This window comes from Amphibalanus amphitrite, unplaced genomic scaffold (genome assembly GCF_019059575.1).
Source record: "Amphibalanus amphitrite isolate SeventyFive unplaced genomic scaffold, NRLGWU_Aamphi_draft 001053F_arrow, whole genome shotgun sequence".
Lineage (NCBI taxonomy): Eukaryota > Metazoa > Arthropoda > Thecostraca > Balanomorpha > Balanidae > Amphibalanus > Amphibalanus amphitrite.
Genome location: NW_024882547.1, coordinates 1 through 255,721, shown reverse-complemented (window position 1 = coordinate 255,721; position 255,721 = coordinate 1). Strand labels below are relative to the sequence as shown.

General features: G+C 51.2%; 6 protein-coding genes and 1 long non-coding RNA gene across 11 annotated transcripts; 6 read left to right on the top strand and 1 right to left on the bottom strand.

Annotated features, from left to right (window-relative positions):
* Window positions 1-73,158: 73,158 nt before the first annotated feature.
* LOC122369596 (FHF complex subunit HOOK interacting protein 1B-like) lies at window positions 73,159-83,855 on the top strand. Its single transcript, XM_043344449.1, has 11 exons — window positions 73,159-73,242; window positions 73,622-73,874; window positions 74,120-74,710; window positions 75,018-75,143; window positions 75,555-75,641; window positions 77,641-77,808; window positions 78,185-79,799; window positions 80,115-80,293; window positions 80,620-80,881; window positions 81,177-81,300; window positions 82,056-83,855. The coding sequence occupies exons 2-11, from the start codon at window positions 73,719-73,721 to the stop codon at window positions 82,204-82,206; spliced, it is 3,459 nt and encodes a 1,152-aa protein (XP_043200384.1). The 5' UTR covers window positions 73,159-73,242; window positions 73,622-73,718; the 3' UTR covers window positions 82,207-83,855.
* A 7,393-nt stretch (window positions 83,856-91,248) lies between these two features.
* LOC122369593 (sphingomyelin phosphodiesterase-like) lies at window positions 91,249-103,458 on the top strand. Its single transcript, XM_043344447.1, has 12 exons — window positions 91,249-91,823; window positions 92,985-93,154; window positions 94,585-94,752; window positions 95,108-95,225; window positions 97,125-97,234; window positions 98,262-98,437; window positions 99,075-99,172; window positions 99,577-99,673; window positions 100,129-100,302; window positions 100,621-100,810; window positions 101,379-101,569; window positions 101,831-103,458. Exons 1-12 carry the CDS (start codon window positions 91,712-91,714, stop codon window positions 101,985-101,987), a joined length of 1,761 nt encoding a protein of 586 aa, XP_043200382.1. The 5' UTR covers window positions 91,249-91,711; the 3' UTR covers window positions 101,988-103,458.
* On the bottom strand, window positions 97,236-175,824 carry LOC122369595. The gene is made up of 2 exons (XR_006254429.1): window positions 175,718-175,824; window positions 97,236-97,490 (listed from the first exon to the last, which is right to left on the bottom strand). It is a non-coding gene; the product is annotated as an uncharacterized LOC122369595 (long non-coding RNA).
* On the top strand, window positions 103,991-107,001 carry LOC122369594 (snaclec 3-like). Its single transcript, XM_043344448.1, has 3 exons — window positions 103,991-104,297; window positions 105,822-106,111; window positions 106,437-107,001. Exons 1-3 carry the CDS (start codon window positions 104,282-104,284, stop codon window positions 106,749-106,751), a joined length of 621 nt encoding a protein of 206 aa, XP_043200383.1. The 5' UTR covers window positions 103,991-104,281; the 3' UTR covers window positions 106,752-107,001.
* On the top strand, window positions 108,348-169,061 carry LOC122369592 (filamin-A-like). Of its 5 annotated transcripts, XM_043344442.1 has the most exons (41): window positions 108,348-108,505; window positions 109,791-110,215; window positions 120,541-120,691; window positions 121,159-121,268; window positions 122,268-122,365; window positions 124,676-124,803; window positions 129,347-129,485; window positions 129,669-129,909; window positions 130,301-130,504; window positions 130,829-130,966; window positions 131,680-131,837; window positions 132,206-132,496; window positions 133,174-133,275; window positions 133,919-134,026; window positions 135,247-135,409; window positions 135,804-136,031; window positions 136,517-137,263; window positions 138,009-138,182; window positions 138,440-138,604; window positions 138,762-138,934; window positions 139,280-139,436; window positions 139,856-139,985; window positions 140,331-140,487; window positions 140,797-140,964; window positions 141,384-141,523; window positions 142,034-142,169; window positions 153,115-153,262; window positions 157,789-157,929; window positions 158,970-159,116; window positions 160,517-160,690; window positions 161,004-161,168; window positions 161,446-161,649; window positions 161,925-162,097; window positions 162,424-162,732; window positions 162,988-163,192; window positions 163,727-163,857; window positions 164,098-164,262; window positions 164,621-164,824; window positions 165,016-165,151; window positions 167,791-168,000; window positions 168,298-169,061. In XM_043344442.1, exons 2-41 carry the CDS (start codon window positions 109,843-109,845, stop codon window positions 168,480-168,482), a joined length of 7,476 nt encoding a protein of 2,491 aa, XP_043200377.1. In that variant the 5' UTR covers window positions 108,348-108,505; window positions 109,791-109,842; the 3' UTR covers window positions 168,483-169,061. The 5 variants fall into 5 exon arrangements, with proteins under 5 accessions (XP_043200377.1, XP_043200376.1, XP_043200381.1 ...); XM_043344441.1 differs by lacking the exon at window positions 108,348-108,505 and having other exon boundaries at window positions 109,828-110,215; window positions 158,970-159,098; XM_043344446.1 differs by lacking the exons at window positions 108,348-108,505; window positions 136,517-137,263 and having other exon boundaries at window positions 109,828-110,215; window positions 158,970-159,098.
* Window positions 175,825-180,827: 5,003 nt separating the features above from the next.
* On the top strand, window positions 180,828-184,094 carry LOC122369591 (golgin subfamily A member 6-like protein 7). The gene is made up of 3 exons (XM_043344440.1): window positions 180,828-181,004; window positions 181,482-182,108; window positions 182,685-184,094. The coding sequence occupies exons 1-3, from the start codon at window positions 180,965-180,967 to the stop codon at window positions 182,912-182,914; spliced, it is 897 nt and encodes a 298-aa protein (XP_043200375.1). The 5' UTR covers window positions 180,828-180,964; the 3' UTR covers window positions 182,915-184,094.
* On the top strand, window positions 183,929-253,657 carry LOC122369590 (muscle calcium channel subunit alpha-1-like; the record flags this gene model as incomplete). Its single annotated transcript, XM_043344439.1, has 17 exons — window positions 183,929-183,935; window positions 184,371-184,571; window positions 228,700-228,949; window positions 231,784-231,889; window positions 234,044-234,183; window positions 234,454-234,560; window positions 236,162-236,314; window positions 237,612-237,802; window positions 238,538-238,641; window positions 239,919-240,082; window positions 240,902-241,001; window positions 246,297-246,442; window positions 247,430-247,503; window positions 247,772-247,923; window positions 251,393-251,603; window positions 253,267-253,387; window positions 253,566-253,657. Coding segments are annotated over exons 1-17 (2,319 nt in total), but the record flags the coding sequence as incomplete, so codon positions are not given.
* Window positions 253,658-255,721: the final 2,064 nt, after the last annotated feature.

Here is a 255,721-nt window from a genome sequence, read left to right as displayed (position 1 = left end):
TGTTCGTCAGCGGGGCCGCGGCAGTCATGGGGTTGATTGATGAATGTTTCGCACTTGGTAACTGTGTAACAACAGCTATAGATCAATGCTTGCTTGGAAACGGCAATTATTGTGACGTTCGTCCGTGGCTCTAATTTCATAATTTGTATCAAACGTTTTATATTTTCCCGTGTCTTGGAGACGAACTATGTCGAACTGACCTGCCTGAAGTTATATCGGTTAGCACCTTTTCCATTGCCAACAGAGAGCGTCATTTGGCGTTTCGTTGTTGCTCTCACACATGAGTAAAACTGGCCAGTTTCTCTGTCTCACCGTCCACCCGGCGACAGAGGTAGTCGGCCCTCAGTTCTCGGATTGTCATCAGCTCAGTCGAACCTCGACGGTTGTAGAGTACCCACTTCACACACAGTATCCACCCACCTATCGCTGCCACATCAGCCTGCTATCGCCGCTTCAAGTGGAGAGTCACGCTGCCACGGGCTCGTGATCGGGCTCGTGACGCCGTGGTCGGTCCGCCTGGTGACTCCCGGAAGGGAAACGACGCCATCGCCAGTCGGTTGGGTACTGAGGAAAGTTACCGTGTGGCAGCAGCCGCGTGAGGGTTTCATATCGGATCGGCGGGCTACCTTACCGTTCGGGTCCGCAGGCTGACGATGTTAGAGCTGACAGGGCTGCTTTCAAGGGAAAATTGAGGTCTTTCTGACGATTCTTTCCTTAATCCTTACATGTGCTTGTGGTAGACGTTGTGTATAATAGTGATGCTATTTCTAGCAGAGCCAGAAGTGGGAGGCTTAAGTCTTTTCAGTTAAGATTTTTCCATTGAAGTCTCAATTTTGACGACATATTCTTATGAAGTCGGTATGACACCACTTTTGACGGGTGGCGACATCAAACGTCTCCTGAGATGCAACAGTTATCTGGTATCAGAATTCGTGGATCAACTATTCACGAAAGCTGCTCCATTCCATGAATTGCAGACCGCTGCAGTCTCACCAACCCCAGAGCTGTCGTCACCCAGGAGCGATAGCGATCTGCTCGATGGTGATATGCGGTGGCGACCGTCTCAGTGTGGTGAGTCGTCTCTGCACGGACCGGACGTGGCTGACCGCGGGTTGGACCGGCCTCCGAGGACCGCGGACCACGGACCACGGACCGGTCCCCGCTGTGCAGCGGCGCGGTCCTCGCCTCTGACGTCAGCGGCGGACCGGCTGTTGCATCAGCCGTGCCGGCGCGGGCGTGTGTCCTCGACTCGGGCCGTCGTAGGACCGCCGGCAGCGCGCAGCCCCGGCTCGGGCCGAGGACAATGGGCTGCCACCCCCCGTGCAGGGTACGGTGTCGGGTTGGAGCCGCCGCGCCGGCTGCCGAGGTTCGTCTCCGGTGGAGTCAGTGGATGAGATGAATTATGGACCTCAGCTCCGCTGCAGCTGACATCCCGGCTGGGTGGAATTACATCTCGGCACCTAGCTTCCTGCTGACGCTGGCTGAGTAGAGGGTCTGTCCTGTGTATCCGTGACCGCATACGGTGGAGGATTCGGCCCACATAGACTGTCGTCCTCACTGCCAGTGGCGTACCGAGCTTGAAAGGCTCCGGAGAGAATGCTTAACGATTAACGTCAAATTCATTTTTTATCCCCGTGTACCGTGAAAGGCCTATTAAAATAACGGTCCTTGGGTTGGCTTCTTTGTTCTCTCACTCCGTCTCATCTAGCTCCCCTACAGGCACGGGCGTAGGAACGTCATGAAAAGTGGGTGGGCCACACTGTTGAGGGGCCTCCTTTTCCAGGGGGCCTCCTATTTTCAGGGGCCTCCAACTTTTTCATCGTACTGCTTTCAAGTATGACCTCCAAATCTAGCTTCTGAGATCGGGCAGATGTACCCAGGGGCCTGGGGCGTAACCGCTTAAGCGAACAGCGCGGAAAGTCCGCACTATTTTTAAAAGTTATTCCCGTCTCTGATTTTTTTCTTCTTAGAATCTATTTGTCGTAAACGGCGCATGACCCCTGAAAACCCTTATACAAATTTCTTCCTCGTTTCCCAGGCGCCCCTAGCTCCATAGGCGCCCCTCTTTGGCATATAAGCACCCTATAGTAATCATCAGAGACATCCCTATATGACCAACAGGCGCCCCTTGTTGCATAAAATGTGCCCTTGTCTTAGGCGCCACTCTTTATTGACACTGGAGGCGCCTCTCTTTGCCATGCCGGCGCCCCTGTTTCGTATGAATGCACCCCTATGGCATTGATAGGCGCCCCCTCTATTGCATGTGGACGCCTATATACGTAGGCCTCGGAGGCGCCCCTCTATTGCATGTAGGTGCCCTTACCGCCTCAGAGCCGCTCCTCTTTGGCATGCAGACGCCCGTCTTTCGTACGGAGGAGCCGCTATGGCATTGATAGTCGCCCTCAATTGCATGTCGACACCCCAGTAGGCATCATATGTAGGTACCGTCTTTTGCAATCAGACACCCCTATGAGCATCACAGGCGGCCGTATGGGCATCGCAGGCGCCATGGGCGTCGAAAACGGAGGGACAGGGAGACGCATCCCCCCGGTTGAGGAATCCGAGGGGCAAATCCCCCAAAATAAACACCCGAGGATGCTTAAAAATGACTATTTGCATAATAGTCAACTCCGACCGTCTCCGGATTCTACCCCGCAGTTCTTACACTAAATTTCCAACTTAAAGGAAACAAGCTGCACGTTTGATGCAGGACCACAAAACTTAGAGGCTGCTTGACTCGGTGACCCGACTTTAGGTGTTCTGACCTCTTACATGCTACAAGGCTTGCAAAGTCTGTATTTTGGGGCTGTATTTTGACAAATGTTTTTGCCATTTTTCGCGACGCTTCGCGCCGCCGATTCCTACAGCAGTCAAAAAGAGAGATTGTGGCTGTAATATCTCCCCTCCTCCTACACGGGCATGAATGCATTATGTATCAGATTCAGATTGGTGGCATGCGTCAACAATTGGTACACCCTAAAAGAAGAGCAGCGGCTTTGCCCCTAATTGCGTCAAATTGAATCGGACTTCAGATGTGTACTGCAAAAAACCGGCTTGTACGACCTTTAACACAGATAGTGTATTGGGCTAAGAGTGCGGCGACAATACCTACTTTTGGGTCTTAAGTCTGCCGAGTGCCGATATGTCCCCCCCCCCCGTCAAAAATCCATGGCGACGACCCTGGCAGGCGCCCTTCTCTTGCACACAGGCGGGCGCCCCTTTTCCTATGAATTCATATCAATTATCAACTCTCTTTCGCATGTAGGCGCCCTTATCACCTAAGCGCCGGCGTTGCACTCTTGACTCTTATATGCAGAGGGCGGCATGAGACTTATCAGAGCTAAAGCGATAGAGCTTGCCAGGCGCCTTCAGAAGCCCTGCGTGGTTCTTAGACACCGCATGATGCTCTGAGACGCAGGTGGGGCCCTCGGAGTCGACAGTGTCAGTGTGGGACCTTCAGAGTCGCCAACGGGTGCCCGACAGATGTGGACCCTCAGGGACGCCGGTATGGGACATAAGAGCTCAGTGAGAGCTTGTGTGGTGCCTTCAGTGGCCTTTGGAGCCGTTAAACATCAACATAGCGCTCTCAGGCGCCGGTGAGTCCTCAGAGTCACCGGTGTGGGGCCTTCAGAGCTCAGAGATACTGGTGTGGGGCCCTCAGAGGTGTCGGTGTGGGTCCTTCTGATGCACCTATAGAGCCTTGAGATGCATAGGTGTGTGGCCCATTGAGGCGCCGGTGTGGGGCCCCCAGAGCCACCGATGTAGGGCCTTAAGAGACACTGGTATGACCCTCAAAGGCGCCGGTGTGTGGCGCTCATAAACACTGGTGTGGAGCTATCACGGGCGGGTGGAGCCGTTAGAGGCCGGAAAGGGCCCTTAGATGCCTACAAGGAGCCTTCAGAAGCCGGCGTGGCACCCTGATGGAGATAAGCGTGTCTACTTAGGAGCCCTTGAGGTGCTCTCGCCTCTCATGAGCTCTGTGGGGCCCTAACAAGCCGAAATATGGCCCGAGTTTTTTCAACGGCCAGTTGCCGCCACATGGCTCTTCGGGCTATTATTCTCAGGCGCCTCCTCTGCCTAGTTTGAATAGAAGGGCCTCTCAGACCATCAGTCTCGGAGGCCTATTCTGGCCACCATCAGTCTCAGGGGCCTCCTTTGGCAAGTATTGATAGAAGGGCCTCTCAGATCACCAATCCCAGGGGCTTGCTCTGGCTAGTATAAACAGAAGAGCCTCTCAGATCATTAATTTCAGGGTCGTCTCTTGGCTACTTATGAATAGGAGTGGCTCTCAGACCCTAAATTTCAGGGACCTCCTCTGCCGATTATGAATAGTAGGGCCTGTCAAACCACCAGTCTCATGTGCCTCCTCTGGTCAGTATGAAAAGAAATGCCTCTCAGACCATCAGTCTCATGGGCCTCCTCTGGCTAGTATCAATAGAAGGGCCAGTTAGACCATCAATCCCAGGGGCCTCCACTGGTTAGCATAAATAGAAGAGCCTCTCAGACCATTAATCTCAGGGGGCTTTTGTGGCCAGTATAAATAAAAGGGCCTCTCAGACCATCAGTCTCGGGGGCCTCCTTAGAACAGTGTGGATAGATGGCCCTCCCAGACCACCTGTTTCAGGGGCCTCCTGTGGCCAGTATGAATATAAGAGCCTCTCTGACCATCAGTCTCAGGGGCCTCTTCTGACTAGTGTGGATAGAGGGCCCTCCCAGACCACCGGTTTCAGGGGCCTCCTGTGGCCAGTATGAACAGAAGGGCCTCACAGCCCATCAGTCTCAGGGGCCTCTTCTGCCTGGTGTAAATATGAGGGCCTCTCAGACCATCAGTCTCAGGGGCCTCCTCTGCCTAGTGTGAATATAAGGGCTTCACAGGCCATCAGTCTCAGTTCTGACTAGTGTGGATAGAGGGACCTCCCAGACCACAAGCCTCAGGGGCCTCCTGTGGTCAGTATGAATAGAAGGGCCTCTCAGTTTATCAGTCTCATGGGCTTCCTCTGCCTGGTGTGATTATAAGGGCCTCTCAGACCATCAGTCTCAGATGCCTCCTCTGACTACAGTGTAGATGGAGGGGCCTTCCGGACCATCAGTCTCAGGGGCCTCTTCTGACTATTGAGGATGGAGGGGCCTCCTCTGACTAGTGAGGGTAGGGACTAGGGGGTCTCCCAGACCGCCAGTGTCAGGGGCCTATTCTGACTATGTAGTATGGATAGAGGGGCCTCCCAGACCGCCAGTGTCAGGAGCCTCCCCAGACCAGTGTGGATATTGGGGCCTCCTCAGATCCACTAGGGCCCCTCAGGCCATAAGTCTCAGAGGCCTCCGCTGACAAGTATGGATAGAGGGCCTCCTTGGACCCACTAGGGTCCCTTGGAGTCCGTGCGTGGGGATTCGTGGAACTTATTTTTACCGAGTTTGTTTATTCTGGAAGGTGACGACGTCCTCTCAACTCGAGATGGGAGGGCCTCGAGTAAAAAGTGGGGGGGGGGCAAAACACATGGTTGCCCCCCCCCCACCTCAAAAAGTGGGTGGGCACATGCCCACCTGGCCCCCCGGGTTCCTACGCCTATGCCTACAGGGGATGAGCCGATCCACCGCGGCCCGTCCTCCCAGGAGGATCAGTCGGCCTCCCGGAGCCGCCTGACCATGAGGCGGCCCTGCGCGATTGTATCGGCCCCGGTCCAAGGCGGACGGGCGCCCGGCCGCCTTTCACCGGCGCGCCGGGCCCGCACGCCACTAATGCACCCGCTCACAGACACAACTCTGTAGCATGTTCTCAGAATTATCCCCCATTTTCGAGATTACTTAATCGCAGCATGCATGACATGCATGTGTGCTGGTACTGAATAATGAGGTCTCTGCTATCTGTGTTATTTTATGCAACCGAGATGCATTAATTAGCCTTTATTTTCGGTGATATTCGGACTGACAAGCGGATTCAAGGGAATTGGACACAGTTTCGCGCGCGTTTGAACTATTTTCTGCACTAGCTATGTGTAAAAGTTGAGACCCACAGGTGTTTGACTTAAGCACAATGGATAAAATCACAGGAAAATCACAGCAGACAAAAAAAAATTGAACAAACTCATAAGCATATAATTAGATATTCATGTATGGGCTTAATGGCAAGGATTATAGGTACGGAAATATAAGCCTGAAAACATACCACAACCAAAGGCTGTTTACCGCTTATATGTGAGACAGACGCTCGCTTACCTCACTATAGTTAGCAACAAAGACAATGGCGATATAACGCCACATTTCCTTCCTTGCGCCCATCATTTTTCTTCACATCGCCCTTCCCCGTTGTGCGTTACAAATTACATTTGCCCTTGCGACAGAGCTCATACAGTCCAGATCACGTCTCGTCCGTACAGTCGTCTCTGGCAAAATGTTTCGCCACGCATGTGTTCTCCCCGGCGACGTGGTGAAACACTGCATTCGAACGCAGCTCGCCGGTTACCGCACGCGCAACCCTCGAGCCAGGCGCGGCGCGCGCGTCCGAGCCGCTCTCCCTTACGACACCGTGGCCACGGGCCGAGCGGCTGGGCGCGCTGCGGCAGTGGAGCAATACAGGAAGAAAGGGCTGCGAAAGCGTGCGACGTGCGTCCCATCATGAAATCACTCTACGCGTGTATCTGGGAGATATGAAAGCAGTTTTCAGACAGATTCTGGCAGATAGCAAAACGCAAACGTGATTCGTCTCGAACGGGATTTCGCACGATTGCTCAAACTTCCTGTAGTAATAATTGCATTTATTTATTTTTTGTTGTGTACTCTGTAGGATAACTGCCCTCATTATTCAAATAAAAAGTAGCCACAAATAATGACCACGAGCCTTATGGCTATCGTGTTCTGTACTAAGGGGATATTTTAGCACAGGAAATCATCTAAAGGAAACATTTAATTGGGACTGGCGTGGGCACCAACCGGCAAATTTCCACGTATCATGCAGCCGCTGTCGAGGTCAGGTCCTTTCCAGGCCAGGGAGTGGTGTGTTGACAACGCCGAGCCGCTGTGAACGGTGACTCATGCCACGAAAAACGTGTGAGCTAGTTGTCTCAAGGCTACGCAAACCGGGGCCTCGTTATTATCCGCCGATCGGCTCCACAGTGTGCAGGGCGCGACGTACATCGTCAGTCTAAGCAGGGGGCGGCCTAATTGGACTGTCGGAGCGGCTAACCTCGACTGGCGATTTTTACCCGTCTCGACGCCCGGTGAATCGCGACGAAGGCCTTGGACGAGCCGTGCAGAAACTGTAACGGGAAAGACGCCTTAATACTTGTTTCAGAGCCTGAGCCGGTTGCACTGACGGATGTTAGCTTCAGCCGTCTTTAGGTAAGAGCATGCAAATCTTCCCGACTTGCCTCAATGCGGATTCGGTGTTTTATCTCGAGCATCGGTGGGCCAAGCACCACGGAGTTTCCTAAGTGATTACCTGCGTGTTCACCTGCGTGTTCTTATCTACAGCGCGTGTTAGTCTTGTGGCTGATAGAACACCTGCCCTGCTCTCTATCCATGTTGGTTCAGTAGCCGGGAATAGCTCGCTCGGTGTGGTATCAGCGGCCCACGCGGTGCGTGCCAGCCGCCCGGTATATTACACACCATCCCGGGAATGGAGCCGGCTGCGTGGGCGGCACGCAGGCGGGTACGTGGGCGGCGATCTAGCGGGCCGGGCAGCGGCCGCTCCCGGCGACACCGGAGCCATGTCAGTGTGGGCGGCCGGAGCAGATGCGCTGAGGCGGTGAGGGGGTCAGCCACAGCCGGCCATCCATGACGCTGGGTTTGAAGCCACAGCCAGCCATTCACAGCCCAGCCACGACCAGCCAATAGTCATCCATCCATAAAAGCTGGTCTCAGTCAGGGCGGCGTCATCGACACCAGACCAGAGTCGTCATGGGGCATTGGCAGGACGTCATCCGACCGGTGCGTGCCGACTACAGACGCGTCATCCACGGCTGTGGGTCTGACGCGGCGGCTGGCACCGTCTCCTGTGCGAGCCGGCTGGCTCGCGGCCGGGACTATTTTGGCGTGGCCGCGCTCCGGGGCCGAATTCCTGCGAGCCCCTGGGGGCCTCCCGGTCACGTCACCGTCCCGCTGATGCCAACTGAAGTCCCCCGCCTGCTCCTCTTACCAGGCCACTGCCAAAAAACGCCGACCGCCCCACAAATATGAGGCCGTCAGGAAGCGCGACCGGTCACATTCTTGGACGGGCTTTCCGGCCGTGTGTATTTATCGATGCGTGTAAGCGGAGACGAGCCCATGGCAGACCACCGTCATTAGAGACGCAGGGATCAAATTGACGCACCATGAATGGAAACCCAGATACCTTTCGCTGTGTCTGGATGGAAAAACGATGAATTGCTGGGAACTTTCAAGTTCAGCTAAGCTGTAAGTTTAGGCGCATTAACAGAACATTTTTCACGAAGATACGATAAAGGTGTACCGAAGCCTGACGTTTTTATGTATAGTTAACATTTTGATTTGTTTGAACCTTTTGAAACATGCTTTTAACATCATTAAAGGTACTGTTTGAAATGAAAAGTAAAACAGAAAAGGTATTTTCAACCCCAGCACCGTGGCGGTTTGATCTCGAATCCGATTGTGGTAGCTGCGTATGCAATTTCTCGGGTAGTTGTATCTGCGCACCTTTCTGTTTTTAGTGCGTCGTAATTGAAAAGCCACTCTACACGTTTCGCAATGTTTTGATTTTGTCGTGGTCTGATGCAACTTGAGATTTTATCTGGACCGCGTCAACTACAACGACGCATGATAACTGCGCAACAATTGCGCGTTGCCGGAATACCTGCGCGGCAGCGCTAGACCATCGAAGTAGATTAGCAGATTACCTCATTTGGGCATATTTATGCCGGCTCAGTGAAACTTTTTCAGCTGCGAATGCAATACCCGGACGATGTATCGCAAAAGGAACTAGCCAGAACGTCTACACCTTATACATACGCAATTTCAGAAGCCGATTTACTTACAACAAATTTAACCACCGTCCCCCAACCTTTGTCTCTCCACCTGTATTTAGGGCCTTGTCTCCACCCATCTCTAATCGTGTCCGGTATCCCGAGCTGTGTCCTACATGGTGTCCCCAGGGAGTGTCGGGCGGCGTGCGTCCAGGTCCACCGTTTCCTTTGTTCACCTGTTGTTTACCGGCCGCAGTGGCCGCTGGCCGTTGGCGGAGTGTTGTCATTAGTGGATGGCCGCTTCGTCTCCCCCGCCTCCGGTAGGTGGTCTGTGGCTTGACTTGGGGCAGGAAAGGCCTTAGGCAGTCTGACATGGAATGATGAAAGTCTGAGAGGACAAAGCTTCAATCTGGAAGGGAGTATGGAAGGGTCGGTCGTCTTGTCGGTAATTTGATATAGGGGCTGCATTAGTCTAGGATTGTTGACTCTGCATCTTGGCGTTGTGTCATGTCGATGTTTAGGTGCGACCCTCCGGCCTCTGGCATCGGCGCTTGGGTAACCACCGTAGCTGACATCACCGCCATCTGAAATAAACTTGGCCAGGGGTCGTCAAAACATAAAACTGATCAAACTCCTTGTGCCCATTGCTCATAATAGAGGTAAACCCCGACGTATACCACCGCTGGAGTAGCATGTATATTTTCATTGTCCTGACCATGGTATGCACACTGTGCAGTCTCGCCTCTACAATGTATCACTAGCGCGGCCGTTGTGTCCCAACGCCGGCTCATCCTTTGTGTGCCACCGTTCAGATTGACTACATGGTATGAGGCGTTGTGCTTGATACCCGGTAAATTGCCCTCTGCTCTCCGTGTACTACCTATGGCCGGCGTGATGTGGACTGGATGTGGACGCGGTGGTGGAATAGTGTGGACTGCGGACTGTCTTCTGCCGATGCGCCGTGCCGTGTGGAACTGAGGTGCGCCGGGAGCGTCCGCCACCGGGCGGCCCGGCGCCAGAGAGGCGCCGGTGAAACCGGCCGCGCCCCGGGCCGGCCGCCGCCGCCGCTCGGCTGGGAAAGCGGCGGCGCTGTTTCACCGGCAGCTGCCGGCCACGCCGAGGGGAGCGGAGCCGCGCGGTGCCTCCAACAAAGGCCGCCGCAGCTGGCTCCCGGCGGCGAGGGACGCCTGACGGCAGGGGAGCGACGCTCCCCGCCCGGCCGACCCGTCCGCGGCAGACGCCACTGGCGGCCCGTCAAACTATAGGGGAGGATGATTCAGACCGGTCGACGCCCCAGTCGCAATCAAGCACAAAATCCTCTCGCAAAGTCCGCTACAATGACAGCTGAGTGGAACCCTCGCGATTACATTCAATATCAGGCTCATTTGATCTGAAAATATAAATGTCTGGTTGAGATCCTTTGTCTACGCACCCACAGACCATATTTGCGGCAGACCACATGACTCGCTGGCTAGTAACAGTTGAGTCCTTTGTTCTGACATTTCTCGACACATGTATTGCAGCACCGCCACTCGTTTGATGATGCCACCGATGACTGGCGGCGCTATTGGCACATGAATGCCCTCTCCCCCGGCAGGGACATCAGGTTATGAAGGTTCTGGAGAGGCATGGCGCTGCCTTGCGACTCTGCTGCGGCTCATATCTGTCACCGAACCATTTCAACGACATGATGATTGGCAGACGCTGTTTGCACTACGTAGATGTAGCAAATAGCAACGAACTGCGCAGACAAACGACCTCTGAAAGTGTCTACCCAACGAACCTGAGTCGAGCGAACCCAATGAACTCCTAACTCCTACGTACCCAGTCAATATCTGATTTACCTGACGCGTCACGGACACATCGAAAGTGTCTTTGTCAGACGCCTTTCCACTGTACTAGTGGGGGCCGCGGGAAAACTTTTTGATTTGACGATAGCCGAATGCCGTGTGCGGTAAACAGGCCCTAGTATGCAATGCAGGCCACTATCCGACTTTAGCAACTGTTGTCCTTGTTATACCAAAAACCGCTTCTTCACACCATCAATCGTTGTGAGCCGGTTTCGCCTCTATATCGATCTGGGCTGGTGCAGAGCTGGTGCCGCCTGTCACCGTGAGCTGGTGCCGCCCGTGTGTGAGATCATGTCTGGTGCCGCCTCTGTCGATGTGAACTGAATTCTGGAGTTAAGTGCCACCTCTGTCTGTATTAGTGGGAGGCTGGTGTTGCCTCTGTCGATGTCATCTGTATTTTGGTGCCTGGTGCCGCCTCTGTCATGTGAGCCCCGTTCTGGAGCCTGGTTCCGCCCCTGTCGGACCACCGCGCCGTCCCCAGAGAGCGGCGCGGCCGTCACCGCCGGCGGAGAGCCGCCATCCGTGTGGGGTCCGCGCCGCGCCAGGAGCTGGCCCCGATCCGTCGCTGGGCCGCCGGCGCCGCGCCAGCCCTGATGGTCCGTCTCCGCCACCCACTGCGGCGGGACGGCGCACCACCAGATCCCCCAGCGTACCGCCCGTCGGTCCAACAGATTCCCCTCCCGCCGGCCGAGCAGATCCCCGCTGTACGCAGACGCGCCTTAGGGGCGAACATGGTCCGAAATCCGGACACATTTAGGCCATAGCGATTTGATACATGACTCCAAACTTCGTCGGTCGCCTATAGAAAGTGGGAAATACAGGTTCTGGCGCAGACAAAAGCAGGACAGAAACTTAGTATTCCGGATTTTATAAAACTTAGTGCGCGTATGCCCTCGGGCTTTGATAATTCGTGTAATGAAGCAATCTTATTTTTCTGTGCTGGATTCAATCACGTACTCATACAAGTCGATGTGCAATTACAACAATCGTGATCGGGTAGCTTAACCCGCGCCCCACTGGGGTCTGTGTATAACACGCCCTACTGGGGGGGGGGCTATTCATAGCCCCCCTCCTAACTCCGAAACTACTGGGCCGATCGTCAAAATTCAAACGGCGTCTGATAGCCCCGGAAAAACTGTCGAGCGAAACCTAATTTCATTGACCTCGAGGTCACCGATGACGTCACAGGTCAGGTCAAAGTAAAAATTATTAGCACTTTGGCTTGTTCACATTTTGGGCTCTGGCCGCCGTCTTACAAGTCAGATCAGGCTCATTTTTGGTTTCCACACTCGTGAACAGATGCTCTAGATACCTTGAGGGTACCAAACTTGTACTTTGATTTTCAGGTCAGGGTCAGGTCATCACAGGTCACGAAAATATTATATCATGCGTCGGTCACGTGACACATGTTTTATGGTCCATTTAGGCCATAGATTTCGAATTTGATGTCGTCTATGTCATTCGAGGTCATTTTGAGTCGAATTTAGCTTAGGTCAGGTCACTTTCAGGTCAAAAAAGGTCAAATTTTGAAGTTGAAATTTTTCAACAAAAAGGTGTCTATTGGATGCAGTTTGAGCTCAGGAACACGATGGTACCATTTATATTGGTGTATGATGCCAAATACGTACTGAAAAATTGATTTGAAAAATTAATAATTGTGAATTTTTTGCAATAATGCGTATAACTTGGCCATTTTTGAAGATATTTAGCTAAAACTTGCTAGAGTTAGTCATAATCATGCGTTCTGTCACATATAGGGGAGAGTGGGGTGGGTTGTATCAGTTTTTACTCCGAGACCCATAAACTCGTAACTATCCGTGATAAACTCATTATTTCCATACTATCCCCTTCCTTGATTCTTCTGCTTTTTTGTGCAAAGTAACTTTTCCGCTACCTCTACCAGTTTTTCTTCTACGGTCTGCCGAATAGAACAATGTTTTTGATACAACTTGCCCCATGGCTTGGGTGAGTTGTATCACATGGTGGGGTAATTTGTATCACTATTTCACGTTTCAGGGAGTGTGCTTGCTACTGGTTTTGAACATAACAGCAACATTAAATGGGGTTAATACAATGTATACCTAGGTATGCTCAAAGGCTTCACTTTATTAGACCAAACTTAGGTCAATGCAATCCGAACGAAACATCAACAGACTAGACGCAAAAGTGGCCCGTTAAGAGCAAAGAAGCCAACACATTGTGCCGAAATGGAACGAGCATTGACTAGCTACCTACAAACGCGAGCCAGGGCATAGCTTTCGCGATCAAAAGCAACATACCCATGCATACATACATACATACATACATACATGTTACAACATACCCCACCCGGCTCTGATACAACATGTACCTAGCCGCCATCTTGGAAAAACATCCTCGTGCTAAAAAAACAGCGGACAGCTGGAGAAATACGTTTTCACTCACGCAGCCTTAGAACCTACCCTCACCACCGCTACGGAGATCTTTCAAATTCGTGCACATCTAAATGCCCAAAACACACATTTTCTTGCAACTTATTTTTTTTAGAATGACATTAAAAAAACATAAAATCGGCTCTCACCTCGAGACGCGTCCACTCAGCCACATGACAGAACAGGGAAAGATGGCGCCCGGAAAACCTCGTCGGCTAGTCGTGTCGCGAGCGCCATCCATTGGATAAGTTTGGCACAATTCGCCCTGATACAACTTGGAAATGATACAACTCTCCCCGCTCTCCCCTATTCCGGTTTTTTCGAAAAGTCAAAAACTTTTTGAAAAAAATATAAAAATATAAATTTTGAATATTATTATATAAAATTTTCGAAATTTTCAACATTTTGAAAATCCGAGATAGTAGTTTGATAGCGCGGTCAATTCTGAGTTCTTTCATGCAAAGAAATTGGATCTAGCTTAAAAACTGAGCTCTTGGGAGCGATTGCCGTGGTTCAATGTTTTGCGTCGAAATCGGACGAACATGACGTCACTCTGACGTCATTTCCGGCCGACCTATAGTAGCTACGAAGTTCAAATTTTGACACAAGGTGTCAAATTGATGCAGCCGAAGGTACTGAAAGTTTGGCGTCGATCCGTCAAGCGGTTTGGAAGTTATTGCAGAAAAACGGGAGGGGGGGCTATAAATAGCCCCCCCCCCCCAGTGGGGCGCGGGTTAAAGTCGTGTCCGGGAGTTGACGGCGTGCTCGGGAGCTCACGGCTCGCTCGGCGGTCCCGCTGCTGGCGTGACCGTGTCCCACATGCGCCGCCTGCAGCGACCCGGCCTGCCACTGTCAGCTGTGCAATCAGATTGATGGCGGCTATTTGTTAATCGCGTTGATCTATTGTATTATCGTATACAGCTATCTGGAGCGCGGGCACCAGCCGCTCAGTATGCATGAAGGTGCTCGAACTCCTCTGCGTGAAACACCTTCGACCGAATCGAGAGCAGTTTTCTCGCTAACGAAGGGTGTCACGGCGATAGACCTAGAAAAAGTCACGTGACCGGCCTGAAGATGTGGTCGTAATTCACGCTTTGTAGGCCATGCCGAGCATTGACACCGTTTGGAAGCGGTGATTATCCATTTGATTTTGCATTTCTACTGAGCAGTATCGCGGCCAGTCCCGCTAGCAATCCTTGCAATGGTGCTTCAGGCTGGCCCGAGCTGTAATTTTATGAGGCGGGCTTGCACTTTTGCAACGGGCAGCTGTGTGTCTTCACTGAGAACTGAGAACGGACAGTGTCCCTAGTCCCTACAGCCGGACCCTAGGCAATTTCGAACAAAGAAACTCAGCTTTTGCGTGTGTGCGCCAGCCTGCCCGCGGCGGCGGGTTTTGCACCTCACCGGCTGAAATGGAGGGTCGAGTTTGCAGCTCTGCACCGGCCGTGGGGTGCCGGTGACGGGCTCGTCCGTCTCACCATGACACATTTACGGCGCGTGGAAGGCCGCCCAGTGCAGCGGCGGCGGTATGGCGGCTGTAACTGGCCTTCTGCAGTGGCGTCAGACCCTGCACGGGCCCTCGGGGGCGCTCACAGAGATCAGGCCGCAGGCGGCGCCCGCAGGACGGGTCAGTATGCTGTGCCAAACTGCCAACTATGTATACCCGTCACGCAGAGGGCCCAGCGGCGCACCCCGCCCTGCTGTAGCCCGGCCCGTTGCTATGGCACCCCTCACCCCATGCAGCGTCCGATCGTGAAACGAAACACTGAACAAAGGAATACACCCCTGCCGGCGACAAGTATGGATTTTAGTCGGCCGCGTCAGCTGGCCCAGCCCACCCCTTATCAAAGCCTGCGCTGTCGCTAAGTTCGACCAGAAGTCGTTAGCCGAGCGGTAAAATGTCGTAAATAGCGACTGGAGTGCTGCTTCGGGCTGATCGACGTCATATGGGGGCTGTGTTATAGACCGGGGACGGCCGGCCGGCTGACTGCGACTCTCCCCTAGCCGGTGTTGGGTGACGCCGCTTGGATTACGGGGCGATGCCTTGCCTTACCACTGTATGGGGCCTCAAGACGCTGCTCAACGGCATACGATAGGGCGTTGCGATCCTTTCATATTGGTACGCTACTCAATGGTGATTGGTGGTTCGACCCACCCGTTTTGGTGTCACCCCACCGCCGTATCATGGCTACATTTTTTTTTTAATTTTGCTCCCGACAGGCCGAGGCCCTGGTCGGGGTAGGGGGAAGTTACTAGCTGGCAATTAGCCAGATCTTCCGTTTTACTTTGCCATGATGCGGCCATGAAACAGCCATGATACATGATACAGCCAGGCGACTGAACCATGACGGTGAACTGTGGCAGCTGAACCCGAACCGTGGTGAGGACCGTGCGGAGTGCCGTCCCTGCTGAGCGGACGGCCGCCCCGCACTCCGCCCCAGCTGAGCGGACGCTCGCCCCGCACTCGGCACTCCGCAGTCAGCTGAGCGGACGGCCGCACCGCACTCCGCAGTCAGCTGATCGCCGCCCGCCCGCCCTGAAACGGTGCCGGTCGCTCTTTGTCTGCGGCCCCGCAGTCGGCGGCGGCCGGGCAGGGAGCGGCACAGGAACGAATTTATTTTTTGTGCATTATTACAGCCAGCAACATAGATAATTTTGAGTTGGAGCATAACAACAACTTATGTGATATTTGTTTATCCAAAATGTTCATCAGCAGCCTGGATCTAGCCCCTAAATGCGCCGATACCGACCATATTGTGGAGCATACACCTTTTTCCCTCCATTTTTCTTTGCTTTTTCTTCATGAAAACATAGATATTTAGAATACAGTAGTAAACCCTGTTGCGATGCTTGTATACTGGGACTGAAATTATATGCAGAGTGTAATTTATTCCTCTGACCCTGTGCCGACCCCTGCCAGCGACGTGTCTCCTCGGTCGGCATACATTATACACTTATACAGGCATATGACGGTGCGCCAGCAGGCGAGCGGGGCTGTCATGATAATATACGTGCATGCATATATGTACGATAGACATTCGATAGCACATACAGCTTCGAGCTGCAGCCATTTTACCGCAGCTGTCCTTCGGCATGACGAGGAAAATCGCTGAACTGGATCGAAAGCGCCTTTCAGTGGTGGCTCTGTAACGCTTCGGTCCATGTAGACATTCGGCTTTCACGGCGTCCTGTTCAGTGTTTAGCGTCCTGCCAGGTGGGCGCTCGTGTGCTTACACAGAGGGGACGGCGACCGTCCGCTTCTTTGTGGGATGACGGGACGCTCTCTCCCCACCTGCCCCGCTCGAGCCGCTTTTGGGGACCGCTCGTGCTGCGGGGACCGGACCAAATGGTGGTCGTTCAGGGCCGGACGGGGCGCTAAAAACGCAGAACGGACCACTATACCACCCGATGAATGCCTTCGCAGTGCGCATTGGTCTCCATATCGCTGTCCATCGCCGCAGCCGCCTCCTACATATATGCAGATGAGGCCAGCCTATTCCGAGAATAAATTGTTAGCTCTGTGGCGACAAACACTGCCATCCCGGCCGGCCGGTCGGCGCCCTCCTCCCTCCGGGCGGCGCTGCGCAGTAAAAACTCGGCCCGGCGCGGCCGCGCCGCTGCGTAGCTCGCAGGAAAACATTGCGGGAGAGACGCCGGTCGAGCCTCGCCTCTGGGATCGATGACGACGCGGCGTGAGCCACGGCCGCCGAATGGTCGGGAGGGGACGCTGGGGAGGCCCGGCCCGGCCCGGCTGGCGGGCACGCCAAGGTCACGCCGCCGGCGGTGGAGGGCTCGGTGGGGACGCTACGGGTCGCAACGGCCGGCCGAGGCTGGCATAGCACCCTGGCTGCAGAGATTGGGCTCAGGTTAGTCCTGAACAATCGCAAAAAGTCAAGGAGTGCGACGCGGGGCCACAGGGTACCTGACCTCTACCAGTCTGAGGGTTACGGAGTACTTCTTAATTTTCCATCCATACTGGGTCCACGATCCTAATCATTTCTCAATATTGCGTAATTAATCGAAACCATAAATCCAGATCAGGGCCGTGGACGAGCGAAATACCCTCATAACTCGCACACCAGTCATGCCATTGTGGCACCGGTTCTGGCTGACGGGCTGTGGATTGGTGGTGGTTCAAACCATCTGTGCCCGCGGTGGCTGTGCTGTGCGACATGTGGCCGCCTTACCAGCACACATGTGAGCTGGGCTGCGCTCACACGGAACTCGCACACCTGAGCAAACGGGCCCGGAGCGAGCCACCGCGGCTCAGCCGTGTCTGCTGAGCACTCTGCTGAGCCACCCGGCCGTCGGCTCAGCGTTTAGCTCAGCCAGCTCAGCACTGCCGGCAGACTGCTCTCGAACAGTCAGCAGCCGTACCAGGATACATCAGAGCTTGCGTCGGTGGCTAAACGCGCAAAAGGTGACTCTCAAAAGGAGTCACCAGCCGTCGCCGCCATCGCTTGCATATGGGGAAATGGTCAGTTTCCTGACGAGTTCGTATCTCGGTTACTCGAATAGAGACAGCAACGAAATATTGGCGCATTTCTGGCCGTGGTACTGAATTCAGTCTCGCCCCGGGCTGCCGCCTAGGCGGCGAACTCTGTAGGAGGTAGGTACTGGTATAGAGTCATGATCGGTGCCTGTCCCCACCTCCCTCCCGTCCTGGCAGAGGGCCCGTCGCTTCCCATCACCACGACGTGCAGCCCCCGAGCGGGGATAAATCCGGCCCATGCCAGATGGCTGCCACTTGGCGGCGAGCACCGTCAAATAATCAGCCAGAGGCCCTAGCCGCGCTGCCACCAAGATAAACTCAAGGCTATAGGATAAACCATGGAGCGACGGCGTCACTGGCACGCTGTGAGCCCGTGACAGGCGACTGCTGATGGAATTCAGCCCCCCCCCCCCCCAGCTCCGCACAAAGTTTGTGCTTCCGTCTATTTTCTGACATGTTACTTTTGATTTCGTGCCTTTGTGCTGTATTTTTGGTAGGAAAATTATCAACATCTTCCATGTTGATGTTTTTATAATCACATACAATTTAGGCAGGCCCGCCCAGTAAGGCCGCAGCAGCTTCGTTGACAATTTTGCTAGCATAAGTTGTCGGACGTACCGAATTTGGTGTCGTGGTTTTCGAAAAATGCAAGTAGATATGCAATAGCGGCATAACACTTGGTGTAACATGCACACAGGTTCCGATGTCACAAGGCTGATGGCAGTCTATAAGAATGTGGCGGACAGCCGGTTCGCCAGGGTCCCTTCCGGGTTCTGACCAGTGTTCGCCACGGGCCGGGCCAGCCCAACGGGCCATGGGCCGGGCTGGGCTACGGGCTGGGCCGGGCCCCCAAATATCATTAGTTAACGGGCTATGGACGGGCCGGGCCAAGAGCTTTGTGCACTATGGGTTTTGCGACTAATGTCAATTTAAGAAAATTTGGAAACTGATGCAAACAAAACCCACTGGGAAAATACAAAAACTAAACCAAATTTAAGCAATGTGAAAGAAAACCTACTTGATACTGAATTTTGGGAATCTTGAGAATTATCCAATATCACATCATGTCACACATAGGAGGGTTTTCATAAAAATTCCGCAACCAAAAAGATCAGAGAATCTCTAGCATCATTAGTTTGTAATAAAAGTTAAAATGTAGTCATCAGAATAACTTACTTAGCACTACAACTCCAAAAACTAAGAAGCCACTCAACAATGATGGGCTACAGGGCTACATTAAGTTTAACACTTACATATGGCGATAGTGAGACAATTCCAACACAGTCTTTTTTCCTTCACCGACGGCTTTTTAACGAACAGAACCTTAAAAGGATACTCACAAAACACACTGTAAGTAACGAGGAACTCTACAGAGTATTTCGCGATGAAAGCTTCTTTAAATGTCCATAAATTTGTCAAAATAAATCACAACAAACCAGCCCCTTCTCAACAAAACTTGCAAGCATGGCGGCGGCGCTATGTTTATGTGGCGGCATCTAGGTAGTATACACAACAGTATATCAAATAAATACGTTTTTTAAGTAAGTATCCAGGTGAAAAACAAAATTACACAAATAAAAAATAAAACCTAAATCACGAAGTCTGAAAACTCGAACGAAAAACAAAACAAAAACTTGATCATATATGTTTTATTATACAATTGGTCAAAATCGTTACCTGCCGCAGCTGCGACAATCAAGAAGTGTTCGCTTATTTTCGATTGATGATGATGATGCGTAAAAGTCGCAAAGATACCCAATGATATTTCAAGCTTACCATGTTTTCTGCTTACGCTGCTAGCGATATCCATATCTTGAAAAGAGCCTAACATAAAATAGCAAGGAAAGTAGCAGATAGTTGTCCACAGAGATTCGGTTGACACGTGGGCATGAATTGAAAATAGATAAGATCAGTTTTGCTGATAAATGGATGGATTTTGTCTTTTTTTGGAAGACAGTGCTAAAGTTAGTGTCACCTATTTTGTATGCTTTCTCAGGCTTTTGATATTGCAGCATCTATGAAGTGAATTTAACAGCAAGGTCAATCCCAGACAGATTCATCAATTCCCATAAGTCAAGCTTTTTTCTGCTGGTAAGTGCTGGGAAGTATAGAGTATGTGGCAAATACTTCCTTCAAGTATGCATTAGAGTCACCAATTATGAATGATAATGTTCACACACATCAGCTTGCAAGATAACTTTACTCATAAAATGTAGTTAATATAATCATGTTAACTTTTTATAGGTGTGTAATCATGACCTAATTGACTGAGGTGCTTGCTGTTACTGTTAAAATTTGTGCCATAGGTGCTTGAAATGATTATATTCATTGAAAAGAAGGGAGTCATGATTGCCATGTTAATATTCATGCAATTTGAATTGTTCTCAAAATAGTGTAATCAATCATGCTTATTATAGCAATAGACTAAGACAATAACTAGATTGTTATTTTTGACGGGCCGGGCTGGGCTTGGAATATTTGCCAAGAGCGGGCTACGGGCTGGGCCGGGCTCTGAACCCATGGGCCCGGGCCGGGCTGGGCTGGGGATTTTGGGGCCCGTGGCGAACACTGGTTCTGACAGCGCGCATGGCTCAACCCGGGCCCGGCTAACGAGTTATTCAAGCACGACCCGGCCACGTATCCCCGGGCGCCGGGCTGAATGATATTTTCTAACTATGCGGCGCTGTTCATCCACCGGTTGCGCCGCAGTAAATGTCACCGTCGATCCTGCAGGGTCGTCCGAGGTCGGCGCGCGCGGCGCGCTGCCCGGATCCGGGGCCGCTGAATGGCCGGGCAGTGTCAATGGCGCGGCCGGCCGGGCTCGGCGCCGTATTTAGACGAGCCGCGGCAGCTCGGGCGCCGGAAGCGGCGGACTGACTGCCGCCGCGCCGGCCGGGCTGGCGCTGTTTATAGCGGAGAGCTGCTGCAGCTCGGCTGGCAGCTCCGGCAGAGGTGCCGCCGGAGTGCAGAGGCGGCACTCAGTCCTATTGACCGGCCGCCGCCCACGTGGTGCAGGGATGCCGCTGACGACACCCACGGACCGGCGCACGCACCCACGGATAGACGAATGGATAGACGAACGAATAGAGACGAACACAGATGGACGAACTAATAGAGATGGACACGGACGAACGGATGGACAGTCATACGGGTGGTCACTGGTCACGGACAGGGCTGGACAGTGAGACGAATGGTCAATGGACACTGGACAGTCAGACAGTTGGACATTAGCCACTTCACACTAGACAGTCGGACGGATGGAAGCGGCTGGACAGTCAACCTGAGCAAGACTGAACAGTCTGACGGACTGAAGGAACGAACGGATTGACTGACTGAATGATATTGAACAACAGACATGGCGGGAGCGGACGAGCGGATACTGGTGAAAGGACGGACACGCGCGGGGACGGACACGGCTAGACGAATGGACGACAGGCGAACAGACATACGCGGACCGACAACGGATACAATTGGCAGATGGACGTATCATATATGGCACAGTAGCACATTGCAAAATCTATAGATGGATGAAGTTCACTTCTGCGGTGACCCGGCAAGACCTCTGTGCTGCCCAACTTTCTCCCCCAGCTGACTGACGATCCATTTACCGTTTTGTTTAACTTTAATAATGCAGTATACACGCGGTACGCGAGTCTGCATTCCCGTCCTCATACCAGTGCCCGACGTGCTAACTATTCCAGTCAAATTGTCAGTTTGCTTGAACGGTTGGTGTGGCTTCAACTTTTGTCGGTTTCGGCGCCATATTCGCCAATATATTCGTGCTCTGTCGTATTATCGGTCGAGTGCTGGCTATCAGCACCCGCTCGGTGGCACGCACAGTGCACGCGCCCTGCGTCATAATCAATACGGGCACCCACGGGGCTGTGTTGCGTCAGCTGTTTGATCGGTTGCCAACCGAACCCTCGCGGCAGTACACGTGCCGGTTTTACCGACTGGGACTGTTTACTTGGACAGCCACTGGAGTGGGGCGCGCAGCGGTATAAATTCCGAGAAATTTGGCACGGCTGCTGTAGCATAAACATCGCCGGCCATCGCGCGGCGCTCTGGTTCCTTCCACGCGGCCTGGTAGGCCTTCAGTGAGGAATGTTTGACAGCACTCGGGGCCTGTCTCCCCACCATATGGTGGCTGCGGTGGCGGGGCGCCAGTGGGGCAGCGGGGACAGACGCGACTGGAGCAGGTGGCCTCGGAGGGTCGCGCTGTCCCTGTCCCCCCCCCCTCCCCCCCGCCCCCGCTCCCCCACGACGCCGGCATGTGCCGGAGTTCACACGGTCGCGCCGTCTGCAGGATGCTCCCTCCCCCGGGCGGCGGCGGCGGCGGCGGCCGTGCGGAGTGCGGACGCTCTTCCTGTCGGAGTTCGAGGAAGGGCGGCCGACCGTGCCCCCCCCCCTCCCCGGCCCGGGACCGGAAGCCAGCTGCGGCAGCGGTGATACGGACGGCGAACGACGGACGTGCGCAGTGGCGACGGGCTGCGACACAGCTACCCCATCCCCATCGGACGACTGGGGCCTCCCAAGTCCCCCGATTATACGGCTGGGGCCTCCTAGTGCGGACTCCGGAGCAATGCTGAGCTTCAATGCAACGCTGCATCGAACAGAGAATGGGAGCAATCATTTCCAGAAATAAACAACAGTCCTTTGATGCATTTTCTTATCCTGGAGAGAACCAATCCAATCAATTTCATTCCAGCATTTCATTGGTAACAGTGATCGTTCCCCAGCTTGAGCCCTGACACCAGGGGGAGCATGGCACTCAGCGGTGCAGGGCAGTGTCGGACCCCAGAGGTCACACTCGGCGTTACAGGGCAGTGTCAGCCCCTGTCGCCGTCGGTCCTGGCGCCGACAGGGCGTCGCCCACCGACAGGTGCCTATCGCTGGGTGTGACGAGGTCGCTCGCCCGGCACTGGGTGTGGCAGACTGGTCGGTTCGGCTGCAAAATAACGGTGACGTCAACCTGGTCTCCCCTCTACACCACACCCCGGCCCCTGGCAGGGAAGGGTCTGAACTACGCGACAAAATGTGCAGAGTGCCGTTAGAAATGTGGGCATGTTTATAACAAAGGAAGCTTATAACCGTTACAATCCAATATACGTATGTATGTATAGGCATGTCTTTGCGTTTGCGCTCTATATATAGGTAAAGGGTAAAGATCTAAGAAGTCAGTGCTACCACTGACCTGACCGCATCCCTGGCGGTCAGTAATACGGCCAGTGGCGGGCCGTATTCGTTGGGGCCTGCATCTATAGCCGATTGAAACAATTTCGCTGGCTGAAAGTATGAATAGACATCTGGAAACAACTCTAGGGAAACGAGACGTACCCAAAGGGTGTCTGGCGCACGACTTCTCGTTTTAGATTATATGAGAGAGATCTGTTTTTTATGATCACTTCCTCCAAAGTTGCTTTAGTCATACGTCAATACTGTAGTCTGGACAAGTGCCCTTCGCTGATCGCTCGCCCTCGACGCAAACAGTTTCAGTAACTGTGTGTTATCCATGACAGATATATATAAAAAACGACAATATATATATATTAATTGTGTATTTGAATATATTGTCGTTTTTTAAGTTTCAGTAACGTCAAGGAGAAACGGTCACGAACGAGCCGTGTTTTATCGCCCTGCCGCCGAGCGACGCGGTGTAAAATTGGCCCTGTATAGCTTCCGCTCGCTGTTTGGGCTCGTTTTAAAAGGCGCTCGGTGCGAGCCGTGACCAGGAAGTGGCTGGTGCAATGTTTGGGCCGTGTGGCTCGCACGGCCGACGAATGATGATGTGGGCACAGGCCCCCGGTACTGCGACTCAGTATATACAGGGACGTGAGGTCCATGCAGTGTTTCGCTGTTCATGCTGGGGCCTGGGGCGATCGATGAGGCTACCGGTTCGGTATTTATTTTAAGTCTTTTAGAGAATGTGATGTGGGAATGTCTATCAGAGCAATAGTAATGTGGGATAGTGAGTAAGCGCTCTCTGAGCCCTTGCAAGATACACCTTAGCTCTCATAGGCCATCACTAATACCTACTGTTGAGATGGCTACAAAACGTTCCTTTCGATGATTTCATTGCGTCGGATAATGGATATACCTACCTACCATTATTCATTTTTCTTGCAAGAAAGAAATCATGGCTTTCGATGCTCTGGAGTCCTGAACAAGGGTCGCTTAGTCATTCGTTCTAGGGCAAGACAAACCAAAAAGGGGTGTGCTATGACAACGGAGTCCCGCTGAACTTAAAACACCAGGCGGCGGGTGTCATACATATCAGAATGCGCTGATTCAACTCAATATTTTCATTCACATTTATGGCATGCTTACATGGGCGGCGCGACGGTCTGAAGAATCAACAAGGATTTTCCTCCGTGACCGCTAGCCCAAACCAGGCCACAAAAGTGCCGCGGTCGGCTGGGTATTGTTTTCCAGCTGTGTTGTTTTCTGTCGTGCTGCTACGGCGAGCCTTGTGCCGAACCCTTTCTCTGTCCTTCCGTCGGCGGCGGCTTTGCCAGCAGTCCTGCTCCGTATTTGAACACGAGTCATTGGTCGGCGCGGCTACACGCGATAGGAGCGGGCTTAGTGTGCTGGGCAGCCAGCCGCCGCTCGTGTTCAAGTGTTTACGGGCGATACAAGGACGGTGACGACGGCGCGTCCAAGGCCAGCGGTCGGACCGCCGCCGCTCGGCCTCCAGCGTCGGCGGGCACCCTCTGTTAGGGCCGCCTGGCCAACAGGAAAGTCGCCGCGGCCCGGTCCTGGTGGGGCGGCGAACGGATACAGGCCGTATCCTGCAGGTGTTCACCGTCCATGGCGGACTCATGGCGACCTTTGTCGTCGCTCTAGTCGCTCCGGCTGGTCGTACTTGGGAAGCTGATTGCAAGGCTCAGTAAAGACCCTGAGAATCCATCAATGATTCTCCGCTTCAGTGCCCAACCATATCAGCATTTTGTCAGAAGCCATCGTCAGTAGTGACGAATGGCAGTGTCAGCCCTGTGGTCGTAAAGTGTGGAACTGAGAAATCGTCATCGACCGTTGCCGTTGCCCTACGGCAGCTCCCTATCTCTCATCACCTCTGCTCAGTAATGGCCCTCGGTGCTGTCCGCCCGAGCGGCCCCCGGAGCCGGAGTCAGATCGTCCTCCATCACCGTCACCTCCACAGTCATCCAGGTACCATAATCGGCATTCGACGGTCGCCCACGCCGCTCCCCGGCTCCGGCTCTCTGGTGATGTATCCAGCCGTCCGCACCGCCACACAGCCGGCCTCGCCGGGGCTCATCGTTCTGCCCACACGTAACGCACCGCCGCCTCCTCGCCATTAACGCAGTCACTCACGGCGGCGAGAGAGAGACTGAGAGAGAGATAGAGAGAGAGAGAGAGAGAGAGAGAAAGAGAGAGAGAGAGAGAGACGCTGTCCTCTCCTGTCCACGAGAACAGTGCCAAATAAGGCAGCCAGGCGCACCGGACTGTATGAACGTCAATCCCGACAATGACGCTGCATTAGGATTAGGTTTGGAATTCACGGCAGACTGGGCTGATGATGGCGGGGATGGACGTGTCCTTGTCCGGGTATGGTCTGACGAGGATCTGTGACGTCAAGGATCAGAGCATGACATCAGCGTCCGTCACGACTCAGCCTCGTGCTCATTGTTCTGAGCTGTAGGACGAGCGGAGTGGCTCAGAGACCGGCGGAAGTCGCACAGCGCGACGCTGCGGTCCAGTGCCCTCTCCTCTGTGCGGGAGTCGGATGGCCTGACTCGGCAGCTCAGCTCTGCCCGCCTGGCCTTGGCCGGCCGAGCCGAAATGTAGTGCAGCGGCGCTCTGAGTGTCTGCAGACATAGGGGCTGCAGTCGGCTGACCCTGACCCGCTGGGCCCGCTCCCAGCACCCCTCCCTCCCCTCCCCCTCGGTCCGGTCGCACGTGCGTGCGTGCATGCGTGCAGAGTGGTCCGTTCGTTCCGAGTCGCCGGCTATTTTCAGCACTAAATCTGCTCCGTACATCCGACCGACCGTCCGTGTTCGTTAGGTCGGTCGTACAGGCGGCCGGACGGGTCGGCAGGTCGGCCGCTCCTCCGGGCAGACCAGTTAGTGTGGCGTCTCTGCACGCGCCGCTCACTAATGAAGCGCCACGAGGCTGTGTTGTCCACTCTGACCCGTCAGACTCGTGCGCAGTAACCCGTTTGACCCGGGTGAGGTGCAACCTGTCCGACCTGTGCGCCGTGACCCATCTGACTTGTGCGCTGTGACCTGTTTGATCCGTACGCTGTGTGGTCTAATCCAACTGACTCGTGTGCTGTGACCTGTTTTATCCGTTTGTTGTGAGTCTGTGACCCGCTCGCACCGACTGCTGTGATCCATCTGACCCGTGTGTTGCGATCCGTCTAATCCTGTCACCATCTGTGACCCGCCTGAACCATCTATTCCGACTATGTCACAGTTGTGAGTTACGGCGCATGTGGCGGCGATGTGGAGCGTGCGAGGCGCCGGCTGTGGCCCGCCCGGCGGCTGTGACCTCGTTACGGCCGGGTCAGCCGTCTCGGTTGGCCCGTGACGGCACCGTTACTGTCGTTACACCGGCCGGTAGAGATGTTATTGTGTGGGCTGGGGTCGTCACCTGCCCGGTCCCTACCTACCGTTGGCCTGTGGCCACCCCCCGCGGTGGAGCTCGCCTGGCACCTGTACCGAGAGAGCCCCAGCAGCCCCCGGGAGACGGACGGTGGCCGGGATTCCGCCTCGCACCTGCCGCTGTCGCCGGAGCTGACCAATGACCACTCGGCCCGGCCCCGCTGCTGGCCCCGCGACCTCACCGTGCACCTGCCGCAGACGTGACCAGCGTGCGGTGGTTCGGTCAGGTCCGAGCTCTGTTCGGGGAATGGCCAGGGAGCAGCTGTTCCGAAATTTGATGGTGAATGGATTATTGTCAGGACGCCGATGGGAGCAGCCTGCTTGGAACCAAAGCTATAAGCAGAAGCTGATGCTTTTAGGTGGCCGCGGCATCAACACGCAGTGAATGGTGTGACCGTTATGTTTCGTGCTCCCTGTGACAAATAGTATTTGGTGCCAGGCACAAACCGGACTGAGATTCGTCATTTTCCCTGAGATTGTGACGTTTTGCGACACTCGTGCTGTTGATGTCAGTCACATTGCCTGATTGCCTGCCGACTTAGTTATTTACATTATTCAGACCCATGCCATATCAGCTCCTTCGCGACAAATTTACTGGCTTTCCATGCGTCAGCTTGAACAATGCAAAGATTTTCCTGTATTTTTAACTCCTTAGCCGTTATGACTTTATGCATCTGAATCACTTATGATATCATCCCTTCCGTAGTAGCTGTGCCGTACAGCGGTTTTCACATTATTGTCCCTAACATGTAACATATTTGCATAAAAAACATGTTTAAACGGAGACATTTGTCGAACGAAAGTAAACCAGCGAGTCAGTTTTCCATATTGTCCTACAAAGGACAATATGGAAAACTTTTGGAAATGGAAATTGTCCTAAATTTCTAGCTAAACATTCGGTCGACCTATTCGTGCGTTATCTCTCCGTCTCTTGGCCTCGAAGTTCACGCATCTTCCAAGATAGCATGATTTCAGGCGAGCACATTCCGAGAATTCATCGCCAAACGTATCTGTCAGAAAAACCACGGCTCCTTCGAAGAATCCATCCCAGAGAGGGGCCAAACCACAGTTTACCGGCCCTCTGAGCGGAGAGGTATCTACATCTGTAAGCTCCCGTTGGTATCGTTTACCGACCGTTCCTCGATTCGGCAGGGTTTCTTGCACTCTGTCCGCGATTTGGCCGCCGTACCCGGCCGCGTCAGCTCAAGGGCTCCGTCAGGGGCAGCCGCCGCGGCCGCCGTCGGACGGGGCCCCACGGACCGCGGGGGGTGGGCAGGGGTGAGGAGGAGGTGTCCTTGAACGACCGGCCGTACTACAGCGAGTTCTCGCGAATCCGGCTCAGTGGTGCCGATTTGGCAGCGTTGCCGGCCGCAGCTGGCAGGCGCTGGCTGCTTTTTCAGCCCTGGTGGTGGCTGATCGGTGTGGCCCCCTGCGGTGGTCCGCCCGTCCCCTCTCCTCACCGCGGTGACCGCAGCTCGGGTCACCGGAGTGTGACGGGTGATCGAGGCCAGCCACAGCCGTGATCACGGCTCGGCCACGGCCGGGTATCGAGGACAGGCGGTAGAGGTGCTGCGCTGCTGTATGTACGGATAGGAGCGGCGGTATGCCCTGCGGCTATGACCGACCGTGCCTACTGTATGTACGGGGCCAAGTGGATGTGCCAATACGGCAGGGTCGCACAGTACGGAGAAAGGTGGCCATACCGTAAATACACTCAGTATAGCTGTGAGTGGCTGTATACCGTGCAGTTATGAGCGGTCGCATTGAGCGGCGTTGAGACTTTAGCGGCTATAATACTGTTTGGCATCTCACGGCCATGCAGTCTGATATATGGGTTCAGCGAAAGTTCTTAAAAGTTTTGTGAACGTAAGCACTTATTTTAATGCATAGCATGTCATCCATATTTTTATATTAAATTCCCTACCTTATTTTAATGTATAGCGTGTCATCCATATTTTTAACTTCCTCACCACGACTAAATAAGGTTATCCGGTTACTGCGAATCCTGTAATGCACCGTTCCGCAGCACTTACCGATATGGCGCGTATAAGTCACGGCACGGCCGACAGCGGCGCAGCTCTGCGTGCAGTGCATGCAGAGTTTGACCCTGACCACGTTAGCGCTGCATGGCCAAACCCGCTGGCTTCCACCTCTCAACCCTGAATGCGCATTACGTAGTTATAACTTAGACCAAAAGATCCGGGACTCGTATTCGATTGCGTCGTTGTCTGCTAAAGTTGGCGAGGTTGAAACGCTTTGAAGCTGATCCGGTACAGTCTCTCTCATGGGAATGTAAAGGCATTGTGCATACTTACCACGCTAAACCAGTTGTTGAAGTCAAAACAAATGCAGGATGTGTGACCTCTGCCCGAACCCTGCACATACCGTGTTCCCGAGCATACGCTTGCGAAACTTTCCATCATTTATATAATCAGCTACAATCTACGGCCGCCTCCGCTTCCCGGTAGCTTAAATAAACATTCATCGTTTAATGAATGTGTTTTGACACTGTGCATATCTGGCCTGGAATGTGTTGATTTGACCGAACCTCGTTAGCTTTAGAAGGCCTGTCGCCGCGCTCCGTCGAACTGCAGTAAACATGGTGCTGGTTCAGCGGAGGCGCACCCTGCACGTATCATCTGCCACTGCTATCGCATGAACGACCCGTCCGCGTCTGAGCGACACGGACGGCCTGGCAGCAGCGGCGCCCGGCTATCAGCTGCAGGCTGATTTACTCGGCTGTTGACTAGGCCGGGTCATGGGGGCGTAACACGCCGCCTGCTCGGGGCCGATAACCCCCTGGCTGAGGGCCAGGGCGATAGCCTGACCCGGCGCGGGGTCAGATGGTGGGGACGAGATGGGGCGGCTGGTGGGAGAAGGGGAGGGGTCAGACGCGGGGGCACGGAGCGAGGTCATCGTCGGGGAACGGAGGTCATGCGGTGGGCGGGGGCGGGGCACGGAGTGAGGTCGCTTATCGGGTCACGGTGAGTTCATGCGTCGGGGCATGAGGTGGGGACAGACACGACACGAGGTCTGTCAAAAGTGGGACAGTGCGTGGCCACGAAGGGACACGGAGCGGTGTCACATGACGTGACGAGGGGCGTCGACCGTTGGGCACAGCTCACCAGCAGCCCCAGGGCCGATGCTGCTGAGCGCTGCACCGACACAGCACTCTGTGCTGTGCCAGCTAGCCGCCGGTGTTACGTTTCCTGTCGACAGGTCAACCCGCAGTCAGCGCTGACGGCCGGTCATTGACAGTGCTGAGCTGCCTGTGAAACACTCAGTCACCTAACCCAGAGCTGAGACGGTGCTGAGTCTCAGCCGTCTCTGTTGACGGCCTGCTGGCTGCTGAGCCGCCTCTGTTGCTGCTGAGTCTCTGAGTTGCCGTGGCTCGGCTGCAGTTGTCGCGCCGAGGGAACGGGGCCAACCGTCGACGATGACGCTCCCTGACCTGAAAAGAGGTCACCGTCAACACAGCTCAGTCCGGGCGAGGCGGTACGAGCGACTTCGGTAACCTGCCGACCGACCCGACCCGACCTCCAGACGACCCCAACCCACCCGTATGCTCTCGCTTCTCAATATTGAGCCGGAGATCGTTCCGCTCATGTGCTCAATGGAGGCGGCGGTCGGTAGCACCCAAATAGCCATCCCGGGAGCATCGAGTGTGCTCGATTCCATCGCGACGACTTTGATTGTTGAGTCCAAACCAGCGAAGCGAAATACCGGTCAGAGTGGCGACGCACTCCGGTCGTTTGGTGTGAGCCTGGAGGTGACCTATCGCGACCTTTTCGTCCGGACTAACCTGACCGTGCGACCGAAATTGCCGTTCACACGGTGCAAATGCCGCGGTGCGCTGAACTGCGACCATTCCTGCGCAGTTTGCGGCTCTCTCCAGGTGCGCACTTGTGGCTGTATCGGACGATCGGGACGCGCACAGTGTTGTGGTGGGGTCGGCCGGACGGGCTGGGTCACATCCGGCGGAATTCTCTGCACCTACGGGGGACACACGACCGTCCGGGGACGTGGCTGTAGTCTCCTGCGCAGTGCGCACCGAAAAATGAAAATGTGAAATAAAATCGGACGCCAATCAGAATAACATCAAAGCTCAGTGTGGCATTTCAATTTCAATCTCAGAATACCAATGCGTGGAAGATTTCGGGTGGTATTTTGGAGCCTGTTTCAATAAAACCAGCGGAGACTGCTCTCCATCTTCACTCACTGGCGGATCCAGGCTTGCGTTTTGGGGGGGGGGCCAACTCATGCAGGAGCCAAACCTAGGGTACCCCCAAATCCTGTTTTCTCATCGGATTTAGGCCACTTATTTTTCATCACAGCCCTGACACTATGATTTTTTTTTTAACTAAAAAGAAAAATATATAAATGGTAGCCCACCCGACCCATGCCTTTATATTACTTTGTAAACACTTACCATTGTTTTTATCGACCAGTTAAAGGGACCCTCCCACCTTAACATTAGATTTGAGCTGAGATAGCCAAAATGGGGTCCCTGGCTCACAATTACCGGTTTCGGCACGCACTCACAACATCGAGAAATGCCTTAAATCGGAAATATTGAATTTCAAAATTGCAGCATTTTGATTCAGAGGGGCTAATGCTTTTGGATACCCCTCTGAATGTGTGACGTCAGCGGAGATCTAATGATTTTTTTAATATTTTACTAAAACGTTTGGTAGCATGCGGTGGTATAGGCTGCTTTGCGCGCAACAAATGCCGCACTTTCAAATAAAGTCGCTAGGAACAGCAGCGGATATCCCAAAAAGTAAACAAAAATAAAAGTATAATCTCTTGAAAACCGGTGAATATTTTTCGATAAAATTTGGTAGATATTCGTTTTCGCCCTTTCTGAACCTAGCGACATCACTTTCATGCCAATTCATTAACTTTTTTGAAGGTGGGAGGGTCTCTTTAACCCGCTTCGAGTCAGTGCTTGGGTCCCTTTGCGGGCCGGGAGGTGGTAAAACAGCCCTGTCTAACTCGGCTCCTGGGCCACGCCCTGATTGAACTATGTTTCATTATCGTTTGGGGGAGGGGGAAAACGGGCCACTTTAGGCCTCTGGGAAGGGGGCATGGCCCTAAATGCCCCCTCCCTGGATCCGCCAGTGTAAGAAGAGACCATTGGAGCTGCAGTTGGGTACCTCAGACATCAGGGTACGCCCTCATATGTATGTATAGGACTCGCATGGAGACCTCTTATGCTATAGTGTACTGAAAGGACCCAAAGGAGCCTGTCTATATGGGCTCCCGGAGATAGACGTGGGCCCTCAGGAGCCCGCCAGAGCCCCAATGAGGGATAAGTGAGGGATACCAAGTGCCTGCAATTGCATATTGCATAAGCCATAACGCCTTTACAAATCAATATATTATGCATCAGTGGCAGATCCAAGGGGGGCCACATGGGTCATGACCCCCTTGGTGCCCAGGGGCACCACAGGCCTGTCAGGGGCACCACCGGCCTAGTAGGGGCACCACCAGCCCGTCAGGGGCACCACAGGCCTAGCAAGGGCACCACGGGCCTGTGAGGGGCCCCACAGGCTTGTCAGGGGCACCCCAGGTCTGTCAGGGACACCAGAGACCTGCCAGGGGCGCCGCCGGCCTCGCAGGGGCACCATGGGCCTGTCAGGGACACCAGAGGCCTAGCAGGGGTACCACAGGCCTTACAGGGGCACCACCGGCCTTGCAGGGGCACCTTGGGCCTGTCAGGGGCACCACAGTCCTGTCAGGGCCCAGGGGCACCAGCGGCCTAGCAGGGGCACCACAGGCCTGCCAGGGGCACCACCGGTCTAGCAGGGGCACCATGGGCCTGTCAGGGGCCCCACCGGCCTCGCAGGGGGCACCACCGGCCTCGCAGGCATCACGGCATCACGCAGGGGCACCTTGGGCCTGTCGGGGGCATCACGGGCCTGTTGGGGGCACTTTAGGCTTGTCAGGGGCACCACAGTCCTGTCAGGTCCCAGGGGCATCAGCAGCCTAGCAGGCGCACCCTAGGCCCGCCAGAGGTACAGCCCACCGCTAAAGTAATGTAGGGTTTTACCAAACTCAACGGTTGGCTTTGACTGGCGATTGTTTAATGCGAAGTGATTGAAAAGAAGATGTCAATAGCTAAAGTTGCAGCTGCAAGGGTGACGATACATATAAGCTACATTCAAAGTTTCATTGTAGTCTGGCTAATCGTTCCTAAGCTTCAGAAGCAGAACATACCCATGACTGAAACCCCACATTACTTCTGCTGTGGACTGTACCACAGGCCTGCCAGGGTCCAGGGGCACCACAGGCCTAGCAAGGGCACCACGGGCCTGTCAGGGGCACCTCAGGCTCCCGTGCCCCCCCCCCCCCCCTCCCTCCCCCCCCCCCCAGATCCGCCAGTGATGCCACACCACGCGAAACACCGCCAACTACCAGCTGCCGCGCCATAAACACGTGCCAACAACAGTCTTTTTTTTTTAAGGTCGACTCCGCTCGCGCAACTTTTGACTGACCCTCACTGCTTCCATATTATGCTGTGGAAAGCTTTACTTCACCAAGTGGCTAAAAACCTCCATCAAGGTATATTTTCCTAGCAATTTTTTCTGGCGTTTTGGGGGGGGGGGCAAACAGGCCACTTTAGGCCTTTGGGGGGGGGGCATGGCCCCCGTGGCCCCCCCCCCTGGATCCGCCAGTGTCTTCACTCAAAACTACAGACAGCTTCCGGACCGGTGAGACTGACAAGAACACTAGCGGTGACGTGAGGCGTTCTCTCCGGTCGCGTGATCTGGACAGAAGCCAGACGGGCACACAGACGTTCTGTCGGCGTCTCTCCCCCTTACCACCTCCGCCCCCCCCCCCACCCTCCGGCCATGGGGGGGGGGGCTCGACCGGTCATCTCGTCTCCCCAAGACCCACTGCTTGGGCAGAGTGCAGAAAACGGCGGAGGCGATCTGTGTCCTTCACATAAGGTCGAGGCTAAAAAGTCCGAGGTTTCTGTTGACCCATTTGTTGGAAACCCACCAGAGGCTGTGCTGGCACTAGTGCGACTGCGACGAAAATCGAGACAATTTTCCTATGGTAATCCACTTCCATATGCGTGCCATGGTTTTTAATACAATGTGATTTAATTTATATAATTTACTATTTAGACAGACTTCTTAGAAGGGAGCCTTGGGAGTGTTGATGCGGCATGGCTCTGCCTCTGTCACCACCCTGGCCTGTTTCATAGATGGAGCGGATTGCGAGAAGGCGCGGTATTCTCACCCCTTTGTCACGGCTCTTATCTGATGATTGTCTCTTAGTGACACCCTCGGCAGATGCACATACGTTTTATGAGGATGGTCTGGTCTTACATCAGCTGCGGCTCCAGGCGACACCGCGATACCTTTACCGGACTGGCGTTTTTCTTCCTCTCGCCCGTCCCGATTTTCCGTCTGACATGCTATTCAGATACTGTCGTGTGTCCATCTCTCTCTCTCAGAGACTGGGCATGAGGTTGAGACTACTTTTCGGAACGTTTTATTTTGCTTGCCGTGACACCAGTGCACGTTATGTCAGATTATTTTGTTGCTCGTGTGACGGAAGAGCTCATGTCGTGTATAAGTATAATGCCAAGGCTGGCGAGGTCAACTTGTCTTGAAGTGCCGTCACTGCACAAGCATATTGCCATTGTTTGTTTAGTCCGCTCCTCCATGTTTGATTACTGAAGCTTGGCATGACTGGCAGGGCACGCCCCTTGCCGGCGACTGAGGCTGCAGCACGACCGGCAGGGTTTGGCCGGCCGGAGTGTGGAATGCCTGCCCCCCCGGCGGGGCCTCTGGCAGTTCCAGGAACTCACTGCGGCCTCCCCGCGGCGCCCCTGGGCATGCAGCTGGCCGCTGGCGTCATCACGACCATCCGATGGACGTGTGCGGGCTGCAGCCGAGTGTTTGACCTGGTGCAGCAGCGGGAGGGGCGGATGCTGTCCCCTGACCGGCCCCCGGCTGCAGCGGGACGGTGCACTGCATGCAGTGCACGGGACCGGCAGTCTGCTCAGCCCGTAGCGCCATGGACAGCGCCTGTTGCGGCTGAGGGACCTCACGGACATGTCCGGGAAAGCCGAGCCGGTCTGCGTTCTGGGAACTCTAATCGGACGGCCCGCGGCTCAGCGCACAACACGGACGTTTTTAGGGCTGAGGAGCATTAAAACTGAAACAAAATCCCATCCGGTCGTGAGCATCCAGAGGGGCAGGGCGAGTTTTTCATGGCGCCTCGGCAGATCGACACGACGGGCAACTCCAGCAGGGCTGAACAACGAGCATCATCGTCGAGGTTCATGTATTCCGTCGGCGTTCGCCAAAGAACACCTGAGTACCTACTTTTGTACATCTGGGTACACTATGAGCTTCATCATACAGGCTCAGACAGGCGACAGGTAACTACTGACACCACATATGGCCATGGCCATGTGTGCCATGTGATACGTATCTGGAAACTGGATTTAAATCCCCTCCCTTTGTTTTCATGCAGCCATTAAAAAAGTGGCGAAGGGTAAGTCATGTTGCATGGTATCCTGTTGTGCAGCAAAACTAGTTCCCTGCAAATCTTCTGAAGTTTTTCTTCTTCGTGACGGGAATGTTTGCTATCGAGCTTCCCTTCCCTCTTATGGTGGGGATTAAAGTGCTCCCTCAAGGATGGGATTGTGAATAGGATAAAGATTTAGTTTGCAATGGACGATAAACGTTATACCCCGTCATTTATTGACCCAGTTACACCTTACATGGCCGAAATCCGAAGTGTGTATGCCCTATATTAGGGCTACTTCAGCACTATCAGCAGTTGCATATCCCGACAGGGTTTATACCGGTACCGAACTATTTCGTCTGAATGTTGTGGCTCGACCGTCCATATCCACTGGGCCAATGAGCTAACCTGACACTGCGGTCGGGTTCGGATTATGTGGAGCATCCGACGAAAAAAAGGAAAAGAGAAAGGTGAAGCGATCGGGTATGATCCGAATTGGACAATGGACACCCATTGCTGATCGAACACATTTCACCGGTTTTCCGATTGGTATTCAAGCCGCGTGAAAGGACTGTTTGGTGGCATGTGTTTGTGTTATGCCGAGCGGACATGCTCCTTGCCTACAAGCTGTTGTGTTCGGGTTACGATCCGCTTACAGGCCAAACATAATGATCCATTTCGCAACCCACCGCCTGCATATGAGGTTGCATCACAGTGTCTTATATGAATGGGCTCACTGGCTGTGATAAATGTTTGGTGAATGTGCAACACAACTATTGCACAGGGTTCTTTGTACCCATGATGACGGCATGCTTTATACATTAAGGCCAAGGGCACTACCTCTCGTTCATCGAATTATCCACATGCACGTCTCAGCCCGGCAAATCGCCTGTATTGATTTGAAGTGATATTTGAGTTTCATTTAGCTCATTTGAGTCATTATTTATCGATCATACATATATATTTGCTTTATAACTGTGGTTTGTAAGTTGCAGGGCTGCCTACGCATTGTGGGCCAAAAGTTCAACGGTACAATTTAACGCTTTAAATGAAAGGTTTTGTCATGCCAAATTTGTCCTCTTTTGTCCGTTTGCACAAACGCGCTAACTGCAAATGCCTGCACAAGCACAGCTTTGCGATATTATCACTCGACGAATCATGCCAGCCGGCACTGTATCTCTCTCGCTCTCCTCTCCGCGGTCACTGACCTACTCTGACGGGAGAGGTCAGCGGCGCAATCTCTCGCCGCTCTACCTCGCCTCGATCACCCACTGATGCAAGCTCAGATTGGGCAACCCGGCTCCGTCTCGGAGAAATAGCTTCTTTGGAGGCGTTCTTATGGCGCTGAAAGAACTCCGGGGACGATAATCCCGCCACTCTAAACGCCTCTCCAAATACGGGCGCAAATAAAACACTCGTGTTTTGTCAGCGTGGTGTTCTTAGTACTGAGCTGTGAAGATGGGGCCGCGACGGGGGGTGGCTTGGCAACAAGTCGGTCGGTACGAAGCGGACCATAATAAAATGCAGTTGATACAAGTTCAAGTGTTGAGTGCTGAAATATATTCAGTTGTAATATGAAAATGTACACAATGATAATTTTTTCGACTCGTTTTGTGAGGCAAAATCATGACTACGAGTGTCACGATGAACCATTTTCACGTCCAATGAACCTTTAATCATAGGTTTAGTATGAACATCAGCACAGTTTGAGGATATTAGGTACAACCAGTGGCGCGGGAACCGGGGGGGGCTAGGGGGGGCTGAGCCCCTCCAACTTTTCGGCTGGGGGGGGCTCGTAATGTATTTGAGCCCCCCAGCTGGAGGAATCGAAATAGGAAATCTACCAACATAATTTCATAGATTCATACATAGGCGCGGGAACCGGGGGAGGGGGCAGTGGGGGGAAGCTTGCCCCCACTACTCTGCGGCCGTGGGGGCGGTGCCCCACAACTTTTCATGAGAGCAGGAACCGTTGGGCAGCTTGTCCCCCCCCCCCCCAAATTAGGGGTTGTGGTTCACAAAGGAAGAAAGCATATAAGTGAAAAATCCACCTCTTTCACTGGCTCGGCAACTCATTTGGCAGATTAAAACCTTTATTCCAAAACGCTGCCAAAACGGTAGTTTCTTCACTCAGCTGAGACGGAATACCACACTTTTTTTTGCAAATATTTTCGTTTTTTTTTTCGTTGAAAAGGGCAAGGTCTGAAAAATAAGTGGCCTAAAACCGGTGAGACAACTAGATTTTAGGGGTACCCTAGGTTGATCTCTATTATGGTTCAGCCCCCCCAGTCTGGAAGAAGTTCCCGCGCCACTGGGTACAACTACATACATGACCAGCCCACAGCGGCGGCTGACCAGGTGATAGTCGAGTGTCGACCCTTCGGCGGTGTTGGGAGAGCCACTGACCACTGTCCACGCTGTGGGAGAGCGACTTTCTGTCGGCGCTGACATGAGTGACAGTCGGCGCTTGCAGTGACTGTTGACGTAGGCAGTGTCTGTCGACGCCCGGCGCTCAGCCATGCCGTCAGTCGGCTCCGCCCCGTGCCAAAATAGCCGTCGACAGAAATACGGCGGAGAGCGGACGACTCAGGCGGAGCGACGACGGGTCTGTAATGCAAGTCCGGTCGGATGACAGAGCTTCTGAAGGCGGTTACTGATTGGCTCTCGAGCTGAGCTCCGAGCCGAGCCTTCCACATGAGCGGCAGGCCTTTTTTAGAGGTCCGGCTGTGAGCGAATCACGGATGTTACAGCCCTAGTTATCCAGAGAATGACTGTCGAGTTGGACAGACTATCCTGGCGAAATGGCTGGGGCGTGGCGGTGCTCGCGATCGTCCTTGAGACAGCCGGCGTTTCAGAAGGACACGCGGATGTTTCTCGTCGAGTTTGGCCATGGGCGCGCCGCCCACCAAGTGAACGATGCTGTAATTTAATTTCAGTATTTGGAACGGTAGTCCGCAGCGCTAGTATGCCTCTCGCTTACAAAGAACGGTACATTAGAATGCCAGTTATGCACCGTGGCGTATGCCTATTATCATTGCGGATACATTGATAGTTATAATGCACGGTACTAGTCCGGAGCATTTTCCAGGGTTGCAGCTTGCAATGCAACGATCTGCCGAGTGCGCGCGCAACGACGGCACGATGCGGGTGCCTCATGGCCCTGAGCCGGGCTGCCAATAGTCTGCATCTGCCCGATCAGCCAGCCACGCTTTGGTCGCATCCGGCTGATTTACCCAGGGCTGACCCGAGAATCGCGTGTCAGTTAAGCGATACCGATAATATGATCACATGAGACCGTGACACTCGCCGTCAGATTGCCGACGAGTGTTCTGATAGTGACTGTCAGCCTATGTCACTTCTGCCGCATCTGATGTCACTGTTATCTGAGATGTCACCATATCTGCCGAGAGCGAACGAGGCCCGATCGAATCCAATTTCCTGCCACAAGCCAGAGATGGCTCACCGAGCCGACAGAGGCAATTGTGTAATGATAAGCTAAAAATGACTATAGAGCTATAGGGATGTGAGCGTTGCCATGGAAACACATGTGACAAAGGAGACGTTACCACAACAGATCTGTGTGAGTTTCCATGGGGACGTTTGCGTCATCGTTCGAAAATTGACGCAAAACATTTCCATGGAGACACTTTTGTTGTCATAGCACAGAGCCACCCACGGATACAGCTCGAGTTGCAAGCTTTCACGACATTGCACCCGTCTCCAAAGCTTGTCACCGTCTTCAGATGCCGGTTTTCCTGGGAGAGCTGACAACAGTGGGCTTGCCTCAGCTCTGCCGCACCCATGTCTCTGATAGGATATATCCTTGCAAACATGCATACAAATACGTCGGCTTCACTGCAGTTACGGATGCGGATGTACTTAGCCGTGCAATCCGTCCATTTGTACATAGCCTCATGTATACAAGCTTGTTATGTATATTAGGCTGTATATCAGGTGTACGAGGCCGTCGCGCTGTCGTGGCCGCTACCCCGTGTTGATGTTGAAAGGTCGCCCTGCACGTCGAAACTTGGAGCGGCCCTGCCGCTGTCCACAGAGAGTGGCCCGAGTTGGCACCCTACTGTGGCGGGGGACGTGCAGTCGAAGTGGGTGTGGAGAGCTTTAAGTGGACTGTATCATTTGAGAGGATGGACTAGCCGACTGATCACCGCGACCGCCAGGTCAAAGCTGTACTTGGCACGTCTTAAATGTATTGTCAAAGGCCTTGTCGGAGGAACCTCCGCACAAGTCTTACTCATGCGTGCCGAAAATCAAGACAAATCAAGAACAAGACATGAGCTGGTTAGACACTTGCCAGCAGAGACAAACACGAATCCAAGAACGTGTCAGACGCATTGAGCCGTCGAACATGAGCGCATCCCGCTGATGTGCGCGATTGTATGTCGTGTGTTAACCCTGAGGTGAAACGGCGCTATATCCGGAGTTAAACTAGAGCTAAGCCAGATTAAGAGAGGATAACTATGGGAAATTGCTAAGGAAACTTTACGAGTAGGTTCGACCGAACGGCCGAAACCATACTCCGTAGAGATGCAAACGTATTAGATTTAGGGGGAATACTGGCATCAAAATGGTCGTCCACAAGGGCGAACCACCAGTATTAGATTATTGGGACGGCCTCAAATCGCCGGAGCGACGCCCGAGCCCAGAGAGCACGTGTCCGGACGGGCACGTACCGCGCAGAGATCGAGAGCCGACTGACTGCCGCTCCGAGTCCCGACCCCAGGTCAGTTCGGCCGGCGCCTGGCTAGCCGCCCGGCCCGGCCCTCCGATTGGCCGGCGCTACAGCGAGCGCGGGCAGCGGCCGGCGGAGCGCCCACCAACGCGATACAAGGCACACAAGCATCACAGCCCCGTGGTACGCGACGTAATAACAAACACAACAATCGATAACAAGTAACAACACAAATACACTTCTCACGCGACGGCGCACCAAATCGCGCCGGGACTGTTGCGGATGGGTCCCGACGGGGAGGGGAGGGGAGAACGCCGCCGCCGCCCGGCACTGACCGCTGCGCCAGAGTTGCCGGTTTTACTCCGCAGGGGCCCACACTCCACATACTCCCCACCAAAAAACGAAGGTTTTTTTCTCTTCTTGAACACACGTATCCGTCGCATGTCACCATGACGACACGCCAGCCGTCGAGTGTCTCCCGGCTCCAAGTCCAGGCTGGTCCACACAGCGACGACGCGCGCACGGGCCAGGATCCGGCCGAGTGGCGCCCGGGGAGACAGTCCGGAGCCACGGGCTGCATCATGCGCAGATCAGGTGTCGCAGACATGTACTGTGTCCGGTCCCGCCCGGTCCGCCAGCCAGTCTCCGGCCTCGCCATCGTTGAGCATAATCGTCTCCATGTTGGCCTGCTAATGATATAAACATGAGTAAATAAACGCACAATGTAACACATCTGGGAACGTTCGATGGTTTGAGGAAAATGGGCAAAGTGGCGACGATGAGTGACTTTTCGCTAATGGAAAGGTGCTGGGCGTCGGGCAAATCAGGAAACTGTAAGTTGAGGGGACGTCAGGAAATGATGTAAGTTTGCATTTGCCACAGGAAACGTTAAACGAAAGCAGGACGCTTGAATGATGGATCATGGATGACTGAGAAAGACACAACTATACAGTAGTTACTTGCGAATTCTCAGAATGGTAGGATGCCTTGCTCGAGTCGGAGAACCTCCGCACTCAGATGGAACTGTGACTTAGAAGTCGAAGAACCTCCACACTCGGACGAAGACTGGGACTAGGGAGTCGGAGAACCTCCGCACTCCGCTGAGCCAGTTTGATGCACCAATACAGAGCGTTGCGCTGCTTCTTGGGTCTGGGTGGTCCGTTAGATCGCTGCTCCTTTCGAAAGCGCAGGCTATGGATGAGCCGCAGCACCCACGATGCTATGCTGATCGCTTGTTTCCGATGGGAACAATCCGTCGGAAGGAATGGCCCACTGATGTTAGTTGTGCGAGTCGAGGCAGCCCCCGCACTCGCACAGCTCTGTGACGGTCTCTTTTCGTCATCCGTGCGCACGTCGAGTGCTTGACTCTTGGCCTGGAAGGGGCTGGTGTTCTTCAACTCCTTCGCCGGATCTTCTGGTTCCTCGATTCTCTGATTTTGACTGCTGGCCGGTGTCAGAGGGGGCAGTCTGGCTTCTGTCGCCACCAGCTGAGGCTCCCCACCGTGCGCAGCGCGCACGACAGCACGGCAGGTCTTGCTGGCTGCGTCGCAGAAGACTTGGAAGACCACGTCTTCACCAAGAGGATGGACGGATCTCGGGATCTCAGCTTCTAGTCCCGGTCCGTAGCGCTCTTCCTGCGAGTTTCCCTCAGGTTCTCGTTGGAGTTTCTGAGCTTCAGGATCCGGAGTTTTACCCATGGAATCGAGGTCCCACATCTGTTTCACTTGTTGACAGTGGTATACATGTCGAGTGGACTGCCCTGTTGCAGTGCCCTTCCCGTGGATCACGTAGCCAAAGATCGTATCCAGTGCTCTCAGGGATTCATCTAGAACGACGCAATCCCGCAGCACGACCTTGTAGTACTGGTCTGTCCCTATCAGGATGTCCACCTGGCCACCGCTGAAGTCGTCGGCCAGCTCGATGTTCTCATCTAGTCCCTCGGGCTGCTCTGCCGGTGGTAGAGGTGCGCACAGGCGGTCACAACACCACAGCTCGAATCTCCTCGCTTCGCCTCCGTGTCGGTTCTGTAGGTCGACTGCGACGCGATCGTATGACCGTGGCTCCTCTGCTCTCTCCTGGAAGCCGACGCAAGCGAATGTGTCGGAGCCGATGACGTCCAGACTCATCTCTTCGGCGACCGTCTTCCTGATATAAGAAGCGTCGGACCCACCATCCAGCAGGGCTCTCAGTATCTTGGGTCCGCGTGGCCCTCTCCCCACCACCAGCGCAGTCTGAATGTAACACTGTGATGTAGTACGCTGAGCTGCGTAGCGCATGCTGGGATGGGAGTGCTGGCCGTGGCTGGAAGTGGAAGGTCCTGGCCGTTGATTTTGAGAGACTGATGGATGCGTGCTAACTGTTGGAGGTACCGGCGCGGGAGGTGGTACAGCAGGACTGTAGGGAACAGAGCTGGCGAGAGGAGCTGGTGCAGGCTCTGGAGCTGGAGCTTGGTGACGATGCAGAGAGGTATGGTGCGCACCCTGACAGTGCCTGCAATTGCCACTCCTACAGTCTTTGATGAAGTGACGTCCGAGACAGCGGAAGCAGGCCCTTACCCTCTTCACCGTCGTCCAGCGGTCCTCGACGGTCATCTCCAGGTACCGCGAACACTTGTCGAGGCGATGGGATCCAGTGGCGGCGGAAGGTAATTTTGGATGGGGGTGCAAAGTTTTCCTAAGGGGCCCCTCTGGAAGTTTTGGGCCCCCCTCCAGTTTTTTTTTAGTGATTATTACTGATTCATGAAAAATGCAGATTTTGGAAAACTATCCCCATACACACAAGTTGTGTAAAAGGTTTGAAATTGCAGTGTATCTACTATCTACCTATCTCAAATAATGAAAGCATAAAGAAGCAAATGCAGTTAGTTGTTTATCGGTTAATCTTTTAGTCTAGCCACCACCCGCAGCGTCTCAAACCACTTTTCTGGATCCGCAGTGGACCACTGAGTGCCCTACGAGACCGTTCCAAGAAGACCGTGTTTAGAAGCCCCTTGGAAACCGACCACATAGAGACTCCTTCAGTCCAGAGACCTACATGACTCCCCAGACTGAATGAGCCCTCCGATCAGGGTCGGTCCCTTGAAAGTTGCTGAAAGGTTTCAGAAGGCAGTATAGGCTTGAAAGTCTTTTGAGGGCTCTCAGAAACCGGCATCGGACCCCAAAAAAGCCTGTATGGAGGCCCTCCAAGTCCAAAGCTGGGATGGAGGCCACAGGAGCCGATGTTTAGCCTAAAGAGCCGGCATGGAGGACTAAGTAGAGGAAATGGGTCTCAGTGGGGCCTTCGGGGGCAAGCGTTTGAGCCCCAAAAGTATGTGTGGGGTCTGAGAGGCATGTAAACCTCTGGGGTATGCACGGGGTCCCAGGAGCTCGCGTGTGAGCCCAAATATTCGGCTGGCGGCTACTAGAACCAGCACGGGGATTCTTAGAAGCCGCTTAGACCCACATTTCATGGGTCATGAGTCCCAAGAGTCGATGCTATAAAAGCCGGTGTAGGGCCCATGGCCCTATAAGTTCCGACATTGAGACTCTCAGAGGCCGGCAACGGGGCACCAAGAGCAGATAAAGTGCCTCAACAAGCCGACATGGGGCCTGAGAATCAGTGTGGAATTTCAGGAGCCTGCGTGAGCTCTCGGAGACCTTCGTATCAGAGGCCGGCAACGGGGCACCAAGAGCAGATAAAGTGCCTCAACAAGCCGACATGGGGCCTGAGAATCAGTGTGGAATTTCAGGAGCCTGCGTGAGCTCTCGGAGACCTTCGTATTTCGTAAGGTCCACAAAGGTCGTTGGATCCTCTGAATCTCTACTCTGTGGGGCCCTCAGAGGCCAGCATGTCTCCTGGCACCTGCCTGCGTTGAGTTGAGACCCTCTGAGGCCGTCGTAGGGTTCTTCAGAGGCCAGCGTTGGCCCTTGAAGCCTTCGTTAGGCCCTAGAAGCCGTCAAGAGGGCTCTCAGAGGTCAGCATGGCCCTGGAGCCTGCCTGCGTCAAGGCCCTCAGAGGCCGTCGTGGGGCCCTCAGACGCCAGCGTGGGCCTTTGGAGCTTGCGTTGGGTCTTAGAGACCATCGTGAGGGCCCAGAGAGGTCGTCGACAGGGCCCTCAGCCCCTCAGGGACCGTCCTGGAGTCCTCAGAAGTTGTGGTGAAGCCTTCGAGAGGATCATCAGAGGTCGTCATGAGGGTCCTTGACCATAGTGAGGGTCTTCATGGGCCCTCAGATACCTTTGCAGGGCTCTCAGACGCCTTGGTAAGACCGCTAGAGACCATCGTTGTTAGGGCCCTCAATAGACCGTTGTAGGGCCCTCAGATGCCAGCATAGCCCCTGCAGTCTGGCTGTGTTGGGGCCCTCAGAGGCCGTCGCTGGGCCGTCTGAAGCCAAATGGGCCCTCAGACTTGAGTTGGGTCTAGGGCCGTCACGAGGGCCCTCAGATACCGTCTTAGAGGCCCTCAAAGGCCAGTGGGGCCCCTGGAGTCCTGTGGGACCCTTAGCGGTCGTCATGAGGGCCCTTAGTGGTCGTGACGACCTCCCTCAGAGATCATCGTAAGGGCTCTCAGAGGCCGTCATATAGGGCCCTCAGAGGCCGTCATATAGGGGCCCTCAGAGGCCAGCGTAGCCCCCGGAGTCTCTTTGGGGCCCTGGAATCTCTGTGGGACCCTCAGTGGTCGTCATGAGGGCCCTAAGTGGCCGTTGTAGGGCCCCAGGGGACAGAGGTCGTCGTGGGAGCCCTCAGAGATCGTCATAAAAGGGCCCTCTGAGGCCGTCGTGGGGGCCCTCAGATGCCGCGTGGAGCACCAAACGCGGCTTGGGACACTTCTAGGTCGGTATGGGGGCCCCAAAGACTAGCATGGGACGCTCCTGAGTCCTGACCATAATTGGACATCCCGGATGATTCCACATCAGTGTTCGTTTCCCGATCACTGGTTTTCAGGAGAAAATGTATTGGATGGTGCGACGGGCCCCTTGTACGGATTTTGGGGGTGCAAAAAGATATGTTTGCACCCCCATGTTCTTCGATGGGGGTGCAGCTGCACCCCCTGCACCCCCTATTCCGCCGCCACTGATGGGATCCCTTACACACAGGGCACGGTTTTTGAGCTGGCGTTGCCTGAACTCGCTGAGTGTTCAGCACACTTGTTGTCGCTTTCTGTACCGTTGGACAGCTGTCATCAGTAGCCTTGCTGCATGGTACTTGAGCGGCCTCTTCGAGATACCCCACTTCTTTCTGTAGAAATGCGAGAAATTCTGCGAACTCTCCTTGTTCTTGGCCCATGGTCTGTCCCCGCTGCCTCGCCCACTGAAGACGCCAGGGCGGTGGGATCTTCCCTTTCAGGACGGGCAGAAGAACATCACCAGTGTGTTCGGCTTTGAGTGTCTTCAAAGAAGCGACTCCGGTCGTCACATCATCCACCAGACGTCTCAGTCATAGAGATCTTATATACATAGAGATGACATGCACTTAAAATCGTGGCGATTCAGTGGGTCTTTTTAAGCAACTTATTTTCAGCCAGTAGCGTGCCAATATGGCTGAGGCATTGTTAGTCTGAAGAAATTATTACGTAGCGAGCAAGGCAAGCGTAGTCTTTCGTAGATTAACGGAAATTTCTGAGTATGAGCGGCCGGCCGGCCGTGGTTACGCTTTTGCGAGGCTTATATCTCAGCAACCACTTGACCGATTTACATTCGATGATTTTTCTAGGGTAGCTTCATTCCTTCTACCAAGTATTGGACTATTCTCGATGCATGTGGGTGACCGCTTATGCACGTGCCACGTGCAAAATGAAGAGGTGTCAGTTTTGCAATTGTTGCAATATCTCGGTAACTACTTGGCCGATTGCGCTGAAAGTTGGTATGTAGGTAGGCACCCACTAGGCAATGCATATCCATGTGCCACAGTTGGGGTGCTGCTGCACGTGCGCACGTGCAGGGGTCGATTCCAGATCTCGAGAACGGCTGAACAGATTGTGCTGAAATTTGGTACATGGTTAGGGACCAGTTAGTAGGATGCCGTGCAAAAGTCAGTTGTGACCCATTTTGCACGTGTGCACGTGCAGGGTGCCGCTTCCAGATCTCGAGAACGGCTAGGCCGATTGCGCTCAAATTTGGCACATCGCTAGGGACCGGTTAGTAGGGTGCAGTGCACAAGTTAGTTGGAGGTGTCCCTTGCAAATTCGCTTGTCCAAGGCCCACCCTCTCGCTCACTCCGTTGGTCGCCCCAAAAGGCGTTTTACTGGTTAAAAATATTGCTGTTCTTTCCTGGCTGATTTCATTCCTGAGGTAAGCAATGAAATTTGTAGCATGATTTCATTTTGTGTTTTTATTGAATTCCTTAAAAGCTCGCCTAAAAACATTCTCTCTCATTCAGGCTCTCATCAACCCGGCAGGAGGTGGACCTCCCGGCCACCTTCCGCGCGGTGGGGGGGGCATTTTTTGCCCCCCTCCTGTATCTCCGAAACTACTGGACGGATTCGTAACATTCAAACGATGTTCGATAGCCCTGTCAAATTTGTCGACGGAACTCCAATTTCATTGACCTCGGGGTCACCGATGACGTCACAGGTCAGGTCAAAGATAAAATGTTTCGCGTACGTTATACCATGTCAGGTCACAGGTCAGGTCACCAAGGGTCAGCACATGAACCAACTTTACTACAGGGTGGCGCCGGTAAATAACCACAAATGTCAAACCTGTGTTACGAGGAAACTGTTTTGTGCAGAGCAATAATTTTTTGCATTCATGTTCCATGCTTTATGTAAATTGTTGTCCATAGCAAAAGGGAACGTTGCAGCTGAAGATGATAACGGAAGAGATGAAAAGGCACGCGGTCATTGTGGCGCTTCACGCCGGCAGCGAGGCTCCCGAGGTCGCCAACTTCATCAAGGTCGACAGAAGTCATGATTATAAAGTCGAGCGGAGCTTGGATGAGTCTGTGGGCGACGTCCCGTCTGTGGCAAAGCGGAAGAAACATCCCCGACGATCTGATGCCGTCGGAGACGACGATTTCATTGCCAAAGTCGAGCACATCGTCGACGATGACACGACGTCGACGTCACCGTCGATGACGGTGACGTCGTGAAACCCTGGATCGACCGAGTGGCTGAGGAAGGCCCTATGTGTTCCAACAAGACTCTGTAACCGCCCACAAGGCCAGGGTGACGCAGGAGTGGATGAGCGGCAACGTGCACAGTCACATCACGCCCGAGTTCTGGCCGCCAAACTCCCCGGACCTGAACCCGCTCGACTAAAACGTGTGGGGCGTAGTCGAGAGGGACACTAACAAACACCCACACAACAATATTGACTCTCTGAAGTCAGCCATCAAGCAGATGATGGTCAAGATGGACAAGACCATGCTGACCAAGGCCTGCGCCTGGTTCAGGCCGCGCATTGAGGCCGTCATCGACGCGGAGGGGGATTCATCGAGTGAAGTGTGCTCGACAGGTCGCCATCAGTCACCCCAGTTCCAAGCTTTCATCCAAAGTACTGACTTTTGCCAAAAAATTAATGTTTTGTGTGGAGCACATATTGTCTTCATTTATCGGCGCCACCCTGTATTTACTAGGGTTGTGCGATGCATGTTTTATGACCCCCCCCCCCTGACATGGTCCCCCCAAAAAAGGTTACAGGTCTAAGGTCATTTGGGTCAGGTTCATGGAATTTTCAGGGTAGGTTCCTTGAGAATTGGTCAAGTTTGGCGCTTTCGGTCAACCGTCGTGAAAACGGCTGTTCTGAACCTTACTGAGCACGGTGCAAGCTCAAATATACATATGTTGCATGTTCCCATTCAATGATACATTAACCCTCGCCGGACCTATTGGTTTTCTACATACGCGCCGGCCGGGGGGGGGGGGTTGGTACGATTTCCCTCGCCGTTTCGCCCCTGATGAAGCTAGAGAGTCGCGGAAAAAACAAGCGTGTGCGCCGTTACAAGACGCAGGGACTGGTACCCGATTTTAAGGTCTCATGAGGTCAGGTCAAGTGACCAAGGGCCAGGGTTCAGTTTTTCATAGCTTCGCAAAAAAACGGTCGGAGAGCCGCGATTTTGGCATCATCGTGTTCGTCTCGCTCAGGCGCGTCGAATGGATACTTTTTGTTCGGGTGAGGTCAACTTGAGGTGTTGACCTCGGGTCAAGGGCAGGTCAGCTCCCCCAGATCACGAAGCTGGTTGAAAGAGGTCATGTTACATATTACTCGAATCATCAGGTCTTCCTGAGTTTATTGGTGGCTTTTCCCGACTCGCTAACTCAATTTGATGGGGAGTTATTGATGAAAAACTAATGACCCAAGGATATAACTGCAATGAAAACCGTAAGCCTCATGCTAATAAGTATATCTAAAATAGGGCAAAGAAAATAAGACATGTTGGCCAAACTGACAAACTGGCTTTTGTCAAACCGTCTTACGGTTTTCATTGCAGTTATATATATGTAATCATGAGCCTCAAAACCGCGCTTTCTTTAATCAATGACCGAAGTGACCATAAATGACGCCACGCAATGTCAACAATGCAAAAGCGAAGCATCGGACCTTGCAAGGCGTGCAAGAAATCACGATTCCATGTGCTGGAGACAGTTTGAGATAGTTCTCGGCGCTAACATAGCAGTTTTCATTTTTCCCCATTGACTGATACCTAATGGTGAGGTCACGTGGCCGACCTGACCTCATGTGATTTTTAGGGAAAACCCGAGATATATGTACAAGTTGTGAGACCTCTGGATGATACTACATCCTGTAAGTTTCATCTCCCTGTGAAAGTTCCTCTGGCACTGACGGCGTTGCTAAGTTGCGACATCTGAGGACTGTGCAGAGGTTCACTTATGACGTCACAGGTCAGTGACCTGACCTGACCTGAAAATGCGGTTGGTGTCACAAGATGCGGCTTGGATCAAAGGTCAGGTATGCCAAGTTTTAGCTCTCTATCTTCTGTGTGTTCGGAGCTATCGTGAAAAACCTTATAGGGAGGCGGCACCCCCCCCCCCCCCGTCGGACGGCGAGGGTTAATGATACATGCAGTACCTGATACGAGCATAAGGTTAAAACATGCCTAATTTCATTTCAATAATAACGCTCGAAAGCGTCACAGCTAGACAAAAAAGAAAAACTGTACTTAAAAATAAGCGGATGTGAACACAATCTCCTTGACCGAATCCTTACAAAATGCAAGTCACGGGCCATGGCACCCCAGAAAACCTTGCTTAAAAAGACCCACTGAATCGCCACGAAATTAAGTGCTTTAACATAGGCGTGTCATCTCTATGTATATAAGATCTCTATGGTCTCAGTGACTTCAGATTGTCGGTGCTTGCCACCGTCGGCAGGCTGAGCAGCTTGGCGATGATGGTGTCCTTCCTCAGGCTGTCCTTTCCGAACCTCTCCTTCAGTGTTTGAACAGCGATCTCATAGCTGTCTGCTGTCAACTGCAAGCCCTGAATTGACCGCGCTGCAGCTCCATCGAGATGCTGTCTCAGGTAGTATAGCTTCTGCACTGGGGAGTAGGCACTGTTTTGGTGTACTGACGCTTCGTACAGTTCCCAAAACTCTTGCCAGGCCATGAGGTCTCCATTGAACTTTGGAAGCGTGAAATTCAGTTTGAAATGGTTCTGAGGAGCTACGACCTGTGTCACAACAGGTGCGGTCTCGTTTCTCTTAGTTGCGTCTGCGAGAAGACGCTTACCCAGGCCGACTGCTCTGTGAAGCTCCGCGTAGTGAGGGGATTCGTCCTCTAACCCCATCTCACTCAGCTGCGAGTTCAGCTCGTCCATCTGCGAAAGATGGCCTTCAGCGAGTTCTATCGTGTAGTCTAACTCATGTCTGTCTGCATTCTGATTGCCTTGATCTACCTGAGTGTAGAGGCGCTTTAGATCATTCGACAATTTTGTAGCTTTGCTTCGGTCTTTGGTGCGTTTCGCTTTCAGCGACTCAATGTCTGTGTTGGTGTCTGGCTTGCCCATCTCTTCCTATATGCTGGTGATTGATCACTATAAGCAAACCTGGTGGAAATGCTCCCAGTGATCCGGCCCCCGGAGGACTATGTCGTGGCCGCTACCCCGTGTTGATGTTGAAAGGTCGCCCTGCACGTCGAAACTTGGAGCGGCCCTGCCGCTGTCCACAGAGAGTGGCCCGAGTTGGCACCCTACTGTGGCGGGGGACGTGCAGTCGAAGTGGGTGTGGAGAGCTTTAAGTGGACTGTATCATTTGAGAGGATGGACTAGCCGACTGATCACCGCGACCGCCAGGTCAAAGCTGTACTTGGCACGTCTTAAATGTATTGTCAAAGGCCTTGTCGGAGGAACCTCCGCACAAGTCTTACTCATGCGTGCCGAAAATCAAGACAAATCAAGAACAAGACATGAGCTGGTTAGACACTTGCCAGCAGAGACAAACACGAATCCAAGAACGTGTCAGACGCATTGAGCCGTCGAACATGAGCGCATCCCGCTGATGTGCGCGATTGTATGTCGTGTGTTAACCCTGAGGTGAAACGGCGCTATATCCGGAGTTAAACTAGAGCTAAGCCAGATTAAGAGAGGATAACTATGGGAAATTGCTAAGGAAACTTTACGAGTAGGTTCGACCGAACGGCCGAAACCATACTCCGTAGAGATGCAAACGTATTAGATTTAGGGGGAATACTGGCATCAAAATGGTCGTCCACAAGGGCGAACCACCAGTATTAGATTATTGGGACGGCCTCAAATCGCCGGAGCGACGCCCGAGCCCAGAGAGCACGTGTCCGGACGGGCACGTACCGCGCAGAGATCGAGAGCCGACTGACTGCCGCTCCGAGTCCCGACCCCAGGTCAGTTCGGCCGGCGCCTGGCTAGCCGCCCGGCCCGGCCCTCCGATTGGCCGGCGCTACAGCGAGCGCGGGCAGCGGCCGGCGGAGCGCCCACCAACGCGATACAAGGCACACAAGCATCACAGCCCCGTGGTACGCGACGTAATAACAAACACAACAATCGATAACAAGTAACAACACAAATACACTTCTCACGCGACGGCGCACCAAATCGCGCCGGGACTGTTGCGGATGGGTCCCGACGGGGAGGGGAGGGGAGAACGCCGCCGCCGCCCGGCACTGACCGCTGCGCCAGAGTTGCCGGTTTTACTCCGCAGGGGCCCACACTCCACACGCGCCGGCCCTCTAAAGCTGGTATATATGCAGACGCTCTGTCATATTCTCTGGAAAGCTGTGGCACTGGTGGAGGATTAGACGTCTCTTGTGGTGTCTCACAGGTACAACTTGTGGTTGAGGACGGTCGGCTGATACCAATTTTCAGAAAAAGCTGTCCGGATTGGTGGGAGCGAACCGGTTGGTGGCGTAGCCTCTCCATTGTTTGTGCACGGCAGCTCAGTTCCATGACCGATCGGTCAATGAAACTCAATGCCGCCAGTCCCACCAGTCTTTCGTGACCGGTCAGCTTGGTGCGAAATTGGTAATGACAGCCTTCCGCCGTTAAAAATCTGCTTTTTGATTGCCGACTGGTCGAAATGGACACAGCTCACCTTCATTTATTTCAAAGGGTCCTTCTTAATCCTAAGACCTAATCTAGCCATATGTTATACAGGCTGGCATCCACCACTCACCAATATACGGATACCGCCCGCAGAGTGCGAGGATTAGAGCTGTGAAGTTAGCGGGAATTATCACTAGAGCCGCTCAAACATTGCGACTCAGACCTGCCCATATGGCGTCATTACTTCATCCATGGCGTCAGGTTGTCGGATGTCACCGTACCGTATTTGTGGGAAGTCAAAGGGGACGCCACGTATGAGCCCCCCGCCCCGCTCCACACACAGATCCCTTCCCTGAGGTATTGGGTAATCCTTGCCCCCGCGGCCCGCACACACTAATCCCGGTATCATACGCACCAGGCGGTCCATCCACCCTTCCCTGGCGGAACTGATAGCTCTGATTAGTCGCCAGTCACCGCATCCGAACAGCCGTTCCTTGATGACTTTTTAACAACCAGTCACCAACCCTTCCACCACGTGTCACAGCATGGAACTGATAGGCCCGCTGTAGCCCCCAACACAAATTAGGCCCTACCACGGCTATTAGGAGGGATGGGGTCTACCGCGAGGACCCATCAGTGCGGCGTGGAGACCTGCCCCCTATCAGTCCCTTCCGGCGCACACCCGCTCCTGATGGGTACACGTGGGCGCCGTGATGACGCTATCAGTCGCGGCCGCGCTGCCCGGTGTCAGCGGGCAGCGCGGCTAGCGGCTAGCAGCGCTAACTGACTAGCCGCGTGGTCGCTGATAAGGAACGTCGGTGCCGGTGCGGCATGGTGTCGACCGCAGAGTGACATGGACGTGAGTTCCCCGCGGACCCCGGACCCCACCCCGAGCACTGCGGCTGTGCCCCACGTGCGGGGGCAGCATGGCGTGGTGGTGAGCAGGGGCGCCTCAGCCAGTCGGGTCGTGGTGCGACTGCCATATCTGCGGCCTTCTGGCTCGGTAAATATCATGAATGGTAGACAATAAACGGCAGAAAAACACACAGAAGAGATCGCATGCCCATGTGAGGACTGTTGGGTGTGTTTGCGACCCAAGCAACATTCCTCGGAGGCCCGCGGACGCTGGGTGCGCTCCTGCCGCCACCGGCTGCTAAACGCTGACTCAGTGGGCGTTGCGCCACCCCGCCTGAGTCCGGACAGCTGCCGAGCGGCCTGCGGTCAACATATAGTCAGAGGCGTCACTGCGCGTCCGAGGCGGCTCCAAAACCGTCCGCGTTCCGCGCCGCCTCCGCACGTGGGGCCACTATACCGGCAAACGATCAGACTGACCGCTGACAAAGCCTCGGAGCGCGCCGGTTTGCGCAACGCAGGATGGGCCGGGGTCAGGTCGGTCGTGCGGTCTTGGTCACGACGCATCGTGGCCGCCGGGCCGGGCGAGCGCAGCGTAGATCGAACGGTGTATTTTTTGTCCGTTTTTAGTTGGTCACGACTGCGCTGGTCACGGCGGCGCTAGTCGAACGCGGTCAGCGCCTGAGAGGGCGGCGGCGGACGGCGGTGACGATGCGTCCGTGGTCGACTATCGGAGCGCCTCGGACGGCACGGCCCCGTCACGCGGCCGGCGGGCGCACACCGCGTGACGATGGCCGTCGCGTGACGCGTCCGTCCCACGCGGTCCCGCGACGCACGTCCGTCACGGCTCAGGCCGGCCGGGGCCTATCGTTCACAGTGCGGCGGAACGATAAATTAGCTGTCCAACGATAGCGAGGCGACGACGCAGTGGCGTCGATAAAATGGCGTCTATCAGAACAGCGGCACCCTCATGGCTAATGGGTTTAGAGCGTTTACTGCGCTAGGTTGTGCAATCGACTGTAGGGGGCCAACACTCCAATGGGTGTGTGCAACGGCCAGGCACGATGTGTAATGCGCCGGGTCGTTTAGCCGGTGAAATGCTCTCTTTGTGATTGTCGACTGCGTGTGAGCGGGAGCTCGAAACGATGCTGCCGCGACAGGTGAAAGCAATGAGATATGGGAGGTGGATGTCCACCGTCCGAAATGACTGCTTCTGTTTCAGGCGGGTCCGGTTCTGTCTCGGCGTTAAGTCGCTACTCGGTACAATACAGTACTATAGAACGGTGGCTACTTCAGAAGTTTTTTGTATGTCGGGTGCGCTGGCAAAGGCATTTTCAGTATAACCTATAGACTGTGTAGAGTTCGTGGTGGTACGGTCCGGCCGTCTAAAAGCTATATCGTTATGTGTAACGGCTGTCGGCTGGCAGGCCCATATGTCGGTGCTGGTGGTACCCGGAGGCAGACTGGGGGTGTTGTGCTGCAATATAGGCAGGCGGACGTCTCCTGAGGACCTGAGGCAGCACCTCTGGGCTGTAACCAAGACGGTTCGGTCTCGGGTGACGTGACTGACGCTCGTCTCATGTCGGTCTGCCCAGCACAGGCACTAACTCTGCAGCTTGCAGTTAGAAACAGCATCTGATGCAGCTTCAGCTGCAACGAATCTGATAAGCACTATAGCCAGACAGGAGCGAACGAGTCTGACGTGCAACATCAGACGCTCAATGCTCATTGCTCATTCCTTGCCACTAATGACATTCCTTCCGAGGATTGGGAATTCATCATGTCCTCAGCATTCCCTTCCCGGCTCCCTAAGTCTTTGTATGTTCTTATCTCTGACACCCTCTGGACACTCTTTGATAAGTCCTGACCGAACTCCGCCTCTCCATCGGCTGCAGCTGGCCGCGGCGCTATGCAGGCCTTGTGTTGTTGCTGAGCGGCCATTTCCATGGCTCCCTCAGTCCTAGCTGCGACAGCCAGCTGTTCTGGATCGATCGGTGGTCAGTCGACCGTCTCAGCCGGGCAGCTGAGTCACCCTTTACCTACCTCCTGGGAACCTCGGTAGTGATCGATGCAGAAAGAAACACCTGACCAAATAAAGGACAGAAGCCGGCATCGATTCACATAAACCGGCAAACGGTGATATCAATCAAAAGTGGGAGACGGTGGCTAGAGCCGCACCTGACAATATGACGGACAGACGTCGACATCGATCAGTGTTGCTGCTGCCATGGGACCGCCCACGCCCCTGCCCCCGCCGCCCACGCCACCGGGCACCCTCGACCCTGCCACCATCGTTTCCAGCTCGACTGACTCACCGTGCACATCGCGCTGGCCAGTTCCCAGAATTTCTTTGACACAGACGCTGAGTTGCGAGGCAGACGTAATGGTGTGCGATCAATGGATCCAACTGCAGTGCAGGGTCTCAGGGGCGGGTCGATCTTAGTCCCCCGATCACAGGAATGGTACCAGGTGCCGCCGAAGCACTGACAGCTCGCGTGTCGCTTGACGACCGGAGCTCAGACAGCTCGTGCTGGGGCAGCTCAGACAGCCCTTGCTGGAGCTCCTGGAACGGGGATCGCATTGGCGACAAGGCAACCTTGGCAGTATTTTTGCGGTCGTGTTTAAATGGCAGCATTGCAGCCGCTCAGTACCCGACCACAGACAGTGTGCATGCAGGGTCGCTGCACTGAGTTCTAGGGAGCTCAGTCGGTACGGCGAAAAAGGTTCGTGTTTGTGGCATCGAGTCGGCGAAGCGGCCAAAGCAGCTTTGTGAAATTCACTGAAAACTCAAACACAGAGTTCCGGGTGGTGCATTCATTGTGGAATTGCATTCTTTGTGCAGCACCTCAACCGCGAAGTTTTGGCTTTCTGCTGAAGTTTTTCATAAGCTCTGTAGTTATGCTATTCCGAAGCAGATTATCCAACTAGTTTGCGAGGTGAGTGACGCATGCAAAGTGTGAGCGGCCGATTATAATACAAAATGAACCCTATACAACTTGCCAATATCGCCCCCTCTGTTGTCTCTTTTTCTGCTTTTTCTTCGTATTCAAGTCTGCATACTTATTTCTCCTCTCCCTCTCCTCTCCCTCTCCTCTCCCTCTCCCTCTCCCTCTCCTCTCCTGTCCTCTCTTCTCCTCTTCTCTTTTCTTTTCTTCTCTATTCTTCCCTTCTATTCTCTCTCTCTCTCTCTCTCTCTCTCTCTCTCTCTCTCTCTCTCTCTCTCTCTCTCTCTCTCTCTCTCTCTCTCTCTCTCTCTCTCTCCCTCTCCTCTCCCTCTCCCTCTCCCTCTCCTCTCCTGTCCTCTCTTCTCCTCTTCTCTTTTCTTTTCTTCTCTATTCTTCCCTTCTATTCTCTCTCTCTCTCTCTCCCCCTCTCTCTCTCTCTCTCTTCTCTCTCTCTCTCTTCCCCTCTCTCTCTCTCTCTCTATCTCTCCCTTCCCCTCTCTCCCACCCTGCGCACCGTCTGTCACGTCGGTAGCACGTATACTGTCGACAGCTGGTCTCACAATGCAGATGGAGTGAAGCTCTGTCGTGACAATGGACATGGTTCAACACTCGGCGCACGAAATTGAGACACGCTGGCTCACTGAGAGACACAGATGACATGACCACATGGAGAGAACCGCCAACCCAGGGTGAGAGAGTTGCCAACCGTCCCGTGGTGCCCCGCTGCATGATGGACCCGAGAGAGGCTTAAAAGTGTTTTACCAATTGTACTCGTACAGGTCAGTGAAGAGAGTGCAGTGAGAACTGAAGACACATTAGTCGGAGCCGACCTTGTTCTTGTCAATGGAAAGAATGATACAAACGGCCCATCATCATCGACTTTGATGCCCTTGTCATCGTCACAACCAAGAGTTTTCGTGCGTCCGGCGGATTTTCCAGTGCTGGCTTGCTATCGTTTGTCTTGTCTGCGGTGTAATTCTCAGAGAATGGACGCTGGTTTCCCTACATTACCATAAGTTCCAGGACCGGAGTGTCGCCCAGATTCTGAGTTAGTCTGTGGCGCTATCTGCTCGGACATCCGCCAAAGTGCTGCTCGGCGCGGCTGACCGGCCGACCGACGCGGAAGTGGTGTCTTAGACGCTGCCGATCCGCTCCGCTGCCACTTCCGGTCGCTGATGGTGTGGCATCACTGGTCAGGTTCCGCCATCATGTCGGTTTGTCGGCCGTAAAGTCATCGTGGCGAGGCGTGGATAACGTGAACTGAAACAACATGCATGATGCGAGTGTTGTTGGATACCTGTGCACCTTAGTTTTATATTGCATCGACTTTACCTATATGTGGTTGCTCGTGCTGGATAAGAAGCTCGCCAGTGGCCGCTCAATCGCCCATCAACCGTCCACTGTCAGTTTGTCCTTCCTTTCGTTCATCCATTCAACTAATCATCAATGCCCGTCCGTCCGTCCGTCCAAGCAGCCCATTAATCCAACCGTCGTCCGTCCGATCACCCATTCGTTCTTTGTCTGCCGCGCCGACGGGACGGCTGTCCAACCGTCCAACATTGAACATTCCCGTCTAACCGCCCGTTCATTCGTCTGCCCGTCCGACGACAGACGAGCAACGACCGACAACCAGCAACCGTCCAACCGACCGTTCAACTGTGTGTCCAAACACCCGTCTGCCCCACCAACGACCGACCAACCGTCCGACTGGTCGTTCGTTGCCCGCCCGACGACCGACGACCGACGAGCGCGGCGGCTCGGCGGAGCAGTCGGCTCGTCGACGATCAATACCGCCGTCACCGGAAGTAGCGCTCGCCCGCTCTGGACGGCCGCCCAGCTGTGTCAACGAGAATGTATGCTCTGGTACTAAAAGGATCCTCTCCTATCCTATGGCGTACCATACATACATATTCCTATTCTAGCTATCTAGATCTGTTATTTTAGCCAGACTTATGTACATGGAAATATTGAGCTCCGTGACGGGCACTCTTGTTGTCGTGAGTGGCGAGCGATTCAGCGTGCATACTGCATGTGCATTGTGCAATTGCATGTGCATTCATCAGAAATGCATATGAACTTTGTATGCAATTGCGATTTGCGGATATGCAATGGGTATGCATTTTAGGTGCAAACGTCCGGTAAGTCCTGGCATGCTCACACTAACCGCATTCCACTGTAATCACGAACAGCAAACCATATCAACTGCACAGCCGCCCTTCCCATTTCACGCTATTTCCACCACTCAACACAAAGAAAATCCCATTGTTGCAGACCAAAAACCCGATGGCAAACATTTGTTTTCTGAAAAACAAGTGCATGGATCCAGCTCAACAAGCCCGAATTTAGCGGATGTGATCAAGGAAACAAGCCATTCGTCTAACACACCGTGATGTGAAGAATTGACCCTGAACAAACACCCTAACCACGTCATTATACTATTTTCCTCGTAACCAGCAGATCTGCTTCTCTGTGAGGAAGACCGCAACGACAGGCCTCATCTCTCACGAAAGTTTGTGGTGCGATTCATCTGGCCACTGACGGCCAGGAAAAGGCACGAACTCAGGATCAGCGGCAGGTCTCAGTCGAGCGTGCGAATGTTGCATCCCCGGTCTTATCTGCAGACCCTCGCTCCAGAGAGGTCGATATAGGAAGAGATCGGCGTGCCAAAGAATGTAGCTGCCCTGGGGAGTGGCCTCTCAGCTGCATTAGCTGCATGCAGAAAGCAGATATTGCAGCGCGGCCAGCCCTTATACTCGGGGTAGGTTCTGCTGGTATCAAGGAATCTCATCTGTGATGTCGGATAGGGGTGCAGAAAAGGCTCTGCTTATGATGAGATGGCCGGTGCTTGCTGGAAACACCCGATGTTTAAGTTTCTGACGTGACGTGTTCAGCTCGTCTACAGTAACTTTCCATGAGCACTACGAGACTCGGTTAATTCACAAAGCTCAAGGCCTTTTGATAACGGATAAAAAACAGCTGTACCAGTCACGGTACCACTCTCATCCATAGTCTCTGCATCACGGACTTGCCGCGGGGATGATTAGAAAAATCACCGACAATGGAAGCATTCACTACAGTCATGGCTACAAGATTACCGTTTGTCTTTAAATAAAACTCATCCTCACGACGTCTCCAATGGTGAATTCGTGAGCCAGGTTGCCCAAATAAAGACTGCACAGGGTTTCCCGTACAAGACTACGCCACGATGTCGCCCAACATGGTCCAATTGCGGTATCACTCTTGACGGCCTGGCTTACGACGGCGCAATAGTCACGAGTCTGGCCAACACTCATCAGTCCCTTACTGTAAGCGAAAAAGGGTCTCCTTTAGCGGTCACGGCGGACGTCCTTAGTCGTGCTGCCTTGTCGAGCGGATTTAATCCATGACCGCTCCTTGGTTTGAACTTTGTACCTACCTGATAAATATATAAAAAAATTATGTTCGTAAATCGTAAGTCCGTCCATCCGCCCATCATGCACATGCTGGTCAACAGTTTATTGTGATTTATAAGCTGGTATAATTGTGAATGAGATTTGAGGTGTGGTACGAAATGAGCTCACATTTGTACCAACTTAGTCATCAGGATTCCAATCGGCGATGACTCATGAACTTAATTATGAAATTAATGAAACTTATTTTTCCTAACGAAGTTTTGCCAAATAAATATTGCCGATTGTCTTCGCTGATATTTGTTTGGTTGGGACAACCGGCTCCATTTACCTATTCAGACCTGCCTGAGCGGTGCGATGCACCACATTAACACATCATTTATCATGTGGTCATGTGATGGGTGTTTGTCCATGGCAGAAGTATCATTTCTCCAAGGTGACAGTGGGACGGACAGCCGCTAGATAGGCGCTTCACCGGCGATTACGGGCAATTTTCCGTAGTGACCTGGGGGCGAGTAGGAAACTTTCAGAGCTGGTGTGCAGTTTGACTGGGAAAGGAGAGTTGGAGTGAAGGGAGCTGTTGGAGTTGTCAACGTCACCTATGCCAGATTTGATGTCATCTGTGAGCATGGGGCTTTGACGAGCTGGTCATTAGATGCATGGATATGTGATAACCCAGCCGTAAGATTGTCGTCAACACAGTAGTGGGTTATCCAGACGATAATACTTTTCGTCTCCAGAGAGACCTTCTTCACCTACCAGCCCAGACCAGACCAGACCTGAACAGACCAGACGAGACCCGTCCCGACCCGACCCATACAAAGGAGTTCAGCGACCCTCATCAGACAGGCTTAGAGAAGGGACGGACGGCAGTCCCGGGCAGTCCGTCCCAAACCAGTCGCATGTCGCGACGGTTGGGCTGGGGTCCGGACGGGACGCTGGCGCGAGATCGGAAGATTCCGAGAGCCGGGAATGATATTTCTGGACCGATAGATTGTCAGTTGTCACTTTCAAACCATATACAGAGGCGTTTGCCTTCGGGTTGAAGTTGAGCTCGACAGGCTTTGAATTCATGCAAAATATGAATGTTTATCATTTCAGATAAGCACACGGTAGACAGCTATGTACTTTGTCGTGTGACGATAGTCATGGTCAACGGTTTCTCCTCGTCACATGCCCTCCAGCCATAGGTCGACGGCCCACTCCTCCCTATTCGCTCATCATCCGCCGGCGACCATCATCTCACCGGAGTCGCGGCGTCCGACATCCTTCATCGTCAGTCGTGGACGATCGTCGTCACTGAACGTGACATGACTCGAAATGACACCAAACAGACCGACTCGGACTCTCGCAACGACATACGCAGACCAAGGTGGCGCGTCTGCGGCATTTGACTGGAGGAGAGCATCACGTGTGCCTCATCAGTCCAACAGGCCCGGCCGTCCCCGACAGACACTTGTGGATGAGACGCCGTGTGTGGAATTCGTAATGAAGGATGGGGGAGGATAGCTGTATAAGGCAGCACGTCGAATGCATATTTTATCACGACGATCGACATTACATATTCACGGAAAAGGAGTGGCTGAATCCCGAATATGGGACGACAAGGCAATGTTTTAAAGAGCGGCCCATACCGGTTATGAAGGTTTCCGGGCATCTCTAGATAAATGGCCTACGTCATCAGCGCTGTTTCCTGGAAATTACCCTCTGAGCTGGTTGTAAATGGTGGCTATCAACACTCGAGTAGGATGCAAATGGCGCCATTTACACTCGGGCTGTGTGTAAATGGCGACAGTGGTACACGGGCGGCCAGTGTGGTTTGTACTGTACCGCGGCCGTCGGGCCATTTACATATCCTCACCAGTCACATGACTCTGACCTCCGGCTAAGCACTGGCACGACACCCACCTGCGCACCATATGAAACTGGCGCTTCGAGCTATCCCTGACCTCATCCTCATACATAGTCGGTCCTGCTCAGAGAGGCGCCGCGCGAAGGCCCGTGTGACAGAGCTAAGACAAGGAAGCGTCTTACATGCTGAAGCTTTGCGAGGCTGAAGAGCTGATGGCTGATAACTGTTCGTCACACCCAGCGGCTGGGGCACCCAAATGTAACTAGTGATGTGTCAGATGTAGTACTGCAGGTCAAAGGCAGATCGAGGAACCGCGCTGGGCCCCAGATTAATCTCTACGTGTTCTCCACATATGGTCCACACATGGTCGTGTTCTCCTATATGCAACACCATGCTATCCGATGAGGCCTGTGCCTGCCCCTAACAGGCAAGTCGCTACAGGTCGTCTGATCGTCTCAGCTCCAGGGCGATGTTTGATCACTGTAACATCCCCAGGCCCCGATGTCATGCCCTTTCTAGACGAGCAACACCATAGGGTACCTCGAGCATAATGCCACACCAGTCGCCAGGACAAATGCGCCGCGGAGGAGCCCCGGTGCCGTGTCACCGTCCTGCTGCCAGGTGAGGTCGGAGTTGAGGGCTGCAGGGCGCTGCATGTTTGGTCAGCAGGACTCCGGCGCGGCCTGTCACGGTAATGTAGATATATGGCCGGTGCCTGGCACGGAGCCGCCCCTCCGAATGATGGTACACGGTCGAACGGCGCGGTGGAACGGAGCTTCAGGGCGTCAGATTCGTGATCCAGACGGTGAACTGCACGGTGGGCGAGGTATAACAGATATCTCTGACCATTTTGGGATGGGTACAGACTGCAGGTAACATAAGCTCAATGAGCTGCATCACAAATAAGTCTTTTTAAGTTTCCGGGCTAAGCTAGAGTTATTTTAACGAGCAAATATTCCCGAGTATCGACAGTGTCGAATGTGTAAATGTGGATTAGAGTGTATCACTTTAATGACTATTAGGAGGGACTGAAACATGTAATTAAATTGCTATAAAAGTGTGTGGGTTGAATGCGGTTTATACGTACACCGCATCCCTCGGACTCCCCCATTCATTAACGCCTCTGCATTTGTATGGTATCAGGTTCATTCAGCATCGCAGTTTCTCTCTAAATAGCACACTGATTTTGTCACGCCACCTACTTCGGGGAAGACCGCTGCTGATGCTACAGCGCTCATTTCCTCGACATGCCTGTAATAATACTCCGCGGGCGTCTCTTATTACGGCGTCGTGATTGCTCGGGCTGATGTTTCACCCAATCATTCTCTGACGTCAGCTTTATTACCGGCGCATGCGGGGACAGAGAAAGCCGTCTAATTGGATCTTTGTCACTATCACCTCACTCTGGCTTGAGATTAGCTGGTGCAACTCCGTCCTGTGACGCCACGATTCGGCCCATGTCTAATTTGTCCCGAGGCTACGGACTTGCCACATCGCGGACGGTACCCTTACCGTCAGGGCGGCAGTGTTTTGTAATGGGTTGCGCCGAGACCCAGCCAGCAACCGACCTGCGTGTCTCGTGTGCACCCACAGCTCCTGGCGAAGCTCCCAGGATACTTACCACTCCTTTCTTTGAGACCTGTCCACAGAGCTGAATCCCGAAAGGCCGCATCATGGTGTCCTAAATCGGTAGCATCTGTACACTGCTGACCCACCGGAGCCGCGCACTTCCTCCTTGTGCAAGAGATGGAGAGAAAGCTGCTGCAAGGCGGGACGGTGAGGGGCGGCGGTCTGCAGTGACCGGTCCGGGGCAGGGCACGACCATCTCCAGCGCCGACCCGGCACCTGCCCCGCACACCGGACCGGTGAAACCGACGGCGAAAGGCGGCGCTGCGCCATGAAACGGCGCACCACGGCGAAAGCGACGCGCCGCAGACGCACCGCACGGCTCGCTGCAAAATCTGCCGTGCAGGCTTGTCCTCCGAGTGGAGATTTATCAGCGTTGATCGTACTGAGCCCCTACCGAATATTATATCCTCCGATTTCTCTCTGAATCCATCAGATCTCGTCTACCTAATGTTTTTTTCCGTTTACGTCACCACCAAAACCAAGAGAGCACTGCACCTAATCTTACGACGGTAGCTCACCTTTCGACATATCGTACAACAACGTTTTTCTTTTGCTTGCGGAAACGTCATGTTCAAGTTATTGGTCCACCGACATAGGCGGCGGAACGGGGAGGGCACCGGGGCACCCTTTGATTTTTGCATTTTAACATTAGCCCTATGGGCATTGCATGGAAAGAATGGGACCAAAAGTCAGCAGTGCCCCCCCCCCCCTCTTAATTGAAGGTGCTCCGCTGCTACTGCCCACTGATCCATTCTGTACTTTTCTCTTGCATTGAGCTTACATCGGTGCAACTGTGTTACGTATTCTATTTTATTTTATGTTTGTCATGCGGAGACGAAGTTCCATTATAATTTACGTAGTCCAACACGTTTTCGTACCTGATTTTTTTTTTTTTTTAACCAGCGCCCATCACCTTTCTAGGAATTTAGAAACACATGAGCTCTGGCTCCTTGGATAGCATTTTTGCTTTCACATTCTTGTTGCTGTTCTGTACGTGCATTGATTTGAATAAGTTCACGGATCATTGGAAGTATTGGAAGAATACATTTTGGACCTATAGATTCTAGCGAACTCTTGGACCCGTTGACTCGAATGGTAATATTTCCAGTAAGTACCCGATGATATTTTAGTCGGCAGCTGCGCTCTTGCCGGGGAATACTTTATCTGTGTCCGGAGCTGCTGATGCAAGCTTCTGACGAAACCCAGCTAATCGGCCGTCTGAGGAGCATTACCAGGCGCTCAAGATGCTCCGATCGAGTCCAATAACTGCAATCTCTTCTCAGGTGGCTGCGATCCAGTCGGAGCAATTGTCTGAGACTGAGCTAGGCTATCGCTACCTCAGGTCGCGCCGTGCTTATTGTTCAGGCTTAGCTCGTGAACCAGCTCCTTCCTGAATTGGCTCAACTTCGGAGCCAGTTGCGTGCTGTTTTAGCTCAACATTACCTCGGGAGCAAGGGCTACCTCCGTCCCGTACTGGCTCAACTCTGAAGCTGGCTCCGTCCCTTATGCATTGGCTCAGCTCGGGAGCCAGTTCCGTCCCCGCCTGGTGCGGTGAACGGCCCCATTAGAGATGCAGATTGATGTAGGAATGCGGTGGGGTCCGGCTCTTGGCGCTGACGAGGATCCCATGGCTCGGATCGGTGCGGGAGGGCGGGCGAACCGGACTGCAGTGGACAAAGGAAGCGTCCCGCTGTCTCCAACCCACCGCCTCAACGGCGGGGACCGAAACTCCGGGTGTCTTCATGCAGCCCTGCGCCTCTGAGGTAGATGCTTCCATTGGTGTCCTTAAGCGGTCTTCGGCGTCAGTATTGAAGTTCACATGGCCCCGTCACTGTTGCCTGTCATTTACCAAATAAGCAGCTCACATTTTTGCTAAATAATCGATTGTATCTTATAGAGAAGACGGTACGTTTGGAAATGATGGAGCCACTATAATAGAAGATTTATCTTACTCCAACTTTGTGCGTCTTTTAAATATAAGCATTGTGTCTAACTCACAGACTGAAAGATGAACAAGACACATTTTATCGCGGGCCGTTATGTACCCTCGGAAAGATCCAGATTCTAAATGTTCACAGTTGACGTGTCTCGCACCCCAGGGAGTGTCGTGTCATGACAATGACTGATGATATCACGCTCAGCTATCAACTCATCAAATTAATCACTGGTCTGGTTTCTCGTGTGCGTCATGAGGCTGTGCAGTTTTATTTATTATACAGTAGGTACCCAAAAGCCGAGAATTCTGTTTCCGTCGTCTGATGAGACAGGCTTTCATGCAGGTAACCACGAACGCATGATCGTTATATCGTTAGTTGTCGTTGCTGCAGGGCTGATGCCCAGTTTACTTTCACTTTGCCAAGCATTAGCACTTTAAACACTTGAAAAAAATCAAAAATCAGCATCACTGAGTAATGAGTATGTACATTGAAACCTCATCGTTCCGAAAGTCTAGACAGGACCGTCTACATACCTACACTAAAAGCAAACGAAATTATCTGACGGAAGCCTCTTGAACTGACTGCCTACATGTGTGATGTGTCAAGAAACAAAGTACGACCCTCGATTCGGCGTCAAGTTATCACTGAGTAGGTACGCGTTACGGCACGCCCAAATCACGTTACGTCTCGTCTGAATCACGTCACGACGTGTTATGGCATGTCCCCAGACACAGCTCTGCGGCGGGCGTCACTTCCTTGTTTGGCGACTGACCTCAGCCGTGCAGTTGAGTGGGATGGGCCGCACTGTGTACTGTTTGCTGGCTCTGTGTGCTGACTACTGCCTGTGGTAGGCGCGTCGCTGGGACCCCGAGATGCTGCGGTGGCGGTCGGGGTGTTGTTTGGACGGTTGCAGCTCGACCCTCGGGCCGCGCTGTGCTGAGGCTGGCTGAGCAAGGCGGTAGAGCGAGGTGCAACACAGCGGTCCGGACGGCAGCGAGGGCTGTTTGTTTGTGGGGGAGAGCTAAGGGCGTGGTGCGGAAGCGGGACCGGTCCAGTGTACACTCGGGGGCAGATTGATGTTCCACAACTCTTTATCCACCGGGCTCCTATGGCTCAGCATTGGCAGCAGCCGCCTGGTAACGGTAGACTGTGCCGCTTCACTTACTTGTCAAGCGGCACAGCCTACCCACACCGTATGACACCGGTCTGGGTCGGTGGCTGGAAGGTGATGTGGGCCGCCTGTGACGTCAGCGCAGCGGTGAGGGCCGAGCCCGGGGGCATGGCTCGGGTCGGCGCGGCGCGGCGGCTGGCGAGGGCTGGGGAGTGAGGCGGGGTGGAAGCATGGACCATCGCGCGGCTGGGCGAGCGTAGTTAACTTTCGCGTCTCAATTTGCCAATTATTCTACCCATCAATTGCGCTAAAGCATTTGTTAAAATGCCCTATGCCCAAGACAGCGCCTATCATTTACTTGCCATGCGTATTACGAAGCACTTAAGCGTGGCAATGGGACAGCCGATAGAACTTGTCACCCGTGCATCGAGGTGCGGAGCTATATTTTGCATAACATGTTAGTATTGAGGCCTTGATTGAGCAGATTGGTGTCTATTGTTTCGCACGGCAATCGTCTAGAGACGTGGGAACTAGAGGTATGGGTATAGTGCGGCAGCTAACGCCCCAATTTAAAGCGATTATTACTGTTCCTCTAATATGAGGTCGCAGCCACCAATAGCAAACCGTTCCAACCAGGAGCCAAAAAGTCGGACACTCAGGAGGGTTCGAACTTCGAACCGGGCTTCCCCTACCGGTCAGCTCACGATACGAGCGTTCATCCACTGAGCTACCGGGAATGGTCCCCGTCAGCACAAAACAAAATGACATTCACCCGCTGACCGCCAATGACAGTTTTGTGACATATTATCGCGTTTGACCGCTGCGGGTAGTCGGTGGTCTCGGTAGCTCAGTGGATGCACGCTATAGCGTCGTAGGGTGACCGGTTGGAGAAGCCCGGTTCGAACCGTCCCAGGTGCGCAACTTATTTGCTCCTAGTTGGAACGGTTTGCTTTTGGTCGCTGCGATCACACATTAGAGGAACAGTAAAATTTGCTTAAAGTTGGGGCGTTGGCTGCCGCGCTATCCAAAAACCGCAGTTCCCACGTCTCTGGACGATTGCTGTGCGAAATAATAGACACCAATGAGCTCAATCAAGGCCTTAATAAATACTTGTCTGTTATAAACAATGTAGCTCCGCAACTCGATGCACGTGTGATATAAATTCTATCGGCTGTCCCAATGCCACGTTAAAATATGCCGTAATGCTCATGGCAAGTATGATGATAGGCGCTGTCTTGGGCATAGGATATTTTAACAACTGCTTTAGCGCAATTGTTAGGTAGAATAATTGCCGCCTTGAGACGCGAGAGTCAACTACACTCGCTCAGCCGCGCGGCGCGATGGTCCATGCTCCCACCCTCCCACCCCGCCTCACTCCCCAGCCCTCGCCGGCCGCCGCGCCGCGCCGACCCGAGCCATGCCCCCGGGCTCGGCCCTTACCGCTGCGCTGACGTCACAGGCGGCCCACATCGCCTTCCAGCCACCGAACCAGACCGGTGTCATACGGTGTGGGTAGGCTGTGCCGCTTGACAAGTAAGTGAAGCGGCACAGTCTACCGTTACCAGGCGGCTGCTGCCAATGCTGAGCCATAGGAGCCCGGTGGATAAAGAGTTGTGGAACATCAATCTGCCCCCGAGTGTACAAATAGGCGTGGCGTCAAACACTGGTTGATCTATGTGGAAGAGATCAGGTGCATTTGATAATGAATCGTGAAGGCCTTGGCGAATAAAGGTAAACGGTATGTGACGTTTCTAAGAACATAATCCCGAAGATGGAAACTAAATTCCAAAAGGTCGTCGATGTTCACTTGTTGCGAGGGACAGATAGTTTATGTTTTATGCAAGTAAAATGGACTTGAAAGGCAAAACTTGGGAGACGCCAGGAGATTGGTTATTCCGCTGTGCTGCTCCCTAAATCCACTGACGCCAGTAACCGAAGTGATAAATGTCGAAATCCGTTGTTTGTCCGAGAAGCAATCCTTTTACATAAGTCACGCAACATGATTTATGTGATCTGACTGGCCTTCTGGAACATTACGGTACTCTTCTAATAAGGAGCCTATCGGTGACAACTCGGCATGGCACCAGTCCCCATATGGTAACAGTGTGCGTACTGCGCAGTTACGGAGCACGGAAACCTTTCACCTGCGCCTCGCGCTTCTTCTCTATATGGGCAGACGACGAGCGCCGCGCACTGCGGGCTGGGGTAGTGGGTTTGGCTGACGGGGCCCGCCTCCTGGTCTACCGGTCCGTCCACAGCCTCCCCCCCCCCCCCACACACACATACAGCAGTGGTCCGGGACGGATGTTGCGCCATGGTACGCCATTTCCGCCCGTCGCCGATCGTTACCTGGTCCTAGGGAACCAGTGTTCGCCACGGGCCCCAAAATCCCCAGCCCAGCCCGGCCCGGGCCCATGGGTTCAGAGCCCGGCCCAGCCCGTAGCCCGCTCTTGGCAAATATTCCAAGCCCAGCCCGGCCCGGCCCGTCAAAAATAGCAATCTAGTTATTGTCTTAGTCTATTGCTATAATAAGCATGATTGATTACACTATTTTGAGAACAATTCAAATTGCATGAATATTAACATGGCAATCATGACCCCCTTCTTTTCAATGAATATAATCATTTCAAGCACCTATGGCACAAATTTTAACAGTAACAGCAAGCACCTCAGTCAATTAGGTCATGATTACACACCTATAAAAAGTTTACATGATTATATTAACTACATTCTATGAGTAAAGTTATCTTGCAAGCTGATGTGTGTGAACATTATCATTCATAATTGGTGACTCTAATGCATACTTGAAGGTAGTATTTGCAACATACTCTATACTTCCCAGCACTTACCAGCAGAAAAAAAGCTTGACTTATGGCAATTGATGAATCTGTCTGGGATTGACCTTGCTGTTAAATTCACTCCATAGATGCTGCAATATCAAAAGCCTGAGAAAGCATGCAAAATAGGTGACACTAACTTTAGCACTGTCTTCCAAAAAAAAAGAGAAAATCCATCCATTTATCAGCAAAACTGATTTAATCTATTTTCAATTCATGCCCACGTGTCAACCGAATATCTGTGGACAACTATCTGCTACTTTCCTTGCTATTTTATGTTAAGCTCTTTTCAAGATATGGATATCGCTAGCAGCGTAAGCAGAAAACATGGTAAGCTTGAAATGTCATTGGGTACTTTTGCGACTTTTACGCATCATCACCATCAATCGAAAATGAGCGAACACTTCTTGATTGTCGCAGCTGCGGCAGGTAGCGATTCTGACCAATTGTATAATAAAACATATATGATCAAGTTTTGTTTTGTTTTTCGCTCGAGTTTTCAGACTTCATGATTTAGGTTTTATTTTCTACTTGTTTAATTTTGTTTTTCACCTTGATACTTACTTAAAAAACGTATTTATTTGATATACTGTTGTGTATACTACCTAGATGCCGCCACATAAACATAGCGCCGCCGCCATGATTGCAAACTTTGTTGAGAAGGGGCTGGTTTGTTGTGATTTATTTTGACAAATTTATGGACATTTAAAGAAGCTTTCATCGCGAAATACTCTGTAGAGTTCCTCGTTACTTACAGTGTGTTTTGTGAGTATCCTTTTAAGGTTCTGTTCGTTAAAAAGCCGTCGGTGAAGGAAAAGAGACTGTGTTGGAATTGTCTCACTATCGCCATATATAAGTGTTAAACTTAATGTAGCCCTGTAGCCCATCATTGTTGAGTGGCTTCTTAGTTTTTGGAGTTGTAGTGCTAAGTAAGTTATTCTGATGACTACATTTTAACTTTTATTAACTAACTAATGATGCTAGAGATTCTCTGATCTTTTTGGTTGCGGAATTTTTATGAAAACCCTCCTATGTGTGACATGATGTGATATTGGATAATTCTCAAGATTCCCAAAATTCAATATCAAGTAGGTTTTCTTTCACATTGCTTAAATTTGGTTTAGTTTTTGTATTTTCCCAGTGGGTTTTGTTACCATCAGTTTCCAAATTTTCTTAATTTGACATTAGTCGCAAAACCCATAGTGCACAAAGCTCTTGGCCCGGCCCGTCCATAGCCCGTTAACTAATGATATTTGGGGGCCCGGCCCAGCCCGTAGCCCAGCCCGGCCCATGGCCCGTTGGGCTGGCCCGGCCCGTGGCGAACACTGTAAGGAACCCAAGTCGCCGTGGCCTCCTCCGTATCGCCCCGTCTCGGCGACGGGGACGAATGACGATACACAGATGGCGGCGGATAGCCGAGGCGCCTCGGCACCCGGCATGAGTCATAGCCACCAGGCGTCCGGCGAGATTCCTCAGCACGAACAAAGAAAGACGAGCCGGCACCGTCCGAGCGCAGAGCCACCTAGCACGGGAGCGTGGCGTCAGAGCTTGTGTCTGCACCACCAGAGTGGAACGATAAATCCCCCATAAATCTAAGCCTTGATAAATCTTTGTTAAGTACTGAAAGTATGCCTCATGTGTAGTTCAATGAGTAATGGGTATAGGTAAACCTACTTATAGGTATTACCGCGCCCGCGAACCTCGCGTCTATAACTAGGTTTAGTTTATCTTTATGCTAACATGAAATGGCTGTTTTTCTCAGCCTATCTCTTACTTTCACTAGTTTTTCTCAGCATATTCTATTCACGAAATCACATTTGCTTCACAGCAAGAAGAAATCACAGGGTAAGTAACTTGGTGTGTGCATTTCAAGTACTGCGGTACAGCATATCTTCAGGCGCTCGACGCCCCTGCCCTCTAGTGAGAGAAGCGCGAACAAGTTCATTTGTCGTGCGGTACAGCCTACCTCCAGGAGCTTATACTAGTGCCATCTAGTGGCAGAGCTATACACGATCACGCGGCGGGGCTGAGCCGTGCCTCGGACCACAGTTCGCTACAAGATTCTTTCAGAAGTTTGTGATACGTTTTCTGCTTTCGCCCTAGATATATTTTCGGTCACATGACCCAGCTATTTATTCTATCATCAGAATAAACTGGTCATTTCATGAAATCTCTCTGGCTTTCTCAGACTAGCGTAGGAGGTACTGGATATCGACCAACTAATTAGCCTACACTTCCACTACATCTTCCTTGTTCCCATCAACTTTTGCTAACAATATGCAGCACACGAAGCTAATGTCCTCAAACGCAGCAGTCGTCCCGGAGCTTCTTCGGGCCTGTAAGCTTCATAGTAGACGTGCACGTCCGGTTCCGGGTTCTCGTGCCAAGCGAGATGGAGAAAGAGAGAGAGAGAGAGAGAGAGAGAGAGAGAGAGAGAGAGAGAGAGGGGGAGAGAGAGAGACTGCAAACGGACATACAATTGCAGACAGACAGACAGGCATGCAGACAGACAGACGGACAGGCAGATAAACAAGCGTAGAGAGACAGCTGGACGGAGACAGAATGGGGTCGGATGTCGAAGCTACATACATATGTGTAATGTGTATTACAGTGCACGGAGCACGGGGGACAGACCAGCCGACCCGGCGCCGCTGACGTCATTTCACCACATCAGCTCGAGCCGCAGCTGCTCCACAGTGACGTCACATTGACGTCACCGGAACAGGTAGCGCGATGAGGGTAATATGTGCAACCACATAGAGCGAGAGACCTGTGTGTTGATTGAACGGCCCACCGAATAGCCGCTGGGTGTTGGACACAAATACCGACCGAGTGCGGGTTCCAGGAGAGCTTCCGGGCTATTCTGGTCGCCAGAATGCAACAGACGGATTGCGAGATGTCGGCGTGAAAAATAGTATAGTAGAGAATAGTCTCAGACAGGGGTGCGGAGCCGGAGCCGGAGCTGGAGCCGGAGCCGCCGGAGCCGGCATATTTTGCCGGAGCCGGAGCCGGAGCCGGAGCCGTCAAAAAAGGGGGCGGCTCCGGCTCCTTTTTTGAAGAGGAAAAAGTTATTGACCTAGTTCGGTTTGACAGTAGGTGCAAGGCAGTAAAACATGTGGTATTCAAAATATAAAAGTAGCCAAGGCCCTAAAAAACAAAAATAGCCTTGTTATGCAAATACAGAAGCAACGTGTACCAATCCTATTGTCTTTTTTATTCCACCTGTATTTAATTGCATAGGGGATATACTGAGTACTGGAGCCGGAGCCGGAGCCGGAGCTACCGGAGCCGGACCATTTTACTCGGAGCCGGAGCCGGAGCCGCCATGACATTTCACCCGGAGCCGGAGCCGGAGCCGAAGCCGGAGCCGGAGCCGTCTGAAATTTCTACCGCTCCGCATCCCTGGATTCTCAGATGTTTACTGGTCTAGGGGATTTACTGAGAAGGATCCGAGTGGACAATTCTGTTATCAAATAAGCTTTGTTTTTTCTTAGATAACGCTGGTTGAGTCATTGCGATGATGCAATCGTGAGTCCGTGACCTCCCTTTAGTTGCAGTCGGTGACCTTTTCAGGGTTCTATTGCAAAAGGTTTAGGTTCAAATGGGTCATTCGAATGATTCTCCACCAACGTTTATTAATGAGTTCTTCTATTCAGCATTCGTCACTTACATAACAGCTCGTTAAAATGCAGGAACTCCAATAACCAATACTGATCGGGGGTCAACGCTTGACTGATTGAGAATGTTGACCTCCTAGCTCAATAAGCCAATGTATACCTACACCTACCTTTCTGACCTTTTCTACGGCATGCCGCGTGTCCGGGTCAAGAGAGGCCACCGCCGCCTCGGGAGCCGAACTGTAACAATGAGGTCGATCAGGATCTATACAGGGTGGGCGGCGCGGGTCAATACCGAGTCCTGAGTAGGTACGCTGAGGCCGCTAGGTGAAACGATTAGATTGCTTCCATGGTGGGGAATAGAGCGAGGCGGCGGAGCGATGTGACAAATGTTCAATAGGTGCTCTAATGAGGGTCAACTCACAGCGGCAGCGCTTAGAATGGTAGAGAGATGAAATATTGTAGAGGAGTAGTTACAAAAAAGACACTCCAAAAGTTACGGGAAAGCGAGAATTTCTCTTTTTTTTAAGCAAGCGACGGTGAAGAGCAATGACGCATAGAATAGAAGGCCTCTAAATATCCTCATCCACTACGGGGTTTCGGTCCGGACATCGCAGCGAAGTTCCTTCGAAGTCGTATAGTCGCCACATTCTGCCTCCCACGGGACAGCTCGGGCGCAGCGCAGGCGGGGCAGAGCTCAGCCGGACGCTGAAGGTCAAACGGCGCCGGCCATCGATCGCCCAAAGCAGCGGCCCGGGCTGACCTTAAAGGTCAAGGTCGCGCTCAGGGACAAGCGATACACTGAGCAGGCGGCCACCAGAAGTTAGTGGTATAAATAGGCCCCGGGCGGCGGCTGCCGTTCCGGGCCGGTGTCTCAGCCGGCTGCCACATGGCACTGCTCCCGCATACCACTGCACCGGGAGAGCCAGTTGACAGCGACGTGACACGTCACGTGTTGTTGGAACGACGACACGTGACCCGATGAGCATGGACTCCACCGCCGGGGGGGGGGGGGGGGACGGGGCCATGCCCCTGAATCATTTTCCTTTCTAAACTTAATGTTTGTTGACGTTGCTTGAAAATGATCGATTCCAAACGGTTCTTTTCCTCACCTGTCGCGTTTTGATGATTATGAGGCGATCTGAACTCAGGGCCCCGTAGAAGGTGTTGCTGCCCCGACAGCACCCATATAAAAAAGCTCTTATCAGTCGGAGCTACGACAGTCCCTGTGGAGATGCACTTGCTCTTTAAATCGTACATTTTACCTATCTTGAAAGTACCTACCTACTGTATTTTTTATAGGTAGGGTAGGCCTAAGTCTTACCGACTTTTGAAATCTGATGTTTTTTTTTTCGATAGAATGACTGACTTCAGTTTCTCATTGAATTTATGGCCGGTTAGATGGCACTATTTATTTCTAACCTAGGCTCTTGGCCGCCTCAGTATTAAATTGTAGCTTTGCTTGTGTAGGTACTGCGCCAGGCAATAACGTTGCCGGTAGCAATACAAATAAAGCGATTGATCCAATTGGCAAGTTCATGTACATTTTTCCTCTAACTCACCAAAAAACAACTCAGTGCCATTCATTGGAAGCGCTTTTTCTGATTTATATCATATATGTAAAGTAGGTGCTGAATGTGACATATAATAGTGCATCATGTATGGCTTAAACTTTTGAATTCATTTTAACAGGGGATAAAAAACGCAAGGAATCACCCAACGTTTCGCATTTATTGCTTAGTCATGGGCTTTTGAGTGCGATGGTGATAATCCCTTAGGTGCTAAATCTTTGGAAAGGAGAGGTGCAAAAGGTTTATAAGATTAATTTGCAACTATTTAATTTAGCGCAAGTGAGCCTTCACTAGTACTCTACGTGTATGCCGCACTTGCGACATTTGATGAGTGTAGTGTTCAGAGTATACACGATTCTTGAAGGTGAGGTCAATCTAGGCAGATAATAAACTGCTAAGCCAATCAAATCGGATAATTTTTATCATTAGCATCAAATGACTTGAAATAGCAGGAAACTCTCTCAAGCCTGAACACGTCTCTTCCGATAAGATTTTTGCCGTGCGTGCATTTTCTCTTGCAATGCAATCAAGGCATCATTCATTGCAATGATAAGGACCCGATTTGGATGTGACTGATCCGTGAAGGGTTAAGGTAAGGTAGGTAGGTGTTAAGTCTCTTCCAATTTGCCTCAATTAAGCGTTAATGTTCAGACAAAGTCTGATTCACTTTCCAGGCATAAATATTGCGCATTCTCACACTATTTGACATCCTGAATCCAGATATGATTCTTACATGTGGTGCAAGTAAAAGAAAAAAAAACAATTGAACCAGACCTAACCTTACAGGCTTACCTACTTAGGTACCTACAACCCAGTCTGCAAAGTATGGCAATTTCGACAAGATCTCAAGATCATGGCCAACTTGTATTTGTTAGTTTTGGAGGCTTGACATATGTATGCATGTATTATGTATGTATTACCATCATGATATGTTAAAAGGGGATCTCAACATTTGATAAATTTTCTTTCAGATAGCTATTTGCACAGCATCTCAGGTACATCCAGCTCAAGGTTTGACCAAGCTGGTCCCAGTGTTCAGTCACATGAAGTGAAGCCTCGCCTGGCACAATGAGCAGCTGGCTGCAGAAGGCGCCCTTCGGGGACTCCATCCTGGCCAGGTTCCGCACCAGTCTGCCAGTGAAGGATGAGGTGGACATTGATGTTTGTGTGGAGAGCTTCCACTCACACTGGGAACAGGCATGGACCAAGATGCAGGCACATCAGGTATGGAGGATAAATCTTTTATATTATATGCACTTGAATCAGCTTGGGTGTGTGCAATGTGCATGTAACCAAAGATGTATCATCTTAAACTACAAGTTAGTACCTACCTATATGTAGTTAAAATAAGTGATCTATGGAATGGCGAGGAATCAAAAGCACTTCTTATTAAAAGACAAGATCCAGCTTCTTTTGATTTAGTTGAGAGCATGCATACTAATGTTGAAATGATGATTCCCATTGTGCAGGATGGAACTGTTGCTGTCACCATGGATGAGGTGAACACCGTGCTGAACCACACAGACCAGCTGCGGGCGCTGGTCTGCTGGGAGCTGGAGCAGCAGCAGGGCAGCCTGCCCGGCCGGCTGGCCGACCTGTTCCTCTCCAACCGCGTCCCGGAGCGGCTGCTGGCCTGGAGCAGCTGCTGCGGCCAGTTCGAACCGCTGCTGCAGTCGGAGCTGCTGCGCGTGTTCGAGCAGCTGCTGCGCGCCGGCGGCGGCTCGCTGCTGGAGCAGCGCGCGCTGCTGCGTCCGCTGACGGCGCTGCTGGTGCGGTGCCGCAGCGCGCCGGCCGCCGAGCAGCACCGGCGGCTGGTGCTGGTGCTGGCGCAGCTGTGCGCGGCGCTGCAGGCCCGGCCGGCGCTGCTGGACCTGTTTCTGGGCGTGGAGCCGGACGGCAGCGTCTCCAGCTGCGTGGTGTTCTCGCTGCTGGTCGAGTTTGTGCACAGCGCCGGCGTGGTGGGCGCCACGGCGCGCGAGGCGCTGCTCCGCTGCACCCGGCTCTCCGCCGACAGCCGGCCGCTGGCCGAGTTCATCGTGCACCACTCGGACTTCTGTGAGGTGAGGCGGCCATAAACGGTCCGGGATATGTGACCGTTTTGTCTTCGTGCCATCCTTGTAATCATTGAATCGTGCCGTCTTCAAGGCTATCGTCTCCTTGGCCATCTCATTCCAGTGATCAATAATTTCTTTGACCTTGCAACCCCGGTGCCGATTCATTCATCATCTTACCACTCCGTGCCTCTCATGCCCTGACCTGCCCGTGCCGTGACCGTATGTTGTAGGTACGTACCACCCTCTTCCACGCCCTGACCCGTACCTCGCCCTGACTCGTACCTCGCCCGTACCCCGTACCTATGCTGTGCAGGTGCTGGCCACTGGTCTGAGCGGCCTGTACTCTGCCCTGCCGCGCACACCGCCCGCCGAGGACGAGGATCTACCAGAGGTGGATGCCTTCGTCTGCTCCCTGCAGTTCTGCAACTCGGTGCTACAGGTGAGAGAGGTTGGAAGTGGAAAGGATGGAAATGGAAAGATTGAGGCCACAGTGCGCCAGTGGGTGTGGCTGGTTTGGTGGTATTTTCCGTGGAAAGTTGTGTTCATTGAATGTATAAGGACGTAAGACGTAGAAGGCAATATGGAGCTTTATCTGCTATGCTGATAATAGTGTGTGCTATTCGACGCCTCGACGACTGCTTTCCACTGGTTACGGCTTAATTCCCTTAACTATCGTCACTTGCCATCTTTCTAAGATGAAGCTGACATTTTCGTCATCTTTGCGGCATTTCAGGTTTAATACTTTGATGTTCATTTCTAGATGGATATCACCAGGTCATACTACCACCAGGTCACAAGTCAAACCTTGATGAGATCGCACCCTCTAACCATCCCCGTTTGTCGTCGCCAGACATGCCACCCGATGGTGTCAGCCGTACTGCTGGAGCTGGTCTACCAGGGATTCCTGGTGTCCGTGATGGGACCGGCACTACACCAGGTTAGTGGAGTACGGGAAAGGGGTGGAAGGGGAGAGGTGATAGGGATTCCTTGTGTCCGTGATGGGACCGGCACTGCACCAGGTCAGCAGGGTACGGGAGCGGGTGGGAGGGGAGGGATGAGAGGGATTCCTGGTGTCCGTGATGGGACCGGCACTACACCAGGTCAGTGGAGTACGGGCGAGGGGTGGGAGGGCTGAGGGGGATTCCTGATGTCCGTGATGGGACCGGCACTGCACCAGGTCAGTGGAGTACCGGGGCGAGACCGAGTGAAATGTGGGTGGAAGGGGAGGGATGAGGGGGATTCCTGATGTCCGTGATGGGACCGGCACTGCACCAGGTCAGCAGGGTTTGAGCGGCCTCTAGGACGGGGTGAAACGGATGGAAGGGAAGGGGGCGAGAGAGGGGTAAGGGGCGGGTGAGGACGCTCGGGGATCAATAACGAACGAAATGAAGGCAAGTTGGTACAGTTGGCAGTTCTAAATATTTTTGCTTCTGAAAGCTATGTACCTAAATCAAATTTTCCGGATTTTTTTTTTGTGCTGAGCTTAACTTTGTTAGAGTTGAGCTAAACTCTACCAAACGTCCACTTCAGCTTTCTGAAATGGGACCATGTTTTCTTACGGGAACTTCACGTATCTATGTTTTTGACAAATTGCATGTTAAAGCTCCTGTCGCTCATGTCAGGGAGCGTGTGCAACGTCCCATGGGCGGGCCATTTCGTTCTATTGAGCCGATAAGTAGTTAGTCCTACCCGGTCAGGGAGCGGTATCGCTGTCCGATACAGCCGTCAGGCTCGATACCGATCAACGGCGCAGTTTCACTACGGCTGTTTATACATAGCTGACACTTGAGCCGAGTCCCGCACCAAACGCAGGCTGTCGTATCGGACATCAGCTCTCTGCTGCATGGCCCATCTGTCACTCGGAGCACCTGCAGTGCTTAGTTAGATGATATCGTGGCTGGTTCAGGATGAGTATGTGTACATCATCTCTGCACATCAAATATTGAAATGTTTCCGCCCCCCCCCCCAAATCCTTAATTTGTCAGAATATGATATCCATTTTTCCTTTTAAATTTTCGTAAGGATTTCAGAAGTGTCGTTATTGACATTAAACAGCCCAGTTTATTTCTATTCAGCGTCACATGCATATAAAGCTAATGAGGCTCTTGGTAAATATCGAATGGAGGCAATGTTTCAACTTTGTTCAGTAATTACAGCTCGTGTCTCTTAAATTGTTAATTACATAATGGCCTAATTGAAAACTTTGACATTCGAAGTTCTAGTTAGCTCTACATCCAGGAGTACCCCACGCTGCAGCTACCTATGCGACCCCGTGAGTTGAGACCCCCTTCCGTCAGACTCTTCAACTCTTCCCGCTCTAGTCATTGAGCTCCGACCGTCTACACATGTACCACGGGTTGGCTTCAGCCACGGCCCCGGGTCGGAGTCGCTGTCCCCTACCGCCAGCAGCCGGACAGGCTGATAACAGCGGCCGTTTTGGTCATTGTCAACATGGCCTTTGCACTGGGCCGAATCACGCGTGGGACCGAGATCGCGCTGATACCGGGCCTAGCTGCATTTCGGGTACCTTGTTGACCGTAGGCAGAGTTCAAAGGTCGCGATATGAGGGGGCGTGAGGGTGAGGGAGTTCTGGTTAGAGTACGGTTTGTGCACCGTTTTTAGTGCCTTGGCTGTAAATACCGGGCGCAAACACAGCTCAGATGGATGTCAGAACCCGTGAAATATTAAATGCCAAACAACAGGGGATAACTCAGTGGAAAACCCATGACACACTGGCCAAACATGCGACCTACTTTTGCCAAACGAACAGAAATCAAGCGCCGCAAGACCACGCCACGTCTTGATGCTAGTTTCAGACCACCCCTACTGGCTCTCACATATTTGACTTTCCTCTGTGTGCTGCTTTCTGCGGAGCCCCTTAGAGGCGGTGGTGGCGACCTCTCCTCACTGACCCCCGCCCTGTGTTCTCTCCCCAGAGCTCGTCCGAGGCGGTGGTGACGGCCACCACGTACCTGGAGCTGTGTATCCGCTCTGTGGACCACCCGGGACTGGTGCGCGCCCTGGTACGACTGCTGCTCCGGCACCGACACGATGGGGTGGCCGTCATCGACACACTGGTACAGCGGATTGCTGCCACGCAGAGGGTACGTTGTGTGTGTCTTGGGATATGTGTTTCTGGTGCATATGGAGGGACGACGGAAATGTGGAGGTTGATGATGATGGGTCTGTGCTAATCAAGATTTTGCTAGTCTGTCATCACTGGACTAGTGTGTCATGGCTTTCGATGATAGGTATCGCTAAATTCCATTTGGTTATTTTTTGTCATTAATAACATTTAAAAGTGTAAGACAGTCACTATCTATGTAGCTGAAAAACAAAACAAAATAACATTCATTGACTCAACGGGTGTTCTGCTTATTTTGTTATGAGTGTCCTCCACTTTCTCCCATTTTCTGCATCTAAATCCTGCCTAAATTTTGTAATAAAAAGACATCTAACGCTCGGCTTTCCGGCTGGCAGCTGGCGGTGGCGACGCTCTCCCTCCTGCACACCCTGCTGAACCTCAACTGCGAGGACGTGCTGCTGGAGTTGGTGCTGCGCCACCTGCTGCCCTGCTCCCACCTGATGGCCTCACAGCGCAGTCGGGTCACCGAGACGGACCTGTACGGCGCCGGGGCGCGGCGGCTCCTCTCCCTGGTCCCGGCCTGCTGCCAGCCGGCGGCGGCCGCCGACCCGCGCGCCGCCGCCGCTGCCTGGCTGCAGTGTGTCCGAGAGGCGCGACTGGCTCTCACCGCCTGCAGACTCGCCACGAGTCGCTGGACCTATGCGTATGATGGGTCCGATCCGTCACCGGCAGAGGCGGAGCGGATGACACGCCGTCGACCGTCGAGTGTTGGATCACTGTCGTTACTAGGAATGGAGGAGAGGGGAGAGGCGGACGGAGAGACCGGAGGGGAGGCGGCGGCGACTGCGGCAGCGGGGACGCGGCTGAGTGCGGCAGTCGGTGGTGGACCCGGTGGCTCTCCCGTGGTACACGGCTGGCGACTGGGGCGACTTCAGGAGACCGGTACAGCCGCAGGGGAGCGAACGGGGTCGCCCCAGTCCGATACAGCAGCTGACGAGTCGTCCACAGCCGCAAAGGATGGAGAACAGACCTCAAACGACGACGGGAAGGACGTGTCAAGTAACCCGGATAGCCTGCAGAGCAATCCTGACGGACTGGGCTCGGACGGCGGCTCAGAGGCCGGCAGCAGCGATGCGTCTGTCAAAAGCCAGGTGTGGGCTACACCGCCGCGACCTCGGCCCCCTCGGCGTCCGACTGCGTCCGCCGCCGGTCCAGACCCGTACCCCGAGCTGGACCTGTCAGAGGGGGATGTCTGGGCCACGCCTCGGACTTCTCTCGGAGCCTCCCGCGTGGGACCGGCGGACGACACCCCACGACAGCTGGGCGTCCTCGCCATCCTACCAGACGAGGAATCGTCAGGCACCGAGTCTTCCCGCGGCGGTGGAGGAGAGACGGTGTCACTGTCTGGCGCAGAGGTGATTGGTGAAGAGGTGAGGCGCGACTCTGGGGCTGTCACCGGTAGTATCGACTCGGCAGAGGAGGCTGTTGTTGCCCTCGGGGAGGATGGCGGACTGGCTGGGACGGACCCGTCGCTAGTCGAAGATCATATTCCAGCCGCCAGTGGCCCGGTGGAGGGGTCTCAAGGACAGTCCGCTCCCGATGTCAACTCCTCACTTCAGTCTGGGATAGAAGAGTCGGACGCTGATGACGGCTCACACGTCGTCAGTCTGTCAGATCTCATTTCCACCCACTGTCCTTCTGACTCTGAAGACGATGGCGACCGACCGGCTCCAGTTAATGCCCAGGATGCTACCTCAAGCGAGAATGCTACCACCGCGGCCGACAGGAGCGCTCAGGAAAGATCACTCAAACCTGCGAAAGACACCAAGGAAACCGTGTCACCCTGTCGAGACCTGTCGACGTTCGTGGAGCGGCACGGCGGCACAGTGCGAGCGCCGCCACCTCCGCCCGGGTCAGCGCCCGTGTCGGGGTCGGGGTCAGTGCCGCAACCGCCACTGCTGAGTGAGCGGAGTGCGGGGGCTGATACAACGACTGCCGTTCCTACTATAGGTGAGATTGGGGAGAGGGAGGGGGCTTTGGTGGTGGACAGCGGATGGAGATATCGGATTGATAGCAGGGTGTCAATCGCCGGAAGCATACTAACTTGGCTAGTTGTCAAGACTTGGTAAAGGGCTGGTATATTTCAGCCGACTCAAGTGGTTATTTTGCATGGGTGGAAATGGGAGTCTTTTAGCTTTATTATATCGATCGTTGACATTGGTATTGTTTCGCGGTTTCTTAGTGACTCCGGTCCGCTATTCTGCATATGCATTTGTTTGTGATCATATGTCTTTGCCATGACCTGTACAAACCACTCTCCCTCAGGCCCGTTCCTGCTGGCGCTGCTGGAGCGTCTGGACCGGGCCACCACCAACAGCCTGCAGCTGAACCTGCTGCTCATGTCGGTCATCAGCCGGCTGGCGCACTACCCGCAGCCGCTGCTGCGCTCCCTGCTGCTCAACCCCACACTCGTCTGCCAGCCCAGCGTACGGTCTCTCATTCAGGTTAGACTGCCAGACCAGCGTCTGCACTCCGCTCACCCATTCATGTGAGACCGAGCAAGATCTCATTCAGACGAGACTGCCATCTCGTGGCTCGGTGCCTCTTTCATGCGAGGTCGCCAGCGTTCGATAACAAGTCTCATTCATTCGTTATCGAACGACTGAACATACATATCAGTGCGCTCCCATGGGACTTTCAAATAGGTAAACTGGCCGGCAAACGGAGACCGCAGTTGTGGTTTGCAATGTCATAGCGACTGTGCATGGCTATTTTAGCATGTGTGTTGTGCCAGTCTCATGGTCCTGCGACGTTTTCACTCTACCGACAGACCCTGGGCAGTCTGAAGCACCGTATCGACCTGGCCACGCGCTCCGTTCAGGACGCCCCCGGCCTGGTGCGGTGGGCCCGCAGTAGACTGGAGGCGCGACCCGCAGCCGCCGGTGTCGCCGCCCCGGCCAGCCCCGGCTTGAGTCCGTCCCCTGCCTCCGGTCCCGGCTCCCTCCCCAGTCCCGTCCAGGGTCTGACCTCGGGTCCGGCCAGCCTGCCGGCGCAGCTGGGTGGCGCACAGACGGCGGCAGCTTCCTCAGAGGGTGAGTTCAGGTGGGTGGGGCTGGCAGTCGGTCAGTGGATGGGACGGAGATGGTGTTTGTCGTAACTTACTGGATTTAGTGTAACGGAAGTCGGCGTGGCGGTAATCTCTTGATGTTCAGATCCGGCGTTTAACGGAAGCGTTTGGATGTGGATTACACATCAAATTGAGGTAGACGTGCATCGTTAGAGCTCGTGTCATCAGTCTGTCGCCATGGCTTGTTGTGACCATGTTTTCTGCCTTCCGTACAGGTCATGCTATGTTCTGTTCTGACCCTCCTCTCTGCCTCTGTGCAGGCGACTCGGGCGGGTTCAGTCTGACTGGATTGGCCGGCCGGCTCCGGAGGGTGCTGCCTGCCGTCTCCCTGACTATGGAAAATAGCGACCAGCCGCGGCGGCGGCCCGCCGACATCATATCCAGGTTAGTGAACGGATGGCCCTAAGGCTGAACGGGAGACAAACAAACTTGACGCTAATCATAGGACATTGGGGGCACTGACTCAAACCGGGAACTCAGCAATGAGCGAGGGACTGATGGCGACCAAAATAGATAAACGTATCTTCTAATGTACGTTCATAACCGCATGAACGGATTTCACGGACGCATTGCTGTGCTTGGTTCAGCTTATGCTGTGCTTGGTTCAGCTTACGATGAGATACAAGTGAATAATCAATGTATCGCATAGTTATGTAACTCGTGAGTAGGCTTTATCTGTCATTGTTGTGGCTGCACTGTCGATTGTCGACTGGATGGCCGAATACCGCTGACTAAAGCGTGCCTCAGTGGGACGCGGCGATTACCTCAGTACCACCTGGCTGCACTGGCCCGCTTTCTCTGTGTGTTGATAGTGGTAACAGGATGTTGTGTTGTCGACTGGTGAGGTCGAGCTGGGTCCATGGTAACGCGCCCCCGAACCTACACATCCCCTCCCTGTGTCGTGGGCCAAGAGCGGCCCGAAGGGGATCCTGACCCGTCCTTCTGTCTACAAGACATCATTGGGTCAGGATCAAACCACATGGAACCCTAACCTCCTCTCTCCTTATGTGCACAGGACCTCAGTGAGCCGTGATCAAGCCAAATGGAACCCTAACCTCCTCTCCTTATGTCCACAGGACCTCAGTGGACCTAGTCCAGGCCCGAGTGGAACCCTGACCTCCCCCTCCCTCTGTTCACAGGACCTCTGTGGGCCCGGACCGGCCCGAGTGGGACGCCAGCGAGCGGCGCGTGGCGCTGACGGCCGTCCTGCTGGAGCAGTGGCTGGCAGAGCTGGCCGCCGTCGCCCTCGAACACAGCGTCGCCACCGACAGGCTAGTCTTCGCCTTCTGATGCGACGCAGACCGCTGCTTCAAAGACGCTTCCCGGCTAGTATTCAGGCGTGCATTTCGCTAGTTTATGCTGCGATTCGCGTCCAGGCTAGTTATTTCCCTCAAAACTTGCTTTTAGGCTTGTAGTTATCCTCTTCTGTTAGAACTATCACGCTAGATTTCGCGCTTTGGCCTGCTATAATTACGCTCTGATATGCCCCTGCGGTAGTAATTATCGTAGAAGGCCTGATCTCGCGCTGTATCGCAGCTAAATCCGTTGGCTGCTTTGTCTTTAATGCCGGTTTATCGTTCATCGGCTCATGAAGTCGAAACGCGTATCACGTTTCGTGTCAATCACACGGAAAGCTCGTATTCATCTTATTCATTTGGCGTAAGGTGGAAGCAACTTTGTTGCCATCAACTGCCGTTAGGTTAAAGTTTAACCTGGGATGATTTTTGCATAAGGGGCGAATATGCAGTTTTTTTAGCCTACACTTGACGGAGCCTGTGCAATGGCTAAAGACATTATGATTTGAAAGACAGCCTCGAGGCTTTCGCAAAAACAGCTCATTCCGAATAATTTTCCTAAAATTATTTACCAAGAGTGCGTCAATGCGTGGTGCAGTTGTCAGTAGAGACGAATGCTGAGCGAGCATGGTAAATGGATAATGTCCAGAGCAAGGTCCAGAGTATGTATAGCGCTACTTTAAAATCGTGGACTTTTTAACAATAGAAATATTAACGAAAGACTCCAAAAGGCTAGATTTTTGATTGAATACCGACATTATGCGACCTGACAGCCCTCTATGTAGGGCTAAGTACCTATTCAGACAAATATATGGTCGCTACATTACTTTCCAAGCTGCATTATGGACGTGATCGTATATATTTATTCCATCGTATGCAGGAAACAAGATACAAACAAGCGTGACTGGTAATTCAATTCGGATTATGTGTGCTCGTGTGTTCATAGCCTAGTCTTTACAAGCCAAATGTAACCAAACAAGGTATACTGCTTAGTGCTTATTTACCATTATGTGGGTTTAATGTGTTGTGTAAGCATATTATATAAGCCATGCTATCTACATAGACGCTACTGTCGGTATGAATATTGTTCGTATTGATCCAACGCATAATTCCGCATAATGAATTCCCATGATGTGAAATCATGCTAGATATCATGTGTTTCTGTCGTCCAAGGCGGACGAGCTATGCTTTAATCGTGTTGCATGCGTTAGTCGCTTGTATCGCATTGCTAGATGAAATTTGAACTACGAGACTACAAAGTGAGTACTGAGAAGTGACAACTTGGTGATACTGTCGGGTTTCGTCTCCAATGCCTTCCTCTGCTGTGATTTTATCGGTGTGTCACTGTTGATTCCACGGTAATATTGGGTACAATATCAATCATGGAAGTGTGTGTTTTCGTAGATGGGCCTCATCGAAGGTGCCATCTTAGCGATTAAGGGCGTTGCCGCAGTACTTTCCAGACAATCAGTGCAATCAATAATAATGACAGGCTTCGGATGCCAACACTACCAGTTCGTGACGTAGTCTGTCACGTGTTTGTGACTTGTCACGCGTTGATCACGTTTTCGAACGTCACGAGAATTGATGAAATGATGAGCTTGTTATGCGACCGTCAATATATGCATGCTGGCTGATTATGCAGGAAATGCGTTTCCGTTGCGCCGTTCGGCCGTGGGGAAGCGGATGATAAAAAAATCTGTTCAATGCTGATAATGAACCGGATGGAGATGCTGATGCCTGATTATTCATAATTTTGCATGCAAAAATATGTGCATTGTGCATGCTGCACTGCTCTGAAGTGCAGATCACCGACTTGTTGCCTCAAAGTTGGCTTCTTTTCCAGTCAATAAAAATAATTACGATTTGAGCATACGATTTATTTGTTCATACCTATATTGTTAACAAACGGAGACCTAAACACATTTATCACCACATCGCTGTATTCGTAGTCTTGTTTTGATAGGCCCTACTTGCCACTAGATATATAAATTATCGCATCTTTTCAACACAAAAAGCGGAAGCGTCCATCCCAGACGGGAATTGCATTCTTCAATAGTATAGTCACTTTCGGGGCATTCCACGTCAAGTGGGACAAAAAATGATCATTTTGAACCTCACCTCCTCCGATTTTTGTGAAACTTTGTGAAAATACTCATCTATATGTGAAAAGAAAGGAGACATATTTTTGTCAAGATATGACGTCACGTTTCCGAGATACACGTCATCAAACATTGACTTAGGCAAGGCACATTATCATCTTTAAGGCGCCATAACCATTGAAGTTTTAGACATATCACCACGAGACAAAGTGTGAAATGGAGGGGATAGGTCAGGCTTTAATTTGAGGATAACAAAATTGACGTCATTACCTAACTAATTAGTGAACTTAATTAAAATTCAAAACATAAATTTTGATTTTCTGAAAAATGGGTACCCTTCGATTTTGCTGATTTTTACATATTTTATCCTCCTACACATTGGCTACATCATATAAAAAATCCAGAATGGGCCGACGTCTACGTAACTGTCTTTTGGACTTCGTAATGTCTGGCACTCGCGTGTTTCGTTTTAGCAACCAAGGAGAGGCGCTACCCGGAGATGCTTCTTTCTACCCCAAACCAAAGCAAACCTAACCTGACCTGACGTGACCTGACCTAATGTAACACGCGTAAATATGTACAGCCCTCACGGTAGTTGCCGACTGGCCAAATGCTACCTAGATAGCATAGGCGGCGGAACGATTTGAGACAAGGGGGGGCACCATGGCTCAAGGAGCCAAACCTAGGGTACCCCCAAATCCAGTTTTCTCATCGGATTTAGGCCACTTATTTTTCGTCACAGCCCTGACACGATGATTTTTTTTTTTTTACTAAACGAAAATGGCAGTTCACCCCCGTATGCTGGGGTGTACCTAATTTTATATCTCTTTGTGGGAGCATATGCACCCACAATCCTGAATTATGCCCCCACAATGATGAAAAAGCACCCACAAGTCTTTTACAAGGCTGCAAGCGTCCTTTCGAGAGCACGGTGCCCTTCGCATGCTCTAACGGCGTCCTCCTGACCGTCTCGCGTTCATGGATAGCGTTTTTAATCACTCGGCGCCCTTCTGGGAGAATGGCGCACTTTTGACAGCACCGCGCCATTCTCATGGTCTAACGGCGCCCTCCTGACCGTCTCGCGTCCTTAGGTCTCTGTTCACCGTGCATCCCTCGACTATTCGGCGCCCTTCTGGCCTCTCAAGTCTCAGCGCCCCTGAACCACATATAGCGTTTTCAATCACTCGGCACCCTTTTACGAGAATGGCGCCCTTTTCATGATCTCAAGGCGACCTCGTAACCATCTGGCGCCCCCACGTCCCCACCAACGTAGCACTACTGACTGTGCGGCGCCCTTCTGGCCTCTTAGCGCCCCTAGACCACATAGCGTTTTCAATCACGCGGCGCCCTCCTAAGAGAATGGCGCCCTTTTCATCGTCTCACGGCGCCCTCGTAAGTCGTAACCGTCTGGCGCCTCCACATTTGGTGCCCCTCCTACTGGATGGCGCCTCTCTACATATTTTTTACGTCCTTCCGGTCAGTTTCCACTTTTAAGCGTGTATTTGCTTAGTCAGACACGTCACTTGAAGCGCCATTCGGCTAGCAATGTTATCAAATTCGGTGTTAATTTAGGCTCCCACATAAAGAATATCTATCGCGCCCCAAAACGGCCTGGCGCCGGGCGCCCCTACAGCTGGGCACCCACAATCATTTTAGGAAAATTACACCCCTGCCCGTATGTGTGGTTAACTTTAAGCTGATCCTCAAGTACCTATGTGTTTGTCTCTTCCTTATTGTCGTTTGATAAATTCCATTTATCCTACATGTATAATTCCCAAGAAGCAATCGCAGTACTAATCAGTGGCGAATCCCAGGGTGGAGGTCACATGGGTCATGACTTAGGGCCTGGGGTCACCACATGCCTGCCAGGAGCACCACAGGCCTGACAGCCGACAGGGGCACCACAGGCCCGCCAGGGGTGCCAAAGGCCTAGCAGGGGCACCACGGGCCTGTCAGTGGCACCACAGGCCTGTCAGGAGCACCATCGGCCTAGCAAAAGCACTACAGGTCTTCCAGGGGCACCACAGACCTGCCAGGGGCACCAGAGGCCTGTCAGGGACACTATCGGCTTCGCAGGGGAACCACCGGCTTCGCAAGGGCACCATGGGCCTGTCAAGGGCACCACAAGCCTGTCGTTGGCAATTTAGGATTGTCAGAGGCACCACAAACCTGTCAAGGGCACCTGCGTTCTAACAGGGGCACCACAAACCTGCCAAGGCCCAGAGACACCACAGGCCTAGCAAGGACACCACAGGCCTGTCAGGGGCACCACGGGCCTGTCAGAGCCCATGGGCACCTAAGTCATGTCAGGGCCCACCGTAGGCTTGTCAGGGGGCAGGGTAGGTAGGTACCACAGTCTTTCCAGGGGCACCAGCGGCTTAGCAGGGGCACCAGTCATCACATGACTAACCAAAAATAAAGAAAAAAAACTGAAAATAGGGCACCACCAAAATTAAGTGGCCGAAATCCGTTGAGGTTTTAATTTTGGGCATAGGTAGGGGCACCACTTCGATTCATGAACCTCCCCTTAGAGTTTTCCCGAATCCGCCCCTGGTACTAATACATCAAATTTAAGGGGGGGCACCTTGCTATTGGTGCCCCCCTTGCAGAATTCAAGGGGGGGCACGGTGCCCCGGTGCCCCCCCCGTTCCGCCGCCTATGCTAGATAGGTACGAACATTAGCCCTCGCGACAGTTGCCGGCTGGCCAGATGCTACTTAAAAAACAAATGCGTGTGTGTTAAACACTTAAAGCTGACCCGCTGCGAGCCAGCGGCCTTTAGATTTCGAGGTGGGTACACTCGGCACACTTACTACTAAGCCACAAAGATAGCTGGTCATCGTAAGCCAGTTTTTTAATGATGAAATTGGGCATTCTCCGGGTAGCGCCTCTCTTTGGTTGCAAAAAGAAAATACACCTGACTCTCCCAGCGCTAGGGGAGGTTTAGCCAAAAAAGGTATTAAAAAAAGGAATTTGAATTGTAGGTGGGGCAGTGAGGAACTTTATCGTGTGCCAATTTCATGGCCCTAGATCAATATATTCAAGATCAAATGAGGTTAAACGTAGGTAATCAAATTTGCTATAGTGACTATTTTGCGTTTATACGCCCATAGCTCTAAGAGACTCTGGCCGATTTTCCTATTTCTTCCTTTATACGACATTTGTAGTGTTATGAGAATCTCTAGTTAATCTTACCATAAATTTGGCAGTTTGTGGCTTGCTAAGAGTAAGATGTCGCCGGCAGAGGCGGTGATCGGCCGACGCGGGAAACGTCATAGTCACATATTGTGGTTGTACCCTAATCATTCAATTTTACCAGTTGATTTTCGTATTTATTTGAACATTATATTGCCTGTCATTTTAAAGCATTCACACAAAATTTGACACGAATCGATCATAATCAGCGGTAAGAAGCGCGGTGCAAAGATGGAACCGTCCCGCGCCGGCACAGTCTACCATTCAGGCGGCAACGGCCGGCGCCGGCCGCCGAGCCGCTCCGGCAGGAATGTTTGACGTTACACCGCTATTACTAGAAAAGTTGTGGACCGATTTACATATTTCTTGCACGGGAGGATTTCCAATTCGATTCTGGACAGATACTGAAAGTTTGACGTTAATATAATGATTATGGCGTGATTTATCGGCGATAAACAGGTGGAGTTAGCGAAATCGGCCCCTTCCACCGCCCGTGCTACGTTGCACTACCTACTTGTTGCTATATCATCCAAAGTTATCGTTGGCCCATTCTAATTTTCTCAGCACGTGTGCTTTACGTGTAGTGGAAGACAATATCTAAATTTGAGCAAAATCGAACGGTACCCATTTTTCACAAATTACATTTTCAGAAATTAATTCAAAATAAAATAAATTCGAAATCACCAAAAAATGTAAAAATTGTCAAATTTTACTAGCATAACTCCTTATGTACACGTTTCAGTTTGTTTGAAATGAATAGCTTCAAAAATGTTGAAGCTATAGAACTTTCAAGATTGCAATACACGTCCAATTCTGCTAAAAAAGCAGAAGTTTAGCGACTTGTATCTCTGTAGCCCGAGGGCATATGACAAAATCCTTTCACTCTCAGAGGTTTCACCCACTAGCCAATAAGTATACCAAGTTTGAACAAAATCGCAGAGGTGGCCGATTTTGGCTGTCCCGGTTGACATGGAATGCCCCTTTCCTGAGTCATTGGAGTCGCATGATAAGAATCGTGTGTAATGTTTGTCTTATTTGACGTAGGTGTAGTCGTACAGTCACCGTTCCCCAGAAGCGCGTCCTTTGAGGCTCGACTCTTGCCAGGCACAATCGGTCATGGCCAAAACGCTATCATGCTCATTGCTCGCCTTCCTCTGTTTACCTCTCCCTTGCAAGAGTCTTGGCAAGAGTAAGAGTCCTCCCGGCGTACTATCTGCTTGACCAAATCTCCCTTCTTACCTGTCCCGTTCTGTCTCTACCGTTTCTACCCATATTTAGCCCCTCCCGTCTAATTTAGACGATTGGATCTAGTCCGTTCCCCCATGGTGTCCCATTGTCCGTCCCACCGCCCGTCCCTCCGCCCGTCTTATTACCTTCCCACCACATCCGTTCAACTCGTATTACCTGGTACCGTGACGGCTAGCTCCGCCCCGCCGCCTCCCATTGGTCCAGCCCGGTGGTGTGGTCGGTGACGTCACATGGTGTGTGCGCGGTGACGTCACCGACGCCGGAAATTGACGGTGGATCAGGGCTCCGAGTTGCTATTCGTTCTTCTCTTCGCCAGCTATGGTTCTGCCGAGACCGAAATGACAGATTTAACCATGCTTGAGCCAAACGATCGGAATTTCGAAAATAGGACATAACCTAAATTGGCCTGACATGATCTGAATTGACCTGACACGAGACGACCTGAATTGACCTGACCCGACTTGAATTGGTTGTTACTGACAGCTCCGTCCTGGCTCGACCTGGTGAGGCCTGACCTGACCTTATATAGCCTGACCTGACATAAACTAGGTTGACGTGAGGTGGGCTGACATGACCTGACCCTACATAAGCTAACTCGACCTGATATGGAACTGACATGACCGGGCTTTGATTTGCCGTCATATGAGGTAAGTCTTGGGCAGGATGACCCTGGTTTCATGGTGACCTTGGACCCTCGATGACCTCATTTCACACCGGGCTATCACACGGAAACAGTCGAAGCTCACACTACGATGCGTGCGGATGGTGTGTAAATGTTCAAGGACCTCACGTTGCATAATGAGCACTGATCCAGTGGATAGTTACCTCTGTGTTGGGTCTTATCTCCTCATCGCAAGTACTCGCTCCCTAGAAATGGGCAAATGGGGTATCTCATATGTTCATCAGGTAGTTGCGTTCTCCATTTAACATTTCACATACAAGAGTATATTCGTTATTGCTTGAAGCCTTTTCTCGACATATCACAGGTTAGTACCGGCTACAGGCAAATCTTTTTCTGGGCTAGGATATCATTGGGCTAGGTGTGCTCGGTTATCATTTCTGGACTGATCACTTTCTTAGAAAAAGTGGGATGCGGGGTGAACACGAGGTGTTCAGCAACCATAGGTTAATCTTTTTCATAAAGAATGACATAGCTCGCTAGCCTAAGGTTTTGAATTTTATATGACCTTTTCCTTGGTCAAGGTCATTTATTTGCTTATTTATGTAATTACCGACATATGAAAAAGTCTTCAAACAACAGGTGAAGTCAAATTAAATCGATGCATAAGTACATACTTCAACGTTATCACAAGATTGACAAACTTATTTTTACTTAGCACTGTAGTTCACTACCTGCCTTTCCATATGCCTTGATTTCATGCGTTGGTGACAGGCTTATAGAAATGTAGAAATACGAGTTGCATACTCTATAGTCGGGGAATGCGACAGACACGCGCAGTAATACCCTGGCCTCGCAGATAAAGCCATCCCTCTCGCCCGGTGGCCATACCAGGGGCGTTGACCGATGCGTAACAGATGCGTCGACTGACCGCTGCCAGCGAGCAGCCGTTACGTTAATTCCGGGCCACACGTGTGCTACCTGTTGCCTAACCCTTCCCTCGTGTACCGATGCTGACCACAGGGAGCAGGTGTCTACCCACTGCCCGGATTTTTGGCACCGTTTGACGGCGCTGACAGGACCTCTCCGTGCTGACCGATGCACCACATCGTGCAGTGGCGTGATCGTTTGGATCACTGAGGTCTGCGATGTGCCCTGTCGGTTAGAATACGATGGAAGGGAGGTGATCGATTGCTGAGGGAGTGGAGAGAAGTGAGCTCACCTGACCCCTGATATGACCCCTGACCCAGAGGTCACCAGCCCAGTACCCTCGCCCTGTCCATCGCGCTGTGACAGCTACCTGACAGACCGTGACAGGACGGTGACAGCGCCGCCCGTGCAAAGCTGTAACGCTGTACTGTACCACAGCTCACTGCTGTACACCTAGGTATTGTATGGCTAGCTCCATAGTCCATACTACCGCTGTGGTTTTGATATAATTCTCGTTTTGATGAAGGCAGATACACAGTTCAATAAAGTCGAATCTGCCTTTCGCTGTTGAATCATAATAAATCTTCACTTTTCCTTTATCCTTTCGCTCTGTCGTACTCAGACTACCATACTCTGATGTTTCGCCCTACTTTGGCGTACCCTGTAACCCTGAAGTACCCCATAACCTTGAATGTCGTACCCTGTACATCCGCAGTGTCATAGGTACTGCCGTTTCTATGTCGGGTCATCGCTTAATTTCATGCATCTTTACGTTTGCAATGCCCTCAATACAGACAACAGTTATGAATTAACCGATCTATAACCGATCTATAGTGTCGTCTGCATGGGCGCCTCTACCCTAGCGCGACCGCCGGGGACCCTGCCCTGGCTGTCGTTCCTACCAGGCCGACGGACGGACGGACGGGTGAGTCGGCGCGGCGGTCAGTCGGGCACTGCACGTGGCTGCGACGGGTGCGGTGCTCCGGGCCGCTCTGACGGCGACGGCACGTGCAGGGGCAGAGGTGCGGAGGGAGGGCTGAGGAAAGGTGTGAGGGAGAGAGAGAGTGTAGTTAAGTTCGGACAGCAGCGGACGGTTTGCCAGGTATGTAGTTGGATTTCTTCTGTGGACCGCTTCCGTAATCTGGTGTCCGGTGTGACAACAACGGTATTGCACTTACGGCACCAGTCGGGGTGCCGTTTGGATTGGAGAAACAAGCCAAGTGGCGTGCGCAAGACCATCTTCGAGAAGCGTGTTTCACGTTTGATACCATATCCTGCCTGCACGTCTTTCTTGGAGACTTCTTTTCTACGACGGGTTGAATAAATAATCCGTTTGAGCTGAGAGCACTTGTCTCATTCGTTGTTAGTTGGGCGGCACAGCCATCGAGAGCCAGCAAAGTTTTCAGTATGACCAGCTCCTGTGGAAGATCCTGCGGTCTACTGCCGCTGCCGCTGGGACTTCAACTACTTCTGGTGCTGTTTCTCTGCCTGGTGCCCTCTGTAGCTCCCGCCGGCACGTGTAAGTACTCGCCGCTGTCAGCGCTGGCCCACCGTATAGGTCACGGCGCCCCGCACCGTTCACGTTGATTCACACCTGCCCATTGTGCATCTATTGGTTACGTCCCCACACAGCTCACGGCCCCTTACCTAGACAGGTCACAATGCGTTATGACCCTTACCCTGGCACTGTTCTTCGGGTCCGGACGTTCCTATGTCGCTCCCATGATGCCGGTGGCAGTGGGCTCGTAAGCTACCAGTAAGTATTAGCCGAAATTCAAATCGTGAGCTCGCTATAGCCGCTTGGCTGGCTTCCTGTCAAATTCCCATGTCACTAACTGTCCAAACAGGCCTTGGCGTCATCTGCCTTGGCGTCAACTGTACTCCGTCTATTCCCTGATTTTTAAGTCAGGCGTCTGATCTGGCTCCGTTGATTTTATTTCCGACACCGCTAATTAGCGCCGGCCCCGACGGACGATTCCGGCGCTCATTTAGACCCCTCCCCTCCCCGTCCGGTCCCTCCCGTACGAGCACGGCCGTCTGGTTGGAATGGGGGCGTGTCGGGCCGGTCAAATCGGTCGGTAATTACCGGCTCGGCTGCAGCGGACGGCCCCGGCGGTGGCCCGGGGTGTCTCAGAGGAACCCTCCCAGCCACTAAGGCCGTCCGTGCCCATCAAGGCTGTCTGCAGTGGGCTGAGTACCCAGGCGAGAGTAGTGCAGCCAGACCCAATTACTCATCGACATGAGACGAGAAACCGCTCATCTTCAGCAGCAAAAACGCGGCTAGTTCAGTTTCCAGTACCCACACCGCCCTCGGCCTTACACACTGGCGTTTGCAGCCCGCATAACACAGATGTCTTCTTCACTCTCCGTAGATTGCTAAACGATTGCACTGCTCATGATAGAAACTTTCAGCCTTTTATGCATTCATTTGCTTCAAACGTGCAGTTATGGCCTTACGTAGTCGCAATGCTCGCTGCTGGTTCAAATGTCACGGCCGTCCACTGAAAGGTTATCCCTCTGTGACCGACGCGACGGTGAGCTCGGCCCGGTCCTGTCTGTTGATGTATGCCTGTATGTCTGTGTGCTCCAGCTATACCCTCCGGTCTTCACTGTTCCAGCTGAACACTAAACACCGGTGGTGTCTGTATGCCTGTATTATATGCGTCCCTGTGTCTTCCAGCACTACTCTCTGGCGTGCAATGTTCCACCTGTAACACACTCGGACCAGTAGCCGTGGCTCTGGTCCGTATGACGCATTCTGTGGCGATTCTGCGTGGCCAGGCGCTCTCTGCCTGTCGGTTGTTACCAGTCACAGAGACGGTGTGCCGCGGCTTCATCGACAACTGGGCGGTACGTACGGAGTTACGGATGGACGGACGGACGGACGGACGGATGGACGGACCGATCGACAGACGTACGGGCGGACGGGTGGATAAACTCACTTGATTAGGTAGACAGTTGAATGAATGGTTGGATGCGGATTTTTTCCGTCAATCCGTGATCCGTTTATATGGATGTAAGAATGGACAGCTAGAGAGAACGAATGGACCGACGGATAGATGGATGGACTGCTGCTCATGTCCGATATCCCGTACGAATTGTTTACCGAATCCCTAGCATTGCTTATCTCAGTTGAGTCGTGCTTGGATGGGTGAATGGATGGACGGATAGGTTTATGCCTAAACATTTTGTTTCGAAATGAAAACGAAGTGTTACATTTACAGGGTGTCCGGAAAGTCCTGGCGCTTCTTTTGGACGCCGTGTAACGCGCGCTGTGATTATTGGACATTCAGCCAATCATCACAGACATGACCCCTCGTTGATTGCTCAGCCAGGGGTCGTGTAAATATGACCTTGAAATCGTTTTCAGTGATGGGTAGATGGGCGAAGATGCGCCTTGTCGCTGAATGCCTGCGCGCGGCGGCCGGGTGCGACTTGAACGAGGCGCGAGTTGCAGCGCGATGCGGCGTTTTTCGATGAATGGTTTAGCAGGTTAAGGTTTATTTCGACTCGGGAATTCCTTAAAAAATATCCTCAGACCGTTTCGAACGCGATATGGGAACGGAGCAGCATTTCAACGCGGCAATCGAAGAAAGTGCGGGGGTCTGATGGACAAAAATGTCCCATCATCTTCGTCAATGTCGAATAAATGAATAACAGGCTGGCCCACGAGGGGTTCCTGGACAGCCACATCAACCCGAGGGTCAAGACGACATGCCCTAAGGGTCACTTCGCATTTCAACAGCACAGAGCACCCTCCAACAACGCCGCCGCCATTCAAGCTAAACTGACAGACGGGCCAGATCACCGTGGCGAAATGAGATTAGGCCGCCTTATTCTCCTAACCTGACCCGCTCGACTAAGGCGTGCTACGCGTTTTGTAGAACAGGATCTAGGCCATTTCTCACCCCAACCTGGAGTCGCTGAAGACTCGCATCATGACAGCATGGGAGGACCTGGAAATGCCCCGCATCGTCAAAACCCGCAGACGCTTCCTCCCCTACGTCGAGGCCGTCGTCGGCGCCGACGGTGGTTACATTGAATGAGCACGTAGCGGAAGCATGTGGCTTGGTGTCCCTGGTCATTGTTTTGATCCATTGATTAGTATCTATGAACCAATGGCATTTGTTTTAGAAAATGTTGAAAAGCGCCAGAACTATCCGGACACCCTGTACGCATTGCCAGATTAGTATCTTAAATAATATAACATGTATCAATAGAACAAAAATGTGTTTACATTAACATTAACAAATTGTTCACTCGCCCCTGCCGACCGCCAGGAGAGTGTGGAATACATCCTGCTGCACACGAAGCTGACTCCTGCCCAGATGTGTCGCATCTTCCTGCCGTCCTGTCCAGCAGAGAAGGGTCTGAAGCTGGATGTGACGCTTGACCTGCCGCGGCCGCCGCCGGCCAGCCGCGCTAAGCGACGTGACGCCCATTATCCGGTGAGACGGCGGGGTCACGGAGGTAGTAGGCGAGGGGATAAACTATGATGAGAAGGGGCGAGATGAAGTACTCACTCGTACTCATGGAGCTGGAAAGTGGAAGCTTGGAATCGTTTTGAACTGCACTGATCTTGCTTCGTACCGCGCTCATCTCTGGTCGGGCTTTAACGTATGTATGTATTTTACGCTAAGGTACTTTGGCTGTTATTTGCAATGATGCATCCATGACGGATCTTACCTGTCCGTGGTGTACTGCAGCCTCCGTCCATCCCCGGATCTGAAGGTACTGCACCTGACTGACCTGACCTAACCGTACCTGATTTGACGGCTGACCTGCCTGCTGCTCCTCCGCCAGCCTCCGTCCACGCCCGGTCTGAAGGTACTGCACCTGGCCGATATCCATCTGGACGTTCACTACAAGGAGGGAGCCGATAACGGCTGTGACGACCCGCTCTGCTGCCGAGCCGAGAATGGTGAGAGAGGAAGGAACGGGTTAAATGAGGATGGGTTCGGACTAAGGGCGGAGCGGTACGGTGTTATATTTTGTGGGATATTTTGCGAGGTTGTTAAACAGAGGGTAAATAAAATGATTAGATGTTTCGAACGAATATGCGAAAGATGAGACAAATGCGGAGCAGTCAAGTAACTAATGTACAAAAGTCGGCTGCACACTGGATTATTGCTTTACTAATCCAACATCGACCTGAATTTTTGAAGTGCTGTTTGCATTGCCTTTCGTCCCCTCCACACAGTCACCGACCCTCATTCTATTGGAAAACTGCAGCGGTCCAGTCCGGCACATTGTCACCGTGATTCCGTGTCACGAGCCCCGCCGTGACGTCGAGTCACGTCGTGCCGACCGGGGCCGGCAGGATGTACCGTGATGGTGCGGAGCCGGGGCTGATAGAGAGCGGCGGGGTGGGTCAGTCACCGGCAGTCAACCCCGGGCGGTAAGGGCACCGGCTGTTTTGTAACGGGGTGGAGAGGAGGGGAGGGACGTGGTATTCTTATACTGCCACAGTGGCGGGGAGGAGCTATGCTGTGGGCGTTGAGTTAGTGAGCGATAAAAATCCGAAAATTCTGAAAGGGTAGACGAAGACACCACGAGTTTTGAGTTTGGATGAAGAGAAATTCACGACCTAGCGACATGTCAGGCATAGCGGATTCCACGACGGCCTGGTGCATTTCAAACCGGTCATGGACAGATCATTGCGGCGTATTCTGGTCAGTTTTACAGAAGCATGGTCACCGTTGGATGACCGTCCTACGTACATACATACATACACATTGCTAGCGAGTCGACATTTGCCGTGAACCGAAACCACCGGTTGGGGCTCCGAGGGGGGTTGGGGGGGGGGGGATTGGCACCAAGAGGGACGAGGGGCTCACACCACTTCGATGTACAAATTTCCAATGGGGAGCGCTGGCGTGACATTCTCCGTCTCAGAGAGGCATCGGAATTCGTCAAAGACTCAAATGGCTGACTCATTGGAAGCGTCACGAGACGATGTACTGTCCAGAAGTTATGTAAATGGTTCGAGTTTATCGTACCACCAGACGCGTCATCCGTGAGCTGGATACGTCCCGTCTGGTTCTGGAAATGGTGACGCGTTTTATAACACACGAGGTCCGATATGTGCGTCACGCCACACGTTAGATATCCCTCCAAACATCTGCTTCTCACGGTGTTTGATGGCCGCGTTACCCAGATCTGGCGGCCTTGATGGTCCGGCGCGTACGTCCGCCTTGGTGAAGTTCATTCATGCCACGTCGTTTGGATGATCGGAGCGACGGCTGGCCAATCAGCTGGAAAATGTAACGCGGACCGCAGACGGCTGGCCTTCTATCGCGAATGGTTTTACGTAGACTGCCGGAAATACGAGGGATAGGGAGTAGAGACGATCGTCCACCGTGAACGGTAGGGAGACCGCCCGCGTGAACTGTCGTGGACCAAGGTCACGGAGCCTGACCTACTGATTCACTTTACTGGAAAGACGCGTAAGCATCGGACCACGATCTCGCAGAGCGACGCAAATCGCTCTCAGCGGTTCCTCGTTCCTGTGTTACTTCACGCGAGTTATGTAATTTTACCAAAAACAAAACTTATTAAATAAGTTTTTTTATGTTTTTAAGGCATTTTTTAAAGGCATAAGTATGGTTTTTATGTCTCATGATGCTTCTGTCCTTACTTAGCATGCTGACCTCCGTTTTTAAGTTTTCCGATCGTTCACGTACCGCTCCCGTATTTTATGTCGGACTGCCGATCCTTCCATATCCACATGTCAAATGATTACCCACCCTGCGATACCCATGTGTCATATGACGCTACGCCTTCCGTCACCCACATGTCACGTGACCGTGTGCTCCGGCAGGGTTTCCGAAGGAGCGCTCTCGCCAGGCCGCCCACTGGGGAGAATATCGCTGTGATGCTCCGCCCCGCCTCCTGCACTCCCTGATAGATCACGTCGCCCGCAAACATAAGGTAAGTGTTTGTTTACATGTTTATTCCTGACGTTTGGTTCTAATTTTTACATTTTAGCTATCGTTAACAAAAATGATGTGCATTCGTGACCTGTTACATTATTGTTGATAGCAACAGAATTGTCTTGGACGTTTTTTTCCGTGCGCGTTGGAAAGCAGTTTCAATCTGGCGTCGGAACTGGTCACACTGGCACCACGCTGTCACCACGCTGCTGTCACCATGCTGGCACCAATAACCGCTGGTGGTGTGACCGTCTCTGAGGGAAGGGGGTAGAGGGGACGGTCAGCCGGAGACAGGGAGAGGGGTGACGGTGACCTCCACTGGACCCCTCCCCCACCGCTCACAGGCCAACCCTGCAAACCGAATGTGTCCCCGGGGTCCGGTGGTAAAACTGCACCGTGTTCAGCTCGCCGTCGGCCGTCTCTAAGCCACTTGCAGGCAGGGTCAGACGGGCTGATTGTCGGGTAAAACTGACCAGACGGTGGAACGAGGGAGGGCCAAGGACGCGCCCTGAATGGCGCCAGGACGGGAGGGACGGAAACCCGGGAGGGAGGGCTGTCCTCCGACTGCAATAAGGTTTTCTTATGGACATGTATGTACCCAGTGAACTTCACGGTGACCCCGCCGCTGTCTGGCCGGCGCGGCGGGAAACGTGACGGTGGAAGAATGCAGATGATGCGTCCGGACTGCAGCTTGGGGCGGCCTGGAGTTGCTCGAACGCGGCAGCAGGGGAGGGATCCGGGGCAGCGGCCCAGGAAACGTATCAAGGACTTACAACATGCAACGCTGTCTTCAAACATGGCATGAAATCAATTAGAATGAATGGCAGGAGGGTCAATGAGCTTACCGAGGCAACCATCTTTCTTCAGTTTCTTTTCTATATCACTGTTAAACCTAAACTGTTTATGTAAAAGACGTACAAATTTAAGAGCATTCGTTTCTCTCACGCACACTCTTTTCCCCCTTTCTCCCTCTCCCTGTCCACCTCTCTCCCTCCCTGTCTGACAGTCCCCTCTCCCCTCGACAGGATGAGCTCTCATACGTTTTATGGACTGGCGACACGGCTCCCCACGACAGCTGGAAGACCACCAGAAAGGACGTGCTCGATCTCACGGCCCGTGTGACGTCATTGTTACGTCATAAACTGGCCGGCGTGCCCGTCTACCCGGTGATCGGCAACCACGACAGTGCGCCCACGAATTAGTGAGTGGGGAACACGGAACGGTGTTTCGAAGGGAGGGGGGGGGGGGGTCAAGATACATTGTAATAAATCATTTACAGTATGTACCATTGGCTTTGTGTGCCAGGAAAACTAAAATGTTGCTTTTTATTTTTCATGCAAGCCGAAGCTTGGCACATAGCTTTTTATTCTGCCGGATGAAATATGATTCGCATTACGACTAGGCGTGAAATCTTATCTTTCTGCATGCATGTGGTGCTTTTATTGCCGTTTGTTCATTGAATGCGCTATCAGCACAGCTTAAATCGACGCCATGAAATCACGATAGTCAACCCCACCCTCATGACGTGTCAGTGAGTGTGACGTAATCGCGTGGTCATCACGCCACCTCTCCATCCCTCCCTCCCTCCCTCCCTCTCACTATCCCTGCCTACTCCCCCTCCCCCTTGTGTCTCCATTCTTCTGTTTGCGATGATAGGAGCACCGCCCATCTCCCTAGTCCTGAATGGTGTTTTGTTGGCTATCTTTGCCGCCTCAATGCAGCGATATATGTAGCGAGTGTCATGTAAGTATTCAGGACATTGTCGACCATCATTGCTGATCAAGCTGAATTACTGTTGAGTCTGAGTTAAGCTAACTGTCGGCCCTTGTTCTCTCCAGTTTCCCGCCGTCCGAGGTTCGTAAAGGCAACTTCAGCGTGTCCTGGCTGTACCACGACTATGCCAAGATGTGGAAACACTGGCTTCCCGCTGATGCACGTAAGGCCTCCCGTTATTATTTGCCTTCATCCATGTTATTTGCTAAGTCGCAGGTTTCGTGTTTCGGTGTACGGATAATCTTCTTCTAGTATTCCTAATGTTTCATTTCCATCTATATTCTGTTACTGTTACGTCATATACTAATTTGTATTGCATCGTTCTTCAATAATTTACGTGGCTCGTACTTGGCCAAAATAGTGCGACAGGGACTTTTCATTTTACGATGAAATTGTTAATGACCAGCCCTCATGAACCGATCTACATAGTAGTGCAAGATGTAACTGAGTGTTTAATCTGCATAAACCGTCCCATACGAGTCTACAGCTCATTGACTCATGTGTTTGAACCGTTAACTGGTATCAGTGATCGGAAAAGTGACCAAGCTTTTCTGACCTTTCATTCAGTGGCCACGCTACGCAAGGCAGGCTTCTACTCTGTCCTCGTTCGTCCCGGCTTCAGAATCATCGTGCTGAATACGAACGTGGCCTACCGCTTCAACTTGTGAGTACGACGGGTATTTGGGTTTAGTGGTGTGTCGATTTCTAAGATCGCCTTATTAGCTGCTGATGGGTTCCGGCACGTTGCATAATTCCAGTCTCTGTTACCATCTATTATTGTATCCCGATAAGCGCGTGAAATGGTTAGTGTAGACTGAATCCCAGCTTGTCTCTTTGCCATTTTGCTCAGGATCAATCTCTGGCATGTGTACCATTTGACCTACCCGTGATATAGCTTCCCATTACGTTATTATGTTACTTTTGGGACAGACCTGTCGGAAGCTGTTCTTCCGGACTTTCTGCTGTTAAGGTAGATACCACTGACCGCTTCTGACCTCTCCCCTTCCCTCAGATACTGCTGGCCGCTTCTGACCTCGCTCATCCGGTTGTATACTGCTGACCGATACAGACCCCTCCTTCCCACCCACCCACGTAGACTGACCCTCCCCTCCCTTTCAGATGGGTGCTGTTGACGGCCACCTCGGACCCGCACCACCAGCTCAAGTGGCTGGCCGGTGAACTACGTGCGGCACGTGCCGCCGGCGAGCGGTGCCACGTGGTGGGGCACGTGTCGCCGGCCGACCCGGACATCCTGCCCGGCTGGAGCCACCTCTACCACTCCGTCATACGCAGGTGGGTGCCAGGACGACTCTTCAGGAGGCTGGCTGTGGATTGTTAGCGACCTCAGAGTGCGACTGGTCCGAGGAGCGGGCGAACAGACTTAATGTGTTTTTTTTTCATACAGCTCAGACTCCTACATTGCGGTGCTTTTGTGTTACTCAACTCTAGAGGTAGTGCTTAAGGGCTTGCTCTTGTACGATCAGATGGGCAAACGGAATTGGTCCGCTGCACTGCTAGTGACGCTGTTACCTAGATATTAATTAACTGTTCGTGGACCAGATGAAATCCCACGGTAATTCATTTCTCATCTTGTTTTATGCGTATTTCCAGTTACCAGGACGTGGTGACGGCCCAGTTTTTCTCTCACACCCATCTGAACGAGATCCAGCTCTACAAGGACGACCGGGATCGGCCATTCTCCGTGTCGTACGTGGCGCCCTCTCTGACACCGTGGCAGAACGTGAACCCCGGCTACCGGATCTACACGATAGATGGCGACAGGGGAAACCGCTCCTCATGGGTGAGTTGACGCTACGAACGCCGCTGCTAAGATTGTAAGGCTTTGCTCTCAAAGTCGGAAAATACTTCTAGCCAAAGCGATTGAGGACTCAAGAATAAAATCATATACGTGCAGTACTTTTTAATCCATTCGTGTCTCATTCTAATGGGTTGAATGGATGCCTGCAGCCTGCTGAAAGGAATTCGTGTGGAATTCGTGATGTTGGCAGAGATGAGCTAGCCTCTGTGTTTGATCTCACCTGTGACATCCACCGTTCCGTGTTTCTATCCTCAGGATACTGAAATCCTTCTCCCCCACGCCGCAAACCCCCTCCGGGCTGGACAGGCAACTTTATCTCATGCGGGCTGCTCCCTTGGAGCGGCATCGCTGCTCCTGAGGGAGCGCACCCCGTAGCCGGGTACAGTGAGTGCCTTGGGGCTGGGTGGCCCCCTATATCCTAGCATCCTCCCGGCTCTGAAATGGTCTAATTGGACCGAAAGGGCCTAACCCAACAAAATAATAAAAATAATAATAATAAATAACCTGTGACATGACCCAGGTTTCAAATAACCCACCCTCCGTGCCACAGGAGGTGATAGACTACGAGCGCTGGGTGGCTGACCTGGCCGAGGCCAACGAGCGTCCCGAGAAGGGACCGCGCTGGCACCTCCAGATGTCGGCCGCCGCCCGGTACCGCCTAAAGAACCTCTCACCCAGACGGTGGAGCCGCATGGTGAAAAAGATGCTCGTCTATGGACGGAAATTCGACAAATATTACAGGTACAGGTCGAGTGATCGCCTCTATACCAGATTCCTTTTCAGTGTCGTAGTAAACACTTGTTAGCTTGTAAATGTTGGCCATTAGTCTACCTATGTGACACTCCTTCCGACCTTTGCATCATGACCCAACCAGTAAAGAAGGCAGCGCTGTTGCTCTCAGTTATATGACCCTGACCTTTCTTGACCTTTACGTGACTCATGTCCCTGACCTATGACCTTTGCACCTGACCTGTGACCTGACTTGCGCCCCGTTGCCGGCAGTGACCTGAGCGGCGCGGCCTCGGTGGTGGGTCCGTGCGACATCGAGTGCCGGATACGGACCGTATGTGGTGTGGTGAGTTCGGACGGCACCAACTCTCACCACTGTCGGCTGGTGAGACTGCTCTACCAGATGGGCACCGCCGCAGGACTCAGCTGAGTGCACCGCGGCACCAGGGGTGGTGCCCTGTTCACCAGCGCATGTGCACACATGGAACTAACTGACCGTGTCGCCATGACAACGGCGATCCGGTCAGTCGACCAAACGAGACCTACAAACTGACACTGACTTGGCTGTCTTCCATCGATCGTAAATAAGAAATGTTAGCTTCGAGACTCGTATGAAAGAGACTCGTTTGTTTTACATATTTCACTTTTCATTCGTAACACACCTTGTTCAACCATTTCGTTCCGAGTCACCCCACGGATAATCCGTGTGCGCGGCTATGCGTATGTAGGTACTGCGTTTCGTCCCTCATGCCTCCGCCTGGTGACCCGGCCTCGGAGCCGAGGCGCGGCCGCAGTACAGGTGGTTCTTCCCACGCGCAGACGGACCACGCACGCACCAATATCACGTGATGTGAGTGATTTTCCAATTGGAGAGTGACTGATGGTCATCTGCCTTGGAGCTGTGGGGTCGAGAGATGTTTCCTGATGTGTTTTCAGTTGGTATTTATTGGTAACTTTTAGGCGTTTGATGTGGGAGCTCTACATAATATCTTGCATATTTATAATTAGCATAGTTAATAACGTGAAATGATGTGAAAACAAAGCAGGTAAGCGATGCTCGTATGAAAGTAACCGAAGCATTGTAAGTCAATAGAAGGCTGGAAACTGCCGATTTGCTTGGATAAATCGCGTTTCATCTTATTGCGATACATTTTTTTCTATAATATGTAGCTTTTAGCTAAAGAAACCGCAAGTTTGGTCATACGGTATTCACATTTTAATGGATTGTAAGTGCTCCTTTTCCGGAATATTATATTCCCATCGTGTCGAGTGTAAGTATCAGCTACTGCCGAGCCCAGTCCTGCTGCCTCGTGAGAGCGTTCCCGTGCAGGTCAGGTGTGTTGCTAGAGCCGGTCCCACCGTGCACAAAAGGGGAACACCCCGGCAGGACGGTGGCACCGGCAACGCTCCCTGGCTGCTCGGTATGAGAACGGAGGGTCTGGCAGTCCCTGGGACCACAGCGACTGCCGTTTGCGCCTTGTTCAACCGCTAAAAACGATATTTCGGAGAGTGAAACAGTTTGTGGTTCAATGTCAACGCATTGATAGATCTAGAAATGTGACAATGGCTGTTTGACGTGCGAAGGAATTAAACACTGACATAGTGACGTGATGTACCTCCCGGATGCAGCGATGGGAAAGTAGCATGCCGTCCGATACCGATTCTGTCTTCCCGTCATCAGTCACGTCATCGTCACCTGTAAGATAGCATAGTTCTAAGCATTTCGACCGCCTTTATTGGCCCGGAAATAGCACAGCCCGCCCAACACTGTGCAGGTTTGCGAACTCTAGTAATGGGTCGTATCGATCCTCTATTCTTGCTCGTTTAGGTGTTTTTTACACACTTTTTGTCAGTGCATATTGGGTGCATAATATTATCAAATACACGCGATCGCCATACTATGTTACTTTGTGTTCATTTTATGGCTGGTGGGGTTTTCATTGATGATGTGGTTTTGTTACCCTCTTGCTCCGGCTTTATATCTAGGAGTGGTTGAATGGACTGACTTGATGGGATGCCATGGGTGTCTACTGTCAGTTTTAAAGCACTCAACACAATTTTGTACCTTATTTTAAATACAGAAATAATAGAAACGTTCACGAGCCGTACAATTACCGTAAGATTTGCTCGGCGTGCCGCCCGGATATGTCTGTGGGAAAATGACACGCACAGTTTGATAAGGTTGCTGACTGCCTCGCTTCCCTGTCACCACACGCCGAGCCAAAAATCTACAGCCAGACGTCATGGCCCACCTCCGAGTGATGACCATATTGTAAAGACTACAGCCAGTGAAACATCACGACTGGGTAAGCGGTCAACAAGACGTGTATGGAAGGGAAAAGAGAGAGGGAGGATGGGAGGGAGAGAGAGAGAGAGAGAGAGAGAGAGAGAGAGAGAGAGAGAGAGAGAGAGAGAGAGAGAGAGAGAGACGACCGAAGAAAAAAAAAGGACGAGAGCCAAATCATAGTCGCTGACAATCGGAGGTTTCAGCTCCCTACCTTCAGTTCGATGGTTCGATCGGACCATGTCAGGTCGAACCATGTTAGGCCGGGCCGGATCAGACCGGGCCAGGGGACCTCAGAGCGCCGGGACGTCAGGTGGTCTGTTCCCACCGGTCCCGGGCGGTCCCTGTGACGGGACCGGCACGTCACAGAGGTACCGTCACTCGCGGTGGAAACCTCGGCAGAGCAGCACGGTACCTCAGCCACAGCGCGCGTCACTAACATGGAACTCGTCTCAGGTGAGATGCTCGGGCTGAATCTATATTACTATTTGTGGTGACGTAGTTTCTGTCTATTACGAAGGTCGCGACATGGTGCTACGTAGCGCGGGTTACAGGTCACACCGTTGCACTGCACCTACCGCGCTGAAGTTTGCGCAACTCATAGAACAAGGATGGACAACGTGCCTTTGATGGGTCTCAGCTCGATCGGATCGATAGCGAGCGCGTGGCGCGTGCCCAAAAAGTGCAAATTCGCGTCATAGACTTTACATGTATTAATCGGCTGGCAAAAACGGGCGAAAACAGCCAAATTTGCCCGACACGGGTCCGGTCCCGGTGCAATATCTCGGTAACCGTGGGCCCGACCGGTACGGGGAAAAGAGCATCGTGTAGAGAATCGAACGGGCTATCGAATGGTGTGCGGTGCAGGGGTTGGCACGCGCCACGTGCACCGGGGAGGACACTTTCTTTTGAAAAATGGACGTTTTGGACGGATTTTGGAATTTATATTAAGTTCAGGTGATCGTCAGACGGAATGAGTTGAAACAGCGCCTATTAGCAATAAAAATGTACTGTCTCTCATGGAAAAATTGTGAAAAGCTAATTGATCAAAAACAATGTGGAAAAAATCGCTGAATTAAATGGTATTTGTCCAAAATGTGCCACTAAATAATTACACGGATTTTGCTGCTTAACCTGATATGTTTGACAATTGAAAATGCTATCATTGGAAAGAGCATTCAATTCTCTCCAAGATCGAATCATCACGTTTGCATGACAAGCAACAGTATTCTTAAAAATATAAATGTTTCAAACCTCTGCAAAACGATTTTTAGTGAAAATTATCTACGCCTTTAATTTGTCATAAAACTACGCGCCTAAATTATAAAGCACATTTGACAAATTCTGAAGTGGAAAGCATGCTTATCAGACACGGGCACCTCGATGCGGTGGATATTTTTTCCAAACCAAAACGTTTAGCCGTCAAAAAGCAATCGACCGAAATGGATAGATAACCCAACCGACACAAGAACAACCAAACACCCGCCGATCGAAAATACCCCTTTTCGCGTTGCGGAGCACGCGGGTCACCCTAGTATTACCCATTGACAGCTTTCAGTACCCGTCGTAAAGTCAGACTCCGATATCCTTTCAGTCGCTAGTCGTAACAGAGTCGTTGACAGGTCCTAATACGAAAATTAGCGAATGGAGCAGCTTAATGGCTTGCAAGCTCAAGATATGCAGGGCTCACATTTTGCTTCGAAGCTGTGCAATTTGTAATCCTGGGTCACTCGTAAGTCCTGCGGTTTTTCTTCGATCTGTCCGTTTGTGTATGTTTCAAGCTTCCAGGTCTTTTTAGCCATGAATGTGGGCTGCTTGTCAATGTACTTCTTCTCTTCGTTTACAAGTTTACAAACATGTAACACGGTCGTGATTGTGAATTGTGATGTCCTTCAGAAAGATAGAACATGACGGCTAGCACGCCACCTCTCTTTGGACCCGTTCTGTGCATGAACTGAAGCTTCCCCCGTTCACCGGCAGGTGTCAGCGTGAGCAGCCGTCTGCCCGCCGTGGTGGCGCTGCTATCAGCTGCCGCTGCTCTCTGGCCGGCCGGCGGCGCGGCGGCGGCCGTGCGCGGCTGGCCGCTGCAGACCTACGAGCTGGAGACTGAGGCGGAGGTGCGGCGCGACAGCTGCCCGAGCGGCTGGCGGCACGACGGCCACCAGTGTCTGATGTACGTGCCGGCCGTGCTCGGCTGGGAGGCGGCGCAGCGCCACTGCGAGGACGCCCAGGCCGGCGCAGCGCTAGCCTCCGTCACAGACGTGTTTCAGGTAGCGAACGGGGGATGGAGGGTTAGGCAGGAGGCTATGACTATTCTCATGCATTTTGCTTGCACCCTTCATTGATAGAGGGCTCACATGGCTACGATGCATGATATTTTGGTTTACGTTTTAATTTTCTTTTGGTTTGCATAATTCCAGAAATTTCGGGGTGTTCTAGATGAATCATTAATAAATTGTTATTAATTGAAACATTTTATGCATTCCTTTATCTCCAGTGAAAGTTCACCTGTTGCATTGTTATTACAAAGTTGATCTGTTGTAAACGCTGTCGGCTGTCGCACAATCGTAACCTAGTTCTCCGATCCTCCGCCAGATGTCCCAGCTGCTGCTGCGGGCCAAGCGGGCCGGCCAGGACCAGGTCTGGATCGGTCTTAGCGGCGAGATCGAGGCAGGCGAGGCGTTCTGGGGCTGGGCCGACGGCAGCCCGCTGGAGTTCCAGGTCTGGGAGGAGGGCACCGGGCCCGAGGTCGATGAAGAAACGGCGGCAGAAGCGGCGGCACAGGCAATGGGGGACGAGCCGCAGCTCTGCGCCGCCTTCTCGACGCGCAGGAAGAGCTGGCGCCCGGTGCCGTGCGACAAGAAACTCCGCTTCTTCTGCGGCTACATGCTGGCCGAAAAGAGCAACTGACCGCACGCCGGAAGTAAATAATTAGTGAATTGGATTACGTTGTACACAATGGTGAGGAGGACAGGAGTCGTATTTATTATGTGAATGTAGGCTGATGATGACGACCGGAATATAAAAAAATGTTCAAGCTGGCACACAAATATCCATCTATATCTGGCAATAAATGCAGCATGTAGCTTCTTGATAATATATAACGGAAGCTGCCGTCCAATGGCATAGGTAAGAAATAAATGAAACCAATTTAAGTAGATACCTACGTGTCTTACTCTTCATATTATTCTGGTCAGCTACTTACGAATATTGCTTGTATTTCTACGACTAAACACCGTCTCCAACCACTTTGAGCTAGTTGTTCCCGAGAACGGCTTGGTTGTGGTGGGGCGATGTTAGCCGAGTGCTTTATGAATCGTGTGGCGTGCCCTGACGGACACCACTGAGCGTGCTTTGCGTGCCGCAGCTCCTCGACGGTAGAGGTCAGGGGGCGGGGGCAGGGGTGCGGGGAGGGGGCTGATTGTGATATCGCGCTCGGTTGACGAAGGGGTACGAGGGGAGGGGTGGGGTGGACGGAAACAGGGTGAGATACAGCTAGGTCAAACAGATGCAAGCACAATGCTGGGATAGAACAGGCTATGAAAGACGGAACCGAGAAATACAGATATTACATCAAAGACTTGAAAGATTGCTTCGAGCGGGCAATATAATTCTCCAATGGGATGTCATGGCACTGTATAGGATGATACGGCAGCACTTATAATGTTCAATTGTTCAGAAGCACCGGCACCCGTGAGGAGAGAATAGAGATGGGGAGAGACGTCTGACTGATTCTATTGACAGTGAGCCTGCAGAGGGCCGGGGTGGGGCGCAGACCGGCCCCTTCGTGACAGCTCCGTCGTCAGGCACGACTGTCACGCTCAAGGTCGCTGACCGTTCAACGAAGTCATCCTCTAGCCGGCATACCGCCTTGGTATGCTACTGGCACAGAATGTCCAGACATTATGTGCACCTTACTTCTACAGCTGTCATGCCGCGTGTTTTCCATTAGCCGTAACTCCTTAGCAGGATAACAGCTCGTTAGCCCGCGGCGAGTCGCGTCCACCGTTTCCGTTTAAACCCTCATCACTCCGTTACAAAGTCACGACTCGACTGTGTATCTCTGCGCGGTGGCCTGCGGTTCTCGTGGGTTGGGGGCGGGGCAGAACCACCGAGGGAGGGGGGGGGGGTGAGGTCTGTATCCCCGTCGGACGCTATAATTAGTACGGGCGCCGGCCGACAGTGGGCCGACGTTCCGCCGCCGACGGCCGTCGGCGCCGTCGCTGCTCCGAGTGGGCCAGTACGGGCCAGGTGCGGGTCGGGCCCGGCACGGAGGGGGTGTGTCGTGTGGTGACCGGGTCAGGTGGAGGGGTGGAGACCAGCCGCTGCTACGTACTCAGTTGTGGGAAGTCTGGAAGTGATCCAGAGCCAGTGAGCGTACAGTTGTCGGGAGGAGGCTGAAAGAGAACCAGCCCGGGAGTTGTGAGCGTCAGCGAGTAGAATTTGGAAACGATTGGCGAGTCAGCCACCGAGCTGGGAGTTTCGCTGAGTCATGAGATCTAGAGACGGCTGGATAGCTAACCATTGAGCTGTGGGCGCTGTGTGGAGCTGTGGAAGAGTTGTGAATTTTAAGACGGTCGTGTTTCTAGCGGAGGAGCTGTGAATAACAGGATTTCCCCCACCACGGACGACCGAATGAAGATGTTGCTGGTCTTCTGAGACAGGTAGGTGTGTGGACGTGATGAATGTGTCGGTTATGAAAACAAATCGTCCATTTTCCATGCATATTACTGCGGCGCGGTTCAGAGCACTGCTTTACAACCAGAGGCTGCGAAACGATGAAAACCATAACGAATGAATTCCGAGCAACTATGTTTATAACATCGGGAAATTTACGAAGAATGAGTTGGATATGGGCGGGTGATGGTCACTTCCCCTCTTTCTCCGTAGGTTCAAAGGTGTCCTTATGACTGGCCTCTATTGCCTTGCCACAGGGCCTTTGGCCTTACGTGTAACGAACGTTTGTTTACCAACAGAGCACCAGCATCAGACGCTCGCTACGGCTAATCCATCCCGCCTCTGTGGACACATGGTAGTTAGCATTATGTGAGCACGTTTGATTTCCGCACGTGCTCTAGCGAGCACGTGCTACAATGACATGGATACATTGCCACCGCTCCACCCCCCCCCCCCCCAGCCGGTGTCAGCGATGTCCGTTTAGCGTACGCAGGGAAAGTCCTGCGGCGGCTTATCTGCCCCTCTCCGCTCCCCTTGCAGCTAATGATGGGGATGGTGCCCCTTTTCATTATACCTATTACCTATTGATGCAACTGGGTCCCTGTCTCAGTGCAATTTTTATTTATTTGATTTGTTTACCTATATTAGCCGTTTTCACGACGGGTTATCTGGCGAATGCACCTAATATGACCAAATCTGCACTAAATCTCTGTAACAATAAATTATCCTCGTAGTCGTATCATGAACTTATTTTAGTGTTTTAATAGAAAATAATGTCTGATAATTTGAAAAATGAGGTATAGAAGCATTTGTGCAGCCCAAATTGATAACTTTTAAGAAATCCACTGAATATAATTTGGCCAAATCTGCAGCAAATCGGCAGCTAATCTGCACCAAATGTGTACCAGATGACCGTCGCGAAAACGGCTATTTATGACTTTTCGGCCGAAATAGACAATTAAAGTCCTTTTTTAATGTTGTTCTACATCAAGTGCATGGTTGTTTCTAGGGTTCCTTTAAGTTCTAAGTGTACACAGTTTATGAAGAGACTTGACTTTCGATTTTTTTTGTGCTTTTGTCCATCACATAATCGCGTGTCATATCAACGCAGCAGTGAATTAAATAATTTATTTTTATTTCGTAGGTATTTAACTTTAATTATTATTTCCGACTGTAATGGTATTTATTTCACTGCACCGGCCATCTCACGCCAATGCGCGATGACCGTCTAATGAACTGCCCGTTTACATGCCTCGTTTCGCCGCGTTGCAGGGACGGCGCTAGTTCCAGAGCTGTTCCGCCAGGCGGCGCACTAGTAGCCACCATGGGCTCGGCAGTACCGTCGCCGGCGGCGACTGCCAGTGGCAGCGCGCCGCGGTCAGCGGGACCGCCGCACGAGGACGCCATGCTGGCCGAGGAGCGCGATCTCGCTGACGATGCCCAGTGGAAGCGTATCCAGCAGAACACCTTCACCCGCTGGGCCAACGAGCACCTGAAGCCGCGCAACCGTCGGATCAACTCGCTGGAGACGGACCTGCAGGATGGACTCAACCTGATCGCGCTGATCGAGGAGCTCAGTGGAAAGCGAATGCCGCGGCACAGCCGGCAGCCCACGTTCCGCTCGCAGAAACTGGAGAATGTGTCCGTGGCGCTGCGATTCCTCGAGAGGGACGAACACATCAAGATCGTCAACATCGGTGAGTACCGCACTGATGGGACGAGTTGGGACGTGATGGAATAGGGTAGGCTGGGACATTATGGGAGGGATGGCAGTCAGAGGGACAGGACGTGAGTTGACACTGGACAGGACGAGACGGGGAACGGGACGAGAAAACGCGAGACGAGACAATAGCCGGGTGACGAGGGACGTGTCAATTGGTCTCGCCTGTATCTTGACCTAGCGGAGATGACGAACTTATTACTTAGCACTGACGCTGTGATGCTAGATTACCTATCACATGCCTTGGCTAAATACCGGTGCCTTTTTCGTCACCTCGGATTCCCTCAAAATGACATTCCTGGTCCAGTAGACGATCTCGCCTCTCAGCTTACGCGACATCATTCCAGTCTCTGTCACCTATCACGTCATCATACTGGATTGTCTCCCATCACCGGACCCGTCTCTGACCCGGCGTATATTTCCCGGGCGCCGGCCCCTAGTGCGTGACAGGTCGACGTGTCATTTTCTGAGAGTCACGCGTGTTCCCCATCGACCGAGCGTGGCGTGTCTCCCCGCAGTGTGTGTGTCTCCCGAGCGGGTCTCCTCGTCTCTCAGTCACGTCTCCTCATTGCTTCTCCCCTGAACACGCTTCTTCTCTCCACCATCGCATCGATACTGTGGATTCGAATGCTGATGTTCGAAGATTAATCGGCAGTCTTCGTTCCCAGCAGCTTCCTCAGATCGAGTCTGGTCCTGTCAATTTTGCCGGGTCAGATTGCACTGTCAAGTTGGGTCGGGTCAGGTCTGTGCACTGTGCAGGTCACTCAGCAGTCAGCTGACTTCCATGCTCGCAACTCTGGGTGTGGGAATTTGAGCTTGTTCAGTGAAGACATATCCTGCCTCACTGGACCTAAGCTTCGTCCTCCCTCATGAAACTCGTCTGCAGAATTAATGAGTTATCACGCTTGCCAGAGGGCCGTACAGCAGCGGTTATAGCCACTTTGCACCGCAGTAGGTACGCGGTCAGCCGATATTTCTGGCCGGTGATAAACGTGCAAGGCTTCAGGAACTGGTTAAACCGAAATTAGACCTTTATCTGGTGGATATACCTACTCGTACGTTGCGAATTAATGGGCCGGAAAATGCATGGATGGTAGGATAATTTTACAGTATATAGTTCATATTTATATATTTGTCGGAGTTTGGACGTTTTTGGCGAGATTGCCACTGTTATTGGAAATAAAATTTCGGTCATTGAACCAATGCGGGCATTATAACATCGCTACTGACGCGTTCACTACCAGCCACCGAGCGCTTTCATAAATAAGTGCAGCTCCGAGTCCGGGCTACAGGTTTCGGCATTCCACCGGTCCCGTGCCATTCAGATCCTGCAGACTGCAGGTGCCCATCCCCTTCCGCGGGGTAGGAGAGCGTGGCGCTACCCGTCACACCAACCACGTGACATCGGGACCGTCACAGCGTCACGGCAGTGCAGAGATGGCCGTGATATTCCTGTGTTACGGGTCACGTAACGAAGCACGTGGGATCAAACTGCATGGGTCTATAATGAACTCAGAACGTAACCGACAATTATATGTTGCCACTATAAGAATTGGTTGGATAGCGATTGGTGATTAATTTCATCTCTGCGACTGGTGCTGTTTCTGCCTGTCTTGTCTGCTTCTTCTGTCGCTGCTTCTACATTTTTGTTGCCGCTACTGTCGCTGCTTCTGTTTGTTACTGAGCTGACGCAATTGATGCCACTGTCACTATCACTGTCATTCACTGCTGTCAGTGTCAGTGTCAACTGCCGTCTGTCACCAACGCCACGCGTGTCGGGCTTCCGGTGCGTCCCGGCGGCCGTTTTAGGGTGCACAGCTGTGATTGAATGCCGGCACTATGCGTCCGCCGGCGGACAGTGTTTGTTTTGCAACTGTCCGCCCCCAGATGACCTCGGCGGGACACGGGACATGTCACGCGTGACAGAGCGGGGAGGGGAGAGAGGAGGGCGTCCTGCGGGTGGAGTGAAATACAGCGAGGGAGCTGGGGACGTAAAGAGAGACTAGGGTGCTAGGTCAGCCGAGGGAAGGGGTGTCGCGAAATGAAACGGTACCTGTCATGTGCTGCAATGGCCGTTGTAAGATGTGATGGGCGAGCGAGGAAATATCGGAGTTCGTATCCGTTTCTTATTCTGGCAGCCCGTTCCGTGTCCGTTCCGTGTCCGTTCTGTATCGGTTTCCGCTTCGCTTTCGTTTTGTTTCCGTTTCGTTTCCGTTTCCTTTCCGTTTCGTTTCCGTTTCCTTTCCGTTTCACTTCCTTTACGTGTCCGTTCCGTGTCCGTTCCGTGTCCGTTCCGTGTCCGTTCCGTGTCCGTTCCGTGTCCGTTCCGTGTCCGTTCCGTGTCCGTTCCGTGTCCGTTCCATGTCCTTTCCGTGACCGTTCCATGTCCGTTTCCGTTTCGCTTTCGTTTCGTTTCTGTTCCGTCTAATTGTCCGTTCCGTATCCATTCCGTGTCCGTGTTCGGTCCGTTTGTTGTTCTCAGGCCACTGTAACTAGACCCGGGAGGTGACCCTTCAGCGATGGGAGGTGGTTGTGGCTCACACGTTCCCCCACTGGAGTGACCACACTCCAGACGTGAGCCCAGAGCAGTCACGTCCCGCCGGCAAAAAAGGCCAACAACACCAGCGGTCAGCTGCGGTCACCGCAGACTGGTGGTGAATCGTGGTGAATGCGATGGCGAACGGTGGTGACTGAGACTGTGACTTGACCTGACTATGACTGTGGTGGAAACCGTGATTGTGACTGGCAGTGAGCAGTGGAGCATATTCAGGTATATAAACTCTTGTGCTTTAGCTCTTCGTCAATGCAACGACTCAAAAGTCAAAACAGCGTTTTCTGTCCTCGATTACCCGTATCGACCCAAGCCGACGCGATGCAACATCAATGTTATGATAAATATTGATGTTACGCCTTCAAACTCTTCACTATTTACCAATACATTTGCTGAAACCAGCCATACGCACTCTATTCGATGTAAAGGTATGGCGATTGGTCAAGGCTGTAGAACAATTGTGTGGTGACCCAACCATTCACGTTATGCGCAGATTAAGACCTCCTAAAATCTCTGTTGGTCTGATCAAACAGTGTGTGAAGCACCGGCGTTATGGGGTCTATAGAAGCCCCATAAACTGTCCGCACCCCATTGGTTGACGTTACAGCCCTCTCCTGACGTTACAGGAGGGGAGGTTAGGGGAGGGGAGGGGAGGGAGATTGCTGCAAACTCTGCGAACCGCTACCCGACCCGACGGCGATCTATTGGAGTTTCGTGTTGCGCCTGCGGGGGATCCGATGGCGCTACTGACTGATGTGATTTACTGACAGACAGATCAGTCAGCGCTGACTGGGAACTACTGACTGGCGGCTGAGATAGATAGGTCAGCAGACAGACTGCAGACTGGCGACTGCGGACTGGGAAAGACAGGTCAGCACTCAGCAGTCTGGGTGAATGGAACGAACGAGCAGACAGAGCCTACTAAACTGAACGGGCAATATTTGTCCGATGAAGACGAGACAGCATGCGGTTTGATTGTCCCTGTCATTAAAAGTCGAACACACACCGAAAGACAAACAGCATCGAATGTCGATATCAAAAGACAGTGCCGGTTCTGAACGTCAGACGATCTCAACGGTTGAGAAGGACGCCTCTTGGTTCTCCTGAAGTCCCCTGGCTCTACCTCCAATCCTGGACGCGGGTAGCCGTTTGTGGTGGACAGAGAGAGCAGCACATTCCGTGAATGTCGCCGCCGGTGGGGTGCGGCGCAGTCATAGTTGGCAAGTCGCCGTCTCAGCGGCACGGGACGGCTGCTCTGACCCTGTTCGACGACGGGCGGGTAGTCAGGTGTGCTCTCTCAGTCTTTGTGCCCTGCTCCAGTCAGACAAGCTTCCGGGTCTCGGAGAAACTCACAAAGGAAGCAAAGACGGATGTTGTTTTTAAAGGGAGCTACAATGGGATTCAGGCATAAATATGTGCTGTTTCCAATAAAATTTGTGCAAAGACGGTGACCGTGTCACTATTTGCTAGTGCTGCTATAGCTTTTAACCCGCGCACCGACGGGGGTCTGCGCCAACTTCGCACCGGCGGGGGGGGGGGGCGGATGACCGCCCCCCCTGAGATCTCGAGAACGAAGCAAGATAGCGACAAGCGGTAAACGGCATCGGATACGCACGGCCAAGATCTACAATTTTTACAAGGTCATTTTCAGGTCAGGTCAAAGATGACGTCACAGGGGTCGAAAAAGTCAAAATGGCGGCGCTAGATATGGAGAGAGTTTTTCTCGAATAACTTTCGAATTAGTCAAGATAGGAACAAACTAAGGGCATCATCGTGATCCTCTCGTCAATCCGCATCGAATGATATATATATATATATATATATATATATATATATATATATATATATATATATATATATATATATATATATATATATATTGACCTCGAAAGGTCAAGGTCAAAGGTTGACCTCAGGTCACGTGACCTCGAGGTCATCATGTATATCATTCGATGCGTCTTGACGAGCTGAATACAATGAGACCATCCACGCGTCTGTATCTTGTTCCTGTACGGAGTTATTGGCCAAAAACCTTTGGTGACATTTGATGACGTCACATGACCTCACAGCTGCCCAACAGCAAAACAGACCTCAAGGTAGTGAAGGTTGATCGTATATGAAGTCATGTATGGTATATGGGGCCATTCCGACCCGTTTTAGTGGTAAAAACAGGGAGTTGATTTTTCCCCCATTGACTTATAATGGGGAGGTCGCGAAATTGACCTGACCTTAGGTCACCGATATCAAAATTCCGAGATATACAAATTGTAGCTACTAATGACCTAATAATATCCTGCGACTTTCAAAGGTCTCCGACATCTACTGTAGCTCTGGCACGGTGACAAAGTTGCAAAAAAGTGACTTGAGGTTGGGTCATTCAAAGTGACCTGGTGACCTGACCTTAAAAGGTAGGAGGTTCAAACTTGCACACCATGTGTAAAATTCATGAGGTTATAGTCATACCAAATTTCGCGGCGCTACGCGCCGCGGTTTTCCCGCTATTCGCGAAAAACCTCAGGGGGGGGGGGCGGATATCCGCCCCCTCCGTCGGTGCGAGGGTTAATCTGATTAAAGTGTTGCATTTTATTCTATTTTGTTAATAGCCCTAGCTAACAGTTACAGCCTTGCCCATGCGGTTGCATCGTTCCACAAACAGCTCCACTTGGCGACATCAGCAGCATTACGATAGCTGAACATGCCATATGTCGACATACGTGTCATGCATGCGACAGCCACGTCCGGACGTTATACACCGCCCCACATATATTCCTACAGCGGAGCGAGGCTGTGGCGGCGAGATGGTATTGAATCGACATGCGGAGCCCAATTCCAATATTTGATATAACCAAGGCGGGCATGTCCTTGTATTGGATTAGGGTCGGGTCGACAGCGAGGTCGAACCACAGCTGAATACTAGAGCATTTCATCCGCCAGCAGACTGAGTGACTTTGGGTGGTGTAAACCGTTAGTGGTCGCATACGCCAAGCTCTACAGCGTCGAGTTCATTACCTGTCACTCTCAATCAATATCTATATTTGCTAATTAGACTTCCAATCGTTTAATCCTTTGTAGAAAATAACGACTCTAGGGCCACTATTGGGCAGTTCGCGACATCCTTGGTCGCCAAATGTCCAAATAATAACAGGCGTATAGTATAGCCGGCGGTTGCTGTCCTTTCCTCCACGATTTTAAATGCTGATAAAATTGATGCATGACGTCCTGTACTGTCCCCTTTTCGGCGTGTTTGGTTCCCGTTGGACTCCACACGGTCAACAGGAAGTGACGCCTTCCCGTTACCAGTGCCACCACCTGTCGCTCGTGCGAACGGTCGGCCGCACCGAGATTTCGGTCCCAGCACTCACCACCTGTAGGTATACCACCGCACTGTGTCCTGAGGAGACGCAGCGGGGGTCATACGGTATGCACCACGCTGGGCACCGGGGTGCTCTGGGAGCATTTATTACGGTGGGCAGATATGTCCTGTGTTACTACGGTGAGAATGATGAGAAACGGATTGTCTGACAAGACAGCTTTCCTTAAGCATGGTTATTGGTTATTGACCCCATAGCCAGAGCCACCAACTCAGGACGTTCGTTACAGTATCCAGAGCAGGAGACACTGCATCTTACAAGACTATAAACTTCCAATACCCCCTGTCTTCAGCTTCGATGCAGCAGAGAAGTCTGGCCGTCGCGATGCCTGTGAATGGCGGCGAGTACTGTGGCAGTGTGCAGCGGTGCTGAAATGTCCTAAGAGTGGCAAGAGCTAACACAGCTCAGTCAGGTAGCAGGCGTTTACTCACCGTGGAATACAGTCGTCACTGCGGGACTCCCCACTCACTGAACATTACACTCGAGTTCTGACGGACCGGACGAAGGTCTGTGAGCTATCCTCTCAGCGAGCCAGCCAGCCAACTCGCAGACTTATCATTTATTCAGCGCGCTGGAGTTAGACCTTGTGGTGAATCGTCAATTAAAAATGAATGCTCGGTAGCCCCTTCTTATCGAACACGCCAACAAAGCTCACCCAGAACAGGTTCACCGCAGTGAAGCTCTCAATTGTGCCGCCGAAGTGAGTCCCGAAATGGCGACTATCTTCCGTAACGTCTCATATCTTCAAAGGATCTCCTTGTCACGCCATTGTGACCGAACCACATTGACCCCCTATTAACCCGCGCCCTGCTGGGGGGGGGGGGGTGTTTGAACACCCCCCCCTTCTAACTCGGCTCCTGGGCCACGTAGCGATACGCGGAAGGCGGCGTTCGAAAGAACGCCAAAAATAATGAGGAAATCACTTCGGTCAATTTTTTGGTCAGGTCAAAGGTCAGGTCACCAGAGGTCATTGAAGGCAAAATTTCGCCGATTTCCAGGTCGAATGTCGACAATTTCCAAGAAGCCAACGCATAACTCGGGAACCAATAGAGCTACAGCGCCGCGGCAAAGCGCATTCGATAGCCCTATTAACGCCCTTACTGAGTAATGTTCTCAGATTTGACCTAACCTCAACGGTTTTGCCTGCAGGGGGCAAAAACTGCAAAAATAGCCGATTTTTTCGGAAACAGTTTTTCTGCAATAACTTTTGACCCAAGCCTTGTACGAGCTTACTTTTACCGGCATCGTGTTCCTCTCGTCAAGACACATCGAATGAACTATAACTTGACCTTGAAAGGTCAACTTGAAAATTTGACCTCAGGTCAAGGTCATGACCTGACCGGAAAGGGTCATGTTGCATATCAGTCGATCCGTATCGTTGAGCTGAACACATCTAAGGCGTTTTCATCGCTCTAGCATGCCTCTATCAAAAGTTATTTGCGAAAAACTGTTAGATACCATTCGTGACCTAAGATGACCTCAGGGCATAAACAGGGGTCACGGACACCATTTTCATGTTCAGTGTGTCTAAACCACTTGTAATTCAGTGTTTGGGAGTGTTTATAATGTCTTTCGTCCAAAAGAGGTGCATTTCAATTTTCTCCCATTGACTTATAATGGGGAGGTCGCAAAATTGACCTGACCTTAGGTCATCGATATCAAAATTCTGAGATATACATTTTGTACATGCTATTGCTCTTAGCAATCGCTGAAAGTTTCAAAGCAATCGGTCACTCGTTGTAGCTATGACAGACATTGAAACTTTTTATGAGGTGAGGTCACTTCAAGTGACCTGGTGACCTGACCTTGAATGACCTTGGTCTGAAATTTTCACAACATGTGTAGAATTGATGTATGATAAGGTGTACCAAAAACGGCGGCGCGGAGCGCCGCTGTTTTTGAGATATTCGCGAAAAACCACAAGGGGGGGGGGGGTGTTCAAACACCCCCCCCCCCCAGCAGGGCGCGGGTTAAACCCCTCCTTAGAACATATCATCTTGATGAATATTGGCCGCGACAACTTACAGCCAGGGATGCGGAGCCGTGGAAATTTCAGACGGCTCCGGCTCCGGCTCCGGCTCCGGAGAAAAAATCGGCTCCGGCTCCGGCTCCGGCTCCGGGTAAAATGTTATGGCGGCTCCGGCTCCGGCTCCGGCTCCGAGTAAAATGGTCCGGCTCCGGCGGCTCCGGCTCCGGCGGCTCCGGCTCCGACTCAGTACATCCCCTATGCAATCAATTAAATACGGGTGGAAGAAAAAATGGATTGGTTATACGCGTTACTCTTTGCCATGACCGGCTCACCGCGTCCCCGCGCAAACGCACCTCGGAGAGAACTGGCAGAACAAAGGACTAGGAAGCGATGGCATTGGAAACGCAGTCGCCGCGAATCAGAGTTCACTGAACCATCGTAAGCTGACACCCGTCTCGGCTGCATTGGGGGGAGGGGGGGGGGGAAGAGACGGTGCTGGGAGTCGCAGTCCACTGCACTGGCTTCAAAACAATGGCCGTCACCTGATGACCGGTCCTCATGTTCTGGGGATGCAGTAGACGTGGGGGGGGGGGGGGAGGGGGAGGAGCAGACAGGAAGTTGATCGCGTACTGTGGGATACTGGGGATATTCGGCTTTTTTCATTCACTTGATGGCCCATGACGTACTTACCATATGTTTTACTGCCTTGTACTGTCAAAGCGAACTAAGCCAATTATTTTTTTTCCTCTTCAAAAATAAAAAGGAGCCGGAGTCGCCCCCTTTTTGGCGGCTCCGGCTCCGGCTCCGGCTCCGGGCTATATCATTTCACGGCTCCGGCTCCGGCTCCGGCTCCGGGCAAAATATGCCGGCTCCGGCGGCTCCGGCTCCGACTCCGGCTCCGGCTCCGCATCCCTGCTTACAGCCATAAAACCTACAGTCGACCAGGCCTTCCAGATGAAATGGATGAAGACAAATGGTTTGGCCAATTGAGCTGGCCGATTGATAACGCCCCCTCGGGACAGGAGCGGGGAGAATCACCAGGAAACAGCCACTTGGGACGACGTGGCAGACATCTCTAGTCTCTGTCTCTGGGTGGAAGCACTATAGGAAATCCCCTGCAAGAGTCCCACGGCAGTGCAATCCAGCAGACCGTTGAAACAGGGTCTAAAACGAATGAGAGTGCTTCAGGAAATGAAAAGGTTCGTGGTCTTCTATATCGCAGCGACGCTGGACACGTCTGCGGAATAATAACTGATAAAAATCAGCCGGAACCGCAGCAGACACAATCTGGAAAACACTTAGGCAGACACGCGAGGAACTTTGATGTGACAGTGATCGTTTCGAGCACAAATACTAATCGATCACTGGGCGGACATTAATCACCATTTGTTTGTACAGCCCTGGCAGATAGACTGGTGGCAATACATGGGTAGAATTCCACGTCAAGGATGATTTGTGATGTGCTAACAGTCAAGTGTTGCTTGTCAAGGTGATTACTGGGTAAATGAGTAGGTGTGGAATGATACAATCAAGTGGCGTGAACCCGTGCGATGCATTTTATTATGGTATCGCCGGTCGCACCTGCTACCGTTGGAGTTAATGATAAATTAAACTTTTTTTTCGCAAAGTCCGATAAATCACCAATGATTGTTAAATCGCCGGGATATGACAACTGAAGAACACTTCAAAGTTCAAATGCATTTTAAACTCCTATTTCGTCTACATATGAATCCTCGCTTAGCTGATTGAAAGCATTAGGTACATCAAACAATGAGCCTAGTTTTCTCCATTGACTTAACTTCTCCATAAAGTTTACACACACGCTGACTTGAAGACCCTCATAAGTGAGCCCACTTTATCGCGATTTGCATTTTACCACTGCTCGTCCCGTCAGGGAGGCCTCTCCTGGCCGTCGTGACTCGGTAGATTCAGACTCTGCCGTCCTGTTGACTCAGCTACTTCCCCGGCCACGTTCGTTTGGAGTGCTGAGATCAGTGGCTGCTCCGTGGTCATAAGACGTGACGTGCAGTGTGGTGACTGTCCGGCTCGGGAGGCTGAATAAGTGTCTTTGTTACATGATGACGAGTGGTCATGACTGGGGACATGTGACAGTATGACAGTATGACTATTTTTTATTTTCTGTTTTCATTATAATTCACCATACAAGTACACCTACAATCTACATGCAAACATTTTTGTGCGTCTTATAGCTACTATGACAATGGATATGACTATTGACTATGGGAATCGGCCGTTGTGAGATAAGGCTGTAATTGCTACTCAGTACTCATCTTATGCATAGTTTGCTTACAGCGGTGTCCCCTATTACTCATGTATGCGTACAACAGAATATTTTATCATGTCGATTGAATATTGATGTTAATCTGTGTTTCCCCGTCTTTAACCTACAGATTCGACCCACATAGTGGACTGTCAGCTGAAGCTGATCCTGGGTCTGATATGGACGCTGATCCTGCACTACAGCATCTCCATCCCTATGTGGGAGGGCGACAACGGTCTGGACGAGGCCGACGATCGGCCCGAGCCCGCGCCCAGAGTCAGGTGCGCTGAGGTGGGGTTAGGCGGACCGGGGCTCGGTGTGACCCGCACCCAGTTTGGTGGGATGAAATAGTCCAGTGTATTTACTAGACGTGGTCAAACTCTATCCGAAGTCAAGAGGGTGCACTAGACCACAAGTCTTCTCCAAGTCAGATTAGGTATCGGACCCGTTTTGCGGTCTGAGTATTTGCAATTATTACGGTTCTGAATTTCCAAAGATTTATTTTTGATTTATAAATATGACACTAAGACGCTTTCAGAGGTTTTGTGAATTTATACGCTCTTGTTATTTTGTTAGGCTATTTTCTTTTGGTGAATGAATTATAGAAAAGTTACTCACGCTCATGAATCTGTTTTGGCAATTCAGTCAATTACAACCTTGTCGAAACTTAAATATTGGTCACCGCCTGTTCCCGTCACACTTTCGTTGATAACATCTCTGTGTATAACCGTATGTATGCTTCCCTCAGGCTGATGAACTGGGTCGGCTCCAAGATGCCCGGTCTGCCTGTGAAAAACTTCACCTCAGACTGGAGAGACGGAAAGGCGATCGGCGCTCTGGTGGACGGCGTGGCACCAGGTCAGTAAAACGGGACCATCAAGGGTCGTCAGAGGTCAGTGTGGGGAAGTGGGGTCAACCTAGGTCAGAAGAGGTCACTAGGGTCAGTGGGGAGGGTCAATAAAGGTCATTGGAGAGTAAATGGGATGAGGAGAAGGCGGTTGTCGGAAAAGGCGAGTAGAATTCAGTAGAGAGAGGTCACTAAAGTCAGCAGAGGCTATCCAGGTCAGGGTCAGTAGAAGTCATCCTCTTGTGGGGTGTGCGCACATGCGTGAGGTCAGACGCCTGCCGGCCCACAATTAGATCGGTATCATTTGTCTAGCTCTGATGGTCACCACAGACGTGATAAGGAGGGCCGATATAGACCAGACCCGGCTCACGCCAAATATGTCAATTTGTCTCCATTGCTCGCCTATTACCTCGTGCGTGCCGCAGACAATAAAGGAGCATGTTTTCACCTAGTCGACATGCTTCGTTATCAGCTGAGACCCTCCGACGATCGATATGACATTTATAAAACAGCTCGTCTTTGTTGCAGTCCGTAAGTTGAGGCGGTGGCCGGTGACAAAAACGTAACGCGATAACAAGACGCAGCGAGCCTCAGTTTAAAATTGTTTCGCTGTTTGTTCGGCTGAGAGCGGCGCTCGCTCGATATCCTTTTATGAAATCACTTTTTGTGACACTTCATAAGTCTATATCCTTCTAAAGACACTTTGTGTTATGCATTCAACTGCTTCATCGGGCTTCGGTGAACTTTTTTATTTCAACATCATGATATTCATGTTCACTCTTTTCCAACGTCGGTATCTCAGCTCGCCTGCTCGAAATTAAGCCCCACCAGTGCTTCCTTCCGTCAGATTATCAGTATTATCATCAGTATGCCATTGCTACCAATACGTTACATGCTGCTGCCGTCAGGTCTGTGTCCCGACTGGTCCAACTGGAGGTCTGAAGACGTCCCCATGTGTCTGTGGTGTGTGTTTTCCGTATAACTGACGGAAACCTATCCCTTTTCCCCAGGTCTGTGTCCCGACTGGTCCAACTGGAGGTCAGAGGACGCCCTGAGGAACGCCTCCGAAGCCATGGGCCTGGCCGACGACTGGCTCAACGTGCCGCAGGTGAGGACGCTGAACGTGCTGTCAGTGGACTCGGGGAAGGGAGGGGTGGTCAAGTGTTGAACGTTCTCCGCTCAGGTGGTGAATACTGAATGGATAGTGGACACAAGTTCTATAAATATGCACATGTTCTTGCCACCTATACCGGTGTCCGGTGTATGAATACGTAGGTCCTGATGTGTTTGTGTGAGCTGATATTTGTTACTGTCACACATTGCGTTCCTTTGTAAGCTGAATGTGCTGCATGTTGTCACTGTCCAGTTTACTTTCTGCGTGTACTGACAATAGCACCATTAGGCCGACCACCAGTGGAGGTCTCTGTTTCCATAACCACCTGTCTACATCCTAAGCACGTTCTACTTCAGTAATACAGAAAACAACACCTGTATTATGCAGACTGAGGCTCTCTGTCCCTTGTCCAATGTCCACTGAGTAAAGCTCCTCGCCAACTCTCAGTAGCACTTCAGTATACCACACACAACGGCCTCGGCACAGATCACGGCTTAATATCTTTACATACGTCGTGTCAGTACTAGTTCTATAAGGCTCCTCTGTTCGACTCGGGTTTGTCGAGCAGCCTCTCAGTGCCAGTCTCGCTCCGAGCCGAGGTCAGGTCTGGGAGTCAGGCGGTATGCCGTGACTATGCGAGTTCAGGGAACTCGCAGAGGCTCTGTTTGTAGAGTCGGCCCACCGCACACAAAGACGGTTGGATAACAGTCAGTGGATGGAAGGACGGTCGTAGAAACGGGCGGGGAACGATACGGACAGCATGTATGTGTGTGCGAAATGGTGTGACTCCGAGGTAACATCTGTTCTATTCATGAGCACCAAATCAAAGGAAGACAGATATTGATTGGTTTCCGACGGCACTGTCCAGTCCGCGTATTTTTTGCCTCATTAACCCTACCAGTTTTTTTATTACGATATTAACCCTTCCAAACACCGAACAGAAATGAGACAAACAAAAGATAAGGGGCGTTTTGAAACGATAACTAACGCCTAATGTTTCATACCGATAGATGATTATCAGTCGCTAGGGACTGTTCAAAGAAGACAGCCATTGTTTGGCTGTGAGATCAAAATAAACGCCCTCTTGACCCTTCTCTCGGTCTCCCCATGAAGTTGATCATGACACTTGTACGTTGAACCTGCAGAGTTTCAGCTGTCATGTGCTGCTGTCATAACCGATCACGAGAGTGTATATCTGTGTTTTTTTTTTCTCTCTTGACGACGCATTACCGCTAATATACGTCGTCCACTCCAGAAGTTTTGAGACTGCCCTCGTAAAAGCCCTATTAACAGTGCTAGATTCTTGTCGTTTTCATATGTCCTTACCACAGTTGTCATAAGCGTACTTGCGTAAGTTTGTTTTTCTACGTTGCAAGAGACGGCTAGGGCATCACCCTGAACACGGCGAGTCGCACGCGTCTTGTCACAGCGGCCAGTGTACAGCATGGTCAGGCTGTTAATGTGACGACAACTTTGAAAGTCGCTAGGCAATAAAGTGTTGTGATTAGCCTGATGAAAATAACCCCAGAAACATTGAAAATTGACTCTTCAGTGTTTTGAGACGAAAGCTGGATGTATTTTTAACGATCCAGACACCAAGAGACAAAATGCTCAATGAAAGCACACTGACTCCCCCAGACCCAAAAAAGCCAGACAGAGCAGGCCACTGGGAAGCTCATAATAATCCCTCACTTTGACAAAAAAGGCATTATATTCATCAGCTGGGTCCCGTGCACGGCACAAGGAATGATTCCTGAAAGTTCTGAGGGAGTTGAGAAAGACAATTCGTCGCAAGAGACAGAAACTCTTCAAATTTGGCCAGAGGCACCTGCACCAGGACAACGCACCCACCCACAAGTCCATCATGGTGACGAGCTAACTAACACATATAGGCATCAAAACTGTCCCTCATCCTCCCCACAGTCCAGATCTGCAGCCATCTGTGGCTTCTGAATGTTCCCCAGACTGAGCGAGAAGTTCAGGGGACGCCGGTTGGAGGATGTGGAGGAGTTGAATGATGCTGTGACAGAGGCTCTTGGCACCTTCACTTTGGAGGACTAGCAGCGGGCCTTCAGGATGTGACTGGAGCGCTACAACAAGTGTATTGACTCGGGAGGTCTCATTTCGATAGTCACTGGAGTTTCATGCTTTTCTGAAACAACTAACAGTCTCTACTGAAAAAGTCTCAAAACTTCTGGAGTGCACCTCGTATAAGCATAGAATGCGTAGCTGTTTTATTTCCTCTTGCCGCTGCGTTATCGCTCGTATTAGTATCAGACATATAATTCTAATGTATCCTTCCAGCTGATCCGGCCGGAGGACATGATTAACCCGAACGTCGACGAGCTGTCGATGATGACGTATCTCTCGCAGTACCCCAACGCCAAGCTGAAGCCCGGCGCGCCGCTCCGCAGCAAGACCAACCCCGACAGGTGGGTTAGGGCACATAAAGTCATCAGATTACAGTGTAATCTACACAGATGTTTTAGGATGGGTGGGGAAACGTATGTATACTTGCCTATACATACAGCCAGAAATAGGTACCTTTATTTGTGCAGGCAAATATATAGCATAATTAAAAATTAGCCTTGATTTGCCTTGTAAGTATTTGGTGCATCGACAGTGACAGTTTTTTTCTTGTGCGCTGATGTTGAACCCCCGCCTGAAATCGCATCAGATGCATTGGACATGAACTTTATGTAGGTACAATGGAAGGGCAAGCCAGTCGAATGCGAGTAGGCTTCACTCGCTCTGGCCATTATCTTCCTGGCTATGCGGCTCACCGCCTACATACACTTTAAATGCATGTTGCAAACTTGCGATCCGATTGTTTCCGCCGACTGACATTCCGACAAACTCCCGGCTTATATTCTTCATCATTGAAGTCATTCCATCCTCACCCCCATGTCGAGATCTCGCACTCATTTCAACACACCCACGGTACGAGTAAATTGCATTCTCCAGAATAATTACTTCAGCACCCAAGCTTTACATGCACTGTAATGCGAACGATGAGCATCTCGTCAACCCCGATCACCGACGCTGGGTTTTGACAACTCGTGGAGCGCCCACGACGTATCTCGGGACCCAGCCGAGCTCTGAAACTGTCACACGTTCAAATATCCCGCGCCATCAGATTGGGATAGTGCGTAGGTATCTTATCTTGTACCGTTTACGACCAAGGCAGGTCAGAGACCTTAGTTTATCGTGACTGGCACCGAATGTGGTGGTTGCCGCCCAGTTTCTTAGCGGAGAGAGCGACCGTTACGCTGTTGTCTCACAAAGACAGATATCGGCAGCAGGTGCCATGAGGAGACCTGTCAACACAGTGTGGGACGATCTCTCTCTCTCTCTCTCTCTCTCTCTCTCTCTCTCTCTCTCTCTCTCTCTCTCTCTCTCTCTCTCTCTCTCTCTCTCTCTCTCTCTCTCTCTCTCTCTCTCTCTCTCTACCCTCTTATCTCTCTTTCCTCTATTTCCACTTCTCTCTCGCTCATGGCCCTTTACGTTTTGCCCCCGATATCAAAACCTCAAAACCTACCATCGTTCCCTTTGACCCTTTCACTCTCTCTCTCTCTCTCTCTCTCTCTCTCTCTCTCTCTCTCTCTCTCTCTCTCTCTCTCTCTCTCTCTCTCTCTCCACCCACCCCACACTCTCCCCAGCTCTCCTACTCTCCACCTGAGGCCCGTCTCATGCGGCCATCAGGCGACATTTGTGCGCTCTAGCACACGTGTCTGAGGCCGCAACCGGCGCCTTCCTACATGCAAACGGGCCGTTTTCACCACCCGGCGCCCATCTCTGGTGCCTGGGGGCCGCTCTGTTAGTACGTGACCCCTCTCGTGGTGTCTGGAGGGGGATGGGGGGGAGGGGTAGAGGGGGAGACAGCCGTGACTGAGCCGCGTGCTACCGTCCACAGCACGCCTGTCTCGACGGCCCCCGGCTCAGCCAGGTAACAAACCGTGTTACACAGTGGCATGGCTCCTGGCGCTCGGTGACCACTGCAGTGTGTGCAGTGTGTTTTTGTTTCGATAGGCAGTAGTCACGGTGTGCATTAAGCATGAAATTCCCCTTTTCGCATGCATCGTTTATGGTGGTATACCTACTCTACATTTTGTTTTGTATACCCGTATGCTTTCATCGTCTAGTGTACGGGCAATTAGAGTGTCTGATTGCCGCTTAGCGAGTGTTAGTTCTCTGTTTACCGTGCGAGTGCTGATGTTGATTAGTTTGGGCATGCCACGACTGTGACCTTTTTTAAGAATGTCCCATTCTGCTTATGTTTTCGTGTTTACTGATTCTGATTATTCGCCGGTGCTCTTTTACGAGCTCATCGTTATTATTTATCTAAATTACTGATTGCAGCTGCAGGCATGTGGTAACATTTCTCGTCCCAGATGAATCAGCCCCGCTGCCTGCCTGACTCAGTGTTTGTCCCGCTGTGCTGGCGCCCGACTGTTTCTGTATATGTATGGACGAACGTACCGCGGTGCTGTGTCGGATGTGCAGACCTCGGGCAGCGGAACCGACAGATCAGCTGGTCGGCGCCCCTCTCTCTCCGGGGAGGAGAGAGGGGTGAGGGGTGAGTCAGGTGGTCAGGAATGATTCTCGGAATGGTCCAGGAGGCTCTGCCAGAGACCGCAGGTAGTGGGGAGGAGGGGGGGGGGCATTGGCAGGGATCACTTCCTTCTCTCCCTTTACGCTTGCTGTATTTCGCCTCTGTGATTTGCATCTCTAGCTATATTCTAGGTGTGGTTCATGAGCTATAACGCTGTAATTTTATAACAATATGCATGCTACACTTCCCGATGCCCATTTAGTCACCATGCCCATTTAAAGCAAGAGAGACGTTTGCTACGTTGTGGTACAGGAGAGATGACAGCAGAAGTTCTCAGGTGAACAAAGTGGTTATAACCGACGGGATTAACGGCGTGATTCATTACCACTTTAGTAGCCTGGGAGTTATTCCACGTCGGTTTATCTAAAGCCGGGTGGTTTCAATATCCGCCCTATTTATCATCAGGTTTATAATGATTGGTGGTGCCATAGGCTTCTCCGGTGGTGCGTATAACATTACAAGAACAATATCCGGTAGCTCATAGCTCTTATAGGACGGTCAATCTTGGTTTGGAACACAAATCATCTCAGCTTTTAGGAAACACTTTTTAAATGCCATGCTATACGCTAGTACCGTACCATATAAATATCTTTGAAAAGTAACACTATCGGTCGGAGCTGGGTTGGTAATTTTATTAATATTACGTCCATATCGAGACTGACTCATGTCTGAGCCAGTAGCTGCAGTCGGGCTGTTTGTTTGTGTCGGAAATGTAGGAGTCAGACGGGTGTCGCTGCCGGTCTGCCGTCTCCAGCCAGTCACTGCACGTTGCCGTCCTCGGCTCTCACTGCAGTTCCAGTGCAAATAATCAACCGGGCACGAAGACTAGGGTACGGCCCGCTGAGATGACAAACTGGCACTGTTGCATGTCACAGCTGCTGACAAAGTGACACCGTCACATGTCACAAGTCCTCGTCACATGCCACAGCTGGCGACAAACCGTACTCTAGCCACAGGTCATCGGTCCTGACAAATTGTTAAGCCATGTTACAGGTCGTCATAAGCCAACCTAGCCACTTACCATTTGCCACAGGTCATTTGTACCGACTCCGTCAATGTGTCGGGCTCACTACTCAGTTCCTTCCACACGAATTGAAATCGTCACAAATCACGAACTGCCACGTGCAGGAGGGCCGTTTTTTGAGATGTGGTTTTCTGCAAGTGACGGCTTATTTGAGATAGCCAACCAATAATATCACCGTTCGCGACATCTCAGCTGTTTTTCGATAACCGTTTCTGGCCTGGGGCAGCCGTCTGTTCCTGCAGCAGACAGTGCAGACACCATATGGTACACCGCTACCGTCTGGATGTGGCGGTGCGACCCTCCCCCTGTTGGCGACTCAGGAGCCAGCCGTCCCTCCAGCTGCAGTGGACAGCTCACCATCTGGCCTGGCTGCCGGCTGGCACCGTCAGGGGGCAGTGTTGGTATGCACATTACACGTGTACCGCTCCCTTTCATCCGACTCAATCGTTTTGTTCAGGTCACTCAGGTCTTGGGGTGCTACAGGTAAGGCGGAGCGATTGGTGGCTGGTGGCTGCATGGTGACTTTTCTGACCATTATCCTGGCTGGAGGTAGACGGTGTTGCCGGTATCCGGTGAGCAGAAAGTGAGTCTCGGTCCGAGTCTTTCCTTTCTCGCAGCTTGTATGCATCGAGTTCTTACATTTAGCTTTGATAGACGATTTAAGGGTGATATACCCCCACTTACCTACGTCAAACGTCTCTCTTTGTCCTTTTTGCCAACATTTTCCTTCTGATAGGCACATGGAAAGAAGCTTGCTAGCGGCAGGAGAGTAACAGCCATCCTAGCTCAGCTATCCACTGACGTCTCCAGCTGTGTGACGTCACTGAATTACCGAGCCGTGACGTCACCGGAGTACCGAGCCGTGACGTCACCGGGCTACCGAGCCGTGACGGACGGTAGCCGGTCCGTGACTTATGCTTCATCTCGGCTCTATTGGCCGTGACTGCCCGTGCCGGTGGTGATACTGGCGGCAGATGGGCGGTCTTACGGGTCATCTGGCTCCCTTGCTATCTCATGGAACAGAGAGGGGATTCTGAATTTCTGATAGGTCACGAGGTCAGGTCAGGTTCATGAAAGCCTGAGGTCAGGAGCAGGAACACTTTATCAGTCATCAACGGTATCGTCCGTTGTTTATTTCTTTTCCTTATTTGACCGTCTATCTTCTGTTTCCAGAGTCGAAACGAAAGGGACAATCGGACCAGCTGCGATCGCCATTGATCCCTGTATAACGTCAGTTGCAGTCTCTAGCCTCTGTCGGACGATGTGGGACCCTGTGTCGAGCACTCCTTGCTAGCGGTGGCTAGTACTCCATTTGTGACGTTATTGTCTCTCCTCTCAGAGTCCGGTGCTATGGGCCGGGCGTGGAACCCTCCGGCCCGGCGGTCAGTGTTCCCACCACCTTCACAGTGGAGACGTTCGCCGCCGGCCAGGGCAAGGTCGAGTGTGATCTCATCAGGCCCGACGGACGCATCGAACCGGTCAGTAAATACTCATGCGCTCTAACATAGAGGAGCAACACCAACATCAGCGAGTTGATATCACCAGTAAGCACAAATAAGAGTGGAATGTGCTTGTATGGCCCTTGATCTGGCTCATTTGGAAGACATCAGTATAACTTTTTACGGAAATATTCCACTACCTCTCGCTTGCCTCATCCCCAGATTGAGACCAAGTTTTCCGGCGACGCGACAATGACCTACCGGTGCAGCTACACGCCTAGTTGCGAGGGTCGCCACCAGGTGTCAGTGCTGTTCGCCGGCCGGCCAGTACCCCGCTCGCCCTTCCCTGTGACCGTGGAGGGTCCGGCCGGTGACCCAAACAAGGTCACCGCCTCGGGACCCGGGCTGCGGCCGACTGGAGTGGTGGCCGGCAAACCGACCTACTTCGACCTCTTCACCAAAGGTCAGCGCTGGATGGGGCCGATATGTCGTTTGGTGGCTGAAGGTCAGCAGTAGATGACTGGCCGACGTGCCATGGGCTGTTGATGGGTGGGAGAATAACTGCAGGTGAGAGTCTGTACCGTGGGATCGTACTGTTAAATTGAACCGATGTTCTCATGGTAGGCTAAGGTCAAGCGGCGGAATAAATAACAACATCAGGGTTAAATCCACACGTAATGCAGAGCTCCGGTCTCTATTAATTTGTGTTCATAAATCACCCCATCAGCTATTATTATAGTACTCGTCGCCACGCCTAGCAGTCACAATAAACAATCAAAGTATATCGCTCCGCAATACCGTCTCCCTCCGAACTCCCTACAGCAGTTTTCTAACCCCGCCCCCTGTCCCGTCAGACGCCGGCCGCGGCTCGCCAGAGGTCATGGTGCTGGACTCACAGGGGAAGAGCCTGCCGCCCTCGCAGCTGAGCCTGCGACCGGTCGCCGACGGTCGGTGGCGGTGCGACTTCACCGCCCCTCAGTCCGGCCTTCACTCAGTCAACGTGCTGTTCGACCGGCGGCCCATCGCCGGCAGCCCGTTCCCGGTCAAAGTTGGGCCAGGTACGGGTTAAAGTAATGATAACAGTCAAAATCATGCTAGATGCTGCCTGTAGGTAAATACGAGTTGCGGTAGATACGAGTCAAAGCTGAGCATGTACGGGATCAGGCCCTATCAGAAAGAAGTGGAAGTTAAACCGGAAACACATTACGATCAAGATAATGTCGGAATAGGCTTTAGGCCAAGCCATTGTGACAGCTAATCTTGTTTGATGAGCTGCAGCAAAACACATCTAGTGATTACTTGAGTGCATGCTGAATAACTAATTTGTATCAAGCTGCGTAGAATCTGACGAGCTGACCTTCCCGTCCCGCCTGTCCGCCCAGCCTGCGACCCGCGCCGTGTCCGTGTCACGGGCAGAGGTCTGCAGTCGCACGGAGTCCGTGTCGGTGACACGGCTGACGTGCGGGTCTGGACCGACGGCGCGGGTGACGGCCAGCCGCAGCTGAGGGTCGTCGCACCAGGTCAGTGCAGAGGTCACAGGTTACGGCCCAGGTCAGTGCAGAGGTCACGGGTCGAAGGGGAGTGGAGTGGCCAACCTCGGGTCAGAGGTGAATGATGCCGGGCTCTTGGTGTTATTTGTCGGCACGGGCATAACGTTCGATGATCGTTGATCGAGGTTGACTTCAGGGCTTGTATATCTGGCTGTGACAGACGAGCTCTCGAAGCTGGCATGTCCAATTGACACACTACCAACTGTGCTAACAAGACTGATGCACTCTCATGCTGTCGTCACCCTTCCATCACGATAGCAACATATTTACCTTTTTATCATCAGCTGCCAGCCCATTTCAGTTGAACCCATTGAGCCCGCTTGAACTGACCAATCTGACCCAGTGCTGACATTCTGATCTATGTATTTACCCTTTGCCTGGTTCGTTGAGTGTCGTCAGATTAGGCCACATAACCCATAACCCAGTCAGATATGAGAGCACACTATGAGTCATCACTAATGGATATGTGAGTTGTGAGGTGGGGTTGTATTTGGACTAGATTTCGCCTGCCGTGCCCCTGGGCACTTCAGTTGGACTGCCACGCCCCCTCCACGGTTGACCCATGACTCATCCCAGCAATCTCATACCGTCAAACTAACATCCAAGTGAAGCGGTGCCGCTAATGTTTGGGTAAACATCATCTACACGTATTTGCCATGACTCGCCCACGTTTGCTGTTCCAGGCGGAACGACGGATACTGTGCCGCTGAGGAAGGTAGCCGACAGCGTGTATGAGGGCGAGTTTTATCCGACTCGCGAGGGACGTTACATCGCAATGATTTCCTATGGCGGACAGGAGATCCCCAAGTCGCCATTTGAGGTCAACGTCGGTCCTATGAAGGTGAGATCTGGCAGGTTGATGAGTGCAGTAGCGCGTTCGCTTGATGTATGACATCATGTGGAGATTCATTCGGTCCGTTAGAGGCTTTGCTATAGACATTTGTCTGATACCGTGACCTCAATGTTTCTCATCTCGTGCCATACCTATCGCTGATTGACACGTAGCGGGCGCCAGAAGCCGCGTCCATCATCAGACGCTCGTCTGCCGCGGCGACTCTGAGGCGCCGGGCGCCTCAATCACATTCCATACTGCTATCAGCGGCCTGATCCCCGCCCGGCGCCGGAGCCATACTGTTTACATCTCAGGCGACAGATGAACGTTACCGTACCGCCCCGCCCAGCTGTGACCGGTGCTGTCACCTACCACAGGAATCCGCAATTAACTGCTTCGGGCCGGGCCTGCGAGGTGGCGTTGCGGGCGCTCCAGCTGTCTTCACCGTGGACACTGGCGGCGAGACGGGCGCTCTTGGGTTCAGCATCGAGGGTCCCTCCCAGGCGGCCATTCAGTGCCGAGACAACGGCGACGGCTCGGCTGATGTGAGCTACTTTCCGACGGCGCCCGGCGAGTACGCCGTGCACGTGCTCTGCGAGGGAGAGGACATACCCCAGTCGCCGTGGATGGCGCGGATCTCGCCGCCCGTTCATGGAGACCCGACCAAGGTGAGGGGGTAAAGCTACTGACTCAGGTATCGAGTGACTCAGAGGAATGGCAGCAGAAGTGGGTAGATGTCTGACCATGACAAGACGAGTGCTTGAAGCATGTTTGCATAGTCGGGGGTTAGTCCATAAGCAAAGTCGATTGAATGGCATGTTTGTTATTTGCCTGCACTTGTCGCAAGCACTTGACCCGTGCCTCAGTATCAATTCTCCAAACCTTTCCAATAGGCGAGGAAGAATGCATCTTTTCATCGGCAAATTCGACACGTCACCGGCCTTTTGAGACTTTCAGTAAAGGAGCCTTTTTTAGAGGCCCGTTCGAGTTCATCACTCTTAAAAGTGGGGTTTTTAATTGATGTTCAACGCATTTTTAATCGATAAATGACTGTGTTATCGGTAAACAGCTCTCTTCTGTTGCATTGAACAGGGTACTTTGTTCGAGTTCGAAGCATCATATGACGTGTAATGTGTATGACCTCAGTTGGAGGTGGTGTGATCGTTTGGAGCGCGTGGTGGACGTCTCGTGTCGCGTGACTTCACGTGACTGGGTGACGCCTTTTAATTATGATGCTACCCGATGTCATACGGCGCTGAGAATTGTTATGTGACACCGCGAGATGTTATAGGTATGATTTTATTTGACGTGGTATAACGAAATGTGACGGTGAAATGTTTCTCAGGTGAAGGTGACCGGTGTTCAGTCGGAGGGGGTCACCGCTGGCCAGCCGTCACAATTCAGTATCGACACACGACAGGCGGGCGGGGCGCCGCCTCAACTGACCGTGAGTTCTGAGTAATAATGTAGTTCAGTGTATAATACCGACACAGCTCAGTATCTACATAATACCAACACAGTTCAGTACCTTTATAATGCCAAAGTTCAGGAACTAAATACCGGCACCGTTTAATGTCGACTTTGTTACTGACACATGACAGTCATAGTGCACCGTTCCGTGCTTCTATCCTCAGGATACAGAAATCCTTCTCCTCCACGCCGCAACCCCCCTCCGGGCTGGGCAGGCAACTTTATCTCATGCGGGCTGCTCCCTTGGAGCGGCACCGCTGCTCCCGAGGGAGCGCACCCCGTAGCCGGGTGCAGTGAGTGCCTTGGGGCTGGGTGGCCTGTCCTCTGGACGGGCTCAGCCCCGGCGACTCACTAGGGTGCCTGCCCAGACCAATGTCTCCCCCTTTATCCTATCATCCTCCCGGCTCTGAAATGGTCTTGCCAGACCGAAAGGGCCTAACCCAACAAAACAAACAAACAAACAAAGTCATAGTGCATGCTGTATGATGTTATCATAACTCAGCCCAGTTTAAGCACAGAGGGTACCGATACAGTTCAGAATCGTTAACATTCATGCCGGCGACGCACTGCCACTCTGCCCAGATTAATGCTCTACCCTTCATTCCCCTGTGCCTCCCCAGATAATGGATGAGCAGTTCCAGACAGTGCCGGCACGGCTCACAGAGAAAACGCCGGGTGTGTTCCGTGCCGACTTCACCCCCAACATCGGCGGAAAACAGACCATCCAGGTGAGATATAGTCTATCAAACAAACGCGGGCTATCAGTGAACTCAACTTAATGTGGTTTGATACTACTGATCTGTTTATCGATTCGGTATGCGTATTTAGTCGGAAGACTTAGTGGTTAGTGGTTACTGGTTGCCAGTATACTGCTGTTGTCGACTTGAAAATCACGCACAACCATACCATACCATACTCTGGGCTACTCGAGGATGGACGATTACTGGATTTCGCTTGACTGTTCGGTATCCAACGCTTTCTAGGGCCACAGAAGGCAGTAGTAGCAGGTAACAGCAGCCGGATACTCCACATGCAATTGACTGCCATGGAACTTTTAGGGTTGATGAGTCACTAGGGGAGCCGGGTAATTAACTTTCTGAACTAAGTTGCACGGACTGTCTTTTGTAATGACTCAGATGGATGACCGTTTCTCATATGCATAGGAGCCCTGGCAATAAGGAGAGACTCTCACGTGGAACCATAACATTAACGTCCCATAACTTTATCTTTTTGTCGCTCACCCCTTACCACCAGGTAGAACACTCTGGTGTGGCGGTGCCCGGCTCTCAGTCTCCTCTCCACCAGGTAGAATATTCTGGTGTAGCGGTGCCGGGCTCTAATCACCCCCCCCCTCCCTGTCACTGCGTAGAACACTCTGGTGGGACGATTGTCAGCTCTCACAGTCTCCTCTCCACCAGGTAGAATATTCTGGTGTGGCGGTGCCCGGCTCTCACAGTTTCCTCTCCACCAGGTAGAGTACTCTGGTGTGGCGGTGCCCGGCTCTCACAGTCTCCTCTCCACCAGATAGAGTACTCTGGTGTGGCGGTGCCCGGCTCTCACAGTTTCCTCTCCACCAGGTAGAGTACTCTGGTGTGGCGATGCCCGGCTCTCACAGTTTCCTCTCCACCAGGTAGAGTACTCTGGTGAGGCGGTGCCCGGCTCTCACAGTCTCCTCTCCACCAGGTAGAGTACTCTGGTGTGGCGGTGCCTGGCTCTCACAGTCTCCTCTCCACCAGGTGGAGTACTCTGGTGTGGCGGTGCCCGGCTCTCACAGTTTCCTCTCCACCAGGTAGAGTACTCTGGTGTGGCGGTGCCCGGCTCTCACAGTCTCCTCTCCACCAGGTAGAGTACTCTGGTGTGGCGGTGCCCGGCTCTCACAGTCTCCTCTCCACCAGGTAGAGTACTCTGGTGTGGCGGTGCCCGGCTCTCACAGTCTCCTCTCCACCAGGTAGAATACTCTGGTGTGGCGGTGCCCGGCTCTCCGTTCCGAGTTCAGGCCGCCGACCGGCTGGACGCCAGCATGGTGCGGCTGTTCGGACCTGCCCTGGAGCCCGGAGTCAAGGCCCAGCTGCCCACACACTTTAACGTAGACGCCCATGGCGCCGGACAAGGTGCGTGTTAGGAGAAAGGGGAAAGGGAAGGAATGATCCAGCTGGAATGAATAGCTCAACAGGATCTGAGTCAAAGCTTAACGTCATGGCTTATTGGCTTCGTTATTTGCATCACACCTTGGCAGAATAAGTCATGAAGACGACCGAATACCAACGTGCATATCGTTTTTCATTCGTCAGTCAGTCGCCTCTCAGATAGTCTCATCTTAACACGTCCTGATGTGAGCTGCATTTGAATGTGAATTGTAAGAACATATTACCGATTTCTCTGTAGCCTCAGTAGTCTCTGATAGCTCACATGTCACCGTTAACTTCCCGTGCCCTTATGACCCCCGTGAGCGGTGTCTATAACCCGTGGCGCCCTCTGTAACCGTAACTCTCCCCTCCCACCCAGGCGAGCTGCAGGCGGTGATGCGGGAGGACCGCAGTGGTACCGAGGTACCGGTACGGATCACCGACCACGGCGACGGTACGCTGCGTGGGGAGCTGACGTACCCGCGCCAGGGCACGTACACCCTGCACGCCCAGTTTGGCGGGAGGCCGGTGCCGCAGAGCCCTGTCCGCGTCACTGTTCAGCCCGGAGTGAACGTGTCCCAGATCCGGGTGGAAGGACTCGAACCCAGTGAGTGGAACGGGAGGTGGGGTGGGGTGATGGGTGAGGGAGGGAGAAGGAGGGAGAGGGACTCGAACCCAGTGAGTGGAACGGGAGGCGGGTGGTGGGGTGAAGGAGAGGGAGGGAGAGGGACTCGAACCCAGTGAGTCGAACGGGAGGTGGGGTGGGTGAGGTGAAGGAAAGGCGAGGGACTCGAAACCAGTAAACGGGCCTTGGTGGAGATGAGGGATGGGGGGCTTGGTTGATGTAGACTTTAGGTGACAGTCAAGGGCAAGGGTGAGTGTCGGATATTAATGAAACGTTTGGTGGTGGAAATTTGCAAATTTCTTAAATGTTAGCACTCACTTATTCATGTGTAATTGTGTGAGATAACTGTTCGACAACCTGGCTTCCATATTCCATGGCATTCTGTCATGCCCCTCTCGCTTCCCTGTGTCTTCCCACACCCTGACGAGCTGCGCCGTGCGTCCGTCCGTGTCCCTTTCGGCTGCCAGCGGTGCCGCTGATGAGTCGCCAGCAGTTCGTGGTTCGGACGCCGGCCGGTCTCAGTCCGGCCGATCTGGCCGTTACCGTCACCTCTCCGTCTGGTGTGCGAACTCGCGCCAACATCCGACCCACGCCGGCGGGTCTGCTGGTCGACTTTGTGCCTCTCGAGCTCGGCCTGTACTGGCTGGGAGTTCGGCTGGCCGGCGCAGAGCTCACTGGTCGACGGGTGGCCTGTGTGCCGGCGGCGGCGCGCAGTGTGCGGGTGCACGGACCCGGGCTGACGGGAGGCGGCGTCCGACAGCCACAGAGGTTCGTCATCGATACCCGCGGCGCCGGGCAGGGCGGTCTCGGTGTCACCGTCGAGGGACCCTGCGAGGCGGCCATCAACTGTCGAGATAACGGCGACGGTACCTGTGATGTGGCCTACCTTCCGACGGCGCCCGGTCTCTACCTCGTCAACGTCTGCTTCAACGACGAACATGTGCCCGGCTCACCGTTCCGCGCCACCGTCCATCCGGAGCACGCCTCGCCGGCGCCGGTCCGAGAGCACGTCCGAGAGCACGCCGAGCACGTCCGAGAGCACGCCGAGCACGTCCGGGGGCACGCTGAGCACGTCCGCCACGCCGAGAGGAACGTGCACGCCCAGCACGGCCACGACGCGCGGAGCGGCGCGGCGCGGCCGGACGGACGTCGCCAGCGCGCCGGCCGTGGTCTGGAGGACGTGCGAACCACGGGATACGGAGTCCATCCTTACGGTAGCTTGGAAATGCCGCCGGTGGCATGAGGATCGGCTTTGGAGCCATTTCACCTTATCGGCGCAGCTGTGTGACGTGTGGCTGCACTGCCCGCATCACCACCTGCATGCGAGTTATATTTTATTTCGTTTTTGGTGTGGAGTTTGCGGTGAAATTGGCTGGTGTGGATGTATATTTTTACTCACTAAGGGTTTTGTAGTTTTGTCGGTTTACATAAGTCTGCTTTGACATCGGTGTCAGCTGCTGTAAATCAGCTGTTTGCTGTGATGTAACCTTATTTTTATCACTGATTCTAAAGAAAGCGATTCCAAATGCATGTCCAGAAAATGATAACTGCCTTTATTTTCGTTGTCTTATCACATTTTATCGGTACTTGCGTTTGGTCGGTAGATGGTTATGCATCTCTTACTGTTTTTTTTTGTATTTCTGTCTCATTCCATGATTTATTTTCATGCTGGTTTCTCACCAAGTAGGTAGCTAATAGCCCTGCATGTGTGTGACGGTTACTGATATTCGGTTATTTTATCACGTCGTCGAAAAAAGTGCATCACTTGGAGCTTGGTCCAGTCCCTCCCCACGTACCATTATAGTTCGGATGATTCGATAAAGCCATTTCAATATTCAAAATGCCATTAAATGTTATATCGATCGGTACAACGTTCCCCGAATATTTTGCGACCGATTTCATTCTTTGTAATACGTATTCCCAGGCTGACGGTGCGCTATTTCCTCTGGCCGCCGCCAGGTGTCTTCGTCGACTCGCCGGCTGACGTAACGCTGGACGCGCGCAGTGTGGCCGGCTGTGAGGAGGGACGGGTCACCTGCCTCATCACCAACCCCTCGGGCGACACGACGCCCTCCTATGTGGAGTCGGGCCGGGATGGAACGTTCCAGATCTCCTACACGCCGTTCGAGGAGGGTCAGTGGCGCAGATGACGGACGGCTCAGGAGGATAGAGAGCGGAGCGATAACCTGCGATGGGTTTAGTTAGACTTGAATGCTGCTTGATTTCGTCTATTTCTGATAAAAAATCATTATTTTCCGTTCAACTCTTACTCGTTTTAGTTTGCTCAGTTTATTGCAAATGCTCCTTGGGACTCCTTGTTAATTCGTCGTCTTCCCTAGACGTAACTACGTCAATATGTATGACCTTACCTACCCGCTGTGCTTTCCCAGGTCGCCATGAGATCGAGATCGCCTATAACGGTGTCCAGGTGCCGGGCTCGCCGTTCTTTGTGCACGTTCGACGAGGCTGTGAGCCCAGCCGGGTGACTGCCACGGGGCCGGGCCTGCGAGCAGCGACCGTCAACAAACCCAACTCGTTCACGGTCAACACCAGAGGTGAGGAAGGGCACAGCTTTCACGTCGGTGAAAAAAAGGACCCTGTCCTATCTGAACTCTTATGACTTTGAGTTATCCACGTGCCTTGTCTTTCCGTCCCCTGGCTGTCCTCACTGTCGACTGTGCTTCACTGATGTCTCTTTTTTATTGTCGCCAGGAGCGGGCACGGGCGGCCTGGGTCTGGCCATTGAGGGCCCCTCCGAGGCCAAGATGTCCTGTGTGGACAACCTGGACGGCTCGTGCCTGGTCCAGTACATCCCCACCGAGCCCGGAGAGTACGACGTCAACATAAAGTTCGCCGAGCAACACATTCCTGGGTCACCCTTCAAGGTTAGGCAAAGGTAGACAAACGGCATTTGATCGTGGTCAGCGGTCCTCAACAGTTGGCTGCGAAATATCATGCCGATTGTGCCTTTTCATCTGTGAACTTCTCAGAGATCTGTTTAGATGGCGACGATGCCCAATGCATATCCGCATATTTCAATTACTGGTGGCGTAAAGGTTGTTGTGTCCAGTCGTTGTCATTGTTGACGGAATGATCACCGTTTGTCACCTACTTTATGTCTTGTATCATTGCAGGTGTCGGTAGAAGTCGTGTCGAAATGCACACTGTTACATGACCTCCGTTTTTTGGTGACCTTCGACCTCTGACCTCTACCCCTGTGACCTCTCTAGGTGCCGGTGGTGTGTGAGGTGGACGCCGGCGCCGTCATCGCGCACGGCCCGGGCGTCACAGCCGACAGCTGCCGCGCTAACGTACCCATGTCGTTCACTGTGGACGCCACGCGGTCGGCGCCGGCCGAGCTGCGGGTCGACGTGCGCAGCGACAGGGGTGAGGTGCAGCGAGACTGGAGCTCTGCTCTTGAAGTTACAAGACTGGCTGGTCATAAGACAGGCTGCTGAAACTTATTTATTTTCATGGTCAGTTTCGCTAACATCTCCTGACCTTGAAGTGGTCGACTATTTTCACTCTGTTTATGCGCCTCACTGCCAGATATAATGCAGCCATCTCGGCATCTGTGAGAGAACGAAATGAGAACCATCTTTTGTTGTTGTTATTTTTTCCTCCACTCAGTCAAGCATAGCCGATCGGCTCTGGAGGGACCTGGCAGCGGCCGCCAGGGCCGCCACCACGTCGTTGTCCCGCAGGTCTTTCAGGTGTGGGTGTATAGACCCCAGCAGGCGCATGTGGGAACCGTGAGAACAATCTCGGCATCTTCGATTCTCATTGCTCATCTCTCCTTATTCCAGGCCCTCTGCCTCGCCGGCCATCGGTGAAGGATAATCGGGACGGCACTTACGAGGTGACGTACGAGCCGCCGCCAGAGGGCAGCATCTGCATCCCGCGGGTCACCTGGGGCGGAGTTGACATCCCCGGCAGGTAAGCGGGACGTGATGGGGGCTTATGGAGGGGCTAAGCGGGTTATGGGAGAATATACCTACCGGTCTAGTGTGGCTATGGAGATCCGAGAAGTGTGGTGGAGTTATAGAGGGATTTAAGAGATAGTGTACGGCCGTGTGCGCAGTTGTTATGGAGGGTAAAGGGCTGTGGTGGAGCTATAGAGGAATACGATTAAGAGGCGGGACGGGATTTGAATGCAGGAGCTGAAAGAAATTTGGGAGAGGAAGGATTAGAAAATTTATCAGATATTCGTGATGTCAAAGTCGCCTCATCGTTTATAATCTGTGGTTGGCGTTACTGTCTGAAATCGTCATCTACCGACAGTCCGTGGCGTCTGCCGGTTCGGCCCACCTGTGAGCCGTTCCGGGTACGTCTCTCCGGGCCGGGGGTATCCGGTCGCGGCCTGCCCGCCTCCCTGCCCACCCAGTTCACCATAGACACCAGGCAGGCCGGCTTCGGCGACCTCGAGGCGCAGGTCATGGTGAGTGAGGCCCAACGACCAGTCATAGGTCAGTGAGGGCAACCGAGTTGTCCTAAAGTCATAGGTCTGTCCTGGAAGAACTGCAGAAAGAGGTCAGAGTAATAGCTGGGTGTTACAGCGACTCATTCTAATCGCCAGCAGTAAGATAACAACCAGCAAGATGGATAAAGCAGTTAAGAAGGATTTATATTTTGTAGTGCTACGTTGCTGCAGGCTCTATTTGTCCTCAGTTTACTGGCTTAAAACTGCGGTTTGACGTCTTTTTTAACGTGTTTTACATACGCACTCATCCCTTCTCACGTCACGCAGGGTCCTGACCAGCAGCCGCGCACGGTGGAGATCATTGATAACGAGGACGGCACGTTCACGGGATGGTACACGCCGGACGACTGCGGCCAGTACCGGGTGGCCGTCCGGTACGGCGGTAGACCGGTAGCCACCGCCGCCGTGCCCGTCCAGGTTGTGCCCAGTGGACAGGTGGGTTAGGGGAGGGTGGTGTCAGTCAGAAAAGGATGGGATAGCAATTACGTATCGAGACCCGTAGCGCTAGAAAATGACACTCTTATGTCCAACCTCTAAAGGGGCTCGTTTTTTTTTTTTTGTATAGAAAACGTAATTTTCTTGTTGTCTATGGTTATTACCATTCTTTGCGATCATCTTGCACCAAGCCAAAGCTGTACCTGAAACAAATACATTCGATTGAGTTTCCTTTCAACTTCGTAATGTCAGTCGTAACAAAATGGCTGCTCTATGTTTAGCATTGCGATGTTTGTTATTTGTCCCTATGTTTTAGGGCCTTGTTTGTCCCTAAGTCTAGTGAATAAGATAGTAGATATTAGACTTTCGAGGTAATTTGCCAGTGACTTAACTCCCTCCCTTCCCCTCCCCCTGGTCAGGCGGACCGGTGCCGGGTGGAGCAGGGCGACCTCCGGGACCAGGTGATCAGCGTCGGAGAGGAGCAGTGTATCACCGTCGACGCCAAACGCGCCGGAACCGGAAACATCACGTGCCGGGTCCGCTCCGCATCCGGATCCAGGTCAGTCCACCGGAAACGACGCACTTCCGGTCCGGAAATTACCTCAGACTGATGTTTCTACATGTGATTCTTGATAATAAAGATAACCAAAGATAACCTAGTGATCAAATGACATTAAACTCCGGAAATGTGATTGTGACTCACGACATCTGATCGAGATCGATAGCAGCAAATAGTCGAAATGTCGTTTTCTGTTTGATGTATTAGCGATCATTGGCGAAATGCCGGCCAAAACAAATATCAGCGCTACTTAATTGCCGCCGTCTAACCTCTGCTCATTTATAAATCGTGCGAAAATGATGTGCCGATTTTGTTTGGCTCCCGGTTCGATGAGGCACGTGATGCTCCTGATGCAATCCTCATTAGGTGCCTCGAACCCCATTAGGGTTTATGACCTGCCGTTTGGCTGTGGATGCGGGGTCTGGCTGTAGGTCTACTCTGGGTGCTGAGGGCTTTTTATGCCTGGTATGAGAGACTGCTTCTCACTGGGCCCGTGTCTGGGGTTTTCAGCTGCGCAGATGTGGATGTCGAGGACAACAGAGACGGCACCTACAAGGTGTACTTTCGGGTGGACAAGCCCGGAGAATATGTGCTCAATATTAAGTTTGGCGGGGAGACCATTCCAGACGGACTGTACACATTCACGGTGAGTACCGACCCGAACTGGGCTGCTGTCACATAAGTAACCGATCAGGCTCGTAGCACCGGAAAGAGCGGAGTAGTCAATGACCTGCTTTGTGCCTAAGCGTACTATATTGTGATGCTATTTTAAAGTGTTTATGTAGGTATGATCCAATGCATAATATGCGGCGAATTGGCCTTTCTCGAGTAAATTGCATGACAAATATTCAGTTTCTTGAGTCCAAGATGCTGTTTGGTGTCTTGTGCTGGAGATCAGAATTGATTTACTAACGCTTCTATTATGACGTTTAAGTTATTTGACAACGTGCTAATCAACTGGAATAATGCCAATGACGACAGATTTGTGGTTTCCATGAAATCGAAAATAAACGAGCGCTACAGGAGCAGCCTGTCGATGTTCAATTCAATGTTTCCAATAAAACAGTTCGGCTGATGGCATCATATCATGTGAATGTCATGGAGGGCATTCGATGTAACTCAGTAGGTAGGTACTGAGTTGACCAACGGATAAAGCGTTCTATTTGAAACCCAGTGCAAGAAGTTTTTTTTTTTTTGACACTTATTCGTATCCCTTTTCACACAATAAAGTTTTATTTGCTATAATTTCACATGATTATAAAGCCTATGAAATATTCCCTTTAAAAATGCCGCCCGCTATACACTGCCGATAAGCGCGTCACATCCGTTGTTAGGAAGCCTGAACATTGTTCCATCACCTTTTATTTTCCCTTCGCATTGAAAATATCGTCTATTCTTCGACTAAGTGGACTACGGTGTGTCGCGACCAAATATAATACATTTTGAATAATTGTGTAACGTTCCCGACAGTGACATCGATCATTAATTAGGGTTCCGCAATTTGTTAATCGTCAGTGCCCACACCATGGCACGGCGCCGTTGCGTGAGGGTAAAATTCCGGAGCCATGGCGCTGAATCACCGTGCCTAACATTCCTTTCAGCCATCTTGGCAACTTCCTCGGACAGTTCCTGGCAGGATGCGTTACTGCGCCGCACTCGAGTACCGAGTGTAAACACGACAGATGCCTGCCTCACTATCCATAACACCCGACTGTATGTTAGGTGCAGTTTCCCCCGAGCTCCCACCGTCCTCCCCTGGCTGTGACCGGCCCGGCCGCGGCCGGCGGCTGCCCAGAGGCCACCGCTGCTGACCTCTGACCCCCGGCGCGGCCGCGGGCAGTATTTATTCCCGGACCGGGCTCCGTTGTATCGGCACCTGTTATGTTTGGCTGCGTCCAGTACCGCGGAAACGTCCGCTCCCCGTCGCTGCCCAAAATACGACCCGCCGCACCGGCCAGCCGCCGACGGCCGCCTTCCTCTGGCGACGGGAGATACATAGCCGCGAACAGCGCATTACGCCATAGCTCAGTGGCGGCGGTAAGCGCTGAAAGGCGTACTGGAAAAGCTCGACAAATACGAAGGCAAGGAGAGAAAGAGGACACCCATGTGTAGGCACATACGTTACCGATGTGCGACCAACTGTCACCGCATGTCACCGCTAATGGGCAGGTAAACACCGGTGATCCTCGGTCGGTGACAGCTACAGTGGGAGAGAAAACAGAATGGCTTGACAAGTCTCTCCGCCGTCAGCCTGAGGGCTGCGACGTTCCTGAGAGCAGCCCCGCTCGGGCGGCGAAAATCATGTACCTAATCGTGGAAGGTCCGAGAAAACTTTGGTGATTTCAGGAGCTGGCCGCGCTGAGCCGTGGAATGTCCGATGAAACGGTAGCTATTTCAGGAGCTAGCCGCGCTGAGCTTTGGAATGTCCGAGGTTTCAGGAGTTGTCCGCTGAGCGGTGTGGTCTGGGTCCTTTCAACAGCCGTGATCGGTCGGGACATTCGTCTGACCCGCACCCCACTGTGTGCCAAAGTAAACCCAGTCTGCGCTCTGGACTAGGTATGCGAACTAAATACCCCCGCTGCGGCTACTGTTTGACTCAGCGGGTGCAAACTGTGCATCTGCACGCGGTGCACGATTGTGCATAGGGTGCAATCGACCGCAATCCATTTAGCTGCTGACAGGTTTTGAGATGGAGCGATTTCACAGGCGCGTGATTTTCAGCTGCCACGCCACATTGCCACACTGCCACGACACCAATGGATGGGGCTAGAAGCCTCCATTCGTTGTTTAATGACATTGTTTATGTGGAGTGAGTGTCTGAGTGAAACTCTTGCTATTGTGTAATATGTATTGAACTTCATACAAATAAATTGTGAAAGCTCTGACCCGAAACGACTATGAGAGCAGCAAAATCATACACGAATGCTACACACATGGACATTTTTTGCTATTATATTTTCTAAGGATTTTAAGAACAACATTTTCAGCTAATTTAAAGTATTTAAACACCGATCGATACGAAACGAACGCCATCTATTTCTCTTTTTTTTACTTGTTCCATTGTCCTGCGAAAATATTGATTTTTTTCAACACCGGCTGACAGAACATCTCCTGCCAGCGTCATTTTCCAAGCTGCACATCGACTACTGGTTTGATGCGTTGTGACCTGAGTCTCGGCCATGGGCTGCCCCACGACTGTTTGCTGGTCTGTTTGGCACCCATTTCCCGTCTCATGCTAAGCCGACTGTCTGGTAGGTAAATATTTCCACCGTTTGTCCATCAGTAAACCATCTGTGTTAAGTTCGCCGTCCCTCTCAGCTTGTTTACGGCACCAGTTACTCCCAGCGAGTGGCAGGTGCAGGTCACATCGAGCACGCCGTTACACCGGCCCGGTGTATGCGGATCGGGATCAAAACTGCTCGTTACGCTTTAACCAGGACCAGGGTGAGCTAGACTGTCTAAATTGAAAGTCCAACTGATCTTCATTTATTTCCTCGGATATAATATAAACGGCTAACGAATAGGACTAGTGGCTCGACTGATCTTTGCCTTCCGAAGCGTGTCAGACATGTTTGAAGCTACTTGGCGTCTTTCCAGGCAGCGCCTCATACAGATGCGCTGTGTGCTAAAACGGCGGCAAAATGCGGCCCTCTATGCTCCCGACACCGGCTTGTTGTTCCTATAAGCAGGTTCATTGTACGAGCGCACAGCGTTCGAGCAGTCTTGGACTGGTTCTTGTTCCAGGACGGTCGGTAATTATGGCTTGGACGGGTTCGAATTCAGAGCGCCGGTTTTCATCGTCAAGAAAGAGCTTGTGCACCAAGTTCTTCGTGTAACCATGGGAAGTATTTCGGCATTGCATTTCCTAAATGGCGGACGCTGTTGGCTCTATTCTGCTGGTATTGCGCGGAAGAAGATGTCGTGGACGGTCTGCGGAAGGTGGTTATGAAAGATACACCGCGGCACAAATGATAACGCCCATAAGCGGGTCGTCACAACGCTGGGCCGCACCGAGCGGCGTGGTTCCTATAGTTGTCAACAGATGGCTGCAGCTGTGTAACGCCTGCACACTGCGGGCATGCTGTGCCGCACTACACCGATCTCCCGCCGCGATGGCATATGTCGTCTTTTAGTGCTCGTGCTGCGCTGGAAGACGTCATGTGCCGTGTTGAAAATACTATAGGAAAATACAGGGATTCTGTTGTTGCCTGTTTCCGACACAGATATTTGATCGTTAATCAGAACCTGTTTTAGCACGCAGTGAAATTATGAAGTAATACACAAGACGACACTTTTCATGCAAGCACATTTTCTTCATCACAAGCCACAAGACATTGCCGTCCCAGTCATTTCAACAGTTTCAGAGGTCAATTAATTGAATCACTCCCAAGGTCAAACTCAGGAAAAAGGTAAACACGTCTTGTCACGTCTTGTGAGTTGTATTCCATGATATTATTTGCCTTACGCAATTAGTTGCATGCACAAACTTTTTTTCGTCTATCGTTTCTACAACCGATTTAAAAATACCCGCTACCAGCGCGCATATCAGGGATGCCAGCAGTTTTTGTGTCCACGGTAAACAGGACTATTTGTGCTAATTTACATGGGTTCCGTCTGGCACACACCGGTCGCTGCCTATCTGTGTGGCCTCAAACTGTCACACACCGAGTGGCGGGACCGGGCACACGCGAGAGGATTCAGAATGAGGTGGGGTCGGTAGAGCTGGAATGAACTGATGAACATGAAGGTGGCTATTGGGGGATGGCTCAGGGCAGAGGAAGCACTAGTTGGGACCTTCCATAGCGACTCGAGGTCAAACTGCATAGTTACTTGGGTTAGTCTCACTTGAAAATAGCGACTTACATAACCACGAGCCAGGCCTCAATGGTGCTCCAGTATGCTATTTCTAGTTAAAAAATGCCGGGACAATGTCTAGCTGGTCACTGGGTCAGTACCGAAAATTACCTCCCTCTCACCATTCTTACCATTCCAATGTCTGCAAACGCTCTCCCTTTGTTACCAAGTCAGTAGCTCTGGCAGCGGGGCCAGCTCTGCCCCGGGCGGTACACAGGCGTTGCGGAGCGACCGCACCGCTGCCGGCCTTCGGTGCGCCTGTCGACGGCCGTCCGGTCGAGCTGGGGCTGACAGCCGCCGCGCAGCGCCGAGCACCGCCGGGCGCCACCGCAGCAGCCAGGCGCGGCTACCTGGACGGTGTTTCACGGCCCGACGCTGCAGTGCGCTACGCTGCGCTGCGCTGCGCTGCGCTGCTGTATTAGTGCGGCATTTGAGACGGATTCGGCTTGTCTATTCAGCGTTGCGAGCGTCCGAGTTTGTTGATGCTTTCATGGAAACCCAGTAAACCGCAGCGCGCGCAGCGCAGTGCCGTGAAACAGTGCCCTGACGAGGTCTGGCTATACCATATCGCTGGGATGGGGCTGCTGGACAGTGGAAATGCTTCTCCGCCGCCGCTGCTGCTGTTTCGGTCCCCCGACGGAAGGAATCAGGATGGCCGACCACTCCCGCTGAGGGTTTAGGGCAGGTGCGTTGACTGTCACCTGACGCCACCTCTAACAGAGGACGCTGGCTGGAGGGCAGCGATTACAGTGCATGCCGCTTCCTGCTGGCCGTCTGCAGTGGCGCCACGGTGTTGTCTGGCCATGATCTTCTTTTCTTTTTACTGACTGCTCCGGAGTACGAGTATGTAACTTAGAGTAGATGGTCCTGGATAAGCCGGCATCACTGGCTGTTATATACATAAGGGAAAGAAGGCTAACAAACTCAGTAACATGGAACACCCCATGCTATTTCCTCCCTGAAAATATGCTAAAAGCTGTATTTTTGGCCCGTACTTCTTTTCCAATCCCAGCGCTATTTCACCGCCACAATTGCTCTCTCGTTGAGCATTCTGAAGATTGGTAATATGAGAAACACCGCTATGGACGGCTGCCAGCGGCTGGCACCGAGTCTCCGCCCTGTGCCCGGGGTCCCCGCCTGGAAAAATGGGCGTGCCCGCTGCTGAGCCGGGGGTTTCGGGCAGGTGGCGCGCAGGTCGCCGGCGCTGGGGCGGTCCGTTTCGGTACCCGGCGGCGCTGGTCTGGCCTGTCTGACCCCTGGCGGTATCGGAGGGACCCACGGACCAGCGCCACCGTGTGCGGGACCGGGACGGTGCTGAGAGCGGACTTCCTGCACGTGCCGGCTGACACGGACCCAGCAGGTAACCACCGGCGGCGGTGGCGTCCTCCAACATTAGACACAAAACACGCAACGTCTTGGCTACTAAGGCCAGTGGTCTGTGGGCGAGAAGTTGTTTTACGGGTCATCCCCATAAACTGCTGATCATTAATCGGTGCTAATGTATGGGGAACTTAAATGTAGCTTAGTTCCCACCTTTGTAGCTCATCATAAAACACGATGCCATGCAAAAGCTGAAACTGATCAGGAAGCCCACAAAATTATTGCCCTTCAAGCGTATACTAAATGTGGCTCAACTTAATTTTACGATTCGAGGGCTCGAGCTACCCATTTCTTTTGAAATTCACCAGGAACTGAAATGGCTTATAGTTGCAAATCAATATTTTCTTTTGTCTTGCATTCAAGTAACTCTGTTTCTATAATAGTGCTATCTAAATAATTTACCATTTTCCCCCGATTTTGTTCCTAAATACATAGTGGTTTCCTGCAACCATTCCAACCCAATAGCGTACCTACACTCTACAGTAGCAACATTTGCGACTTCGAGATCCAGTAATCACAGTCGCTTTAATTTCCTTCGCTGCTGACATGTTGTCAAACACGATTTGCACCGCCCTTCGAAGAGATTACATCTGTCTGAGAGAGAAGTTTTAGAAAAAGGTGACCAATGGACGCGTGGACTGGTGCTTTGAGTAAAATGTGTTCTACGAGCAATGTGTGCTCCTATATCTTATATTGGTCATTCCGTAATATGAATAAAGAATAAAATGGCCATTGGGGCTAATTTATAGCCACAACATAACATGCAAAAGATATACCATTGCTTTTTAATCGAGGTATTGTCTACTCTAATTCAAATTAAAATATTCAAACTAAAAGTCATTTGTGTCAGGAGTTATACGTGCTTAACAGTACCACATTCTTAGACCAACTGTACAAATAATTATATTTTTAACAAATTCAAACAAACGTTTACCCTTATTTTGCAGCTGTATAGTTTCCCCTATGGTTTATAAGTTATTGCACTAACACGAGTACGGTGCAGTGTGCGGTGGTGAAAAGTCACCCAACGATGAACAAAGAGGCACAATAGTGGACAGTATCATATTTCAGATGAGATATCCCATCGCAACTGGCTAAAATTATTTTTAATCTGACATCTCTCATTCAGAATTAGTTTTTTTTTTGTCACTGAAGGCAACTCTATATTTTCCTTGCCGTGCTGCAGTCATGTGAACACTATCGATCTTGTCCGGAGTTTGCCAGAAGCTGTCAAATTTGTCTGCTCTGGGCTCAATTTGAAACCGCCATTAGCTGGTCGCCGTCCAGGACTTGACATTGGAACGCGATCGCTGACCCGGTCATGGAGGAGAGAGGTGAAACGATCGTAAATTCAGCGCCACGGAGCATCGCACCTCACCATATAGAGCAGAGTGGCTAAAAGGAGTACCACTGCATGTTTGCTGATTGAGATATGGATTTAACAAAATTACTACGCGTAGAATATAGACTGAACATGCAATGAAACATTTTAAGCTCGGCATGACCTTCGCGACGCACTCTTTCATATATGTCACATATCTCGGCTGCTTCCGAGCGTGAATTCAGTGGTCCTTGCATCATTCCTGGAGGCAGTGGGATCAGCCTTTAACCTTTCACCGTCCCAATATAACCTGCTGAGCACCACTGAGCCAGGTTTAAATGGCTTGCATGATTTAATGAGGCAATCAAGTTAATCTACTCCGAGTCCACGTTACCCTTCATCCCAGCAGTCCGGTCCCGCTTTTGCCAACTCTTCTCCGGAAACGGCGCAGCCGTTGGCGCAATAAACACCTTGACCATGTCTTCTGGACCATTGCTAATTATTTCCGCTGCACTCGAGAAGGCTATTTTTATCGCATAACTAGCGACGACTTGGCCAGTGAAATGTCAACTAAATGAAACAACATTTTTCCCTGGCGCAAGGTTGAGGCTTTTGGCTGGGAAGCATTCCCTGGCTTAGGTAGGTATGTTTATTCACTTGTCTTCATAGTAAACTTTGATTAAATTAGATCTGCATAAATGTGCATTCACTCTAGGTAGTAAGGACATATACGGCCTTAGTAAGAGCTACTTTGCAGTTGTATTTAATGATTCGAAATTGGCTGTTACGGAATTGCATTTACACACAGAGCACCATCGTTAATGTCTTTACATTTGTGTTGGCTATGATTGTCTCTGCTCTGTGCAATTAACAAAGCTTTAACCATTTTATAGCAATGATAGCGGGTGCTGATTTCCTAGCTTATTCATCCTAATAAAACTTTCCATTTTATGAGAGCTGGTGATTGTACGGAGTACGCCTTTCAAAAGTACGTGTTCAACGACAATGTAAAAGTGTAAAGGAAACGCTTCGTTTTTTACAGACGTTTTGTATCCAGGAATATGTTAAAACAAGTTAATGAAGAAAAATTACAAAGAGAATGATGTTAAGTTTTCACTAAGTGGACTGGATAGTGGAAATGCTACTAGCCCTATTCAATATATGTGACTGCAGAACGGAATGCCTGCATCCATTTCACCCTTGGCACGGGTGTCGCGCTGGTATGCCAGCTCAGTATATATCTCGACCTCCAACTGAAAGCCCGGCTGGAGTCTGCCCATTGTAAATTGTCGGCTCCTGTTGTAAATTGGCAGAGAACTGGACGCCCTCCCTGCGGCGTGCCCGCTGCCGCGTGGTTTAGTTATTGGCCGGGAGCCTAGAATGGGTTAGGACCCGGTTTGGTCACTCATTGACCGACAGGACATTTTGTAAACTGAAACGGTGCCGCTCGACCGAAACGGGGTGGAGAACCGCATGTGACAATGGAACTTTTCACACTTGCCAGTGCCGCCATGAGATGCCGGATTTTTAAGGGTGTATCACTTTTTATATAGGCTTTTTGCTTGTCATCCCATGCATAGTGCATACATGTCAACAAATTTATGTCATTTTTTTTAGTACTTGAACACTGAGTGGATCGTATCTCCGCACCTGGCGAAATCGTTCCAGCGAATCATATCTACAGTGTGAACCGAACCGACTGGTCCGTTAACTGTGGAATGTTTCCACTCCCATGCACCTGTCCAGAAACGCTGAAAGCAACGGCTCTAGACTGCACCAGATGACAGACCACAAATCGGCACCGGTAGACCGCAGGCACGTTGGGGTCTAGGGAGGCTGGCGATTGCCAAGAAATTCCTATCAGTTCCACTGTTAGATGTGCCAAGTGTGATAGCTCCAGCTTTCACCAATAATCACCGATTTCGACTGGTCAGGGTCTCCTTTAGGTGCTTATGGTCGTTATAACTTAAGATACATCACTCGCTTTTTTTGCATGGCTTGTAAACTTACCAACACTTTCAGTTCATAAAATATCGTCAATGGTTATCCAAAGAGTCAAAAACGGGGCCCGAATGAACATCTACTTCAATAGAAATGTCTAGTAGTTCTCACACATCATTGGAAGAGTGATTTAGAAGCTGTTAAACTGCTTCAAAATACAGAATACCACCAACTCAGTCAGATAGTTGTCTGACGTGAAATGGTCGGGAATATGTATCCGTTTAGCTTGTGTTACGAATATAAAACGGCTGCTTTAGACGTTTATGTTATCACTCGGCTCATTTTTCCCAATTTATGTTGGCAGCAGTAAACCAGCATTATCACACCTGCTTTGTGGCACGGCACGATGCTTAGTTTATTTTTATTTGAGCGTTGTTTTCATTCTATAATAAGGGAAGCGACCGTATAAATGTTCCGCTCGGTTTAGAGGAGCTCGCTAAAGCTCGGTTGATCGTCTCGGCGGTCGGTAATTGATCTCTATTTTAGACCTAAGGAGCAATGCCTGCCAGCAGTTTGGTCTGTACAAACAAGCCACCGCTGCGTTATTGACAACGAAATAACCTGGGTGACAGTGACGTCTGGTGATGACCACCGTGCCCTTCCATGGTAGCTGTCATCCTGACCGTCACCACCGCCCGCCCATGGCGTCTGTCATCCTCGGTGACTGCTGTTGGCGTATCATGACGTCCGTCAGTGGTTCATTTCGCCATCAGTGGCACTGATCAAAGAAACGCGAACGTCTGATCGGGGCGGCCGTGGCTGGACGAGGAGTTTGCATGTCAGAACCGACTGTTCTGAACGAGTCATCAGAATTTTGCGCACGTTCACCTTTTTTCAGTAAAGTTGGCATTTCAATTTCAAAAATCCCTAAATTCGTGCCATTTCTGGCTCTGACTCAAGGTAGTTAAAATTTATAAATTGTTTCCACAAAAAATAGAGTATTACAAAATTTAAACAGAAACAGTGGATCCCAAAATGCAGCTCTCGTTTCTATCTGTGGCTCGCACGTTAGCCCCGTTTTGGCCGGCGGCACCGAGTGGAATTTACCTCGCCGCCCACCCCCGGCGCTCTCTGCGTTTTTATCGCGGACTTATCACGTGTCAGGTGTGACAGACGGCACGCAGGTGGGCCGTTTTGTCAGCTGCCATCTGTCAACTCCCCCTCAGAAGCTGGCCGGGTGTCAGCTGGAAGTGGCTGTCCTAGGTCAGGCTATACGCTCAGCCCCGCCGCCTCGCCCTCCGCCGCGGCGGGCTTATGTTAGGCAGAGTTTTGTGTCCCAGGTCATGAGAGGCTCACTAACATAACTCACGTCGGCACTACGACACCAGAAAGCGTGGCGAGCGGCCGCCGGCGGCTCCTCCGCACCACACCGGTGGGACCGCCTGGGGTGTTAGCAACAACACATCGACCGACTAAAGACAACAGAGGCAGCGGGGCGTCTCTTTGAGGGAGGCGCACCGGTGATCAAACAGACCCGACACCGGGGAGGGGCGGGGAAGGGAGGGAGGAGGGGCAGACATCAGCAGACCAGGTATTTAAAGAGCAGAGGGAGAAGGCTGAGCAAAAAATAAACGGCACTGGCGGGGTATTTCAGGGTATTTTGAGGATCGATTTAACTCATGATTGACGTAGATGGTCTGGCGGAACATATTGTTTATCTATCCTGTTGTCATTAGTGTTGGGAATGTTGCGGGTTTATTTACAAACAGTCCGTTCAGACCGCTGTATAACAGGCTTATTTACTCACCAACAATGCTACACTATGGTATTGTTGCTTAATTTGGACCAGCACAGGAGCGCGTGGTGTCCGATGGGTGGTGATAACAACTATTGACATTCAAGTTAAACACCTTTCTAAAGCAAGTTTGTCCGCATTCAGACCTCGACATGTCGTGTGATCTATCGTTGAAGTATCTGAGAATTCTCGCTTAGTTTCCTATCCCCACTCCAATTTTTCACTGCCCTCCTTTCCACCCTGCCTCCGTCCAGATAATTCTCTCGACCTAACCCTACCTTCCGTGTTTGTTGGTTTCAGGCGCAGGCCGAGGTACCGGTGACTGCCTCTCGGACCCAGCAACTGAATGCGTACAACTCTCTGCGCTCGCCAGTTCCTGAACAGCGCAGCTTCCGACCAGTAGAGCTCAGTGGCATCCCTCTGCCCTCGTCAGGAGGACGTGTTACAGGTAAATAAGAAAACAACGTCACATAAACATAGAACTCATGTAGGTAGACTTCTTTTTGGTTTGATTTCATGTCTAGTCACACAAACCCTCCAGAGAAAACCCGATAAACAAGCATGCGTCGTTGATACTTTGTTGTAGACACGTTAACAACTAGCTACACTCTTTGTTTTTCTTACAAAGCAAAACAGCTCTTATGCACTAGCCTTCAACAATTGCCAATAACATCTCGATAAGCGTCTCTACAGATCCAGCGTCTGACAGATTGGCTAGGCTTGGGCTGGTCATCGCGTCCTGTATCAATATTGACATCTGACACAACATTTGTATCATCAGGAGGGTGGAATTTGACACACGTGATATGACACATGTTTGACGTCGGTGATCAAATCATGTTGTTGTCAAACAGACGCAAGGTAAATGATTGCTAACGTGTCTCCAAAACATTCTGATTAATTTGCGCGTCAGTCTCTGACACGCAAATTGCCATCGCTTTTCTGTCGCCATCATTTCTGATGCATGCCTCCCTTCGTTCTTACATATGACTCACATCCTTATTCTCGCTGCCGCGTCTCAGAAACCTCTGTAGCTTACAATCAACCCTCATCTGGAGGCATCTTGTAATGTTAGCTCACCACCGTTCAAATCCAGCCTTGGGCCTCTTAGTCACTTCAGTTTTCCTACACCCATGTATCCGCCTTCGCTCGCCGGGCGGTGGCCTGGGCTGTTTTCTGAGCTCCGCTGATCAGCGGTATTGGCAGAGCAGATCAGACGAACGGTATGGTTGTGGTCTCGTACGTTTAGAGGGAATCCTTCTCCCACCGCTGCCGATGTCTGTGGCGAGGGAGGGCGCGGGTCAGTCTGACACCAGACTCGGCGGGGGCTGTCCGGTGCCGTGACCTGCCCAGCGGTCAGCCGTCCGTTTGTGAGGGGTGGCGCGGGTTGGAGTGAGGCGCCGTCGGTATGGCTGAGGACGAAGAGCCGCACTTTGTCCTGGGTCAGCCATTCGAGCTGTGTATCGAACTAGAAGACACGGCGGACATATTCAGGGTGAAAGAAGGTGGGTGTCGGCGGTCAGTTTGAGTGTCACACCTGCATGTGGTGCCAGACGGGCAAAGAGACTTCAGGTACTCTTTTGTGTCAGAAATCTGGCGCACATAATACTTACACTTGATGCCAGTCAGCCTGGCATCAGAATTTCTGACTGTGCCAGGCGGTCTTCTACAGTTCATCAGTTCATCCGCTGATTTCAGCCAATTGTTTATTGCTATGCCTATCCATTCTGTCTATGACAGACGTTCCCTTTTATGCAAAATTCTGTATAGTGTATATTCTTAAGTAAGTTAGATAATTGCTTCAGTCTTTATTTAAAAAAGCGCATGATCAATGCGATCGAAAGCCATAGAAAGTACAAACGCTGTTGGGTGGTGAGCTTCAGCTGTCTGAAATCAGCTATTGCAAATCAAATGACAACAATAAAACCGTTAGGATCACCAGATTAATTCAAATCAAATTCAGCTGGATAACATTCACCCGCGGACGTTAGCCATGAAAATGGAAAATAGAATAGGTTGGCAAAAATGTCGTTAAAATTTACAGCCAAGCGCAAGACCAGTATATTGTGTGCCAGCCCCGCCATATACCATGTTTACCGCCGTGCCACCCATTCACTCTGCCGTGCCGAGCTGAACCATTCCGTGTAGCCGGTATGTGAAGCCGTGCCCTCTTTGCGCTCTGTCTGTGATGTTTACCGGTTGAGTGCTGGGGCAGAGTCGCATCACTGCCGCGGTAGAGCTCAGAGGCGCAGTGCGGTTGAACCGGCCGTGGCAGCAGGCCATCAAAGGGTCCGGTATGCGCCGCCGAGCCGTCCCACTGAAACGAGTCGCTCGTTCGTCCATTGCGAGACATTTGTCGGATGGTTAGAGGGTGCATTAGCCGAGGAGGATAATCTGCTCGGTGAGACCTGTTAGCGACCTTTGGCACTGAGCTGTCGGCTTGTGTGGTATGGCGACTCCATTATTGAACACAGAGCCCCAGAAATGGACTGGATAGGATAATCATTGATAATCTGTTTACATCATCCATTTGACGTGAAATGGGCCGCGAGGCAGTAAAGTAACACTTCATGGGCCAAGGAACTGCACACAAGCCTCTTGATGGGTCTGTGAGCACTGCATAGGCGTCGCCAGACATTTTCGGTTGGGGGGGCAAAATCAAGTTTTGTGTTAAATCTTGCCTTTCCCCAGCCGTTACTCACTCGTTGTACATATCATTCGACGCGCAATGGTGCGAGGAATCCGATGGTGACAAAGTTTTTCTTCTAGCTATAGCATGTATTTTTTTTTTTTACAAAAAAATCAAAATTTTGAAATTTCTGGACAAAAACGACCGTTAGAATTACAGTGGCTGCGATTGCCGACGCACTGCAGAGGGCCCCTGTGCAGACTCTCGTCGCTCATGATCATTACCCAGAAGAGGTGAAAAACGCTCCATTTGAATCGGATCACCTCGCTAAAACCTCCATTCACGCATGCATGCCAAGGTTTTACGTGAAATGCATAGGGCTTATCCCAGCCGCCGATTGTAGCTAAGAATTGGGCATTCGGCGGAGACTGAGAGAGAATGTCGGAAGTGTGAATCGGAAGTACATCATTCATCCTTGCTGCAGTGAGAAGAAGTGTTTTGTTCACTCGAGCGTGAACAAAAATTTTCTGGTTTTTCGAGTGAAGGGAAGCGCTGCAAACGCGACCAAAATATTTAACGGAACCAAAAGTTACGCACGGCATAGCGGCAAGCAAGGGATCCCTTAGAGATAGGATTGCGACTTCCAGGCCATTTCAGGCCACTCAGGGTCAGTGTGGACTCTCAGAAGCCTGCTTAGGATCCCGGAGATCGGCGTGGGTCACCCCAAATATTTACGTGTATGTGGTGCTTTAGGGCTTTCCGAGCCTAAGGTGGGTCCGGAAAGCCCTTTAGGGCACACGAGCTTTCAGAAGCCAGTGTGGGCGGCGGGCGCTAAGAGACTAGGCCCAGGGTGAGCCTGGAGCCCTCGAATAACAGTGTGAACCGTCGGGGTCTGTGTCGAATTAAGGACCCTACGGTGGTACTTGGTAGGGACGGTAGGGACATAAGAAACATGTGTTGCGGCCCTCAGAGGGACACGTGAGTTGTGAACCCTCAGATGCCGGGTTGGGGTTAGTAAAGTCTGTCGCCTCAAAAGTTCGGCTGAACTATCATAGGCCAGTTGAGGTTTTCAGAAATTTTCGAAGGCATCCTCAAAGATTCGTGTGGCCCTTCAGAGGTCTACGTATGTATGTATAATGTCCTCAAAGATCCCTGTATGGGCCCTCTAGAGAACATGGACACCAGTGGGACTCTCAGAGGCCGGTTTGGGCCCTCCGAAAGCTTCTTAGAGTTCAGTGGAGCTCCTTAGGAGCCTGTGTGAAAAGCAGGCTCATGAGCCCTGCGGCACTTGAACGGTACTTGTGCCTGTCGCAGACATTTGACGAGAGTTGAGAAAAGCCCCGAAGATTTCGTGTCACGCTTTGAACGAAAATTATGTGTCAGCACTCCAAAACTTATGAAAATCAGCTACAAAATGTAATAAAGAACCAACTAGGAACATGGCATGAATCATGGCATTGACATTTCCGAGTCTGGAGTCGGAGTCTTGAAGATTTTGGCGACTGCGACTCTGACTTTGGTTTGAACTGCACGCTCCAACAGAGTCTGACCTCACAGGCATTCCCAGAAAGGTACCCCCATTTTTCCCCGACTCCAAAATCTCATCGGATCTGTATCGATCTCAGGGGGTGCCCGGTCCGAGGTTGGGGGGGCAAGCTGCCCCGCTTGCCCCCCCGTGGCGACGCTAATGGAGCACTGCCTTGAAATGCCACCCACAATAGCTTGGTAATGTTTTGGTTCTTGTTCAAAGTGACTGCAGGCAGCACATTTATCATATCTCCCATGACCGCGTGCCGCTGTAGTTTATATAGCCGTCCCAAGATGGCAGCATCTGTGGGCGCCTGGAAGGATGCTGTGCCGCACGACTTCACGTACGCTAAAACGGCGCTTATTTCAGTCACCTCTTGGAATTGATACAACAACGCTAGAAACTACGCTTTAGAATTGGCGAAAACACTAACCTATCATCTATTTACTACATCTAGTGATTTATGTTGCATTGCATTGTTATGTTCCGGTACCTGTAAATTAGTGATGGCTATCGAAATCTTGTTCTGGAAGGAGCGGCATGCGACGCTAAGAAGCCGCAAAAAAGCTTTGCCTGCCCCTATGGAGAAGGTGTAGGACAATAAAAAATGTAACGTTTTTTATGCGGCCGAAGTCGTGATACACAACTGCAACAGCAAGAGCTAAGCTAAGCGCGGTGAGGGTGCAACGAAATCGAGTTGGTGGATAATGTGATTACTGATACGTTTGCGTTCTGTGTCTGTTTACAGCCGAAGTCGTGAGGTGTTGTAGGACAATGTGACTGTGTTTGTGTTGTGTTTGTCTGTATTTGTTTGCAGCCGAAGTCGTGATGCCGAGCGGCAATAAGGACGCCGTGGTGGTGCAGGACAACCGCGACGGAACCGTCTCCGTCAAATACGAGCCCAAGGAGGAGGGCGTCCACGAACTCAATGTCAAGTACAATGGCGAGCATGTGCAAGGTAAGTACTCCCGGGGTACGTTTGGGTATACGTTCGGAAGGCGTCGGCTGACTGGCAACACCCCAATATTCAAACGGAGCAGCATTTAGAGGCTAGATATTACTTCCTGGGGGCTCAGCATGACTGCAATCACAATCCCATGTCAAAATATAGCCTCAGTGACCAATAACCGGTAGGAATATCTGGTCTTGAGCCGGCGACTGGGTCGGGATCGGCCGGTCGGACCCAGTTCGGTGGGCTGGGACCACCAGTCAGCACGCCCCCGCCCCGCGCCGGGCTGGTTCCAGCGCGCTGGAGCGCCGATGCCAGGTAGACTCCGGCGGCAGCTATTTATAGGGAAGCTGCGCACCTGCTCCCGACGGCGGCCCGTGAAGAAAACGAGCTGTTTTTCAGCGGCGCCAGCTAAATCTGAGGGTGGGGAGAGGTTAGCACCGCCAGGAGACCTGCTGTCGGCGGGTAGAGTGAGGGAGGTGGCAGGGTAGAGTGAAGGGGTGACTCGTTAGGGAAGAGAGAGGAAGAGCGATTAGCTGAAAGATTTATAACTTGGTTCGCTTTCGTATTTATTGTTTGTGTGGAGAGAAAAGTGAAATCGAGAAACATGCATGGATGATAAATTTCCCCGCATTATTAATGGTGCTTTTAATGTTATGAAGCAAACTCGTAGTACTGGGAACGGTCTCCACACAAAACCTAAAATCGTGCAGCACACTCCTACTTACTCCTTTGTTGTTACTTGTTTTTATTTGCAGATGAGAACAACTGGTGAAAATAGTAAAGCTGCTAATTAAGAGGACGGCAAAAAGTCGAGTTAAAAATATGGCCTCATAAAAAAACTCAATTTCAGACTTCTTTGTGTATTAGGCCGACAGTTTTTTTTTTAATATGGCTGCCCGTGCAGTGAACTTCAGGAAACATTTTTATAGCGCACAATAAACCTTGATTATTCAGTCATTTTTCGAGAGCCCCTAAAGGATGCCAATAACAATCAACACATTTTGGTTCTGAGTAACTACCATACATCCACGGTGTGTGTTCCGCAGGCTCTCCGTTCAAGTTCCACGTCGACTCCATCTCCAGCGGCTACGTGACCGCCTACGGACCGGGCCTGATCTATGGCATCACCGGCGAGCCGGCCAACTTTACCGTGTCGACCAAGGATGCCGGCTCAGGTAGCGCCACCAGCCGCGGTAAATTCTCCTCTCGATTCTAGGCATGCTGCCGCCGCCGTGCGGCCCGCCCGCTGCAGTGCTGCCACCTGGGAGGCGCTGGGCTGAACTGCCGACTCCCACTGCTGCCGCTGCCCTCTCCACTGGCCGAGCTTTTCCCCAGCTGCTGTCAACCCATTGTCAATTCGAGTTGAAAGTTTTGGAGATCTGAACATACGACGTAGTGCCTAGCAGTGTGTAGTATTTAGTGAAACGTGTTTCTTTGATACATTTTTGCAAAGTACCGTTTTGTTTCATGGTATTTTCCTTTGTCACCCTTCGATCTTTAGAGCTGAATGAAGAGACTGGATATTCTCGTGGACTGTATTCTGATGTAGATCAACTAATGGAATGGAGCAGTATTTTTGCGTCTCATCAAATTTAGTCACTAAAGTATAACTGTTGCTGTATTAGTTTGGCATTACTCTGTAGAAAGTTGAACAAGTATAACGGCGAAAGGTCTCCAAAGCACGTATATTTTCAAAAGGCAAACAGTTTTGGTGCTAATTGGAAGTTTCCACGTTGCAAAATTGCCCTGTTTGATAATTAAATGAAGTCTCCATTAGTGCTTGGCTTGATTGCATATTCTATTTGGGCTTCTTTTAATGTGCCACTTTTGACTTTTTGTCTTTTGAAAATAAGCAAAGTTGGAAATAGTGAGCGTGGATTAGTTGTAAGGTCCAAAGTCACCGTTGTCAACTGTGCATGCATATATGTTCCCTATGTGGAGCTTCGCTGCTTAGTACATATTTGCAAGGCAATGTGTAAAGTGTAAACTGATATTAAATGATGATTAAGTATGCTTATGATGAATGTTATTCTCGCGGGTTTAAATGTTTATAAATCGAAAAGGCCATTAGCGAAAACGAATACGCTGAACCATACTGCGATGATGCATTGATTGTGTTTTCTTATTAGGAGAATTACCTAAGTGGGCTGTTTAAACTGGCGATACTCTTACTTAATGGAAACGCAATGCGTCATGTTTATTTTTGAAACGGAATCTAATTGTTAATTGGTATATAAAAACGTCTGACGACTAATAATGTTGCATGCATCTATGTATAATGCAACGTGATATGCGAATCTCTTCACAGATGAGACGTCAACATCAAGGTTTGGATAATCAATGTGGTGACCTTTTATCTCTGTGATTTAGATTTTCCCTATGTTGTAAGCAGTGTAGTCATTTTTATTGTCCTTTTTGCTCGAGAAGCTAAAACATTGTTTGCTCACAGCACATCATGTACATATGTAGCATAACTACTATTTAACCTCATGCTGTTTTATTCTTGCAGTTTGTGTATACAGCCTCCGCACCCACCCGTGGTTCTGCATCTGACCTATCCACCCTCGCCATCCTCCCCCCTCCCGTCTCACAGGCGGCCTGGCGCTGGCCGTGGAGGGGCCCAGCAAGACGGACATCAACTGCCACGATAACAAGGACGGCACCGTGTCCGTCAGCTACCTGCCCACCTCGCCCGGCATCTACCACGTCTCCGTCAAGTTCGCCGACAAGGACATCAAGGGCAGCCCGTTCCCGGTCAAGGTCACAGGTCAGTATTGGAGAAAACTCGCAAGACTAGCCACGTCTTGGTTGTGGATTGTCATGGTTAAGTTCTAAGAAAGATTGAACAGTTCCCGATTTACAAGCTGTGCCATGAAGAATGGATCGGAATGTAATACATATTGGTACACTTGTCAATTTGAATTACTGGTGAAATTTTCTTGAGTTTATTCTTCATATTTCTAAACTTTTGAGCATATCGTACTACGAAGTGCTTGCATTCTAAATACTTCTTCGCTTATTCCATTACGCTCTGTACTACAATCGTAGGTAATGATACCATGGGTTGTTTGTTCCCACAGGCGAGGGCCGCAAGCGTAACCAGGTCTCGATGGGAGGTCAGTCGGAGGTCACGCTGCCCGGAAAGGTGACGGAGAAGGACATCAAACTGCTGAACGCCCTAATCACCGCGCCCTCCGGTCTCGAGGAGCCCTGCTTCCTCAAGAAACTCGACAAGGACCAACTGGGTAAGACTGGATCAGGCGACGAATGCTGCTATTGCTTGACGATTGAAGTTGAGCATTGTCATTAAAAAAAAAAAAAACGTTTTTGGCATGTACTTTCCCCTCAATATGGATAGAGTGTGATGAGAAACGACACTTTTTGGATGAGGTGACGGCCCCTTAGGCATTGAGACGATTCCCTCAGGCATTTCGCTCACACCCTGTGAGATCTGCTAGTACTGGGAGAATACGGTATCATTGAATTATTAGTTACCACTGGCGACCCTCTACGCTCCCCCAGGCATTTCGTTCACGCCTCGCGAGATCGGCCAGCACCTGGTGGCCGTGAAGAAGAAGGGCACTGAGATCGCCGGATCGCCGTTCAAGATCATGGTCAGCCCGCACGACGTCGGTGACGCCCTGAAGGTGAAGGTGGAGGGCAGCGCTCTCACCTCCGGAAAGACGCATCAGCAAAACAAGTTCACCATCGACACCAAGTCGGCAGGTGAGCGCTGACGACTGAGACGCCACCTGCGACTCATGTGGAGATGTGGCATATAGAGGTCGATAGCGTGCTTTTCGCTTTGTCTGTTTTTGTTCGCTCAAATGCTCCTACATCGACTTTCAAAATTCAGTCATTTGGGGTTTTGACATATGTTTCTTTGAAATATTGGGCACTTCATTCTTCCAAAGATTACCTGTTTCAATTCAGGAATACCTCCCAAGGTCTTATGATGATTCGACAACACCCTCAGTCACGTTACCTTTCCACGTCGACAGGCTACGGCGGTGTGTCCCTCTCCATGGAGGGACCCAGCAAGGCCGAGATCAAGTGCGACGACAAGGGAGACGGCAAGCTGGAGGTCTCCTACAACCCCAAGGAGCCCGGCTTCTACATCATCAACCTCAAGTTCGCCGACCACCACGTCAAGGGCTCGCCATTCACCTGCAAGGTAAATGCCATTTTCTGCCCTTTGTCATCTTTGTCATATTTGTGTTTGAAATCGAGCCTTAGATTCTGATAACATTTTTCCCAAATCCGTAACCCTCGCTGCTTATATTTGCCTAGCATTGTCTTTCAAAATAACCTTGAACGAACCATTTTTTGGCATTTTGATCCTGCCTCCTATCTCAGTTTTCAATGTAACTAGGCACTTCGGTAGCTTCCTCTCGTCTCATTTATTCTCTTCCCTTCTTTTGACCGTTCTCTCTCCTTCCCGATCCTCGAACTCGTCCCTCTTCAGCTGCTCCCTCTGACACTCCTCCCTTCTTTTCTCAGGTGACCGGCGAGGGCTCCAACACCCAGACGGAGCGCATCAAGCGGGACCGCGCCGCCGCTCCCCTCACCGCTGTCGGCACTGACTGTGCGCTCACCTTCAAAATGCCGGGCGTCTCGGCACTCGAGCTCTCCGCCTCTGTCGCCTCGCCGGGCGGTGTGGTCGAGGATGCGTCCATCTCGGAGCTGGAGGACAGCCTGCATGCGGTGAAGTTTGTGCCCAAGGAGCTGGGCGTCCACACGGTGTCGGTGCGCTACAGGGATGTGCACATCCCCGGGTCGCCGTTCCAGTTCACTGTTGGACCACTCAAGGTAAGAGCGAGAGCAGCAGAGGTGGCGTTTAGCGGCGGCGGAGAATGCCTGAGATGTAGGCTGTACCGCAGTACACCCGTGTTAGCCGGTGCAGCATGTGTATTTTTATATGTATCCGCGGAGAAGAGTGCCGTAGTGGCGATCGCTTCAAGAGGTCGCAGAGTTTGTGTGAGACTCCAATCCGGATGGTCACGACTTAGATGCTTGGATAATTCGGAAACTGCTGACCTGTGACCTGTGACCTGTGCCTCACAGGACGGCGGTGCGCACCGTGTCCACGCCGGCGGTCCCGGCCTGGAGCGGGGTGAGCAGGGCTGTCCTTGCGAGTTCAACGTGTGGACCCGAGAGGCCGGCGCCGGCTCCCTCGCCGTCAGTGTGGAGGGTCCCAGCAAGGCCGAGATCGACTTCAAGGACCGTCAGGACGGCTCGTGCTACATCAGCTACGTCGTCTCCGAGCCAGGTACGGTTAGGTAGAAGACGCTCATGTGTTGTTCCAGGGGAGAGCTACGCGTAGCCTTCAAGCTGGCGTGTTCCCTGATCGCCATTGTATACTTCAGGCTATAAATGGCTTGTTACCAGGAGCTGAACTGGCTGCGAGTTTCTGTTCGCGTTACTGAACTATTTTCGGAGATGACTCCGCTAAAAATGTTGGCAGAGAGCGGCGACTTGAAGGTTGTTTACGAACGTAGACTCTGTTGATGTTAGGGTTCGCGGGATTTGTGCCTGCATAACTGCTTTGACGGGTCTTAGTGTGGTGGCACCGAATGGTCCATGCATAGCTGACCCGGAATGTCAAAAGACTGACTATTCTAGCATGCTTACATGCCATTATACGAACCTTCACTTATTTTTATTTAAGTACCAACAGTCAATTGAACGCATACAGGTTATGTAGAGGCTAGCCGAGCATCTACATTCTACACAAGTAACCGATGTTGGTATTCGCTTCCAACATCCTGAGTCTGAACTGACGACAACCTCTGCCCGTCTTCAGGCGAGTACCGTGTGGGTATCAAGTTCAACGACTCGCACATCCCCGACTCTCCCTACAAGGTGTTTGTGTCCCCGGCCAACAAGGACGCGCACAAGGTCACCGTGGGTCAGCTGCCCGACGCCGGAGTGCAGGTCAGTCGACGGTCCTTCGTGGTCTAAGGGGTTATCGGTGGTCTGCCGATGGCGATGGCCTGTGGTCTTGCTGGGTAGTGTGACCGTAAACTGAAGCAATAATCCAATAACCATACTCGTAGCTCATCAAACAATGAGCCACTTTCGATCTTGTAGGCTGCTGTGATAGGTCTACTTCCTTACGAGCCTCATCTCACATCCAACCATTGACCGGTTATCTCTTCTCGCCTGTCCCGTCAGGTCGACAAGCCTATCATCTTCACTGTGGACCGCACCGGCTGCAAGGGCCAGATGGACTGCAAGGTGGTCAATCCCAGCGGTCACGAGGACGACTGCTTCATCACCTACCTGGACGACGACACTTACTCGGTCCGATTCCTGCCCAAGGAGAACGGTATTCACCAGGTGAAGAACGGTGGGCTGGTTGTACCGGGTTCCACACGGTTGCTGGATGTTTTATGGTGGGGTGTGCTCGTCATCGGGTCTCACGATGGTTCATGGCCTCAGACAGCTATTTAAATATGGCTGATTGAGCGAAGCTTGGTTGGTCAGCGAAGTTGAACAGTGCTTCTGATCAAAGTATAGAAAGTTGAAATTTAGATAAAATCACGTCTTATCTGCTGAGCAGATTGATTGTTCTCTGATATCCGACAATCAACATATCTCAATTATCGAATATGTCTTTCGCTCCTTCATATTGTCACGTTTTTGAAGGCCTCTCAGACCACCAACCGGCTGACCCCACTGCCCCGTCCTCCCGCAGCTCCACGTCAAGTGGAACAGCGTGCACGTGCCGGGCTCGCCGTTCCGGCTGAAGATCGGCAGGCAGGACGCCGACCCGGCCGCCGTGCACGCCCACGGAAAGGGTCTGGAGAAGGGCCACACGGGCCACAAGTCGGACTTTATCATCGACACGTGCAGCGCCGGCGCCGGTACCCTGGGCGTTACCATCGACGGACCTTCCAAGGTGAGACATTTGTCGAGAGGTTACTTTAGAGGGATGGTTTCCGTGAATCGGCTGAGAGAATGGTTTAAGGTATGTAATGTAAGAAAATCTTAAGCTTCTGAATGACGGATACACATATCCGACCTCGCATTTACCTCAATATCTCCCTGGTGTCAGCTTTTAACACTTTCGATTCTCCTTCGGTCCACCAGGTGGCCATGGACTGTACCGAGGTCGATGAGGGCTACAAGGTGCGCTACACCCCGCTCAACCCCGGCCACTATTACGTGGCCATCAAGTACGACGGCTATCACATCGTCGGCTCGCCCTTCAAGGTCGAGGTCACCGGTAAGTGCCGGCAGGGTCCGCTTAGTAATTTTGTCACCTTGTCGGCTGGGGTTTAAAGAACAAAGTATGTATGCTAATTGCTAGAGCTTTCCCTCTTCCCGTTCTTTCCTCTGTTCCGTCGTTTCCATCTTCAGGATGCTGAAATCCTTGTCCTCCACGCCGCAACGCTTTATCCGGACTGGATAGGCACCTTTATCTCATGCGAGCTGCTCCCTTGGAGCAGCACCGCTGCTCCCGAGGGGGCGCACCCCGTAGCCGGGTGCAGTGAGTACCTTGGGGCTGGTCGGCCTGTCCTTTCGGACGGACTCAGCCCCGACGACTTACCAGGGTTCTCGCCCAGACCAATGTCTCCCCCTAATTCCTATTATCCTTCCGGCCCTGAATTGGTCTCGTAAGACCGAAAGGGCCTAACTCAACATAAGAAAAAGAAACAAGTTGTTCTTCATGGCCTGGCGTTCTCAGAATGCTGGTGTACTGGATTTGATCTCGATTATCTGGCTAGGATCTGTTTTACTTTACACAAGTCGTAAGTCTTCGTTGCAAAGGAAGTGAGGCAGGGTGACGGCAGACCTGGCTGCGTGCTGGTTTCGCAACGCACATGCAATCCTGCACCTGTTCAAAACGAGCTAGCAGTTGCCCAAACCGTCTTGAAGTGAATGCAAAAAGGCCGGCCCGCTATGCGAAGTGTGGCTGAAAAGAACTACAAACATTGCCCCGCCGGATTTTCTTCCAGCTTCAGAATGCAATACCCGCTAACAGGGGTAATGAAATCAAAGATGATTTAGGGTAATGCTGCATCTTTGAAGTTCGATATCATATGCGTGGAAAGTACAGCGGAGACTGAAATGTTACGAGTTCTCATTTATGAAACTCTATCCTACTCCTATCGATGCAAACCTCACTTTAGGAGTTCTGTGTTCAGCCGCTTTCTCGGGACTGCGGCATGTCTCACCTTCCGGGCACACCATGTCGAATAACATCCCGCGCCTGCTCTCCCTGAGCGCTATGCCGTCACCGGTGGCCACATCTGAGGAACCCAGCGGAGTTGTGTTTGAGTACACCGTCCGCGGACCGCGGCGGATCCCCGATGACGCAGGCGCCGCCAAAAGTATCGCCGCCGTCCCGAATAGGCCCCGATGACGTGTCGGCACAAACACCGAGCGCTGCCAACTCCGCCTGGATCGTCCAGCAGCGGGCTGCCAAATTTTGCCGATCGTCCGTCGGTATTTTGAGGGATGTGAGGGCAAAGGTGGTGCGGCTGTCAGTGGCGGCTCAGGCGTCCGGGTGGCGGCAGTGTGCGCGTGTGTGTGTCTGTGTGTGCCTGTGTGTGCGTCACGTCGTGTGACACCTCGTGACACAGTGTGACACCGCGTGACGGCAGCCATGTTCCAGTCGCAGTGTGCCTGGATCAGGAACGGTGAGCTGGGAAGGCTGGGACAGCGGGACTGGGTGTCTGTGGGACAAAGGTGCCAAACTCTAGCATCTACTCCTGGCGATGCATATCGTTACTTGTCTGAGTGGACAGTTGAATCAGTGCGCTGGCGCAGCGTCAAAGATCAGGGAGTAAAAGCGCCAATCACTGGTGCCGTATACTGGAGTCGGTTGGCAGTGATATGCGAGGTCATGTGCGTCTAGTCTGCAATGTGGACTGGATACTCACCAATGCCGGGTGAAGCTGACTTGAGGGTGTTGCTGGAGCTGTGACCTCTGTGATACCTATCCACGAATAGTGTAATATAGTGGCTGCGTGACTTTTCGAACAGTGAGAAATGCAGGCTGTGACGCCCTCTGGGTATTAGACGTTGCCAGGCGTGAGCGTGAAACGTCTTATCAAAACGGTGTGGACTGTGGTACTTTGACAGTGGTGTGAGTTGCTATAGCTCGTCCAACGACTAGCATGCAGCGCAATTTGTAGCCTGCGAAGCAATGACTTCCACCGGGTGTGAAATGTAACCGTGTGCCGTCGTCGAGTCGCCGCTGTGTTTGGCACAGTCACAGTGTGACTCACGTTCCTCGAACCGGGCGCGCTGTCAGGCTCATTTATCCCTCGCCTCCCCTCGTCTCCCGGGGTCGGCCTATTTCGGTCACGGCCAGTTTCTTTCCGTTTTACTCACTCTCAACCTAGCTCTGATTCACTAACGGTCAATGGAATTTAAAGTAGCTATTTTAAGCATCACTTGAGTATCACACTGAGCCTCTTGATAAATGCTCTTATAGCACGTTGTAAGAGAGGCGGCGAATCTTTAAATCTTGGCAAGACTGTGAGTCATTGCTCTTGTGGAACGTGCCTTTTATAAGTAGGTACTCAAGTGCATATTCATACATCCAATATGTCGGTAGGAACTAGGTAGTGATTGGGTTCCGACTAAAAAAGAACAATATTGAGGGCGTTTATAAATGAAAAGAAAAGCATCGGCTGCTCAAACAGTGGCAGTGACACATGCTACCGTCCTTCATGACGGTGGACCCTGGGGAGCGGTGACGCCATCGACCGTAATGACGTATCCAGAATTCTCAACCTGCTCCCGCAACCATCTTTTATCGGCACTTTTTTACAGCTCAATAATAGTAGAAAAGCAGCGGGTCAGCCAGCCTATCTTGCCTAACCTGACCCCACCCTCACCCTCACCCTTCGTCAGGCGATGAGCTGGCCGAGATGGGACCCAAGGAGCAGTCCACAGTGGTGGTGGAGACCATCGCCAAACAGCGAAAGGGACAGCAGGAGAAACACGTCGTCTCGCTGCCCAAGTTCGACTCAGACGCCTCCAAAGTGCAGTCCAAGGGCATGGGCCTGAAGAAGGCATACCTGAACCGTCAGAACCAGTTCCAGATTGATGCCGGTACCGCAGGTAAGGACACAGTGGCAAAGGCGTTCTTATTGTAATTAGGTAGCAGGCAGTAGTGAGCTGCTAAGTAATTGACCAGATGCTCATTTTATATACGCACCAGCCTCAGCGCTAGTTATTATCATGCCGCTCGAGTGATTGGGTCAGCGTCAAAGAGTCGGCAATTCTTTCCTTAAGCCTAGAAGCTCGGCTTTGGAGTATCGGCCGGACTTACACGTATTGGCTGTCTGCACCTTAACCAGATCCGTTGGCACGCTTCATTTCGGCCCTCTCACCTGCCATTTCTGCTCCGCGCCACAGGTCAGGATATTCTGTGGGTGGGCTGTTTCGGTCCCAAGAACCCGTGCGAGGAGGTTCACATCAAGCACATGGGCCGTAATCAGTACCAGGTGCACTACACGGTCAAGGAGCGCGGCAAGCACATTCTGGCCGTCCGCTGGGGCGCCGACAACATCCCCGGATCGCCGTTCGAGATCGAGGTGTAGGCGGGGCGCTCCATGCCCGCGCCAGTCCGGTGCCTTTCCCGTGCCTTGGTGCGTGCGTGACCGCCGCACAGATCTGAGCTCGTATCAGTGTCGGCCGTCGGGGCTGACGGCGCCGCTGGGTTGTCCCCGCTGCCCGAGTGTCGGCCATCGCTGAACAGAGCGGCGAGCCGCTCTCTGGAGAGGCGGTCCGCGCTCAGCGCCCTCTGCCGGCGGCCTGTACCAGCTCGTGTTCATAGAGTGCCCGCCGCGAGGTGTGGGCGCCCCGAGCCGTCTTCCGTGGCGCCCGTCGGCCGGTCGCCGGCCGCCCGCTCAGGCTAGGCGCCCCGCGTGTGTATCTGCGTGTACCGCCCCGTGATCCGCTAACCTGTGTATCTCCGGCGCTCTAACCGTGTGCCAATAGTGGGCCCAGGCGGGCCGTCCACCGCCTCCCGACTGGGGCGAGCGAACGGCGCTCGGCTGCGGCCCCTGGTGCCAACTGCCCCCTCGTGGCACCCGCTGCGCGCTGCTTGATCCACCATGACGAGCTCATTTGATAGAGGTGTGGTTATATATGACGCGAAATAAAACAATCGACACCTACGTGACCGTCTTTGACAACGGACCAGTAAGTTTATCGGCAGATCTGTCAATCACATGACGCTAAAACTATGGACGGCTTGTAGACATGAAAACAAGATTCACCAATTTCATGCGTTACAGTGGTCTCCGACGACATGCAGTCTATTACGGACGCCGCAGCTGGAACTGGAAAAGGGATCGCCAAAGGTGGGCTAATCGAGACCCTTTTTGGAATCTTTTCTTTTTATACACGGGTCACGGCCGGGGTGTAATGTATAATTCGAGCCCAAAAGGGGACATGGGTGTAAGTGTTAATCGTGCTCCTCTTGCCCCTTACATCCGCAGATCCCAGTGCAATTTCCTGTAATCAGATCCCAGAGGGCGAACACCTGTGGTGTGCCACTATGCATTCTATAGTTTCCATTCCGGCCTATAGATGTCTCTACGCGGGCGCCTGTAACACGCTGTGCCGCACTACACAGTAGTTCCTACTCTCCCCTACAGATGTCACTTGTATCAAGCGCCTGAAGCATGCTGTACCGCAAGCCTCTGGCCAGCGACTGAGCCTGAATGACTCATAAGCTCGGCTCGGATGGTTCGGGAGTTTCGTCGCTGAACTGATATTAATTAAGTTGCAGAGCCAGCACCCGTAGCTCACGAGCTTTGTAAACGCGAAACATTAGCGGTCGAAAATTTCGGTCGCCATTGGTCAAGTGCCGCTTTTCCAGATGGTTGTAGGAACAACTGTCTGGAATTGTAACAAGGATTCAAGGTATTGTTGTCTGTAAGTTGGTCCCAATTATATCAGTAGGCATCACAACTTAATGATTTTTTTTTTAGCATTCGATGATAAAGTCACAAGCGCCGAAATCGATGACTGGGGATGTTGTTAATGTGGGCTGCCGTTATTGCCGATCTTATAAGAGTGTGATAAAATGCAACTTTGCAAATGATAGTAGAAAGCCCGATTATTGGTTGTTTTTAGATTTTCAAATATCTGTCCAGACGCATATTTCGGCCGAAAGGCTGGGATGTCTCATCTCATCTCATCCATCTAATCTCATCTCATCTCATATATACCTGCTGAGTGCTGAGCACAGTCATTACAATCAGTAGGGTAAGGTGCCTAATTAGCGACCCTTTCCGATTTGCGACCTACCTCCCTACAGAAAAACTGGCAGGAGAAGACGGGGTAAAAACATCGTCAAAAGATCAGCCATACTTTGGTTATCAAATTTAATTATTTTCCGGTCGTCGATGTTTCTGGTGGGACGTTTAAAGTGAGTTTAAATAAAAATGACGAGTTTCTTATCCAAAACGTGTGTGTTTGGGCCCTCTCTGATGAAAAGCGATGCACATTAGGATGGTGCACCTTTTTATTCTGAATCGACATTCCTTTTTTAATTGATTGCCGTTTTCCCATAGTGAATCGCTCAACTGTGCACAGTATGGCGGTTAAAAATGTTTCGCAACTCATATTTCCTATTTGCGCCTGACATGGTCGCAAATAGCTCAAGAAGGGAAAGAAAGGGGAAAAGAGAGAAATGAAAATGAGGTGCTGCTGAAGCTTGCAATGTGTGGCAGGAGATGCCAAATATCGTCACCGACTGCAGGGGTGCCGAATTCAGCGCGGACCTCGAATATCATACAAGATAGCCCGCAAAATTTGGGTTTCCGCCTTCTTTTCGCCTTCGGTGCATCACGTGATCAGTTTTAACTTACGTAAATGTGTTGGATAAACGTTCCTGTTCGAGTGATTGAGTGCTTTGCGTATCGGTTACCTTTTTGAGATCATATTTCATCTTTTCAGGCGTCGCATTTTTTGCCATTTTTAATATGGGGAAACCCATAGACTTATTAGCGACCCTCCCCGGTCGCTAATCAGGAAGAGTTCCCTATTAGCGTTTTTTGCAATGGTTTGCCAAAATGCTCACTACAAATAAGTTAGTGAATATTGGGGCAGAAAATGACTGTATTTTAATAGAAAAATGAACGATCTCTCCGAAAATCAAGCCAGTAACACAGTGGCACCCACAGAGCGTGAGCAATGACGGTTCAAATTAAGGAGGTCGCTAATTAGGCACCTTACCCTACAATCAGTGTCACCTCGAATGGCGTAAAAGTGCCGGAACGCTTAACTCGGCAATTACAATGTAGCACGGGACCGACACGGTGAGTTGATGGTGCAATGCTATTTATTTTTGTCTCTGCACAACTTGTCAGCTTTTGTGCAAAATTCATCAATGCGTCGTTTTTTTTTCTATCGAATGAGTCACCAATGCTTCCGTTGTACTTCATTTCGGTTCTGGCGGCTACCAGATGTGTGGTACCTTACGTGGTACAGTCCAATGCCAGCGTATCTACAGTGAGCCCCAACTATACCGCCAGTGCATTGGTCCCGCATCGGTCGGAACTTACGACGTTATCGTAGGCCGTTGCGTGGAGTTGATACAGGATCAAGAGCGCCAGCAGCCACACTTTGTTCAACTGATCAAAGCAAGCGCCAGTAGAGCGTGACACATTGTCAATTCAGCCGGAGATGAGGGTAGGTCCACTGGGTTTTTTTATCTATGAATCAGGCACTTATTGCAGAAGAATGCGACGCGGAAGCCGGGCGTCAATGGCACTATGACTCAACGGAAAAACTACTTCTAAAATACGACGCAAAATAGTGATACTACGACAGTTGCTATTTTACGAACGTCACTTTATCAAACCCAGGTTGATTGTTCTTATGACAGGCTATAAAGTAGGCATGCATGCGTATAGTGGTCCCAGTGATTCACCACAACACAGAGTTTAAAAATGAGGCCCCTCACAATCGGAGGGCGTTCCAACTACGCCATCTACTCTCTTCAATATCCCGGGGACCGACAGGGGCTCCCCGAAAATTACCAGCCGACAAAAAACGACAGGAAACACATACGTACGGCCCTCCAGCAAAAGAGTGGTTGGTTAGCCTATGTGCTTTTGGTGTAATAACTTTGAATGACAGAGACACTTGTAATATGACTCGTTAGATATGCGAAGAGGGTTCGTGCACACACTTCGGCAATGGTTTTCAACAGCCATTAGACGTATTCATCAATGCAGATCGCTTATTGTGAGGTTGGCAACCAACCACTAAATGCCTGGAGGGCCGTACATACCAGCCACAGATCGCTACTGTGACCTTTGCAGTGAGTCCAGAGTCTGTCACCTTTTGTGACCCTTTGTGAGCACAAAAAATGTATTGAAATGTGGAACAGTGGCTCTGGCCACTAACATATAGGGGAGATCCGTTAAGGCGCCTAGGGTCGGTAAGAGGCACCAGCGCCTTTTTACCAAACCAATGATATTATTATCATTAAATGTTCTTGTAAGGCAGACACTCATTTGAAACAACAAGTCACGAAACCCGGAGCAGCAGGCGCGTTGCGGTGACTTTTGGTACGTCTGTTTCTCATTTTCCCCTGTTCTTGCTAGTTATCTTATCCAATCGAATTTGTCCCAAATTAGCTTAAGGATAGACCATGTTCTGGTGCGCTACAAATGTCTCATGAAACATAAATATTTTTGACGTTTAGAACACTGCGTTTTTTTAGAGGCCTTCCCTTTGAGGATGATAAGACGCCCCCCCCCCCCCCCCTGCAAGGAGCGATCATAGGTATGTTGGTGACATAGGCGGCGGAACGGGGAGGGCACCGGGGCACCGTGCCCTCCTTTGATTTTGGCATTTTAATATTAGCCCTATGGGCGTTGCATGGAAAGAATGGGACCAAAAGTCGGCAGTGCCCCCCCCCCCCGCCCCCTTAATTGAAGGTTTTCCGCCGCTACTGGTTGGTGATATGTATCTTCCAATTACGAGGTAATACTGCTTGCGAGCACTTATTGAGTTCGTTTTGTCCTGTTGGGTAAACAGAGATGGTGATAATAGCTGATCTCGATTGGTTCGATAACTTTCGTTGGTCATTCGTTGGTTTTCGTTTGGTTATGCTAATTTTCGCATTGTTCGAGCACTTCGGAAGTGTTTTGGTCTCAATAACACTGTATTTTCTTAGCCTTTCGACATGAAAGGCCTTGCAGTTGTGATCGCAAAGCGTCTTTGGCTTACGCTCGACTTAAGTAATTTAACACCCGTGGAGGGGGTCTTATATCCCGCGCCCTGATGGCGGGCATTTTGGCCCCACCCCCGTGTTTTTTCTTGAATAGCGAAAAAACGGCGGCGCGCAGAGCCGCCAAATTTACAGTACCTTTTGAGTCATCAATTTGACACCATCATAAAAATTTCAAGTCATAGGTCATCTTAGGACAGGAGTTATTGAGGTCAAACTGAGGTTACGTTCGAGCAAAAATGAGCAAAAAATATGAAATCTTGAAACGCTAACAAAAGCTACAGTTAACAAAACGAGCAATTTCAAAGTTTATTGAATGGTCGTGTAGAGAAAATACGGCGCTACAAAACTGCTATCTCGGATTTTCAACACGTTGTTTTGACTCCAACAAAAATGTTTTTTTTTTTCGATAAAAGAGCAAACATATACCAAAAGGTTTTTTCGAATTTCGAAAAACGGAATGTTAATGATAGTCCCTACCCTCTTCTATCTACATAACAAATTGTAGATCGATAGCTCCTTTTTTGGCCAAGATATAGCGAAAAAAAACTGTTCAAAATTGATGTCAAATTTTCCAACTTAATTTTTAGCTATTCTAGACAAGACCACGTAGCGCAAAACAAAGACCACCATTAGAATCCCCGTGACGAGCTGTATCGAATCAATTCAATACCCATTTATTGCAAAAAAACCTACAAGTTTGAAATTTGACCTTATTGGACCTGACCTTGACCTGACCTGCACCAGAAATAACAACTGGCCACAAAAGGCTGCCTGACCCACATCATCGCATTTGTCATGTAAAATGGACCATAAAACATGCATCACATGATATTTCCATATTTTGACCCTCAGTGACCTGAGCTCTGTGACCTGACCTGGTATCAGTGACCTCAAATAGCAAAATATGTGTTTTATGGGCATTTTCCCATCGATGATTTTCAATGACACACATTTTACTCAATTTTACACACAGTTTACTCGGTAAACGGCATGGGGTACGCACGGACAAGGTCTACAATTTTCATGTCAGGCCAAACATGAAGCCACAGGGGTTAAAAAGTCAAAATGGCGGCGCTAGAAACGAAGAGTTTTTCTCCAAATAAATTTCGAAGTAGCCAAGCTAGGAACAAATTAATGTCACCATCCTAATTCTCTCGTCAATCCGCATCCAACCATATATGTGTTGACCTCGAAAGTTCAAGGTCAAAGGTTGACCTCAGGTCACGTGACCTCAAGGTCATCATGCATATCGTCCAATGCGCCTTGACGAGCTGAACACAAAGAGAGCATCTGCGCGGCTGTATCTCGCTCCCTATAAGCAGTTATTAGCAAAAAACCTTTGGTGACCCTTGATGACGTCACATGACCTTACAGTTGCCCAAGAGCAAAAAAGGCCTCAAGGTAGTCAAGGTTGATCGTATATGAAGTCATTCATGGTATATTGGGCCATTCCGACGCGTTTTAGTGGAAAAACAGGGGGTTGATTTTCCCCCATTGACTTATAGTGGGGAGGTCAAGAAATTGACCTGACCTCAGGTCATCAATATCAACACTCCGAGATATAAAGATTGAGGCTATCAATGACCTCATTGCATTCTACGACTTTCAAAGGCCTCCGTCATCTACTGTAGCACATCTACTGTACATACACGGTAACAAAGTTGCAAAAAAGTGATTTGAGGCTGGGTCATTCGAAGTGACCTGGTGACCTGACTTTGAAGGTTAGGAGGCTCAAACTTGCATACCATGTGTAAAATTGATAAGGGAAAAGTCATGGTAAATTTCGCGGCGCTATGCGCCGCAATTTTTCCGCGATCACGAAAAACCGCATGGGGTGCGGTTAACCGCCCCCCCCCCGTCGGTGCGCGGGTTAACAAATGTTGTAAGTTGCAGGAGCAACTGCTTTTTATAGAAAATATGTGCAAATGTCGGACTTCTCATAGGCACCATAAGCTATGTTTCTACGGCAGTTCATTTTTATAATTAGATACAAAAAGGCATCAGTTTCCAGCACTACCAAGCACGTAGATAACTGAAATGATGTTAGATGTCAGATGCAATTCTGAGCTTGATTGTAGGCTCTAACTTATTAAAACCTCCACCACTGGTTCCGCTCTGTGCCTGGCATGGCTCGCCCACCGCGGGTAATCATGGAACAGCATACACTATTTGTGCACAGTGCACAGCCCGGGTTTACCGGCGGACGGCAACGGGCAACTGACTTCCGCTCTTATCTCGGCCGTCGGGGTCCGTATATGTCCGTGACGGCGCTGACCGATCTCGACCAGTCCTCACTAGACAGCGATCAGAAGACGACCTTTCCCAACCACTCCGTGTCAGGCAAGTGACCAGAGTTCGACCATGTCACGCCCTGATCTGTTCGGAGCGGCGCACAAAGAGAGGACGAGGAGACTCATCAAGAGTTTGGATTCAACGGTGGGACAGGTGATCAGCAAGTGTGGCTCGTGGGTCCATCTGGTTCCAGACACACTGTTGGTGGCGGAAGATATTGTGAATAACAATGGTCCCGGACGACAGGGTCACACCACCGGCTTGGAGGTTGGCGATGCCGTCGCTTACCTGGTAGACGAGCCATTAATGACAGCTTTGACTGAGGTTAGGTCCGCCGCCGCCGCCGCCCGGTGCCGGCACTGCCAGCCTCGTCAACCTTTCAGGTTTGTTACCTGCAACAGATCGGGCAGCAGCGCTGAGGGGCTGACAGATCTGGTTATCGGTAAGGGGGGCACGTCGGATTTTGACATCATGTTAGAGTTCGACGGCCCATTCCGCTGGGCGGTGGCGGGGACAGAGCCGACTGACATTCGTCCGCAGTCTGCACCGCAGCTGTGGGTCCGCCCGACCAGCAACCCCGGCTTCGTGACGCTCCACTGGGTCCGAACGACCGAGTGTAGCCACGAAGCGGCGCTCGAGGCCCTGTCGGCCGACTCGGCACGTCAGCTCTTGTTCGATTTCTACCGCGTCGTCAAAGACGGTGATATTACGTTCACCGGTCCAGCAGTCAACGTCCGGCGGGCAGGCGATAGACACGGCGGTTTCGACTACGTGTTTTGTTTCTCTGTCGGTGGATGGTGGCCGTCACCGAACTGGCCCGACAGCCGCCACCTGGAGGCCGACTTCCCTCCGGCGGCGGCGCGGGACGACATCCGGCAGTTCGGTGTACATTTGGTGCCGACTGGTTTCCCTGGAAGCGCGACTGTAAGAAAAGAATATCGGATATCTCTCTCACGGGCAGAGGTGATCGCTGCCCGCCACTTGCAGCCTATGCAAAGAGCCATCATCAAAATTATCAAAAATATGAAACAGTTCATGGTGGAGAGCGGAGTGATACCTCATGACCTAAAGCTCAAGTCTTACCATGTAAAGACAGCAATCCTCTGGCTGGCTCAGGACACGCCCAGCGAATTGTGGACGGGAGTAACTGATGGCGTCCATAGGGCCCTCAGCTGGCTGGAGGATCGCTTCATCGCTGGCACGCTTCCATGCTTCTTCTATGATGGAATCAATGTAGCGGCCGAACTGAGCTCTGGCGAACATCAAGCCATCATCGACTGCCTCAAAGTGATGAAGGAGAGCGCTACGCACCTCATGATCGCTTGCTGCGAGAAGTGGTGGGGTCTAGAAATACTTCTTGAGGGCGAGGAGGAGCCACTTTCAGAGCGTGAGCTGCGGCTCCGACTGGGACGGACGCTCGTCCGGCAGGCTGTGGTTGAAGGCACCAGACTCCGAGCCACAGCTCCCTGCTGGGTGAGCTGGTGGAAGTGGGCGATCCTTCATCTGGCGCGCGCGGCTCCCTATCTACTCCAGTGGCGGCACTTTATGTTCTCGGGGGCGCACCGCCGGCAATGCTACCTGTTCATGGCCTGGGGCGTGGTCGACCCGGCCGACCTGGTGGGCGGGACGCGCCCCACGTCACCGACCAGTGACATGGTCATACTGGACGTAACGCCTCTGACACAAATCCTCACCGCGTCAGACCTGAAGTTTCTGCTGGGCGACCCGGCTGCGGTGGATGTTTGGAGTGGCCAGCAGCTGCGGCGGCCGCCGGCGGAGCGGCCGGCCGGCCTGACCGCCGAACTGCGCACGCCACGGGGCCGGGCTGAGCTGCTGTTGCAACCCGAACTGCTGCTCCGGGCTTTCGGCGAGGCCGTGCCGAAGGAGATGGATCGGTGGCGGGAGTTAGACCGGGAGGTGGAAACAAGGTGGACGTACAACTACGGACCACCGCCCACCTACCAGCATCGCCGGGAGACGCTGGAGCGACAGCTCAGCTGTGACCTGCAAGAAACTCTCCGTGTCAAACTACCGGAGATGGACGGTCCGACGGTGGCCGCCACGGCCGGCCTTTGGCGCCGGCTGCTGCAGCAGCTGCTGTCCGTTGACCGGCTGCGGACTGCTTACAATACTGCCGTGAGCCGGTGGGCAGACCGATGCACAGTGGCCCTTTTTCAGAATTAGCACGCATTAATTCCCACATTACCTGAAAGTGGTGCAAGACATCACCACGTGATCAAGGACGTATTCCCTGCCAATGCAAAGACAAGAAAAGAAACGAACTGCCCAAGGAGATTCGGCCCAACAGCGACAGGCCGCTCGGCCCAAGATTTGGCGCACGTTCGCACGGCTCGCCCGCCGGCCCAGGCCGCTCCGAACGCAAGTGTGGCGAGCCCGCCAGCCGACCGCGCTGCACTGACCGCCAGGACGCACAGTGATGCAAATGGGGTTCACGAGTGGCCATAAATACGAAAAACGCCCAAAATTCAAGTTCACTTAATCGAATAAATCGTAATATGGTCAGTCAGGCAAATGTTTGGGGTGTCTGAAAAAGTATGATTTTAATGTTTTTGTCAAAACCGGCCTCGTATAGGATTGTCAGAAGTCGAGACATTTTCGATGTCGTAAAATGACTGTCAGATACTCGCAACTTCAAACGCCGCTAGCGTACGTTCATGTCATACAAGCTGCAAAAATTATACATGAAAATGATCCCCGAAACCTGCTGCTTCTAATGCCACGTCATAAAAAGCCGTATCTATTTTGGTTTGGCGGTGAGCTAACTATTTGTAATCATGTTGCAACCGCAGTTTTTTACCAAAAATAATTGCTTTCAATTCACCTACAGCACTTCACACAGTGTGTGCCCGTTAGTGCACCATATCATAGCATTCCCTAATCATTTCTGAGTCGCATCGTGAAAGAATTAAGGCGCTAGCACAGGGCTGACCGGCGCTACAGAAGCTTTCGTCCGGCACGGTCGGGTGCTGCGGCGCAGCGGGCGGCCCGGGCGGCCGCGCCGCCGCGCCGCCCGGACGCCGCGCGGCGGCACCCACCCGCCCACTGCGCGCCCACTGCGGCACCCGACCGCCCGGACAAAAACCTCTGTAGCGCCGGTCAGCCCTGTGATAGCGCCTTAATTCTTTCACGATGCGACTCAGAAATGATTAGGGAAGGCTATGGTATGGTGGACTAACGGGCACACACTGTGTTAAGTGCTGTAGGTGAAACGAAAGCAATTTTTTCTTAGTAAAAAACTGCGATTGCAACACGATGATAAATAGTCAGATTACCGCCAAAGCGAATGAAATACGGCTTTTTGTGACCCGGTATTAGAAGCAGAAGGCTTTGGGGATCATTCTCATGCATAATTTTTTCAATTTGTACGAAATGAACGCAAACCAGCGGCGTTTGAACTTGCGAGTGTCTGACCGTCATTTTACGACCTAGAAAATGTCACGACTTCTGACGATGATACACGAGACCGGTTTTGACAAAAACATGAAAACCATGTGATTTCAGATGCCCCAAACATTTGTCTACTCGGCCATATCGCAATTAACTCGATTTGGTAAACTTGACTTTTGGGTATTTACTATTTATGGCCACTCGTGAACCCCATTTGCATCACTGTGGGACGCCCCAGGGCGTCACGTGACCGCATCTGCAGCTGTTGCCAGCCACCGTTAGTCGGCCCCGGCCGGGCAGCAACTAAGGTCAGCGCGACGCGAACAATACAAACACATAGGCGCTTTTGACGTTAGATCTTAAGCCGACCACGGGACTTGTGCGGCTTGGACATCAAACGCGACAAGAAATCGGACAGTTTTTCTTGAGCACAGCGTTATGCCTACATGACATTTCAATAAGCACATCTTATGGCAAAAGTCAAGCCACATTTAGGCGCCCACCAGGTGACACCAGCTTCGAGCCAGGTCAATGAGCTTAGTCGTATCGAACAGGAGCCTCAGCCGCTCGCGGACTGAACTGGCTCACGTTCTCCACCGTAGAAGCAAAATGGCGCAAAATGGCGCGATGCCCTTTGGTGGACATGGTCAGAAGAGATCGGCGATTCGAACGATGTATAATACGACATGTTCCAGAGTGTGCTACTTAACATAAAGCTTCATATGTATGCCGCCATCTCCAGTTAATAATTGTCCTGTTATTGTGTCCACAATATTCGGCAAAAGTGGTCTACAGGGTGTTTCACTAAAAGTGTCAAAAAGTAAATGCTTATTAAAGATATATAAAATACGCAAAGCACGTGGTTGCGCACGTGGCTTTGTTGCAAATTTTTGGACATTTATGCTTTGGCCATTTAAGATATATTTTACACTCATACGGAGCGAGGGCAGGAGGCCAAAGTTACTAGTCGTTTTTTTTTTCTTATACAGAACAAGAACAGGTTATTTACACCGCAACAGGAGCGGTGGATTACACTTACATTTGGTGCTATCAGAAACATTGAAACCGTACGCCGACTTTTCAGGAAACGTTTCACTCTCTCACCTCGCTACGACCCAGATTATAAAAGTTTCAAAGGGCTTCTTGAGAGGTTTAAAAGGGTTCCTTTGATGCCGGTTCCAGTAAAAAAAAGGCGGGTCGCCCCACCTCTCGGCGGAAATCGTTGAAAAGGTCAGGGTCTTTTTTAGGGCCTTTTAAGATAACAAGAAGCTTATTTCAACATCAGACATAGCCAAGCCCCCAATTTATCAGAAACAACCACTGTAACGGCTGTAGCCACCAAGAACTGGCTGGACCAGTCCAGAAGTTCCGTTCCCAGGCCGAATAATCAGCTGCCTCACCGCCCGCCCCTGGCCAGCGCGAGGCCCCGATCTGTCACCGCTAGCCTTCTGGTTTTGGTCAGTAGCTCTCGCAGAGCTGAGGAAGACTTAAGTCGCATCACTTTTGGAGCTGAAGAGCACAATGCAAGGCTTTGCCGACAGTCTGGACGCTGAAGATGAAAACGGGCTGTGAGGCACCTCCGGACACGTGCCGAAACGGTGCATCAAAAGAAGCGGCGGATATGTGGAATAGGTTTGAGTGACGGTGATATCATTTTTATATGTTCAAATGTCCAACAATCGCGGATGGAATGATGTGCAAATGTCCATAGAAAACATAGTTATTATGTGCATTAGGGCCTTTTACTTTTTGACACTTTTAGTGAAACACCCTGTATTTCAGTTTATATAATGAAAGTTGTGGTTTCTAGGGCTTCTACGTAAACTCAGCTTCACAGCCATGCTACTAATTTTTAATATTTTCTCACCGAAAGCCTTACAAATTGATGTTCATATCACCCTACTTTTTAGGGTCCGCCGGTGGTGTCCGCGCGCCTCTCGACAAACTTCGATTTTGCGGTCAGTTTTACCAAAGATAATTATTTTTTTAGGAGGTAAAAATGGCACCATCGGATAGTTTGGAATGTTTTGCACACGATTAGACTGCTTTTTACTCAAAAGAAGAGAAAAAATATTTTGAATTTATGCGTGCTAATTCTGAAAAAGGGCCACTGTGCGATGGCAGCTGATGCCATACTACCTGGCGGTGGACGACACCGGCACACAAGGTGAGATAACTGCCACAGCCGGTGCCAGGGGCATCATGGGGAGAATGGGAGAGGTCGCAACTCCCCATAATGAAACCCATGGGTCGGTTTCACAGTCACAGGTACAGTTACAGTTATAACGAACGCATAGAGCTCATCCATATAAATGACGAGGTTTCGTACAAGGATGTAATTTATTCCAGGGCTGCGGAGTCGATGGATTTTCGGCGACTCCGACTCCGACTCCGACTCCGACTCCGACTCCGATTCCGGCTTTCAAAAACCAACCCCGACTCCGACTCCGACTCCCGGAAGAACTGTCGACTCCGACCGACTCCGACTCCGACTCTGACTCCGCAGCCCTGTTTTATTCTCATTCCCTCATTATCATCGCTTTTCATCCTCGAGCATTTTCAACCTGCAATTCTTGTCTGCTGCTGATATGCTCGTATGTCGATGGTCCCTTGGGTAGCCTGCCTGACCTACAGTGAATTTCAGGCTCGCCACAATCTGACAACGATGGAGAAACCACTGACGAGGAGCAGCGCGGCGGAGACGAGGAGCGGACGTCGGAGGGTGTGCCTCCCCTTCACCAGGAGCGGTGGCGGCTCCTGAAGCAGAGACACCAGCGGCGCTGGCAGGAGCTGGAGCAGCAACACGAGGTGCAGTGGAGAGCTACGGAGCGACGAGGCTACCGGCACAAACTTAGACTGAACGAAAGACACGCTGAGGAGCGCCAGAAGCTACAACTGAAACACAACCAAGGGTGGTGGGGCTTGCGCTTGCATCACTACAACGAACGCATAGAGCTTCATCAGAATCAGAATCAGAAAATGCGAACACGATCACAGATGCAAAGGTGGAAAGAGCTGGAGGAAAATCACCAGGTGCAATGGGACAGTCTTCAGCAGAAGCTGCATCTGCAGTGGCAAGAGATGGAGCAGAGACATCGACGAGAGTCACTAGAGCTAGAGAAGAGATATCCAAACTGCCGGCTAGAGGAGGAAGCGATGAGACATCTCGAGGTATGCGGGAGAAGATACCAGTGCCTACAGAAGGAACTGGAGACGGATCTGGAGAAGGAAAGCGACAAGGCTCTGCTGGAGCAGCAACGGCTTCAGCAAGGTGAGATAGCGTGATGTTTTTTGTTTTTGTTTTTAGCTGCTATAGTCTGTTCCATACCAAGTTTGCAGTCGGAGTTTCTTCGGCAGATCGCTCCTCCTCTCAAGAATTTGCGTCTTAAAATGTAAGAGCTATATATACAGAAATCACGCACTGCTTTCAGCAGGGCACTTCGGCTGCAAACTTGAAACGGAACAGAGTATAGTCATCACCATGACTATTACCGCTGCATTGTCATCTGGTTTGGCTTCTATAACACTGACGGAATATTATTAAGGTGGAGAGAAGCACTATATGAACGAAAATGCGACAATCCAGAGTGGAGGCGATTGACTGTATTACTTACATAGTTACATACTTTGTGAGCGGCGTCAGGGCGACAGCATCTTACACTCCATACAAAGGCGAGTACCTGACTACAGTCCGACTCTCGAATTTCGTCCTGCTGCCCGACACTGAACTACAATGATCTCTGTCTGACCTGACCTGATCTCTGCTTGACCTACCCTGACCTCTACCTGACCAGTCATTACCTCTGTGTGAGTCGCGCTGACCTCTGCCTGACCCGCCGTATTCCAGGACCGACACAGGAGGACGGCGGCGGCGGCAGAAAGGCCGGTGGCGAGCAGCGGTGTGGCTCAGACGAGGAGTGGACATCGCGGGTGGAGAGGTGGCAGCCCGGCCAGCTCCGCAAGAGACGACACGAGCAGCTGTGGGAAGGGCCGGAGCAGCTAGGAGAGGAGCCAAGGCAGCTTCAGAAGGGGCTGCGACAGCCGAGGGAGGGTCTGGAGCAGCGTGGAAGGACCTGAGCAGCCAGATCTCGGAGACGGACACTGCCCCGGAGAGGCAGCACAGTGAGACGCGTCCGTGTCTGGGTCTGTCAGACGACGAGAAGCGCTAAGGACGGAGAGGCATCGTCGTCCATCAGTTCAGGCTGCCATGGTGGTGTGTTGCGGGCTCACCACGGATTACCACACCGTACCTATTTGAATCAGGTGTCATGATTGTTTCGATATAATAACGCCGATCACGTTGAAACGTCGCATATCGTTAGACATTAAGCTATGTAGTTTCGTATTTTCATGAATCACGGTTGTAGTGCAACTCACGAGCACCCAACCGTGCGATCACGTGCAGGGCTGACTTCCAGGGCTCACACTGGTTGCTCAGTCGTTTGTCGACCACTGCCAAAACGTGCTACTATATACATACTGTCGTTGGTAAGTAGGTAGGTAGGTAGATAGGTATACATAAGTAGATATACATGTAGATAGTTACAAGGATTTAAAATGGATACGGATACATACCTATGAGGAGATCATGCAGTTGGTCGCTTGCATCATGGATCATCAACATACGGTGTATACCACTGGTGGAATATGAGGGCCCCGGCCACTACAAAAGTACATGAAATGCGCCTCATTATGGTGCATGTCTTGGTTGCAGTTGCGCGTCCTCTATTGCACTTCTCTCCGGGATGTAGGTAAAGCCGCGCCCTCTGCAGTCGCTGGGATAGCTCCCCAATGGTCGTCACGTAACGCCCTCTACCAGCCAGGGTAGTGGGCACCTACTGCTGCCAAAAGTGAGCTGCATACCTACTATACTCGTAGGATGTCTTCACTTCCGAAAGCTCACCTCTCTCAGCTTTTAGTGTGAACAGACTCCATCGGAGAGAGGGATTAAAACGATTCGCAAATATGATGACATTTTGGAAAAGCCACAAGGGCACATCGGAGCGCTAAGCATTCGTGGTTTACGTGAAATTGTGCTGTAAAGCCTAAAGAAAATCCCAATACAAAGTGAATAACCATGTGCCGACCTAAATGGGCGGTAAGTGTAACTGAGCATGCATGATGTCATTTTTGCATACATTTTGCTGTATACCCAACATTGTCAGTTGTCACGTTATCAACATTGTCAACATTGTCAAGTGTCTGTCACTTTGCGTGAAGATAGTGACCGTACTGAATATATGACTTTCAACATAAACACCTTTTTAAAAAGCTACAGGCAGGTTCTAACTACTATATAAAACAAGATAAAAAGTGTTATCGGCTCGGATCTGGCCCAAGTCTTGACCCCCACTCCTCTCCATGCCAAGTGTCTGCGAACACCACCTTGGCTGGCGGAGTCTTCAATTATTCGGCAGCTATCCATAAATACCCACGGCATTGTTATGTGCCCTGGATCAAAGCATTCCTGGAGAGAGTCTCCCGGCCGCGCCGTATCACCCCCTCTCTTTCTCCCTCCCTCCCTCTCCCTGAGGTGATGGTGAGTACCCGCAGCCGGGCCATGTCGACCAGTGCACGCGGCCCGGCGCGGCCGGAGAGCGGGCGCCGCCCAACTGGTGGCCGGTGCACCCTTTGATGCGGCGCCAGGGCCAGGAGTCGCGGCTGACAGCCCCGCTGACACGGCACCTCAGATGCGCGGTGTCACGCTCACGGGTGCTCGCAGGGGAGACTGAAGGCGAGTGGTGCGTGTCAGTGCGAGAAGCGGAGTTCCGGAGAGGGCTGCACGAGTGACTTAGTGGATAATGCGACTTGCAACCAGATTTTGGGAGTGGGTATTAGATAAGACAGAATACGATTTTATTCATCATTGTCATTTGATAGCTTAGACTGTTGATGAATAAAAAGTATGCCTTTTTGTAAGCCTCTGTGGACAGTGGATGACTTAAAAACACACTTATCCAGGTCTACAGTTTGCACCCAGTTTTATCTTTTGTAAAGTGGGATTAGATTTAAACTTTATCCGCGCAATGGTCATTGCCGTTTTCATGTCACCCAACGAAGCTCAATGCAAGTCATATTTTGTAGCATCATAATTTCAGCAGACGAGCCTTATCAGACTTAAAAAAGGTCATACTGAACTTTTCATTCAAATAAACATGTCTTCGTCCCTATTTGTAGAGCGCATCCAAAATTACCGTTTGGTATAAGAAAATCGAAGTAAAAGTTACGGCTATAGGTATGCAACACCATACAGCATTGCTTTGTACCAAATATCAACGCCAATTTATGATACCATGATGGAAATTTTCCTCAACAAAATGCATCTTTTCAAAATCATATTTTGCACCCATTAGCCGCCGTCATCCTGATTAATGTCAGATGACATCAAAATTTCAAGAACTTGCGACTTTGTAAACGATCCCCAAAACTAAGCAGCTTCGTTAGTATAGAGCCTGCTGTGCTCATCACGCTGCGAGCCATTAGACACCTCCAACAACGCAAGTAAAACAAGCTGTTTTTAAGCTCTCATCAAATCCATGTTGGCAGTCGAACACCAGATTCAGTTTTAGACTTCCGGACACGGTGAATCACATCCTCCTTCTGTAAACGAGTCTTCACCCTTCGGATAATCGGCAAATCTCACACTGTCAGGAGACCCCGCAGGTTAGCCCGCCGACAATATTGATGGCCGGGTCAGGATTGACTTGGCAACGCAGCCTGTTTTCAGACGAGGCAGCGCCGAGACAGCCATTGTTCTGAGAGAGACGCACGCTGACGACAGTCGACAGTCGACACCCAGCCGACTCAGAGGTTACATGCCATTGTGGTTTGGATGAAAAACTTCCAACTTCAGACGCACAGCAAGCGAGAGGAACACACCCATGGTGTTCACAAACATCTCTCATGCAGTTCGGCACACGAAATCACCTTATAAAACATGTGTGATTGACGAGAGCCAGCCGGCGGCCAACACAAATAGCGTCCGTTCTCAGACGGTGCATAACTCAGCCGGGCTAATTCCGACCGGCCGTTCTCCGCGCGCGGCCGGCTACGGCGGCCGGGCTCACCAGAACCACGGCCCGCGCCGCGTCAGCCCCTGCACGGCCAGTCAAAACACCGCCGCGCGGCCACACCAGCTGACCTGCGCTCAACACGTGTCAAGCAGCATCCATCCACGTTCGAGTTGAGCGTCTCTGACGGGGGGAGCAGCTCACCTATCGGACACGCCTCTGCTGACTGCCTCTCTGCCGGGGGTCCTGACCGCCGCGCTGGTCCGGTCAGCCGCCCATCTGCCTCCGGGAGGGGAGGGGAGGGGAGGGGAGGGGAGGAGACGCACGGGCGACCAGAGTCGACAGACCAGACAGTGGAATGTTGATGGAGACGGAGCGCACTGGCCGCTCCACGCAGAGCAAACTGCGCGAGACGGCGACACGCTCCTCGTCACCCTCGCCTGGGAGTGATGTCCGGTGATTTATCTGGCTAACTCTGGGCAGTGAGACATTGAGCATATAATGCTGTGCAGCAAATTTATGAAGGAACAGATTATATGAGGAATATGTTTTATATCGATGTAGCAAGACATAATATTTCTACTTATCTAAAATACAATCCATGCAAAAAATATCCCATAAAGGTAAACAACATAAATGTAAAATCTATATGCACACAACGTATTGCTGGGGCAATTAAATGGGTCATTTTTGGAAGATATTTTTCGAACGGTTAAATTGGTTGCTGTGGGCCAGGGTCCCCCGCTAAGCAGTGCTTCTTGCGAATGACACCACGGACCCACCACGCTACCTCGCCCGCGCCCCCTTCACCGGTATTGCGCGTTAACCCTCGCATGTGTAGGGGGGGGAGGGGTCGGATGGACCCCCCCATGGGTTTTCGCGAATAACTCGCGTAAAAAGCGGCCGATCGCGACGAAACTTTCAGTACCCTCGCATTGATCAATTTTACACCTACCCTGAAAATTTCATGACCCTGACCCAAATGACCTTTGACCTGTGACCTCTTTTCCGAGACCATGTTTGGCCGGAATCGCGATTTCGCGTATGTCGGCTCGCACTAGCCGCGTGTTTGCAAGCTTTTCGTGGTTTCAAACGTTCAAACATGTGATTTGATGTTACTCCCGTGTGTGTCAAGGTCACCTGAAGGTCAGGTCAGGTCATTGACCTTTGGTGACCTCGGGTGACCTCGGGTCACTTTTTCGAGTTTTACATGTTTCTAGGCTAGTTTTTGGAGCTGAATTCGAATTTAGCAACCATTTGAACATTTACGAAGTAGTTTTGGTGACTTCGTAACATGTTACGAAGCTGTCAGAGGCGGTTGACACGTACTACGAATACCCGTCACGACGCCTACTGGTTGACCTGACCTGACCTGACCCGACCTGGTCTAAATGCTTCAAGACATCATCTGTGATCAAAACTAACACGATATTCGTGATCAGCACCCCGAAAAACCCCTTAGCAGCCACACTTTACGACTTTCTAACAGGTCCCGATTTTCCCGACTTTGGGTCATTGACCTGACCTGGAAGGTCAACCAATGACCTAGGACCTTAAAATTGGGTATCATTGGCTTCCTCTCGTCACGGGCAACACGCTCGTTTTTTTTCGCGAAGCTCTAGCTCGATCAGGGGCCAAACGGCAAGGGGGGGGGGGTCCAGCCGACCCCCCCTACACATTAGAAGCTGGCAAACGCCGCACACATGCGAGGGTTAAGTTTTTGCTAATCGATTTCAAGCTGACATGCAACTAAAGCCAGCAATGTCGTTGACGTAATACACATCTATCCCATATGATAGCACAATTTATTGCCACCCCTCATCACAGCCTCCAAAACAGACCTGCACTGTATTTCAAACAGAAATCAGCGACCGCGGTCAGTGACAGAAGCCACACGGTCTTCTGATGTTCGATTCGCGGTTTACATTTGAATACAGGTGATGAGTTAACCACTCGCTTCCATTCGATGAAGCTGCGGCTCCACAATGCTAGTTTACATGATTATTGATCAACCGGCGGCGTAGTTGAAAGGGCCGGGCCGTCTGACTGTCTGAATGAGTCTGGCTCCTAATCATAATAATTTACGGAAGAACTGTGTATGGTCTGAAAAGGTACTATTGAGAAAGTTCTCGGAAAGGCATTCTTATTAGTAGCAGAGACTGGTTTATTATTCTGTTATGTCTGTCGACCAGATAAAAGAGTATTCACTTACATCAAAACGAGCCGGCACCTTAGATCTGATAACGGAAAACGAGCTTGTGACCCCTTGAGCAAAACCATCAGTAACTTTAAAAATGATACCATGATACAATTTCCAGATCAGTTTGACATACCACTGGAAGCCTTGAGGAATGCTGCGCTTCAATCGGAAGGGAAATGATGTTCATCTGTAATGAAATTTTCTAATAAGTGGTCAAATGAGCTAATTTGCACAGTTTTAGCTCATCAGTTTTATTGGTGAATATAGTTATGTACTAAAAGAGCACATCCCCGTAAATGTGATTGCTGAATGCTGATGTACTTAAGCCATGAATTAAATGTGTGAATTAGCAACTGAATGTATTCATATCATTCATGGTAAACTCTAAACGTATTTTCAAACGTCATTGCACTGATAAACCCCAGCCAAGTCAAAAACTGTGCAGGTTCAGTCCTACCTATCCCGGTACGTCTTCGGTTCCCCGTTCACCATCCACCCTTCCCAGTCCCTCGGGGGCAGACGGCAGGTCTATACACACTCCCACCTCTCTGGGGAGCCGGTAGCGAAGGCCGCGGGGCCGGCTGGTCCCTGAGGTGGCGCGGCCCCCGGCCAGGGTCAGTGATGACGTCACGCCGTGGTGCCTTCCGACAGGGCAGACGGGCGCCGCGGCCGCCACCGTCCGTCGGCCGCCGTGCCAACCCGGTGGGTGGAGGGGCCTCGGGTAGAGGGGAGGAGGGGCAGGGAGAGGAGGTGAGAAGGCGGCAGTCAAGGTGAGAGCAGTCGGAGCAGCGGCCGACACCATTCACGCGACCTGGAGTGTCGCCTGATGGATCTCATAACGCACGGCGCGCTAGTTACTGATTCTGACGATAGATGTCTCTCTGTGCGACGCCTAGCGCATGCTGTGCCGCACGGCACCGCTGCCAATACATGCTGCGTAGGATGGCCACAACAGTTTACAGTTACAACAGTTAGGTTAACCACAACAGTATTCTTAGCCAGGGTAACTAGGGTAATCTTCAGAACAGCACTTATTTCCAAGTGTACTTCAGTATGGTTTTCAATAAGTACTCAATTCGCAGCCTGTTGTAACTCAAAACTGTTCAATTGACTGCTTCACAATTCATCGCCCATGGAATTTATGTGCTCTTATTAGAGCTCTTTAGCTACTCTGGTTGTAACGTTCAAATTATAAATGCAAGAAGAGGGCAGGACGTTACAGTGCATTTAAAAACAACAGAAGTGAAAATGCACTACAGAACATTCGCGATTTTTTTTAATAAATTTAGCTCGAATGTTTGAATGGACGGATTGACAGAGCCGGATTCTACGCTAAGCAGAGCTTGTTGCGTAGACCCCGACCCCTACCGTCCGATCGCGCAATTCCGGGTAACGGGAGAATTTAGATGCCAAAGTTTAACGTGCCCTTCAAAGCCGGACACGGCCTGTCCCACCCAACTGACTTCAACTGGCTGCGGCTGCTCCCACCAACCGCAGACCATCCCCGTCAGGAGTCTCATATATCGAGCGCCGGAGCGTCTCGAACCCGGGCTCTCTCTACCGGGAGTCCGATGCTCTACCAACTGAGCTACGGGACAGGCTAAATTTCTCGGAAAAGGTAAGACAACTTACTGTTTTGCACAAAAAGTAAGACACATCTTTCATCAAGTTATGTAACAACCCAGAAATAAGGCATAGGTCATGGCTACAAATTTACCTGCACTGTTACTGTCTGTCTGTGTTTCATACCTGAGGTCATTTTGCTCCAAGCACAACATCTAAATTACAATTATCTTGCATTAAATATTTCCAACTCCCTTGGCGCAAGCCGACTCGACTGGGCAGCAGCCAAGTGATAATATGAATGTCACAATCCAATGAAAATATTTCCGGTTCGTTGCGTCACGTTAGTGTCTTATATACTTCACGAGCTGTACGACACCGTCACACGGTCGTTCTCTGACAGGAGTGACGGCGCGGCCGGTCCGGTGATTTCTGCTCCGCGGTCCTGTCAGGGGAGAGCTGTTGGCGGAGCTATCAGCTCGATCAGTCGGGAGGGGTTCCCGGCCATTGACACCGCTCTGTCAACACTTGGACGGCGGTGGAGGGTCGGACGGCGGTGGAGGCGACCCTCACAGACACACTGGAGACGGCGGCCCCTGAGATATATGTATACTACAGAGATGGACAGGACAGAGATACACGGACCGAGAGAATCTCAAAAGACACATACTTTTTGTGGTCCCTCAAATTTACATCGGCCAAGAAAAATGTCTTGCAAATTATGTTGATTAAAATTGTCCTAACATAATCACTATACTTCTGCGTGCACTTGACAGTCCATAACAGCGCATGTTAAGCACAATTATAGCTTAATCAACTATTATTAAGTATGAGAAAACATCTAGAGAAATTCGATGATTGAAATCGTTTTCTTATCTTCCATTCCATAGACACACCTGCGTTTTGACTGACATCTTTTCCCTTCCCAGCCTTAGATCGCTGCACAAAGGGACCAGTGCAACGGTCGATGCAAATAATTTAAGTGCATTCAAACGATGCAGTCAAATGATGAACTCAAACTGAGACTTTAACCCTATTCCTGGCGGGGGGGGGGGCTCAGGAGCCCCCCCCCTGAGGTTTTTTGGTTATTTCTCCCAAACGCGTTGAGCTAGGAAGCTCAAATTTTCTGACTTTTCCTATAAGGCTTCTACGCAACATATCTGAAAATTTTGAGTTGATCTGACCTCAGGTCAGGTCACCAGAGGCGGTTTGGTGACCCTACCTCAGAAAAGTTTGCAATCACGCCAGAGCTAGAGTTTTTGACCGATCAATTTCTTCTCTTCAGGCTTTAGTTAGGGTACCAGTATGTGCAATTTGTCTATCTCGGAATTTTGATATCGGTGACCTAAGGTCAGGTCAATTTCGCGACCTCCCCATTATAAGTCAATGGGGAAAAATCAACTCCCTGTTTTTACCACTAAAACGGGTCGGAATGGCCCCATATACCATACATGACTTCATATACGATCAACCTTCACTACCTTGAGGTCTGTTTTGCTGTTGGGCAGCTGTGAGGTCATGTGACGTCATCAAAGGTCACCAAAGGTTTTTGGCCAATAACTCCGTACAGGAACAAGATACAGACGCGTGGATGGTCTCATTGTGTTCAGCTCGTCAAGACGCATCGAATGATATACATAATGACCTCGAGGTCACGTGACCTGAGGTCAACCTTTGACCTTGACCTTTCGAGGTCAACATATATATCATTCGATGCGGATTGACGAGAGGATCACGATGATGCCCTTAGTTTGTTCTTATCTTGACTAATTCGAAAGTTATTCGAGAAAAACTCTCTCCATATCTAGCGCCGCCATTTTGACTTTTTCGACCCCTGTGACGTCATCTTTGACCTGACCTGAAAATGACCTTAGTAAAAATTGTAGACCTTGTCCATGCGTATCCGATTCCGTTTACCGCTTGTCGCTATCTTGCTTCGTTCTCGAGATCTCAGGGGGGGGGGCGAATCGGCCCCCCCCCCCGCCAGTTTCTTGTCCCGGCGGAGCCCGCCAGGAATAGGGTTAAACTGGTTTGATACGAGTAAGCACGACACCACTCCACTCTGACACGGCTTTCTTATTCAGCAGGGTGCCTTCACTTCATCCCGGCGCACTGAACGCTGCCAACACTCGCTGAGCCACTCTGAGCCAATACATTGATCTGCGAGCACGACAAGAGCGACGAGAGCGACATTTGACACCCCACTACAGTCATCTCTGACTCGTCCGGGCCGTCCGGGGTATGGCGACAGGAGTGAGGAGCGCTGCAAAGGAACGTCAACCTCGCCAGACACGTGGTGAAGGCGACACAACCAGACGGGGTCGGATGAGGCATCGACCTAGGTATGCAGAGGTCTATTGATAAGACGAAATGAGATGAGAAGATGGCGGGCGAGCGCAGCGGCGAAAGCGAAGAACCGGTGAGGCATAACTACATAAAGCAGAGCTAAGCCCAGAGCACAGGAGCGGTCCCGGGCCGATCTGGACGATTCCGGACGCCTCTGAGCACCGCTGTGCCGGCCGACCTCCGTGTCGGAGTCGGCGTCGGCCCCGGTCACACCTGTTCCCCCCATCAGTATGTCGACACGACCCGAGCCGGCCACGGCCTCGGACCGGTCGGCCGCGCCGGGGCGCGTCCAGTTGGCTCCCACTCGGCGTTTGTTTAAGCGCGACTGTTTATGCTCTCGGGCAGCCGGTAGCTGTGGGCAGTCGGGGCTCAGAGGTCCCGAATTACCCGGCAGGCGCGCGGTGAGATGTCTACAACTGGCTCAGCGGACGATGGTCCCGTGGTCCAGTTTTACCCGAATGGTCCACCGAGGCCCATTTGGGCCAGCCTTGATCTCCATGGTACTCGTATGGTTAAAGTTCCTGAACAGTTTTCATGGCTTGTCCGACCATTTAGATGCATCGGGTCTTTCCCCTCCTGAACGGCTCTTCCCGCAGGACCGACCTGTGCCGTGGACAGACGGGGTGCAGCAGTCACCTGAAGTCACCGGTAGACTGGCTGTCACCTGAATTCACAAGAACTCTAAGCTTAGACTATCATCTGCACGTTTGCTCGTCACGTTTGCCACCCAGGTCTGCCAGTGCCCTTACAGACTGCCTGTACCCACGCCGGCCACGACCTTACCGGCCTTCAGAGTCCTCACAATGGAAAAGCTCCAGAGCGGCGCTGGCGGGCGTTCCAATCGGACCAGCCCAGCCGGCTGCCGGCCCTGACAGAAGGCCAGTAGGCCAGACGAGTTCACAGCCAGGTCCCTGCTCCGCACCGCTCCACAGCCACTTTCAGCTCACTCACGAAAATACCAACATTCAGTCGTCGTAAAGTTCTGATAAAGATGTCTGAAGGAGCAACGCTTTCCAAAGTCTCAAGAATCAAGATGAAGTGATTCTTTTCATGTTGAGTTGTGATCAGTGTCGTGTTCGATAAAAATTGATTGGCACTGAATAACTACACACGCCAACTACATGGCATATAAGAGTTGCGCAAATAAATAAATATGCGAGCATATGGTCTCTTATCTCATTAGCTATATCCCTAAGTGATGGAAATTAAGTTTGCTGACCGATATTCACAATTCACACATTAATTAAAGACGCGCTAAAACGTTTTCCCTGTGCGGACTTAATTGCACATATCTAAATTGCACGCTTCCGGGATTGAATAGAAACGCACTTTTATATTCAAAGTCAAGTGGGTCATCGTTCAGCATAAACAAAATCATCTCAAATGATTTACTTTTCCCATGGTGGCAGTTAACCTTCCGAGACCAGGGCCACCTCATCCGATATGCCATACCGCGGCCGGCGGGCCGTTCCGCTGCCGCTGTTGTCTCGCGGTGCCACCGCCGGGGCCGGAGAGGGAGGGGCCTCCCGCCGTGTGCGTTGGTCGCCGCTCGGCCGACTCAGCCGACCGAAATAGCGGCGGCTGCGCGTGTGAATAGGAGGCGGGACGGCCGGCTGATGGCAGCTGGAGGCGCTCCAGCCGCGGCCTGGATCACACTCACAGCCTCCTCAGAGTCGGCTGACGACTGTACACGGCCACTCGGCGGCCCAGAGGCAGCGCGTAAACAGATCGCGAGATGAATACGATTTGTGGTCCTGTCAGCGACAAACTAATGCTGCATTAGCATAGGTATTCACGTGGATGAAGACCTCGTATTCAAAATCAATGCCATTTGAAAGTGTTATAGCAGTCAACAATGAGAAATAATGAAAATAGCATACGTAAGCACAGCCATCAGAAGCGGACATAAATTCGCTATGTCGTGTCGATGCTTTTTTAACAAGAGCACATTCCGCTGCGTGAGGACCAGTACAATTATGAATTCGCTCGGTGTCTGACGCCTGATCCATTCCGTGAGATGACATGAGGCCGTCAATACTGTTGGATGATGCATTCGGCTCTGTGTCTGGTGGCCCTCCGAGCCATCACCCCGTCCGTCGCCGCCGCCGGGGCAGACACCGGTTTTCGGCCGCCGTCGGGCTGCGATAATATTTGTCTGGGGCGGCGGCGGCGTTAACGCGGCCGAAATGTTCCCTGAAAAGTGTCGGCTCAGCGGGCAGCTCGGTGTATCGATTGCGGGGGCGACGAGACGGGCCGCGGCCGCCGACCGGAGCGGGTCAAGGCTCTCGGGGAGGCCACGAGAGCGGCGGCTTTGAACAGGTGAGGACTATGTATAGATACTGTAGAACCAGCAGCCCTTCCACTGAACATGCCGAGGGTGGGGCCTAGTACTGATAGTAAGTGCTATCGTTGGATAGCATTTGATCAATGTTTATGCGCGAAAGAACTGTAAAAAATGCCGAGAGCAAAACCAAGCATGAATAGTTATCTTCGTTAAAAGGTATGTCCAACGACCAACAGTCCCACTAATGCTATTCATGAATCTAGCTCGCAAATACTGGGACGATGACAAACCAATTCATGTTCCGGAGTGCGCCGGATCTCCCCCGCAGATTTACGGCGAGAAACGGGAACGGATATCCGCTGGGTGAGACGAGATTATTCATTGGCAAAACCCGGAATCTACGGTCGGCCGCCCTTTCCCTCCGTTCAGGCACCAAGAAAGGCACAAAGTCGTGACACATTCATTACGTATTTATGATATGCAGCCGAGGATACGCTTCTTAAAAATGTTTTCTGAAGAAAAAAAACGGTAAGTCATCTTTACTGATAATGTTTCACATGAGCCATTTAGACACTTGGCTTCTTCCCGCAATAAAAGTTTGCGCTCTCATCTAACGTTGTTTTAAAAACAACAAAGTGGCAAGTATGTTACGTTAGTTTCATGCTGCATAATTGTGAAGTGTTCTGCTTTCAGCTTAAGAACTTCAGCCTCCGAGTTATTGCATTCATTTTGGTTTCGTAGCTTAGCGGGAGGCACGTTTCTCACAGCACGAAGCCGCGATGTGGGCTATATCGCGGCCCATGGCTGTCGGGGCGGTCCGGTGGCGGTGGCGACGGTGGCGACGGCGGCGGCCGAGACGGGTTCGCAGGGAGGGAGAGGGGGGCAGGGGGCGGGGCTGGACGAACAGACTTTAGTCGGTCGCCGCTGGTGGTGCGAGGAGGAGCCGGTGGTAGACTCGGCTCATCTCGCCCGCTGAGTGGGTGGTGCAGACAGGGAGGCTGCAGCTACCATCCATCCCAGCCGGAGTTTTCACGGAGGTGGTTCGATCGACGGGACGGGGCAGGTGACCTGTGTTCCTGCTGCTGCGGACACCGCCCAGCCCCGCACTGCGACACCTGATCTCCCAGCAGCCCGCTCTTAGAACGGCGACAGACGCCTACCAAACGGCAGAAACCCGATAATGGCCGTCAAAGAGCGGTGAAACGAGGACAGTGCCGGTGTCTGGTCCGGGACAGAGCAGCGTGGTGTGTCTGCTGTGACCTGGTCTGGCGACGGCCATAGACTCTGGTGAAGGCTCAGCGCAGTAACGATTCCTCTCGGGAAATCTAGAGCCGGTGTCCGCTGTCGGCAAGTTGTGACGCTGGCTAGCTGAGACTTCGTCCAAGGACTGCCGGGTGACCTTGGTGTTAAATTTAATCCTGGACGCGCGTGCAGCCGCAAACGAAACACATCGGTAAATGGCGTTTGTACAGTGACGAGAAGCTCATAACCTGAACTATCAGGGATCGAGGACTCCGAATCACTACAAGCAGGTTATAAGAAGTGAGTTGCTAGAAATGCTCTGCTGAAGAAAACGATCACTTTAGTCCGACACCAAACTTTTTTTTCGTCCGACCCCTGGCAACTGTGATCGTTTCCGACCGACTATTTTCGTCTGAGTTCGACTCTGGTCGTCTCTGGTCGTCTCTGATCGTCTCTGATCGTCTCTGCTCTGCTCGTTTCGTCTCTACTCGTCTCAGCTCTCTCGTCTGATCGTCCGTTTTCGTCTCGCGTGGCCCGCTGACCTCGACCCGTCGGAGCAGCGCGCCGCTCTCACCATCTGAGGTAAGCGACACGGAATCGGGCGAGAATGTCAATACTACAGAGGCCAAGAGTAACAGGTGCGCCAGCCGAGCCACCCCTCCCCCACCCCTCCCCGATCGGCGCCCCAACTCTCCGACGGGAGATCAGGAGGTCCCACTGTGGGAGGGCTGGCCATGAGGGAGCACTGCCACTGACTGAGGTTAGGGGAGAAATGAATGAGAGAGTTTTCTCTTTTAGAGGTGTAAACGAAATGCTCTCTGATGAGAGTATAGCACTTACTCTCACTTTGAAATGTACTTGAGCATTCTTCTGCATGCAGTCTTTCCCTACAAAGCAGTGCCATCAGCGCATTTACCTGAGCCAGTGACCTGATTAGCGACCAGCATGACCATCGTTCTCACACTGATCGGTCTAACCAGAAACCAGCCCGACCACCGGGACCAGTGCGTCGGACCAGACGAGCCTGACCATGGCGCTCGCTGGGACCACCTGTAGCTGGCGGAAGAGGCGCACTTCCCGGCTCCACACGCGGCCCTGCCGACCGTACCGTACTGCGCGCATGGTCACGCTCTCCGTGTGCGACCCGGGCCGACCGGGAGGCCGGGGGGGGGGGGGGGGTTGCGGCGCCAGGCCGACCGGTCCGGCTCACGGCAGCCGATCAATAGCCAGATGGGTGCTGGTGAGGAGAGATGTCCGCCACGAACATTACCGCACCGTCACCCCACAGCCACCGCTCTCCGGGGCACAGCCGGCTCCTTATCGACTCCCAGCAGCTAATGTCGGTGATTTATTTGCGCTGGAATATCGACCGCCGAACTTAGCGGCGGCGCCTGTGAACTCGTGCCACCCGGATGTTCTGTTCATACGGGGATCAGTGCGCCGTGCAGCATGTGAATGCTGCACATCCTTATCCATTTGGGAGGATGGTGTGGTGTGGTATAGCCACGCTGGTACGCCCGATATTGCTATTGAATCATCGAACCTTTTCTTTGATAATGCCATATAAAAAGTAAAAACTAAATACTTCAGGGCTGAGGGAAAGGAAATAATGACCATTACCAACATCAGTTTCACCAACACACTGCGTGTACAGGCATTCATCACTCCTCGTTAGGGCCTAGGGGACGTCCCACGTGGGGGTGAATGTGACTTCCTCCGAAGACGCTGCCATTTTAGATCATCGTGGGCTAACTGGACTGCGATGAGACAGGGAGGCATAACCGTAATAACTAAAACAGACAACATGGTATTACGTCATCTTTACTCCCTCCAAGACTGCTCCGCATCTATCTTGTCTCTCGACCACTTACCATCCGCTTCATCATAAAACAGATTTGCACTGTTAAAAAAGTTATCTGTCCCGTGGGTACGTCACGGGCGATCCATCTTCTGGACAAACTCTCCTCCCTCCCCTCCCCTTCCCTCACCTCCCATCCCTCCTTCCTGTCTCAGCGGTCTCCATAGTTGGCCTGTTTTTACGAAGAAGTCAACGGTCGAAAAGCTTGGCGACGGTGGCAGACAGCCCAGCCAGTCGTCGACTACGGATGATGCATTTGAAAAAACACGTGTTTTAATGAAGCCTCTGTTTTAATATTATCCCATGCTTTGTTTGTAAAATTATCAGTATGGTTCCTGTTAAATAAGCCGCAAAAATTCATTTTAATGAAATAGCTTCTAAGTATTTTACAGTCCATTCCTTCTCTAACGGGCTGCCCTGGCCGTATCCAAACTTCTAGTTCTTCAGTTCACTCCTCTTCACACTCCTGACCTCACTGAAGTGCGATGACCCTGGTCCTGAAGCCCGTGTAGCGTCCACACTCACAGCCACTCACATTCTGTGTCGAGTCGACTCTCGAGCCGACCAGTTGACACTTTACAGCGTGGCACAGCGCCCCTCCAGCACAGTTACATCCATCCGGGACTCAGAGATGATCAGGGTCAGAAATGGCTCAGATAAATCGTGCACCAAAGCTGAAATACATTTCAACGCGCCGCCAAGGCCGGCAAAGACGTGACAGTTCTAAATCGGCAAAATATACTAACACAAAACAAACGATGTGCTGATGAATGGTGCAAAACTGCGCATCGATCATCTGGGCTTTGCTTTTAGCTCAGCGAAGTGTGATGCTTCCGATGCTGTCAGTAAAATGAGTCAGTTGGCGTCAGTGTTGACTGAGCAAATCAGACACAGACTGTTGATTTTGATATGAAGTAGTAGCCGATTAACACGACTCGAGATGTATGCTATTGAAATATGCATCACTGATGGAAAAGTAGCGATGTGTATTGACTTCAATTTAACGCTTTAACTTGCGGCATAATAATCTTACGCTACACTCTAAGATATTTAATTAATTTTGTGACAGTGACGTTCAGTGGAGGAGGTTGGATCGTGCCGCGGTACTCCGACTGAGTGTCACACATCATAACCGGGCCCATACGGTCGAGCGTATCTGTCAAACGCAGCGCTTTACCACAGAGACAAGCACACTGGCGTACGACTGTTCCTGCCATTTGAGATCGAATGAGTCGTAACTTGTCCATAAAACATCGACTGAATTTAGTTTAGTTAATTTGGGTACCTAATAAGAGGAAACTTGGAAAGAACATGTAGTCAGCTTCACATTGCACTAAAAAGGCATAAAGTAAAAGGCACTCACATAACGTGTGAGTGTGCGCTTTGTCTTTACGCAAGATCGTGGTAAGCAGACTCAGGTTGTTTTACGGAGAACTCCTCAAAAGCTTCATCATTCTGTCGAGACCGGTCATTAAAATCAGAGTTCACGCCCTGCCCAACTACAGAAGCTGCTCCCACAGCCGAGTTCGTTCGTGGCATGCCGCCAATCCGTCTCGGGAACAAGGGAAGAACGTTGCGTTGATAGTTAACAGCGAAGGCATTAATAAATACAAAGTTTGATTAATAATATCGACTCCAGGGCCCTGTTTCATAAAGCGAGTCCGTAACTTATGCCGGTTTTTGGTCTTGTATTGCAAGTGCATGTGAAGCGATGACGATAGTTTGAATCGTTGAATTTATTTATCTTGCAAGCAAGAACAGAAGGGAGAAGAGGAAATAAATGTATCGCTTTACATGCGCTTGCAATATAAGTCCAAAAACCGGCGTAAGTTACGGACTCGCTTAAAGAAACGAGGCCCAGGCGGTAGAGCAGAAAATAACGGTCTTTGACGTAATAACGAATACCTATTCATTTAAAATATACCGTAAAAAATCAATATTCAGGAAAGTAGTAAAAGGAACAGCTGTAGTTTTACATCACATATGGCGATAAAATTTGAAAAGATTTTACCGTCATTGAAACGTACATATAATCTTAGGTCATACGCCCAGAAAAAGGACACCAATAATCAGCTTCACTTTTGCAGATGGAACAAGCCATTTTAATTCCATGGAGAACATTAAATCCGGAAGCACAGTTTTAATTAGAATATATAAAAGATCACTTAAGCTGGGTGACGAAGTGCCTGCGCGGTCACAAAATCTGAATCCTACATGACTTGTCCACTGCGTATTTTACGCATCATTTACTCCATAGCTGCCTTAATTTTAATAATCGGACCGCTGAGGCGGCTGCACTTCCCCGACAGTTGCAGTCGAGATGTCAGCCGGAGTTGTGTGCCGAAAATAAAACGGCCGCCCAAAGTTGGCCGGAACTAGGAGAGCTTTGTGTCAAGCCGCCCAGTGAAACTTATACAGCGTGGCGGCGCATGTCAAAGTGAGCTGTATTACTTGCGGTCGATTCAAATGGTGAGCTTAGAGAAGGGATAGCTTGGGATAAACGTGCAGGTGGATACATTTTAGGGAAATTCATGAGCATTTTTGGGTATTTTCTCAGCTGAAAAGTCACATTCCTCCTTTCATCCTCATTATAATCAGCATTATAATGTTCTTGATCATGCTCGTACGCACGTCCCTGTTCCGAGCTGATAGTCACAGCACCCAGGCAACCGATGAGGACATCTAAAGAAACATACTCCTTCAGAGTGATCGTTTGAGCGGTTGGTTGGTTCGTCCTTCCGCGCCGGGATACTCTCGGCCCAACGGGATGGTCTCAGCTAGGTAATGGAACGCACCGGCGTGGTTGAATCAGTGCTGTCACCACATCACCTGGTCCTAAGGCCTAAATAAATGGATCGGAACAGTCCACCCCACCAAAAAGCTCAACCACTAACTTCGTCTTTGCTACATTTTGTAAAAACAAAACATTTATGATACCCTTGAACACATTCAGGGCACATAACTAGTTCCACGGATGCATGATTTCTGACTAGTGACCGGTCTTGTTCACCACGTGGCCGGTCCTGTTCGATTTGCTCGGAGCTATGTCCTGCAGTCATGTGCGCCACATGGCCATGTCAGGATTGACGCGCTCAACCACGAATTGACCGCGGCGACAAGAGGTCAAAGGTGAAGGAATCGCGGGGTCATGAGGGTCGACAGGTGCTAACCGGATCGATCAGGGTACCCTCCCAAGAGAGGGTCAGACCTCAAATGCTGGGGAAGAAAGGTCTTTATAGGTAGCAATCGGAAGGACCCAGCGTCTGATCTGGGTCGGATCGTGTCTGGTTTGCGTCTGGCTCTGGTGTGATTTGCGTCTGGTTTTAGTCTAAGTCGGGTCTGGGTACAGCACGGCTGTTCAAGACATTATTGACTCACTGACCTTTGGGCTCCATTTGGGCAATATTAGCCCCAGCTGAGAGCCAGGCCACATGCCGGCCCGGATTTATCCCGGCGAACCTTGCCCAGAGTGTGGAGTAGTGCTGACTGCCATCAGCCGTCACCTCCGTTCAGGTCTGCACGGATTGAGATCGGAAGTCTATCTGTCCAGTTGGTCAGCTGCTAACGACGTGGTTAGTTTCGTCCAGGTGGGCCTGTTTATACCTATCTAAGGGGCGGAGTCAGGTCCTTCCAGAGCTGCACCTGGGCGAGGGCGGGGTCAGGTCAGGGCAGCAGGCACGCCCGAGTCGTCACCGGCTGCCCGAGGCCATATTGATTGGACCATTGTGGTTGTCGTCGGCCGGTGGCGGCAGGGCAGCCGGCGGCGTCAGTGCTCGGTCCGGCGCGGTCACACACGCCAGCAGCTCACCTCTGTCGGCCGACCGACCAGCCGGCCCACTGACGGACACACACGGACCATGAGGGTGCCTCGGCCGCGGGTGAACCGGCCGCCGGCCCGGCCCTCCAGACCGGCCGTCCGAGCCTCGTGTCGGTACGCCCGAACACCAGGTAGGTCCCAGATCAGTTCAGACGCTCTGAGGTGTGAGATGTGTCGTCCGAGAGGTAAGGGTTGCAGTTTAGGTCCCCTACCGGTTTGCGATTGGTCAGGTCAAATCCGACCATTGCTAGGCGCAGCCTGCGTCCCAGGTGAGCCTTTTCTTCGGCAATGTAGCCATGATAGTCCCCAGAGTCTAATTACTCCGCATTGCTAGCCTGTGTTGTGCCTTGGCAGGCTCCACCGTGGGTCGTAGTGAATGGCCAGAGACCTTTTCACGCAGGCAGTCGCGGAACGGTACTTTCCTTATCAGTCCTCTGATCCTAATCTAACGTAATGTGTCCTTAATTAATGCCACGTGGGAGGATATGATACGGATGCTCTATCTAACTGTTTTTGTAGGTATTCTTGCGCATTTCTCCACGGCCACATCTGGGTCAATATTCCAACATTTTACGTTAACATCAAATAATGACTGTCCTCCACAGTATTTTGTTCGCGTCTTACACTTCCACACAGACTTCACCCTTGTTCGAAAAGTCGTGGCTACTATCTACGTAGCCGCCAGCTCACCTAGTTTTGTATATTGCCTTGGTAACCTGATTGGCTCCGTCACAAGTCAGGTGATTACAAGTGAAAAACACCCTTTCCCGCCATGTTACAACTCTTGTGCAATATCCCAACTTGTCTGTCTCAGGTCAGACATCCCTGTACCTCAGGTCTACTGTCCCTGTCAACTACCAAGCCCTGTCACCTGCCACCCCGACCTGCCCGGTCACAGGTCAGCCCTCAGGCGGGCCTGCACAGAGCTCGGCCCAGCTCGATAATCATCATCGTAACCGTCGATGCACCAAAGTGCCGGATTGCTGCCCACGATCGGCCGGCGCCAATAGCTCGCAGATTGAAGCGCCGACCAGCCCTGTCGCGCACCAGGCGGAAATGACGACAGGCAAACGGTCCGCCCGCCCGCGCCAGATGGAATTCATACCATCAGTGAAGATGGCTCGGCTATTTGAGCTGATCGCAGCCATGCTGTTCTAAACGCGATGCAGCACAGACGCTCAGAAAAATGGTTACTTTTTATCCGAGCAGTGGCCAGATGTTCTAAAATATTTCGCTGCTTTCTACGCAGTTTTAAATTTTAATGCGTGTAAATAATATAAATATTTTGTCACAAATGAAAAAATGAACATTACGCGTAAAAACTTGAATCTTTTGACATACACTATTTGTGGCAGTATTTGACGGGCACCATTTTCTACACCGCAGTACAATGCAAACGAACCAATTACGACTCTCCTAGCTGACTTACAACTCCCCAAGTTTAGCTAACTAGTCTCGCTTGGAGCTGTACTTTCGTGACGGGCCCCAGTCAGTTGTCGGCAGTGCTCCGTCGTGGGGCGGCGGCGGGCGCAGCCAGGTATATCACACACCGATATGATGTCGGGAAGCACTGCCGGCCGCCCGGGATTGATCCGGGGCTCAGTGGCTCAGGCCGGCTTAGTCGCCGGTCCCCCGCTCCCATGTCAATGGCGCCATGTGATGGGGTCGCCTTTTTGCGTGTGTGCCGCGTATGATTGAATAATATATGACCTCCGACTGGCTTGCTCATTATTTAGGCCAGGTTGAGGTAGCTGAACATAAGATATGAATGGTGAAGATGTAAAACATATCGGTGCTCTAAAGAAACAGTGTAAAATATCAAGTTTACATACAATGTCAAATTTGGCGGCGAATACAGATCACAGCGCATACAAGTTTAGCATAGGGGGTATTTAATCAGGCTGAAAAATGATGTTCGACACTGTAAATCGATTAGATAGTCTTCGATCCATTCACTTTAGATCATGAACGCGATGAAACTTTTACAACAGGCGTCTGAAAGAGGACGACCTCATCCACTACAAAATGTCTTGGTGGTGGTCATATATGAGGTCCGGCATGGGATAATATTAAAACAGAGGCTTCATTAAAACAGACCTTGGCTCGGCATGATTACAACATATGCGAAAAATAGAGGCTCCGCGAACAAAATTTGTCGGAACCTTAGAAGAACCCAGGTACCTCTGCCGTATCCTCTTAGCCGTCCTTTTGTCCGTTTTCTTCCTTACCCATGTGTGTATGCGCGACTGTGTGAGCCGACAGGGCGCGGTGCCGGGCGGCGGCGGGAGGAGGCACCCATCTCTCTCCGCCAATATGGTCCGCTGTCCGTTGCGTGACCCCGGGGAATTGCCTCCGGTATGCCGTGTCGGCAAACGCGCCGCTCCGTATAATTGCCTGCGGCGGTGGTCAAACGGTGGTGACGGGTGACCGTCCGCCGGAACTGCGCCCATCGCGCACCGCGGCACTGGAAACGTGACACTGCGTCGATGTGGTCCATTGCCGACGTGGTCTGGAGGACCGGGGACGGAGACCATCACAACTACCGGGGCCACGCGTTAGTGGTCTTTACCGCGGACGGAAGTGGGTTTATGCTAGCTGCGAACGGCTGCCGCTGCCCCAGATCACTTCAGCGAACATTCGGCCAAAGCATAGACGGCAACGCTGTCCAGGACTTGACCATCACAGTGCGGCGCTCAATAGTTACCTGAGGCCAGCCTGAGCCGCACTCAATGGCTTCGGCGCTGGCCCTGCACTGTGAGCCGTCAAATGGCCCACGGACCTGTAAGGTCCAACCCCCACCCATTGGTTTTCGGGACAGCGTGTTTTACCGTCGTGCCTGTTGTCAGGCCGAGTGGATAAAACAAAAATGGTCACCGCTGTTGGCTGTCTCACTAATGTCGAACAGGCGATGCAATATCACTTAGGGAACTGGACAGGCGTGAAGCGGTAAATTTTAGTGAGAATGAACAACTGGCTCTAAACCGTTTAGCGACAAGCTCAGTGTTTTTTGAAAATATCTTTGGCTTTGCCGGTGTGCACATTACGCAACTACAAAATATTTGTTGCTGTTGGATGGTCTAGTTCACTATAGTTTTTCACAGGCTCGTGAAAGACAACCTCGTAAATGAGCAAAGGCAAACGACATATTTATTATTTGAATAAGACAAATTAATTCGTATATGATGTAAGATAAAAACACCAAAACCACCCAACGTTTCGTGTTATTCACTTTTCAAAGGGTGATATGACACATTTTTACGCAACTCCGACCCACCGCGGTGCCGGGTTAGCGTTGCAATGGCCCGCGTGGCAGCCCTGACGCCGCGCCACCCAGGTGCTCTCTGCTGCCACCGTGACCGATGCCGTGTCGTTTATTTCCTCCGGTCCGGACGGGCCCTGTCAGACACTCTCGACTATGTGCAGCTGCCAGTGAGCGGTATAGCCATCGTTAACCCTCTGCGCCTGTGCGGCCTCCGCCCGCGGGCCGGCCCGACTACCACAGCTCCCACCCCGCCCACCGCGCCGCGCCGGGCCCGTGGGGGCTGATTACCGGCTCATCAGGCCCTCCCACCCCGCCCTCTCCCCTTCCGGCCGCGTCCATCCAATGGCAGCTGATCAGCCGACGTACGTCTTTGGCGGCATAGCGTCTCAGCGCGCCCATTTTAACTCCATTGACACTTGCTCGCAACATGGCTGATTTTTATTCATGGTAATAACAAATATGAGATCCAACACACTAACTAGTACGAAGGGTGAGACGAGGCTTTTTTATTATGATTTCATCCACAGAATTGGCTGTGTGATTTGAAGGTTCGGGTGAGGCTTAGCGCACGCCTACCCAAAAAAAAGAGAAGTTCGGCTCACAGCTGCTTATCGTTTTGAGAAGTCCCGCTTACACCTGTTCGTTTCTACGCCTACCTGTCCCCACCGTACCCCCCCCCCCCTGCAAAATCTCTCCAGCCTTGACGCTCTGTCTAGAGTAGCCAAGATCGGCGGCCGCCGCGGCGCAAGTAGCGGCGGCCGAGTCCCCAACTCTCGGCGGTGATTCCGCAGCGCTCGTTCTCGGATGGAGGCCGCGCCCCTGGGTGTGCTCTCGGCCGGATGTTTTCACTCGCCGACCCGGCAAGTGATCCCCGGGGCTGTACCGAGCTCGAGCGACTCGGTCAAAGCAAATCAGGGACGCCAGCTGGCGCGTTAGATCGCTCATTTATGCAAAATATAGGTACAAAATATAGGCATACATGATGTCAAATATGCTTATCGATAAACAAAAAAAAAATGTATGATACTTTGCATGTAAACATCAATTCTTTTCAACGACATGCTTATAGTTTCGATTTTTTCAGATTTAGCCTAAAATAGCAAGGCAACGCAAATATGGCTAAGCGCGAATCAATGTTGTGTCGTTCAAAAACTGACCATCCATGGCAGTATACATAATATAGAAGGATTCTTGAAAGCCGCATAGTACCGCATATTTGAAAACGGAGGGTCATATTTATCCGTTCCCGAATCATGCACAATGCAAAAGTGATTGCGAAAATGCATTAGCACTTCGTGGTTTGGAAGCATTAAGTACTGTGCCCTGATTAGATCTGTCTAAGCAATGTAATTTTTACGATGCCACCGCACGGTACCATTCCGGTTGGGTTGGGTCGATGCATATTTCTTAAAAATGAATGCATGCAAACACATACAAACGTGCACGCACAGGCATCGGTAGGATTGTGATTGCAGGATTGCGAAATCCTGATTGCATTCCTTTTTGGTGGATTGCACCTGGATTTGAAATCCATTAAAAAAAACAGGATTTGATTGCGGATTGGATTGCATCATACTTCCAATTTTTGCAATCCAATCCGGATTGTGTTTGATTAGTGCTTTGAAATGGTTTGTTGCGATTGAAAATTATGAGATCGGCTTCATCGGCTTAATGTAGGTACTTTGCTATCAAGGGCTTTACATCAAAACTTGGAATAATTCAAACGCTTTTAATTTAAACGCTCAAAATAATATACGCTGATGAACTACCTACATAGAAAGGGCAAAATTACATTTACATATTTGAGAGCGAGTTTTAAAAATATAAGACACTGGTTGGGTAGAGGTTTAATTGTGGGGGAGTTTGAGGCAAAAACTATTTCCCATAAAATACCTGTGCCTTAGATAGGAATTACTCGCAAGACTAGGTACTAGAAATGGGTGATATGGGGATGGAGGCACGGCCCTATGCCCCCTCCCTCCACCAGATCCACTAGTGCACATAATAATACAACAGGATTGCAAAAAAGGATTGCGGATTTGATCACAATCCAAGTGAAAAAAGGGGATTGCGGGTAGGAATGCAATCCCCTTCGGCACTAGGAATGTGGATTGGGAATGCAATCCTTTCAAAAAGGATTTTACCGATGCCTGTGCACGCATGCATACACACATATACCCACATACAAAGGTATGTGTAGATAAGCAATTGTATATACAGGGCTATCCATTGTCCAGTCCCCAGTGTTCATTCCTTAAAAAACTTAGTTACTTGTTACCAAACTCGTGTTATCACAATTAAGTAGGTATTCCCCACATCTATTTGATGAATATACATTCACAGCAACGCATATCGGCATACTTAATCGAATTTTATAGCTCCTTTGTCAGACATTTTTGAGTGGTAGCACAGCAGAAATAACTCGGACACAAACCGTCTGTTTACTGTAGACCAGTCCCTGGGGCCCAGCCCAGCCGCCCGCCACTACGAAGTGCATCATAACAGTGGCGGTGACGGAGGCCTCGGCCCGTCGCCATACCCACGAGGACGCGGCACCGGTACCCGCCGCGTGACTTAGTCGGGTACTGACGTGACCCGACCAACAGCGGTACTTACAGAGCGGGGGCAGTTGACGCGGTGTCTATGAGGCGGTCGCGGTAGACTCACTAGCATACCACAGGCTCATATGACAACGTAGACCGCTGTTTGGCGGTCGTCTGTTGGTACGGTGATGGGTAGCATGGAAGACAGGAATGCGCGCGGCAATTGCATTCCTGAAAAATTTTCTAGCTGAGTTGTGTTTATTCTGATGACAATGTTACAGCAGCTCTATACCTGGGCTCAGCTGGGTGAATTTATATCTTTTCACCTAGAGTAAAAAAAAAAATATATAATGAAAAATTGATAGGTCGACAATGAAACTTAAATTAACATGTTACCATCCAGCTTCTTCTTTGACACTGCCGACCTATAACTGGTCTTATTTTGCATTTCATTGGAGGAAATCTCGAAAAGTTTTATTATTTTTGTCATGCTGCCTGAAAGCGTTGCGTCTCTCATGACGACTGCCCACTGTCCATGTCTTTTATACCGTCCGGCGTGCCTCCCAGTGGCCTTTCTCTCCACCCCCTCCCAACCTCTCAGCGTGCCTCGGTGCGGGAGGCCGAGCGGCGGCCATCCCAGCGCTCTGGGTCACAGTAGGGAACCACCCCGCCCCCGCCCCGCCCCGCCCGAACCCCAGCGTGAGAGCCGGCTATTGGCACTGCTGAAACCCGGTCAGTGCCGCTCAATAGTGAGCAGGCGTGCGCCAGTGGCAGCCACGTGGTCCCGTTCGACCGGTGATCACTATCGACTGCCGGCTGACCCCGTGCAGACAGCCGCTGTCGGCCGTGACGGCGCCTTTCCAGTCGCAGACTTACCTGCATGCCTCCAGCAGTGAATTGCGGCATTCGAGGTGAACAAATGCACAGGATGGCCTGGTTTTCAAGAATACGGTTAGGATGATTCGTTATGGGCTTTCGAGAAGGAATCACTCTTTATTTGCCCTTAATTTTTCCTTCTGCCTTTTCTTTCCTTTCCGCTCTCCTTTACTTCCTTCTTTATAACTCTTTCCTGTTCTCTCCTTCCCCTCTCTCTCCTCACTCCATCCCTCATTCTTCCTCCAGCATCCCTCTCTCTCTCTCTCTCTCTCTCTCTCTCTCTTCTCTCTCTCTCTCTCTCTCTCTCTCTCTCTCTCTCTCTCTCTCTCTCTTTCTCACTCTCCCTTCCACCTCTCTTTCGCTCTCGCCCGGCAGACACCTGTGACCCCAAGGAGCGGCGGCGGGCTGCGGCAGCGGTCCCAGTTCGCTCGGTTGCACACCCGGACCATATCGATCCCGATTTGTGTTCGTCACGGTAACCGTCATCGGCAGCACCGCTCCGTCAAAGACCACCTGTCGGTCGACAAACCCGGCACCGGTGCACGAGTGAGACTGCATAAATGGAGAGTAAGGAGCGTGCTACCGTGCATGGTTGATTCTAGAAAGCCTGATGACTACCGTCACACTTGCTATGATGATACAGTTTAGAGGAGGTCGAGTCCAAAGAAGAAAATCGCGGTTACTTATCCCTTGAAAGTTGGACCACTTTGCCAGACCAGGTTACTTATGTAAAACCCGTGATCGGGGGCAGTCTGATGCAATAACTGTCAGCAAGCCTACATCAATGCCATATTACATTGGTTTATAGGCATCGACAACTGAAATAATGCAGATATAAAACCCATAAGCTCGGTTGGCCCGGTACAAACCGCGGTCAGCTGGCAAATTCACTCAACATTATCACACAATTTGAATCACCCATTGCTGTGACAGACGCAATGCGGCTTCAAATGCAATCGTAAATACTACTGAAGATCCATTCCATTCCATTCCCGCTGGGCCCGAGCGGTAAATTACTTACTGGTTTACTCCCTAGATGGCACTAGCGTCCAGCCCCTGCACTCATACTGTGCCGCACGACACGGCTTGAGCGTGAATATGCGGCGTGATACCAACAGTCTGAGCAGATAGCTCCAAGTTGACGCCAGCTAAGACCTTGAAATGACATTTATTGGTTATGACCATACATTACTCGTGTTATTATTAGTTTTTTTTTAGAGTTCCACGTTTATTGGTCCATTTGAGCATGTGTGTGTGGCCACTGACTGATGATGCCTTTATGCGTTAGTGTGTGTTTGTGAGCCAATTCTTTTGGCTTTTGCCCATCTCTCTCCCTTTGTCCTCAGTCTTTGCATCTGTTTGACAATTCGTTAATTTTTCGTTCATTGAAACCACAGTTCCCTAGTGACGTATCTGATTGGCGATCATGAATCTCGAAGATGAGCTTGGCTGGCGGTAGGGATTGAACGCAGTTCTATTGGTAATGATAAACGAAATATTGCTGGTAAAGTCAATGTTGACTGTTACGGCAGTGTGGGCAATGAGAATGGTATCGGGGGAGGGGGAGGATCACAATAGAGTGGCAGTATCACGGCGGTATCATTGCGGTAACGGGTGCAGTATCACGGCGTCGCTCGGGGCGGTTGGTATCACGGCGCGGTTCATATTACAGCGGCTGTCGGTATCAGGGCGGCGGGCAGTATCACGACAGGGTTGGCGGTATCAGGGCGGCGGGCAGTATCATGGCAGAGTTGGCGATATCACAGCGCCGGGTGGTTACACGGTAATAACAGCATCAAGACTGCGGGCGATATCACGACAGTAGGTGGTATCACGGCGCTGAGGGGTATACGACAGTGGGTGGTAACACGACAACGGGTAGTACCACGGCGTTGAGAGGTATCACGGCGTAAAACAATGCCACGCTGGCGGACGGTATCACGGCGGGTCGGGCAGTATCACGGCACTCAGCAGGTCGGATGGTATCACGGCGCGGCACCTACATCCAGTGGCAGACAGTATTATCACAATAACAGAATAGTATCACGGCGCCCGGCGGTATCGCGGCGGTTGCGCGGTATCACGGCGTCGGGCGGTATCACGGCGCGGCACCTGCGGTCGGCGGCGGGCCGTAGTCGATCGATGGCCCACTGAGGTACCGGCGCCCGCCGCCGCCACCGTATGTGTGCTGTGTGCATCTGCAGCGCCCGGCGGCGTGCGGTGGCGACAATTGGTTGCCGTCAGTCGTGCACAGACAGCCGGCGAACACGGGCGCCGCGTGGGACTCGACGGTCATTGCAGGGACCGCCGAGGGACGGAGGTGTTCTCAGAGACTGTGATAGGGACAGAGGGTGAAAGGACGGCTCCTTAGGGAGAGCAGTGGCGAGTTTAGGGTGTCTACCTATATCGCGGGTTATGTCCGCGGGGTACATAGTTACTAAGGATGCGGAGTTCTATCCAATCTTGAGAAAAGGTGATCAACCAGAATGGCAGATTCTGACACGCCTACTAAGTGAGCCGCTATCAATTGCGACAAGAAATAATTAAGCGCTCTGTCTGGAAAACATCGGCGTCACTGGACAGTCACTGCCTGGTTTTCTACGAAATGGCGATAGTCAAACTCAAACTGCGACTAATTTCCGACTTCAAAACCAGCTGTGTCAGTGAAATATTCCTCTGAAGTGTCGGCAACTGCCAATCGGTGGTGCTTTCCAATCCGTCAACGAAGTTCAGTCGACTTGGAGGGGGTTTCCTCCACTGTTCCTTACTCATTGCATCATGCGTAACTTTGGCCACGTGGTACGACAATCGCAGTGGAATCACCAAAGGCCAGGTGAGTTCCAGGAACTCAGCTGAGTGCCTGGCACCCCTACCTACCCCTTGAGTAGAAGTTAAGTGTTACCAACACTTAACTTCTATAAGTATTTGAGGAGCAATTTATCTAACAACGCACTAAACTAGCATGGGCATGGGCATGTGAATTGTAGTGTCGGGCTTTGTAATTATGATTCGCAAAATTGGACAAAATTGCGCATAACTATGCAAATACTCTTGCGGACTGTTGAATAAAAACATGCCAATTGCCATCTAAGTTTTCTATCTAACAATACCTGTAAAACTTACCGAAGCACATGGTGTGCTGGCAACATGTCTGAAGATTGATAGGTTCCAAAATGATAGGATAATTGCGACTAACAGATCTCCGGTTTACGTGTTGTTTAACTTTATCGACTGTTGTCTACTTGATTACACATACGCAGCCTGGTGAAATTCCCTCCATCTGGTCGGCACCTCTGCAGGGCTGCGTCCAGCTGGTCGCTGATGAGGCGCAACTGTTGCACCTCGTGTCAATATAGATCGGGATCGAGTGCTCCGGCCGGTCGGCTGGGGAGGGGTCGAGTGGGGCGGGGAGGGAGGTCAGAGGGGCCACTCTAGCCGGAGGCAGGGGCAGGGGGAGGGAGAGGGGGAGGGAGGGAGTGGTGGCGATAAAGCGCGGTCAATTGCCGACAGAACGGTGATAAGCCGTCAGCAAACACTTGACGGTGCGAAATTAGCATATCGGTGACTCGGCAGCGCGTGCCTCGTCGCAGGATTTTCGGCCAGGTATTTGGTTGTTACGGTACACAGCTTATTGTTTCCATGCTTGTTAGTTAATTAGTAATGAGCGCTGCTGAACAATGCCAAACAGAGCTGTAAACATCACGACAGAGCCCTGCAGTAGTATTCCACTGCTGGATTTGTCTGTATTACGGCGTGTTATGTGGGTGTAGTTTACAGTGGGGGTGTGCCATATACGGGGGTCCGCGTCCCCCAGGGGCCGGTGAAGCACGTGGCTGCAGTCGCCGGTCCCCGGTATGCACCGCCGGTCAATAGTGTCCGCGGGGCGGGGCGGGCCGGGCCGTCGGTGCCCCTATCGGCTCACAGCGCGGCCCGGGCCGAATTGTTGTTGCTCCACCCGGGCTGCCAGTGACGGGCACTGCACATCGACCAGCCAGTACCCAGAGCCACTAATGCCGCGGCCCAGCTAGCGCGAAACCATTCCGCCGGCCTGGCCACGTCGGCTCCGCGGCCGTCACTCTAGGCAGAGCGGGAGGGCTTACTTACCCCGACACGGCTTTTTACTCACCAGTTCTAGATAGGTCACCCTTCGTTTTCAACTAACGGCTCGGGCAGCAGCAAACATTCCTTGTGACGCCAAGTAATATTGCTTTTCCAAATATTAAATCGCGATTTATATTGGTTGTTCCGATTTTATACGGCCTAGAAATTGGATATATGTTTTGTATTAATTATTTCCCTGTGAGCCCAAAAACAGGTACATCAAATTGAGGGACCTTAAATTCAATACATTATAAAACGGGAACTCCTTCTGTTATTGCAAAACGACCATTGCTATCGTATCAAACAATTCACGACAAACAATACTGAACAATGCATCTATGTTAATGTAATGCATGTGATGCATAAGTACAAACTTTAGATGGTTAAGTTTTGTTAGCGCATCATAACTCGTTGCAATGCTGCCAACTCTTTTAACGTTCAAACTCATTCCATTAAATTGCTGATCGAGGGTCGACGATGGTTCTGATAAAACGCTCTGAACTTGTTGCTCGAGTGCTACCGAGGCGTGCCTTGGGGACTCATGGCACCTGTCTAGCACCTGGCCCTAAAAAATCGTTGACCTGGCTTACACCAACAAAAATAAATCCCCTAAAATGTGTGTGTTTTAGGAATGAGAGAATCTGAACAGTGGAATCTTATTTTTCACCGAAAATTGTTTGTCTTTTTACAGGCGCAGCCTATTAAACAGCTTAGTGATTGGGTGCACTCAGATGTGGCTTTTCCTCACCTCCCATTCTCATCCCCTCATTCAGTAATTCGGTTTGCTCTCAAATTATACATCTGCCTGTGATTTGTTTTTGACATGATCATAACTGATAAGCATGTGAACTGTGACGCATTATTGTTAAAGGACCATGCATGGGCAATAGTAATAGCTTATTGCTTATTCTTCACTTATTATAGGCATAGTATGCATGATATTGCAATAAAATCACAGTTCATCTCAAGGCCTTTCCCGGAAAATAATTGCCGTATGCGGAAAATAGCACATCGCTGATCACTCTAACACTGCCCATCAAATTTGCGATTCATTCAGTTTCGATGATAGAAGTCAATCACAAAATGCAAGCGGCATTTAAGGGCCCAAATAATGCATGATATCATTGATATTCGTGACGCATTGTTGAGGTTCAGTCAGCGAGTTCCAGCACATCGGGTCACCGGTCTGTTGACACTGCCACGTCAGTGTGGCACTGTTTGCGTTTTACATGAGCCGCATTGATGCACTATTGATTTTCCCTGCAGCCAACGGCCTTGACCAACTGTTTCCGGCGGTGGAAGACACTTGCACTCAGTAGGTTACTCCATCCCGACCTTTTGACTGACAGAGCTGGCTTTGAACGAAATCTGCGCGTGACCGTGAGCATCGACAGCGATGACACTAAAACTCGCGCCGTCTGTATTAGCTCTTCAAACAATCGTTCCCGACTAAACTGTTATCTCTGGTACGCAGACGGTGCAGATTCCTGCCGCGGCAACTTACGATGTCGAGCCATGTGTCGGAGTCGTCACTATTTACTAACAGTCCGTGCCGAGACCCGCCCGCTTTGGCCGCTCGGTAACATTGGGTGGCGTATTTATCGCGCTCTCGACGCCACTCGGAGTGATGTGGTGTTAACTGGGACGAGGATGTCATAAACAGCGCCGCGGCCGCTCAATGCCGCCACAGGTTAGGTGAACACCAGAAACGGGCGCCACCTGGTGACCGGCGGCGGCATAAGCAGCCATTGATTCCTAACCGGCGAGATGAACATCACACTATACGACCTCGGTGTTTTGTTATGACATCTATGAGTGGTAGCTAAATGTTCAACACACCCAGAACTTCCCATCCCTGTTCAGCGCGTGTTCGACAAAATGTCAGTCACTGTTTGGAACCCAGCCATTGGTAGACCGGCCGTTTTGTTCACGGCTTCGGGTAGATTGATGGCTTTAGAGTCTGCTGGTTGTCATTAATATCACTTTACCGTTATTCAGGGCCACCGGCTGTCAAACCACACCCCCGCGTGACGTCACGCAGATGTCACAAGGTGCGTCATCACTACCCTTCGAGCGAAAGGAGCTGGGTGGAACAAGGTCGCGTAGTTGGGTGTGGTCTTCGCCAGCGATGGGGGATTACGGAGAGGGGATCAGGGAAGCCATTGTCATGGACATAAAGGCTGAAAGCCATCGCCGGTTCATCTTACCTGGTGCCACATAAGCTTCCAATTCACGCTTCCACAATCTATACGTTTGATTAAGCTTAGCATGAACTTATTTATTAATATGGCCATGCAACTCCAGTTTTCTCTCCTGAGCTGAGCTAGCCCACCTCAGCTCACAGTTCAATTTGCGTAGATTTTCCTAAAGTACTAAGACCTCCATAACTTGGTCCAGTGACCTATGGCTCTCATTAGCTCATCATCTCATTCTTTACCTGCTTTCTCCATCTCAGCGCACCACGTTCGCCTCATCTCACCTAACATAACTTTCTCACCTCACCATGACTAATTCTAGCCCACCCCGACTCGCCAGTCAACATTAACCACCGCGCACATTTATCGTTCCCCTGCTGTGGCCCGGTGGCGCTGACCGTCGGACCGGGCCGGACCGTACCGGGCCGCCGCCTGTGACCGCAGCCCGCCGTCCGGGCCGCCGCGGGTCGCTGCATTATTGAGACCAGCGCACACCGTTGCCGAGCACCGGCCGTGCAAACGACGCCGCCGGCCGATCACGGCCCCATCAGCGACCGCCGGCGCGCCGATCACACGTGCTCCCTGTTCCGCGTGCTCCCGAGGGCTGTCTGGGGGTGGGCGTATGGACCAGGTGGGACGCTATAGTTATTCTTTATTTTGTGGCTCAGTACCACCGGTGCACATAAATGACGTGAAAGTAAATGATTAGCCGGATTAATTTTAATCCAAAATATTGACAGCACTGAGGAAGACACTTCGACCTTCGGCGTTAGTATTGTAGCATTGGCGATAGCATCGGGCAACCAAATTAATTCGTTGGAGCTTGTTGTGTCCACTTTTGTTTGTTTGCTTGCACCCCCATGCTTGCTTGTATCGAAGCTTTTGACTTTTATGTATAAAATAAATAATTTAAAAATATCACAAATGGTACAGGAAAGTGTTTTAACGGGCAGTGTAGTTATTTCGCGCACTGCTCACTCATGGTTGCAGGAACATTTTCGCTGGCCATGCAATGTCTGACGTAAGCTAACCGTTAACATATTACCAAACTCTCTGACCCAGCGAACACAAAGCCAAGCGAGGTCGCATTGACCACACCACGTAACGACGCGTGATTGCAGGGGTATACCCGGCTGAATAATCTTTTTTTTTTTTGCAAACTTCATGATCATATTAGCTTTGGTGTCCATGCAAAATAATATCTCGATTTTTTATTGAAAACGGAAACTTATTCAGTAGTGATATGGTGCATCATGGGGACATGTGACATCTGAACAGGAAAGAAACAGGAAATAACAGGGGATATTGAAGTCTGGTGAGACATAGCTAGACGAAGAGCTGCTTGATTTCGTTCATGAGCTGGTTTTTATTAATGCAAACGTACACTTCTGTAAGATAATAAATTCCTTGTTAAACTCGCCAGGTTTAACAAGCAGCCAGGTAAACAATCTATTATGAACATACAAAGTAGATATTTTACTTCTTGAATGCTACGTTTTTCAGACCACAATTTGAACATTTTGTTTTGTATGAACTATGGTGACTCGGCTTGCATTCATGTGCGGTTGCTTAGCATGCTCCTTCAAACATACCTGGAGAAGTCGGAGTTGCCTAAAACACAGCGTTCCATGCACTTAAGTCATTCCATTCTCACACCACCACTGCCGGTGGTATGGGCGAGCGGGCGCCGCCGCCGCCGCCGCCGCCGTCGTCGGTGGCGCGGCGGCGGCGCCAGCTGTATGGTACCTGGCTGGAGCGTCTGACCGCAGTGCGCAGTGCCGACGGCCGGCAGACCGGTCGGCGCACCACCTGGCCCCAGTGCTGCAGCCGCCGCCCACCGTGGCACGCGCCGGTCGCCAGCGGGCGCAGGGATGGCCTCTCGTATCGGCCGGGTGGTCTGAGGCAGCGAGCCTCTCAGGTGGTGAATGTGAAGGGGGTGTGCGCGCAGGACGCTGACACGAGTTCTGGACGGGAGCGGGGAATATCATGGAGGAGACGGCACCGCCCACTCCGACCGTCACCGTCACCGACAGTGAGTTACAGAGCACTTACACACAGTGCCGGCTCGTTATTCATAACAGGCTGCACTGCAGATAGTTGAAATTAAAATTCCGAAGACAAGAACTGAGCAAGCACAAATGTGTTAATCATGCTGCGGAATTTCACTCTTACTCGTTAACACAATATTTCCTTGCACCTGAATTTTGTTAACTGAGAACGAGTTAACAAAGATGCTGTAGAAAGGAAAGTGAACTGCAGGCAAAGTCAGGATGGCCAATGGCATAACGGCATAATGGCATAATGGCATAATGACCATAATGGCCAGAAAGAGACTAAGCGCAAAAGTCAGCAGCATTGGTAAATCCAGAAAGGTGACCTTAGACGCTGCGGTGGGCTTACTTCACAAAAAAAAAGCTTCTCCAAATTAAAAAAATATCCCTGGATCCAGCCTGCTTTTCAATTCAAAGCAAGCCGTTAGATCTGGCTTTTTCTGTTAGAGGAGAGAGAAAAAAATGTCGGGAGGCTGCATATACAAAAATATTTTATAGTCTTAACCGTCCCCTATAGATCAATCACTGGTAATACAAAATATATATCATGCGTGATTTACACGTAAAAAGATGAAATTGACAAAATTCATCGGCCATCAAAGGCTATCGAGTGTTTTCCAGGGGTCGCATCGAGTCTTCATTGTTGATGTAGTTCTATCTATTTTCCGAAGAAGGACGTGCTATATAATATATATCCCTCATACATCCCTCATCCCTCATCAAAATCGATTATCGCCAAAGGGCTCGACGACTGCCATTTGGTTATTCCTTCTGCTACATTTACATACAGCTGCAAGAATGGGTTGTGTTTCATGATAACTATTGAATGCTGTTAAGACGCAGTTAATAGAGTGGGTATTTAATCTAATGAGATCTTTTAAAGTCCTGTGCATAACCTCCCAAGGCTCAGAAGACTGAGGGCAAGCAGTCAGCACCTCAGGTGACGCAGGCATCACCTGCGCCTCTCTCTCTCTCTCTCTCTCTCTCTCTCTCTCCCTCTCTCTCTCCCCATCTCGCTCCTTTGCTCGCTCGCTCTCAGTGCCGGTATATTGAATCGATGGTGTGCGGCGCGGCGCGTCGGCACCGGTGCGGCCGTTCGCTATTCCTGGCTCGCGCGGTCGACGCGACGATGTTCCACTGCGAATGCACCGTGCCGAGGTGCCTCTGCTGCGAGCTCGTCCCGGGGAGAGCCGCCGCACCGCCGCCGCCGCCGCAGGCCTAATACCGACCGGATGACCCCAGTCGCCCCGGGGGCTGGTCACAGCACGTGGCTATGTGTGCCTGTCTGTCTAGGGGGGGGGGGGTGTCTTTGTGTATCCTCGCTGGGCTCGCGGTCAATTACAGCTAGTCTACGGAAACACCAGGTGTAGTCGCTATCAGATGTATCGCAAGCTGATCATATATTCATGGATCTTTCTAATTAGATGCATTAGAAGTAAATCAAGCGTTGGGCGGGTTTGGGGACGCGGTGTCTGTGTCTGGACCACTGTTATACTGCAGGCAAGTGACACATTCTTATGAGCTAGGAAATACTGTTCGGGGTTGACATTTCTGGGCGAAACATGTGTTTGCTTAATGCTGGACTGGAAGTGCGTTTGAGGTATGCTCGTTAACAGGCATTTTTGTCGCAAGTGGTCCAAGCAGACACACGGTAGATCTCTTCCTACATAAAAAGAGTTAAGTGCATCGGTATCACTCTGACTCGTCCTTTCATTTAATTGCGTCTGACGTTTACATAGCATCACGAAGTTAGCACTATAACAGTGGCTGTGTGTACACTGTAAACAATGTTTACTAATTTCTTAGTTATCCGGCAATTTTTCACTAACAAAGTGGCTGGATAACTAGAAAATTAGTAAACAATTTTTTACAATGTATCACGCTATGTATTTTGAAAATCCAAAACATGGGATTGCTATGACACTGGCAGCAAAAATTCGAAACGGTGAGCCGGGTTCTGGGTCCAAAATAAGGGCCGTCTGGATGTAAAGGGTATGAGCTCCTTCTCGAGGGACATACTTGATAATCAATTTATGTGGTTGCGGGGCAATGGATATTACTGAGAATACTGACAAAAGCAGCCTTCCTGAAAGCACCAACTCCGGTTAAATTCTACAGTAAATGTCCATTTATCATACAGGCCATTTTTCACCGTAGCCGTCGCGCGTTAATTGGAGTGTTCCGTGAACTGGTCTGGCCGTACCTCCTGTCCGGTCACAGGGTCTGGGTCGCGATATCATCACCTGTCCCAGCCCCTGACACGACCTGTCCCCGCTCGTATTCAGCCCAGCAGCGGCCAGCCCGGCTGTCATAAGGCGCGCCGGCGGCCACGTTTCATGGCGTTCCTCACACTGGCTGTCATGAGTTGCCGGGGTGTTCGACGCCCAGTCCAGTGGCTGGCCAGTTCTCGAGACGGAGGGTGGGACTGGCATCATGCCAAGGGGCTGGCCGCCACCCGCCCCGCCCTTCCGTCGGCAGACAGGCGACGGGTCGACCCCCGCGGGACCGCCCGGCCGGCTGTCGGCAGACACGACGGGCGCCGGCTAGTTAGCGCATTTCTGCGTGTGGTTGTCGACGGTTATCTCAGCGAGCAAAACAGGCGACGGGGTGAGAGTCAGCCCGTCATAGCCCTGGGTCTCGGTGATAACGCAGATGTCGGACATATCATCGCTTAGATAGCAGTGATCTGCTCGCTAAGATAGTGATGATCTGAATGGTGTCGTAGGCTAACCGTTCTGGCACGGGCCACCGAGGGTTGGCGCCGATGGTAGTTAGCCTAAGCTCAGTTTTCTTCGAGCTCTTGATCGCTGTGTGTCTCTCCGATTTCCTGTGCACACAGTGAACACCCTGCTTCCATATTTTCCCGGTGTTTTCAGCTTTAGGTGAGGTTAATTATACCTAACTTTAAATGAAAGCTGATACAGAAGTCATATTTTCAATTGGCTGGATGCCTTTTTAACCTCGACATAAGGAGAATTATCAAAATAATCAATTTAATGCATAATAGATATTTCAACCATAGGTCTCTACCAGAATGTCAATAGAACCCTTTTTACTATATCAGAGAAGTTTTATGCCTATGTATTTAGTAATGGTCTTTTCAGCTTCACATTCAGCTTTCAATGCCCAATATTCTGAATCGCCGTTTTCGTTTCCGAAGCCTGCTCTGACAGCGTCCGCCGAAGACCCATTGTCTCATTGTGGAGGCCCCATAGTGGCCAAGACGCCGAAATTCCGGTGATTTCTGCGACCGGAAGCATCGTCAGCACTGTTCCACTCTCAGAATACATTATACTGTCGGAGTAATTCCAAGCGGTGTCCGGTGCGAAAATCCACGACATTTCTCTGGGGAAAGCCGCCAAATGAACGTTTAAAGCCGTTCATTCTACCACACCGTCTACCGAGGAAATAGCAGTCACATTTCACTTCACCTGCTTCCCCATATCATAAGCGCTTCATCTCGATTTTCGAGGAACGATTTTCATCTCCTGCAGGGCGACTGCAGTGTCATTCCGTCGCTCAATTGGTCTGATTCTCCATATCCTCGGAGAGCACCGTCCATGCCTCTCCCTATGGGCCGTGTTCGGTCTGGCCCCATATCCTCAGCCTTGGTTACCCTGTCCCTTCTCTCCTCTGGGCCTTGCCCACGATCGGTCTGGCCCCATATCCTCAGCCTTGTGTCCTCGGTCCCTCCTCTCCTCCGGGACCGGTCGCAGGGGCTCTCTGCCGGTATCGGTCGCCGGGCGCGTCTGTTCCGCCACTCAGCGCGTCACAGCCGATTTGTCGCTCGACGCCCGGATCCGTCGCAATGGCCGCCGCCGCGCCGGATCTGCCGCAGTGTGTGCGACCATCTCGGCGCATTAGCCTGGTGCCGATCGGGGGCAGAGGGCAGACAGTGAACCTGACTGGCGGCAGGCCGAGACACGGCCGGGCCATTACCGCTGCGCTGATTGTGGGGCATCGTGCAGCCGCCAGACAGTGACACCAGACAGTGAGACAGACATCAACAGTCTGACGCCAGTCACAGACACCAGACAGTGACACCAGACAGTGAGACAGACACCAACAGTCTGACGCCAGTCACAGACACCAGACAGTGACACCAGACAGTGAGACAGACACCAACAGTCTGACGCCAGTCACAGACACCAGACAGTGACACCAGACAGTGAGACAGACACCAACAGTCTGACGCCAGTCACAGACACCAGACAGTGACACCAGACAGTGAGACAGACACCAACAGTCTGATGCCAGACAGTGACACCAGACAGTGACACCAGACAGCCTGACACCAGTCACAGACACCAGACAGTGATACCAGACAGCCTGACACCAGTCACAGACACCAGATAGTGACACAGACACCAACAGTCTGATGCCAGACAGGACACCAGACAGTGGGCCCGGGCACACTTCAGTTGGCATCGACAGTCGGACACCAGCCATACACCAAACCAGGGGCACCAGACACTGACACCAGTCAGTGACAACAGACAGTCTGACACCAGTCAGACACTAATCAGTAACACCAGTCACACCAGTGACACCAGACACCAACAGCCCAACAGTCCGCCCCAGTCACAGACACGAGTCACTGGCACCAGACCCAGATACTGACACCAGCCACATCAGCCTCACCAGCCAATGACACCAGCCAGTGACATACTGACACCAGTCATAACCACCAGTATTGACACCAGTCAGAACAGTCATAGTTTTTCTGGTGTCTGGAGATTGGTGTCGCAGAGATCTTGTTTCCGGTCACTGTCAGTTTTACAGCGCATGGTCAACATTTCCGACGATCAAATCAAAGGGCTTCGGTAAATCATACTGACATCGGTCATCTTCGTAGCCTTATCTAACAAGTCAGCTTGGTGTCAGTCCCGCACCAATCGAGGAATATTCCGACTTCATCCGGTTGTCAATTCCGTCTAGACACGGGGTCATCTTGACGTCACCGCAGTGAAATCGCACTCCACTGTCAGCGGCGGGCCAGAGGTGGCCTAGGCAGCGGCCGATTAACCCTCGCCCTGGCAGGGGGGGGGGGGGGTCGATGCGACCCCCCCCCCTAAGGTTTTTCGAAGATAGCGTAAAAACGGCGGCGGCCGCCGCCAAATTTGGCACAGCCTATGGGGCAGCCTTTTTACATATGACCTGAAAATTTCAGGTCCGGGTGACCTTGGGTCAGGTCACCAGGTCAGAAAAACCGGTACAAGGTCATGGTCAAATTTCAATTTTCTTTATGCACCTGTCCAACTCACAGTTTTCGACTGATTTCCTTCAAACTTTCAGGATGTGCTAAGTTCACCGAGTTGTATAACATATAGTCCGGTTTTTTTAGGTCACTGACCTGAGGTCAGTTAGAGGTCATTACGTCGTAATGTTAAGCCTATGGGAAAATACTAAATTCGGAAAATACTGGAGATATCCGCTTCATTTTATCACTTTTGTGCTTTGAAACCACGGTACTTAACAGCAGGACACTTGGTGCTTCTTTGTTTGGTGTACTTATCCATGGGTCAGGTCAAATGAGGTCAACTGAGGTCAAATGACGTTTTTGCCAATAACTTGGCACATAATGACGCTAGAGCTTAAAAAATGGTATCATTGTGTTCCTCGTGATCAGCCGAATCAAATGATATGCGATATGATGCAATTTGGTTAATTTGAACTTAATTTATTAATTTAAGTTTACTTAAAATTTAAGAAAAATTTTAAGCACACTTGAGCAAGATAAAAAGTATATCATTCGACGCGCCTTGACGTGCTGAGTTCACTGGTGCTTTTCTTTTTGCTCTATCTTAATTAGATCAAAAGTTAGAGGCGAAAAACTTTTGACCTGTTTTTAGCGAAATTTTTACATTTATACCCCCAAAACCCCCCCTAAATATTGACCTAGAGCAACCAAATTTGCACAGGGGCGAGAACTCCGGGGGGCCCACCTACCTACCAAATTTGGTGTTTCTAGGTGCCATAGGAGCCAATCGCGAGGGGGGGGGTCGCATCAACCCCCCCCCCTGCCAGGCCGTGTTATGAAAAATGCCCTGCCAGGGCGAGGGTTAATCAGCCTTATAAGTCTCGATTTTCCTATTTTCCTAAGTTTTTACTGATCTGTCATGGGGTAAGACCCGTGACAGTCTGTCCATGCAGGACGGCGTCCGACCCTATGAGGTAATTAACCTCCTGACCTTTAAGTCGTGGTTTCTCCTTGGTTACCGGTGGAACGCCTGTCCACCAACAGAGTTCACGAGGTTAAGAACTATTTACGTTATTTTGATATATTTTTGGAATGCAGTTCTGTTGTTCCAGCAAAGGTGGTTGATTGCCTCGTTCGTTACATTTAGTCATACACAAAGCATTCTTTACTTTGCACTTTGCACTTTGCACCTGACCATCAATTCTCGCTGACATGTAAACGTTGCTGTCAAAGACCACTCAAACATATATATGCCGATTCCCCTTTAGTTAACCTCCTCATGACGGCACAGAAGCACGCACCAAGCACACTTGCGTGCGCCTATACATGATCTGTGCTCTCTCCTTCCCGAGTAAAGACGAAGTGCCGATCTGCCGGTGTGCCACTGCCACCCACCCTCCCGCCGGGCGGTGCGCAGTGGCCGCCGGTGTGCAGTGCGGTCGGTGCGGAGCGTGCCGCTTACCAGTTGCCTGCCCACGTGTCGTCGTTATTCGCTAATGGCCGCTCGAAAGGCCGCCTCAAATGCGCCGCTGGCCGGCAGGCCGCCACGCGAGTGCGCTGCTGTAATGCAATAAACAGGAGCGCGAGTGCCGCTGCCGCCGCCGCTGGCAGGCCGGTGCGCCAGTGCGCGACCGCGGTCAAACGTTTAAAAGGTGGAGGGCTGGGGAGATGAGGTTAAATGTAACTTGGTACATAAAATTTAGGGAAATACAACTTCAGATATCTCACGAAAAAATGAATGTGAGCGTATGAAACCGTATGATTATCGTGACGCAAGTAGAATGCATTGTGTGCATTGTGCATGAATGTAATCAAGCGTTAAACGAGCGAGCGAGCGCAGCGAGCGAAGTGAGTCTTTTCAATATAACGGAAAAATCTCAGTATGATCGGCCCGGCCCGGCCCGGCCCGGCCCGGCCTGTAACGCTTTTGAGAGGCTTATATCTCAGCAACCGCTGGACCGATTGGCCTGCGGTCTTTTTTGTTGGGTAGCCCCATCCCTTCTACCCCGTAATTGACTACTTTTGATACATCTCAGTGACCGTCGTGGCACGTGCCACGTGAAAAGTCAAGGGTGTTCAAGCTGTTTTGCAAAAGTAGTGATTTTGAGAGGCTCATATCTCAGCAGCCGCTTGGGCGATTGACTTGCGGTAATTTTTGTAGGGTAGCAGCATCTCTTCTACCCAAAATAGGATACTCTCGATGCATGTGGGTCACCCCCAGTGCACGTGCAAAATACAACAATAAGAGGTGCCAAATTTGTTCCCATTTCAGTAACTCGGTAATTACTGGGGCGATTTCGCTTAACTTGGCATACAAGTAGGCACCCACCAGGCAATGTATTCCCATGTGTTGCGGTTAGGGTGCTACTGCACGTGCGCACGTGCAGGGGGCGTTTCCAGATCTCGAGAACGGCTGGGCCGATTGCGCTCAAATTTGGTACACGGTTGGGGACCAGTTAGTAGGGTGCCGTGCAAAAGTCAGTTTGGACCCCGCTTGCACGTGCGCACGTGCAGAATGCCGCTTCCAGATCTCAGGAACGGCTGGGCCGATTGCGTTCAAATTTGGCACACCGCTAGCGACCGGTTAGAAGGGTGCTTTGCGCAAGCCGTTGGAGGTACCCTCTCGCCCTTCCGCACGTGCAGGGCTCACTATCTCGCTCGCTCGTTCTTCGCCCAAAAGGCGTTCAGGGCCCTGTTCATGAACCCCGGCGGTCGCTGCGGCCGCTGCGGTCGCTGCGGTCAGCCGGGTTGTTGCGTCACGAAAAGGGGCGGGGCTCATGTAGTATGACGAATGTATGACGTCACCTTGCTGCGGCCGCTGCGATCTCTGCGGCCGCAATCCAGCGACCGCCGAGCCGCAAGAAAACTAATTGCATTGAACTTGGCGCAATGAAGTCAAATAGGCGCAAGCCGTGTTGTCATGGAGACGATTTTGTAAACAAATTATCTAGCGGTGTGCTTCAGTTGTAAACAATTGTCGGAAACTATTTCGGCAGCAGACGCTGTTCATGGAACGCTGCTGCGGCCGAGTGAGTGATGACGTTTCAAAAATGGGCGGGGCTTAGAACCTGTGGCCAGCCGCAGCGGCCGCAGACTTCATGAACAGGGCCCTGGTGCATAAGAAATCAGCATCTGAATTCGAAGTTTGCGAGAGCATGAACATAACGCAGCGCATACTGGTTGTCCCATGGTCTGATGCCAAGATGTCTCTCAGGGCGACCTACTTAATTTTACGGCCGACCGTAATAACACAGGATAATTAGCGGAAAGATTGGCATGATTCCGGTCTGCTGCTATATGACGTCACTGGCCCAAACTGTCTCCACCGTCTACCAGCCAGCGTTAAACAAGCAGCCAACTGTAGTAGACTGAATGATCTGGCAATCTGCATGCGGCAATGCACTCTTCTCAATTCATACAAGAAAGCGTTCATTATTAAGATGTTTGTGATCTTCGCACAATAAAGGGCTCTGAAATGTGTTTAACGAATAAGATATAATTTAACACTCGGATTTCTAGTTCCCGATTTAATGACATCATGGTGAAACAGGCAGTCATTTGAGGCGATCTCGACGAGTTGACAGTTTTGAGCTTCCGTAGTCGTTATTGATATGCTTGGCTTCAGCGAAGTGTCACTAGCAAAGAGTAATGAGGTTTGATGACGGATCTCGATTTTGCTGCAGAGAATGCTCCTCTCTCGCGACAAACTACAGAAGGGCGAGAGGAGAAGAGACGATGTCATGAAAACACATTAGCTGCATAACTTCCAGTCATCTAGATTGGAACAGAGATAAACAGTTGGGCTAGCAGAGCCGACAGTCCGACTGATAATGATGCAAATTAGACACGGGCGTAGGAACGTCACGAAAAGTGGGTGGGCCACCCTGTCAAGGGGCCTCCTTTTCCAGGGGGCCTCCTATTTTCAGGGGCCTTCAACTTTTGCCTCGTCCTGCTGGCTGCTTTCAAGTATGACCTCCAAATCTAGCTTCTGAGATCGGGCAGATGTACCCAGGGGCGTAACCGCTTAAGCGAACAGCGCGGAAAGTCCGCACCATTTTTAAAATTTATTCCCCCTCCGATTTTTTTAGAATCTATTTGCCGCAAACGGCGCATGACCCCTGAAAACCCTTACACAAATGTCTTCCTCGTTTCCCAGGTGCCCCCATCAGCTTCATAGGCGCCCTCTTTGGCAATAAGCGCCCTATGTATAGTCATCAGAGACATCCCTATTATATGTCCCACAGTCGCCCCGTTGTCGCATACAATGTGCGCTTATCATAGGCGTCTCTCTTTTATGGACACTTGAAGGCGCCTCTCTTTGCCATGCCGGCGCCCCTGTTTCTTATGAATACACCCCCATGGCATTGATCAATTGCAGTCTGCAGACCTCTATTGCATGTGGACGCCCATATATGTAGGCCTCAGAGGCACCCCTCTTTCGCATTGAGGCGCCCCTAGGGGCTTCATAGGCGCCCCTCTATTGCACGTAGGTGTCCTACTGTCTCAGAATCGCTCCCCTTTGGCATGCAGACGCCCATCTTTCGACGGAGGAGCCGCTGTGGTTCTTAGAGACGGCATGTTGCTCCCAGACGCAGATGGGGCTCTCGGAGTCGACAGTGTCGGACCTTCAGTCGCTGATGGGTGCCCGCCAGATGTGGACCCTCGGAGGCGCCGCTATGGGGCCCTCAGAGATGCCGGTATTTTGGCCCTTAGAGACACCGGTGTGGAACCCTCAGATACTTCAGTGTGAAGCCCTTACAATTGCTGGTGTGGAACTATGAATGCGCTGGCTTAAATCCCTCAGAGGCCGGTACACGGACATTAGAGCTCAGTGAGAGCTTGTGTGGTGCCTTCAGTGGCCTTGTGGAGCCGTTAGACATCAACATGGTACTCTCAGGAGCCGGTGAGTCCTCAGAGCCACCGGTGTGGGGCCTTCAGAGCTCCGAGATACTGGTGTGGGGCCCTCAGAGGTGTCGGTGTGGGTCCTTCAGATGTACATACCTATAGAGCCTTGAGGCTTGAGATGCACAGGTGTGGTGGCCCACACAGGCACCGATATAGGGCCCTAAGAGACACTAGTATGACCCTCAAAGGCGCCGATGTGTGGCGCTCATAAACACTGGTGTGGAGCCATCACAGGCGGGTGGAGCCGTTAGAGGCCGGAAAGGGCCCTTAGATGCCTACAAGGAGCCTTCAGAAGCCGGCGTGGCACCCTTATGGGGATAAGCGTGTCTACTTAGGAGCCCTTGAGGTGCTCTCATGACCTCTGTGGGGCCCTACCGAGCCGAAATATGGCCACGGCCAGTTGCCGCCGCATGGCTCTTCGGACTATCATTCTCAGGGGCCTCATCTGCCTAGTTTGAATAGAAGGGCCTCTCAGACAATCAGTATCATGGGCCTCCTCTAGCTAGTATAAATAGAAGAGCCTGTTAGATCATCAATCCTAGGGGCCTCTTCTGGTTAGTATAAATAGAAGAGCCTCTCAGACCATTAATCTCAGGGGGCTCCTGTGGACAGTATAAATAAAAGGGCCTCACAGCCATCAGCCTCGGGGGCCTCTTCTGACTGGTGTAAATATGAGGGCCTCTCATACCATCAGTCTCAGGGGCCTCCTCTGCCTAGTGTGAATATAAGGGCTTCCCAGGCCATCAGTCTCAGGGGACTCTTCTGACTGGTGCCGGATTGAGGGACCTCCCAGACCGAAAGTTTTGGGGGTCTCCTGTGGCCAGTATGAATAGAAGGGCCTCTCAGTCCATCAGTCGCATGGGCCTCTTCTGCCTGGTGTGATTATAAGGGCCTCTCAGGTCATCAGTCTCAGGGGCCTCCTCTGACTACAGTGTAGATGGATAGGCCTCCCAGACCATCAGTCTCAGGGGCCTCTTCTGACTATTGAGGATAGAGGGGCCTCCTCTGACTAGTGAGGGTAGGGGGCCTCGGCTAGACCGCCAGTGTCAGGGGCCTATTCTGACTAGTGTGGATGGAGGGGCCTCCCAGACCACCAGTCTCAGACCTCTGACTAGTGTGGATAGAGGGGCCTCCCAGACCGCCAGTGTCAGGGGCCTCCCCAGACCAGTGTGGATATTGGGGCCTCCTCAGATCCACTAGGGCCTCTCAGACCATCAGTCTCAGGGGCTTCGACTGACAAGTATGAACAGAGGGCCTCCTTGGATCCATCACGGCCCCTTGGAGTCCGTGCGTGGGGATTCGTGGGGAACTTATTTTTACCGAGTTTGTTTATTCTGGAACGTGACGACGTCCTCTCAAATCGAGACGAGGGGCCTCGAGTAAAAAGTGGGTGGGCCAAAACACATGGTTGGCCCCCCCACCTCGAAAAGTGGGTGGGCACTTGCCCACCTGGCCCCCCCTGTTCCTACGCCTATGAAATTAGAAGACGTGGACGGCGGAGTTTGAATTTCTCCTACCATTGCAAGCTAACAGATACCGGCCGATACAAAGTCGTCGCGTCATACTACCAGGGTCATCGCCCCGCCCCTCGTCTCTGTCGCACTGACAGGGTCGTCATCGGCGCGGCCTCGCCTCTCCTCTGTCATCAGAGGCCGGCCATCTGTCGCTGGCTCCTCCTCACGTCACGGCGGCTCACGTCATCCGGGTGACGTGCCGTGACCGAGTGACGTCAGCCGTCACTGAGACGTGCCATCACAGCACAGTATACCTCATAGTGAACTTGTGCGCTAGTTTAGTGAGGATCGAACGCAGTGCGACAGTGCGTTACGCTCATGAGGAAGTGGTTTTGTTGGTCTGTGCAGTAGTCCGCTTTAATTCGGACCAGATACCCGGCACCAGACATCAACGGCGCTACCCGCTGCTTCCACCGGGCAGTGACGTCAGCACAGAATCTGTGACGTCATCGCTGTCAGTGCTGATCGGCTCACTTATGCTTCACTAAGTGACCGATGGGATGGGAGATGTTTAGCTGTTCTACAAAAGCTGAGAAAATAAACCTACAGGCAGTTTTTGGTAGTTGTTCCAGTTCCAATAATAGTCAACTGTCAATTTCCGTCCTGTATCTACCTGGAGGAGAAATGATGATAATATTCTATTACATTGCGCTCATAAGACTTGTGCTGGCTGCTATGTAACCAAATTTATGCCAAAAGTCTCGGCGCCATTGCTCAGACGCTGATCCTCATGCTGATCACGGAGAGGCAGAACAGTACACAGTGGAGCGGCATACGGCTCGCCACGATCCTCCCAATTTGCATTTTGCGGTGTGCATCCAGGAAACTTATTTGCAGTTTGGCCCGTGATGTCCGCCGTCCGCAGTGCGCTGACGGAGTGTCTGTCTGATTTCAGATGGCGGCGGCGGCTCGCCGACGGTCGGCGGCGGCCCATCGGTAGCGTCGGTGACCACCGGCGTGCCGTCGGCGTCGGCGGCGGCGCGCGCCCGCACCATGCAGCCCAACGGTCGGCCGGCGTCGGAGGCGCCGCGGCGGCCGACGCGCCGCGCCGTGAAGCCGCAGCCGGACCGGCCGGCGCGCGCGCTCTGCTGCCTCACACTCAGCAACCCGCTGCGGCAAGTCTGCATCCGGGTCGTCGAGTGGAAATATCCTTTATTACGGCGTGATGGAGACTCAAAATCGCTAATGGCAAAATCGACACTGAGTTAATAATTAACTGGATGGTAGGTAGGTATTCAATGCATACAGTTTCTACCGTTCGTGACCTTTCATGAACTTTGCCTCAAGACTTAACTTTGCATTGTCAAGTCTTGAAATCGGTATGTCGGCCAAGACTCATCTTGGCCTTTGACTCCTTTTATTGACCTGAATCATGGTGTAAGTGCATGATAGTATTTTCGGTGAAAAGTTTTGGCTTATCGCGTTAGCTTCTGGACCTTCTTAAGTTACGGATTTAGGCAAGTGGCAAAAATGCTCCGGGAACTCCGTTATTGAATTTTCCCCTGACCCGGTCGGTTTTTAAAAGCTAAAATGAAATTTATTCGACTCTGTTAACCCAGTTCCTGCTCATCGCCAGCGCTCCTGACCCATTCATCTGAATTAGGGCAGCTACAGACTTCTTCCAGGGCGCTGCTCGGTGGTCTACCCTTTGTGCCTTCTGGAAACTGTCTGTAGGTCAGCCGCGGTCAGGTGTATGATGTCATGCAAAATGGACACAGCGCTGACGTGAGGTCATTGTGGCGCGTGCCCTTAATGCACGGACACATAGCCATGCACATGGGCTGTATGACAGGCAGCCTGTCCACTGATCAATACAGCACGCGTGTGCTCATTTATTACACAAGGTGGGGCGCATCGCAAAACGCTAGTGACTCCAGACAGCGGCAACCACGGTTCGATGTAACGTCACTAGACTTGACTGGAGCTCAAGCTCCAAGAAAGAGTCTGTGAGAGAGTCAGAGACAGTTGGAGGGAAATTGCAAGCAGAGCTGTGCCGGGGCTCTGCATCAAAGCCCTAGTTGAAGAGTTGATCACAGCAGGGTCGACATGTGAAACAGAGTGGATGATTGCTATTAGTACCTGAGTGGGAATCCGAATCGGAGTTGGGATCGTAGTCAGAATCGGAGTCGGTAGCCGGAGTCGCCAGTGACCAGCTGGCGGAGCGGCCGCTCTGGCGCGGCCAGAAGCGCTCATTGCCTGGCGCCAATGCCGCCGCCGGTCGCATTCTTGGCACCGTTCGGGTATTTCTGCAAACGGCCCACAGTGCAGCCGACCGCCGGAACGGTAGGCGAAATGCCGCCAGAGACGCAGGATGCAGCTCGATCCAGGAGGCGGCACCGTCAGGCGGCATCGGCGGGCTCGTCAGTCCATATATGTAATGCCAATATTCGTCCGATACCGCCGCAGTCCAAGCTCGCTCCGATCAGTCCACCCAGCTGGCAGTACAATGCAATGAGCCCGCAGTGTTATGTTGAAGGCTGAATTAGAGATGCCGTTTTCTGCTGTTTTCTTGAAGGTGTTGAACCGAGTTGAAATCATTTCTAATGCATCCAACCTGACTTCCGCTGAATACCAACAACTAGCAGGAAATGACTAATGGAAGTGATAGAGCTGAAGTGAAGCGGCACCTTTTCATATTTATTCCCTCGGACCTATAGCAGCACCATTCCCTTAGCAAAAAGCGCCAACGGAAACGGCGCGTCTGATCGGAAGTACCGTGCCGGCAGCTGATCCTCTGGATTAGCGACACCTGTCTGTGCGCCGCGCTCGGCCGAGCTGCCAGCGGTGATTCCGGGGAGCCTCTCCGGGGGGAGGGGTTCGATCCAGCGGCCGCGCACGGCGCGATGTCTCAGGGGAAACCTGTCCAGGTCCCGGCCGCGCTCATCAGGCCGGCAGCAGGCGGCGCTGGCTCGCACCGCGTCGCCGGCTCTATTGAGCGGCGGCCAGGCACGGGAAGCTCACTTCACCGCCGCGCCGCTGCCGACTCGGCCTTGCCCCCTCCCCTCCTCCCCTGCCGCCGTCGGCTCGCCGGTCGTGCTCGGCTGACTTCCGTGTCATTAGCGGCGGTCGGCGGTCGGCTCTGGAAGAGGCCGGCCGGCCCGACCGGAGAGGCCACTGAGCGGAGCTACATGGGCGCGCAGATGGGCCCGGCGTGACGGCCCAGGAGCGATCGGTCGGCCGGGCGCCCCCGCGCCGCTCCGGCGGAGCTCCGAGTACATGGCGAGGGGAGGAGCAGCAGCACGGTCCATCAGGGGTGCTCTGCTGATCGTAAAGGGACAGAGGAGGAGGAGGAGATAAGTGACTGACCACCTCAGTGGGATGTCGGGACTGAGTGGTAGGTATGCTGATGGCCGGTCGACACCAAAGTCTTCAATGTTATGAGGTTTGAAAAGTTGATTTATCGGGGGAACGAAAGTGCAAGTTTTGCACCTCGCCTCCCTCAATCACGTGGCAGTGACGTGGAAGTGTTACACTGCGCCATGGGCGCGGCTGTCCAATTCAGCGGCAAGTTACAGCCGGTTGGCATGGAATTAAGTATGGTGGCTAACGCTGACTCAAACCTCGTAACACTGGTGCTTACAGCCGCCCGCGGCGAACCGCATAGACGGCTGAGCAGAAATTACCGCCTCCAAACGCCTTGGCCCTTTGTATTTTGACATACAATTCCCTAACAATGATTCATTGTCTCATTTCCCTGAAAACATGGTGGTGACTATGGCGTGAAACAAAACACGGCTTCCATAACTAAGGAACGGCATGTCAGAGATCTTTTTGCGTGTCTAGCCGCCAGCCACTTTGGCCAAATAATTTAGCACATGATTATAGTTATCGATTTATACATTTCTACACGGCAGGCATACGGTGCATAATCGTATCTCGCTTTTGTTGCTTTTGCGTATCCGTGTCTAAACAATGCGGCAATGGTGTATGTATAATAGCATTATGTTTATGCATCGTTTCCTTGACTGTTCTGTCATACGCCGTTCGAGCACTTGATTCTGCTGACAATATTCGCCAACTGCGCTGCGTTGGCGGTCTACACGCCGTATCCCAACGGCGACTCCAACGACACAAACTCGATACTGGTAAGTACAACGTCATCAACGAAATCGAAGACACCAACTTATTATTACCTTCGTGAGTTGACAACCACTCTAGCGACGCCAACGCCTCCACTTGATGTTGTTCAGCCGTGAACATTCCCTTCCTCCCCAGGCTCAGTAGCTCACATATGTCACCACTACCACCGTTTTATTTGCCCAGCGCCAGCTGCATGTGTGTGTGCGTGCGTAACTATATAATAGGCATATCGGCCTCCATTAGTTCGGAAAACCCGTCAAGGAGTCGCTGGAATAGCGTGGTCATGAAGCGCCGGACCGGCCGCTGGGGTCGGCCGGGCCACCCTAATGACGCGTGTCTACTCCGCCCCTCCCTCCTGGCCGTCTCGCGCCGTTTAGCACCGTCTTTACGATGCCCGTGCGTGTCAGTCGGCCCTTGCAGACGGTCGGAGGTCCCCCGTGTCAAATAAGGCGGCCATGTTAGGTGGGGAATCGGTGAATGCGGAAGTTTGCACATGGTCCGTACGCTGGTATGTTTGTCTTCGTGTAAGCGGGGGAGAGGGGACGGGTCGCATGTGTATAGTGCCGTCCATTCCGCAGATACCTATACCTTGTCGATTGAGCTGTCTAGAGGCGGAGTTGGGCCATTAGAACCCATGGTCTAGTCGCTTATATTTGTTATTTTTACCCATCCTCATAAAAGACACTTAAACGTTTTACGAGTGTGAATACTAGCCCGGCATCCATTGCCTGCAGTATATATTCTGTGTTATTTAGATGCAAACCTGCATCAATGGCAACGACATAACTGTCTGTTTGCGGCAAGACGTGAATTGGTATTCATTCCAAAACCCATACATATCGACAATTGTTGGCTGAAAGTGAAAAATTGTCCTTCGTGCATTGTGGCCTGAAATAGTAGCCCGGCATGGATAGCGCTGCCGTCTTTGGTATCTCTGATGGAAATTTTGCCGGCCGTACAGTCAGCCGTCCAGTCCATTAAATTAGAACTGATGCTTGAACTACCAGGAACTCAAATGGCGTGAACTACGGGACTCGGTAAGAGTCAAATGACCTTGTTATACTATCCGTACCGATAGTTAGCTTTAAGCCGAACGATGAACGCAAACTCGGTGGGTATTTATCCAGCGCCCGCAATGTGTCGTTTCTTCCAGCCCTCTTCCTCCCTCTCTCTCTCTCTCTCTCTCTCTCTCTCTCTCTCTCTCTCTCTCTCTCTCTCTCTCCTTCTCTCCTCCTCTTCTCTCGCTCCAATTTGAACATGCCTATTTTCCCTTTGATCTTACGCTCTCTTGTTATCTTCCTCTCTCTCCCGCTACCCTCTCCTCCTCTGCCTCAAACTTCGCTTCCTGGCCGCGGCCTGTTAGAAGTTTGTGTGCCGGCTAGCCTCCGTTGCTCGCCTATAACTTGCTGGTAACGACTCCACTGGCAATATCCAATAGCGGAACGCGAGATTCAGGAGCTCGTCGAACCCCGGCACAGTTCTCTAGACCTTACGCCATGTTTCGTTCAGGAACCATGGCGACCGGCAAGGTCATGCATTACCGAGTGTGTGATCATGCTTTTAGACCGTAGTTCTATTGAAACGAAAAGAATGAAGTTTGGCCAATGTACCAATGTCTCCAGTGTCTTTTTCAATACATTGTGAAACTTGATAACATTCCCGAGATACATAGCTTCATCCCCGGGTCATATGTGCTGGTGTCTATCGCCACAGACATTCAACTGGCTGATCTGCCGGCTGCCGATAGCGTTAGAGGCTGCTCTCGACCCTCGGCGCTGTCCTGAGGGCCTCCTGACCGGTGGGTTCAGCTGTGATCAGCTGTTGGCCGGACGGCGGGCAGATCGCTGCTCCGTAGCCCGGTTGGCCCGCAGCCAAACCAGTCATACGGCGGCCACCCACGCCCGTGGGCCGCTGCCACCCCGGATATTGGGGCTGCCCTCCCTGCCCGGTCCACCAATCGGTCACCCCTGCCCCTTTGAGCGCGGACAGCAGCCGTCAGCCAGTGCTCACTGACCAGAGGTCGATCCCTGGACCACGCCCGGACTCCGCAGCGCGCACCGCTCCACTGACCTTTGACTGTGTCGCTGTGGCACAGGTCGCGGTGGCTTTACAGCACCCCCGGGCCGCTGGGACACTGACGATGGCCCCGCTGTTGGCAGGAGAGCATCGAGTACATTTTCCTGGTGATCTTCACAGCCGAGTGCATCATGAAGATCATCGCGTATGGGTTTCTTTTACATCCAGCGGCGTATCTACGCAACGTCTGGAACTTATTAGATTTTAGCATAGTTGTTATAGGGTAAGTTGGTTACTTCTTTGTTATTCTGGTAAATAATGCTCTTTTATTGAGCCTAATCTCAAACGAACTTCGCTGCTAAACCGGATGTAGCTATTATGAAAGAAGCATACCTACCTATGCATGCATGGTACCTAATTGATAAACGTTATATGTTAGTTATTGTTCATGCATGCAATTCCGTTTGGGCACAACTTCTCTCTTGTCCATTTATGAATGCTAACGCGGACTGACAGCCCCTGTTACCTGTCTGAACGCGTCTCTGTTCCTCAGTTTAATCAGCACCGCACTGTCGTCACTAATCAAGGAAGGGTTCGACGTGAAGGCGCTCAGGGCGTTTCGCGTGTTGCGGCCACTTCGACTTGTGTCCGGAGTTCCCAGTAAGTGGTGCCGACAACCGCCAACAGAGACAGTCCTCGAATGGACAGACGAGAGACCAGTGAGAGCCATTTACCTTTCGATCAAAATGTGTGTGAGGTTGTGTCGTTCGTTTACGCGTCCACTGATTAAATATCCACTTGTTGGCTAGCCTAGCGCATGGTCTAGGGCAAAGCCGGGCAGAATATCATTAACACAATGCCTATCAGTATCAATTACGCGTATTGCACAAGTCACAGCAGCCATCGTGTAGTGCAATGAAAAAGAAACATCAGAGCTCATCGTGGTTAACCACATGCCAATCAGCAGCAGACGATTGTTCTAATGACTTATTGGGCCACCAAAGGTAGCACCTAATAACCCCTGCATTTTTTGCAATGACGAATGACGGTCTCCGGTGATTTATCTGGCCATTGGCAGAGGCAGAAGAACGGTCATCACTGTGGTGGACGGACGGGTTGGCACCATTTGGGAAGTAGCACATCCCACGGCCATCCAACTTTGGTTGGAATTCCTTTCCTGACCATCGACCCCAATGTGTTTGGAGCAAAAACGCTAGCGCATCAGGGGAAAACGATAAATCTAGTGAAACTGTTGATGGCGTTTTTACTTTTTGTGATATCCGATGTGTCTATTTCTGCTAGTTAACATGTAGACAACGGAGAAGATAATAGTTTAAAATAACAGTGCGCCAAGTTTTGTATTCGGGATATATTAGATCACACATGGACTGGATTAGCTCCGTCATAGGACTAGTTTCATACAGCATCTGATTTGGATCTACCTCCGCTAGTTTCCACAGTCAGAGATGAAATCATAACAGACCTGAAGTCGTAAAGACGTTATGTCCGCAATAAACGGCTATAATTCATTTTATTGATGTTTATGTTGTTATTTGGTAGCCTGAATAACACGTTACACTCTTCTTATACAAACAACGAAGCAGACTGGAGGTCGCACCAAATTGTTACAAAACCACAACTCGATGCATTCACGATGAACGCTCGTCAAAGCCGTATTGTAGGTCGTTTTTTACCCTCCCTCCTCTGCCCGGTCGCTGTCGAAATCTCCCAGCTCTCGCTCGTCCCGGATGCCGTCATTTGCGCCGTTAGATCTAAAGTGAGATAGATCGGCAACATCAAAGGCACTGGGCCGGCGTGCCACTTTTTCCCGTCGCGGAGTTCGGTGGTGAGCTCACCGACTAGGCTACGTTCGAACGGTGCAGGCGTTTATCAAAGTCTTCTAAGTCAAAGTCATCAAAGTCGTCCGTTCCATAGAGCTCATAATAATATTAATTAATTCCATAGAGATACATATTAATATCAATAAATAATAATTAAAATTATATACACATATTAAGATCTGATATACATACATATATGTATATAAGATCTCTATGGTCCGTTGTACCTGCTACCGGGAGAGAATCTGCGGCATTTTAAAAATATAATATTGTAATAAGTTGCGATATTTACCTTGCTAGGATATACAGCTGTTCGTTTATACTTCTTTGCAAGTATCTTTTTTTATACAACATCGCCGTTTCTGTGACTTAACTGTCCTCTTGCTGGCTATAAACTTAAGGGCATGTTTGTGTTTGCAGGTTTGCAGGTGGTCCTCAACTCCATTCTTCGCGCCATGGTGCCTTTACTTCACATCGCGCTGCTTGTGATATTCGTCATCATCATTTACGCCATTATTGGTCTGGAGCTCTTCAAGGGAAAGCTGCACCAGACATGTTTTAGCCTCGAATCAGGTGCGTCAAAATACCGGAGTGATGCATGAGTGATGCACCCAGTAAAATGGCTGCTGGTAAATTATTTTACCAGGTAAGACATCAGTTCACTAAAACATAACCCCAAGGGACTAAATAAACATTCGTCCTGTCCTATAGCGTTTAGTCCTAATCCTTAAGCCTCTTTTATAGCATACCCAGCTGTATCGCTGCAGGCTAAGGAGCATTGTTTATGTATTGGGCGCAGCTGTTAATCTGACCAGCAGCTCATGTGATTGCATTGCTCACCGTGCCCGACCCAATCGGTGTTCCTAGTGGCAGCGGCACACTGCAGTGACTGGCGAGACGTTCGATAGCAATTACTCAGCGACGCCCCACGCAGGTCGATACTCCATTTCATTTTGGGATACAATGTTGTTGGTATTTCATATACGGGTAGGGACCTGCGTGAAAGTGTGACTGTTTTCACGGAAATTGTTTATCAACTGGGATTGGTTCAGTGTTTGAAATAGCCTGTCCAAACCATGCTATCTATGTAATCTTTTGAACGTTTTGAGCTTTTTGCATGCCTAATGCGTATGCGATTTATCGGTATTATTATGCGAGCTTTCTTTGAAAGGAAAACAAAAACATGACATGCGTGTAATTAGCTGGGAATCTGTAATATTAGAGCATGAGATGAAGCTGCGATCTGAAACACGGAAAACAATCGAGCAGAAATGAAATTGTCACAGTTATAACAAAGTCATGACCCATATTACGCAAACAACTAGCAATACATTATGACTGGCGCCTGGCTCATTCAATAATCCCTACAGCTTGCGGCTCGGGCTGGACTGTCAGGGTAGACTGTGCCGCAACGCACCCTGGGCGTGCGGTGCAGTATACCTAGCTAAATCTGCGGTCCCAGCTTCGTCATGCCGATTGCCGTGGCCCGCTCAATGCCCCCCCCCCCCCCGTTGCAAATGTCTTAGGCCGGGGGGATCCAGGGGAATAGTTTGCAATAGTGAGAAACGGCGCCATAAGGCTTGTTGCAATAAATATGGTCGTCGAAATATATAAAACAAATTTAGACGATGTTAGCAGTAGTCAACGATATACATCATGATACATTCTCAAAGTACCTACAGTATGGTGTTGCGGACACTTATTTTAGGTAAATGTCAAACTTGCAAAAGCAAACCGTAGTCCGTAAAGCAATCCAATCTATTTAGCTCGGCGGTAACGGGGCGATGTGTTAATCAGCTGTACCTATTCTGATGCATCTGACTTACACCTGAACGTGGTCACTGTGCCCGTGTGTGTATGATTTTGACAGGTAGTATGATGGATGAGCCGATGCCGTGTGGTCGAAACGGTACCGGCTACCAATGTCCGGAGGGGTACAACTGTACCACGCACTGGGAGGGGCCCAACTTTGGCATCACCAACTTCGACAACTTCGGTCTGGCCATGCTGACCGTGTTCCAGTGCATTACCATGGAGGGCTGGACGGACATCCTCTACGATGTGAGTGACCACGGTGAGAGCCGGACGGTTATACTATTCGTGTGAGTGGATAGGATGAAAAGTAAAATACCATAAGCATACATACCTACGATTTTGAAGGAAGGACATGCGATACGATCTGAATACCTTTGGTGTTACTGGACCGGATCATATTGAATGCGTGCATTAATCCCAAAGAGCGTGTTTATGAGAAAAAAACGATTAGAGCTAATATGTGATGTAAGAAGCTTCATTTTAAATAGAACGATGTCTAAACAGTGTTCTGAATGTGCAATGTGCGTGTTAGAATGCTGTTTTTCTAAGTCTGATGTGTAGTCGTAAACCTTGTTGCATTCCAGTAAACATATCCAACTATTCACCTTGAGCACTACTGGAAAAGGTTTTTGTGCGATTTTCCTATCACAGGAGAGCTTACGTGATCCGTTACCACAAAATGTGTAATATCCAATGTCCATTTATGCTCACTCAAAACTAAACGTTTAACACTGCCGACGTGTGCCGCGTTGATTTTATGAGGTCTATATTGGGCCCCTGTGGTAGTGTCAACACATATTAACCAACCATACGGTTATGAGACAGGCCCTTTATTGTGTACGTTGATCACCCCTGGCAGTTCCAGTCACATGACAAGACACATGTTCAGCGTTTTACAGCTCATCTCTCGATCGACCGTTGGTGTGTGCGTGCGCATGTGTGGCCCTGACTAACGCTCTACCTAACCCCGCTGCTCCCTAGATAAACGACGCGCTCGGAAACTCGTGGCCGTGGATCTATTTCATTTCGCTCATCGTAATGGGGTCCTTTTTCGTGCTCAACCTCGTGCTAGGTGTGCTCAGTGGGTAAGTTAGGGGCTCTGCGGAGGGGGAGGAAAGGCTTCCTTTGTGCATTCCGCCTGTCTGCTCGGCACCTCGACTGGCACTGCTGTGTCTGTTATTTGTTTGGGTCCTGCGGTGTCCTGGGTGGTTCACAGGCTGCACTGAACGTCCAGCAAAGTTGCCCGGCTGACTGTCACCGGTGGATCATTGATCCACATACCGAGCCTGTGCATGTGGACAGGAGGGATCATTTCTGTATTCACGGCCGGTGGTTCTGATTTCAGCACACAGACACTGCAACATATTGCACACTTTTGTGCATGTGCTGTGCAACTGGCCAGCAAAAAGGAGCGCCACCAGTGCTGTCCTCACCCTGAATGCGATGCTGAATGCGCCTTTGACACTTTTTTCTGTTCGTGCCAGATTCAAGACTCCGTGGGAAAATCCTATCCATGGATATATTTCATATCAATGATGCTCGTGGGCGCATTCTTTGTAATGAATCTTATTCTGGGTGTATTGAGCGGGTAAGTTGTCCTCGGCTGTCTCGTCTGTGCTTGATGTGGTCTGCTTTTCTTGTGAAGTTCTTGGCTCTCTGTTGTGTTTCGTGTGCCTGCATATTAATCAGTCTGTAGGCAGATCTGGCCCTCTTACGCTTCTTCACGGCTTGTCTGAATATTTTCGTTCTGCGTCAACTGCTTTTGTAACGTGTTTCGCAAGCTTGCCAATTTTTACTGAAAAGCTGGGCTTCATTAGACGTATTTGTCATTGTATAGGCGCTTCTTCTGCCTTATTGCTACATATGATCTTAAAATGTCGCATACGAGTCGCATGATATGCTTGGGACAATCTCGAAACCATATATAGCGTAGTTAAAGATAATGCAATAGTGTCAGATGTTTTAAACTTAAAATAACGTATGAAAATATCAATAGCATGAGTAAAGAGCCACCTTCGGATACGACAATGAGTGGTTCATGGTCGTCTAGTGGATCATTTTTCTAATCCATGTTCATGTTATTGCTAATATGAGTCATTTATTCACATTGATAAACATGAAAACCAATCAAATGTCCGGTATCGACTTTAAAAGCATGTTTCTGCGAATAAAAGCTGGGCATGTAGCAACAACGAAAAGGAGACGTACTTCAAATCAGAGAGGCGCATTTACAAATATTTTTCATTGCCCGATCATGCCTCACTTCGTATTTCTTCTAGCCGCATTTCTTCCTTCGTCATCTCCTTCCCCACTGAGACTGATATTGTGACCCACCACACCCGCCGGCCCGTGTCGTCCTCAGAGAGTTCTCAAAGGAGAGGGAGAAGGCGAAGGCTCGCGGTGACTTTCAGAAGCTGCGTGAGAAGCAGCAGCTGGAGGAGGATCTGCGCGGGTACCTGGACTGGATCACACAGGCAGAGTACCTGGAGCCCGAGAACGAGGGACACGCCGAGGAGACCAAGCTACGTGAGTGACCGCCGGAACGGACGCAGGAGTAGTGTGTGGAACGTAATAGTAGATCACAGAGAACGGCAGAAACGGGCTTCGACGCTTCTGGGTTTGAGGGATGAGGGAGAAGTGAGCGGCGCTTAGTATTGCAAGGGACGGAAAAGGTCTGTTCCTGACACTTTAGAATCGGAATTCAGAGCAAAACTTTTTTTGTAATTTTGTATAACTTAAAAACATCTCGGGTCACATTCATTCGTTTCGCTACATAAAAACGACACTAGTCAATCGAATCAGCCTAAATCATCGATTTTATTTGATGTTATTAATCGTTGACCATTTACGAGTATAAAACAGTTAAGGCCGCCCCACACTGGACCTCGCATGCGGGTCGCGAATTTGGGTTTTCGGGTCTCTTCAAAATCAAATAATACAATCTAAGCTGAGCGACCCACACTACCATGTAACAACTAACAAGCGAGTCTGCATTGTTTTAGCTTGCGAACCACTTTGCATCGCATTCCAAAAGCTTATTTTGAGTCAACTTTCGATTTTCCTCGCTGCGAGGTCTTCGAGTTCTGCGAGGTTTACGGGTTTTTCGTTGGAGTAGAATTTTGGTTCGTTACGCTGGTATTGCGACTATGTAATTTTCTGAAGGTGCACCAGCATTGCACTGCATTCATGAAGTTACCATAAGGGAACGGTCTAATCACTCTATGAATTAGTATTATGCCCGCAATTTGACTTTTTAGGCTGTCGTATGACTTTTCCCCCGTGTATCCCTGGTCCTAACGCTGAGACGACATGTGTGACGTTTTTCCGTGTTTGTCTCGCCACCAGATGATGCCCTGGAGGAAGACCACCAGCAAATAGAGGACACGGATGCACCTGACATGCCGCATGTCTCCTGCTGGGAGCAGCAGAGGAAGGCGCTCGAAAAGTCAGTATGTCAGGAAAGTCAGCGCATTAGAGCCGTATGTTACAAAATTCAAAATCGCCCTAAATTTCCAAATTCAATCCTAGCATAGTCTTAAATTTTTGTAACTTCTTGTAGTGTCTATAAAGACTTTATTTGTAAATGTTGCGTTTCCTTATCACTTATATCACAAGTTCTGTGTGAAAAAAAAAATATGTACGCTGTCCCAACAGTAAGACTGCAGTCGGGTTAGAGTGCCAAATGCATGACACCATGCATTTCAGTTATGACAGCTATGTGGCTGAAAGTGACAGCCATTTCTACAAAAATATGTCTGACCATTGGATCTAATCTTGGCTAATTAGTTAACGAATAGTATTGAGCTCACATGGTGCGTTCGTCTCAGGTATCCGCTTCATCTGTTCTCCTGGTGAGATACGCAGGCTATGATACCAGTTTACTTCTTTTCCACCTCGCTTTGAATTATGTGCGTCCCTTACTTCAATGGTGACAATGCTTCTTCAGCCTTCTCAGAGTATGAGTGTAACTTCTACCGCAATGAGAGGTTCTAACGCTATCGTGCTATCCCCAGCTTCACAACTCCATCTTTACTCGATGAAGTTGTGTTCCTATCGGTACATTTTGTCTGTATTTGTTTGTCATGAGTTTTACCTTATGATGAAGTGCCGTTTTGTGAAATCCTCTTGTGTGACCTCATCTATGTACCTGCGTTCGTTTGTAAAAGCTTTAGCAGCTTCTCTCCAAGTTGAAAATTTTGGTTGTGAGAATTTTCCATGCAGATAAATTTGAGGCCCAATACTCTGTCTGTCGCTATCAATGTTTTCTCAGAAACTAATCGATCTACGATGAAGCCATTTTACACGATCATGGCCGGCTTGTGAACCAACAAGTCGATCGCATCTTCAACACTAAAAAGCTTAAGACGATGAAGATATAGCCCGAAGTACACTAAATTTTATAGGTGCAAAACCTACCGCTAAAGCCCGCGAGACCTGTACGTAGGTATAGACAGTCTTTTCTAGAGAAACGTTGATAGAGAATAACCAAGAAGGTAAATATTAACAGGTACACCATACTTGTGAACTTCATTAGTTTTTTATTGTTTAAAAGTAGTCACATAACCATGACTGTTATTGTGTTCAATATTCAATATATATGGAGTTGGCGCTGGGCGCGCGCGCTATACCGGCGACCCCCAGGCGCTCCTCCGTTTTTCGTATCGTTTATGGAGAAATTTCGTGTACAGGCTGTGAAATTTGACATCGGAGTGCTCGTAATCTCCTTCTGCATCTTTGTGGCCACTCTCCAGAACTGTAAGTCCAAGAATTATTCGCATATCTCTCTGTCAAGCCGTGGTCTGCGAGAGGGCAGCTAACGCCCGAAGTCATATTTGAAAACTACTTTCCGATGCTTACCTACGACCAACCGACTCAAGTTTTGCGGTTTTCTTCACTGTATGTATTCGTGAAAACAGATCAACTCTACCTCTTCTCAGTCGGAAGTTCTGCTCGATTTTCCCGGTACTACTTTCTGTCGGACGTGGACTGCGCGTGGATGAACTCGACCTCAGCTCCCCCACCCGACCCCATGGATGCCGGTTCCACCAGCGGAGGGGACGGGACTCGGGCCGGCTAATGTCAACATGGCCGGCGCCCGGGAGGCGACGGAGGCCCGCTGCCGCCGGCCCGCTCACCGCGGGTGTCGTGGCGGACGGCGGGCCAGACGCGCCAGGGGAGGAGGAGGGGGCTACGGCTATCAGCCGGCCGCCTCGGACGCTGGGGTTCTACCCCGCCGTGTAGAGCGTCCACAAACCCAAGTCAGGACTAACACCAAGTATGACCGGGAACAGCTGCTGGCAGTCCACAGACTGCTCTGCAGGGACGACGCGACTAGTGACGTCACCGAGAGGATCAGGCTCAGCCTACCCCCTCGTCTGTCTCACCTGATCCGCCGTACCAGAGCTCACGCACACCAATCAATCAGTGTCGTATGTGGGTCCGGCCGGCAGCACCGCGCGACGACCTGCGCACCAGAGCCCAGTCACAGAACCCTCACCCTACCGGCCCGACTCACCATCTCGGAAACCCGCCGGCTGACAAAGACAGCAAACACCGGTCTTTTGATCGGCGTTTTGAACATTCAAAGCCTGAAGCCAAAACTACTAGAACTCACCGAAGAACTAAACCGTCACGATTTCGACGCCTGCCTCCTGGCGGAGACCTGGCTGCGCCCTTCTACTCCAAATCGACTTCTCGTGATTCCCGGCTATTCTCTCAGCCGAGTCGACCGACCAGACGGCAGCGGCTACGGTGGGGTCGCCGTACTGTCAAAAACGGATATGAAAACTGTGACCATCAAACCGAGCACATCCCCGCACCCCGGCAGTCTCCTGGAAACTCGGTGGATGTTGTTCAAGCTCGAACGAAATCGCCAGTTAATTGTATGCTCTGTGTACCGGCCGCCCCGACAGACCGATGCCGCTCTGCGAGCGGACTTTTCGGACCTCGAGACGCAGTTACAGCGTGTACTAATTGATTTTCCCAAGATTCCATTTATGATCTGTGGCGATTTAAACTGTGATATGTTGAAGGAGGAGAGTTTTCGTGCGCGTGTACACCTCAGTGACTTTTTATCAAATTATTCTCTTGAGCAGCTTGTAACCGTTCCAACGTACACTTCCGGCTCGTTGCTAGACGTCTGTATGGTTAAAAATAGAGAGCTTGTGCGTGATTGCTCTGCATCCTTTTGCCACTTCAGCCCACACAAACTCCTTCGTGTGTCTATTAACGTTCCGAAACAACGCAAAAATCCTACAGTTGTTCAATCCCGCTCAATCAACCGTATAGATGTCGATGCCCTGAACTCTGACCTGATGTTTGCCGATTGGGAGGGCGTGTTTAGTGCCACGAACGTAAGTGACCAGTGGGATGCTTTCCTGACCGAATTTCTGCCGATTTTTGACGATCACGCACCTATAAAGAATATTACCATCCGTAATCCTACTGCACCACCAGTTACCCCCGCCACACTTAAAATCATGGATCAACGTCGTACCGCGTTACAGCAGTTCGGTAGAAAGTCGGAGGTTTACAAAGACTTAAACCGAACTGTCCGGGCCGCAGTGCGACGAGACCGACGCGGCGAACTTCACAGAGAGATAAGTGGGCGGGGTCCCAACAAGGTGTGGAAAAGTATTAGGTCGGTTGTGGCTGGTAAGAAAGACGGACCTAGTGTTCAACCTGATGTATCGGCTGACGTTTTAAATTCTTTTTTCGTTTCTGTGGGTCCCCGCGTCGCTACAGAGATCCGTGACCAAAATCCAGTTGTTGAGCAAATTGGCCGTTTGCCGCGGGTCGTAACCGGTAGATTTAAGCCCAGACCTATCTCTCTCGGTGAACTCGGTCACACAGTTTTCAATATGCGCAATTCTGCCGCCTGTGCGTCTGATGGCGTCTGCATTCGCATGCTGAAAACTGCTTTCCCATCTATAGGTGACGTTATCCTTCACATCATTAACACCTGCATCTCAAGGTCCGATATCCCCTTTCATTGGAAACACTCTATAGTTCACCCCATCTTCAAGTCTGGAAACCCATCTGATCCCACTAATTTTCGACCTATCTCCTTAGTACCTGTCATTATGAAGGTGGTCGAGCGAGTCATTCACAAACAGCTCTATCGCTATCTCTCCCAAAACCATCTTCTGGCCAATACCCAGCACGGTTTCCGACCCCGGCACTCAACTGAGACAGCACTTCTGTCCGTCAGTGACCAAATCCTGGCCGCCACCGATAGGGGGGATGTCTCTATGCTATGCCTTATTGATTTAAGCAAATGTTTTGATGTCATCAACCATGAGTTATTACTCGCTAAATTGGCAATGCACGGCATAGAGACATCCTGGTTCGCCGCTTATCTCCAGGGTCACACGCAGAGTGTGTCATTGAAGGACGAGTCCGGTCGCCGGGTATTATCACAACCTCTCCCCAACTCTATGGGCGTCTTTCAAGGCTCGGCACTTGGTCCCTTACTCTTCACGGTATTTTCCAATGATCTATCACTTTATTCTGAGGATGCAGCAGTCTTCCAGTACGCTGATGATACTCAATTGTTGGTGAGTGGCCCTTTAAACGACCTTAGGGGACTCATCTCGCGCTTGGAAGCGTCACTGGCGTCTCTCGACCATTGGTTCAGTGCAAATGCTCTAAAAGTAAACACTGCTAAAACTCAGCTCATGGCTTTCGGCAGTCGGCAAAATTTGAGAAGCATACCTGCTTTCACCGTTTCTTTTCGCGACACCAAACTAGTGCCATGCAAGCAGGTGGGCAACCTGGGCGTTATCTTCGACGGCACCCTGTCCTGGGACGCGCATGTGTCCGAGCTCAGTCGCCGGTGCACGGGTCTCCTAATTGGCCTCTCCCATGTCCGCCACTATCTCCCCGACGGTGTCACCAAGACACTAGTGGTGGCTCTCGTCATGTCACGGATCCAGTACTGTCTCTCCGTATTCGGTAATGGTAGCCAAAAGAACTTCGATCGCATTCAGAAAATTCTTAACTTTGCCGCTAGAGTCATTTTCGGTCGCCGTAAATTTGATCATGTCTCCCATCTCCGGGACCAACTCGGCTGGATGGCACCTAAAACAATGGCTGAATACCATACCCTTATCACGGCGCACAAGGCCATCCAGAGAGGTGAACCCGAGGAGATTGCGACCCTATTTTCCAAAAATTCCCAAACACGAGCAAGGTCTACTCGCCAAGACCACCTCTACCACTTACCGCGACCCCGACTAGAGACCGGAAAACGTAGATTCGCCTACCGTGCCGCGGCGCTCCTAAATACTCTCCCCCTCGAGCTAACGCAGTTGCCTCCAGCCAGATTTGCCCGTGCTGTAAAAAAGGAGCTTAAGCCTAGCCAGAGTAGCCATAGTAGCTAGCCTCATGACTCTTGGACTATGAAAGGCAAACGAGTCTGTGTGTATAGTTATGAACGCGGCTTCGTGCGGGTTACACCAAGTATGTGCGTGTTCGGCGTTCGCGTTGTGCATTTTCGTATCCGTAAGTGTGTGCGTTTTCTTGTATAGGTATTTCTTGTGTTATCTTCAACCAGCTCGGACTCGGAGTGTAATCGCCACGCCGATTGTGGATTGCTCTTGATCGTCAATACATACATACATACATACATATTCAGATTATTCCGTCAGTTGTCTAACATCCTCCCACTGAATTCCAGCATTTTTCCAATGTCTCCATACCGCATGCAGCTGTCGTGTGAACCCGTGTCCGCTCGTGCCAGGTGTAACCGGAGGATGAAGCGTGGCTGCCGGTGGGCGGTCAAGTCGCAGGCCTTCTACTGGCTCATCATCATCCTCGTGTTCCTCAATACGGGAGTGCTGGCCACTGAGCACTACCATCAGCCGCCCTGGCTCGACCATTTCCAGGGTAAGCCCATTGATCGCCAGTGATGCTTGGAAGTGCAGAGTCTACATATTTACGGGATGACAGGGATCATAAATGTTTTTTATCGTGACACTGCTATGTTCATCAATGATGAGTGGCTGAAGGCTTTTTTCTACTCGACTGTAATGCGAGAGTTTCCTTCGATAGGACCCTTGAAAAAGAAAAGAAAAATGTTGCATAGCTGCGTACGATATGGATATATTAACGTTGTGTCCCCTTCCTGAGAAATTAAATAGCACGTGGCTCTGCGGCCCCGTCGAGCACTCCCGGGCGGCTGTTTTACCGTCGCCGTTCAGTTGGGGGCTGTCGGTGGCCGCCCCGGTGGCTGTCGGCGGCTGCCGAGACCCCCAAAGGTCAGCCGGGGCGCGTCGGTCAGCCGGGCCGCGGCGGTCACGTCCGGCCGGCCATATTAGATTACACCAGTGAGCTAACTGAAAGGCCACGGCCACACAGCCGGCCTAAGAAATGTCATCTGGTCATTAGGGCCGCTCAGGTAACGTTAATCGTCAGAAGTGAAACATCCAATTGTTTGATGAACAATATTCAATGAAAACATTTAAAAAGGGAAATCTTTGAACTCTTCGTAATGTATCGCAAGCGTTTTTCATAAAAGTGAGACTCCATCGCTGTGGGTTTATTAGTCTGGTTTCACTTTTCTGACCACCTTTCCTTTCTTCATAAGTATCCAGCACCAGCATTTGCTGTTAAAGCGAAAAGGATGTGCTTAAATACCCATCTCAATTCTTACGTTTTCAAATGTGTCCTTTTGCAGTCCGTTTCCCTATTTTGCAATTGACGCCACGAAGATGCGACCAAATTTGAGAACTGCAAGAAATTGTTTTCATTTTGAAAGAAAGTTCGTAGTAAATATATGTGTGTATTGGCAGTTTGCACGTAATTAGCAATTTGCAATTCACATGGCATACCTGTGCTGCACTTAATCACATGATGAATTTTGCTCTGTTTCAGAAGTCACAAACTTGTTTTTCATCGTCCTATTCACCATAGAGATGATTATCAAAATGTATGCACTTGGGTTCCAGGTGAGTTATTAGCATTTATTTGAGTAAAACACTACATTAACTCCAATTTTGTCCAGTGTTATGTACAAAGCAAACAACTAAGCGTGTTTGATTTTATTACAAAATACCGAAAGATAGATAGTGAAAACAGCTTAGAGTAGCCTTTGCATTGATGAAAGTACTTCACAGTTCACTTCTTAACAAGGCAAAAATGTAGGCTAGCATGCTGTTTTGTTGTTGTTGTTTTTGCTGACACTGAGGGAGGCGGTGGTTTGCTGTCTGTTCGCAGAATTATTTTGTGTCGCTGTTCAACCGGTTCGACTGTTTCGTGGTCATCAGCAGTATCGTGGAGGTGGTGCTGACCAAGACGGGCGTTATGCCGCCCCTTGGTGTGTCCGTCCTCCGTTGCGTCCGGCTCCTTCGGGTGTTCAAAGTCACCAGGTCAGTAGCCAGGCGCCGTTCGACGAGACTTAACCATATCAGGGTGGGTGGCTGTAACGCATTGGTGGTTTATTATGAGTAAAGCTCACTTATGTCCAATTTCAACGACAATAGTGTAAAATAGATCGCGTCATTCGAAACACATTGAAAATAAAACTGGGCGTTTCGGATCGTCATTGCAAAGCACATGCTTCGATGCTAGATCAATAATTGTAAGCGCGCCCTTTATTTGAACCTGTACACGGAAGTGCCAGGGCATGGCCTCCTTTTTATTGTTTAGCAATTACTACGGTAATGAATGAAGTAGCAACGAGTAGGAAGTGTCCCCCTGCTATGCGTTTCAACTTGTCGTATCCAATTTGTCACTGGAGCCGTACCCACAACATATTTTGTTAAAGGGAGATAATGACCTTTTTCCACAAAATCTGAGTTAGGACCATTTTCTGACAAAACACAACAAGTTATAATGTAAATTAAAACCATTTTGCTCAATTCGGTACCTTGCCGCAAATATCTCAACTTGAAGTCACGTTAGCGGGGAGCGCTGAAAATGACCGATGAATAAGTACTTACATCACTTCTTGGTACTTGCATGTAATTTTGTAAAATGAGCGTATTCCTTACATTTGATCTTCATCACATCTAGTTAGTTAATGGTCGTCTATAGTGCCTTCAAAAGATATTCATGGTTTGAGGGTGGTTTATGTCTAAATTTACGCAACTGTTTTTCCTGTTCATCGTCTGACGCCATATGCTGCTATTTTAGTAGCAACGACTCAATTTTGAATCGGTCCCGCCGACTGCACAATAAAAGAAGATAGATACAACACTTTTGCGGCATCACTGAAAAACTTATGCAGTACTGTTATCAAAATTCTCATAACACCGTTCGACAAACCTGAAGTCTTTTTGAAATAAATATGCTTGTATTTTTCGCTTCAGGCTCTGACGCCAAAATAATGAATTTCGTAGTCGCAATCGCAAGATTTGGCTGCGTTTCTGGCGCATGCCGTTCATTTGTGGCGCAAAATAATACTTGGAAACAAAGAAGAGTAGGCACTATGTACCCCCGAATTAGAATCTAATTAATTCTAAACTGAATTAACTCTAATTCAAATTATAATCCTTACAACCAAGCAACGACAAGGCGATAACATAAACAAAAGCCCAAGCGTCGCTGTTTGAAACAAAAGCGCCATATACTGCGACTTTTTTATAGAGAAGGACAACGCATTTCGGTGGGTGTTACAAGTACTGCAAGTACTGCTTCTTTTTTGCAAAAATAAAAACCTTTTTCACATACGAAAATGTGCAAGGAAATTTTCATATTTTATAGAAACTACAGTAGAAATAGTATAGATGTCGAGTAATTTTTATTTAAGAAAAAAGAAAGCTCATTATCTCCCTTTAAAGGGACTATCCCAACTTTAACATGGGGTTTGAGTTGAGATAGCCAAGTTTGCGGCGAGGTTCAGAAACCACTATCTATCTAGGTTGCAACCCCCGCGGCCTCTTGGTGTTGAAGAAATTCGTTCCCTTCATTTGAAAATGGGCCTTGTACAAGGCCCTATCTTCAACATGGAGCGACGTGACGTCACCTCGTTTAGTCATTCTGATTTAAATGGGTTTGTTCGTTGAAAAAATCGCTTAAAACTTGGTCTGAACTTTGTTGTGGTGCCTACAGAGTAAAAAGAATCAGCTTTATGACAGTAATGTGGCCTGGGGAAGGAGGTAATTTTGGGCTGTGACGTCACATATTTGAAAGTTTGTGTTTGGAATATGGGAAGCCTAAGATGTTTAATGAAAAATAAATGCCAGAACCGTGTTCCTGGTCATCCAATCTATAAAGTCGGGCACAATTTAACTGGTTTTAACAACATTTTAGAAGGTGGGATAGTCCCTTTAACTATTTCATCGTGTTCTGCTATGAAATGTGTCATTTTCTATCAAATATGATATGTCGCCCTAGATTTGTGCTTCAAATAATCATTGATGTTTAGTGCTATTAGTTGCATAGATTTAGAATAGTATAGTGATTGCTGATGTAGCCTGTGTTTGTAGGAATATAAGTGTTTAATTATTAAAATGCATGTTAGTGTACCCTGCCATGCAATGCTCCATTTTATTTCCCGCTATTTGATCCAGGCCGGTTTCTGTTGGTGTCTTATTTTGTCCACCCCGTCTGCTGAAAATCTGGCCAATGCCCCTCTCTTCGTGTGTCTGTACGTAGGAGGGCCCATTTATTTTTGAGCTCTTCTTTTCCAGATATTGGAGAAACATGGGCAACCTCATCCGAGCCCTGGTCAACTCGATCCAGTCAATCGTCTCGCTCCTCTTCCTCTTGTTCCTGTTCATCTTCATCTTCTCACTGCTCGGGATGCAGATCTTTGGCGGCCGACTGCAGGGCCTCAGAAGTAACTTCAACTCGTTTTGGCAGTCCATTTTGACAGTATTCCAGGTACAGGCTCACCTTTTCTTTCCGGTTATGCATTCACACACCGGTTTGCATTGCGTTTCTGCGTACATATTTGGTCGGTGGCCGGACCGGCGGTCGGCGGTCGGCGGCGGTCTGCTGTGTGGGGTGCGGACGGGGTCAGTGCCAGTGCCCTACCCCCGCCGGCCGGCCGGACGGACCGCCGCCCGCCGCCGCCCCGGCCGGTCCTGCCACCGTACCGGCCTCCTGCGGTGCCGTGGATCTCTGTACAGCTGACGGGCGCTGCGACTGCGTCACCTGCGCTGTTTTCTCGCGATCTTTTCTTCTCATCTTTCTATTTCTCTTCTCTCATTCTGCCTCTTTTTCCAATGGCTGGTGTCTTCGGACTGAAAATTGCCTGTTCCTCAGCTCGTTCGCATCAGCCATCCCGCACTGTTCGGCGTTTCGTTATAGTTTCCGTCATCCGTGGCCCTGGCTGGTTGTGATTCCCGATCAGTCATCCATCCGAAATCCTGCTTTTCACGCTCTCTTGAGTCCTGTTTATAATTAAATCGAGAAACACGCCGGTTCAGCCGCGTGGATACCGGCCGCCATTTCCCAGAGCTCACTTTCGATAGCATGTTTTTATCCGTAGTGACTGTGAAGGAGTGTGTATACTGAAATATCCGAATCCTCGCTGGTTCGGATCAGGCGTGGAAATCTCCTTTACCCAGACAGTTTGCATGAGGACGAATGACTAGCTTATGCTGTTTCCGCTGCGTGTTATGTTGAGAAAGCTGTGAGAGAAGAACAGACATTGTTTGCTGGGCTGGATTCAATCTCAGACGTAATGCGTTCTATAAGTCCTCTAGTTCGAGTTCGAATTCAATGGCCAATGTCTGTTCGCTCTGACTGCAACTCCTGGCGTGTCCGATCCTGGCCTCTGCGCGATGACTAACCCTGTAAAGTCGGGCCGGGCCGAGTGGGTGGGACGGGACGGCGCGCCGCCGGCCGGTGCGCCGCCCGCTGATTGTGTGTCTCTGTCCCATGTTTCAGATACTGGCGCTCCCTCTCCAACCTGGTCGCATCCCTCCTCAACTCCATCCAGTCCATCGCCTCTCTGCTGTTGCTCCTCTTCCTCTTTATCGTCATCTTTGCTCTCCTTGGGATGCAGGTTTTCGGAGGCAAGTTTAATTTTGACTCGACGGACGCCAAACCGCGCAGCAACTTCGATACATTTGTACAGAGTTTGTTGACAGTATTCCAGGTAAAGATGTGTGCTAGAGCGCTACGTAGACCCGGGACGGTGACCGCTCCTTGGGGCACGGGTCCCGCTCTGGCGGGGTGTGCGGTTGGGTTGTGTGCGGTGGGCGAGCTTTGAGGCGGTGGTCTGATTTATCTGAAGTTTTTTATTTCGTCTTTGGCCTAGAATGTTTTATGGCATATTATTTTATGTTTCTTAACAATAACAGCATCTAAAATCATATTTTATATTTTGGCTTTTTAAGTAAAAGGCTTCTATTTATTGATATAATATTTGTTAATAAAATTAGTGTTTACTTTCATTTAGCTTCCTCAAGATGCATAATCTTATTTCTTCTTCCAAAATGTATTCAATCAATCAAATAATCTTAAAATTTTCAAGCATTTCCAGGTATCGCGATATTGTAGTATTTGGCAAAAACGGACGTGCGACATGCTCTGATTTAGTTGTATGTATACTAAGATCATCGATGTTTCACTCTCTAAATTTGGTACTTAAAAGCAAAAGTTGCAACGTTCTTCAACGAACCGACCTGGGGAGTGGCTTCTATTCGGTGGCGATAGGCCGTAAGCCAGCGGCGGTGCCCGTGCCCCGGACGGCGGCCGTTCCCGGGGTAGAGTCAGTGGTGACCGGTCCGCTCTCTCTCTCTCTGTCGTCCTCCCGTCCCTCATAGGTGTCACTCTGCCACTCTCACTAACGACCGGAGCATGAGCAGCGCTTCTCCCTCCCTCTGCCCCCTCCCACCTTGGCGCGCCTCGATTCTCTCCCACTGTCCCAGTTAGCGGCGTCTGCCGGACGTAGAGCTGTGCTGGACGAATAGACCGATGTTTGCTGTGTTCAGAGGCGTCGTTTGCGGTCAAATCAAGCAGGGTTCTTATAAACGTATTTGTCTCACTAACAGTTTAGCATGGATCTCGTTTATGGGATCTCCCGCCAGGATGGCCGTCTCTTGAAGAAAATGACGCAGCCATTCTGAGTTCCAAAGTTCATTAGAATAATGCTTCTCATGCTGAATATTATGAGAAAAGCGCTCCTTTGAGGCGCTTTTCATCCACTTTCTTGTCGACCAATAACGTAAGAATCCGTCGTGATTTGACCGCATATTGATGCCTATTGTCAGGTGTAAAAGCCTGATCAATGCGCTGACAACAAGAGGGGTCTGTCTCTCAGATAGATGTCGCATCTCTGTTATTATGTCGAGCTCGTGTTTGATGTTCAGTGGTGTGAAGTGTGCGCATGTATATAGCCATCCTAACACGCCGTGCCGTTGCATGACATTATTTTGCCTCAGCTTTATCAGAATAATCGCCAACTGCCGTTCAGCCTCAGTAAAGTTATAACTGGAAACGGTTGGCTGGTGTTATTTAGTTCTGTCAGAGCTCATTTGCTAGCTGGTAGATTTTGTAAGCTATGGCTGTGGTAAAGTTATACTTTAAAATAATAAACATACTGTGAAAACAGACAAAGAATTAAACAGTTAACATCACTTCCGGTTGTGCAGCAATGCTATTGAAAGTTGCATATGAAAAAGATGACTTGTCTTTGAATGAATAATCACTTGTTGCTTCATAAATGTCCAATTCATCAGCAAATCCTCTACAAATTATCGTCCAGTGCCGTTGAGAATGTGTGGCTTTCAGCCTGTGTTGGACGCGTGTGTCGTCAGATTCTCACCGGTGAGGACTGGAACATGGTCATGTACCACGGCATCCAGGCGTACGGCGGGGTCGGAGGATTCGGCGCGCTGGCCTGCGTCTACTTCATCATCCTCTTCATCTGCGGAAACTGTATCCTTGCACTGCGTGCCGATGGCAATTAATCACTTTTGAAGTGTTTCTCAATGCTGAACGCTAACTTAATTAAATAAAATTAGGTAAAGAATATGACAAACCATCATTAATCAATGTGGCCCATTTTTATCAAGCGGATGTTCTTATCTAGTTTCCTTGACAATGGGCTGATCAGACATTCTGTTGAACGTCTTCCTGGCCATCGCGGTGGATAATCTGGCGGACGCCGAGTCGCTGACGGCGATAGAAAAAGAGGAGGAGGAGGAGGTAGGAAACGTCTGGTGCCTCAGCTAGGGGATGTAACTGAAACGATAAAAAGGACGGTGAAACATCGATCCATTTTATCCAACCTTTTTCCGTCTTCATATAGATGCTGACTCTCATCTATATTACTATTTGAGGAGGGTGCGTCTGTCCGTTACCGAGGTCCCGACTTGGTGGTGCTTTGCGTGGACTACAGGCCAGACCGTTGCACCTAGCCCGGTGAAATTTGCACAACTTATAGATCAAGGATGCGCGACGTGCCTTTGAGGGGTCTCAGCTCGGTCGGATTGATAGGGAGCGCGTGGCGCGTGCTCAAAAAGTGCAAATTCGCGTCATAGACTTTACATGTATAAATCGGCGTGCGAAATCGGGCGAAAACGGCTAATTTTGGCCGACACGGGTCCAGTTCCCGTGCAATATCTTGGTGACCAGGGTTTCGACCGGCACGGGGAAAACAGCATCGTGTACAGAATGGGGATGTTCGCGCTAAGAGTTCCGAAAAGTCTCGCCAGGTGGCAGCACCGTATGCTTTGGACACAGCGCGCCGGCCGGGCGCCGGCCGGGCCGGGGATAACACTGCGGGCGGCGACGGCGGCCGACGCGCCCCGAACGGGAACTGCGTTTCATGTCTTTTCAGGTTCATCATTTTGCTAAAATGAGTAGCTACAGTTGATTTCGATATTAGGAAGACAATGACGCGTGTGGAAGGCAAACTACTACATCGTCATAGAGCGGAAGGAAAGGGAGCCGGTCGAGTGGTCACCAAAAGCTACGGAGTACGAATGATACGATGTTATCACATAATTTAACTTACACAGTTGAAATTAAAAACCTTATTACATTCAGACATATATTCACACGCATGAAACAATCGATTTACAGCACACATTACATGACAAGAACGCATACCTACGGTCTTAAGTTGACCTGTAGCGCTCGTCACTGTCAGATAAGTCAATCACATCCCTGTAGTTTGTACAGACTATTGACTAAACCCTTCATCCGGCATGCGTTCATTCTGTAATGATGGGCAACGAATCACCGGCGATTTCTGCGTGGCTCTATATGACATCCTCGTCCGTTCCCAAGGTCCATTGGTTCGGTGACTTTCAAATTATAGCAGGGCCTTCCTCGGTCAGGCTTGATGGATCCACCGTCACTTTGCGCGGTACTTTTAAGACAGACTGTACCTACTACCAACACGACTGACTGATTACAATATGATGCGAAATGGACAATATCAGTTAAAGTTTAATATTTAGCGACACAAGTGTGAAAGCTGCCTGGAAAACTTGCAACAAACTAAGTAAACTAAGCTTGGCTTGTAATGGGCACAAACTTGTAATAAAGGGGTACTTAACAAATCCACAATGTTCTGTTTAGGCAAGTAGCCTTCACATATGAAGCATTGCTATGACTACTCTTCTAGAGCTGATTGATAGCTTTTGAAGGAAGGAACTGAGTGGCTGAGCCCTACCATTCACCACTTGTCACCTTCAACAATTGCTTAAGGCATGCAGTTCTTTATCACTAGAAAATACCTGACAGTTTGCTGCCTCTCATTTGTGTATGATGCAACACACTATGCATCAGTGATACTAGGACACGAAATGTTGAACACTAGCATGGGTTGCAATGCAGCCCCAGAAGCCAGAGCAAAAATTGACACCTTAATCAACTTTATGATTGTAGCAAAACTCCACTGCTTGACTACACAGAGCACCAACTGTTTGCTCCTCTAAACTTTCACCAAAGGAAGTGTTGCTGATGTCATTTGTAGCAGCAGTGACACTGGTAACTTCAGATCACAGGACCTGGTAGCATCCATGCTCTTGAATCGGATCTTATCAATGCAGCATCGCACCTGTGAATAAATGAAAATGGCATAAGACAGTAGGGAAAGATCTTGGCAAGTCATAATGAGATACATATGTTTAACATGCATGGATTAAAGGACATTATATACTGAAGCAATTAGCAAAACATTGCAGTTTAAGCACAGTTGAAATATGATATGATGAACTGGATACAGTGACATCAAGACCCATGAACTTTTCACAAAGTATT

Excerpts from the sequence above, each read along its gene's own strand:
- LOC122369592 (XM_043344442.1), top strand. The coding sequence starts at position 109,843 with ATGGGCTCGGCAGTACCGTCGCCGGCGGCGACTGCCAGTGGCAGCGCG. Across the intron at positions 120,692-121,158 it reads GAGCCCGCGCCCAGAGTCAG|GCTGATGAACTGGGTCGGCT; the intron begins GTGCGCTGAGGT and ends TGCTTCCCTCAG. Across the intron at positions 163,858-164,097 it reads TGCCCGACGCCGGAGTGCAG|GTCGACAAGCCTATCATCTT; the intron begins GTCAGTCGACGG and ends CTGTCCCGTCAG.
- LOC122369593 (XM_043344447.1), top strand. The coding sequence starts at position 91,712 with ATGACCAGCTCCTGTGGAAGATCCTGCGGTCTACTGCCGCTGCCGCTG. Across the intron at positions 99,674-100,128 it reads GTGGCCTACCGCTTCAACTT|ATGGGTGCTGTTGACGGCCA; the intron begins GTGAGTACGACG and ends CCTCCCTTTCAG. Across the intron at positions 101,570-101,830 it reads AAATTCGACAAATATTACAG|TGACCTGAGCGGCGCGGCCT; the intron begins GTACAGGTCGAG and ends CGTTGCCGGCAG.
- LOC122369594 (XM_043344448.1), top strand. Across the intron at positions 106,112-106,436 it reads CCGTCACAGACGTGTTTCAG|ATGTCCCAGCTGCTGCTGCG; the intron begins GTAGCGAACGGG and ends ATCCTCCGCCAG.
- LOC122369591 (XM_043344440.1), top strand. The coding sequence starts at position 180,965 with ATGCCATACTACCTGGCGGTGGACGACACCGGCACACAAG. Across the intron at positions 181,005-181,481 it reads GGACGACACCGGCACACAAG|GCTCGCCACAATCTGACAAC; the intron begins GTGAGATAACTG and ends AGTGAATTTCAG. Across the intron at positions 182,109-182,684 it reads GCAGCAACGGCTTCAGCAAG|GACCGACACAGGAGGACGGC; the intron begins GTGAGATAGCGT and ends GCCGTATTCCAG.
- LOC122369596 (XM_043344449.1), top strand. The coding sequence starts at position 73,719 with ATGAGCAGCTGGCTGCAGAAGGCGCCCTTCGGGGACTCCATCCTGGCC. Across the intron at positions 79,800-80,114 it reads GACTGCCGTTCCTACTATAG|GCCCGTTCCTGCTGGCGCTG; the intron begins GTGAGATTGGGG and ends ACTCTCCCTCAG. Across the intron at positions 80,294-80,619 it reads GCGTACGGTCTCTCATTCAG|ACCCTGGGCAGTCTGAAGCA; the intron begins GTTAGACTGCCA and ends CTCTACCGACAG.